Raw genomic sequence first — 288,358 nt, 5'->3', positions numbered from 1 at the left:
TAACTGCAAGTGTAAAATGTTTCAACAAACAGGCTACAAATGCACAATTGGATATTGATTTTTTTTTTAAATTATAAAAAATATGCAATATATCTTCTCAAATGGAGTTCTTAGCACAAAATACATGACTTACTACACTCATTGCATAACAATATACAACAGAAACTGACTGTTTGTAAACTATATACATTAAAATCCCTGTACACCTGCTGCCTGGCAGTAAAAATCTAAAAATGAACATCTGTGGTTGGTCAAAAATAAAAGCAACATGTGTGTCTTTTTAATTTTAAGGAATTAATGATTACCATGTAAAAAACAAACAAACTGTTATTAAATAACAACATGATATAATTCACAGTTCAAAATCCAAATGAGGAGATCTTTAAATACAAACCTAGGAATGATTACATAAAAGATTTCTATAACAAAAATAGTTCTAAAAGTTCCTTCCACTTAAAGTGAAAGCCACATTGAATCAAATGTTTACACTATACCCACCACAATTTGTCACTCTTGTAATAATTTCTTTGTGATTTGCAATAGAATGATCACTATTTGCTATTATTATTTTCTCTGAAATATACCTACATCAGGGGACCATAGATATTTCTGATGCACATGTCACAATCTCCATTGTCATTGTTTACGGCCCCAATATGGCAAATAATTGTTGAATCAGATGGAATTGAATCTGCCTGGCTTCAATATGCAAAGTGGAAAGAAGCTTTTGTATAGGATTGGTCAGATATGGCCATATTACATATTTTGGTTGGATAAAATACTGGTAGCTAACAAAGCAGATTTTTAAGAGTGCTGTTCTGGACACTAGTGCTTAAGAAAAACCTAATTTTTTAAATCATTTTTAGGAACGAAAAGTGTTATGCAACATTCTGAGCCGTTAGAAAATAAATAAATGTGAAATATTTTGTGAATACAAATGACAATGAGTTAAGAAAGATACAATAGAACATTTTATTTAATAGAGATTAGATATTAGAACTAAGAAGTGGATAGGCCTTGAACATAGAAATGAAGAAATTTTGTGCAATTTGCACATGAGCACCTTGGCCAGCTGAAGATAGAAATTTTACTAAAGGCAGTAAAAGTTAAAAAGAAAATCCTTGTTCCCGTAAGTCAAACATTGGTAACAATGATTTCCTATTTCAAGTAATAAAGATCATTACATGTTCATGACTGACTATTTGGCTGAAACTCTGTGGTATAAAATGGAAAACACCCCAATGTGGGAGATAAGTAAACAGAGAAATATAGAAGGAAAACCCACATGATGACACTGCATGTTGGATCAAGTAGGCAGGAAAGAGTTGGGAGGTACTCCCAAGTTAATTATGCTCTATGCATATCCATGTTTTAATCTAGTTATGCATGTTATTCTTCTAAGACATTGGTTTTCCTGTTTTGTTTGTTTTTTAATACATTAGAGTAAATAAAGACTTACACATGAACATAAAAGGTATAAACAGACACCAAAAGACAATTGAAAGATACACAAAGTGGATGGCTGCCTGGCCAAGTGGTAAGTTCATTAGATTGTCATCACAGTGGTCCTACTTTCAAACCCTGCCAGCAGTCATCTGCAGCCCTGTTTGGGCTACAACTTATAAATAAATCTTTGTTTCTGAAGGAACAATGTACAACTGTCAAGTCTAAATGTGATAAGGTGTAGCTGCCAGGATGTATTATAAGTGCACAATAACATTTCCTAACATTTATACATTATGTAAAAACTTAATTTAGAAGAACAACACATTTTTATGTTGACTAACCAAAAACTCTTTGTCTGCAAAACTACCAAATAAAAATAATCTATCATTTAGCAACAAATGTTAACAGGATACATACACATAAATCTTAATTATAGAAAGATAAAACAGAATACAAATCAGTAAAGACTCTAAAGCACAAATTGAATATTTTATTTTACTGATGAAGCCTAATGCTGCATCAGTTACCATGCCAACAAAGCCACCAGAGCCAGTTGAAAATGCAACCTCTGAACATGACAGCACACATGAATCAGACAAAACCAATCAAAGGTCAGTGCACACACTAAAATCTCCCAGAAAATCCAGCCTTGCTACTGGTGGTCAAGTTAACAGCAAGATATTAAGCTGAGAGCTTGAGAATGGATGGATGTTTAAGGATATGCAGAGAATGTCTGGTAAATATTATATATTTATTATTACTCAGGTAATAAATATTAATATACTTTGGCCAAAGACAGAATGTATGGAACTTGTAAAAGAGCAAGACATGTCAATCTAGAACTTTGAGTTCAGAAAAAAACAATTCAGTTATAGAAAAAGCCTTCTGGCCCCCTATCATAAAGTCCTTATTAGACCTTTTTTAATTTAAAGAGCTAGAAAAAAAAATTGAATTATTATTTTTTCAAAATAATATTTTGCTTTAATTTTTTAATTTTATTTCAAATTTAAAGAATGCTAATACACAAATATATAATATATTTTTAATGAACTGGGACTAAAATATCAATATGTAAAATGATTCTGTAATAAAGTTTATTAAATTCCCTATGAATTTATAATTATTTAAATTATAATTATTTAAATACCTTAAATTATATTTTAAAATGATGTCACTAAATATAAATTTTAGCTCATTAATAATGCAAAAAGAACATTTGTATCACATTTCACAGAACTACATCAATTAGTTCATTATATTGGATATTCAAATAACAATAAAAAAAAGTCCATCATTCAAAATATTAATCTATTATTCTAAGATTGAAATAATTGAGACTGATAAGATCACATTTTAAATAACAATTTTGTATCATACAATAAGAAACTATTGCTAATCAAGTTTAAAGTAAAAAAAATAAGACTTAGTTTCAATATTTAAACCATTCATTGTAATGTATTATACAATGAGTGCAATGAAAATCCAGCCACGGAGCTCAGATATTCTTACTTCATGGAATGTGATGTCAGTGTAGCTTAGCTTGAAAATAAAAAAAATATTGAGTTCCAATCAAGGCATCATCTAACTTTATAGACTCATACAAACTGTGGTTAAATGATTGACAAGATGGCTGGCTCTCATAATTGTATTTCCATTTAAAAGTACAACTTTGACTACATCTGGGACAATGGAAGTGTTTAAGGCTTTTTAAAGAAACCAAGATAAAAAAAGAAAACTACAAGAAATTCATTGCACTTAAGAAAAACATTTTTTACACCTATAGATTTTCCTCTCTTACCTTTTTGTTAATTTTCTAGGCAAAGAATACATTTCATGCTTTCTTCTCTTTCTATCAAACTTAATAGTTGAAAGTTCTTGGCTTCCATCTTTCTCTTCTATAGACACTTTCTCTAGTGCATTCGTGATTTCTAAGTCTTTCTTACTTGCCTGTCCACACATGTTTACTTCCATGTTTGCTTGTTTATTAAAGGAATTAGACTTCAATGAAGCAGTGATATCTCTTTTCACTTTAGGTGCCTTCTTGCAACTTTCTGTCTCATGACTGACAGAGGAAGTCCCTGGGAGCATGTGGTCACCATCAGTCTCTATGTCTGGAAGGTTGATATTCCTGCCGTCAGTGCATATAGTAAAGTTATCTTCCCCTTCATCATCATCATATTCTCCAACAACGCCAACAACTGATGCCTGCGTTGAACTTTCTTCTCTTTCAACTATTCTGCCATTGTCGCCAGTTAGGACATAAGTGGCTTTCTGTATATTGACATTCTGAGCAGTGAGGTTGGTAAAGTTTCTGTGAAGAAACAAATTGAAACATAATAAAAGAAACTTGTTTTAAAATAAAAGATATAGCTATGATAGATAATTCTTGGACATGCGGAAATACACAGCACAAATCTTTGGTACCTGGAGCTGAATTTAAAGAGACAATGGATAGAGCATAAAGAAAAGTGTTAACTGAAAACTTGTAGCCAAATGTGCATACCAGCAGTTACAAAAACCCTAATTTCTTGTTAAAACTATTATTTTGCAATATTGGCTGTTAGGAATAAAAAGAAAATTTACCTTAGGAGGCCAGTGTTGTGAATATGATTTCTGATTTCAATATGATCTTGTATGTGTTCTATCAATTTGTCACTTTAGTTGCACTTATATACCGGTATATTAAGTAAAAAAAAAAAGTTAATTCTATGGTGCAAATGAAGTAAGGCATGTCATGTGGCCAGCACAATGACCAACTGGCATTACTTCCTCACATATGACAGTTACCCATTAGAGTTGGCTGAACTAAGGGATGTTGTAAAAATGTCAAAGTTCCAAATCCCAGTTTTTACCAGGATTAAAACATGACACAAGACCGTTAGGGCAGACTCTTTGGTACACAGCCTAAGTGTTTAACCACTCAGCCAACAAACCCCATACAGTTCTAGGAGTAAATGGTGCAGCATGGTGAAAAGGCTTCTATGATTGTGATGCTGTAAACAGCAATTATGTCACGGAAGAAGCAGCAAGCATTAAAAATTAAGTCTAGTTACTGTGGATTTCAGTTTTATAAAATGCTAATGATTCTGTTTAACTAAAACACTATTTTTGCCTGAAAATTACAAATTATTGGAAAACCTGTAGACCAAAATAAGAACATTTAAGAATTTAAAATAATATTTTGACCTCTTTCCTTTAAGGCATGATAACAAACAAGAAGACTCAATGTGCCACTGTGTAAAATGTTAAGATAACTTATGTTGAAACTGGCAAATGTTAAAACTTTAATTTAGCAATTGAGAAGAATAACAGCAAGGCAATCAATCATCTTAGAATAGTAAGCCTTTTTCTTAACTCTTTGACTCCGTAACTATGCTCCCATCATTGATTTTATGCAGCTATAAAGCTCTAGGTCACCCATATCTATAATATAATTCTCTTCTTCCCTCAACAGTTTGGACAAGAAGAAGAAGTAAAGGAAAGATTACTCTCTTATTTCTGCAGATAAAGTTATCCCACGAACTTTACGAGCTTTGTGTGTAGCGAAGTCATACAGTGTAACATGAAAATTTTATTTCCTACATAGATCACGCTCAATAGCAACAAGTACAAAATATTTCAATCTAACTACAAGTATTGTTGAACTAAAGTAATTCTTCATTAGTTTGAGGCGCGAGAAGCTTCTTTCATCAGATTACACAATTACAGCTAATGCATAATGCCGTTTTAATTTATCGCCCGTAGGATTGGCGTTTTCCATATTGAATGACACCCCAAAAAAAATTTTTGTCTATATATTTCATGAGATTTGTATGAGTTTTTAAAAGATTATTAATAATTTCCGGAGATTTCCATGACTTTTTCATATATTTTGCAATTTCAGGAGATTTCCAGGAGCTCCTAGTAAATCAGGCGGCCGCAAGAAAACTATTATAAGTTATAAAATGATCTTTTTTAATAATTTACACATAGAATTAGCGTGGATCCTATGAAAGTGTAGGGCCCACTGCGGCCGAATAGGTTGCTGTGGCCTATGGCCGGCCCTGCAAAATAGAGGGGTATGCTACGCCGCCGGTTGACTAGTATGTTTTTAATTGCTTAAAACATCTACAATAGTTTCCCCTTGCTAAACAACCAGAATTTCTTTCATTCAATGTGTTTTTACAGTGAAAGATTTTTTGAAAGAGTGGGGTCTTAAAAAGGCTCTATTTTCTTTAGATTTATGTTCCGGATGATAGTGTTAAGGGATAATGAGCTCAGAAAATTCATTTTATGTGTTTTGAAATAGTTTTCATATAAAGTATGTGGAAATATGAATAAATATTGTAAATAATTTATTTTTGTTTCTACTTTAGATCATATTTCCTAGATCTAATTTAGACCCAGAACTGTTGACTTGTCCAAGGTGGTCAGTTTTCATTTTTCCAATAGTACTGACATGGATAATTAGCTAAAAAATGTCCTTTTATGTATTTAGATGTGTTTTCTATACAAAGTTTTAGTTTTGTGACAATATAGATAAATATGATACAAAAAATTATTATTTTCAATATTACACCATCATTTTTTTCCAAGATAAATTTTTATAAAAATTGCTTTGTGCTATATATAAAAAAAGGCATGCATTCCTTTTTAATTCTATACTAAATATCTCATTTTCTAATAAAAAAATAAAAAGTTATAAAATAAAAGTTTAATCGAAGCAATGTTTTCACTCTGAAAGGGAAAAAAACATTAATTCCGTCCAAGTGTGGAAAATAATTCAGAAGTCAAAGAGTTCAGACCCAATCATTTGAGATTAAGTCACTAACAGAACAAACCAAGAAGAGATTATAAAACTACTTACAAAGAAATGTTTAAAGGTGGCTGGCAATCTACTTCATCGTTAGGCTCACCATCCACTGAAATCCTGATTGGTCTAGGTGGCCTGGGGTGTGTCCTCATATAGTGGTCAGCACAAGTTTTCATGTAGTCAATAAAGTTATTGTAATCAAAGTTTTCACTGGACGGTGGCTGGGGGAAAGGTGGTGGTGTAGGGAGGGTTCTTCCAGCCCTAGTCTCTTCACTGGCTTGTGAATGCTGTGCCATAGGAGCAGGAGGAATAGGACCTGCCTTTGGAGTTGAGCTGATATCTTCTAATGAGTGTTCTTGAGCTGTGTTGACATTTCTATTAGAATCCTCTCCAGAAGATGCTGAAACAGTAAAGAAGAAATGAAATTATGATAAGAAAACAGTCTGTGTACTTCTTGGTAGAATTGGTGCTCTTAACTGAATGTTAAATACCTATCTTAGCTCCTAAATATTTCCCCAACTCAAAGATAAATATTTTATAAGCTGTCTACCTTAGCACTCTCTAAATATAATTTAACAAGTTTTCATAATTCCCTCCTTAGTAGTTACATAATATCCAAATGTTTCCTAAATAAGATAAATCACATTAATAAGAAAGGAAAATTGTGTGTGGTGGCAGAGTGGTTAAGCACTTAGCTTCTGAAATGAGGGTCCCGGGTTCTAATCTCAGTGAAGACTGGGACTTTTAATTGTAATTACAGGATTTTAAGAGCATCCCTGAGATCACCCAATTCTAATGAGTACCTGACATTAACAGGAGAAAGTAAAGTAATAGTTCATTGTGCTGGCCACATGACACCTCATTAACCGTTGGCCATAGAAACAGAAGACCTTTACATCATCTGCCCTAGAGATCACAAGGTCTGAAATGGGTAACTTGAAAGTGTATTCAATAATTTTGCTACAGTTTCATGATTACTTACTGTTTAAAGGCACAGTTCCACGTGTTCCCCGCTCAATGATAGTTTGAAGGAGGAACTCTTTAGTTCTGTCATGGCCTCCTTTTAATGCAAGGCTGAAAGCAGTGCTGCCATTTGTGCTACATTTGTTGATATCTGCCCCACTCTGGCATAAAATCTGAACAACTGCCAAATGCCCTTTTCTTGCTGCCCTCATGACTGCAGTGCAGCCATATTTATCTTGGGAGTCAATATCACATTTATTCTGAAGTAGATATTGAACTGTATCTAAATGTCCATTTTCTGCTGCCCACATCAGAACAGAGCACCCATTTATATCTTTTGACTGTATGTTCCCTCCGTTTTTGTGAATGGCTTGAACTATGGTCAAATGTCCAAATGCAGCTGCCCATATAAGGGAAGTGAACTCTATGTCATTTTTAGCATGAGCGTCTGCTTTGTGGGACAAAAGTAGGTCAACTGTCTTTTGGTGTCCAAACAAAGCTGCAAACATTAAAGCCGTCCAGCCATGCTTGCTGACAAGGTTGACATCAGCACCATGATTGCATAATACTTCCACAACTTCAGACTTCCCTGCAAATGATGCAAACATAACCGCAGTGACACCATCCACATCACAAGCATTGATGTTGCACCCAAGGTCTATTAAGATCTGAGCTGTTGTCACATACCCTTCAAGGGCAGCTATCATCAAGACACTTTGCCCAGAATGACTAGTCAAGTTCAGTCTTTTTTTTTCTTTGCCTAAAACTTGGATGACATCATTTTGCTTTGATTTGGCTGCATACAATAGTGCTGACCAACCTTCCTGGTCTTGCGTATCCACAGCACATGAATTCTTTAGCAAATACTTAACTATTTTCATATTACCAACTTCAGCAGCAAACATTAAAACTGTTTTCCCATGATTATCAAATGCATTAATATCGGCATTGTTACGCAAGAGTAACTTGAAAATGTCAAGGTTACCATTTATAGCTACATACATCACAGCACTCTTTCCGTTCGCATCTTTTTGATTCACATCACAACTATACTGTATAAGAAGTGACACAACTTTGCAGTGACCTTTGCCTGAAGCACACATCAGCGCTGTCATTCCAAACTTACTGCCAGCATTCACGTCTGCAGAATTTTTACACAGTAGCTCAACTGCCCGACATTTATTGTTACAAGCCGCAGTCATCAAGGATGTTTTGCCATCGTTCCTTTTTGCATTGACATCAAAGTGATGTCCAAGAAAGTATTCTATCATGCCACAGTGTCCACTGCTAGCTGCAAAGAAAAGCGCATTCATGCCAGATTGTGTCACAGCATTGATGTCTGCTTTATTCTGGCACAATATTCTGACAACCTCATAGTGGCCACATTTGGCAGCCAACAACAGAGCTGTGAAACCGTTTTCGGTCCTCTGGTTCACAAAACAGTTGTGATCAAGAAGTAACCGCACAATACTGAGTCTTCCTGCCCATGCAGCACACATTAATGCTGTTATGCCGTTGTTGTTTGAAATATTAGCTTGACATTTATTCTGCAGCAGTGCTATGACAATAGAATCAAAGCCTTTTAAAGATGCTTTCATTAGAGGTGTATAGCCATTACAGTCTGTGACATCAGGGTTAGTGCCAATTCGAAGACAGTTTAGAACTTTTGAAAAGTCTCCTGTGTCTGTAGCATCAAGCAGACATCTTTCCATCCTTTGTTTCATTTAGTTGCATGAGTGTTTAACCAAGCAGTGTTCATATCCTAAAATATAATATACATACATTTAATAAAATAGAAATGCACTTTAAAAATGTATTCCTAATAGACAATACACTGTTTAATGATTTAGCTATTATGCTAGAAAGCTCAAAGACTGCTGCAGGAGTGAATGACTGTATAGAAAATACAATATATATCTATATATCTATATCTATACAATCTATATGCATGTTTATTGTATTTTCTAAGGTAGAAAGCAAATGAGTGTACAACAAAAGGATTAAGTCTAACTGAAATTCCTTCTTTTAATGCATGAGAATTTAAAAGTCTAGCCTTTCATTACAGCAATGCCCTAGTTAGAACTTAATGCATTGGTCAATACAAGACTTTACTATAAATACATAACATGGTCATACTGTATTCTTTTACATTGTAATCTAGACATTTAAATTAAAGCAAAGATGAAAAGTTATTAAACTGGTCAAATAGAATGCAGTTCTGAATATTCTGATGGTTGCAATTTTGAATCCAATGCATTATGATGCCCTTCTTAGATCTATTTATAATATATGCAAACTGTTATGAACATAAAGATAAGAGAGAGTCAATAACCATGTCTGTATAGTATGGCTTTAATACACTGAATGACTACACAACACACATTTCGTGAACACATTCTCACGGACGAGTTACAAGCACATGTAAACACAAGAACGATAACCGATACAAAATATAATTTCATAACACAAACTTTTAGCTATATTTAAGAAACTATTACATCTAATCATTTATAACACAGTATATAATGAATAGGTTAATGACAATGTACTAGTAAAAAATAATTCCACTTCCTAAAGACCCTTTAACTTGATCAGCCAAGTAAAACATAGAGTAACAAATTGTACATCTATATTTTGTTAGTTATTTGATATAGAACATAGATCTACATAGATCTAGAATCTAGATCTATTTAATTATTCATTCATAAATAGAGCTGGATCTATATTATGATAGTCAATATTATACTGGACCTACATCTCCAGAAGTATTATCATATAAATGTCTTCTATAGTCTATATATAAGCTCCTGCTCCTGGGAAAGCCTACTCAGATCCAAGCATCAAGATAAATGGACATGATATAAACGCAGTGGACAGATTCACATATCTTGGCAGCACACTCTCCAGAAATGGAAAGATTGACAATGAAATCGACCTGCGTATCGCCAAGGCCAGTGCATCCTATGGCAGAGTGTCTAAAAATGTCTGGAACAGACGTGGTATCACCACTAATACAAAACTAGGGATCTATTGAGCCGTCATCCTTCCTACATTGCTCTATGCCTCAGAAACGTGGACAGTGTACAGAAAACATGCAAAGAAACTGAACCACTTCCACATGACATGTCTGAGAAAAATACTGAATGTCAAATGGCAAGACAAAATACCAGATACTGAAGTCCTTCAAAGAGCGGGTCTGCAAAGCATCCATACAATCCTGATGCAGTCCCAGCTGCGATGGGCAGGACACATCTGCAGAATGGAAGACCGCTGCATCCCTAAATAACTCTTGTATGGCCAACTAAGCGAAGGAAAGCGCTCGCAAGGTGATCAAAGAAAGCGCTTCAGGGACACCCTCAAAGCTTCTCTGAAGCGTTCAGCATAGACCCAGCCACCAGGGAGACAGAGGCACATGACAGAGCATCATGGCGTCACTGTGTAAAAACTGGCGCACAGGTTGCTGAGGAAAAGAGAACAACGCTGGCAGAAGAAAAATGCCAGAGAAGAAAAGCAAGGCCCACGACACTAGTTCTAGCTGGAATAACCTGCCAAGTGTGCAGCCGAAGATTCTGGGCTCACAAAGGTCTCACCAGCCACATGAGGAGGCATAGAACCCCAGTGCAAAGCCCTCAGCCTCCTGGATAACAAAGTGGTCATCATCGAACCATGATGGACGAACTATATATAGACTATTGACTATATAGATAGGCCGGTGACCAAAAAAATAGTGCAGACAAAGTAGTGCGAAATTTCCTGACAAAGTAGTGATGTGTATAAAAGATGTGTATAAAAGTAACGAATTATTAGAAATTTAATGTCCTTAATGTTGATATCTATATATTTTTCAATATTAATAGATCTGAAAATATGCTATATTTGCTGAGAACGAGAGTACTTTGTTTTATATCATTCCCCTTTTTCACCAATGTTTAAAATGCATAATTTGCAAAAATAGGATTTTGAAATGTGGTGACTCCGTTCATGCAGTGATGGAATTTCTATGTGACATTTCCTACAATTTAACTTTGTGAAAGTTTGTGTGTGTGTGTATAAATCTGACAATTATCTTTGCCTGTTTTCAAAGTAAACTTTTGGAATGTAAATAAATGATATATTTTGAAATTATTCATATTAAGTTGTTATAATTTTTGCTTACTATTTGCATATTTATAGTTTTAAGATATCTAATGTGTTTCCTGCAAAATAGCTGAAAAATAATAACATTAAAAAAAAAAATATTGGCTCTATTCCTATCTTTTTCAAAATGACTGAAATATATTTTTTCTGCGCTATTTTATTGGCACTATTTTGTTTGCTATTTTGTCGGGGTACCAGATAGACCTAGATTATTATTGATTGTATATCACTAGCAGATCCAGAACTTTGGAGTAGGGGTGGGGGCAATTTTTTTCCAAACCCTAACGCCTAGTAAACCCTAACCCTATGCATAAATGCACAAACAGCATAGCTAAGCCCTGACGTCAAGGTTTTTTTTGCATACTTCACTGCAGAAACGCATTCTCCTGACATCTACAGCTCATTATTCATCCAATATAAAAAAAGGAGGTCAAATTAAGTAAAATAAAGTAACATGGGGGCAAGGGCTGATCCTGAAGTGTGACTGACAATCGAGCACAAGTAGCATAAGTATGTCTTTATTAGGCGTATTTATTGTAATATTATCTTCATGTTAAGCGAGACCTCTTGTAGTAGGCTTGTTTTGGTCAGCATAAGGCATCAACAGAACGAACCTTTTGAATAATGTTTTACTTGAAAAATATTCTAATATGAATTTATAGGGCCCTTACTACATTGCAAATACAACCGATTTGTTCCTTGAAAAAATAAGATACCCCACAGATTTAAGCTTTGAGGATTGCCACAGAAAAAAAATATATTCGAAAAATAATATTTAAAAAAAAGATTATTTGTAAGTGACACATTTTGTTCAAGAGGCCTGTTTGTAACTTTGTTTTGTTACAGAACTATAATTCAAAGCTCTAAACAAAAAATTTTGGAAGTGGGAGGAGAAATTAAGTGGACCAATTAGATTCTACTCTAATTTGTACAAATGCTCCTTCTTCCCTAGTGCTATTAGAGAACGGAATGGGTTGCCTGAGCCAGCCAGGAAAACCAGTGACTTGGCAGAATTTAAGTCATTGGTTAATATGCATAACTAAATGAAAATATGCATGACGCGTAGGATGTAATCATCTTCTTTTTTGAAATAACGTCTGTATTATATAAGATAAGAAGAAGATAATTTTTTCCATCTTTAGGATTCAAGCATAAATTGTGACTTATAATCCCAAATTTATTAATACAAAAGAAAAATATTTGTGTTCAGAACTCAGCTCAATTGTTAGTCTTATACTGAAAAATTTCTTATGAATTCTAAATTTTCCAAAACAAAGTCTTTCTTAAAATAATTATAATAAATTCATGTGAAATTACATAAACTCTTTGATTATTCTGTTTTAAAACGTCATGTTTTCGTCTGAAAAGGGGAAGGAGCGGTACAGTGAAAACCATTAATCCTCGCTCCTTTTTATGATTTCTGCTAATGATTGCATTAGGCATTAAAGAATAGTGGTTGGGGCAACTTGATTTAAGAATTTAATTTACAGCATACCGGAATATAAATTATTTTGTAATTTCTCAACTAAAATACAAAAAGAAAAAGTATTAGTTTGTCTGATGGGGGGAGGGCAATTGTATCACCCTTCCCACCTGGTAAAACCCTTATTTATTTTATATTTACTATTGATAAAATTTTAGATTAGAGTGTGATGCAATATAATATACAAATGGGTTCAAATATCAATATATATGTAGATTATATTATATAGATATTCAACTATTTTTGTTCACAAACTATGATTTCTCCATTAAAATAGGACCTCAGAGGGCTAAAGCTAGGAGGGTAGTAGAAGTAATTTCCCCCCCAAATCGGCCCAGATACCAGAAGGAAAGCAACATTATATAAAAATTGATATTTAATTCAACTAATTTTGTTCACAAACTGATTTCTCCATAAAAGTAAGGCAGCCCCCTCCCCCCAACTCAAAGGGTTTAGGTGGGAAGGGCAGTAGATGTATTTTCGCTCCCCCATCCCATTAATGAGCCAAAAGGGGAAGACATAATATAAAGATCAGTTAAAATATCAATAACAAATTTTAATCAACTAGGTATTGAAATGATTCTGTTAACATGATGTGATTTCTACAAATAAATTGGACTGCCCCCCCCCCCCTCACTTGGAAGTTTATGGTGGTATGTGTGTGGGGTGGTGGTGGTATTAATGCCATTGCCCCTTCACATCCCACCAAATCGGCCAACATACTAGAGGGGGGGGGGCAAAATAATCTAAAAATTGGTTGAAATGTAAATAATTATAATATATATAGTATATATGTAGATAGATTAATATAAGTAATAAATTTGTATACAAATTGTGTTCTTTCTTTACTAAAACTTATCTGCCCTCCCGCCCCCCCCCGGCCGAGTGTGGGGGAGGTGGGGGTGGGGCGATTGTCCATACCGCCCCCTGGATTCACCAGTCAAGACCAGTGTTATAAATCTACCTACAACTGCAAGTAGTCAAGTATAATATAATTTATATTAGATCTATTATATATAGTTCTAGTATATAATATTATATTAATATAAGTTTAACTAAAAAAAATTAGTTAAGGCCATTGTGCCATTGTTTAACTAGAAAATAAAAGTTTAGTTAAAATCGTAGTTTAATTAATTTTTTTTAGTTACTAACTAAAAAGTTTAATTAAAATTTGTAAAACTTTTCAACATGTGGTCAGGGTTGAAACGCACTCCCTGTTTTCTGGTCATGTCATATCAATAACTTTGATTATCAAAAAAGATGATGCAGTTAACTATTTAGATAGTCTGCATTTGAAGAGGGTAAAGTAAGATCCTGGTAGAAGTTATGGGAGTAAATATTTGCACTTGAAAGTAGCAGTATTATAAAATGTTAAACATTTTTTGTCAAAAGCTTTTATGCAGTATTATGAATGAGGTTGTTCCGAATTTTTTTGTGAGCCACATGGAGGTGTTTAATTTCTGTTTCTAGTGGGAATCTGATTAGTTAGTTAGGTCAATATTTAGTGGTTTTAATCAATTCATTTGCGGCAAAATTTTTTTTTTTTAACTGCAGCACCATAAAGGACCATTTAACTCTCTGACCATAAAGTAAATAGACTGTGTCCAACTGATTTTAACAACCTGGTCAGCTATACATACACATGACCACATGTAGGCCTAGTGTACTGTAAGTGTGTACTGTAAGTGTGTAGTAGATAATACTGTAAGACTACCCTGCATTAAGACGTGTAGGTCTATATAGTGTACTGAGTGTGCACTCCATAATGACAAGATCACCCAGTTTTTTTTCCCTTGCGTGTTTAATTGTCAGTTATGCAATAGTGTTAGTTGTATTTTTAGTGGTCAGACAAGAAAATAGCACGTCGGCATGGTTAGTCAAGCATGTATTTTACACTATAAAATAATTATCCAGGTCTTTCAAATGTTTTAAAAACTCCAACGATTTCGTTTCTATTTCTTTGGATACTAGTCTAGATCTAAATTTGAAATTCTAAATATATATATATATATATATTATTTAATGAGATTTTAAACTTTACCAGTATAAGTAAGATTTTCCGTTATATAATAAGTTAATATAATTTTTTTCAAAAAAGAGTACCATATTATTTTCTAAAGGTTTTAATTCAAGGCAAAAATACAAGCCCACATATTTATTTAGACATTTTATTTTATTGTGCATTAACGTTTATGTAAGAAACATATTCCTTAATAATGATTTTATTATAGATAAATATTACTAGAACGTTAAAAGAATAAGATTGAACCGTAGGCATACAGTTGGATGATTATATCTATATAGGTCTAGTAAAGTCTAGTTCAACACCCCCCCCCCCCCCCCAAAAAAAAAAGTTTGTTATAATTTAATTAACTTTCTTTAGTTTAACTATCTTTTGAAATTCATGATAAACTAATAGTTTAACTACTTTATTTTAGTTAATAACTAGTTTTAGTTTAACTTATAAAAGTTAGTTTAGTTCCCATCACTAATAATTATAGGCAGATCTGTAATTCATTCTAAATGATTACATTCTAGTTAGTTTTTTAGGTTAGCAAATATATAGAACCATTGGGGATATTCTTTACAAAACTAACCGCTTTTCAAATCTTTTGACTTTGAAATATTTAAATACTTTAGAAGACACTTTCTTACTACTATTATTATTAAAAAAATTAAGGTCTACTAGATCTAGATTTCTAGAACTAGATCTAGATGACTTTTATACAGACTCAGTCGTCTCAGTTTAGTCTTTAGACTAGATGTCACTAGATTGTCTAGATAGATAAAGTTAGATTACTCTGATTATGGCTGCACTAGTACTTGATACATTTAGATTCTAGGCCTATATAGATGTAGAGTAGATATATCTAATTATTATAGGTAATATAATAATAGTCTAAATATAGTAATTAAATAGTATGTGAGTACTGTCACTGTGTAGTGAAGTGTAGTGACTGTAGACTGTATTAGACTAGTCTAGACTAGTGTAGTGTGAGTGTAAGGTAACGCTACTAACACTACTTTGTGACTACTACTACTAGTCTAGTAACAGACTCTCACTGACTGCAGTTTCGTCTTGAGTCAAATAATTTTAACAGACGGTACTTGTATAACTATAATATTTTTCATCATTTATGGCTTGCAACATTTTCTTTTGCATTCTATCGAGACCTAGATTTAGATCTATTTTGTTATACATTAAAAAAAAAAATTGACCTAAATTTATATTCTGTGATTATGTAACTCTTTAGAATTGAAAAACATTAATCTTTTTTTTTTTTTCGTAAACTAATTTACGCAAAACGCCAAAAGTAAAGCCAAAGTCAAACACTAATAGATCTGCATCTTATTTCATTTTAGATCGATTAAACTTAACCAGTTCAGTTTTCATATTTTAATTTTTTTTTATGTCAAATAGTTGACTATTTAAAATTTAGATTAATGAATAATAGTTAGATATTATTATAAGAGCGAACATTTTTTAAAGTAGAATTATATATAGAAACTAAAATATTTAGATTGGTATTTAGATTTAAATCACAGACCTATGTCTATGGAACTTTGTGACTTTCATAAACTTTATCGACTAAAGATTTTAATTGTCATCTAGCTAGATATCTACTAGCTAGAGTAGATATATAGCTTTCTAAGTCTAGACTCTAGATCTATTCTATAACAGTGATTATAAGCAAACTCCTCGTCAATGTCAACAAATAAACACATTTTGGATATTAACAAATTCTAAATTAATCATTGGTAAATATTGTTCAACATTGCCAATCTGAATGAAGTGAATGACATTGAAAATGATTGTTGATGATTGGCGACATTGTGACTGTCACATTCGATTCATTATAATTCATGTGTATATATATAATAATATATATAATATATATATAGATCTAGTAGCTTCTTATATTAGGCACAGCTCATCGAATTCTCCTTTAAGAAACACGTCGCTTTTTTTGTTTATAATTAACTTGTTTTTATGTTTGGAGCTAAAAACGATGTTTCGGGACAGTGCATGTCCAATTTTAGATAAGTTCCTGTATTTTTGTTCCGCTTTTCCAAAGCAGATGGCAGTTTTTTAGATTCTCGGTAACCAAGTATGTAAAGCTATTGTATAAACCTCCCCCGGCAATTCATACCCATATAAGGGATGAAGGCTATATTATGAGCCTGTTTGATCGTAGGCTGGTGGATCTATCAAAATAAGCTTCCAAACATCTTTAGAAAGACATTTCAATCACATTTATTCCATTAGCTGTTAAATAAAATTAAAAAAGGATGTGTTTCAACATTAATAATGAATTTAACACATTCTCCTATAGTCTATAGTGCACAAGGCAAAATCGTAATAAGAAATATTACTGGGATTAATAAATCTATGATTTTTTCAATGAATAAAAGTGACCTAGATCGAGATATCTAGAATATATAATTTATGAATGAAAGAAAAAGTGCGGGCTGCTAATTTGAAGCCAGAGACCATGCCCACTGCAGGTGATCACACCAGGCGAGCGCTGGTGGTGAGGAGAGGTATACACTAAGCGTGTAGTGTCACAACCTATCATACAGGCAGTAGAGGGATGGGGGAGAGAGTCATGAAAAGAATTATAAGCATCTATGGGAGGGAGGGGATGTTAAGGTGTAACAAAACGAACATCCAAAATATGAAAAGAAGAGGGTCCTTGGATGGGAATTAAAAGAAAGAGACAGAGAATACATGTAGCCTAGTTGAAAATATCATGTTTATTAAATTATAATAATTAATTTATAGATCTATGATTTATAGAGATTTATTTCTGTCTGTTTCTACACACAGATTATATAGGTAGGCATATATAAAGAGACAATATACTATAAATACATATTGCAGAAGTGAATCTACTTCTTTTAATACAATCTAAATAATTTTTAATTAACACAGATATAATTTATTAGCAATAACATAGTGGTGTTTCTTATCGGTGCTCGATGTGCGCTAAAGGAGAAAGCACAAAAACTGCGTTTATTATAGGAGCATGAAGTGACCTGATTTATTTTAAAATAAAATCTTGACAATGAGTGGTAATTCAAAGAATCACAGCTATTTTTATAGTCCTTTAGTTGCAGAATAAGAATCTGCTTTCAGTTTTTTTGTAAGTTAAACCGTCACCAAATAAAAAAATAAAATAAAAATTTGACCTAGTTCCCGAATACGGTGTGCCTATTATAAGAATCTACTATATATTCAATCATTAAAATCATAATAATCATTCATTCATTGATTCAATGATTCATTCACTAAATCATTGCCTTTCAACTAAATAGTAAATTCTTATAATTGATTCTTCATTGGTGATTCACACTAATTCACTTCATAATTTCATTTAATTTTTATTAGAATTAGATCTAGGTCTAGTAGTATTCTAGATTGACTTAATTGACTAGGACTAGGACTAGAATGACTAGATTATAGTAGATTCCTAGATTGACTGGATCTATATTTTAATTCATTCATTAAGCTAAGATATAAATATCAATAGATTCTAGTCAATCTAGAGCTAGAGTCCGCTGATTCAGAGTCTGAGTGTATTTTAGTCTGATTAGAACTCATTGACTTGAGTATGATTATGATTGAGTCCAGAGGGGAATTGATTGTGATTCGATTGTCTGTGAAAGCCGAAATAAGTTTATTAGTCAAGTCCAAGTTAAGTTAAAGTTTGTGTTTGTTAGTAAGTTAGTTCTCAGACTCAGTTAAGTTTTAAATTAGATCTCTATTTTATAATAAATAATATAATATATATTCTATATCAACTAGACTCTAGCTAGATCTATCATGTTGCAAATTAAATTTTATTAAATTTATTCAATATTAGCTTAATTTTACTATTAGATGCATTTTATACATTTTTTTTTTTAAAGTATCATGAGTTTCTTATGTCAAAAGACTAACAGTACTAACACCATATTGAATTGGTCATTTCAGGATCAGAGATTTATTTATGTACAAACGATTGCATAAATATATATATAGAACATAATACAGAAATGTTAGATGATTTACAGAAATGGGAATCAAATTGGAGCATGTCTTATAAATTCATGTTAAACCAGTAACACAGACTCAAATTACCTAGATGAAGGCTAGCCTAGGTGTTAAATAAATGAAAAACTATCATGAAATCCCCCATATAAATAGAATTATTAAGAAATCAAACAAGAAAGCATTAGGTCTAGGGTTTATTAATTTTAAAAAATTTCAACAAAACTAATAAGAAACTAAAATGTTATTTAAAATTGGTTACATTAATAATAGAAAGAATAATAGGCATCCTCTGTTTGTTATCCCTCAACTCAAGAAAGCATTAAAAAAAAACTAGAACAGACACAAAATGGAGCAGTGAGATTCGTGACAAACTATTGATTAGAGCAACACCAAATCATTAAACCCTTCAGGATAGAAGATTTAAAAGTTAAGTAGCAATTATAATATATAATAAATAAAACACATTATCTTCAAATTCAAAAACAAAACCTAATAAAATACTCAGAAAGACACAAAGGCGTATTCCTTGTTCCGTCTGCTATGACAAATTTGTACAAATTTACTATTTTTTCCAGAGCAAGGAATGGGTTGCCTGAGTCAGCCAGGAAAATCAGTGACTTGGCAGTGTTTAAGTCATTGATTAACATGCATGACTACATTGAGCTAGGGACATACATAAGAAAAAAATCATCTTCTGTTTTGAAGTAATGTCTGTTTTTTATAAGATAAAAATAAAGCAGCAGTGCAGTAATTACAAAAGAATAGATATTTACATCTCATTTATTTCAAATATTTAGATAGATAGTAGCAATAATTCATAAAACACTGAAGCATAATTTACAACTAGATATAAACAAAACCTCATAAATACTCAGAAAGACACAAAAGTAGAGACACGTTTCTTATTCCAAATGCTAACTCCTTCTTCCCTAGTGTCATTAGAGAATGGAATGGCAGGAAGGTATTTCACCCTTAATTTAAATGTTAGAATTCACTGGTTAAAAGTGTGTCGCCTGTAATGATGATCCGTTCCAGTGAAGAATGCTAAGTTGTCAGCTATTGTATGAGGTTTTTAGGTGAAAAACTTCTCAATTTCGGTTCATTTAACAAAAACATAACTTTCTTTGTCTATTGATGAACTAATTGATATTTCAATGTCTGCTTTCAGGTCTTAAAATGTTTGCAGTAAAATATCAGAACAGTAATTTTCTGAAGTCTTTTATTTCAATTTTAACAGAGAATAACTTGTGTAAACAATTGGTAAGATTGATTTGATTGAAAATCTTGTAGCTTGCTTGTCAAGTTCTATCTTATTGTGAATTGACTGATAACTCTGAAAAAATTGGTAAAAATATTTCTTCCGCACAGAATTATATGTCAAGGCCAATCATACATGACATATAATTACATGACTGATCCAAACTAATTGATACAATTACACTTAATATTTATAAGCTTGGTTTTTTTTTAAAGTATTTTTTTTTGTGTTTTTCTTGTTTTTATGTTAGTTTGATTTGAAATCCAGGATAAATGATTCAGGATACATTCAGTCTACCCAGGTCTACTTGCTAGGGGTTAACAACCTTGTTAACCTTCCTAACAAGAAAGGTCTCAAGAAAAAACTTAATGTTTTTCTTAATTAAGTTTTTCCACCTCTCCTTAAATTATGCTAATGATGTGTATAATCACCACTCTCCCTGATGTGACACCAAAGTACTTACAACTATTTTTTATAGCCTACATTGGCCCGGTTCACTCATGACGCAAGCAGCTCCAGCACTGAAAGTAGTTTGACTACATACAAAAAGGAGAAAAAGTTTGTCAGCAGAGACAGAACCTTTGAGCATGCCACTAAGTCACCATACAAGACACCTGGACCCCGCAGATATGGACATTATATAGAGTATATGACTGATGGTAAGATAATATTTTTATTCTTATTATAAAATAGTACCGAATAGATATTTCTATTTCTGAATGTGTCATGTTTTAGTCATATCAGAGTTTCGTGTTTAAATATGAGAATACTAAGACTTTGCTAGATCTACGTGACTCAAAGATTGCAAATAAGAAAATAAACACTTCAACCATAGTCTAATGTTCTAATGAGACATGGTTTACTCTTGCTCCCTGCAAAATGATAAGAATTTCAGCTTGATTCAATAGGAGCCAACCAATATGTTCCCATATTTACACACTTAATTGTCATCCATGTATCTCTAGGGACCTAGGTTGTCTAAAAGGTTTCCAAACTAGCGATGAAACATGTTGAGTTTTCTTCTAATTATTAATAGATTCTTTGTAACATTATTTTCTTTTAGAAGATTCATAGCCATAGACAGCACTATGTGGAGAATAGTAAAGTTCCCCTTTCAGACCTTGTGGTCTATAGGACAGATGATGTAAAGGTCATCTGTTCCTGTTGCCTACGGTTAATGAGAGTCTGTCCATGTGGCCAGCACAATGACCAACCGCCTTTACTTTCCCCTACTAATGTCAGATATCCATTAGAGCAGGGTGGACTCAAGAGGCACCCAAAAATCCTGAAATTAAAAAATCCCAGTCTTCACCAGGATTAGCTCCCCATTTCAGCAGCCAATTGCTTTACCACTCTGCCACCACGCCTCCATGTGGAGAGAGAGAGTGTCAAAGAAAGCTATGGAGAGTGAAAAAGTAATGACATCACAGCTCTGGAAGAAAAGAGCCGAACACACAAAATGGCTGGTTTCTCAACTGCTAAACCAGTTGACATTTTCACATGTGTTGCTTGTAGAAAGGAATGTTTCTCCTGAATAGGGCTCTACAGTCACATGAAGGAGTGCCTCCATCTTATCTTATATAATACACATGTTACTTCAAATAAGAAGATGATCATATTTTTGTTCATATCAGTTTCTGTTATGTTTGCTCAGAATGAGATGATTCATAGTTGTTTCATGTCTGAAGGAGGTCTCATATTTTATTTGAAAGTAGCCTTGTTCACACTATCTACTAGACTAAATCATGACATAAAATCTGCAGACTCAGAGATGCCAAAATAGTAACATACTGAAGTAATAAAGTATTGAAAACAATTAGTTAAATCTTTAAATTCAATTCAATGAAATAAATACTCCTGTGATGAATAATAGTTACATTAAACATAAATGGCTTGTAGAAATCATATAAGTTGTAAATTAGCTTATCTGACAAAAAAAGCTATTAATGTTAAATAAAGGACAGTGAATAAAGAATAATGAATGATAATCACTGACAGACAATCCCAATGTTTTACATTGTTTGTCACTTCGCTGTGACTCTCTTATGAAGGCTCTAGAAATTTCAAACATTAAAACTCTTTAGGTCTCAGTTTTAATATTTTACCATCCTAAAGAAGTTACAAGACTCAAAAAAACAACAACAACAGATACAAGAACTCTTTTGTTCCCTTAAAAATTCAATTGTTGAATAAATTCCAACTTTCTGATGTTAACTTCACATGCAATGTTTGAATGAAACTGATATGAACACAAATGTTATGTGTAATGATGTAAACTTCACATGCAATGTTGGATTGAAACTGTGGTATGAACAAATGTTTTGTGTAATGCACATTTGCAAGACACAATTTCTTAAGGATAATAAAGATTATTAATATTGTTATTAAAGTTTAACTTGTCTCAGACTAGCCTGAAACATTTTTATCATCAGGCTAGCAGACTATGTCAGTATTAGTTGTAGTAAAAATGAAACAATTACTTTGTATCTCCCTAGGTGTCTTGCCCAGACACGAAAGGCCAGTGAGATCTCTCCCACCATACAGACCATCAGATTCTTGGTCAACCAAAAAAGCCTTATTTGGTCAGAATGACTATATAGGTAATAATAATTTTTTAAATAATTGTTTCTTATTTTTTTTAAATATGTACACAGGTCAGCACATGGCCAACTGCTAAACTTCTAAGTCTAGAATGACTATTAATTTTTACTATGCTTTTGATATTTGAATGTAGAAATGTTAAGTGATCAGCTTAGAATGTCTTTTAATTCTCCTTCATTGTTGTAGATATACTTGGAGATGGAACAGTGCATCCAGCAGACTTGTTGACTGGTCCTAGGTGGTTGATTGCCTTCAAAGCTGATGAGAGATTGAGACTTCTGCGTCAGATGGAGTGGGAAGGAAACAGACTGAAACTTTTCTACCCATCAGAATACAACAGGATACAGAAGAGGATACGTTATTTAACCAAAATATACAACTTTAAAAGAAAAAGTAGGTCTGCAGATGGAGACATGAGCCTATAAGACGTTTTTTTTGTTGCACAGAATATTTTTATGACCATTAAAATGAAAACATTTCTACAAGTTTCATCAAGTGCTTGTATTCATTTTTAAATTCTTTTACTCCTATGGTTAAAAGTGTTAGAAGATAATTTTGCCTTTAATTGTTGACCCCCCAAAAAACAAATCTCACTTTTAGATCTGTTCTTCTAGTGTGATAGATGACTGCATGTAGTGACCAATTTTTAGATTGTGTAAAGCACTTGGTGATTAATTTTGAAACATTAAGTTTCTAGATATTGGATGTGCCATGTTTTAAAATGCCTTAATTCAATCTGTTACACTTAATGAACATAACTAAATACATTTGAAAAAGACAAAGAAAGGTGTATGTGTATAATAAATTTATTATAATCTCCATTTTCAAATCACACATCACATTTGTAAAGTAGACATAAAACTGTTTTCAAATTAGCATTCAGTTTATATCATACACTTATTTATATCAGATATCTGTATAAAGCTCTAAATATATAAATAAGTCTTTATATTAACAAGAACAATTTAGACAACAAAAATATTGTTCTACAATGTAACATGAATCAGTTCAACTTGATATTTCAATCAAAAAAAGAAATTAAATGTTAGTGATAACTGTTAGTGAACACAAAAAATGAAATAACCTTCAAACTTTACTAGTCTGGAGATTTATTATGGCAAGCTATTTATTACAAAGCAACATCATGAATCCCTACTTAGGCTCTTTCACTATATTTGCTATATGAAACTGGGAAATGGATATATAATTATATGTTAAATTTCTTTTTCTTTCATTTAAATAGCCCATGTCCCTAGCTAGTTCAAATATACTGAAAATTAGAAAAAAGATTCACCACAGGATAACTTAGGAAACACTTTCAAAAACCTGAATGTAAATATTAAAAAAATTATGCAAATGTTTTTCTGTAAACTTTTGTCCGGAAGAAGTCTTTGGCCAGCAAAATTAAAAGGGAGATCTAAAGTTACAAAACTTTGCGCTCTCATTATTTCTGATTGTAAAATTCCTAAGGACTGAGATTTGATGAGGAATATAAAAATAAATCTGATAGTTAGTAAATAATTGCTCATACTGTAGGGTTTTTGTTGCAACAAATAGGTCCAGGAATATACACACAAACGTATTAACACTAGTTAGTTGATTATGTTAAGATAGTGTTTCTATTAGAGATAATATGATTCAATAAATATGGTACAGAAAACATTCATTGCAGAGAAACAAAAAAGTTTGAGAACAATGAATGTGATTGTAGAAATTATTTTGTGATGACTCCAGTATTTTGTCTAATAGAGTCTACTATTGGTATTAATACTAAATAATAAACTTACTGTAAACTAGGAATCTATTTGTCAACTAATAAGTACACACATTTGATACATTATTTTGTTACACCACAAAGATAGGAACATTAGGAATATGTGAAAATCACTTTCAGTGTTGGGGTAGTGAAGCTGCCATACAAGTTATTAAATGATTTTTTTTTCTCGGCTAATCACAGAACACAAGAACAATGATTGCAATCCATCTTGCTAAATACACTTCTCATTCAACAGTCAAACCATTCAATTGTTACAATCATCTTGCAGACTACATTTGTACTCTCTATTGAATGAACAGTGACACTCATTGTGAATTGTATCAATCAGAGGATCTCCTATTGTGTCTGAGCAATGATTGAAAAATTAACAGAAATAAAAAGATGGCTGGATAGTAAACCGTGGTTTTAGACAAGACATTTTAAAAACAGTGTACCGGGTATTTGAAGTTACCACAATAGGTCTAGAAGAAAGTGGAAGACGGTGATAATGTTAGTAATACTAATAGGGAAGAATAGATTAGAGTGAATCTTATGAGTAGAACAAGTGCATCATAGTATGCTCAGTGCACTCTTATCTGTGACCTTCAGGAGCTTGGTTGTAAGAGATTGGACAATACAACTTGAGAGTTTTAAGAAATGTTTCTATACAAGGTTGAAAAACCTAGAGTTAATTTTTTTAGGAAAAATGTAGATGTGTAGCTATCAAATGTCACTTAAGTAGTTCAATAGGACTGAATGACATTCACATTTGAATACAAAACAATTCTGACATTAATTATAAGAAAGTAAATGAAATACTTCAAAGTAGGGTAAAATCACATTTAGAAATCAATTCTGAAATAGATGTTTCACAAGAACAAAGAACACTGAAAAGCATGAAGACACCCGTGGGAATCACAGGTGGCATAACAACAAGGATAAGTAAAGTTGCACATACAAAATTAACTCTATCAAAAAAAAAAGTTTTTTCTCTCTCTTAAAAACAAAACAAAAAAACAATTACTTCACTTCTTACTACAAATAAAAGTTGAAAAACACAAAAAAATTATGCAATAAAAAAAAGTACACAATCAAAACAAAGAATGTATTTTTATGAAGTGAGCAAATCAAACATCATAGAAACAGATTCAATTACAATGTTATATACCCTAGTCAAATTCAAGACTGATTATTCGACATGAAAATATTCATCACAAGACTCTCATCAACTGAAATGCACTCATAGTTTTCTCTAGTACAGACCATTACTACAGCTGCCATTGAAACAGAGTTGTAAGTTGGTAGCCACTGAACATTCTACATCACAGAATAAGAGTCATCACAGTTTTAATCAATCTCAAAACCTTCAATTTAATGTCACAACCAAACTAATCATGGAATCATTTAATTTAACATGAGATAGAATCATTTACAGTTTTAAGAAAAGCCTCTTCACCCAAAGCCTCTTGACTACAAACATTTAATATTTTCAACTAATATAATATAAAATTAGTCTTCCATTTTATCCAAAAACACAGAATCAGTTCAGCCTCAATCATTTTTGTTGTTTTTTTTTGGTCTGGTATTTCTAATTGCTATTTGTTTCACTTTCTAATCTCATTCTGAAAATGAGCTGTTCTTAAGCTGCTTCACTTCAATGATTCTTAGCTGAAATGTCTTTCTTAAAAAAAAAAACACAAATGATATTTGCATGTAAGTGAGTTCATTAGCTTGAAATGTAAGTAAATTTTTAAAAAATACTAGATTTATAAATAAGATTTGTAAACATGGAATGTATGTTCATTTTACATTGATAAATTGTATATATCACAATGAAATGTATGTATAACCATACAAGGAATGAATCATTTAACTAGCAACATATTTAATGGTTTTGGGTGATCTAGTATTTAGGGTTACAGTCACTGAATAGCAAGTGCCCAAACTAGAGTTAGATGTAAGGTAGTTGTGATGTACAAAAACAAGTCAACTGATAAATAAATGTAGTAGTTATTGCCCCTTACATACCTCATTAGCAATGGTGGTGTTCAAGAACATGTAATTACCAAGTTGATTTTGTAATTTTAAATATAGCATTTAATAGCTATAGGCAACAGAGATAGAAAAATAATGAATTCAAAACTTGTTAAATTATTTACAATTCAAATCACACTTTGAAAAGAAAAAATTCTAGAAAGAGATATTTTAAAAAACAACAAATCAGATTACTAAGAAATTAAATATAACTAATACAACATAGAATGAAAATATTTGCAATCTCTGATTCAATTGCACATTAGAATACAATACAAAAATCATTTAATTAATTAATTAACAGACATGAACTAAATACACTGAAAAAAGACTGCTTTCAATACAATCTAATAACAGTAATAAGAATTTTTAATTTATAAACAAAAATTAGCCTTGAAAATCTGAAGTATATAAATGTAATGTTTAAAAAGAAATGTGTTGGAGAAACTTATATATCTTTAGGCTGATGTACTGATATAACTTGGTCATTTAAATGAATTCAATTTGTACTGAACATTGGTAATAAGGAGTTCATTTTCTTCTAATTGAGAAACATTATGAGCTACAGGTTGGCCAAAATAAAAATATATTACACCGTAAATGAAAACTTTACAAAAAAAAATTGTAAAGAAAATAAATCTGTTTCTTGGAGAAAATACAAAATGAGCTACAAGAACTAAATTTTGAATTTCTTTTTGCACTCATTATGAAAAACATCATATACTTGTGTAATATTATTGCTGATGGCAACTGTTTGACAGGTTTCCATGTGTATTTAAGAAACTAAACAGCAGTGGTAAAAGTTCGAAACATAACAGCATATCTATTCTAAACTTGTAAAACTAGTACCATCATTATGCTCATCATCATGTGTTACACTGAAGTCTGAAATGAAAGGGCTGAATGGTAGCTTCTTACTTTTGTTTTTGTTGATACACTTCTCTCATTATATAAACTACAACACAAACTCTATGGTAATGCTGTGGAACGACATGTATCTGTGTGTTGATGTAAGCAGGGGAAGTAACAGGACATGTGGGGCAAAGCAGAAGAACTCTTAAATATTTTTAGTGCCCAGTAGTAAACTCAATACTAGTGCAACAACACATGTTGCCATCAATACTGATGCAGCAACTTTTGTTTGATATAAAGGAACTTATCTGCTTTAACTAATGGGTCTCACAAGGATTGCAGTCAGTTTTCATAGCCATATTGTGTAGGGGAAAAAAATGCATTTCGGGTGACATTCTAATTTGTTTGTTTGTTAGGTTTATTTCTTCAATGCAGCTGCTGCCGCCTCCCTGTAAGAAAACAAAAATTAAAATTAAACCAATCCTAAAAAAAATATTTTTTTTTACAAAATTTGACACCAAATAAAATTGGGGTAATATTACATAAGTATAAAAAAAAATCTTTGAGAAGACGTGTTGATAAAAAATTTATCACAAATAAAACATTTATTACAATTTTTAAGTTATAATGACCAGAAAGGAGGATTATTAGACATTGATAAACCAGTAATTTTGGACAGGAAGGGCTTGTTAGCCTTGGCTGGCTACCCCCTTGGGAGAAGGACCTGTCATTCCTTTGAATAGATTACCTAAGAGCTAAGTGGGGGGGGGGGGGGTAATTGCTGTGTGGGCAACATCGTTCCAGCCATAGCTAATGCCCTGGTACTCATCTTTATGAGATGATCCATAGTTATCTTGCATCTGATGGAGGTCATATGAAAAAGATTTTCCGCACATAGATTATGGCTCATCCCTCTCCACAGTCAAGTACAACCATTAGGGGATCACCTTGGTCCAGAACATGTGGCCGATGCAGTCCATCTTGAGATTCCTCTGCCCTGGTCGATGACCTTAGTGGAAAAGGCCTTTCACCAAGTCATGTCATTTTAACTCCACCCCATCACATACTTATATCCAACAGCTGACGCAGTTTTTCACTGCATGGCGCTAGGAGCCACACGAGAGGGATTTAGGAGATGAAAGGGGAACAGTGAGGCCTTTCACAAAAAGGTGCAGAATGCTGGACCTTCAAAGGTGAAACCCCTTTCCAGGACCCTCTATGTTCCCTACTATATAGGCCAAAGGAAGATGGTTTGCTAGTATGGTATGCACTAAAGAATGTTATCACAATGGTGCTGGCTGTGAAGCCTCACTGTGGCAATACCAGTTATGAAGTAGGTTTAAGCTAGATTAAATTAATCTTAAATTTTTTTTTAAGGAAATTATCAAAGTTATTTTTTTATCTATTTGAAGCTTTTTAGTTTGAAAGAAATCTTTGCCTTTACAAAACCATTATCAAATCAAGTATAAATAGATGAGTTTATACTCGTGTCTCACTGGAATTTGTTTTGTTGTAGCAGAAATAAAACTAATTTTAACATCCATCAGAATCAATTACCTGGCCTCAGCTTCCTTCTTTTCAATAATTGCTCTCTTCCAAGCTGGCACATTTTTAAACCTTTCTTCATTGTCTTCAAACTGTAGAGAAAAAAGACAAAACATTACACAATTAATATATTGAATGTGTAAATGTCACAGAGTGTAAATTGTGGGCTTGTTTTAACTTGCTTGTTTAGGTAGATTTGACGGCTTTGGGAGTTGATGTTTGAACTTGTCATACTGTTGCAATTTTTGTAGATGAAATATAGCTACTAATGTAAGCAGAGATTCATCACATATACATTATAGAAAACCAGAGTTTTAATTTAAATAATTTATTACATAACTGCAAACCATCTGAAATACAGATGCCAGAATTACATGTATTCAATAGAAGTAACAATAATACTGTCTTAGTCAAGTCTATCAGGGTAGAGAAAATATAAATCCAGTTAGAGAATAGGCAACACTAGATCTAAAAAAGTTTAGTGAAATCCTAAACATATAAATCTTGTAGCATATATATAAAGAATTGTAGGAAACTTATTTATTCATTAAGATATTCCAGAGATGTAATAAATGTGAAAAGTAAATCCCAGGAATGAAATACAGAAGAGTGAGGGAAGCATTGGTTCTCTGACAGATTCCATTCTTGAATAAGTCTAAAACATTTGGTACCACTACTCTATGAGAGCTCCCACCTGTTCTCATTTCACCACAAATAAACCTGAGCTTTTGTTCACTCACCAATTTTTTTTCTTCATACTCTTTCTGAGCTTTTTCAGCAGCATGCTTGGCCAACACCTGGCGACGCCATTCTGGAATCACTAGACCAGAGGCATCTACCTTCTCTATCTGGTCTAAGAAGTTCTTTGGGTCAAACTGACCTGTCAGAGGCCTGTGATCAGTCTGATGAATGAAAAAAAAATTATTGCAACATGGTTTCCTAGAGTTCAAGAGCATTGATTTGCTGACTTAATTATTTGCTAGAAGTAGGTATGCCATTTCTTTCTGTTAAAAATCTAGAAGATGTGTTTTTCTCAAGGCCGACAAAAAAAAAGGTTTATATATATATTTTCCATCTTAAAAATCAATTTTTTGAGTAAGTTAACTAAGTAATTATAATTGCGTGTGAAAAGATCACATAAGATCGATTGATGGTAAAAAATAAGAATTAAAATATCATGAGAAATTAAAGATTTCTTCTTGGTTAAACAATAGAATTATTAAATCTGAAAAATGTGCTAAACATAGAACGTGTCAGGACAGTAAACATTTTATTTCAGTTCTTTTAAAAAAAAAACAATAACCACTCTTTAGACAATCAGTCTTTTTAGAAATTGTCAATTATAATTATCTGTATGGGATAGTGTTCCTGAATAGTTCTCATAGCTTTAATAGATGCATGAGAGTGACTAAAATAGTAAAAACACTGGTTGCTGTAGTGGTCAACATAACACCCTATCAAAGTTGAAGCAAGTACAATAATATAAAATCCTAAGTAACAGTTGTAAGTAATCTATATGTATAAAATTTTTTAGCCCAAGCTGATTGACTGATTTTCCCATGATAATTTAGCCTGTTTTTACTTAACTTAGGCCAAGAACAATGAGGCCATTTCAGGATCTAAACCGCAGCGGTTCAATTGATCGAAATTGATTTTTTTATTTGTGTTTTTGACCAAATATGATTTAAAAGCCAACATTTAAATGTTGACAACTACAAAATCAAACTATTACTTCCTTCCGTTCACACTTTTTCGGTATGTAACTTTTGTTTGTTCCTTTGTTGTTGTTTTCTTTAAATTTACGCTTATTTTTACAGCTCTAGATCTGAATATAATTCTCTTCTAGATCTAGATGATTCAAAGAAGTGTGTGCTTTGTTTAAAACTGTGAAATACTGGCTTTTCACTTAAGGAATGCCAAAAAAAAAAAAAAAAAAAAGGGGGGGGGGGGGCTAAAAATTTGTGGTTGGATTAGAATCGAACTAACCAGAAATGTTTTATGGTTAATTATTAAACTTTTGGAACTCAAGAGCATAAAAAAGTGTAGTTTGCTTTGATTGATTTCAAGGGTCTATAAATGTGTTATTTGTTTGTGTCTGTGTAGGTTCAGCCATTCCAACAGAAGATACAAAAAGTGTGGTTGTTGTGGGAGAGGCTCTTCATTTACAATTAGTGTGTGTATTGTCCGTGAGTGTAACATGCAGGCCAACAAGAAGGCTAAAACTGATGGGAATAACAAGCTATACACTCTATTAGAAAGTTGCAGGATGTTCAAGCAAAGGATGAAAGAAACAACAACAAGTTCTTATACAATTGAGGACCAGAACAAATTGTGTTGAGGGAGAGTGTGTGTGTGTGTGGGGGGGGGGTGACATTTTACTGAAGGATACCAAAGTCAAGGGCAATATAAACTATTTCAATCGTATTGCAGCATGGATACCTGCTCATAATTTATAAATAGAATCGTATATATTATTTTAATAATGTCCGAGACACTTGAGATTTTTAGCAGGTGACATCGATTTGAAACTCTTTGACAATAATAGTAGAGGGCTGAGAAGATGGGGCTGTCTAATATATTTTAGACAACATCTTGTGTTCAATGTGTCAAGTCAACTTTTATTTCTAAATGGTTACCTTGACCTCTGTGATCCCACCAGTTGACTTCCTGGATTGGTACACCATGTTGACCCCTTCCCCTCTGTTTTTGGCTCTCCTGAGAGACAGGTTTGAAGACCCACTGACAGCCGACTGAATATCTACAGGTATAAACACAAACACACATGAAACCAGTAAATACAAATATAAAGCAATATGCTGAAACAATGAACGGTGCATACATATTACATATATACATAGAGGCAGCATTAGGGAAAATGTCATAGAACTTGGACTCCATTTCCTGGTCCAGCCTAATAAAAGTACCTATTGAGCTAAGAATTTGTTTAAAGTAAAAAAAAAACCCAATAAAGTATTAAATAATTCTGTCAAAGTTTGTGAGAGGAGAAACTATACAAACTACTAGGTTTTGAGTTAGACTGAAAACAACAACATACACACCGGCTATTAAGTTGTGTTTATTGGAGACATCCACTGGACTGTGTGGCTGGGAGTTAGCTGAAGAGCTGCTGGAACTCCTAGAGTAGTTGACCTTTGACCTGAAATTCACAAATTCAGTCTCAAAAATGTTTGAATTGTTAAATAATAATAATAAGTAGATTTAATTTAACAAAGAATGTTTTTGTATTATAAAAACTTTGCATTTCTTTTACAATTTAGAGAGAGGGTGAGAGAAAGAGGTTTGTCTTTATACATCTACACTAAAGTTGAATGCAGTCAAAGTTATGTTCCTATCTGTAGAAAGAAAGGTTTCTTCAAGTTGGTTATTTAGAAGTAGATAACCCTAATAAAAGTCTGGTTGGACTAGCTGTTTGGATTTCCCACACAATGACCATGTAGGGATAAGGAAAGAGAGAAGATTTTGGGGTTTACATAGCTCATTGAAATATGAAACAATATCTTGTTTTAAATGTTGGATTTTTTTTCCACATGTATCATATACATTTTAATGTCTAAAACAACTATGTTTTTATATCAAGAACTTGTATTATGGTGCTATGAATAGGTTATCAAACCTGTAATCTTCAGAACTGTTCATTTGTTATGTATGCCACAACATTTTGGCTTGCTTGAGAAGTGAAGTGGAACAGAGATAATTGCCTGGCTATATTAGATCACAGTTGGACTCCTGGCAGATTGATACAGGAAGTCTAACTCTCAGTCATGTGTTCAGTGCACTAGTACAATTATTCTCACTGAGATCTAACAGACTGTGTCTATAAGTCTGTAGAAAAACCACCCAAGTTTTACTAAGGGAAAAAAGAACTGATGTAATATTATGTTCTCATTTGACAACATTTTGTCCATTTGATGAGACAATATTAGTTCTTTATACATCTGTGAGTTACTAACAACATTTTGATATCACAAAAGTCCTTGTTAACGGCTCCTGCAAGTCATGAGAAAATGTTACAGTATTTTCATGCATATACCCTGCATATGTGTATAACCTGTGCATGCATATATGCCGCACAAATTACAAAATAAGTGAAAACAAAATTATACAACCTGCACCCTAATATACACCACATGTGAAGAGTCGATTTATGACCCAAACTGCTGCTGCCAACATGCTTCACTTATTGGAAGAAGACAGTGAATATAATAAATTTCAATGGCTTCACTAACTGTGGCGACGCAGTAACTTGAGTGAGATTTGAGGTAGATTGGAGATGTGCATGAATTGTAGTCTATGTGTTTTTGACATTACCAGTATCCTCAATTAGTTTAGTTGCTTACTAACTTGCCACAATTGATTCCTGGTATATTAAAGATTCTTTGCCACATTGGTACTATTTGTTTTGTTGAGGTTTAGAATGAAATGTTCATAAAGCTTTCCAATGTACATTTCAGAACCACACAGCAAACTATAGGAACAAAATAAAGACCCACCGGTATGTCCATAGTTTCCATTACGCTATGTTTATAAGTAAAATTAATTGTGTGAATCCCACACCTCTGTAACCCAACACAGCTGCCATTCATTTGTAAAAACTTGTACATATGTATGCATGAAAATACAACACCTCCTTTACAGCTAGATAGGTGCCCAAGACTCAAATTACATATTTGAGGTAATACATCGTCTTTACCATTTAATAAGTTAAACCCATATAATAAGATAACATCCCACCCAAAAAAATGCAACTTTCAATGGGAGAAAATGAATCTTCTTTAGTACTAGTAAACAAGAAACAATAAAAAGGCTAAAAGACATTGCATTGTAAGAGGATTAGTTTTCAAGTTATAAAATTATATTTCAATAATAGACAACTTTAATGCCAAGGTTGGATCTACAAGATAGACATTCAACTACTGATGTGAAAGTAATGACTTACTTGTCTACATTATCTCTAGCTGAATTCACACTACTGTGGACAGATGCTGGACGGGTCATGGCATTATGACCAGAATTATTGGAAGAAGATTCACCATTGACTAGTGGCTTGGCATCCCCGTTGACCTGAACGGGTGGTTTCCTGAGGGACAGTTCTTTCATTAATGCTGATACGTTATCTGAACCAGAATGACCAGATGTCAGTGCTATGCTCCCTGACAGGGGCCTTACAGTGTTTTTGTTGGCTGCGCTGGAGGCAGTACTGATAATTTCATCTGATGAGCCCCCAGTGGAGATTATGGTGACATGACCACCATGAATATTGACCACAGATTTGGATCCTCCATTCTGTACTGACGCAGCTCCATTGGTCAAGGTCTGATCTGACCCTGTCTGAGATGACGGCAGTGGTGGTGGAGCCTGTTCACTCATTTTTCTGATATGCCCAGGTGCCTGCTTGTCTGCAAAGAGATGGTTTTCCTCTCTCTTGCAGACCTCTCCGCTATCCGGGCACACGTATTCAGACTCCGTTGCACCTTGCTGAAAGAGAGCCTTGACCTGTGCAAATTTGGTTTTGGTGACTGTATTGAAATCTTGCCTATACTGAGTTGTGTAATAAGGCTTCTTTAGCTTCTTGCCGGCGCTACTATCATCAGGGGATGCAGTGATGCTGTCTGGAGAGCTCAGGGAGGAGGTTGATGTGGTTGTAGTGACAGAACTGTTGCTCTGTAAAGAAGATGAGCTGAGAGAAAGACTTGACCCTCTAGCTACTGGGCTGGAGACGACAGGCTGTGTCTGCTGCTTGGACTTGATAGAAGAGACCCTAGCTGGTTTGCTATATATGTTTACCACACCTGGCCTGCTGTAGGTCGATTCCTCCTGGTTGGACACCCGACTAGACACCCTGCTTTCTTCTGCTGGGCTGTGGTTGCCAGTGGAAATTGCAGGCTGAGAGTTGGTTGAAATATGTTTGGGTGTATGATGAACATCAGCCTTGACTAGAATTAGAAAGTAAACAAGTTGACACATTAACAAACACAATTAAAACAACTTATCACACACACACACACATAAATATATAACAATTTAAAAAATACTAACTTTTAAATTCTGTTAATTATCAAAACTTTTGATTTAATGGCAGTGAGAGTTGGGAAACTTACATGCATCAAGAACACAGATTAAATAGCTTCCACTTACGCTGCCTGCAATGCATAATGTGCATCTCCTGGAGGGATCATGTCTCCAACCAGGACGTTCTGAAATGGGCCAATATGCACAGCATCTATGCTCTTCTTTCACAGAGAAGACTACGCTGGCTCGATCATGTCACTCGCATGTCAGATGCAAGAATCCCTAAAGACATAGTATACGCTGAGCTTGCAGAGGGAGTTAGACCCAAGGGCCGCCCAAGACTAACCTACAGAGATGCCTGAAAGAAGACATGAGAACCACGGGCATCAAACAAAGTATGTGGGAGGAGACAGCCCAAGACCGGACAGCATGAAGACAGACTGTACGTGCTGGTACGAACTTCGCAGAGTACAAAAGAAACGAAGCTGCATCAGTCAAGAGAAAGAAGAAGAAAACTGCCCTAAGTCAGAAGCATATACATGCACGAAATGTGGCAAACTCTGCCGCTCCAGAATTGTCTTGATCAGTTACTCCAGATTCTGCCCCGTCTCAAGATGAAACCAAAGCCATAGATTCACCTGGGAACATCCATTGTCTTCCAAGTATCAATTTTAAAACAAAAAAAAAAAACAAGGTTACAAAGACTCTTTGTGAGGAAACACAAACTCAAAATTGGCCCCCAAAGTGGTCCACCTAGAGTCTTCACCAGGATTCAAACACGAGACTTCCGGTTCCAAGAGCTTTACCCCTCAGCCACAGCATCTCCATATATTCATTTAGCGTACACTTATATTTTTTAAAATAATAATTATTAACCTTATCCATACATTCAAAATTAATAACATGTTACACTTAATAAAGAGAAACTAAAAAAGATTTATTCTTCTAACAAAATTAGATAAATTGGCAACACGAAAAATAATAATTTTTTAACCTACTTTAAGCTACAATTGTGTAGCCTACAAACAAGACTTTCCCCTCGCAAATAAAAATGAACATCTCCATTGGCATTTGTCATACAATCTAGACATAGATCTAGTTTTAGATCTAAATCTAGATTCAAGATCTAAGTCTAGGTCTAGGACTAGATCTAAGTCCTAAGTCTAGAAATGGAAAATATATTTTATAATGATCCATAGACACTTTTACCACTGTGACCTTAGATGCAAATTTTTTGTACCAATGCGTGAATCTATGAATGAAGCTTGAGTTATTAATTAATGAAGAAGTCCATGACCTTTTTTTTAAAAAAAGTTACCTCCCCTGAAGTTTTTCATTGATAGTGGTGTAATTTTTTGAAAAATCTGCTTGCATATATATTTATTTTTAATTATAATTAATTAATCAATAATTTTGGAAAAGAAAAAAGTAGTCGTTGTATCAGAACTTTGAATGATCTAAAATGTCATGATGTTCGATTTTCATTTTCTTTTCTAGTTTCTGAGATCTGAACGGGAAGGATGGACAGGCAGGCCACACAAAACTAATAGCGTCTTTTCCCCTTTAGGGACCGCTAAAAACAGAGTAGGCAGGCTTATACAGTATTGTGCACTATGGTAGCCTAGTGGATTGAGCTACAAAACAGATTTAAACAATCATCAAACTATTTTTAAAAATGAGAGTTATATTTAAAATATTTAGACATTTTCTAAATAGGCCAGATATCATTAATAATAAGTCATTTATAGTAGCTAGCCTAGGAGTCTAGGTGAATACAGATATATATTTAGAGCCTGTGATTTAAAACAAGGTCACACTAACTTTTCTTATATTCAACATAAAGCTAGAGACACCAGGTACAAGGGAGATAATCTTTGGCTACTGAAAGAGGGAGATAATTTATGACTACTTACCAACATGAACTACAACACTCTGTGTTTCAAACACACCAAAATTAGATGCAGTGGAGTCAACTGAAGAAAACAAATGAATTAATGTAAACCTTTAGATTAGTCAACTTAATTTAGTAGGACCTGTTACCTACAGAGATCTAGACCTGTAAGTACATTGCAGCATCACATCTAAATGTAAAAAATCCAGATAAAAAATATATAGATTAGAATCTAGAATGTCTAGAGTCTAGATCTATATAAATAATATATCATTTCTAGTAATTATAATTAAATGCACAAAACAATAGAAATCTAGAGCCTATAAATGTAATTAATTTAGAACAAAGAATAACAAACTAAAGCCAAATATAAATGACTGTTCAAATTAAAACGCCACATCTAGATCTATAGACATCAGTCAAACCAAACAGAACCGCTGTGACTGTGACTGCTGTTAGCCAGATCACCATGTTCTAACTCTGGCTCCTAAAAATGTCAACACAAAATGTAAACAAACACAACCAGTTATAGGAACGTGTTGCAGAGCTAGATCTAGAACGGAATTAATCATTTCAGATGGAGCTATGGATCCATAAATCTATCTAGTAAACTCTATATCATAAGCTCAGTTTAAAATTGATTATATTACTAGACTATTTATCTAGCTGAGTAGGCCCTATAAGAATAATAAGATAGATCTATATAGATGTATAGATACCCTAACTAGACCGATATAATCTAGAATAGAGGAAAAATTAGATCTAGACTTAATTTTTCCTCTAAATCTCAATATACAATATAATAATATAAAATATCTATAGATGTCTAGATCTATATAGATACTAAGATAGTCATCATCTATAGGCCTAAATATAAATCTATTAATTTAAAATCTAATTTAGATGTTTTTTAGTTAAACAAAGCTTATATATATATATAACTTGTCAATATCTACCTTTTAAGATCTAGATCTTTTTTCTATTGAATTATTCTGAAGCCTATTGAAGCTATTCTAGCTTAAAAGTCACTCAAGTGTTGATAGATATAGCTATTCTAGCTTAAAAGTCACTCAAGTGTTGATAGATATAAACACTGAATATTTTCATGCCAGACTGTCAGACACTTGATTTTAAATTCACTTCCTTTAAGAAATCAACACATCTCGTCTGCAAGACTTCAACACGAGCGTCTCTCAACACTATCAGATTCCCAAGTGTTGTCGGAATCAGGCCATTCAAGCAGACGACACTAAACACCCTTTACATCATATCACACAGCACAGAGACACACAAGCGTTGACTGGAACACAATCTATAGCACTGACACACCATCCGACGAGACTTAGTTGTCTGCCTGATAATACCGACTCCCGACCCCCATTTCTCTAGTCTGACCTATTGACTGTGTTTCCCCACTGAAAGACAAAAGGAAAGGGAAATTCTAGCAGTATAAATAGACTGGTAGGTATTGCATAATTTTTCTAGTCTTCGTGACCTTCAACCTTGAAACAAGTACAAAGACATGACCCTGTGCTTTATGCATAGCAAACAGTAACACATTTAGTATTCTGTATTTGAGAAGAAAATCTAAGTCTGAGTTGAACAAAAGCTAGTAGATCTAGATCTTAGATCCTTGAGATGAGCGAACATTTGATCAAATGTTTCTTTAAGTTTTAAATCCTCTTTCAAACGAACTCATTTGTGTCATAAGTACTCCAAACGATGGTCGCTTAAGAAAGTGTCAAACATGTCCCCATAATCCTCTGCCTTTCCTTTTTTTTTTTTTTGAAAATTTGCACAGATTCAAATGTCTCTTAAAATGTTTCTATCAGACTTTTAAACAGATTCCCATCATTTGGTCTAATCACCAAAAGGGCATGGAATTGAATATTTATGAGACATTTTTTTAAAAAGTGGAATAATAATGAATTTCAATTTTTAACCTCTTTTGTTTGTAATTAAAGCTTTAGTGTACCAGTCCGCGCTACCCCTCGCCCCCTTTTTTTTCGACAACAGTAAAGCAGATACTCAAAGCGCTCTTTGAGAGCCGGTGTGACGGTGGTCGGAGTAATGGTATATCCTTTCTAATGCATCCAAAGCTCAACTCGTTATTAGTTGACCACATTCTAGACATGGAATTATTGCCAGGACTACACAGTTTCAACAATGATTCACACCTCGAGATTCTGTACAACGTCAACAACACGCGGCATTTCAATGATGATTTGTTCAAATGTTGTACGTGTCTTGACTTGGCGTTGCGCTAGCAAGCTCAAATGACTAGGTGCCAATTTGTGACCAGAAATAAAGATTTTGAATGAAATTTTGACAAAGCCGTTAAGTCAGCCACAGTGTGATTTCAGTAGACCTTCATTTCATGCAGTCAGCCATAGCAGGCTTTCAGTATGCCTATATTTTACGTAAAGTCAGGCATAGAGTGATAGTAGACCTACATTTCACGCAGTCAGCCATAGCGTGATTTCAGTAGGACTATATTTCAAGCAAAATTTGTAGGTCGCAGCTGGGGCTGCGTAGCCACGGGAAATACTGCATTCCTCAATAATCTTCGTACTCAAAGACAAGCCTTATTATTAATAGTATATTTCAAGTAAAGTCAGCCATAGCATATGATTTCGGCAGACCAACATTTCGCGCATTCGAAATTCATTTCCATCATTGCCATATTCGAATTTCATATATATATGTGTACGGGAGTGTCTCTCCAAAAATAGGGCTCCACAGCCACCTGAATAAGTGTTCGAGATGAACGATAGTCGTTCTACGACTTAAGGAGGCAAATATAGCAAACAGTTTTGGTTTTAGGACATCAATGCATTTTTTATACGGAGGACTTTAGAAACAGATGATGTCATATAAACGCAGAGGGAAGATAAACCAGATGATGTTCTATAAACGCAGTGGGAAGATAAACCAGATGATGTCCTATGAACGCAAGTAGGAAGATTGAACAGATGATGTCCTATGAACGCAGTGGGATACAAAAAGATGATGTTCTATGAACGCAGTTGAAAGATAATACAAACAGATGATGTCCTATGAACGCAGTGGGAAGATAAAACAGACGATGTCCAATGAACGCAGTGGGAAGATAAAACAGACGATGTCCAATGAACGCAGTGGGAAGATAAAACAGACGATGTCCAATGAACGCAGTGGGAAGATAAAACAGATGATGTTCTATGAACGCAGTGGGAAGACAGAACAGATGATGTCCTATGAACGCAGTGGGAAGATAAAACAGATGATGTCCTATGAACGCAGTGGGAAGATAAAACAGATGATGTCCTATGAACGCAGTGGGAAGATAAAACAGATGATGTCCTATGAACGCAGTGGGAAGATAAAACAGATGATGTCCTATGAACGCAGTGGGAAGATAAAACAGACGATGTCCAATGAACGCAGTGGGAAGATAAAACAGACGATGTCCAATGAACGCAGTGGGAAGATAAAACAGACGATGTCCAATGAACGCAGTGGGAAGATAAAACAGATGATGTTCTATGAACGCAGTGGGAAGACAGAACAGATGATGTCCTATGAACGCAGTGGGAAGACAGAACAGATGATGTCCTATGAACGCAGTGGGAAGATAAAACAGATGATGTCCTATGAACGCAGTGGGAAGATAAAACAGATGATGTCCTATGAACGCAGTGGGAAGATAAAACAGATGATGTCCTATGAACGCAGTGGGAAGACAGAACAGATGATGTCCATTGAACGCAGTGGGAAGATAAAATAGATGATGTCCTATGAACGCAGAGGGAAGACAGAACAGATGATGTCCTATGAACGCAGTGGGAAGACAGAACAGACGATGTCCCATGAACGCAGAGCTAAAAACACATTTGAGGTTAATAGCAGAATACAGCCATGTGCCCTTGTGTTTATTTAGATGTCTATATCCGAATTTATTTTTTTTTTACTTAGTAATTCACATAGCACTCAAAGTAAAGTAAAAATCCTGTTTCATACCTTGAGGTATATAGGGCAGATGATGTAAAGGTCACCTGTTTCTTTAGCCTACGGTTAACAAGGGTGTCATGTAGCCAGCACGATGACCAACCACCTTTACTTTTCCCCAACTTATATCAGGTACCCATTTGAGCTGGGTGGACTCAGACGGCCCCAAAGGTCCCGAAATTAAAAATGAGGCGCGGTGGCTGAGCGGTAAAGCGCTTGGTTTCCGAACCGGAGGTCCGGGGTTCAAATCCTGGTGAAGACTTAGATTTTTAATTTCCGGATCTTTGGGCGCCTCACATAGCACTACACTTTTTTTTTTTATTACATGTCACGTACTGACTTACTGCTAGCCGTGTCTAACTTTAAAAGAGATACACATTGACAATATCCATTGAAATAAACTAAATTATTGTTCTGTGCCAGTGTCTTCACGTTGAACTGGACAATACTAAGTCCAAGTCCCAGTCACCAAACTATTTCTCTCTCTATGGGACAAGTCCAAGTCCCAGTCACCAAACTATTTCTCTCTCTATGGGACAAGTCCAAGTCCTAGTCACCAAACTATTTCTCTCTCTATGGGAAAACAAAATGTTCGAGTTCACTTGGAGAGAGAAAAAGTTGAAAGAATATTGATAGCAATTTGTCAGTCAAACACACAGGCAGAACTTTTTTTTCCCCGCCATCTTGTTTATTTCTTGGTAAAATAATCGTATATGAAGCTGATGTTCGTACAGAGGCGATGTGACATTCTGTAACGACAGTGCATGTTGTGACAGGTCTGGTGATTTATACCCAGATGATTCATCTGAACCTTTTTTTTGTAAAATAAAGTTTTTTTTAAAATTCATTCTCTTAGTCTCTAAACATACAGAGAGGAAACGGGGGGAGAGGGAGGGAGAGAGAGGAGAGAGGGGTAGGAAGAGAGACAGGAGAGGGGGAGGGAGAGAGAGAGGAGAGAGGGAGGGAGAGAGAGGAGAGAGGGGTATGAAGAGAGAGGAGAGGGGGAGGGAGAAAGAGGAGAGGGGAAGGGAGAGAGGAGAGAGGGAGGGAGAGATAGAGGAGAGAGGGGTAGGAAGAGAGGAGAGGGGAAGGGAGAGTGGAGAGGGGGAGGGAGAGAGGAGAGGGAGAGAGGAGAGGGAGAGAGGAGAGGGAGAGAGGAGAGGGAGAGAGAGGAGAGGGGTAGGAAGAGAGGAGAGAGGGAGGGAGGGAGAGGGAGGGAGGTAGAGAAGAGAGAGGGGTAGGAAGAGAGACAGGAGAGGGGAAGGGAGAGTGAAGAGGGGGAGGGAGAGAGAGATGGGTAGGAAGAGAGACAGGAGAGGTGAAGGGAGAGTGGAGAGGGGGAGGGAGAGAGAGAGAGGGAGAGAGAGAGGGAGAGGGAGAGAGAGAGGTGGGAGGGAGAGAGAGAGGAGAGAGGGGTAGGAAGAGAGACAGGAGAGGGGAAGGGAGAGAGGAGAGGGGAGGGAGGGAGATAGAGAGAGGAGAGGGGGAGGGAGAGGGAGAAAAAAACCAAACAACCACCAGCAGACAACATTTACAAAACAGGTTCCAGACTGGAACCTACAAGGGAAGAGAAAGTCTGTGAGACAAAGCAGACATGGAGGAGACATGTAGACCAAGAAACAAAGATGGCAGGATGGACATTGACCCAACAGAGGGGACTAGCCCAGAGAGTCCAATGGCGTTGTGTTATAAGTTGTTGGACTACATAAGTTAGTTAAGTTACTTCTTACCTGACACAGTTCTGGTCACTTTTTCCTTGGCAGCAGCGACCTCCCCACCAGACGGTCTGCTGTACTGCCGGACACTGCTGGACTCCAGTACCGTGATCTCGTCCTCGGCTTCGGACAGTGGGGTGGGAGGGGAGATTGTGGACCCGCTGGTTTGGGGCGTAGAGCTGGCTGGCGACGCCGGTATGGGCGGGGGTGGGAGGGGCGGCGAGACCGACCCTGGGGAGTATGTGCTGGTGCCGGTCTCGGCGTGGTCTGGTGGGTAGGACGGGGGAGGAGGAAACGATGGGTGCGGGGACCGAGACTTGTTAGTCTGTGAAAAGATGTATCAAGAGTCAGTGAAGAATGGCAAAATAATTTTATCTGTTCGGAGGTGGGTGTAGTTTTAACGGTTCTCAAAAAAAGGCAACCCCGGAATAAACGTCCGAGGAGGACAGAGACAAGGGAACATGTAACCCTCGCAAGTCTCACAACTTCCACTCAATACCCACCAAGTTATTTTGGAGGTAGCGGTGGGAGATTCTTGGACTATAAAAGTCTTCCCAGAATGCTGTTATAGCAAGATTAGGATTTGGCGAGAAAAGTTGTTTCATAAAAAAAAAAAGGGAAAGTTTGGACGAGGACGCGACGAATTAAAAAACAAAAGACTAGGATTTAGGAACGCAGACGACTTCTGGCATCCATAGAGTAAGGTCGGCTTTAGTAACTGAAGTAGAGATTTAGCTTGACTTCGACAGTTCCCTTCCTTAGTATTCAACTTCTCGTCTGACAATGGTTATCAATATTGTTGGCCTTTCGCCTATGTTATTTAATTTCATTATTTGATTTTTACCTCCGATTGACTTATCTGACAAAACACAGAGCTGAAGCGCCTAACAATGCTCAGTGTGATGGGGAACATGGGACTTAACATTCTAGAATCATTAGATTACATAACAATCGTCCTCTAGTGCTGCTTGTACATAACAATCGTCCTCTAGTGTTGCGTGTACATAACAATCGTCCTCTAGAGCTGCTTGTACATAACAATCGTCCTCTAGTGTTGCGTGTACATAACAATCGTCCTCTAGTGTTGCTTGTACATAACAATCATCCTCTAGTGTTGCTTGTACATAACAATCGTCCTCTAGTGTTGCTTGTACATAACAATCGTCCTCTAGAGCTGCTTGTACATAACAATCGTCCTCTAGTGTTGCGTGTACATAACAATCGTCCTCTAGTGTTGCTTGTACATAACAATCGTCCTCTAGTGTTGCGTGAACATAACAATCGTCCTATAGTGTTGCGTGTACATAACAATCGTCCTCTAGTGCTGCGTGTACATAACAATCGTCCTCTAGTGCTGCGTGTACATAACAATCGTCCTCTAGTGCTGCGTGTACATAACAATCGTCCTCTAGTGTTGCTTGTACATAACAATCGTCCTCTAGTGCTGCGTGTACATAACAATCGTCCTCTAGTGCTGCGTGTACATAACAATCGTCCTCTAGTGTTGCGTGTACATAACAATCGTCCTCTAGAGCTGCTTGTACATAACAATCGTCCTCTAGTGTTGCGTGTACATAACAATCGTCCTCTAGTGCTGCTTGTACATAACAATCGTCCTCTAGTGTTGCGTGTACATAACAATCGTCCTCTAGAGCTGCTTGTACATAACAATCGTCCTCTAGTGTTGCGTGTACATAACAATCGTCCTCTAGTGTTGCTTGTACATAACAATCATCCTCTAGTGTTGCTTGTACATAACAATCGTCCTCTAGTGTTGCTTGTACATAACAATCGTCCTCTAGTGTTGCTTGTACATAACAATCGTCCTCTAGTGTTGCTTGTACATAACAATCATCCTCTAGTGTTGCTTGTACATAACAATCGTCCTCTAGTGTTGCTTGTACATAACAATCGTCCTCTAGTGCTGCGTGTACATAACAATCGTCCTCTAGTGCTGCTTGTATTATTATTTGTTTCGGCACCTAGCCTTCAAACTTCACTGATGATGATAAGTTGTTTTCGCTATCACTCCTGAAGCTATCTAAACGTAAGATGTCTGTATGCCGCTCTGTTGTACCGTTCGAGAGAGAAAGAGATGTAATTGAAACAGGCTTTGGGCGAAGCCTCGGGCTCCAATATGTGCTGACCCGCATATATTATTGTTTATGAAAGCGAGTGAGGAAGAATAAGGGCGGGTTTTAGGCAAGTCACGTGACAACTAAGCGGCCAATAAAAGTTCCCCTTTCAGACCTTGTGACCTATAGGGCAGATGATGTAAAGGTCACCTGCTTCTGTGCACTACGGTTAACGAGGGTGTCATGTGGCAAGCACAACGACCATCCGCCTTTATTTTCCCCCAACTAATGTCAAGTACCCATTAGAGCTGGGTGGACTCAGAGGCGCCCGAAGATCCCACGGCTAAAAATCCCAGGATTCGAACCCGGTCCCCGTACGAAAGCCAAGCGCTTTACCGCTCAGCTACCAATAAGGGTCTACTTAATAGAAAGGCGTTTTTTTTTTATATTAAGAAATGGGAGAGCGGTTTGGATGGTCATGTCAGAGGTTATGTTGGTCCATGTAGTTCGAATCCTCTTCAGAGCCTATCTATGTTTTGCCATATTTTATTCCCATTCTTTCAATAACAATTGTACTCTAGTGCTCCTATTAGATCGATGAAGTTTATTCGAGCCATTATCTCACATTCCTGGCCAAAGTGATTCAAAGGAATTAGCCAGGTCAGATCTTCAAATGACTTTACCCTGTTTCCTGCATAGGCAAATTAGGCAGCCGCCTACAATTGGCGGAGGCCTTGCACATGACTCAAAGTGGGTTTTTGTAGAGAAAAAATTGCAAAATAAAAACTTTATGTCTACTAGCCTAGCTCCAAGTCTCTACTCTGATTCAAGGTATATCCACGAATGTTTAGCTCTACTTGTTAGACTGCATGTGTTAGAAGACCATTGGTGCTTCTTTTTGGTGAAATAATGAAACGTTATTAGTTTGGTATCATGTATCGCCCATGAAGTACATTTATGCTCAAAGTACTAGGATTGAGCGGAAAATTTGGTTAATGATATTTGTACGAATAGGTTTAAGACCCTTAAGGAAAGCTAACTGAACGCTACGGAAATTGCGCTATTTGAAGTTAACTTATTTCTTGATTTAGATATAGGAAGGTTTTTAATTTATAGCTTATTTTAATGTCTTAATTTGTTATTTTCTAGTTCATTTAGTGTCACTCAATTCACTTCCTCTAGGGCCTTCAATTACCTAAGGCCGGCCCTGTTCCTGCTCTGTATTAAAAAATAAAAATCTAGCTAACACTAACTTGAAGTGTTTGCTTAGATGTCTTTGAAAAAAAAAAAACTATTTGTGTTTTAATTAACAATGTAAAAGAACTCACTGTTTGACCGTTGGTTGCGGCCAGCGCCTGATCAGCAGTGATCTCTCCTCTGATAACAGCAGCCGCTACCGTCTGGCCACATTTGTCTGCGAGCTCCGCGGCGGTCAGACCTGCGTTGTCCACAAGTGTAACGTCACAGCCAGCCTTGAGTAACGCGACCACTGTCTGTAAGTAATTTGACATAGGTTAGTGATAACACCGACCTCCCCTTCACCCCAAGAAATATTGCGTAAACATGTCATGTTCCAAAATTACTTTAGGACCAAACAGAGTAGAAAAGTAACAAGATTGATAACTGCCTTACGTTATATTTCTTACAAAGCTTTTACGAAACTGATACAAAGCTCACTCTGTCTGGTACAATTTTGTGTCCACGTTATTTCTCCCACTTCCCAATCTCGGATAAAGTTGAAACTTTGTACAAGTATTTGTTGTCCATAACAAAACATGCATCAATTAAAAAACAACAAATTTGTTAATAAATTATTGGTAAATAATTGTTTTAATAGGTATCGATCAAAAGAAAAATGCACAATAAGCTGTATATGTGGAGTTATTCTCCTGGTAACGTTTTTTCTCCCACTTCCCAATCCCGGAGCAACCTGAAATTTCGCACAATTTTTCATAGTCGATGGCGATGCATGAATCAATCCAAAAAATTTACCAATTTGTTAACCAATTCGTGGTTATTAATTAATTTTGTATTATGTAGAAAAAGGGAGCTTACTCATGCAGTATTTAGATATATGCAGGGATTTTGCGGTTATTACAAGTTTTGGTTTAAAAAAAGATTGTTATATTTTTTTTTTTATTTCATGAAACAATCATTAACGTACAGTTCACCTAATACCGCAATGCCAGTCTTATAACAGTGTAATTGTATTTGTTGGTGCAACAGGTCACATGTACAGAGGGGTCGCAAGATGGAGGAGGGGGGCCCCAGTTCTTTTCTTTAATATTCTCCGTAACAAGAACGGAACGTTGAAGCTACGACTATGGCCATAGGTTGCAACTTACACCCCCCAGCAAAACATCGCGGGGCTCCGCCTGTTCAATAGAAGCTTTTTTGTTAGAAATATCAGTATGTTAACAAAGCACAAATGTGCCACGGACTGCCACAGAGACTTTACACTTGAGCATGGAGAACGAAACATTCAGTATTTGATGACATTCTAGAGTGTAGCCAGCACTAGCTGATGCTAAACATGTCTAAATGTGTCAACTAAACCCTAGACAGTGTGTACAGAAAATTGAGAATTTGACACCACCATATTGTCGCATTTACTTCTGGGTATTGAAAGGGACTTCACTCTATCTACGTCATTTAACAGAGATCAAAAGAATTGTTAGCATTTTATTAGTTAAACGTCCTGGAGGTTGTCAGACGACGTCTTCGTTATCTCTGATGATATCACAGCAGACGTCAGACTGACACTAACAACACTTTGTCAAAAGAACGGGAGAGACATGAGACTCAAAATGATAAATGAATCAAGACACACAGGAGGGCAGACCTCGTAGAAACTTAAAGCAAAGCTTGAAGTGTGTGTGTGTGCGTGTGAATGTGTGTGTGTGGAGAGTACCAAAAGGTGACACAAAATAAATGTGCACATGTATAACTTAATGCACTAGCAACTAGCAGCGTTACAAAGTATACATAGGCCCCGGGGTCAAGAATATGACATTGGGCCGCCTGTATTATTTTATGTCTGAAAGACTATTGTGGTCTTTATAAGCCTAAGTGCAATAAATTTCCTTGCGCCATGGTTTCTAGGTCACTTCGTAAATTGTAAGTCTGACGGATACGGTTCCGACATCTTATCTTATATTATACAGACGTTACTTCAAAAAAGAAGATGATTACTTCCTACGCGTTACGCATCTAGTCATCTTAAAGACCTAATCGTTAACTGAAAAAAAAAAAGGAGGGAGAAGGGGGTGTTGGTGGTGCACAAGTGTCACTTGACAGGGTCCCGAGTTCAGATCCTGATTTAGACTCGAAGATTTCAAATTCAGGTTAGGCATTCTGAGTCTCTAGCTACACTGTGTGGGTCTTACTAACATCCTACCGGCCTCTCGGCTCATTGGGCGGCAAGCTGTCTGAGTCTCTAGCTACACTGTGTGGGTCTTACTAACATCCTACCGGCCGCTCGGCTCATTGGGCGGCAAGCTGTCTGAGTCTCTAGCTACACTGTGTGGGTCTTACTAACATCCTACCGGCCTCTCGGCTCATTGGGCGGCAAGCTGTCTGAGTCTCTAGCTACACTGTGTGGGTCTTACTAACATCCTACCGGCCGCTCGGCTCATTGGGCGGCAAGCTGTCTGAGTCTCTAGCTACACTGTGTGGGTCTTACTAACATCCTACCGGCCGCTCGGCTCATTGGGCGGCAAGCTGTCTGAGTCTCTAGCTACACTGTGTGGGTCTTACTAACATCCTACCGGCCGCTCGGCTCATTGGGCGGCAAGCTGTCTGAGTCTCTAGCTACACTGTGTGGGTCTTACTAACATCCTACCGGCCGCTCGGCTCATTGGGCGGCAAGCTGTCTGAGTCTCTAGCTACACTGTGTGGGTCTTACTAACATCCTACCGGCCTCTCGGCTCATAGGGCGGCAAGCTGTCTGAGTCTCTAGCTACACTGTGTGGGTCTTACTAACATTCTACCGGCCACTCGGCTCACTGGGCGGCAAGCTGTCTTTACAAAGATCTGTCACTGGCAATGTCTGAAGCCTCTTCCCACCTTGTGTCCACTGCTCTGATGTCATCCACGAAAGTGTGGCGCCAAGTTTGCGCTTTCCTCGTATGTCATCGCAACTCTTGGTATGCGTAATTCATTGTGTCGGCGATCTACCTGCCACAATGTATGTGTGGGGACATGGAATTTAAATATAGGTGGCTGAGTGGTAAAGCGCTTGGCTTTCAAAACGAGAGGCTCCGGGATCGAATCTCGATGATTTTGAATTTCGGGAGTTTTTTTTAGGACGCTTAAGTCCATTCAACTCTAATTGGTACCCAGCCAGCACAACGACTCCAACTAAAGTCAGATATTCATCAGAGGTGGCTGGTCTTAAAGGCGTCTTTAATATGCAGAAATTAAAAATTCCAGTCTTCGAGGTATACAAAAACATACATGACTAAAATTACTCGGCGTAGAGAAACATATGCTGCACTAAGATTACTCGACATACAGAAACATATACAGCACTAAACTTACTCTTCCCACAAGTAAAGCTCAACAAGAAGATTAAAAAAATTGTTTAAATATGCAAAAAGGTGAAGGTCTCATTTGAGTCAAATGAACAGAAGGTGGATATATGAGAAGAAGAAAAGAGAGCTACATTACAAAGACAGACATAATTTCAAGGGAGTAAAGTTTTTTCTAAAACCAAGTTTGAACAGAAACACGGTGCACATGTCATTCCAATCTAAACGAATGAGATGGGCGGGGTTACAAACGTGTTTATGACATACACGGAAACACTGAAGTGATCATATAGACTTGACATGCCTGGATGACATCAACATCAGAACTCTTCAATGGAGTAGACAGTTTATCTTCCCCTTCATACATCTAGATATTAATTCAAACAGAGATATGCGCTGAGCCTAAATGTTACTACAAAGATAATCGACTTCCCAGAAAATGATCATGTTATGAGATATATGCAATGAAAGGGCACACACGAAATAGTCAACGTAAAAAGGTATTTAGATACACTCAAGCGTCCTTTCAAAGAATGTGGAGTTAATAGCTCTAACTAAAAAAATAAAAAACAAATCAGGTAAGATAGATTCCTCGCTGAAACATAGCAAAACAATAGACGGACAGGACACTCCATGCGAGCCAAGATGAATCAGGAACAACCAATTCTTATACCGGCTTAACATGATGCACACTCCAAAGTTTGAGTAGAATGAGATTGCTACTTCTTCTTCTAACACAAAGAACAATAACAACAAAAAATACTTTACAAAAACAAAGCTTATCTAAGAGGAATAGCTTCGCATTTAAAACTATATCTCTCAATAACTGAGACATTATTTCCCTTCTACGATATCAAACAAAATAATTGCCAATAATTAATTGACTGGCTTTTTTTTTATTCATCCATACTTAGATCAAGTTGAAACGTTGCACAATTATTCCTTGCTCCTAACAAAACAAGAATAAATAGAACAAAAAAATAAACAAATTAATTCATTAGTGGTTATTAATTTAATTTGACATTGATTGATTGTTTTGATTTTAGGCACAATTTAGGCCATGTCGTGCCTGCAGTCCCTTAAGGACTACTCTCTCTCTAAACAACAAGGGTCAGATTCTATACAGCCATATCATTAAAATCAAGGTCTATTCACAGTTAAAATAGTAAAGGTAGTAAAAATTTAAATATTTGGTAAAAATCTAATGTAAATAGTGCATGTTCACAAATTCATAAATCAGATCTTCGTAGATAGCCCCACTTCCCGGATAAAGCCCAGTACCTTCCCAGGGTCGACATTATCAAATAGTGTTTTTAAATTAGTGGCTCTAAAATATTTCTCCCTGACATACTGGTATCTGGGGCAATCAACGAGAATATGTTCCACGGTGAGGCGAGAGTCACAGTACTCACAAAGTGGGGGCTCCTCTCTCTTCAGTACAAAAGAGTGCGTGATGTAGGTGTGGCCAATCCTAAGTCTGGACATGGTCGTGCTACCACGCCTTGTCAGACCCTTAGATGTGGGCCGCCACGTCACATCCGCCACAATCTGCCTGAGTTTACTGTGAGTCTCAGCCTCCCATCGGTTCTGCCACTCTCGATAGGTGGCAGAGGCAATACTTTGTCTCAGGTCCGAGCAGGGAATTTGCCAACATGGGAGGGGACCCAGATGAAGGTGACATCCCTACGGTCGGCTGTTATTTGGTCCAACAGCTTCAGGCTCTTATGTAACAATGGGATGTCAGTCTTCATCCGCCCCAAAGCTTGCAATGCAGATTTGGAGTCGGAGCAGATTATAAATTTCCTCCTTTCTGATGCTTTAACGGCCATAAGTGCAAGCAATATTGCGTGCAATTCGTCCGTAAAGATGGAGCAGCCATCAGGGAGTCTATGGGAGATTGTTTTGTTCCGAAAGGAGCAGGCACACGCGACCTTTCCATCCATTTTGGATCCGTCAGTGTAAATGGTGCCACAATCTCCGTAGCTCTCCTGCAGTTCCCTAAAGTGGACTTGTAGTATGCTTGGGTCTGTATTTTCTTTTTTGAAATTAAGGAGGGATAAATTTAATTTTGGTTTATTCATTAGCCAAGGATGATTCTGAGGGGTTTCTATTTTAGAGATTTGGTCAATGGGTGGGGTTAAATTTTGGATGGGTTCTCTCATTCGAAGGCCCAACGGCTGTATGACGTTAGGCCTTCGATTGTATAATTCTACCTCTGTGGGGTTAACTATGGAGTCGAAAGCAGGGTTCGTGGGGTTGGATTTTAGCTTGACTATATACTGCATTGCAAGCTTTTTCATTGAAAAGGGGAAATAAATCTTACAATATTGAGAGCTATACATTTAAATGTGACATTCTTCCCCTTAGATAAGCTTTGTTTTATATTTAAAAAATCTATTTTGTTACCTTCTACAGATTAACACAAAAACAACAACTGCCATTGATAGAAACGACAATGTTCGTTCAATAGGACACACCTGACAAGAACGATAACCTTTCTACTCTCAAAAGAAAACACCCCACAAGGACGACAACCTGATCTTTTCTTCCTTTCCAACTGGTGTGTGCTCATCAATAGAAACCGTGCTATCAAGTTCGCTCACGTTCAGACAGCGTGACACCAGACTATCGCAAGGCTACCTCAGCTTTGCATCGATTGTTTGACAAGATAGGTCACTGCGACACTAGGGGGGGGGGGCTGCTCGATATGGTCAGATGATGAGCACTGTTTGACATTTCTGAAAGGCTAAGGTTTCAGACAGACAGACTCAAACAGGTAAACAGACAGACATATGGATAGATTGAGATACAGAAAAGTAGGTAGGTAGGTCGACAAATAGCTAGCCAGCTAGCTAGCAAGATAGATGGATAGACGGACGGACTGACAGACAGACAGATACATACATAGAAAGAAAGATAGACATATATATATATATATATATATATATATATATATATATATATATATATATATATATATATATATATATATACAGAGAGAGAGAGAGAGAGAGAGAGATATAGATAAAGAGAGAGAGAGAGAGAGAAAGGGAGAGAGAGAGAGAGAGCAAGGGAGAGAGAGAGAGATACAGATAGAAAAAGGGTAGAGAGTGAGAGTTGAAATGTAAAAGACAGAAAAAAGAGAGAAGAAAATTGAGAAGAACAAAGTAAGAAAAAAAAAGCTGAGCGACAGACAAACACAGACACAAATGTCGTCTTATTTTAACGCTGGATCAAAATAATCTCCACGGAATGTGTGCTTGCACCCTGACCCTCTTATTGAATGAGCCGGGGCTCAATGTCTCAAGTATTTGCTTGGGACCAGACGCTTTGTAAACTCTTTTCAAATCATGGGAGTGAAATAATCCCAATATCACGTGACTCGAGACAAGTGATGGTCATGCGATAACGTGTCTCGAGACAACTGATTGTCATAATATCATGTGTCTCGAGACAATTGATGGTCATAATATCACGTGTCTCGAGACAACTGATGGTCATAATATCATGTGTCTCGAGACAACTGATGGTCATAATATCACGTGTCTCGATACAATATATGGTTATAATATCACGTGTCTGGAGACAACTGATGGTCATAATATCACGTGTCTCGAGACAACTGATGGTCATAATATCACGTGTCTCGAGACAACTGATGGTCATAATATCACGTGTCTCGAGACAATTGATGGTCATAAAATCACGTGTCTCGAGACAACTGATGGTCATAATATCACGTGTCTCGACACTATTGATTGTCATACGATATCGTGTCTCAACGCTATTGATTGTCTTGAGATTACGTGTCTCGAGACAATTGATGGTCATACGATAACGTGTCTCGAGATAATTGATGGTCATAATATCACGTGTCTCGAGACAATTGATGGTTTTAAGATCACGTGTCTCGACACTGTTACTAGTTTCTTTAATAAAACTATTAATACTTTTAGCTGGGAAATCGCAAAACCATGCACACGGAATATGCTGAAAGAGATGTGTCTGTTATGGACATCTAGAGTTGTGTCTACATGCAGATAGATCTATAGGTCAAATTCTAGTTTTGCATTATTTCTTGTGGGGGGAGGGGCTGAACATTGAAAACCCTCCAGGCTACGCGCATGGAATTTGTTGACAGAAGTTTTGCTTTAGTTTTTACAGAGCCTATATCAACTCACTCTGTCTGGTCAAATGTTTGTACACGTTATTTCTCCCACACCCAATCTCGGATGAATCTGAAATTTTGTACAATTATTTCTTTTACCTGACAAAACAAAAATCACTAAAAAAAATTAACTAATTAACTATTGGTAATTAATTTTTTTGTTTGGTATCTCAAACAGAAAGTGTATTGACTGATACGACGATATAAGTTGAATTAATCCCCTTTACATTTTGTAGAGAGAAAAAGTTTGAAAATATAGATAACTATAAAAACTTCTACTTTCATAAGCACTTCCCTGGCACAGTGGTTAGTGTACCGGCTTGACGACGCTGAGGGGCTTTAGCACTCGAGTTTGAATTCAAGTCGTTTAACTTTTTTTTTTTGTCAAATAAATGCATTAGAAAAGCGATCATTAAAATACCCCCTTCTTTCTCCCCCACCCCCATTTACAACTGGCCCAGATCAAAACGATTTGAAAAAGATAAAAGTATGAAATTGCGCAAAAAAATTCGAAAAAGATTTGTAATCGCAGACATTTATTATTGTGACTCTACATTTATAAAGAATTGAATTGAATGACTGATCCAAACGCATTGATAGAACTACACTTACTATCCGCTTTGTTTAAAAAACATATTTGTGTGTGTTTTTCTTGTTGAATGGGAGGGGGTATTACCTTAAACACCTCTGGTTACATCAAAACATCGACTACGCTTATGGAATTCGGTTTTGCTTTAGTTTTTTTTTTTTTTTTATTGGAGAGAGGTTGAATCTCAAAGCCCCGCAAGGATATCTTATAGTAATTGGTGACTAGTTGTGCTTTTTTTTTCTTTTACTTGGGAGGGGGGATGTAATCTGAAGGAGAGTATAAACACCGGCGACATCCATCCAATGCAATGTTTCTTATGAAGTTCAGGTGAAATACAAGTCTCCTGTGTGTCAGATCAGGACATACTGACGATGTTCTTCCTTTGAACAACTGTGGCCAAGTCTAAATGTGTCAGATCAGGACATACTGACGATGTTCTTCCTTTGAACAACTGTGGCCAAGTCTAAATGGGTATTACAACGACAAACTACATTTATAAATTCAGATTGATGTTCGGTGCTCGGAACGTACATAGGTTATCCCTAAAAGCTTCGGTCAGAAGGGGCTCGTTAGCCATGACTGGCTACCCACCTAGGAGAAGGACAACTCTGAATTCAAACCTCTGATGCCTTGCAGCTATACCCAATCATGGGAAAGGCTTCTGGAGTCAACCCTGAGGGAAAATCAGGAGCTGGCGACCCTAAAGCAGTTTGTAACACCCAGTGAAACATCCTGGAAGAACCTGCGACGCCGCTGACCCCAAACTGTATCGGCACTGCGTGGAGAGGGGGGGGGGAACTGATGTGTGAGTGACATCGTTCCGACCACAGCTAATGCCCAGGCATTCATTTCATTTCCATGAGATGCTCCATAGTCGCTTCGCGACTGAAGGAGGTCATAGATATCCCAAAAAAAAGCCAAAATCAAACCTAAGCAATCAAATCCTGCTCTTTACAGTTCACACTGAGACTTCTTCAAGGTCACAACAACAACTAGCCACATGAATTTATGTGCAGGATGATGGCTTAAAACCCAAGCTTCAACCCAGAAAAAATTCAACCCTTCATTATTGACCTTTCGTGCGATGAAATCTAATGCGAAAGCCAAGATTCTAAATGACGCAGATACAATTACACGCAATAAGAAGAGGAGAGTGTGTGTGAGAGAGAGAGAGAGACAGAGATAGGGAGAGAAAGGGAGAGAGAGAGAGAAATGTACTATATTTTATACACACAATGTGAAACATAATGTCAATGTCTAATTCTAAAATATTTAACCATCAAATAACTTATATCTCTAACTTACGTTTAGTAAAGTCAATAGTGGATTATAGTCATACAACTCCACGTATAACTCACACCAATGTCACCAACACACTTATCACAAGAAGTCAATAGCACAGGTAGGACCGATAACTCTCACGCTTTAAAACGGACGTTGTCAAGATATGAGTTACCCCGCCTAATGTTTAAAGCTTTTATTTTTTTCAGAAATTATTTCCCTTGAGTTCAACCTGGCGCTGGATGGTAATAGGATTGTGACAAACGTAATGAAACAATGTTTGTAAATGTTTGTTTCCATTGGAAACCAGTGTTTTGACACCGTGACAGGAGCGACATCCAGGCGTTCAAAGTAACATGTCCATAAATCTTCATGTGCATGGGAAGGAGTGTAAAGTGTTGGTTAAAACAGTGATGCTCAACCTCACACAGATGTTTTAATATAAACATGAAGAAAATGAAAAAAAAAAAAAAAAAAAGGGAATTATACAATAATTTTTTTTTTAAATTAGAAACTCGTGAATCTAGTATTTACATTAATTCATTGGAAGTTTATCCTAAACTACTTTTAAATATCCGGCTGCATAGTTGAGAGGCTAAGTTGAAGAACTGAATCTAGAATTCTAGATGTTCGTCTAAGAGACGTTACGATTACGTAGCATCGGTTTCACACGATACATCACTGAAAAAGTTTGTCCCACTAATAAGTCCTTCTAATTATTGGGAGCAGATGAAGAAAACTGCTCAGAACCAAGTTCGGTGGAGAGGTTGCGGACCTATGCTCCCAAGGGAGTGCACAGGATTAAGTCAGAAAGTCAGTTATTGTGATCATCCATAACACTTGTTTTCGGAGATTTCGAAACGGTTATGCAAGAAACACGAAGTACAAATCAATAGTCTGCATCACTTGAACTTGATCAAGCAAGGATGTAAACTTTGTAAGTCTATCGGTTTCAGTTGTAGCTCTGTCTCGGCATTTGGCACATTGGCCGCAGATGGATTTTAGAAACGACGAATATTGTTCAATCTGAACACGATCATCATCACATGGTCCGTAGATTTTGTTGGTGAATAATTCAGCGAGACCACAGAGGCTCGGTTCCATTTGACCTCTAAAAGCTATTGCTGTCAACCATAGTTGTGGCATCATCAGTAGTCACTCCCACTAATTACTCCAAAGGAAAAAGATTGTCTGTGATGGTTGAAAATTTTTTACAGTGTTTCGCCACTGGCGATCCCATGCATGCTCCCAATAGCTACTACGTTTCTGATTTCAAAACTGTTTATATCGCGAATAAATACCAACATTTTGAGCGGCATCACCATCATCAAACTCCATTAGAGTGAGGGCTGGAGAGGCTCAAATCCTCTCTTGCAAAAGCCCTGGACAGAAACCCTGCTGTCTTGCGTAGTGCATAAATGTCGCCATACAGGTCGAGAATTTTGGGTTTCCCAGACCTGTCGAGACGGAGATCAGCAAGTCTGGGGCAGTCAAACAGAATATGAGGCACGGTTTCCTCTTCTTCCCCGCAGCGGGGGCACCGTGAATCAAAATTTGTCCATAACCGCGAGAAATATGAGCCAACAGGACAGTGGCCTGTCCAGCACTGTGCTATAATAGCTTGCTCAGGCCTGGGCAGCCTCCACCACGGCGAAGTGCGGTCAGGGCGCCTCATGCGCTCCCAGACTCCACGGGCTTTTTGGGACTTGTCCCAGCAATCAAACCACTTTTCCATTTCTGTTGTTTGTATTATAGCCAGGGCTTGATGAAAGCTTACAGCCTGTTCAGTGGGTGGAATTTGCCCTCCTTGGTGGGCCAAAGAGTCTGCAAAGCGGCATCAGATATGTCGGTAGGCTAGTCAGCAGCAACAGAAAATAGACATGCAGCTGACTCATTTTCTTATCATTTTAGGTAAATATTCTCATCCATCCTCCACTATAGGTGTAATTTAACTATCAATCTAACTATCGAGTCTCAAACCAAGAATGCCGCGTTATTTATTTGTTTGATTTCCTAAAGCTGTTTAATGTTATGTTTTTTAAAGGGAGCCACTATTTCTTTATAAAACAACTATATTGGCTTACTATCGGTACCAATCCATTTACCTTAACGTAGGGAAAGATATTTTTAAACTTTAAATTTTCTACACTTTGTGCCGACGTTTCGGCGGGCCGGATAGAACCACGTCGCGGGCAGAATGTGGCCCGCGGGCCGTATTTTGGGCGTTTTATTAAGAGTTCGAAATGGAGGCAGTAATTAAGGACCATCAAACACACACATCACAATACTGCTGGAACTTTATATGTAAAAAAGAAAAAAAAGTAATGTTCCCCTTTCAGATCTTGTGGTCTACAGGGCAGATGATGTAAAGGTCATATGTTTCTGTGGCCTACGGTTAACGAGGTACCCATTAGAGCTGGGAGGACTCAGGGGTGCCCAAGCACACGAAATATTCCCCCGTGTTCCTTTACTGTGCCGCCACTAACCGTGAAAGAGCAGTTACCGCAGCGTACGGCCCTCGAGAGCAAGGGGGTGGCGGATGAGAAGGTTTTGCGGAGCCTTTTATACATCTTCACCAGGAGCAATACTTGTTTTCTAGGAAGCCCGCTGGAGAAAATGTTTCGTTTCCTGTTAACCGGTCTCCCTAAAAAGATGTTTCCACGAAGGCTCCAAGAAGAGGCCGGCAAAGCACCATCAAATATGTATGCAGACGTTTCTCCCGAGGTGAAGACGACCGTTGACACTAGACTGCTGGACACGAGTGACACATTTCTCCAAGCTGGCAAAGGTCAACATTAACGAAAAGTCAGTCTGTACCAGAATTTTTAGAACCACTGACTGTATTGGGCTATTTCACATGTGTTTTAGAACCACTGGTTGTATTGGGCAAGTTTACATATATGGGTGGCGAATGCAGATATTTCCAAATAAAATCACGTGACATAGTGTGACATTTTGTCCACTCGCTCTCGGTAGGCTGAGATGACAAAAAGCGGGGTTTGGGTTTGTAAGTGTTTGAACAGCGTGTTGTTGTATAGGCCAGTGTATGCGCAGCGTGTTGTTGTATAGGCCAGTGTATGCGCAGTGGAGCGGGTCGTCTATGTTCCCATGGAACTGTGGGAACTCGGCTACCAGTCGCACTGTCGTCTGGATTTAGATCTGGATCAGATGGCGTCAGTTTGCATGATGGGATTGCGTAATGGCTTTCACGTTTACTTATATAGAGTCTATCAATTAGTTTCTCAACCTAGCGAAGCGTTTCATAAACTCACACATTAAACGCATTTAAAAAAACGTTTAAACAAATCAATAGTAGCCAAACAAACACATCAGAACCAGATTCCAGTCATCAAAAAAAGACAAGAAAATTAGGTGGGCCTTATTATAGACCTATATTATAATTCCTATGCAAATATGACAAACTTTAATACTACAGATATAAACAGTATACATTTTAATTATTTCAATCTACCGACCTTTTTTTCCCCCCACCAAAACAACGTACAATTCTCAGGCTAATACCGAGCTTTTCTATGTATCAAGAGAAGTGCATACACTTACAGCAGTCTGTCTATGAATAAACCCTTGAAGAAAAACCCTTGTTGAAGACAGGCGCAGAAGACGAAAAGAAAACTTATGTAAATATACACCTTCAGCGGACAACAACTTTATGCATAGGATGTGGGAAAATATGCATGTCGCTACTGGGTTTGCTTAGTAATGTGAAACACTACACTCATTCTTAATCTTCGGAATCGAAGACATTGCTATATTTGGTACCGCGTGAAAGAAACATCAACAAGTTTCACCATCAGTTGTCACGACGTTCATTGGTGCATCACAAGACGTCTGCCGACTAGTTACTGGCACTGAAGTTGTCTTCCCTTCGTTTCTTTGTCAGCCTCTTTCATTTTGCAGGAAGACTTCCACTGAAATACCATGACACGGCCTTAGCACACAGATTGGCTTTTTGGACAAATGGTCAGGTGTTCATGAGGTTTCGATACCATTGTAATGTTCAACCAACTTCCTAAAGATTCCACGTCTTGAAATGTTCTTTACAACTCTGCAAAGAGTCCACAGCTTGCAGACAGATAAGAACGTGATTACCACCTTAGTTAACTTAAGGCTAGCCAAAATTACGTCCATTGCAGTTTATTTAAAAAAAATTCTACTAGTTTGCGACCAATGATTATCATGCTAAATAATATACAATATGCAAAAACGCATGCACACACACACACATCCTCTAATATTATGAATAAAAGTGACAACAAATGTGTAATTCTGAAGACGTAAAATTAGACACACCACACGCCTGACACTGAACAACTAGACACACACCACACGCCTGACACTGAACAACTAGACACACACCACACGCCTGACACTGAACAACTAGACACACACCACACGCCTGACACTAAACAACTAGACACACACCACACGCCTGACACTGAACAACTAGACACACACCACACGCCTGACACTGAACAACTAGACACACACCACACGCCTGACACTGAACAACTAGACACACACCACACGCCTGACACTGAACAACTAGACACACACCACACGCCTGACACTGAACAACTAGACACACACCACACGCCTGACACTGAACAACTAGACACACACCACACGCCTGACACTGAACAACTAGACAAAACAAACCACAAATCTTTAATTAAACAACTAGGCAAGACACACAACAAGCCTGTGACTGAACAACTAGACAGTCACACCAAAAGCCTGTCACTAAACAACTAGACTAAAACTCCAAACGCCTGTCACTGAACAACTAGACTAAAACTCCAAACGCCTGTCACTAAACAACTAGACTAAAACTCCAAACGCCTGTCACTGAACAACTAGACTAAAACTCCAAACGCCTGTCACTAAACAACTAGACTAAAACTCCAAACGCCTGTCACTGAACAACTAGACTAAAACTCCAAAAGCCTGTCACTGAACAACTAGACTAAAACTCCAAAAGCCTGTCACTAAACAACTAGACTAAAACTCCAAACGCCTGTCACTGAACAACTAGACAGACACACCACATGACTGTCACTGAACAACCGACTTTCTTATCTAGACTCAAAGCTTATCTGTCAGAAGCAACATTCAAGTATTTACACATGATATATGACCCTCTAAATAGAACATTGGAGGGGGGGGGGGAGAGTTATTTTTGTATAAACTGCTCAATGACATAACTACTGACAGAAGTGTACAAGATGATGGACCGTGGCCGCTCCGTTAGTTAGGAGGCTAGTAGGTGTCATTTTGGTCAGGAAAAAATGCAATAGCTTTTGGATGACTAATTGCAATGTGATTGAGAATACTGTTATCTGAAACAAATCTCATTTGCAAAAGGACTTTCACATCGTACTGATCAAACCACATGTCACATCGTAATGTTCCCGTCACATTGTAAATTTCCAATCACATTGTAATATCCTAATCACATTATAATATCCTAAACACATTGTAGTATCCTAATCACATTATAATATCCTAAACACATTAAAAAAAAAAGCTAAAAAAAAAAAACAAGAAATATCAAGGGAAAACAAACAAACCAAAAGGGAGGCTTTATAATTTCGTGTTGCTGGTCTGTCTGTTTGTCTGCTCAAACGTGGCTTGTGTCATCTGTCTATGTTTTTACGTGGCAACACCCTTATATTGTGAGTTTGTTTGCAAAAATTTATTAACGTAATTATGCGACGTCAGAGAGAGAGAGAGACAGAGAGAGAGAGAGAGTTTGTAAGAAAGAGAACAAGAAATGTGTGTGTGTGAGAGAAAGAGATGTAACACAAACAACATATATTCCATAGACTACAGAAAAAAAAAGAAACCAAAGACATTTTTCAAACACGCTTAGCTTCATCTGTCTGTCTGTCCTGTAGGACCTGGTCTGTCATTAGTCATAGGACTTAGCGTACTAAAACAACAACATTTGTATGCATGCGCACTTTAAAGAAGAAGAATACTTACATTTTCAGCCAAAACAAACAAACAATGTGAGGTACCTAACAACGTGAAGTTTCCAGATGGGTAAAGGAAGACTTCTATTGCCTGATGGACACTTAGCTGTCTAGTTCAAATCACTGGTTCAAACTAAACACTTTTCTCTACACACTTTTCTCCCAAATATTTTTTACATGCTTCTCATGTCCCTTCAGAGTTGAAGAAAAACTACATTCTAGCTCAAAACCTCCCGCAGGACAACGGGGGATGGCAGCGGGCAGGGTATGAACCCGTGACCATCGAGACGCATACCGCACTGCCAGACATTTATCCATTTATTAAAACTACACAGTACAGGTATTGTTAAGGTGCCATTTCAAATATAAATCTCAGTTTTGCATCATGCCTAAACTTCTGTCTAAGATTGATGTTGTCAATTGTAGTCAAACTGAATTTCCATATGATTGGATCAATAAAATTATCTTATCTTATCAAGGCTTATTATTTGATTCATGGGATTTAATAAGTATCTATCTTTTTGTGGTGCAAGTCTGCAAGTGATTTATGTCTTAATATATCTACACTTTCATTTCCTCCCAAAGTACCTAAACAATCAACTCGAAAGGTATGAACTAAAATAAATAAAAAGAAGATAAAAGAACACGAAGATACATGAACTCGTAGTTGGACCATGTGGGTCAGTCGTAAAAATATCACTTGCACTTTAATCCCGTTCCTAAACGTGACCTCGGATTCACCAATGAGACTATTCTTTTTATTAATAATAATTGAAACAGGAAGATTACAATCTTTTAAACTTCTTTTATAACCTTGTAGGAATTGTATGTATACAAGATTTAAAAATTAAAATTTAAAGTCAAAATGGTACGGTTTTGATAGTTCATAACTAGTTATTGCACCTATGAACATAGTTAAAGCACGATGAAAACGAGCCTTCAATCGGATTTCTTCCGGAATTTACGTGTGACACACATTGATTGTTTCCCGATACTAAAATGAGTCGATATGTGCAAATAAATATGCACACTTGATTATTGAAGGAAAAAGTAAACTGCTATCAAAAAAATCTGAAGGATGAAGACAATAGTGATGTTTAGATTTTCTATTCTATATGTTATCGCGAGATAACGATGTAATTTCATCTTGTTTCAAAAATGGTTTAGATGTTTATGCATATAATATGCATACCGGTACTTAATATTAAAAACAAAAACATTTTCTGAAGACTAAACGTAGCCGTAGGAGGGCGATGAAGAAATTAGATTTTAGTATAGCACTGATTAGTTTCCGAGACCTAATCGTGACAGACAAATGGATAAATAGCACAAACCTGTGGGGACTTAAAAAAGGTCTTGTATGAGCCTAATATGGCTGAGAACCAGAGATCTAAAAGGTAGAAGTCGAGGGTCATCGACACGCATCAATATCCAGGCATCATAGAAGTAAACAAAAAAGCTTTAAAAGTGGTTCGAGAAACAAGCTGTAGAAATTGTCAGAACTTTGGCAGGCATATTCATTAGAATTTCCATACTTTCAAGCACAGAAATGTGTTCCATATGTTTGGATTCACAAGTGTAAAAAACGTAAAGTACCCCTTTCAGACCGTACGATCTATGGGGCAGATGATGTAAAGGTCATTTTTTTCTGTGGCCCACGGCTAACCAGGTGTCATGCAGCCAGCACAACGACCAACTTTTCCCTGTTATGCCCATTATAGCTGGGTGGAATCAGAGGCGCCCTAAAATCCCGAACTTCGAAACCCCAGACTTCACCATGATTCGAACCCGGAACCCTCGGTTCGGAAGTCAATTGCTTTAGCACTCACTCTCAGCGCTTCCCCACAAGTGTAAAGTTAAGAGAATTAACAATGGTCCTCGCACCTGGACCTAGATAAAATGGATCACATATTTTTTTTTTACCAGCAAGAACAATGCTCTTCAAGTATGTGACACTGACCAACAGTTTAGGGTTAGAGGTGTAGGTTTTGAACCAGGTTTAATGTACTTCCCATCTAGCTCGTTGGACGCCGCTTTACTAAACTTCAGATTAGCAAGGGAATGTGTGAAACAGTATAACAAGTGTGTGTTTTAAAAGGAGAGTATGTAGGAGTTGACCTTTAAAGCTCTTATCATGAAATGAAAATAGATGTGTGTGTATGTGTGTGTGTAGTGTGTGCGTATGTGTGTGTAGTGTTGGGTGTTTTGGTAGCACTGATCATATTAAGAACTTAATGAAGGGGGAAAACAGGAAAATTGAAAGAGTGAGGCAGAACAAGAAATAGGGAGAGATATATGGAGTTATCGTGTGTGAGTGAGAGAGAGAGAGAGAGATAGAGAGAGAGAGATCGTGAAAGACCAAGACAAGTCATATGCTTCAAACAAGACCAAAGTTAGACCTAGCTCTCTCAACACGCCACGGTTAAACAATCATATATATTTCCTTCTCTGCAATTTGGCTTTAGCTATTACTATATGCGCATACGAATGAAGTATAACGCCATCTATATGTCTCAAAATCGCCAGTTAGCTTGCAAGTACAACAAATATATATATACTTAGCTCAAGGTTTGATAGATCTAAATGTAGTAATTTTTATTTTCGTGCAATCGACTTTTCAATGTAAGTCGACTTTTGTGTGTGTGTATATTTGTGTGTGTGCAAGCCATACTTACTCGGAATTCAATATCTCTCCTTCCTTTAGCTCGAGAGCGAAACTGACACTCCAGACAATACTACTTCGAGAAGAAATGACACGACACACTCATCACATTTCAGATGACAGCTCCTAGCACTATCACCACGAGACACTAGGGTCTCTTAATACTATTTCTTGACGGAGATTACAGACACGCGAAACTTGGGCATGCGCACACAACCATAACTGTACGAAACTCTGGCGCAGCGCTGCGACGGACATTACACCGTGACCTGCGACAAGTAAGGATGCATGATTTTTATGTTAAACTCTTTTTTTAACATTGTAGGAAGCACGTCTCATATTGTAGACTAGATAACTAGATAAAGAAATCAATGGCATACACTTACTTTCAAACATAGGATGCAGTGGTGTAGCTAGGAATTAGCAGTATTTGCCCATTGAAAAATGAAGACTGGCATATAGAGAGCTTCTTGACAACATTGGACACATCTCTAGACTGTTAACCTAGTGGCATGAAAAGGGCAATGACTTTTGGGCGTTTCATTTTTAAGCAACTTTCACGTTTTGTTTTGTTTTTCTTTTAGCATAAAGGGCTGTTGAAAGGCATCCTGCTGACAAGTTGACCACAGACATCTAGATACAGGGTGCCTCGCTCCTAAGCCCACCACTGAAAGTCATCCTACTGGCAAGTTGACCACAGACATTTAGATACAGGGTGCCTCACTCCTAAACCCACCACTGAAAGTCATCCTACTGGCAAGTTGACCACAGACATTTAGATACAGTGTGCCTCAGTCCTAAACCCACCACTGAAAGTCATCCTACTGGCCAGTTGACCACAGACATCTAGATACAGGGTGCCTCAGTCCTAAACCCACCACTGAAAGTCATCCTACTGGCAAGTTGACCACAGACATCTAGATATAGGGTGCCTCACTCCTAAGCCCACCACTGAAAGACAGCCTACTGGCCAGTTGACCACAGACATTTAGACAGCGGGTGCCTCACTCCTAAACCCACCACTGAAAGTCATCCTACTGGCCAGTTGACCACAGACATCTAGATACAGGGTGCCTCGCTCCTAAACCCACCACTGAAAGTCATCCTACTGGCAAGTTGACCACAGACATCTAGATATAGGGTGCCTCACTCCTAAGCCCACCACTGAAAGACAGCCTACTGGCCAGTTGACCACAGACATCTAGATACAGGGTGCCTCACTCCTAAGCCGACCACTGAAAGGCACCCTACTGGCAAGTTGACCACAGACATCTAGATACAGGGTGCCTCACTCCTAAACCCACCACTGAAAGACATCCTACTGGCCAGTTGACCACAGACATTTAGACAGCGGGTGCCTCACTTCTAAACCCACACTGAAAGACATCCTACTGGCAGTTGACCACAGACATTTAGACAGCGGGTGCCTCACTTCTAAACCCACACTGAAAGACATCCTACTGGCAGTTGACCACAGACATCTAGATACAGGGTGCCTCACTTCTAAACCCACCACTGAAAGACAAATATTATCCGCGAATGTATATGTTTGTTACATTAATCTACAATCACCCCTACTCCAGTTGTGTGTATTTCTTAACAGGAACAATTCTTATCATTTCATTGACGTCCAGAGACAGCTGGCAGTGTTTTCATGACGAACATTTCTATGAAGCTAACACACACACACACACACACGACAGACACTCAATGCATAACAATCTCGACTTACAACATAACGTCTTGACAATTTCTAATCGATACTTTCAAATCTTCTTTAGACAAATCTCCTGTCTCAGTTCTCTCTCGCTAACACACAGACACATCTGTTCTTTACTTGTGTGTGTGTGTGTATTTTTAATAAGTCAAGTCTTTGTTATTCAAAATATCTTCTATACAAAATAAATTGTGAATAATAAAAAGGGACGTAACCTTTAAATACCACCTTTGTGTAATAAATCGAATTAAGTCCCTTAGTCTTCTCCATCAACGCAACTGTCGCATGTGAACTAAAGTAACATTGTAAGATGGCAACAAACTCCAGACAAATAAAACAAAGGTGAATGTGATTGCAGGACTTTGTTTAAAGCGTAGTGTAAGAAACTCTTCCAAAGTTTCACGCCTTCCTGTACATTACAGTAGGCCTACAGAAGTACATTTCATCTGACACAAAAGTGCATTTCTGTGTAGAACGCGTGTAGGCTACTGAATGTTGGTCATTGTTTTTCACGTGGATTTTAGTTGATTTGAATACCATCAAAGTCATTGTTTTATTTCTATTATTTCGGAGAGGTGTCTGAGCGGTACCGGGTTCGAATCCTGGTGAAGACTGGGATTTTTAGATTCTGCATCTTTGGGCGCCTCTGAGTCCACCCAGCTCTAATGGGTACATTAGTTATTAGTAGGGGGAACGTAAATGCGGTTGGTTGTTGTGCTCACCACATGACACCCTCGTAAACCGTAGGCCACAGAAACAGATGACCTTTAAATCCTCTGCCCTAGAGATCACAGAGTCTGAAATGGGAACTTTATTTCGGCGTTCTTGGCGCCATGTAATCTCAATCTTCAGACTCATTATCTTAGATCTGGGCCATAGGCAAAAATACAAAAGCATTAACTCGAAACTTGTAAAAACACAGAAGCAGCAGACGTGATTCCATCCGGACCTAGGGCATTGTTAGAACGACTGACGACTTATAGAGCAGCACTTAACTGATACATTCTCCCTAGTCCCTTTAAGGAGTTTGTGCTGTCATTATAGAACAGATCTTAGTTGTACATCGGCAGAACAACACCGTCAATTGTACAGTTCTTTCCCCCTGATCTTGAAATGCAAGATTTTCTACAGCAAAAAACAAAAATATGCTCCACAAAAACTCCTTACAACCAGTTCAAAGTTCAAACTGTCATTCCTAAGAAGTCCTACCTTGAGCATACCCTTCCCTCCACGTGGCGTCAACAAGGAAGTCGAATCTCGATCTAGACTTTGAAATGTTCAACTGTCAAAGTTGGAAACCAAACAACAAGAGCGAGAAAACAGAACTCCTGTGAAATAACGTCTACCTCTCTTCTTTCCTGAGTTTAAATATCAATATGTCTTCTTGAACTTTACATCATGAGACTTACTAAACTTTCATCTTGATTGAAACATAAAACTGCCCGTTTCTAGACAAAATGAGAGAAAAAAAAAAGAAAAGGGGTGGGGGTGTCAGAAGTCAATGAAGCGTAAAGGCGACATTCACAGCTTTATTGGCATGCGGTGAGGAAAATCGATGTTAATAATCATTGGCCATCCCCTAACACGATTAGCTACTTTTAACCACAGTTGGGTTAATTTACAGAGCTTTTTAGATCTTAGGCTATCATCGGGCCAGTTGAAGGCACTGGGACTATTTAGGTCGCAAAGGGGTCAGTTTATAATATCAACACTATGTACGCCACCAACGCATCAGTTAATGAAATCGACACTATTTACGCCACCAACGCATCAGTTAATGGTATCGGCACTATTTAGGCCACCATTTTATGGTTTGGGCGTTATTGGGGCAATGTTAAAAAAAAAGATTGTCATTCGGACGTTTTCAGGGAAATAGAGAATGTCAGAAGGAGAGAGAGAGAGAGAGAGAGAGAGTATTCGACTATGATGCCTTCCCCCTTTGATTGTCTTTCGGTAAATAGGACATTACAAGTGAGCGACAGAGCAATCACCTGCCACCCTAACCCTCACCTGCCACCCTAACCCTCACCTGCCACCCTAACCCTCACCTGCCACCTAGAGGCTGCTTTCAAAAGAAAAGCTCTCAAGACTTGAGTTACATTTTTTTTTTCAATTCATTCTTTTACCAAGTTCAAACCCTGCTCGCTGGCATTCTTTTAGAAGCAGGTTTGATTATGAATGGATTTGCGTGAGCCTATCAGAGATCGATACATTTACAGCCTCGACTTCAGGCACTTTTTTCCCCACCCAGCATTTGACAGTATTAACATCAGTTCCGTCATTGTCAATACTACACAGTTCAATACTGGTCGATTTCATATCGTAATTAAATCTAATTGATCTGCCGCCGGAGGGGGGAATTAAGATTGGTGTCAGAAGTGAAGCGATACATGAACTGATTTTATGTCTCTAAGTCATCCTGCAGATAACCGAATGGCTAGTGCCGACGCACTGATAAGGTGGGGTCTGTTCCTATGTAACTTGAACCATGCCATCCCCTGCCAACAGACAGGAGGTGTGATAACACAGTGGGAAGTAGCCAGGATTTTGCTTTTAGCCAGGATTATTATTTTCAAGCAGGGTTTTAGAAATGAAATAAGAAAAAAAAGAAATTTAAGGAAATATTATTTATAATGTTCACACATTTTTCTTTGCTTATATAGCCTATATAATGACCCTAAGTTTGAAATCCAAGTGTACGTAGATCTAATGAGTTGAAGCTAGTCCGTGTATTTTTCTTCGGGTATCTCGGAGATAATTTTTATGTCTTTTGTAAACTAGAATGGATACTTTCGGGGGGGGGGGGGGGTCGTCTGTTAGCAAGGGATGCTGGGGAGGGAGGTGGTATGTGTCTTAAGTAGCATTAAGTAGCATTAAGTAGCATAAGGCATTGTCTTAGTCTGAAGATGTAGAAGGAATGCAGTAGTTCACGTGAAGACCCTGTTGCAACCTGCATGGTTAGCTAGACCTAACACAAACAGAGCTGTTGTCCTCCTAGAGTCTAATTAGGTTCTCTTGCATGGTATATAAACCTAATATCTGAGGTGTAGATCTAGTATTGGTACAAACGTTTTCCAATGTGTTTCAGGAAAGATGCAGTAGAGCAGAACGTTTTTCTTTAACCGAACACTTCGCACATCCTGATTATTTAGCACACCACTTTGCTTACTAGTTAATTATTCCAGTAGTTCTAGGAACACCTATTCAGGCCTCACGGAACACAGTTTGGGAAACACTGCAGACAATTGTTACGGAGTCTGTGTGTGTTTCCAAGGTGATGATAAGGAAATGGAGCATTAGTTTTTAATCTTGGAGAATGATGAAATCACGACAGTCAGACAAGATGTATGTTAAGAATGGATGTCAAGTCCCAGAGTTTTAAAAGAGTGAAGACATGTTTTTTTTTTTAGTGTGTTAGATTTTGTTTAAAATATCCTTGCATATTGTTATAAATAAATATAAATATGTCTACAGTGTATATAAAAGTTATGTTAGAATTTCTTTTTAAAAGGTACCCACACTAAGACTAAATTTGTTCCAGAATCAAGACATTGAATCATTTTGTATATTCAGTAACACATTGTTTAGTTCTATAGGCCAAATGTCTTGCTAAGGGTGAGAGAGTGAACAAAAGAAGGGCAGGTAGTTGTCTTCCTACACAATGATTTATGAGACTTGGATTCTGGGAATATCTCATGCCTTCCTTTTTTTTGTACCTATGTTTGAGTAAATTGTACCTATGTTTGAGTAAAGTTCTGTGTAAGTGGAGATGTGTGCAAATGACCAGCATGAGTGTAAGTAACCAAAAAAGTAATGCTATCAATTAAACACAGAATTTGCTGACTAATTTGCTTCGGTTTTTCTGTGGCAGGGGATTGAATTCTCATAGATTTGCTCTATTAATGGAGACTATCAACTGGATGGAAACAAATCAATGTGTAAAATATTTTAATCCTGAGAGGCTGTACATGATGTATACATCTATATATTGAGAGTATCAATCCTTCTTTTACGGGCCTAAATCTATCACAATAAACCCACATAATATAACAACACAATAATCTTTTCACTGATATACCTTTCTGTTTTAGACATTTTCTGGCAGTGACAAAGAAAAAAAAACAACAACCACTTGATATTTAAAAAAAGTTCTTTAGTCCAAACCAACATTGTTTAACAGACACTTTGGGCACAAACAAATAATCTATAGAAATTAAACACTTTGAACCAGAAACAAAGTTCAAAATTGAGATGAAACTTCTTTCAATACATTTCAATACATAGAGAGTAGATCTACTTCTATATTGTCTCTTGATATTTCTTGGTATGTCCCTCTAACCTCTGGACACTTCTGAATATTTCATTTTTAAAACTAACTACAGCAGTGATGTCAAGCAATGGCCCATGGGACAAATTCAACTAACGAAAAGGATTGCACCAGTCCCCACGAAACTTTAACAAATTTCCTTTAATGAAGATGATCTTTTCCACTCTACTAGACAACCTTTTGGGGTGTTGATGTAACCCATGACAGATGGAGATGTAACCCATGACAGACAGAGATGTAACCCATGACAGATGGAGATGTAACCCATGACAGATGGAGATGTAACCCATGACAGATGGAGATGTAACCCATGACAGATGGAGATGTAACCCATGACAGATGGAGATGTAACCCATGACAGATGGAGATGTAACCCATGACAGATGGAGATGTAACCCATGACAGATGGAGATTTAACCCATGACAGATGGAGATGTAACCCATGACAGATGGTGATGAAACCAGTGACAGATATAACTAGTGATAGATTCAACCTGTGACAGATGCAACCAGTAACTGATACAACCTGTGACAGATGTAGATGAAACCATTGACAGATGCAGCCCAAAACAGATGAAACCAGTGACAGATGCAACTGCTGACATGCAATCAGTGACAGATACATGTGGTGGCTACCAGTGACACATATGTTGGAAATTAATATGGCCCATAGTTTTAAAAAAGTTGGTCACCCATGGCCTATAGCACTATTTTTTTTTAACCCACTGTTTGTCTATTCAGTTCTGAAATGTTAAAAATAACCGTTTACATTAAATATTCAATTATTGAAGAATAATAAAACCAACTTTCTTCGTTAATGGTTTTCTTTGGGTTGTTGTTTTTTTCATAACTAACACCTTTTTTTTATATAATTAACAACTTCTAATTTAGTCTTTTTCATTCCATACTTAAAATACATTTGAACATGAAAACACTAGGAACTAAATTATAAATTATTACCTTTCAATTTTAAAGGCTTTGGCAACCAGAGGTTTTAACAGCTTTTAGTGTTATTTGTCAAAGAATTCTAGGAAGACTTACTTTGATTTCCCCAAGCCCTGCAGCATTAGATGTTATTTGTCAAACTATTCTAGGAAGACTTACTTTGATTTCCCCAAGCTCTGCAGCATTGTGTAGAGGGCTGCCGCCAAGGTTGTCAAGTGTCACTTTAGCTCCTCCCTCTTTTAGTAACCAATAAACAATATCCACATGCCCAAGGCTGGCAGCGTAATGAAGCGGCGTGGCCCCATCAAAGTCTCTATCATTTGGATTACACTTCTCCTCTTTAATCTGAATTGGAAACGAAGGACATATTTTTAGAGCCAAAACATTGTTGTCCAATTCCAACAAAAGCTATGTATGCACCTTATTGAAAGAAGAAGGAATGTGAAATGTTTAATGGTTGCAATGTCACAATCAAAAAGTCAACCTTACATCCTTTTTTTCTTCTTCAATTAGATAGCTTTTTGCCGCTGAGCTGTAAGCTCTTTTGGAGTTTGTGCAAAGGAAAAATAGCAGGCTGTTTCTTTCAGCTGTTCCACAGCAATACAGATTGTTGGTTGTTGAGGTAATAGGAAAAAAAAAGCATGTTTCAAATTAATTTTTTTTTTGGTAAATGCCATGTGATAACGGCATTCAGTACAAAAAGACAGGAGACAGTATCTCATGATCAGTGCAGACTATAAAAGACAAACAAAAACTCACCAGCCATTTCACAATGTCCAAGTGTCCCTTCTGAGCTGCAGCATGGAGACAGGACATGGCATCATATGCTTTTATTTTGGTGGCTCCATTTTTACTGACCAAAAACTTCAAGATGTCAAAGTGACCCTCCTGACAGGCTATGTACACAGGTGTGGTTCCATTGTTTATCTGCATGTTGATTAACCTAAAAATCAAGTTTTTTTTACTTTTATTAAAAAAAAAGACAACCACAATAAATACAAGTATTTAAAAGATGGGTAGGGTAGTATAGTCTCTATACTTGATACAAAGACAAAAAAAAAAGAAATGTTTAAACCAAGAATTGCAATGCTAGATTTCCAAATGATGAAAATAGCTAACTGCAAGAAACAAGCTTCAAATGTCAGTTTATCAATCTTCTTTCAAACCTTGACTTCTGCAAGCCAAGGTAAAAACATCTTAAGTAATAAGATGAAAACGTGATCAGCACAATAATCATCCAGAATTAACTTTCTTCAGGTACCTAGAGTGTTGGTCTAAAATTTCTTAATGTGATGAGATCCATAGTGTTAATATAAATTTATAAAAGGTACTATAAAATTTATAACTGATTTATTAGCATAGCTGTAATCCTAATTATAAATTATAATTAAAAATAAAATATTTTAGCAACATATATATATATATATATATATATATATATATAATAATAACAATAATAATCTTTATTGTCCGTAAGGAAATTTGACTAACAATTTGTGTATTACACCAAACAAAACATATTAACTATAAAAAAACAAAATATACATTCACTCTTGACTTACTGATAGTTTACATGTGAAAAGTTTATATCAGATTGTTTTTACTTAATAATTTGATTGCCAGGGGAACATCCAAGTATATAAACAAAAACAATATAATATTAATTTTTTCCATTAATTTAGCTCGAGTTGATTGGAACACAAACAGCCCTGCATGTGATACAATCCTAGATTAATGGATGTTCAGTCAGAGTTGTCCTCTGTGTGAAAGAAGTTAGGGAAAGTTAAAAGTGTTTGGACAACAAAGTAGTGACACAGAAAGCTTCAGTTTTGTTATTTTATCTGACACAGAAATCTTTTCATTAAATGAAAAATGTTGTTTTTTTTACATGATTACTTAAAAAATTTTGAGATTATCATTAATTTTTATGCATATTTAATGAATCTATTTGAAGAAAAATAGTCACTAACCTCGGGTTCTCATCTATCAAAATCTTGACACAGTTCATGTCACCGCCAACAACAGCGAAATGAATAGGAAGAGCATCATTAGCAGCTCTGGCACCAGCATTAGCATGAGCCTCATCTAATAACCACTGGGAATAAGTTTGAAATAAACATTGGTTCAAATGAATAAATTGAGGAGATAATTATTCTAAAACTTTGATGTCACAAATGAGATGAAACATTTTTATAATGTTGTGGGAAGCGTGGTCGAGAGGCCAAGTGTGCTTGAACTTAGCTTGGCTTGGCTACCTAGAAGGGGGCTCGAGGTTTGACACCCGACTCGGGCAGAGTTGTGTTTACTGAGCGCCCAAAGGCAGCACGGAAAACCAACTCCTAGATACCCCCTCCCCCCCACCGGTCCACAAATGAGATTGGACCAAAAGCGCTCTGAGCATGCTATAAGCATGAAAGTAGCACTATATAAAAGCTATAATAATAATACCCTCCCCCCCCCATTTTTTTGTAACTCCCATAGAAGTCTTTTAAGATATTTTCGTAGCTTAAGTGAGAATGTTGCAGTTAAGCTATAACCATGAATAGAAAGCACTAAGTGAAGCTAAAGCTAAGTTAAGCTGCGCTAAGTGAAGCTAAAGCTAAGTCAAGCTAAGTGCTGAAACAATGAATGAATGAATGTTGCTCTAATGAAATTTTGGTACCTATTTAATTGAACTAACTAATTTTTGAGAAATAATGTGTACCAAACTTTTGGCCAGACAGACAGAGTGAGTTGATATAAGCTTTATAAAAACAAAGGAACTCATTGATGAAATTATAAGTCAAGCTTAAACTATAATGTACACAAAACAAATACTATGCACAGGAACAGCAGTTTCTCTCAATGATACTTATTGTCATAAAAATATATTTATTGAACAAACTGAATGTGTAAAAATGAAAACTACAATTAAAATAACTCCACAATAATTTCTTTTACACTCTATTATGATCTAGACATTTCTATAATATTCTTTCAAAATCTTAACAAGCTTTAAATTAATATTTTTTTTAGTTAAAGAAACTTGTAAATTAGGCTACTCAAGTTTCTTGTAGATAGCTTCACCTATTTATTTTGACTTTGAGGAGTTAATGATGAAATTTGAAACAATGCCAATTATGATTTGAAACTGAGAATGGTTAATGAAACTAAATGAGCATAAGGATTTAGGGAGGAAAGACAAATTTTGTTATTTGAGTTTTCTTCTTATCTTATATAATACAGAGTTACTTCAAAAAAGAAGATGATTACGTCCTAAGCATCATGCATATTAACCATTGACCTAAATTCTCCTAAGTCACTGGTTTTCCTGGCTAGATCAGGCAACCCATTCCATGCTCTAATAGCACTAGGAAAGAAGGAGCATTTGTACAAATGTGTCTAGCATATATGGAATGAGGAATGTGCCTTTATCTTTGTGTCTTTCTGAGTATTTTATTAAATTTTGTTTTTGTATTTGAAGATTATGGTTCAGTGTTTTATGTATGATTGCTAATTTACTTTTGAGTCTTCTATCCTGAAGGCTTTCTAAATTTAGTGATTTTACTGAAGGTGTTACTCTAGTCAAATGTGAATATTCGTTTGTTATAAATCTTACTGCTCTATTTTGTGTCTGTTCCAGTTTCTTAATGTTTTGTTCTTGAGTTTACTAAATGAATAAATGAAATTAAAGATATAGCGGTGTAGATATATCTCTATCTATATAAAGATAGAATGATTTTAGAAATATAACAAAGTATCATAAATTAAATTTGAAAAAAAAAAAGACTTCTTCGATAAATTTACCTCTACAGTAAGAATATGTTTAAATCTGGCTGCCAGGTGAAGTGCAGTGGCTCCAGCACTGTCTTGGTCACCTACTTGCAGATCTGTATTTTCTATTAACCATTTAACAACAGCAGTGTTCCCTTTAGCAGCAGCATCATGTAATGCAGTGGCCCCTGTGTTAGATCTAAGGCTTGCTGAAAATCCCTTTTCCTTGATTAGATACTCAACAACTGGGACGCTGCCTCCTCTGGCTGCATAATGTAAACAGCAGGCACCTTTGGCATCAGTAATGTTTGGATTTACATCAGTTAACTTCTTTAATGTTGCTAAATCTCCGATTTTACAAGCCTCTAAAGAACCCAGAGCCACCATCGTGTTATTAGTTTAAAGTAAACTCCCACTGGTTATTTACATTTTAATGAAATATACAATTAACAAACATAAACATCGTGTCTCTTATTCATTCATTCCCAAAAACTAAAATTGTTGACATTTTTTTTCGACGACGCCCTCATAAAAGGGACAGAAGAGGTTATGTCGTTGTTGGAAAACATTAAATAGAAGATATTGGAAAAATCTTTTTTTTTGTACATAAAAATAAGTAAAATATCAAATATAAATTAAAGAAATCTTAAAATATATATGGAAATGATAATGTTTTTGAGTATAAAGCCTTTCTTTATTGTTAAGTTCAAACTAAAAATTAATGCTCCCTCCAAGTGTCGTCACTTCCCCTACCAAGGCAACATGGCTGCGTCCTTGGAGGAAGACGATGAAATTTTGAAGAGTGATTATTATGCTCTTCTAAACGTCGACAAAAAAGTGCGTTGATTTGAATAATTTAAAAATGTATAAAATATTACATTCATATATTAAATTTATAAAAAACTGACGTTACTCTTTCACCAATTATCTAAACACCATAGCGAAATTGTGTATTTCAATCCATGAATTATCATGACATTTTTTATAAACATAACATTATTATTATGTAAATGATAGACACTATTTCATCACCATGGCGATTTCACTTTAAAAATTATGTAGACTAGATCTATCTAGATTAAGCTAAAGAAAGAGTTGATCCAAAGAATCATTTATTATGATCTAAATTTAGAATGCCTTCAGGATAGAAGACTTAAAACTTTTATTAAAAATAAAAGTAAAGAAAGTAGGCTTTAGTAGCAATCAATGAATCATACATAAAACACTAAACTCACTAAACCATAATCTTCAAATACAAAAACAAAATTTAATAAAATACCCAGAAAGACACAAAGATAAAGGCACATTCCTCATTCCATATGCTAGGACAAATTTGTACAAATGCTCCTTCTTTCCTAGCGCTATCAGAGCATGAAATGGGTAGCTTGAGATAGCCAGGAAAACCAGTGACTTGGCGGAGTTTAAGTCACTGGTTAATATGCATGAGACGTAGGACATAATCATCTTCTTTTTTGAAGTAACATCTGTATCATATATATAAGATTTCCATGATTGGTCTGTTCCTTTTTAGTTTTTCTTTTGCAGTAACTTTATATCTTTTAACTCCATTGAACAATGAAAAGTATTTCATTTACTTGACACAGGCTACAATAGAGGAGATAAATAATGCTTTTCGTCATCTGAGCAAAATCTACCACCCAGACAAACATGTTGATCCAATCAAGAAAAAAAAGGCTGAAGAAATATTTAATAAACTCAGAAAAGCTCATGATGGTAAAAAAGTATTTGAATTATATTATTTATGTATTCCATTATTAGAAAATAACTGAAAAGTTAATTTATTTAACTAAGCTACTAAAAAAAAATCTGAAATCTTTATTAGACTGAAGTACTAGTAGTTAAAAATAAAACAGATGTACACCAATTAGTATTGATGATTTTAAGACAATTAGTAGAGCATTATGTATGGGTCATTGAAATCTGGGGATTATTTGGTCTTCGCCATAGATATAAATTAGTTGTAGTAAGGGACATAACCGCACATTACAATAATGACTGTTTTTTCTAGATTTAAAGAACTCTTTGATAAATGTATGTTTTCTCCCCTTTTTTTGTTCACAGTTTTACGTGACAAGTCTCGACGCACAATTTATGATATGTATGGAGAGAAAGGCTTGGAAACTGGGGATATGGAGGTAAACTAAGTTGTTTGTTGACACTGTCATCATGGCTTCTCACAACATAAAGCAACACTATGGCACCCCTGTAATAATGCAGTGGGTACCGAGTCACATAGGTGAGACTGGCAACACTATTGCAGACTTCTTGGCCCACCAGTGAGGGCTAATTCCACCCACCAAACAGGCTGTAATTTTCTTCATGCTCTGGCTATAATTCAAAAAACAGAAATGGAAAAGTGGTTTGAGTGCTTGGACAAGTCCCAATAAAGCCAGTGGAGTCTGGGAGCGCATGAGGCGCCCTGACCGCACTTCCCTGTGGTGGAGGCTGTCCAGGCCTGACCAAGCTATTATAGCACAGTGCAGGACAGGCCACTGTCCTGTTTGCTCATATTTCTCACGGCTATGGAAAAATTTTGATTCATGATGCCCCCGCTGCAGGGAAGAAGAGGAAACCGTGCCTCATATTCTGTTTGACTGCCCCAGACTTGCAGATCCGGGAAACCAAAAATTCTTGACTTGTATGGTGACATGTATGCACTATGCAAGACAGCAGGGTTTTTGTCCAGGGCTTTTGCAAGAGAGGATTTGAGTCTCTCAAGCCATCACTCATGATGATGATGATGATGTAGTTTGTAAATGTAGAGAGATATCTAGTTTTGTTTTACAAGATAATAGTCATTTTAATGAATGGTAATAAAAATGTCAGTGAATCAGTGTGTAATACAATGAGACCTATTTTTCTAATTTAATTATAACATTAATGAAAAAAAAAGATCCAAATGAAAGAGAAGACGTTGAAACAGAAAGTTTGTTTTCATATTTCAATGTGATCATTGAAACTTCATTAGCTGAAACTAATATAAATAACTTAGTAAATTTTAGTTTAAAAAAAACATTTATAAATTTAATATGTTTCTTGGGTTAGATTATTGCTCGTACAAAAACCCCAGCAGAAATCATCGCAGAGTATGAGAGGATCCAGAAGGAAAGAGAAGAAAGAAGGTTGCAACAAAGGACCAATCCAAGGGTAAGCACTCAAGACAGAATGTCAGATTATCAGGGAATGGTTTCCTTCCCTTTTGTGTGAATGAAAATGTCATTAACAATGAATGTATTTATGTCATTCAAATTTAAGTCTGGATTTAAGTCATTCAAATTTAAGTCTGAAACACTTTTCCTACATAGTTCTTGATACAACAATGAAAATTAGCTTTCAAACTAAGAGAAATATCTTTATTTATTCCCATTCATTATTAAGATATTGCTTCGAAAGAAGAATTAAGAAAACAACTTTGTATCTATGTAATGAGGGAAGGATAATAAGTGTGCTGGGGAGAACAGGGGGCTGAGAAATTTAAATTCTTCTCAAGTGGTTTGTGGAATCTTTGTAGCAATCTGAGTTATCAGTAAAATAAAAATCTTTTAAAAAAAAAAAACATGAAAGACACATTTTAATTTTTTTCTTTAAATATACTGTCCAGTGTATGAATATCTTCTAAAAAAAGTTCTCATATCTTTGAAAAATAAATGTCTCCTAAAATCTTCATATTCTATTTCAATTATATGAAAGAAAAATGCTGCTAAGCTTATAAATCTTACATTAATTTTTTTTTTTTACTTGGCCAGGGCACCATCACTGTGGGCATAAATGCTTCAGACTTGTTTGATGCTGAATATGGCGATGATGAGCTCGCTGATTACCGGTAAGATACATAGAATTGGAGAATTAGAGCAATTTGTTTTCACATTAAGTCTACTTATTAGGAATAATATTTGATGGGATAATGAAGAGTGGGTTCCTTATGAAACATGATGTGAACATAGATTTATTGATATGGAAGTGTGGTAAAAAAAACAACTTTTTACAAGTGTTATTAAAATGTCTGTGCTTTGAAATTTTATTGTAACAAATTACAGTGTTGTGAAATATTTGCTTGATGACAATAGAAGCATTCAGTGATTTTGTTACATGTTAAAAAAAGTTTTCAATATATTTGGCCACATGTTTAAAACAGGTTTTATGCTTGAACTTTATTTTTATGTCGAAGGATTCAGGGTTCACACGAGTACTCCAATAATTGTCCTTTATCTGTGATGGACTAGGCAGTGATTTCCATAAACGGCAGCTCTCCCTGTACTTTTTGTTGTATAGGGGGGATTCGGGGCCAGTATCTTGATTGGGCCTCTCAATAAAGTATGTATTTAATGTCAGCATTCTCTGGTGATGCTCCACAAGTGCAAATCTCACACCCATTTTATGCTCCTTGAACATGTGTTGTCTCATTCTGTTGTGTTCAGTTCTGAGATGAAATGTTGGTCATGTCTTGACAGCTTGTAATAGGCATTGTCTTACTTGAAATTTTTTTTAGAGCTGGTCCTTTTCTCAATTATTCTACTCTATTTTTTATTTCATTTCGTTCTGGTAAAATGTTTAGTCATTTTTCAATCTTTGGCAAATATGTCTGCTTTTTTCATAGCCTTCCATTGAATTATTTATCTGAAACTTGTTCAAATTGACTTTATTCTTTTTTTGTCACAGTTCTTATGCTACCTCTTGAGTTCATTTTCTAATGTCCCATTATTATGCTGCCACTTTAATCCATTTTCTAATTGCCTATTCTTATGTCACATTACCACAATTTTCAAAAGAAACATTAGTAGATATTTTAAAACTTATAAAACTATTTATTGACTTTGTATTTATTTCAGACCAAGTCGATCAGTAGAGATAAGCTCCATGAGCATAGCTCAGTCAGTCGAATGCCCTCTGACATTGAAAGATACCATTGTTGTTGGGGGCAACCTGGATACTAGAAATGGGATTGGCCAGGGCATGTTCAGTGTCATGTGGCGAAGACTACTGTCCACCAAAGGATGGGCAGAGGTGAGCCAAAAAAAAAATCAAAACATTTTGAAATCTTCCAATATATTTGTATATTAAAAAAAAAACAATACATCCTTTTTGTTACTGTTTTGTGTTACACAGTTCTTAATTTAAATTTCTTATTTTATCAACTAAAGGAAACTAAAGAATCATAAAATGTATTACTTATTAATTAATGTTGCTTCAATTTTTGGTTGCAATAATTAAAGTCTCTGACTAGAAATTATGCTACTAAAATTTTTAACATCCAATATAATGGCTATTTTGCGCTAAATGGATTCTTATTTTGCTGTTAATGTTTTTGATGTTGGCATTTAAAAAATTATACAAAATGTTTATGGTTTGAGTTGAAAAAGTGCAAATATCAAAATCTTTCTTCTTAGCTTGACATCCATGTCGGCTCGGCAGCTGCTTTAGGAATCACAGGCTTTAGACAATTAACTCAGAGATGGTAGGTGAATGTTTTATTTAATACTTAAAACAAATTTCAACTCATACAAAGATGATTGATGAAAAAAATCTTTATTAGTTTTCAATAAAATTATTTTTTTTATTATTTTTTGTAATGTATACATTCTGCACTTAAAAATTAAATCCCCACATTGTTAAGTGATTTATGTGACAAAGGATAACTAAAAAAAATTAACAAATATGTTGGACATTTTTTTTTTATCTTTGAATTTCCAAAATAAATTCTCAAACAATAGAATGAAGCATTAGAATTGGAAGTTAAATTTGTTTAAAGCCCATTTTTGTTTTGTATCTTAATACAATACTACCTTCTGCCTTCATTTACAGTTGGTCTTTATATGTTTCTGGTTCATCATCCATCTTTCTCATCCTTTGACTTTGGGTTTCATATAACATTTATTTAAGGAATGATGGTTTTAAAGAGTGATACCAATATGTATCAGATAATACGTACAAATATATATATGAAGTAATGAAGAACAAACAAATATAGCTCAATACCAACTATTATGCTACAATTAGTAGTAAAAATAGTTGTGTTTTTTTTTATCCTGTTTATTCTAAAAAATGCTAAATTTGAAAGCAAAACCAATTTATTTCTGTTTTTACTTGTTCAATAGTTACCTAAGATGTTCTCTACGTTCAGAATTTTCACAGCATGGGTACCGTCCTTCTGCAGCTATGAGTAAGTTGTATACTTTACTTCTTCGTTGATAGTGATTAAAACATTAAAAGAAGTATTTAATGAAACCAAAAAATGCGTTTGCTAATTCTTTATGTCTCAGTGTTGGCCTACCAGTTTGATAGGAACTTACAAGGTCGGTTGACATACAATCTGGCTCGGCCATCATCAGTCACAACCAATATCATTTACAGTAATGAACAGAATAATTTATCTACTACACTACAAGTAAGATTAAAAACTTTTGGCTACCATAGCTTTTTCTCATCAAATTTTTTGTTTATTATATTTGGTATATTCATAATCCATAACTTGTACTGACTATTGAAAAAATGAAAACAATATAAGGTTAATAACAAGTAAGTTACTTATGTCATAAGTGAGTTAGTCCTAAATATGTATAGTTTTATAACAATGTTTTCATTATTTAAATATAAATTTACCTAAACTAGTTTGATATTTAGTACAAGTTAAATTCCTTTGAAACTGAACACTCTCTTTTCTTTTAAAACATTGTGTAAGTTTTTCATTTCAAAGCAGTGACTTTAATTAACACCTTTCAATTTCATTGGACAATGTTAATTTGATTATTTCTAATAACTTTATGTTCTAATTTTCAGCTTGGTATACGCAATAGTTTCTTCTCAATGGCTTACACTAAAAATCATCTAGATCAAAATGCCAAATACCGCGGGTCTTTCAGGTACATAAACAATAAGACCTTTTTTTTAGTAAATAGTGACTCAATATTTAGTAAGTGGACTTAAAATCATGATGTGAATGATACCATTGTTTAGCTTAATATTTATTGGACCATTTATTCAACTAAGAGGGACATTCATTTTTGGTTATCATTTGTGGTTTTGTCATCATAGGAAATAGGAATACTGTTATGTTATTAATTTGAATGCTAAGACAGAGAAATGTGGAGAACATCCTTGGGTCACAACACACTGTGCTACAAGGGAAAGTGTGTTGAGCCAAAACATTCTAATTCATGCTGGATATCTTTGTAGAGTGCGTTGTTGTTTTTTTTTGTCAGGGATTACGTTAAACTATCATCTTGCTAATGATGTTTCATAGCTGACAATGTGTTATGTGTATTAAAATATATTTTTAAAATTAGTATTGTAGGTCAAATTAAAGTTTCTCTTTGAGACCCAATAGTTTTTGGAACAATTTTATGTCAATTTCTTTAGTCAATGTTTAATGTGTGGTCTGCACAACATTGGCTGGCTGGTCGTGCAGTTTGCACGCTGGACTGTCGTTTGGACTTATCGATGGTCCCATCACCCGCCATCCTGCCAGAGGTTTGGACTTGGAAGTAAATTATCTTCAACTCTAAAGGAACATCTGAAACATGTCAAACATTTTACAATTGCTTGTATTTTATTTACTGTCTAGTCCCCATTAATCCTTGGTGAATGTAGGGCTGCTCTCAAATCCAGAATGGAAAAATCCCAAACTCATTGGGGACCCAATGTGAGACCCTCTGAAAACTTGAGTACTTGCTTCTCAGATACATGGATCATTTTTTTAAAATAAAAAATCTGTATTCTTTGTCTTCTTAGTTAATACTTGTAGACTCAATTTCATTGCAGTGTTTTATTTCTATCTCCTCTACAACAGAGTGGGTACACTTGGCACTATGGTGGAGGTTTCTATAGAAAAGAAAATCACAGATTTCAGTCATGTGGGTGGCACATTGCTAGTGGGTGTGCCACATGGGGTACATTTAAAGCTCAAGTAGGTAGATGTTTTGTTTTCTCAATGTAGCAGTTTGGATCAGCTAGATGTAATCTTAATTGATAGAGTTAATGTTAGTGTCTATTTTTTTTTGTTTTTCTTATTTGAAGAGTCATTAGTTACAAAAACTTTAAATGTCTTTCCTGTGACACTTTGTTTACAAATAAAATGTATTTGATTTACCAGTATTATGTGATCTGACAACAAAATAATTTTGTCTTGATTTTTAAATTATTTAATGTATTTCTGTCAATTTTTGCATACTTAAGTGAATAATTTGAACCCTACATTAGTTTTTCTTCCATTTTTTTTAAAAGGCAAATAATAATTATTATTTTCATTATTCTGCCTAAAAAAATGCAAATCCTTTTGTTTTATTTCAGAATGCTTCGGGGTCAGCAAACATTTTTTTTCCCGATCTATTTGTCAGATAATTTAAATCCATCAGCTATACTTTATGGAGCAGCCATTCCTATTATATCTTACTTTGTCATCAAGAATTTAATTATTAATCCAATTCTGAAGCAGCAAAAACAAAAGTAAGTTGGTCCTTGGTTTTATTTTCCAGTTATACCAGAATTCTGGGTTTATTTTAAAACCATTAGTGTGTTGTTGTATTTTTTTGAGTGCCTAGAGCATATGCAGCTACAACTATTTTACAATGAAACATTGATGTAATTTGATGCTAGTCCTTATTGAGTTAAGCATTTGAGAAAAACCTTTAAAAAATTACCTCCTCCTGTTACTGAAATGAAAACAGCACCTCTTTCAGACTTTGCGATCATTGGGGTATTTTATCTTAAGCTGACCTATTTCTATGGTCGCTGGTTAACAAGGGTCTCGTGTAGCCAGCACAATGACACTTACTTTTACAGCATATGTCAAATACCCATTAGAGTTTGATGCATTCAGGGGGTCTTTATATCTACGTGTTCAAAATGCTAGTCTTCACTGGGATTCAACTCAGGACCCCTCAGTAAGGATGCCAAGAGCTTTACCACTCATCCACCACTCCTTGTATGGAAATTTGTTGACTATATATCCATTGATTGGATGTCAAACTAACTCTTCATGCTGTTTTTGTTGATCCATTTCAATTTGTATTTCTTCAGAGAGTTAGAGAAACAGAAAGAGGATTATGCTGAAAGGTTAGCACAAAAAAGGGCTGAGGCTGAGAAAGCTGTAAGTTGGATGTACATTCACATTTGTTCTACATATAAGATTTTGTTTATAGCCAGGTTCATCAAAACTAGGTTTGAAATAATTTAAGTTCAAGATAATAAAAAAATATTTTCTAAAAAAAATAAAAATAAATGTATAATTAGAATCTAAAGCAAAATCCAGAGTTATTAAGTATCACAAAGGTATTCAACTGTAGAGGAAAAACTCATTGCTAACTTTTTAGTGTGTCAGGTAAACAGAGTTAAAAAAAAGTTAATAAGCTATGTTTTTAAAAGGCATATAATAGTTGGCAATATTGAAGTTCTTTGACATTGTTCAGTTTAACATCTTTGACATTGTTCAGTTCAACATCTTTGACATTGTTCAGTTCAACATCTTTGACATTGTTTAGTTCAACATCTTTGACATTGTTCAGTTCAACATCTTTGACATTGTTCAGTTTATCATGAAAGTCTCCATTTGAGAAAAAAAAAAGAATGCTACATGAACCTAAATAGAGCTTACAAATATACAAGAAACCAGTTACTGCTAAGTTTAAGTGAGACATTAAATTCTGAACAAGCAAGCATTAAATACTGAGCAATAATAAAGTGTCTTCTTGTTCTAAAATGTTCATAACACAAACAACTTAGTATGACGTAATGAACACATTGTTGGGGCTAATGACATATATTGACCACCAGGTGGAGCTAATGAAAGAGACCTATGAGAGATGTGTAGAATTGGAAGAGAAAAAATCTGGCCTTGTTATTGTCAAGTCTGTTTATGGCAAACTGCAGTCCATTGATGATAGGTAAGTATTAAAATCATACATTATTTAATTAGATTACACAAAACATTTTATATAAAGACTTTAGTGGGAAGTGTTTTCAAAACCATATTAATGCCAAAAATGTATAATTGTTTCAACTGTCTCCCCTAATTTACAGAAAGAACAATATAATTAAATTTGTTTTAATTTCCTATGTAGGAATACTGTTTTTTCAAATTCAAATACCTGAGGCTGAAAAAGAACACAAATAAATGGCCAGAAAAAAGAAATATTTAATAAACATAATTATTTTAGCTTGTAAAAATACAAGTTCTGCCAAATGAGTGGGCAGAAGCGATTCCTGGCAAATTGTCATGGTAAAAATGCCCAAGGTTTGGTTTTTTATCAAACTGTACCCCTCGCAGATATTAAATATGACAGGAAGACTATTCTTGATAGGCATTTGGCAAGTGTAAGGCTTCCCATCAAGGCCAACAGATGATAGCATATCGAAACATATAAAAGACGAGACAATTAGTCCACCCGTTAAGACTATTTTAGTTTTTGAAAATTTTTAAAGTAATGCTGATTGGATGGCCACTAAGACATTTTTGTGAATATTCACATTTTTCTTATACTAAATTCGATTCAAATTAAATGCAGATAGGGTTAGATATAATAAGTAATAAACGTTTTTTTTAGTATATATTCACAAGTTGATCAGTTCATCTCAGTTTTGTACTTGGTCTTTTTCAGTATTTTAGACAGTGCCTGTGTAGATGTTACTATACCAATACAAGCTCTGGTGAAAGACTCTAAACTCATTTTGCCAGAGACATCTTCAAAAGTAAGATACTTCTTATACATGAACAAAATTTAATGGTCATTGAGATTAATGGTGTCTACATCATAGGATCATCACAATTATTGTTATGTTACAAAGTCTCATGATATACTGAGTTTTTGGACTACCATTATTGGCACCAGTAGTCCCATTTCCTAATGAATAAACTCTTGATTTATCCTTAAATTTGACTTATTAACCCTAAAGCCCCTATGTAGCAGTATGAGACTGATAATTTCCAGGATTTCGAGGTGCCATGTTTCATTTATCACCAGTCAAGAGACAGTAAGATACTACCATGTTTTGAAAGCTATAACATGCATCAAATTTATTTCCTATCTACAGAGTGGTCTGCCAGGTTTCTATGATCCTTTCATTGGAGAAGAGAAGAAGCTGTACATCCGCTATTTGTTTCGGGGCCGTTTACATCAAGCATTCATTTCTGACACCGAGCCAATCAGACTGCCACAACAAAGTGAGTACTACTATGTAACTGTCTTTTGTTTGCTATTTCTTGAAGACAGAAACATTGATCAGGTCTGTTTTCTAAGTGTTAGTGATAGTAATACTTGGTGGTGTAAACGTTTCTTGAGAGGAATTGTTTTATTTTAAAAGTTTTTTGTTTACACCTTTTATATTTCAAAACCTTCAGACTAAATACCAGGCAAACAACATCACAATGTGATTGGAAGGGTAACACCTTAAGTAAAATCACTAAGTTTAGAAAGCCTTCAGGATAGAAGACTCAAAAGTAAAGTAGCAATTATACATAAAATACTGAACTATAATCTTCAAATACAGAAACAAAACTTAATAAAATACTCAGAAAGACACAAAGACAAAGGCACATTCCTCGTTCCATATGCTAGGACAAATTCCCTAGAGCTATTAGAGCATGGAATGGGTTCCCAGAGCTAGCCAGGAAAACCAATCACTAGATTGACCCAGGGACACACTTTTGTTTAAGTAATGTCTGTATTTTAATAAGATAAGATAAGAAAGGTATCCTGATGATGGGACATTACATTTTTATAATGGATTGGAATATCTAACCTATACAATTATTCTCTATCAAAATATAGATAGCTTATAGCCTGTTCATTTAAATTAAGTTTTCATTCCTTTCATTTCTACTATTTGTGAAACATGCTAGTGCTATTTTTGTTCAACAGAACACTTGATAGTGGAGGAAAGGTCAAGATCACCGCCAAGGCCTCCCCAGCCACCAGCTCAGGAATCATGACATTGACTGCCCACCAGTTTATCGTTTCCTTATGTGTGATTGGAGCCCCTCCCAAGTCTGCTTGCTGGTGAAGTGTGTCAGCACATCTACTCCTCCACATTTTTGTTCAACACTTTGTTCACTGCTTCAGGTTGTGTCTCAGCCATACTGATGATTTTTTTTTAGAATTTTATGTGGTTTTAAGTGAACAAAAAAAAAAGTTTCAGATAGGCAAAGAAAGGAATTGCGTTGAGAGAAATTAAGGTTTTATTAGTGGATAACAAGAACTTCATTTTGATACATATGATTAATACTAATCTTGTTTATAAATGCTAAATATAAAGATATACATCTCTGTGATTAATTATTGAAGAAACAAAAGGCTCTTGATTTAAATGGATCTGTTTTTTTTTTATATTGCAAACTGTGTATGGTTGATATACCATTGGTGTGATACGGTGTACCTTAGGTGTATAACAAGAATGCAATAAGTCGCCTTATGATGAGTTCACTAGCACTCTTGTTGTTGCATTCCTATGTTGTTGAAACACAAGAAATAAAGGATAATTATATCCTCAACATAAAACCAGAGATTGTTTTATTTTTAATTACATTTTTATTAAAAGTCTAGACTTGATCTGGGTTTTTTGTCTCACTACAAGTGAAGCTACTGATATTTCATCATGTGATCAATCTTCTTATGTGCTCTTGCACTGGAGAATTAAGAATTTTTTTATAGCGTAAATGTGTCTGAATTGTAAAGTTACTATTTTAGTTGCTGACAGAAATTAAGTTCTAAAGTTGTAATTAAATATTGGACACAGTTCTTAAACATTTGGATTTGTAGGTAAACATCTCAAAAATTTATAGTGTATACGTTTGGTTTGTGTGGGACTTATTCGGTCTGGATAAGTTTCTTAGAAAGATTCTTGAACTTCTGGTTTCATTATTGTCATTAAGCAAATTTGTACAAACTCTTTTTAAAAAAAAAAACATATTTATTAACATCCTGTTTTGGTAGTTTCATATTCTTCATTTCAATAAGGATTAAGCTAAGGATGTCTGCTGCATGCAATCTGCCAAGATATTTGATGTGGCCCTGTTCAACTTGATCTTTGTTACTGTCATTTTTTTCTTCTCCCCCTTTGTGGACAGATAATGCTTGAACATGTAGCTACATTGATGTAGAAAATCTATCAATAAAATATTAACAGTTTGTTTCGCAAACTATTGCTCAAGTTTTTAGATGCATTATTACATGCAGATGTTTGCTCACATTGATTTCTTTAGAGAACATCCTTGAACTTGGTAGCCTCCTTATTGTAGTAATTTGAACTAATAATCACCAAATGGTTTTATTAAAAAAAAAATGTTGTACTAGAAAGTAGAGTACATCGTAACAAAAAAAAATACATTCATGTCTCCTTCTCATGTTATTTTTATTTGTTTACATTTTATATCCAACTTGGCAAATAGGAAGCTTGAACTCCATAGAGTACATGTGAAAATGGTAGTTAAGGACATTGAAATATTAAATTTAACACCCCTTGTTTCAAAGTTATTGTTACATGTTGAGCATCGGTTTTGCAATCAGTCATGACTGTAGAAAGATCAAACCACTAAATGTCTTAACTAGGAAGAAAAAAGAAAAGATTTTGTTTCGGTTTGGATCAAACTTAGCATGTACTTATTTCTCTTTATAGACCTGTCTTTAAAGTCAGCGATAAGTTGAAGAGAAAAAAAAAACAACTTATACTCTCACTCTGAACATTTATTTGTAATCTGTTTTAAACCATTTATGAATGATGAGATGAACAGTTTTGGAAAACATACAAGGAAACATGAATGATATTCATGATAGACACATATCACAAGGATTGTTTGTGAACTATACAGCTCCTATAGTTTCATTGGTTAGTAATAATACAGCACTTGATTTACTGTCACAGGGGATGTGTTTTATCTAATTATGATTTAAGGACACAACTGTTTAACTCATCACTATGCAGACTATATGTGTTTACAACTGCAGACAATAATGTTTATCCCTGGAGAACATAGACTGTGGATTGTGTGTTTCCTCAACTAACATTGCTATGTACTCTGATGTGGGCTAGGAAATGTGCCCACTCCTGATTTGAAGACAATTGTTGTAAGCTGAATTAACTCTTTCTCTCCTAATTGACGACACCAACGTTGATTTGACCTCATTAAATTAAAATAATGTTTATTTTTATAAATTTTATTTTGTGTTATATAAAAAGAGCATGCATTTCCCTTTAATTCTATACCAACTAAAACATTTTCTGATAACAAACAACAAAGTTATTGAAGCTTAATCATAACAAGGGTAGTGAAATTGTAATGAGCAAAATAAAGAATTCCATCGAAGTGTGGAAAAATAATTACGGAGAGAAAGAGTTAATTAGTCATATTTCAGTTTTAAAAACTAAATCTTGACAAATTTAACATTTTAAAACCTCTGGAGATTCAATTCATAAAGAAGAGATGGTTAAAGCTTAAGTTTATGAGGTAGTCAATGGCAACTACCTGTACTTTCAGATGCTCAGTAGAGCTGAGAGGTAATACACTCTATCCCCAGCTTTTCAATTTTAAACAATGGTAGAAAAAATATTGTTATGTCATATATGAGTAAAACATCTTTCTGTAGAGCAGTTAAAGAAACATCCAGTCAATATAAAGCAATGAGTTTGTTTCTGTGGCTAACATTTCACCTAGTTAGAATTTGGCTAACAAATGATGGTTATTGTACTAGTTGAGAGTTCAGAGACGTCACCTGGGATTGAACTCCAGATCTTTGGGTTCAGCAGCCAAACACTTAACTACCAATACTCACCCACCACCCCTAGTACAAGTAAAATTTTACATCACTGTCACATGTTTGAACACAGGAATACAAGTGAAAGCGAAACATAATGAAACAAACACATAAGGAACTTTAGTACCCAGTACTTTGATTGTTTTTGAGAAATCACTTGATTTTTATGGTTAAAGGACATTGGGGCATTTATTTTTGAGTTAGCTTTCTAACCATTCTGTTGTCCTTAGCAATTTTGTCTAATTAACATACTTTGCGTATTTACATTATCTGAAAAATAATAATAATAATGCTGAGGACTGTCTTTGCACTTTTTATTTACTTCGTCATCTATGTGTCTGTGAAGTCCTTTCTTGTATTTTGTTTTTGTACTTTAATTTCTTTTCTGCCAACAAGAACATCAGACAGACTTATTTAAAGCCTATTGTGTGTTGTTTGTCCTTTATGTTTGTAGCTGATACATGTCCTTTGTTGTTACTTTGGTCTAACAGAACTTCCTATATGTATGTTTATTGATTTTTCTATACAGTTGTTTACCCCTGTAGCAGCTAATCTTTGTAGTTTTAAGTTAAGCAAATTTTCAATGGCTTGCCTGCCAGAAGTTTCCTGTACACAAATGAAACATTATCTCTGAGGTGTCAGTTTAGGTCAAGGCTAAGAAAATAAACTCCTGTGGATGTTTAACACTTCAGTAACTTATTCCTACACAGTACTACAAGGGGTAAGGAAATTGTATGCACGGCTTGAAAGAACTCCAGCTTCCAGTTTTAAACAATCCTGATTTTAAATTTGTCGCCAGCCAATTTAGAAAGCCTTCAGGATAGAAGACTCAAAAGTAAAGTAGCAATTATACATAGAACAATGAACCATAATCTTCAAATACAAAAACAAAATCTCATAAAATACCCAGAAAGACACAAAGATAAAGGCACATTCCTCATTCTGTATGCTAGGACAAATGTGTACAAATGCTTCTTCTTCCCTAGTGCTATTAGAGCATGGAATGGGTTGCCTGAGCTAGCCAGGAAAACCAGTAACTTAGCAGAATTTAGGTCATTGGTTAATATGCATGACTGAATGCTTCATCTTCTTTTTTGAAGTAATGTCTGTATTATATAAGACTGGAGGATATAATATATTATAGAGATTTGTTTTTGTCAGCTTATTTACCTTTTACTGTTATATAGTGAAAGTTTTTGAAAAAATTCCATTTGATTTAGTTTGAGTCTGTTGGGTAATTAGTGAGCTGTGCAATACTATAAAATTCACAATGGGATGTAAAATCTTAGTTACAATTTCCCAATTCTCAATAAAAGAAATCTTAGAGAAGGCTGTCAAGTCTTATCAAAGAAAAATTTGGAAAGATAAATAAAGCAATTGTTATTTATGTTATTTGTTAAAATTGTGATTGAAGTACATCATTGAGCCTACCTAAGGACTCCCATTTAACATCTTAATCTTAATTTACTTGGAAACAAGCTACATTTAAAGTAATACAAAAAAAGTGTTTACAAAAAAAAAAAACAATGTTATAGTGTCGTTGTTTTTTTCTTTTCTCAGTTATACACTCCTGTGCTGTTGTAGCGTGATGTAGAAATATGTCATTTGTTTTACACCCCTGTGCTGTTGTATATATATATATATATATATATATGTCATTTGTTTTACACCCCTGTGATGTTGTAGTGGGATGTTGATATATATGTCCTTGGTAAGGACAATTAATATCTGAAACATTCAAAATGATTTTTCACCTACAATTCTATACTTTTTGCTTGTTGAATTGTTTTCAAGATTAAAATAGTTATTTTAAGTGATTCATGGCAATTATAAAAAAATCTTTATGTGTTATAATATTGATTGCAACTTTTCCTGTTTTGTTAGAGATTTTCCCACAATCAACTCAACAATGTCAAGGATGATAAATTGAACTTCAAAATTGTCAACTCAATAAACGTTAGTACCAGAAGAGCTTTAAAAACTTGATTCTGCCGTTCTATAAAATACAATCCAGTTGATATGTAATAAAAAAAACACATAATTTATCAACACCTCCTTTATTTTGTACACCGGATACACCAAAAAGTTATTTTTTACATCTTCTGCCATGTATGAATATTTCCAGTAGTATGATCATCCAAATTGCCATTCTAGAAGAAAGTATTTGTTCGTCAAGACATAATTTTATGTTAGCAGTTGTAGAGTTATCTCCCTAATGCTATTATTGCAGAAAACTTTTCGTTCTAACTGATTAGCTGTCTTGTTTGAGGATTCTAATAAGGTAGAGTGATCATAGCTGATCAGGCATAATGCTTTGCACATTTTATGTGGGTTTTTTTTAGTATCTATTTCTTGGTGCCATGATAGATTTAACATTTCCTTACAGAAACCCACTGCATTATGATTTTAATGTACAAAAAGCAATTTTTGACTTGAAATTACATACACTTTAATGAAATAAATACAAAAATATTTAGTATGTTTTAATCACCACATTTTTTGACTTTACGACTTTACATGAAATAGATTTGTTAGTCCTAACAAATGGTATTAACTAAATGAAGAAGTTGAGCGAACCTATTAAACTTTTAAAGCGTGCTCCAGTTCCTTTTTTTTTACAAAGCTTATATCCACTCACTCTGTCTGGTAAAAAGTTTGAACATGTTTTTTCTTCCATTTCCCATTCTAGGATCAAGTTCAAACATTACACGATTATTCATTGAACCTGACAACACACAAATCAATAAAAAAAAATTGAACTATTAGTGAATTAACTGTCCGTAATTAATTATTTTGTTTGATATCGAAATAAATACTAAATACTACTTATTGAGATATGTGGATGTATATATGGATTTAATCCCCCTTATTACATTTTGGTATTTTTTTTCTCCCACTGCTTGAAACAAGTTGAAATATTACATAATTAATCATAGTTGATGACAATACAAATCAAATATAGCAGAAAGGAAGCTAAAGCCTGTAATTTTAAGTAAAGGGCAGTAATTAGCAGTTCTTTTCCTTAAATAAGCTTTGAATTTAAAAAAGTATTTTTTTTTCTATTGCTAGTTATATTGTTTCAAGGAGAACATATTAAGACCAACCTGTTCAAAGCTTTAGATTATTTTGCCATCTTAATGCTCATTTGCTTATCCTACCTAATATATGTTAACATCCTTATATCTGGTACATACAATTATTATTATTACTATTTAAATTCAGACAAATTTTAAAATGAATCTGTTAAGATTATTATTTTTTTCTTTCTTAATATTCGATTCTTTTAATCAGTCCTAAGCTGCAGCCTTTTGCTGACGCCATGAATTTTGATGTGGTGTTACTAGTTGAAATGTCTTAGGCTTTGTGGTTTATTTCTAGTTGACAATTAGATGAACTGCTATGTGTAAAGTTGAAGTCGTGAAATTTTTTAAAGTTAGATTCTTGGTATCTGTTGTAACTAATTTGGTATTTAACTTATATCTTTGAGTGTGTGATCGTTAACATCATAGACCAATTTTCGTATTAACATCTTAGTCCAATTTTCGTATTAACATTTTAGACCAATGTTTGTATTGACATTTTAGACCAATGTTTGTACGACTAAAAGAAAGACTTCAAAACCAGTATGTCTACACTTGTCTGGATGTGTTAGAACATGCTACAGTGTTTGTACAGTAAGTCAGAATATGAAGCAGTGTTTGTATGACAGGTTAGAATATGCTGTAGTGTTTGTATGGCAGGTTAGTATATGCTTCAGTGTTTGTACAGTAGGTCAGAATATGCTGCAGTATTTGTATGGCAGGTTAGAATATGCTGTAGTGTTTGTATGGCAGGTTAGAATATGCTGTAGTGTTTGTATGGAATTTTGGGATATGCTTGTTTGTGTTTGTATGAAGCTAGATAATTGTGCATGCTGCTAAGGATAGCTAATTGTTTTTGGTGCAATGTTTGTATACCAGGTTAGAAGAGAACATGCTGCAATGTTTGTATACCAGGTTAGAAGAGAACATGCTGCAATGTTTGTATACCAGGTTAGAAGAGAACATGCTGCAATGTTTGCAGGAAGTTCCGGATTTCTGAATTTTCATCTGCAATTTTTAGTTGAATTGAAATGAAAGAACTTGTATCAACAATGAACGTCTGCTGGTCTTTGAATTTGTTCGTAATGTGTTTCTATTCTACTACTAGATCTTAGTACTATAGGCTACTAATGACCTTGTTCACAGTTACAGTTCTGAACAAAACATTCATTCATAAATTGAGTTGGATTTTGTTTTTGAGTGTTGAGCTTTAAACTATTGACATTAAATAGTATACTTATTGGATGCCTTGTTTTCTTTTCTTTTTTTTTTTTACTTCACACAGTTGAGTGATGACATTGGTGTGATAAAATCTGTAGAAAATTATTATTTTTTGTCAAAGACTAAATCATGTAGGCTACTCTTTCCGTAGATTTGATATTTAGAAACACTAGAGAAGGTTTTCTTAGACTGTTGTGGAATAGGTCTCTTCGCTTAACAACGAAAAGCAACGTCTATAAAACAGTGGTTCACTGTGAGCTTTCATCACACTTTAGTATGGCTCTGCGACTGGCCCTTTGAACTATTCCAATAGATGTACCATAGCTCCATAAGGGGAATACACTGACAAGACCACCTCACAAATAACCATGTTTCTTGAACAGTACAGAAACATTGACATTATGCCAAACTCGATTTTTTTTTCGGTGAACTTAAAGGAGGATAAGTGCTATAAAGATCCAATCAGGCGTCATTCCCCTACTCGCATAGTAGCTGGCAGGAGTTGGCCTCTGAGAGAGACAAACACATTTACAAGGGAAATGAGAGAGTGCTGTCAATAAAGCAGTCTTAGGTGCAAATGTTTCTGGGAAAACCCGCTAGGGAAACATGTCACGATTCATCTCTGGTGTTTCTGTAGCTTCCCGGATGCTCCCATTGCAAGTGAACACAACACCAAGGCAAGGGGCGCATACACAACTACAACTGCCTGCAAACGCCTGATTTTGTTTCTATTTAATTGTTGGTAGTTGTCTTTTAATCGCCCTGGAGCCTATTGCACCATCCAGTGTAAGCAAACTATTTTGAACTCCATGCGTTATCCAGCAATGCAAAGCCTTCGTGATCTGAACTCCAGCCCTGATGTATCGACATAAGAAGATCTAGACCTAGATAATAGTAGATAGATCTAGATCTAAAAGTAGAAACCTAAATTAGATCTACTCCTATGCTTGATAACATTTGAGAAAACCACAGCTCCCATTAGATCTAGATTTAGAACAGTCTTTGTCTCACAGTTTTAACCATGCCATGATCATTTGAATATCTAGGCTAGTTTGTTTGTAAAATGTTTTGTTTTACATGTTTCGGATGTTCCTTCAGAGTTGAAGATAGATTACTCCCTAGTGCAAACCTTCCTCAGGACGACGAGGGTTGGGAGCAGGCAGGGTTTGAACCCGGGACCATCGATAAATTCAAACGACAGTCCAGCGCGCAAACTGCACGACAAGGTAGCCATCCATAATAATAATAAAACAATTGGCACGAGTGCAGGATTTCACGTAAATACGCAGACCCAGTTGCGACCTGCATATTTCGCCTGCTCTGTTGCAGATAAAACCATTGTCCGCAAATTCTAAGTGTGTGTGTTGGGGGGGGGGGGGGTATTTTAATTCTTTTTTGTTTCGTTGCCTGAGCCTGACTTCTGGGAAAAAAAACTTTCTTTTGGAGAATTTGAAAACAATTATAATAATAACATTTATTAGCCCTGTATACATATGTGTATTACGTTTTGGCACGTTTTTCTCATACTAGGATGGCTGCCTGGTCGTGCGGTTTGCGCGCTGGACTGTCGTTCGGATTTATCGACGGTCGAGGGTTCAAACCCTGCCCGCTCCCATCCCCCGTCGTCCTGCGGGAGGTTTGGACTAGGAAGTAAACTATCTTCAACTCTGTAGGAACATCCGAAAACATGTAAAACAAAACAAAAATTGTTCCTTAGCTTAAAAATATATATTCTAGATCTATTCTGTTAACACGATGGTCAATTAACCTGATTTAATTTAAAAACAATAACAACAGGAAGATTTTATAATTCATGGGGCCAAAGTAGGAAATCACAAAGAATCTTGAATGTGATTTTAAATATATGTAAATTGTGCCTGGCGTGTGGTATACACTCCGGACATAGTCTACATCGCAGTGGTGGGCTACACAAACCTACATCGCAGTGGTGGGCTACACAAACCTACATAGCAGTGGTGGGCTACACAAACCTACATCGCAGTGGTGGGCTACACAAACCTACATCGCAGTGGTGGGCTACACAAACCTACATAGCAGTGGTAGGCTACACAAACCTACATCGCAGTGGTGGGCTACACAAACCTACATCGCAGTGGTGGGCTACACAAACCTACATAGCAGTGGTAGGCTACACAAACCTACATCGCAGTGGTGGGCTACACAAACCTACATCGCAGTGGTGGGCTACACAAACCTACATCGCAGTGGTGGGCTACACAAACCTACATAGCAGTGGTAGGCTACACAAACCTACATCGCAGTGGTGGGCTACACAAACCTACATCGAAGTGGTGGGCTACACAAACCTACATCGCAGTGGTGGGCTACACAAACCTACATCGCAGTGGTAGGCTATACAAACCTACATCGCAGTGGTAGGCTATACAAACCTACATCGCAGTTGTAGGCTACACAAACCTACATCGCAGTGGTAGGCTATACAAACCTACATCGCAGTGGTGGGCTACACAAACCTACATCGCAGTGGTAGGCTACACAAACCTACATAGCAGTGGTAGGCTACACAAACCTACATCGCAGTGGTGGGCTACACAAACCTACATCGCAGTGGTAGGCTACACAAACCTACATCGCAGTGGTGGGTTACACAAACCTACATCGCAGTAGTAGGCTACACAAACCTACATCGCAGTGGTAGGCTACACAAACCTACATCGCAGTGGTAGGCTACACAAACCTACATCGCAGTGGTAGGCTATACAAACATACATCGCAGTGGTGAGCTACACAAACATACATCGCAGTGGTGGGCTACACAAACATACATCGCAGTGGTGGGCTACACAAACCTACATCGCTGTGGTGGGCTACACAAACATACATCGCAGTGGTAGGCTACACAAACCTACATCACAGTGGTAGGCTACACAAACCTACATCGCAGTGGTAGGCTACACAAACCTACATCGCAGTGGTGGGCTACACAAACATACATAGCAGTGGTAGGCTACACAAACCTACATCGAAGTGGTGGGCTACACAAACCTACATCGCAGTGGTGGGCTACACAAACCTACATCGCAGTGGTGGGCTACACAAACCTACATCGCAGTGGTGGGCTACACAAACATACATAGCAGTGGTGGGCTACACAAACATACATAGCAGTGGTAGGCTACACAAACCTACATCGCAGTGGTGGGCTACACAAACCTACATAGCAGTGGTGGGCTACACAAACCTACATCGCAGTGGTGGGCTATACAAACCTACATCGCAGTGGTGGGCTACACAAACCTACATCGCAGTGGTAGGCTACACAAACCTACATCGCAGTGGTGGCCTACATCGCAGTGGTGGGCTACACAAACCTACATCGCAGTGGTGGGCTACACAAACCTACATCGCAGTGGTGGGCTACACAAACATACATCGCAGTGGTAGGCTACACAAACCTACATCGCAGTGGTGGGCTACACAAACCTACATCGCAGTGGTGGGCTACACAAACCTACATCGCAGTGGTGGGCTACACAAACATACATCGCAGTGGTAAGCTACACAAGCCTACATCGCAGTGGTAGGCTACACAAACCTACATCGCAGTGGTGGGCTACACAAACCTACATCGCAGTGGTGGGCTACACAAACCTACATCGCAGTGGTGGGCTACACAAACCTACATCGCAGTGGTGGGCTACACAAACATACATCGCAGTGGTGGGCTACACAAACATACATCGCAGTAGTAGGCTACACAAACCTACATCGCAGTGGTGGGCTACACAAACCTACATCGCAGTGGTGGGCTACACAAACCTACATCGCAGTGGTGGGCTACACAAACCTACATCGCAGTGGTAGGCTACACAAACCTACATCGCAGTGGTGGGCTATACAAACCTACATCGCAGTGGTGGGCTATACAAACCTACATAGCAGTGGTAGGCTACACAAACCTACATCGCAGTAGTAGGCTACACAAACCTACATCGCAGTGGTGGGCTACACAAACCTACATAGCAGTGGTGGGCTATACAAACCTACATAGCAGTGGTGGGCTATACAAACCTACATAGCAGTGATGGGCTATACAAGCCTACATAGCAGTTGTGGGCTACACAAACCTACATCGCAGTGGTGGGCTACACAAACCTACATAGCAGTGGTAGGCTACACAAACCTACATCGCAGTGGTAGGCTACACAAACCTACATCGCAGTGGTAGGCTACACAAACCTACATCGCAGTGGTAGGCTACACAAACCTACATCGCAGTGGTAGGCTACACAAACCTACATCGCAGTGGTAGGCTACACAAACCTACATAGCAGTGGTGGGCTATACAAACCTACATCGCAGTGGTGGGCTAAACAAACCTACATAGCAGTGGTAGGCTACACAAACCTACATCGCAGTGGTAGGCTACACAAACCTACATCGCAGTAGTAGGCTATACAAACCTACATCGCAGTGGTGGGCTATACAAACCTACATAGCAGTGGTGGGCTATACAAACCTACATCGCAGTGGTGGGCTATACAAACCTACATAGCAGTGGTAGGCTACACAAACCTACATCGCAGTGGTGGGCTATACAAACCTACATAGCAGTGGTGGGCTATACAACCTACATCGCAGTGGTGGGCTATACAAACCTACATCGCAGTGGTAGGCTACACAAACCTACATCGCAGTAGTAGGCTATACAAACCTACATCGCAGTGGTGGGCTATACAAACCTACATAGCAGTGGTGGGCTATACAAACCTACATCGCAGTGGTGGGCTATACAAAACTACATAGCAGTGGTAGGCTACACAAACCTACATAGCAGTGGTGGGCTATACAAACCTACATCGCAGTGGTGGGCTATACAAACCTACATAGCAGTGGTGGGCTATACAAACCTACATCGCAGTGGTGGGCTATACAAACCTACATAGCAGTGGTGGGCTATACAAACCTACATAGCAGTGGTGGGCTATACAAACCTACATAGCAGTGGTGGGCTATACAAACCTATATAGCAGTGGTGGGCTATACAAACCTACATAGCAGTGGTGGGCTATACAAACCTACATCGCAGTGGTGGGCTATACAAACCTACATAGCAGTGGTGGGCTATACAAACCTACATCGCAGTGGTGGGCTATACAAACCTACATAGCAGTGGTGGGCTATACAAACCTATATAGCAGTGGTGGGCTATACAAACCTACATAGCAGTGGTGGGCTATACAAACCTACATCGCAGTGGTGGGCTATACAAACCTACATAGCAGTGGTGGGCTATACAAACCTACATCGCAGTGGTGGGCTATACAAACCTACATAGCAGTGGTGGGCTATACAAACCTACATCGCAGTGGTGGGCTATACAAACCTACATAGCAGTGGTAGGCTACACAAACCTACATAGCAGTGGTGGGCTATACAAACCTACATCGCAGTGGTGGGCTACACAAACCTACATAGCAGTGGTGGGCTATACAAACCTACATCGCAGTGGTGGGCTATACAAACCTACATAGCAGTGGTGGGCTATACAAACCTACATCGCAGTGGTGGGCTATACAAACCTACATAGCAGTGGTGGGCTATACAAACCTACATCGCAGTGGTGGGCTATACAAACCTACATAGCAGTGGTGGGCTATACAAACCTACATCGCAGTGGTGGGCTATACAAACCTACATAGCAGTGGTGGGCTATACAAACCTACATAGCAGTGGTGGGCTATACAAACCTACATCGCAGTGGTGGGCTATACAAACCTACATAGCAGTGGTGGGCTATACAAACCTACATCGCAGTGGTGGGCTATACAAACCTACATAGCAGTGGTGGGCTATACAAACCTACATCGCAGTGGTGGGCTATACAAACCTACATAGCAGTGGTGGGCTATACAAACCTACATAGCAGTGGTGGGCTATACAAACCTACATCGCAGTGGTGGGCTATACAAACCTACATAGCAGTGGTGGGCTATACAAACCTACATCGCAGTGGTGGGCTATACAAACCTACATAGCAGTGGTGGGCTATACAAACCTACATCGCAGTGGTGGGCTATACAAACCTACATAGCAGTGGTGGGCTATACAAACCTACATAGCAGTGGTGGGCTATACAAACCTACATCGCAGTGGTGGGCTATACAAACCTACATAGCAGTGGTGGGCTATACAAACCTACATCGCAGTGGTGGGCTATACAAACCTACATAGCAGTGGTGGGCTATACAAACCTACATCGCAGTGGTGGGCTATACAAACCTACATCGCAGTGGTGGGCTATAGAAACCTACGTAGCAGTGGTGGGCTATACAAACCTACATAGCAGTGGTGGGCTATACAAACCTACATCGCAGTGGTGGGCTATACAAACCTACATAGCAGTGGTGGGCTATACAAACCTACATAGCAGTGGTGGGCTATACAAACCTACATAGCAGTGGTGGGCTATACAAACCTATATAGCAGTGGTGGGCTATACAAACCTACATAGCAGTGGTGGGCTATACAAACCTACATCGCAGTGGTGGGCTATACAAACCTACATAGCAGTGGTGGGCTATACAAACCTACATCGCAGTGGTGGGCTATACAAACCTACATAGCAGTGGTGGGCTATACAAACCTACATCGCAGTGGTGGGCTATACAAACCTACATAGCAGTGGTAGGCTACACAAACCTACATCGCAGTGGTGGGCTACACAAACCTACATCGCAGTGGTGGGCTACACAAACCTACATCGCAGTGGTGGGCTACACAAACCTACATCGCAGTGGTGGGCTACACAAACCTACATCGCAGTGGTGGGCTACACAAACCTACATCGCAGTGGTGGGCTATACAAACCTACATAGCAGTGGTGGGCTATACAAACCTATATAGCAGTGGTGGGCTATACAAACCTACATAGCAGTGGTGGGCTATACAAACCTACATCGCAGTGGTGGGCTATACAAACCTACATAGCAGTGGTGGGCTATACAAACCTACATCGCAGTGGTGGGCTATACAAACCTACATAGCAGTGGTGGGCTATACAAACCTACATCGCAGTGGTGGGCTATACAAACCTACATAGCAGTGGTAGGCTACACAAACCTACATCGCAGTGGTGGGCTACACAAACCTACATCGCAGTGGTGGGCTACACAAACCTACATCGCAGTGGTGGGCTACACAAACCTACATCGCAGTGGTGGGCTACACAAACCTACATCGCAGTGGTGGGCTACACAAACCTACATCGCAGTGGTGGGCTATACAAACCTACATCGCAGTGGTGGGCTATACAAACCTACATAGCAGTGGTAGGCTACACAAACCTACATCGCAGTGGTGGGCTACACAAACCTACATCGCAGTGGTGGGCTACACAAACCTACATCGCAGTGGTGGGCTATACAAACCTACATCGCAGTGGTAGGCTACACAAACATACATCGCAGTGGTGGGCTACACAAACCTACATCGCAGTGGTGGGCTACACAAACCTACATCGCAGTGGTGGGCTACACAAACCTACATCGCAGTGGTAGGCTACACAAACCTACATCGCAGTGGTGGGCTATACAAACCTACATAGCAGCGGTAGGCTACACAAACCTACATCGCAGTGGTAGGCTACACAAACCTACATCGCAGTGGTGGGCTACACAAACCTACATCGCAGTGGTAGGCTACACAAACCTACATCGCAGTGGTGGGCTACACAAACCTACATTGCAGTGGTGGACTACACAAACCTACATCGCAGTGGTGGGCTATACAAACATACATCGCAGTGGTGGGCTACACAAACCTACATCGCAGTGGTGGGCTATACAAACATACATCGCAGTGGTGGGCTACACAAATATACATCGCAGTGGTAGGCTACACAAACCTACATCGCAGTGGTGGGCTACACAAACCTACATCGCAGTAGTAGGCTACACAAACCTACATCGCAGTGGTGGACTACACAAACCTACATCGCAGTGGTGGGCTACACAAACCTACATCGCAGTGGTGGGCTACACAAACCTACATCGCAGTGGTAGACTATACAGTTCATCCACTAATACCCTGCATTAGGCTTAATGCGTTCATCTCTGCTTGTGGTGCCATCTGGGGCATACAAACAACCAGCCTTCTCAAGTTTTGGGCGAGTCTCTCTAACTGTCCCCACGTATCGTCCATCTGCTTAGCAACTGAATCCAAATCCAGGAGCCACGTATTTCTGGTCCGTCCCCCTTTCCTCTTTCTTCAAAGGTTTCAAGTGAGGGCTTGCTTTGTAATGTTTGATGCAGGCTTGCCAAGGGTATGACCTATCCACCGACAGCGTTTCTGAAGGATATCTTCTTTAAGTTTAAATAAGTTAGAGCGTAATAATATCTAAATTACGTTCTGAATCGTGTAAAACAAATGAAACGTTTATAACAGAAGTAATGTAAGATTCACTTTCATCTTTGTTAAACACTAACATTTATTATTTGTTATAGCCAGGTGCGAGTTCTTATTTTATTCAGACAAGAAAAAACTCTGCAGTTGAAACAATTCCTACTTTGATTTGTCATCAGTATTCAACCTTCTACATTTCTTTTGTCTATTGCACCCAACTCTCTCCATATCACTAGCTGCAGTCTTTCTCTACGTTCTACATCTATCTGCTCATTTATGACCTAGTGAAATGACTTCGACCAGACACTCTCACAAAGCATGTTCATCAATACTGCTGTTCCAGTCAGACAGCTGTGTTTACACTAGCCCCCCCCCCCCCCGAACTTATCCAGTATAGACACACAAAAAAACAACAACAACAAAACCCTCTAACCCATTAAACTTAATTTGGTACTAATGTTATGTTTTGTATTTTCTTACCAAAGCATGTGAGAAAGACTCGAGCTGCATTACAAGAAGTACGGAGTGAGTTCCTTCATCGGAAGATAGCCTTGTGAAGGGAAATTTCATCAACATTATATATTTATTTGAATTTCATCTCAGTCAAGTTTTTTTGTTGTTGTCATGATTCTGGGTGGAAATACAGTCATATCTTTGCCATCCAGCACTGATGCGACATACTATGTATCTAATACGCGTGTCGCGGGCTCACTAACAGCAAATGACCTGAATACCAGCTTGCCAGCATCCACATGCAGTACTTATCACGTAGGTCCATGCATTTGTCGTGGTGTGTCCGAAGCTTCCTATTACACGTTGGAAATGTTGCATTTTTCTCCAAACCCCACGTCCCCCTGTGGTGAGCCACCTAAACAGGTTCTGTCCAAGAGCGAGCCACAAAGTACGCACACCCGTTCCAGCAACAAAGCAGAGGAGACGCCATCTCTCGAGTCCACGTGTAACCAGGATGTGATAAGCAGCGCTACTGGACCTGTGCCCTTGTGGAAAACACTCAGGAGGAACTCTTCTGGTATGAGGGGCAAAAAGCTAATTGCTGTAGATGTCGAAGACGACAAAATCACTGAACTTGCAACACACGAAAACCTAAATAGTGCAGCTAGTTGCTTGCATCAGTCTTATAGTTCAGCATCGGCCTGCAGCCCAATCCCTTGTGAAAAGGAAAACTCCAAACAAATATATGTGTTTACCGCAAAAGATGTTTACTGCAAAGATATTTATGCCAATGCTGAAAGTGTTGACATTAAAACGCTTCCTTTTGACAGAAAAGATATCACACATTTCATATTTGTAGAGAAAGATTATTGCAATTCACAGTCATCCCCCGAGAACCTTAAAACGATGGATAAAAAGACTGCAGAAAATATTCAAGTTAAAACGAAAATAGCCCTCAAGTCGCCAAACCAAAAACCATCTAAAAAGACAAGCAAGAAATCCCAGGAAAGAGAAACACCAAAACAGAAGTTGCCTAAATGTCTCCCTTCCCCAACTAAAGACACTTTCTTGTTGAAAACGTCAAGGCAAGCATTGAAATCGGCTGATGAGAAATCAGTATCTCCAAGAATGATCTCTGATTCAGTTAAATCTAAGGCAAAAACAAAAAAAGTCAAGCGGGCTAAAAAGCAAAGCATCTCAACTAGCATATCTTCAAAAACGGCACCCAATGAACACGCACATGCGCACTCCACTAATTCTTCGGACACAGTCGCTATCGCGTTGAATAACGAGGGTATGCCGAAATTAAAGCAAGTAGATAACCACGCAGCATTGGCTGACTTGGCGCCCACATTAAGGCCATTCTCTGATCAGGCAGAAAAGATGCTTAGCTTAACCGAGAAGAAAACCTGCATCCGGCCCGGAAATATGGACGAAAACGACACACTTAATTCGCCAGATTCTGGAAAAAGCTGCCACTCCCTTGGAGGCAATTCTGATACTAAGCCTAGTGTGTCCAGTTTTACATCCCAACTTCCAGTGGAGAAAAAGTCATCTCTGGCAACGAATGACACACAAGAGATATCGCCTAAAATGACAGAAGAGATGGTTGATAACATAGAGTCAGACTCAAGCACGAGCGACGAAGAATCCGACGAATCGTGTTCACGTTCCAACCTAATTGTCACGGCCCAAAGCTCACCCCGGGTACAGGAAGAGGTTGCGACACCAAGCGAACAGCTAGAGACGGTGTCTAATTTCGTCACAAAAATATCCGACATTTCTGGAAGCTTTATCACTACTACTGGGAGTTCCTCTCATGTGAAGAGACATGCTCGTCAATCCCAGAGCTCTGCTCTGCATAAGCGTAGCACCGGCGAAGTCTTGGTCGGCAGCAAGAAGTACCGGAAGCCACGCACTCAAACGGAAGACAATGCGTGTACCTCTCCTCACATGAAGGCTGTTAGATCAATGTCATGTCCGATGAATCCAATGACAACACCAGAATACGTTGAGGCAACCAGGAACACGGTTATAGGAAGCAGTTCTAGCTTTTTAAAAGTTCTTAAAGGTCAGAGGAACTGGTATCCCAATGTTGTCACGTGGTTTCAGTCCTTGTTTAGTCGCGATAAGGATACGATACGTATGAGCAGCGCAGGCACTTCAAAAGACGAGCCTAGGCTCGATCACATTTCGCCATGCTGCTCTAAAGATGAGGCAAGACACTCGGGGCAAGACGATTCCTTTAGTTCAGTTGTATTGGACAAGCTCAGGCCTACTGGCCGCTGGGCCTCGGCCAAAGTCTCCACATTATTAAAACTGGATGTTTCATCTGATGCGCCGTGCGACAATATGTTTGTTCCGGTGCTAACAAGTGACAGTTGTATGATATGCCCAGAGGAAGACATCGGACCATGTCCTTACGGCGAGGAAGACGAGCAAGTCTGTGACGAAGGTCCCGTGACACCTCGAGTAAGCAAACGTAAGTATACATCCCCCAAAGGAAAACGGAGGCTGGAAAAAGAAAAAAGACAGAAAGAAAGAAGTCCAAGAAACCGATTTCTGGAGTCCGAGAGGCCAGCTTCTATTCTAGAAGAGCACGAAGATGAAACCTCTGAGCCAACGTCACCCCCGAGCAAACCTTGCATCTGGCAAAAACCACCAAAGCCTTGCGTCGCGGAAGATGAGCCGAAAAGTCAAAAGAAAGTCGAATCCCGGTGTACCTGGGGATTGCCGGACCCACCACCCTCCGACAAAGATGAGCCTCGTGAGTGTAAAACCACGGACCCGATTCCACCAAAGAAAAAGACAGAAATAAAGTTGGAGGAAGGTAATCAAGAGAAGGAGTTGACGGCAACGTCTGCAGAAAAGAACCGGGTAGAGACCTTTTTCATGTCAGATGATCATGATCGATATTCTATAGCGTCCTTGGATCTGGAAGGCATTGGGGACGTGGACAAACACAAACTGGAAAGTCCAAAGAGAGCAGAAAAGGAACAATCAAAACTGGACATGATGACTTTGACCAAGCTGGCCTCGCCATCATTGGTGTCAGGAGCTTTGAGTGCAGCAGGCAATGTAAGTTTATCTATCTATCTATCTATCTATCTATCTATCTATCTATCTATCTATCTATCTATCTATCTATCTATCTATCTATCTATCTATCTGTCTGTCTGTCTGTCTGTCTGTCTGTCTATCTATCTATCTATCTATCTGTCTGTCTGTCTGTCTGTCTGTCTGTCTGTCCGTCCGTCTGTCTATCTATCTATCTATCTATCTATCTATCTATCTATCTATCTATCTATCTATCTATCTATCTATCTATCTATGTATCTTTCTATCTGTCTATCTATCTGTCTATCTATCTATCTATCTATCTATCTATCTTTCCCTTTGGTCCTACCAGCCCTTAACTCTATATCGACACTAGAAATACGGAAAATATTTTTTAAACGCCGTTGGTCAGGCGTTTTTTAGAGAATTAAATGGCATGTGAGTCAAGTTATAGTTGAAGAATTAAAACCCAACAACAAACTAGAATCTAGAACTAATCTATAGACCTAGTTGACTGAAAGAATATTCTCGGTGCCTTTAGTGTCCACGTAGAAATGTCTGCTGTACTTTTCCATTTGCACGTCAATGGGATCACCTTTTTTGTTTTCTTCACGTTCTTCCTGTAGACTATTTGGTCGCAGTTAGAAAAGATCCGAGATGCCAATGTGAAATACCAGTTCCCCCAGCGAAGAGGTTTATATGAACCCCCAAAGGCGTATCCGATGTAAGTACACAGCTGTATATTGTGCTATTTCTTAAGTGTAAGTCCCCCCCCCCAACCCCAAAAAATCTAAACTAGTATCATTTGATGAAGCTAAATTACTGGGCTAGTGGCCTTTTTGGTTTATTCACATATTCTTTTTAACTAAATATATACATTCTAGAAATAAATGTTAAACAATAGAAAACTGCATACCAAAGAATAGTTTATTTTATAACAGAATTAGTGAACGAAATGATTCAAAACATGCCTATATTGAGTGAAATTGCACAAATTATTTTGAATCCATCATGTAATCAATTTATAATAGATGTAGACTAACAATAATAAATTTATGCAAGTGGAGATTTATTAATTTTTTTTTGTCTAGAGCAACTTTCCTGCTCATCATGCTGAATGTGCTCTGATCCAACCATTTGTGTCAACGTATGGGGGGGGGGGGGGCTGGGAGAACGTTTCCGTGCTGCTATTTTTTTTTTAAAAGGTTGTTCGAGTCTTAATTTGAGCTCGGTACCTCGAGCCTCCACATTGAAAGGCCGGCGCGTTAGCCACTTAGCTATACAAGTACTGAAAAAATAGAAGGTTTTATCGCCTACAAAAATCTATAGCTTAAAATTATTGGCAAATCACCTAATTCTCAACACAAGTCTTAACCCCATTTAGCTTAATTAATAAAATAATTAAGACTAATTTATTGTTTAATTGTTTGATTGATGTATGTGTTGCCATCGACACTGAATTAATTGCTGCAAAGTTTCAACTTGATCCGAGAATGGAAAGTGGGAGAAATAACCAGACAGACATGCGGACAGACTCATAAAGCTTTTTAGATAGCCAACAAAATGAGTGAACAAAATGAAGTAGAGTGGAATGTAAACAATCAAAGGTCCCTTCCACTATACCGTCTTATTCTTCAAAGACTTTGGCTAATAGACATACCGATACCCCGCTCCTACCTAAACTCTCCTTTGAATGGCATGGCCCTAGTAAATGTTGAAGCTTTTAAAAGTCATCTACATTCCGCTAAAAGTAATATTATTGTAGCCTAAGTTTAATACCAAATAAAAAAAAAAAAACTTAAACAAAAATACATTATAAAGCTTATATTACGCGCATCAATTAATTTGGATCAGTCATGTAATTAAAATTGTATTAGTTCTAGACTAAAAATAATAAATCTATGCAATTAGAAATATTTTAACCAAACTTTTTTTTAGCGTAATTTCATGCTTCTAGCTTTCTCACTACGCTGTGGTCCTATCACTTGTCTGGACCAGTTGAAAAGGGTTGGGGGAGAGAGAACGGGGCATCTGGATGATCGTTTTTTTAAATCTATTCAATTCGAACTTTTAGTCTCAAGCCTTCTCGGGCTTCTCAAGCCAACGCGGTAACCAGTCGTTTTTTTTTGTATTGTCAAATTTCTAGGTGGTTGTATGCAGAGCAGATTCAACAAATTCTCAACTTCTTCGGAAAAGGCCAAGATACAGGAGCACAAAAAGACGCGACCAAATTAAAGACGAAGTCTGACATCAACACAAGGAGGCCATCGTTTGATGAGGCCGCTAAGGCTGCAGATGAGGCCCGCCAAAACAAAGGGAAAGGCTCCGATCGAGACAGTGGAAGCTCTTGGGCAACACCATTGGCAGCGCAGCCCAAACCGGAAGAACCGGTGTACTACCCCCGAACCGTTGACAGCTTCCGCGAGCTGAGGTTCTGTTATCCGCCTCTGCCTTTGCCCATCGACAGAGCTCATATTCACCAGTGCTGCCACTGTCACTTCCACCCCAAAGTCAGACGCCACGCGCACCAAAACCAAAGCTCGCTAACGTGCTCTCTTTGTCCCACCCACGGAGCCACCTTTAGAAGAAGGAGCTCGAGCTCCCCCACAGCTCCCAGCGTATACGACCACGTTTGCTGCAGCTATAAAGTCCGCTCGCGCCCGCTGCCACTATACACTCCCAGGTGCCATCTCTATCACAAGCCGCGAGCGGTTCGATGCGCATCCAAAAGGGACTATGTGCGTAAAAGCGTATCGTCCTGCCAGCCGAGCTCGAGAATGACGCCGTGGTCAGCCTGCTGCACTAAAGTTTTGAAGATGATCCACTGTGACGCTTTCTCACAAAGCGAGCTGAGAAGAAAGTCTTGCCTTCTGAGTGAGAAGGGTGATCGCTACTATTACAAAAACCTCTTTAAGAAGCGAATAAATATGCGAAACTTTATGAAAGAAATGCGAAGGTCCCAAATAACCCTCAAGCCTTCTCAAGATAAATCAGAAGATGAAGACAAAGACAAAATAAGCGAAGATAATTCGAAAGAATGTTGCCCAGAAAATCTCACTGTAACCGATTGCAAAAATATCGAATATTTAAGAAAAGAGTATATCTCTCCATGTGCTGAAAAATCCCCTTACGTGAATCCTCCGCCTTGCTTAGACAAAGGCAACACCATGAAAATGCCGGAAGTCTCACCATACTTAAAGACAATGGATACGTTGAAAGCATTCTGTGGCCCACCGTGTCATTTTCCTGAAATCCCCCCAAAAAACGACGCCGAGAAGATGGATCGAAGCAAAAACAAATCTGATACATTTGATGACGAGGCTGTGGAAATGAGAAAGAAGGGCGTCTATTTGTCCACAGAAGGAAGCACGAGTGCAGTTCAAACTTCAGAACGTGGGCATGGTCTCAGCAGTTCCAACCCAAGTTATGACCAGAGATGGGATGTGTCAGATCACCTAATTAAAATGTTTAGTCCTAGCTTAGAAACGCTCTCCAAGCCAGCTAACAATAATGTTTATATGGCAAGCTCCACCGAAGCGGTGGAGAACTGCATTACAAAACAACTTGATGCTACGGACAACGACCTGTATCAGTGTCCCTGTGGTTTGAACTTTGTCTCCACATGCCCCCTTCAAAGCGAAATGGCCTTTAATCGCAAGCGTGAGCTCCTGGCCTCTAAAATCAAAGAAGACGGGAATGTGAAACCCCAATCGCAGGTTCTTCCTTTCGCAGGACCATATCTGTATGAGGACATTCACCCTCCCAGGTCACAAATCAAATCAGAAAGATGCAAGCCCAAAAACGATTTTCGTCACAGCAGCTTTTTGTATGAAGATGTCCTTAGAGACAAGTTCATTCCATCGAAAAACAATAATCAAGAAAATTCTGTACATATTTTCAAATCCGCCTTTAAAAAGTCCTCAAACGATTATGAAACGTCCCCATTAAAGGCCAATCAAATAGCTAATGATGTCATGATCACTCTTCCCAAAGTTAGCTACAAGCCTCCTATTTATAAACACGGTGAAGGAAGCCGCTGTGCAAGTAGTCGGCGCTACGATTCCAATTTTAGTAAATGTCTAAGGAAGAATCCAAACTTGAAGCGAGCGACTACCCGAATCTTGAAAACCTCTGCACCTTATGGAGACAGCACAGATCTTTTAAGGAAACCGTTATCCAACAACCTCATCTCTGATCTAAACAGCAGCAACGTCTTTGTGAGTCGCTTACCGGAAGCCATTGCACCGGCGGCTAGTAGTGGGTTGAGAACCACGAATGACTTTACACTCACTTGTGGCAACAGACACAACACTCAGCTGCTGACTCTCCAACACAGCCATATCAGTGCCCAAACATCGAGCTTGCTCTATGGGTCGACTAACTACGGGGGTCTTCTGAATTTTAACCCGAAGAGCGCGCTTCTTCAAGATTTTAACAAATCCAACGCAACCTCGAACATCAGCGCAGCACCATCACACAATTCACTTGGGTCTTATTACAATACACTAGACACCAGAACATGCTTCAGTGGTAACCTGTCTACACCATACAACTCAAGGATGCCTTTCCCATATAACAACGCCGAGAAAAGTCTGGTGACGCCAAACTACCGCAAAACCAGCATTGCATCGAGATCAGGCCGAATGTATTAAGTTTCTTTCTAATGTCACCAAAATGACAAAGTAAGCCATTGAATGTTTAGCACGGAGTGTCATCAGATAACTCAATAGATCTTGTATAAATATTGTCCATATTGGTTGAGTAGTTTGTTGTTTTGACTTCTATATCTGTAGTAATGAAAACCAACAAGTAATGAACTCGCTTTTCTAACCAATTTTTTTTTTGGTAAACCTGCACCTTCAATCATTTCATTAGCGTACGTTTTGTTATACGTACATTTCACAAATAAATAATTTGTAAACAATAAGTTATTAGTACACCGCACTGGTGTAAAACAATAATATTGGGGACTGGTTTAAAGCCACAGTTGGAGTAAGACAAGGATGTCTACCCTCACCAACACTTTTCAATATCTTCCTTGAAAGGATAGTGGAAGATGCTCTCGAGGGTTATGAAGGTACTGTAAGTCAAAAGCTTAAACAGACCTCGACGTATGCTATTCCTGGAACTAAATTATTAAATGTTCACTACCTTTACAATTTTAACTGTGAATAGACCTTGTTTTTAATAACTTAACTAAATAAAATTTAACTCTTGAGGTATGAAGGGAGAGTGACCTTTTAGGGGTTACGGGCACGGCCTAAAGTGTGCCGATGTGCCAAAAAAAAACCCCTCAAAAACTCAAACTCATATCTCCCTCACCAACAGCGCCCTTTGGTGGTTTGTGCTAGAACGAAGGAATCTATTAAAAAACAACAACAAACAAATGAGAACGTCTATGTCATAGATAGCGTGCGCCTGTTTCTGATGTGACCAGGAGTCAAAGTGGGCGGAAGGTGTCGTGTCTCGTTGTGCAGGCTGAATAGATGCTGATGAAATCACGATGTCGTCTGCTGTAGTTCAAGTTAATAGATACGGATGAGAAAGCTACAACCCAGCCACCTAGTTATCATAACTCTATCATTCATGAACACTCTCTACAGGCTTGGATATAAGGTTGTACAAAGTATGAAACTACACAGAACATCGAGGCTGACAATACTTTTTACCATGTATTTCTGCATCTCGGAATACAGAAAATCATTTGGCGACGGGGGATTCTCTTAGCTTCAAAGACTAAACATTAACGGGATCCTCATAGTTCGGAATAATGGAGCTTCCATCGACAGTCTGGGACTGCTGACAACCAGCGGTGCGACTTAATAGCTTTAAGTAAAGCTTAAGTAATTTTTTAAAATACATTTTCTTAAGGATCCAAGACAATTCGTTTACAGTTTTTACATGATCTAAATATAGAAGAGAGAAACTGGTGGCAGGGGGCTTAACAACGAGACAGCTCAAGATTATTAACAAAGGCCGCGGGATACACATTTGAGACCAAAAGGTAATCTACTGTCGAGGACAGACGCAGACGTGGACAGAGAACCCCAAATAGACCACCGGCAGACAACGGTTTACTCTGCGGCAAAATATGTAGATGCAGCTTAGACTCGGATGGCTGATCGGTGGCTGAGTGGTAAAGCTCTTGGCTTCTGAACCGGGGGTCCCGGGTTCGAATCCTGGTGAAGACTGGGATTTTTAATTTTGGGTGCCTCTGAGTCCACCCAGCTCTAATAGGTACCTGACATTAGTTGAGGAAAAGTAAAGGCGGTTGGTCATTGTGCTGGCCACATGACACCCTCGTTAACCGTAGGCCACAGAAACAGATCATCCTCTGCCTTGTAGATCACAAGGTCTGAAAGGGGAGCTAGCTAAGACTGGGTAGCCAGGTGAAATACTGCACACATCCATAATCTTCAGACTTGAAGACAAAGCTTTATTATTATTAATCATTAATCTGAATGAAAGACGGGAAATGTCATATGATCGAGCATGACCTCACATTTAGTGTATCTTACGTTTAAGTCAATGAGAAAATGCTAAATACACATCCTTGTTTGACACGAGGATGATGAAGAGAAAGAGGTTATAGATGATTAATCTCTAACATTTTTGGGACCATTTAAATTTCCGGCATGTGCAGACGTGTATGGGCCGGATAGCACCGCGTGACGGGTCGGAAATGGTCCACGGGACGTATGTTGGGCATCACTTTTTTTAGTATCACAATTTAAACGTGACCACAATGTCTAAAGTATGTAGGTCACAACTGAGTCTGTGTAAGGATGCCAGAAGTCCGGTAAAAGGATGCCATGTCTTTTTTTTTTGGGGTGGGGGCGGGTCGTGTCCTCGGTCCGGCAGCCATTGGCCTAAAGTGTAAGAACATTCGTCTTTTTTCCAACAGTTGAATATTTTCCATCAATCGGTTTTATTCCTTCCCTCACATCTTCAGGATTCATTGCACAAAGTCATTCAAAGACAACACTGTCACAAAGTAGGATGACAGTTGGTTTTGACGGGCTCATTCTTGAACATAAGCTCCATTTTTGATGTTCATAAGAAACCAGATACTCCAAAAATACATCAATATCTTCTAGTGTTTATTTTACATTCTGATGCATAATAATAAAGTTGAATAGATGTTTTTTTTTTTTTTTTTTTTGCTAATCAGCGTGAAGAGAGCAAAAGGCGGAAATACACCATCCAGTGAAAGGCATTTTTCTCACAATGTGCAACAAAAAAATGTATATTGCGTTCCAAACGCACTTTGCGCTAATTCTGTACGGCTGGAAAAAGATGTGTCTGACAAATACACCTCTAAATATAATTCAGTTCTACAGCCTTAGATTGGCTGAAATCAAATACACCTCTAAATATAATTAAGTTCTACAGCCTTAGATTGGCTGAACTCAAATACACCTCTAAATATAATTAAGTTCTACAGCCTTAGATTGGCTGAACTCAAATACAATGTAATTCTAGTTCTTGTTTCTCAAGTTTACTTTTGTGTGTGTCCTTCTTTGTAATGCTTTGTCCTCGTTTTATGTCCTCCTCTTGGTATGCTAGTGTCTGGTAACCCTAGGTCTGTGTAGATAGTATTGTGCTATTCCTTATTTTATAAGACTTCCAGACATTCTTTTTATTACGCAATCCATGTATCAACATTAAACAGTGCAATGCAGCCTCAAACTCAAAACGTTTTGGAATGCACAAAAACTGGTGACGTCGTCTCCATGTTTTCACGTCTACAGATCTGCAATGGCCGCTTTAATTATCTTTTAAAAACAATACTAGACAGAATGAATAACAAAACTTAAGAATAAACAAACAGTCAAATGCTTACCAGTAGCATTTTTTATTTACAGTCAGTATATATACATCTCATTACCATGTAAGTCAGGTTTGTACTAGTCTAGTACCTAGTTCTAGATCTAGTTGCCGTAATGTCGGAAGACAAGGGTGAAAAGCCACGTAGACAGCACAGGTTTAAAATCACCTCTAAAAAGGCTTCTTTGCAATCGAATCCAGACGATGCAAGAGCCAGGGACAATGATTCTCAAATGACGCAATCATCGCACCTTCTAGAAGAAGGTATTGTACAACATAAGCGTATCCGATCTGAGTCGCGGCCTAAATTGCACGACTATCAGGACGACCCCAATCGAGGGCGGTCCCAGAATGATGGTAATGCTTCCGGAGAAACCCGGGCAGAAAGGTTTATTCACAGGCGATCAAAGTCTAGCCTGGATGGCTTTTACTCACACGATTATCCTAGCCGAGCGTTACAGCGAAGCTTAAGTTTTAACAAGGGCTCAATACTGGATGCCGTTCTACAACACGGCTTTGAAAAGACCATTAATTTTAGTAGTTCTCGGAAAAAATTGGAAGAATCTATTTTAAATGCCGTTAGCGGAGGAGAAACATTTGCTGGCAAGCCCTTCTTTGCTATCGACGACGCTGAAGAATTTGCCGTAACTGACGTGAAAAATATCCGGAGCTTGAAAAAACAAGAAGGAAAAGAAAAAAAGCCCATCCCACTGAACAGACCTAGACGATCACCTCAGGCGCTACCACATGTCACTAATGATGCGGTGGTGTCGAAGAGTCGCACGATGTCCGAGCCGCCCAACACCCGCACGCTAGAAATTGAGCGATACAGCGGGGAACGTCTGCGCACAGACGAGGGGAGCAGATGTAACTATAGCGAGGTTCAGGAAAAGAGCCCTAGGGATGTGAAGCCTCGTAAGAAAGCAAGAGGAAAGCATAGAAAGAAAGGCGGCTCAACTCACAGCTTTCTGGCATCTCCTAAAACGAGTAGGAGTAGGTCCAGGCATTCAATCTCCAAAGACACATCTTCTACAAAATTGCAAGAAAAACTAAGCCCTCTTCTCTCCGAGGCACAAAGTCCACCACAAAGTTATAGAATTCACGCCAAGAATGCCTCAATGCCCAAAGAGGACACGAAAGATCAACATGACCCCACGGGAAGCACTTCCAACATTTCCTCCAAAAGCCGAATGAGTGGAAAATCTTTTCGCCAATGGCAACCGAGCGATTTTACCCTGGAAGAGATTCATGAATTAGAAACTCTCTCAGACATTAGGAAGAAAGTGAACGTATCGCCCAAGGAAACGTCCAGAGAAAAGTCCCCTCCTAAAGCGGCCCCTTGTCCTTCCAAGGAGAAAGTCTGCTTGCCCTGCCCGCCAGTAGAGAAGACAGTAGAGGAAGTCGTGAAAGCGAAGACACCTACCTCGCCTCCTCGTGAAGGTAGAAAGTCGCCTCGTCAATCCAGTGGTGAGCGTCGGAGCGCGGAGAAGAAAGAGACTAGCCCGAAGTGCAACATCCTGTGTGACACGGCCACGAAAAAGGATCTCAGCTGCAGGTCTGTGGAGCAGAGAAGTGACTTGTCCATGAGCACGGCCAAAGGAAAGAAGAGTCCAGTATCACGGGGGAAAGAAAAGAACAAAGGGAAGAAGAAAGAAACCTCACCCAAAGCTCCAGGGGCGTGTATACCAGGCTACAGATTTAGAAAGAGATGTGCTAGGCGCCCTAGTCTAAACAGGCAAAACTTCTTTGGCAATCTAGCTCAAGTAAGTTGATTTCCTTAATAGCTTTAGGCGTAACACTAGGGAAGGCTTTTTATAGCCATGAAAAGCTACTTATTATGGTGTTTTATTTAAATGATATTCTATATAGGTCAGTCTGAAAATGTTAGTAATATAGGCATATATATATAATATATATATATATATAATATATATATATATATATAATATATATATATATATATATATAATATATATATATATATATATATAATATATATATATATATAATATATATATATATATATATATATATATATAATATATATATATATATATATATATATAATATATATATATATATATATATATATATATATATATAATATATATATATAATATATATATATATATATATATATATATATATATATGTTTATGGTTGGTAACTAATTCAAACGAATATCTTGCGTTATTAAACTAAACGTTGTGCACATTTGTACAAGAAAAGTTTAGTTGAACTAAAATTTCGACAAAGAAATTAAAATGAAGTAGATTTAAATAATACTTGTAAATAACTAAATGTGTTTAAAGGGAGCGAAAAGCAGAGGGTAGGAGGAGAGGAGCGTAGCAAACAATGCAGTAGTGAATACAAGTCATCTTTTTTTTTTTTCGTTTGTTAGTTTCTTGCCAACATCATCTGTATCACGTGACCTCTAAAGCAGTTCCGTGGCTAAAATATCTATTCAATACAACAATTAACATCGTCATGGTAAAAGACATGTAAACGATTACAAACTTTTAGAGCCTAAACACTATTCACTTTACAGTATTTTAGTGATTACATTTTAATTAAACATAAAGCCAATTCTTGTCCTAACAGTTTCACGTCTACGGTGAAACGATCTGAAAGATCATGATTGAGACTACAAAACCCTATGAATATTTCATTGACAACCTTTTTATATCTCTCTAGTACACTCAACTCGACTATATCCTGTAGGAACCAACATTTTCTTCGGGGGGAAGGGGGTGGATGTTTTTAAACTCAAAGCCCCATGGAATTTGGTGAATGTAGTTTATTTTAGTTTTTACAAAGCTTCTATCAACTCACTCGGTCTGTCTGTCAAAAAATGTGTACACGTTATTTCTCCCACACCAATGCGTGGTCATGCGGTTTGCGCGCTGAACTGTCGTTCGGACTTATCGATGGTCCCGGGTTTGAGCTCTACTCATCTGTATCTCCTTTCGCCCTGCGGGAGGTTTGGACAAGGAAGTAAATTATCTTCAACTCTGAAGGAACATCCGCGAAACATGTAAAACATTTTACAAACATTTTACAAACAATTTTCGGATCAAGATAAAACAATACACAATTATTCATTGACATAGACAAGACACGAATCAATCAAACAAATTAGACAATTACTTACTGGTAATTCATTATTTTGTTTAATAACAACAAGGAAAACTAATACTTCAATATTCACAGATATGCCTAAGTTTATTCGATTAAGTCCCCTTAAATAATTGTTAACGCTATTTCTCCCTCACGCATTATCCGATCAAGTTGATACCTCAAACAATTATGTATTGCTTCTAATAAAACATGAATGAATAAACATAAATACTGAATGAGTCAATTACCTATTGGTAATTCACTATTTTGTCTTACATTTTAAACACCTGATTTCTATTCCAATTAAAGAAAATTAGCCTAAGAAATGATACCTGCAGTGGTAGACGCAATGGAAGACAAAAACAAACCTTTCAGAAATAATGACCTTTTTAAGAATACATATTCACACGAGTTTCCACCCAGCGCGTAAACTTATTAGTTTCACGTAAAGCACGACCACTTTGTAGAAAATGGAGAGTCCATAAACAGAACTATAATTAACTTCATCTGTCTCATGATACTGCTTAAAAATATGCTTTCGTCTTTGACATGTCCATCTTTTATAGATGTCCTACACAGTAGCCCAAACTTGTCTACAATTTTTAGATTACGAGTGTTTTATAGACTTTTCAATTACGTGGTAGAAAATCTAGTTCTGATTGTCTAGTGCAGTGATGACCAACCAGTTCAACCTGTTGGCGAATGAAATATCCGACACCAGTGTTCACGTCACGTAGGACACAAAAGTGTCGAGGTTTCATAATGTACTAAGAGCAGACAAAGAGGCTGGATAGAACCGCCAATGTGGTAACTGTACTGCTGAAGACTGAGATATGTTTAAGTTTGTAGTCAAAGTTGTTTTTTTTTAGTCACGAGCACATTTGCTTGCACTGGAGTTGACACATGTCAAACTTTGAATACAAACTTTCAATACATTGGGAAGAAAGCTAGTTACATGCTAAGTGTTTGCTACTATTGTCACATATTTACTTTTACAACGCACAGGCTGTTGGCAAGGAGCTTAATTCGTTGGCCTACAGAAACAGCCTGTTTCACTCTTTCCCTGGTATGGTGGGACTCTACAGGCCGGACATTGGCATGGACAGGTGACTAGATTCTAGCTAGCTAATATAATATAATATAATATAATATAATATAATATAATAATATAATATAATATAATATAATATAATATAATATAATATAATATAATATAATATAATATAATATAATATAATATAATATAATATAATATAATATAATAATAGATAATTGAGGGTTGGGCGCTACTCCCTCACGCCAGTGGGTATGTGTGGACGGTGTACCTCTTGTGTTGACCAGTCGTCAGACGACACATTTGGTAGGTGAGGGGTACAAAGGAGAAGGGAAGAGTCTCGTTTTTAGTATGGCGGGTGAGAGGTGGAAGCGTTTTATTTTTCATGTGTTCCTTCAAGTTTGACGTTTCTGCAGCAATTGTGGTTTTACAAGGTAGGGTCGCTAGCCCCACGACAAACCCTCCTCCTTTCACACCCGGGCTTGGGACCGGCAGATGGCGTCATCAGAACAGCAACATATGAATGTGAGGCATGGAAATCATCTGCCAAAATAAAGAAAAAACTAAATGTGGCTCAACAAAAATGGCTGAGAAGGATTTTGAGAGTAAGCAGATCGGGTCTCAAGCAAGGAAATCCTAGGCCAAACTGGGAGTCGAACACTTAGTGAGTTTGTGACGTCGCAAGAGGTTTGCGGGACATGTCCTCCGACAGAATGAATTACGCATACCAAGAGTTGAGAGAGGCCAATACGAGGAAAGCGCAAACAGAACGTCCTCGTATAACTTGGCGTCACGATTTCATAGATGTCCTCAGAACAGTGGACACCAGGTGGGAGGAGGCTTCAGACATTGCCAGTGACAGATCTTTGTGAAGACAGCTTGCCGCCCAATGCACCGAACGGTGCCGGAGGACCTAAGCCTAAAGTAAAGTGTTGCTGGTAGGCCGTGGTGTCCCCAGCTTTCCCAAAAGAAAACACACGCACACAAAACAAACACTTTCGTTATGTTGAGACCAGAAAGCTAATTACCTAAATCCGTTGATTTGTGACACAACATGAAAGTGAGAGTCGATTCTAATTGATAATCTAGTGATTTTTTTTATTTACTTATTATAAATAGTGAAATGATATTGTTATAAACTTGGTGGTGGCTCAGAGAGGGGTAGTGGTGTGTGTGTAGTCAGCCGACGCAAATCGCCCCAGGCCAGCGCTAGACGAGCGGTCAACCGTGACGAGCTACGACGGTCAGCCGAGTCGAGTGTCAACAGGACAGTTCGGGAAAGATCGCCGTCGTGAACAGAGCTCAGGAGCGTCACGAGAGTTGTAGTCATCTGACCACCTAGAAACGTCGAGCGGCGTTCTGTCCGGTTCGAGAAGGCCAGTAGGGACCCTATATAAGAGCGGATGTGTTGCAGTCAAGACGGTGGAGAAAAGGGGCTCAATACAGCAAGGTTCAGAAAGGAGGTTCACGACAGAAGGGCCACTACAGTCCGGTCGACTACAGCACAGTTCAGCGGTGTGGTTCTGTACGGAGCATTACGACGGTTCAGTGCGGAGTACTGTCAAGTACAGTTGAGACGGGTGGCGTCTTGATCTTGGTCTGCGATCGAGTCCGACACAACGAGCCTAGTGTGTGAAGTCAGTCCTGAACTGTTGAACCCAGTGAAAGCCCGGAACGAGACGGAGAGGCCAGTGCAAGAGATGATACGGCGGTATGGTGTTATCTGAGAGATATTTGTACAGTGTACGTGTTGCCAATTGTACAGTATTGACTGTTATTTATTCAACTATTAAAGTGTTACGTTACTTTGGAGCCCTGAGTTGTCAAGTTCTTTAAGTTGGTGGTGTATGGTGCAGTTTGCAGAGAGCCTGGATAGTGAGATTCGTAACAATATATTCAAATAAAAACAGTACTCAACATTAACTGAACATGTATTCTTTATTAGACCTTCGTGCCGATGTGTTGAAAACCCAAAATATCAAACATCAAATATCCTGAATTTTTTAATTATAACAATGTTTATTAAACTTTGTAAGTAACAATACCCCCCCCCCCCCCAAAAAAAAAAATATGCGCTCCATTTAGTCAGCCAATGCCTCAAAGTTTAAATATAGACTAAATATATTCTAAACCAGAAAGATCGCTGCGAGCACGCCCAGCAGGTCCACGGTAGTTAGTAGACTCATGAAGTGAGTTGACGAAGACGCATTGAAAACTCAAACCTCTCGCCATCAGAAATAAGAAAGGTCCTGCTCTAAAGATGAGCTGATGTCTGAATCCAATAAATACACTACTCACACATTATTAATGATGAATGCACATACGACCAATTTTTGGAAGTCCATAATAAAAAAGGAGACCGTCTTGACACCCCTCTTGTCAGCACATTGTGTTTCGAACATTTGAGGAAATTTCAACCAAAATGTTCGTATCAAGGAACAACAAAATAGACACAGATGTACATTAATCTGAATGTGCATTAATACGCTCGCTTGTCTTTTCTTTTTACTGATTTACAATAAGTGCACTTTTTTCACATAGGTGTCAACACTGGAGAAGCAGGACGCTTTGGCGCGGCCGTTTTGGCGTGAAGGTCGTTTTGGCGCAGCCGTTTTGACGCATGGGACGTTTTGGCGCGAAAAGTTTTGGCCCCATTATTTACGTTCATTGTATTATTCTTTTAAAAAGAATAAGACATATCTACGTTTCGTGTAAGTGTTTTTGTTAAGATATATTTTCATGTACAGAACAAGAGATATTTTGGGCCGTTATTTTTGGTATTTAAGTTTATTATTTAATTATTGTTAGATCATTAACATTACACAAGACCAGGCAGCAATCCATACTTCACAGTAAGCGTACATGAAATAATCAAAGTTATTGAAACTTTTTTTCGTGTGTGTCCGGGGGGGGGAGATATTGCAGTAGTAGGTACATATAGGGCAGGCAGTACAAAACCACCTCATTCTGCATCTGTTATACTAACGTAAAATCTGTGAGAATATAGAAAGGGAGATTCTGAATGTCCCATCCACGTTAACCCTCTTCATTTGACTGCTCCAACTGCCATGAATGAAATGGCGAAAGTTTCGCCAGTGCTGGACCAATGATTAGTGAATGTTCCCAACTACGCGATGTTATAAAGACGTGGTGGCGAAGAGATTGAAAGAGAGGGGTAGACCTTGTGGCCGCTCTCGGAATTAAACATTCAGGATTATTAATTCGCACCTTGGGATGTCAAGTATAGTGTTAGAAACAGATTATTGTCTTACCAGTAAGAGAGGGAAGGGTGGAGGAAAAAGTATATACAAGAAGTGAAATGTGCCCAGAAGAGAGGGGCGGGATAGGTGTCATAGGTAATGACCAATCCAAAGGAGATTATCGCCAGACGCGTGACGCAAACGACCAGTGCTCGGTGCTGGTCTTGTCTTCATTTGTTTAACTGTACCTGCGTCAAGGGGAGATGTGTCACCCAAATCACCCCTAGCCCATTTCTCAAAATATATCTTTTAAAAGTCTCTTAGCTTGTTCGGATATAAAAAAAAATGATGTCAATTTTTGTTTTAAATGTCTATTGGACAGAAATGGAAGAATGCCATCCAGTGCGCTTAGCAGAAATGATATATAACTAAATGGGAGGTGGAGCATGTCATTACTATTCAGGAATTTGATTTATCATATATTCGTGAAATAAGCAAAACCTTTATAAAAAAACAATAACAACAAAAACCATTCGCTAGATGGTGTTAGAATGTATACTATCATACAATAATATACTAGAGTGAAATAAAAATTGTTATAAAAGTTACACGGTTTTATTAAATTATCGTGAAACTATACCTCGCGCCAGAACGTCCCCTGCGCCAAAACGGATTGCGCCAAAACGTCTCGCGCCAAAATGTCACGTGTACCGAACACTGGGGGTTGCGATCCTTAAAATGAGAAATACTTCCATGCATTGACAAACAATCTTAAAGTTTTTTTTATAAACTATTGTTAATGTTAATAAGTATCAGTAAAACATCTATCTATCTATCTATCTATCTATCTATCTATCTATCTATCTATCTATCTATCTATCTATCTCTGCGGGCACGACATGGCCTAAATTGTGCCGATGTGCCTAAAATCAAAATCAAATCTATCTATGAACTCAATGTGACATCGAAAGATCTGAATCAATCATCATATGCAGGCTATAGCTGTTTGACGCTCATCAGAAAAGAACAATAACTCTGCTGACAATAAGTCTTGGTTATAGAAAAGAGCCATCATGAAATTTGGAAGTCACTTTAATAAAATATTGCATTTGCTGATTTGTATGTTGTGTCTGTTCTAGTGATTTGAATGCTTCCGTTGTGTTGTTTTTTTATTGAGAAAAGAGTCCTTGTAATCACAAAGAATTTCCATAAGTATCAATAAGCCTTAGTCTTAGTCTTATCCAAAAATACTACAAGCGTTCTCCTGCTAAAGAGCTGGACGGGAGTGGGGGTGGAACAAAATGAGATACATTCCATTGCATGTTACATACAAGAAAATCCATTTAAAACAAACATAATATAAATATGAACTTGAACATACTTACACTTTCTTTATAACTTGATGAAAATCAAAATCATTCTATTAACTTGTGACACACGATCTACAACTTTGCGTAGTTTTCGATCATCTTTCTCTGTTGTGGTAATTTTGTTTCTTCTCTTCTCTTAGTTTATTTGTGAACCCGTCTTCAGTGGAACCTTCAGAAACAGAAGAAGAACTTGACGGCGTGGAACGAGAATCGAAATGGTCTTCCAATAAAAAGAGAAAAGACGATGATGACACATCTCGACAAGTGTCGTCAGAGGAAAAACTCCTAAGTGAAAAGGAGCCGAAAATGAGAAGTATCAGTGTACAGGCCACACCATCCTCTAAGAAAGATTCCGGCATCTCAAAGAAATCTGGTAAGCAGGCGAAAGCTCAAGTCGCAGAGGCGGCAACGGAGACGACTCCATATATGTCGTCTATCAATTCGCCACCGAGTAGTGATGAGTCCGTCACCGTTAAAGACGAAATGACGGAAACGACCCGCCGCCAGAGGTCATCAGTGCAACCTCGACTTTCCAGGAGACAGACTGGGGAAAGTTACGAAGCTCAAGGCTACTTCGTGCGAGACCAGACCTCGGACACGAAAGAAAATAGATCTGAGGGAACCATTTATAAATCTCGCACGGCAGTCCTCAAACCATCTCAATCAGACTCAAGACCATTGAACAGCTCGTTCGATACGTCCTATCCAATACCAGAAGCTCGGAGAACTACAATGAAATCAATGTATGATGATTCTCGGATGTCGGCCCAACAAGATGAATTGATCTTCACAACACCAAAGATGGAGAAGTATCGCGTGTATGAAGACACCTTGCCCCGATTTGGTCAGAGACACCTAGACGTGAGTAAGGATGATGTTGCAGCGCCAATCAGCAGGGTGGACAAACGTGTCTACGGCTCAGTCAATTATCAAGAAGAACCTGTCAAGATGGAAGATATCCAAACCTTGGGTAAGGACGAAGCTGCAGCGCCAATCAGCAGGGTGGACAAACGTGTCTACGGCTCAGTCAATTATCAAGAAGAACCTGTCAAGAAGGAAGATATCCCAATCCCAACCATGGTACAAAATGAAGTTCCCAGCCTAAAAGAGGATAACAAAGGTTTAACAGCAGCATTGGGCTCCCTTAATCCTGACGATGATGCATGTTTAAAAGTAGCTCCAGAATCATTGCCTGACTGTCAGCGTGAGTCTGTCGTCCCAGAATGTGCTTATCCTTTCCAAGAAAAAGAACTATCTATATCTATCTGCTTGGAACCCGACCTCGAATTGAAACTCAAGCAAAAAGATGAAAGGTTCTGCAGAAAATCCATCAGTACTAAACAGTCTCCCATCAGATGTGAAGAAACAATGCGCCCCTCTCGAGACAAAGACGCCACTAAAGAGTGCGAAGATAAGCAGCACGACAGGCGTTCAAGCTGTATGGATTCTTACAGGTCGCAAAGGTCTAATGATAGTCACAGACCAGCCTCACGACTAGAGCCGTTCACAAAAGATGCAAGTAGTAGACTTAGAATCGATATTAAATCTTGTCAAAGAGACCCAGTCGCATGTCAAGAAGACGAAGTGTCTACCTGTTCATCTCGGGAAACGTCCACTTGGAAGCAGTCATTGTCCGATGCACTAAAGCATACAAAACCGATACCATGCAGTGACCGAAGGTCTGCTAAGGAGGATTCCTGCAGCGAGAAAACACCTACTATTGACGACCAGCCATCACTGGTTTCATGTGATAGTGAGAAGCAGACAGATATATCCATCGTAGAGAACGAGTGTGCCTTTGCTTCTGACCTAGATGCTACTGAAGACGATATATCAGTATCCATCCGATCGCGAGGCTCTAAGCGATATTCCAAAGTCTCGTCCAAGAAAATCTCTGGCGACGAACATGATAACAAGAGACACTCGGGCAAGAGAAACTATACAAGCGATGACGATAGATATATTCCAATACATATCAAAGAGAGAGGCGACAATGACACTTGCGAGGAAAGTGACCATTATTCATCGTCGTCAGATGATGGTACTTACCAGAGTGCCTCCAGGATAGAATATGATAGTGGTGCTAATGTTGCGGCAGGAGACACCTACCCCCAGGCTCAGCTACGGAAAATCAGAGGTCGTATCACTATTCGAGGCTCTGAAAAAACTGCAACAAGTCTACGAAACGCCGCAATGGTTGCTCAAAAAAGGGCTAGTTCCCCAAAAGTTTCAAAAAATTACGACACCGGAGATTCATGCTCAACAGACAACTCTGATTACCTCGAGAAAGCCAGAGAGTTCACCTTATCAAATACCAAACATCGAAGGTCCAACAGTATTTCATCAACAAACGACAAAATAGCGAGATATGTACGTGAGAAGGAACATATTCGAGAGAGACAATTGAGGGCCCTAGAGTACGAACAAAACCTCACTCAAAGCTGTGATCCTGGCTCCTATATGTCTTTGATCGGTGGACATTGGAGTCCTGTTCCCGCTCCTAGAGGCAGTCGAAAAGATCATAGTTCTATTGGCAAGGCGTCAGACACATCGGAAAGTGTGTCATATGAATATCGAGGCTATAGTACGCATAAAGCATCTGTAAGGTCAAGGTCTAATTTGGCGAGATACGAAGCGAAAAGTGACCAATATCGAGCGAAAATAATCGATTCTTTTAAGCAAGTTATCACCCCTGAACAGCCTACTGCTATGAACGATCAGCGAGCTTCAAGAAGTAAATGTGACTATATAACTCAAAATTTACGATCCCCTGACTCTCCATATCAGAAACCACGAGACAGGCTTGTTTTTAAGACCACCAAAGAAATCGAAAGTCAAGATTACACACACTCCTGTTCCTCGAAGAATGGTGCGCAACGCGTTCCTGTGGCAACGGATTACAACAGAAATAAAAACTTTCCCCATTCGAAACCCAATGATTCAGCGCAGCGAAGAAGGAACCCGTATCTACTAGTCAAAAATGAATTTATACCGTGCGAGGAGGAAGACGAGAGAGAAGCTGATGCATTGGAGAGAACTAGAAAGTGCCATAGAAAGTCAGTCGATACAAGGCGCTATAATGAAGAGTTCGATGCGGATAATGAAAAAAGTGTACAATCGTCCTCAAGTGCAAGCAGCATAGTTTATCGACATGATACAACTCTATCTCAGGGCTGTTTTATTCCCGAAACTGATGCCACAGAGTATCTCTTTAGTTCCCCCGATACTACAACTTTACTTACCATCGCTAAGAACAAAAACTGTTCATCCAATACTGAAAGAGATAGAAACTCCTCTTCTGGAGGAGGAGATTTCCTCTACTCTGACTTTGCCTATCACTGTGGAGTAATAGATACGCTCAGATTGTTAGACTTTGACAATGTTTCGTCTACACCCAGCGCTAAAGTATCTATGGTGGATGTGGTCGATGATGTTTCAGATGTCCCTCGCAAAGTCAGCTTGTGTGACTTGTTCAAAGAGGAGAACCTGGCCGAGTTAGCTCGATCTATACAGTCCCTTGGGGCCGATAGCCAAGAGGATGAAGCAATTGAACTTGTCCGCCAAAACAGCATCAGGGCGCTCCTGTTTGCTGCAAGCATGTCTAACAGTTGGACGCCTTTTTGCATTTTCCCAAGCACATGTTCAAAGGACACGGCCAAATGGGTGCAACAGCAGAAAGACCATGTCACGCAAGAAGTGAAATCTCCAATTGAATGTGAATATTGTATATCCAGTTCTAGTCAAATTTGCATCAGAGATGACTATTCCAAAGATGGAGATGCAAAAAGCGATGAAACTTGTAATAGTTCCATTATTAATGACACAGATACCAAGAACCTGGGGGAACAAAACGAAGCTGTACCAAAAGCCAATAAACAATCTGTTGAAAAATGGGCGGCGCATAAAATAACGGTTAGCGCCAAAGAGAATGGCGTGAAGAACTCAGTAGTGGCTCAAAATGTTAATGCTCACGTTTTGAAAGAGGACAGTGCTGTGGAATGCAGAAAACAAACTACAAGCACTATAGTGGAATGTGGATCAAACACTGAATTTCAACAAGCATCAAGAAAATCCGTAACAAGAGGAGTACAAATTCAAGTAGAATGTACTAGAAATGCCGCGATACAGACGGTAAATAACAAGGAAAAGGTTAAAAAATGTGACAAATCAGAGAACACCGAGGTACAATACTTCGTCCGTGACGTTCAGTTAAACACCAGGGCCTCGAGGCAAAGCCACAAGTCAAGACGCAAAAATTCGGACACAAGAACGAACCAAAGTGCACCTAGTGCAAAAAAAGTCAACTCTTCAAAACTTTGTAAACCATCTACTAGGGACCACCGGTCTTATCAAGCGATCAAATCCGATACCGGGATTGACGATGTTTACAAATTAATATCTGACATGCCGAAATCAAAGCAGATATGTCTGGATCAGAAGAAAGAATTTCAGCGCGTAGACAGCTCTCCCCGAAAGATTGTAAAGTTAAATAGAGATCGTTCCCTAAGTCTTGAAAGCTTACAGAAAGATCCATCAGCGTCCGCTTTGAGGCGTAGAAAAAGATTCAACTCGCATTCTATTGAAAGAGAAATGCGATCTCAAAGTCATCCCATTGAAGACCCAGACAGCCGCCTGATCAAATCCAATCACTCCAACAGAAGCAACAAATACGTGATAGCACACCATAGTATGTCATCTTGTTTAGTTTGCAGCGAAGAGTGCTCCCCAGCTGTTGAAATCAGGTCTTGCTCGAAGCATCACAAAAATAAATTTAATAAGAGTTGGTATGAAGATTACAAACCGCCCTGTTCAACGCGAGTGAGTAGTGGTGTAAGTTCAGGCAAGTGTAATGAAATGAAACAGGTATACTATTTGGAAAGGCCAAAGAGCGTTTGTTCCTGCCAGCGTTGTAAGAAAAGACGCAGCGCTTTCAAGAATTATATTCGCCAGCGAAGGAAATGTGACGAAGGCAAAAAGGAAATCATCGTGTGCAAGTCGAAGCGCAGTGCTGGGGCATGTGGCGATATCTCTACGAACAACAAAACAGAAAACAATTGTAAGCGTTGCCTAAGTGAAGACAGTACCTTGTTGGACAGTGTTACTGTTTTCCTGGTAGCTTCTCACAGTTCGCTGTCAGGGGAGGAGGACGAATTCTTATACGCCACTAACGAAAACTATTCCCTTCAGAAAAAGGTGATTAAGAAAGCCCTTGAAAAAGCTCGCTGTGTCAGCTCTAACAGTCTTGAGAACGTACACGTATTTACCATCACTGATTCAGACGAACTTGTCTCAGCAAGTCCAACAATAGAGGATCTTGGACAATTTACTTCGTGGACATGCGAGAACAAAACATTGGAGGATCGAAGTCAATTAGGCAGACAGAAAAAGGCCAATGAAAGCTCTCCGAGGGATGGCGACATTGCTAAGTTCTCTTCCTCTTCTTCAATATTGCCTTCCAAAACCAAAACCGACACAAGTCATCAGAAAGTAAAAGTTGTCAATCGGCAAAACAAAACTAGAGATGAAAAGAAATCTCAGAAAATAAGTAAACAAAAGTTTCTCAGTCCAAAGCGATTAAGAGATAAAAACGAATCTGTCGTTAGGGACAATAAAAGTAATAGCTCAAAGATGGACTCAAAATGTGACAACATTGATTCAGGCGATAGCTCTAGCAACTCGGAGGACTTTGGCACTGAAACACTAGAGAAAACCAGTAGGGAACCACAAGTGCCAGATCACAGTTCCAAACAACGCTTAAACCGATGTCGAGACATTTTGAGAAATGAATTACTGGATGGCGATTCTCACAAAACTGAGAAGCCTCTGAGCCATGGTGCTGGCAGCTCTATATCCTCCAGGTCGACATCCAAGTGGACGGATACTTGTATGGATTTCACTGAGCTTCAAGCTTCAACAGGTGTTTTCAACAGCAGCAGGGCTTCTCTGACCAAAGTTGATTCATTCTTATGCAGACCGAACACTGAAACTGACAAGGCTCATGGCCCTAGCAGCTATAAGTGTGACAAGAACACCCAGGGTAATGTTCAAGAAGGCATAAATTCTTCAGTCGATCCTCCTGAAGCAAAGAAATCGGCTTTACGATTCATACAATCTATTATTGATGGACAAGTAAAGGTGCTACTTGATAAAGCTATTCAAAGCTGGACGTCACCTGTGATCAAGAAAACTCCAATGTTTAACGTTCAATCCAGCAGTGTAGACTTACCCGAGATATGCAAACCATTAAGTAGTCATTTCTCTCAGAGCGAAGTCACTTCTCCCAGCCTTTCCCTTTCCCCACTGAAACGGTCAGCTCAATGCATCCCCAAGGCTGAGGAAGAGGCTTCACGCTTTTGTGATAGAGAAAGTTTAAACGTCTTTAATGCCGGTCTCCAGAAATGTGACGATTCTATGAAATGTAGCCAACGTAAAAGTGTAGCCGACGATGTAGCCACACAGTCACTACAACAACGTAAGAGTGTAGCCGACGATGTAGCCACACAGTCACTACATCAACGTAAAAGTCTAGCCGACGATGTAGCCACACAGTCACTACAACAACGTAAAAGTCTAGCCGACGATGTAGCCACACTGTCACTACAACAACGTAAAAGTCTAGCCGACGATGTAGCCACACAGTCACTACATCAACGTAAAAGTCTAGCCGACGATGTAGCCACACTGTCACTACAACAACGTAAAAGTCTAGCCGACGATGTAGCCACACAGTCACTACAACAACGTAAAAGTCTAGCCGACGATGTAGCCACGCTGTCACTACAACAACGTAAAAGTCTAACAGGCGATGTAGCCACACTGCCACTGCAATGGGAAAAGAAAAAGAATTGTGCCACAATTGGAGATTTTGACACTATATTGAACAAAGAATCGTTCGTTGCAGAGAACATAATGCCGAAAAGCAAATCCGCATGCTCGTCTCAAACTGTATCGAAGAGTGATTTCTCAAATTATACTTATATGAGTATCAGCGATATGGATGTAGCTCCGCCCACAAAGGACCATAACTCGTCAAAAACAAACACGTCTAGTATAGATACACGAAGCAAACATCTGTCCAGGTCAACGAAAAAGTCTAAGAGAGCTTCTTCTCACAAATCTAAAAGGCGCAGAAAGTCTGAAAGTCATCAGGAGCAGAGGACACTCAGCCGTTGTCCTTCCAAGAGTCCATCAAGAAGTAGTGAACGAAAACATTTCAAGGTGAAGTCGCCCACGCCAGATTCAAATCCTAGGCGTTCAAAGTCGGCTCCTAAATCAAACTTACCAAAACGAAAAGAAGGGAAGCAAAAAATAACTGAAAGCAAAAATGAGATGGCCGAAAACAGCTTTCCCACTGAAGCACCAAATGAAGACCGGAAAACGCCTAAAGGGAAATCGTTCAGTGAATGTGGTGTGTCGCGGATCGCCAACAAATTGATCACAGATTCACGAAACGAAATTTTTAGCTATGGGGTGACATCATCAAGTTCCGAGGATATTAAGCAGAAGATTCTTATGGGATGTAGACATTTTGGTAACGAGGTCAAGGACCGGACAGTTATGGAGGAATTCATAGAACGGAAACTGTGCGACCAGCAGTTGAACGAGGACGCCAGTATAAGCATGGACGCAGACAGCCTGGCTGGATGCGACGCGATAGAGTCCTGCATGCTGACACCTATTATGGAAGAGTCCCAGACTGCAAATGACAAGTCATCCAATGACTTTAACTCATTTGTCAGTGAATGTAAAGAAAAAATGAAAGATATAATGAGTAAATCTAAAAGCTCTGCAAATGATACACTTTCCAGTTCAACTAGCAGGTTCGTATCTTCCGGGGCACCAAAAATCCAGGAAAATGCTTCCCACCCGAAAGAAAACATCGATATGGAAATTTGTTATGAAGTAAAACCTTCAAGCAAGGAGAATGGCACATGTTGTTCCCAGAGCAATCACGACAACACCTGCCATGCTCTTATTGAGGGTTACAAAACACTACAGAAAAAAGACACTCCTATACAATTAAAGGGACCGTTTAAGTCTGCTTTCCTAAGAAACGAAATGAGCTATGTCAGTGCAGGGTTGGACAGTTTCGACCCATTCCTGAAAGAAAATCAATTGATAAATCAATACAGTGTAAAAAAATTTTACTCGAGGCAACATACACCGCGTGACTGGTTAGGAGAAAGGATTCATGGGGATTTGAATTTCTCCAAATCTAAGTACGCCGACCATCCAGATAGCTGTCGAAACTTTACTTGCAATGTTTCTGCTACGTATCCTTCAGCGATAAACTACCGCTTCAGCCTGACGGAGTCCCACTACAAGTCATATCTGAGGAGCTCACCAAGAAACTACAACGATATGCCAGTCTCTAGCCATTTACGTGGCTGTCATCATAGCGTTTTTAGCTCGGCGACCGCGGACTATAGTATGGACAGGACGCAGTGGCCGTTGAACGACACACCTAGAGGCAACTGGAACTACACTGATATCGCCAAGAGGAACAGAAATGAAAGCGCTAACAACGGCAGCGACTCGTCCTCATCGGAAAGCTCCGGCGTCGATGAAGTTCTTAACGCTGATGAAGGCGACAAATACTCCAGTGTCGCCAACAGAGCAGGTATGTACTACAGCGACAAATCATTGTCCGAGAAGCACCCCAAGGAAGCGAGGACTAGCAAAGACACGAAACAAGTAGCTCGGAAAGTTTGTTATGACAGCACTTGCTGTCAATGTCACGATCCAAACTCAAACACGTATGACATTTTCAAAGCTAATGTTCCGAATAATTTGGTGTCCACTCTGGCATGTCGAAATATTAATGGAAGCGGGAACATGTTTGGGAGAGCCACTGAAGAGAACAGAGCAAGTCATCATGTTGGCCTGGGCGAACAGCATGGAGACAGTGATGAAGATTATACTTCTGCTTCAGAAGATATGCTGAATTACAACAGCATCAATGTGCGAAATAAATTCATCCGAAACGATGGCCAAGAAATTGATGACACTTGCAATCACCCTGATACTATTGGCTACTACGCAAACAACGGACAGTCCAGTCAATTGGACGTATTCAACGGAGCACCAAAAGAAGATCTTTTGGTCAACATGTTTTCAGCAGATGAATCCCATCCAGCCGTCATATCTTCCTACCGACAGAAAGCGGACCTGTCGGAGAGAAACGGGGCAGATAAGAAACAAGGTTGCAGTGACATTCAGGGCGGCAACGGACACGGACAACAGTTATACAAGGATACTTACGGTGCCGGCTCTCGCTCTTGCTTTGGCCAGGGAGACACCTCCAATAAGAAAGCCTTCACTCAATGGTACGTGGACGATGTTGAGAAGAACATCGCGGGTCAACGGAGGATGCCAGCAAGCACGGAGAGCGGCAAGTATCCCAACCGTGACAACTGGTGCGAGGAGACAAAGAAAGACGAGTGTCACGACGTTGGGGGAGATAACGACGATATTGACGATGATGAAGGGGATGAGTACGACGAAGAGGAGGAGGTGTGCGCTGATGAAGAGGATGAAGATGAGGCTGGCGAGGATGATGAAGATGACGTAGAAGACGACGATGACGTCGCTAGTGATGACAGCAATCTCGAACTGACTCACGTGATTGGAGACGCGCCAAACATTGATTGTCGTAAAAAGGAAGACAATCACGACTTGGGAGACTCCCGCCATTACAAAGGTGAGTCAAAGAACATAACGGACACTCTGGAACAAAGAGCGGCGCAGAACAAATCTTACAATCAAAGCAAATACAAATGTTTCGACTCCAAAACTGGCAGGATTAACGCCAAGAACCACAGACATGGGCACAGATACTCTTCCAGCAGCCGTGGCAAGCACAGTTCGGGCTATCCCAAGTTCTCGTTGGATCAGATCAAAGTCCCAACTATTGAGAAAGAAAGAGTCCGATTCGCGTGCGACGAAAATGGGGATTGGGCTGAAATCGGACGTGGCAGCTACGGGTGCGTTTATCTCGGGCTCCTGGACGGCATTATCGAAGTAGCCATTAAGGATTTCTACGAGTCCAGCTCTTGGGACCTGGTCATTCACGAGGCCAGGATGTTGATGTTCCTCCAGGACACTGGCATCACGCCCAAGTTCTACGGGCTGAGGCGGCGCTTCGACGTGAGCAAACAGCCGAGCGAGTACTGCATCATCATGGAGTACTTCGGAGACGGGCGTACCTTGTTTAATGTTATGTCTGATAAGATTGCCCTGACCAGAGACTCGTGGCTGGATATTGTGGGTCAGCTCGTGGCTGGACTGCGATTGATCCACAGGAAGAATATCTTGATAAACGATCTTAAAGCGGATAACATCTTAATTGATTTAACAGGAGGTAATAATGTCGAGATATTTATTGATTCTATTAGATTGGCTATTTAGAATTTAATGTGCTTATTTATAGAGTTCTTATGATAGTGGCACGCATTTCGAAGACTTATATCCTTATAGTTTAACCCACTCATTCTTAAAGTTCAGCGTTTAAGTTTAACCCACTCATCCCTCTGTAAGCAGGTAAAAATTCAGTTTTACATTATATATTTACACACACTCACAATTGAAAGCTAACGTCCACAACGTGTGACTCCACATAAAACTAGTCTCTGCGTGTACGTCTTCTGATCATGTGATGTTTTGGTCAAGCACATAAAACTAGTCTCTGCGTGGATGTCTTCCTATCATGTGATGTTTCGGTCAAGCACATAAAACTAGTCTCTGCGTGTATGTCTTCTGATCATGTGATGTTTTGGTCAAGCACATAAAACTAGTGTCTGCGTGTATGTCTTCTGATCATGTGATGTTTTGGTCAAGCACATAAAACTAGTGTCTGCGTGGATGTCATGTGATGTTTTGGTCAAGCACATAAAACTAGTGTCTGCGTGGATGTCTTCTGATCATGTGATGTTTTGGTCAAGCACATAAAACTAGTCTCTGCGTGGATGTCTTCTGATCATGTGATGTTTTGGTCAAGCACATAAAACTAGTCTCTGCGTGGATGTCTTCTGATCATGTGATGTTTTGGTCAAGCAGGTAGGCAAGATGGCGGGAGGGGGTAGAGCCAAGTCCTGGCTGTTTAAAAAAAAAATTTGAAGAAAAACTTTTTTTTTGAAATTATTTAGCCTTCTCCTGGCCCGCTTACTGGAAACACAACACTTATATGACACTAACCACAACTAGTCAGTTTAATGTCTACTTATGATAGTCTTTCAAGTTAGGTCACGAAGTTAGAAGCAGGGCCGGATTTTAGTCATTTAGGGTTTTGTGAAAAACTTGAGTGGAGGTACATATTCTTTTTTTTTTTTATGAAAATGTACTAAATAAATTCTACTTGTGTATTTAATCTTATTTTGCCTCCTTTTCACAATACCTCTATTCAACTCGTACCTTCTTGGAACCTGGATGGGTGAGAAATCCTGGACACGGGCCTCGAAAACCGCTCTAACGACTTTCCTAGAAATTTGACTGTTGATGTATATTATTGGGGAAAGAATTACTAGCCCGTTGGCCACACAGAAAAACTCTAGTTTGACCGTTTTAACTTTTAAATTATAACAAGATAAATCCAAATTTGGCTAGAAAACCAGAAAATATTTCTCTGGAACGGATTCTACGTCTTCAGGTATTTCCGCACGTACTATATTATTGAAGAGTTTAAAAAGTTAAGGAACATTGTGCGCAACTTCTGAAGACAAATCATTAGACTATTATAAAGTGTAGTAGATGTATACATTCGCTTAACCAGGATTCTTTCTCGGGGGGGGGGGGGGGGGAGAATTGGGACGGGGTAAACTATGTCTAACCTTCCTTAGTTATTCAGAGGTTAATAATTGCTCTATAAGTTGTATGAACGAGGTAATGTCTAAGTTAAAAGAAAGTATTTTTTTGTTTTTCTTGCTCTTGATTATATTTTATTCTTTCGTGGAAACTCTCCCCCTCCCCCTTTTTAGAAGGTGAGACCGTGGGTAGCTGCAATGTTTGCACTGACGTAAATCCGTCCCAGTTTAAAAGTATAAAACGAGCCTACGCACGCGGCTTTGGCGATGATAGTCATTCTACGTTCCTTCCCGAGACTTAGAGGTTTTGTTGGGAACTATGTTTGAACGTTGTCTTATTACAGGCTTGCATAAGTATGTATTGCTCAACTCTTTCAGGTCGTAAAATTATACGTTACATAGATGTTGGCATGGCAACGTATAAACAAGGACTGACTTTTCAACTCCCTCAGGACCAGATGAGCAGGTACAACTTCCTAGCGCCGGAAGTCAGAGAAGGCGCGCGCACTACCACACGGTCTGACGTGTATAGCCTTGGCTACATGCTGGAACAGATGTGTCGTCTGGCGGAGACGGCCCTGGGCGGGCTGAAGAAACTGGTGGCTAAATGCACGGACAAGAACCCGTCCCGCAGACCGGATATTGATGACATCGTCTCGCAGGTACATCGGTTTATTGCCTCGAAGGCGTGTGCACCGTCCGTACCTTCGAATCCTCAAGAGCAGTTCTTATTGACCAATAGCGTCTGATTTCATGCAACAGCAAGAACAGACAACCTCCACCTAAATGTATCATTTTGTCTTAGTTGTTTCACTATCTTAATGCACATGTATTCTTTTTGGCCTAGAAAGCATGGACCCAAGTATATTTTTAGGCAATCAAAACTGAGATCAATAAACTACCAAGATGTAGTCCTGAGAATAAACCCAGACTTGTGCTGATCTCTGTGCTTTCGGACATTACAATGTGAATATTTCTAGGATCTTGTGCCATGAATATTCTTATAATGTCTCTCAATGAATTTTGTTTAAAACAATGTTTTAGTATGTTCTACACAAATATTAGTGGCTTTCAAGATGTATATAAAAATGTGGGCTAGCAACATTTATTTGTTTTTCTAAAGCTGCCACCTCTTACTGTGTTTCACCTGAGCTCAGCTGCCATTGCGATTTATTTACTAGAACTCTAGTATCATCCCATTGGTCGAGATTTGAATGTCTAATGTTAGGGATTCCTTTGGTTTATTTTTTGAGTAAGTCTAATACTTTTAAAAAATGTTTGACTTGATTTAAACGGTTAGAGGCCATATTTTGCACAATAATAATGTATTTATTTAGAGATATTTTACATCGATAGTAACAAAAAATATGTAAAAAGAAAATCAATCTAAATCTACTTTGTGGATCTTTTAAAAACCTGAAACCTTCGATGTACACCGTAAACAAAAGAGCAACCTATTGATGGTACTCAAAACTCTGTTACTATTTCTAGTTTGAATTTGTTGATCTCTGGGACCTCATTAAGGAGCACATGCTACAAATGTTTGTATTGTATGCAAAAAAAAAATACAATTCTATATATATATATATATTTGTCTTTTTACTTTTAAAGTCTATTTATTTGTATTGAATTTACCGGGAATAAATTTGAAAACATCAAGAAATATCATCAACCTATTCCTAGTTTTTCTATTACCATCATAAATAAAACGATCATCAATAACTTCAATCTCTTTTTTATTTGAAAACAACGAACCAAAAAAAAAAAAAATTACTTTAATTTTTGTCTTCCGATTTTATTTTTTTTTTTCATTTTACATTTTGGCAATTGAAAGCCAGTTTGGTTTAGTTTTTGTTTCTAAGAGACAGTCTTCACGTATATGTCTGCTAATTTGTCTAGGTCATTGCTGTCTTGCTTGTAATATGTTGTTTTTTGTTTGGATTACAGATGTCCTTACGACTGAAGGAGGCCATCATATGTACACTGTGTCTCGTACACTATTTAGTCAGGGCGAGGTGAAAGTGGTTTACTTTGATGTCATAGTCGAGTGGCGCGCGTGATTGGTTCGCTACTAAAGAACACTTCAAAGGATCCCAGACATAGACTTGAATATTAGATCTAGACTGGAAACCGGAAATAAATTCTTATCCGCGATTGATCGATTCACAGACCTATACATATTGTTACGAATCTCACTATCCAGGCTCTCTGCAAACTGCACCATACACCACCAACTTAAAGAACTTGACAACTCAGGGCTCCAAAATAACGTAAAGGTTTAATGTCCATAAATAACAGCCAATACTGTACAATTGGCAGCACGTAGAACAGTACAAATAGCTCTGCGATAACAAATATCTCTCCGATAACACCGTTCCGCCGTATCAAGTCTTGCCCTGGCCTCTCCGTCTCGTTCCGGGCTTGCACTGGGTTCAACAGTTCGGGACTGACTTCACACACTTGGGCTCGTTGTGTCGGACTCGATCACAGACCAAGATCAAGACGCCGTTCGTCTCAACTGTACTTGACAGTACTCCGCACTGAACCGTCGTAATGCTCCGTACAGGACCACACCGTTGAACTGTGCTGTAGTCGACCGTGTTCTGAACTCCTGTCGTGAACCCGCTTTCTGAACCGTCTTGACTGCGACACCTCCGCTCTTATATAGGGTCCCTACTGGCCTTCTCGAACCGGACAGAACGCCGCTCGACGTTTCTAGGTGGTCAGATGACTACAACTCTCGTGACGCTCCTGAGCTCTGTTCACGACGTCGATCCTTCCCGGACCGCCGTCGATCCTTCCCGAACCGCCGTGTTGACACTCGTCTCGGCTGACCATCGTAACTCGTCACGGTTGACCGCTCGTCTAGCGCTGGCCTGGGGCGATTTGCGTCGGCTGACTACACTCACACCACTACCCCCATCTGTGCTACCACCAGGTTTATAACACTGCCCCCTCCTTAGATCTGTCCGTCCCGGACAGAATCAAGCTCATGACATTGGCTGTGAAGTTTCATCGCTGTAGGTGGGGGTCGATCAGTGGCAGTTGGCTTGCCTCTTGAGCTTGACGGAGCCATCCATGTTGCAGTCAGCAATGGTCGCTTCCTTCTTCTCCTCCAGTTTGCCTTGACCTGGTTGCCTCGCCGTCGTGCTTTCATCGCCATCCATGTTGAATTCAGAAAACGTTTTCTTCTCCTCCAGTTAGCCTTCATCTGGTTGTATCGACCTCGTGATCGCATGGTCATCCATATTGCACTCAGCAAAAGTCGCCTTCTTCTTCTTCTCCGCCAGTTGGTCTTCATGTGGCTGCAGTGATATCGAGGTTGCATCGTCACCCATCTTGCATTCAACAAAAGTAGCCTTCTTCTTCTCCGCCAGTTGGTCTTCATGCGGCTGCAGTGATGTCGTGTTCGCGTCTCTCTCTTGTCGTTCGGTATTGAGGGCAGCCGTTTGGCGCATGGAGAGGTATAGGATGTAAGGGCGGGGGATACCAAGATCGTTGGCCAAAGGGGTGACTTCATAGGGCTTTGCGAAGAAGGAATGGGATGGGCTTCAAATCCACAGGACAGGGAATTGTGGGACATGTCATCATTTTCAGCTTTGTCTGGAGGGCATGCTCGTGGGGCAGGTTGGTAACACTCCTCGTGCAAAGGTCCCTCGTCTTCGGCCTCAGGCTTCATTCGGCTTTCTTCACCACCATCAGGACCTCTCTCTCTCGTCTCTGTATCGCCTATTGGTTTCAGACCTTGTCGATGACTTTCATCGTGCAAATGTCCATCAACTTCAACGTCAGGCTTCCTTGGATTTTCTTCACCACCATCAGGACTTTCATCTCCAATCTTGGCAGCTGGGCCAACGTCTATTGGGTCCGGACCTGGCTGGTATCTCTCAGCTTGCAAATGTCCCTCAAAAGCTTCGTCAGATTTCATTGGGTTCTTATGGTCACCATCAGGGCTTCTCTCGCTGGTCTTAGAATCTGGGCAAGCGTCAGTAGGGTCCAACCTTCGTACGCCACTTGCAACTTGCAAACGTTCCTCAGCAACATGCATGGACGCGGAGCAAACATTCACTTGATCTGTCTTGCTGTTTGAGGTGCTCATATCAGGAACAGCTGCAACACAAGCTTCTGTTGGACTATAGGCCGCTTCTCTTGTCTCTTTCTCGCTCTCTTTCTGATTTTCAGGTCTGTACTCCTTGTTTTCGGATTCACAGGCAGCACCATCTTCATCAGCATTGCCGTTGTTACTGCCTATTTTTTCAAAGCTTTGGGTGGGTAATAGTTCATTGTTTAGCGATGGCGCAGCTCCTGTATCTTTCAAGTCTCCTTGGTCGCACAGGGTTTCTTCCACCACGTCCATCGTTTTCACCACGGGGCTCGTCACGTCCTTCACCGAGATATACATCTTTTCAAGCTTGGTACAGGTCTCTTCGTTGGACTTCTTCCATGTCGTATTCATAGCCCGCAACTCTTCCTTCCAGTCATCTAGCTGTTGGTGCAAGAACTCTCTTAAAGTTGGTTTAATTTCAAACAGATAGGTGTCCGGATCTTCCCCTTCTTCCACAATGTCTTCTCGGAGGCGTGCTTGTAAAGTTTCCTTCTTTCCGCCGTTCTTCAGCCCTCGTTCACGCAGTTCTCGCCTCAGTTCTATAAATTCAAGTTCGTACAGCAGCTTCAGACGAGCCATAGTAGATCCGATCCAATCCGATTCCGATCCGATCCCACTTCTGACACCAGTTTTACGTATCTCACTATCCAGGCTCTCTGCAAACTGCACCATACACCACCAACTTAAAGAACTTGACAACTCAGGGCTCCAAAATAACGTAAAGGTTTAATGTCCATAAATAACAGCCAATACTGTACAATTGGCAGCACGTAGAACAGTACAAATAGCTCTGCGATAACAAATATCTCTCCGATAACACCGTTCCGCCGTATCAAGTCTTGCCCTGGCCTCTCCGTCTCGTTCCGGGCTTGCACTGGGTTCAACAGTTCGGGACTGACTTCACACACTTGGGCTCGTTGTGTCGGACTCGATCACAGACCAAGATCAAGACGCCGTTCGTCTCAACTGTACTTGACAGTACTCCGCACTGAACCGTCGTAATGCTCCGTACAGGACCACACCGTTGAACTGTGCTGTAGTCGACCGTGTTCTGAACTCCTGTCGTGAACCCGCTTTCTGAACCGTCTTGACTGCGACACCTCCGCTCTTATATAGGGTCCCTACTGGCCTTCTCGAACCGGACAGAACGCCGCTCGACGTTTCTAGGTGGTCAGATGACTACAACTCTCGTGACGCTCCTGAGCTCTGTTCACGACGTCGATCCTTCCCGGACCGCCGTCGATCCTTCCCGAACCGCCGTGTTGACACTCGTCTCGGCTGACCATCGTAACTCGTCACGGTTGACCGCTCGTCTAGCGCTGGCCTGGGGCGATTTGCGTCGGCTGACTACACTCACACCACTACCCCCATCTGTGCTACCACCAGGTTTATAACACTGCCCCCTCCTTAGATCTGTCCGTCCCGGACAGAATCAAGCTCATGACATTGGCTGTGAAGTTTCATCGCTGTAGGTGGGGGTCGATCAGTGGCAGTTGGCTTGCCTCTTGAGCTTGACGGAGCCATCCATGTTGCAGTCAGCAATGGTCGCTTCCTTCTTCTCCTCCAGTTTGCCTTGACCTGGTTGCCTCGCCGTCGTGCTTTCATCGCCATCCATGTTGAATTCAGAAAACGTTTTCTTCTCCTCCAGTTAGCCTTCATCTGGTTGTATCGACCTCGTGATCGCATGGTCATCCATATTGCACTCAGCAAAAGTCGCCTTCTTCTTCTTCTCCGCCAGTTGGTCTTCATGTGGCTGCAGTGATATCGAGGTTGCATCGTCACCCATCTTGCATTCAACAAAAGTAGCCTTCTTCTTCTCCGCCAGTTGGTCTTCATGCGGCTGCAGTGATGTCGTGTTCGCGTCTCTCTCTTGTCGTTCGGTATTGAGGGCAGCCGTTTGGCGCATGGAGAGGTATAGGATGTAAGGGCGGGGGATACCAAGATCGTTGGCCAAAGGGGTGACTTCATAGGGCTTTGCGAAGAAGGAATGGGATGGGCTTCAAATCCACAGGACAGGGAATTGTGGGACATGTCATCATTTTCAGCTTTGTCTGGAGGGCATGCTCGTGGGGCAGGTTGGTAACACTCCTCGTGCAAAGGTCCCTCGTCTTCGGCCTCAGGCTTCATTCGGCTTTCTTCACCACCATCAGGACCTCTCTCTCTCGTCTCTGTATCGCCTATTGGTTTCAGACCTTGTCGATGACTTTCATCGTGCAAATGTCCATCAACTTCAACGTCAGGCTTCCTTGGATTTTCTTCACCACCATCAGGACTTTCATCTCCAATCTTGGCAGCTGGGCCAACGTCTATTGGGTCCGGACCTGGCTGGTATCTCTCAGCTTGCAAATGTCCCTCAAAAGCTTCGTCAGATTTCATTGGGTTCTTATGGTCACCATCAGGGCTTCTCTCGCTGGTCTTAGAATCTGGGCAAGCGTCAGTAGGGTCCAACCTTCGTACGCCACTTGCAACTTGCAAACGTTCCTCAGCAACATGCATGGACGCGGAGCAAACATTCACTTGATCTGTCTTGCTGTTTGAGGTGCTCATATCAGGAACAGCTGCAACACAAGCTTCTGTTGGACTATAGGCCGCTTCTCTTGTCTCTTTCTCGCTCTCTTTCTGATTTTCAGGTCTGTACTCCTTGTTTTCGGATTCACAGGCAGCACCATCTTCATCAGCATTGCCGTTGTTACTGCCTATTTTTTCAAAGCTTTGGGTGGGTAATAGTTCATTGTTTAGCGATGGCGCAGCTCCTGTATCTTTCAAGTCTCCTTGGTCGCACAGGGTTTCTTCCACCACGTCCATCGTTTTCACCACGGGGCTCGTCACGTCCTTCACCGAGATATACATCTTTTCAAGCTTGGTACAGGTCTCTTCGTTGGACTTCTTCCATGTCGTATTCATAGCCCGCAACTCTTCCTTCCAGTCATCTAGCTGTTGGTGCAAGAACTCTCTTAAAGTTGGTTTAATTTCAAACAGATAGGTGTCCGGATCTTCCCCTTCTTCCACAATGTCTTCTCGGAGGCGTGCTTGTAAAGTTTCCTTCTTTCCGCCGTTCTTCAGCCCTCGTTCACGCAGTTCTCGCCTCAGTTCTATAAATTCAAGTTCGTACAGCAGCTTCAGACGAGCCATAGTAGATCCGATCCAATCCGATTCCGATCCGATCCCACTTCTGACACCAGTTTTACGTATCTCACTATCCAGGCTCTCTGCAAACTGCACCATACACCACCAACTTAAAGAACTTGACAACTCAGGGCTCCAAAATAACGTAAAGGTTTAATGTCCATAAATAACAGCCAATACTGTACAATTGGCAGCACGTAGAACAGTACAAATAGCTCTGCGATAACAAATATCTCTCCGATAACACCGTTCCGCCGTATCAAGTCTTGCCCTGGCCTCTCCGTCTCGTTCCGGGCTTGCACTGGGTTCAACAGTTCGGGACTGACTTCACACACTTGGGCTCGTTGTGTCGGACTCGATCACAGACCAAGATCAAGACGCCGTTCGTCTCAACTGTACTTGACAGTACTCCGCACTGAACCGTCGTAATGCTCCGTACAGGACCACACCGTTGAACTGTGCTGTAGTCGACCGTGTTCTGAACTCCTGTCGTGAACCCGCTTTCTGAACCGTCTTGACTGCGACACCTCCGCTCTTATATAGGGTCCCTACTGGCCTTCTCGAACCGGACAGAACGCCGCTCGACGTTTCTAGGTGGTCAGATGACTACAACTCTCGTGACGCTCCTGAGCTCTGTTCACGACGTCGATCCTTCCCGGACCGCCGTCGATCCTTCCCGAACCGCCGTGTTGACACTCGTCTCGGCTGACCATCGTAACTCGTCACGGTTGACCGCTCGTCTAGCGCTGGCCTGGGGCGATTTGCGTCGGCTGACTACACTCACACCACTACCCCCATCTGTGCTACCACCAGGTTTATAACACTGCCCCCTCCTTAGATCTGTCCGTCCCGGACAGAATCAAGCTCATGACATTGGCTGTGAAGTTTCATCGCTGTAGGTGGGGGTCGATCAGTGGCAGTTGGCTTGCCTCTTGAGCTTGACGGAGCCATCCATGTTGCAGTCAGCAATGGTCGCTTCCTTCTTCTCCTCCAGTTTGCCTTGACCTGGTTGCCTCGCCGTCGTGCTTTCATCGCCATCCATGTTGAATTCAGAAAACGTTTTCTTCTCCTCCAGTTAGCCTTCATCTGGTTGTATCGACCTCGTGATCGCATGGTCATCCATATTGCACTCAGCAAAAGTCGCCTTCTTCTTCTTCTCCGCCAGTTGGTCTTCATGTGGCTGCAGTGATATCGAGGTTGCATCGTCACCCATCTTGCATTCAACAAAAGTAGCCTTCTTCTTCTCCGCCAGTTGGTCTTCATGCGGCTGCAGTGATGTCGTGTTCGCGTCTCTCTCTTGTCGTTCGGTATTGAGGGCAGCCGTTTGGCGCATGGAGAGGTATAGGATGTAAGGGCGGGGGATACCAAGATCGTTGGCCAAAGGGGTGACTTCATAGGGCTTTGCGAAGAAGGAATGGGATGGGCTTCAAATCCACAGGACAGGGAATTGTGGGACATGTCATCATTTTCAGCTTTGTCTGGAGGGCATGCTCGTGGGGCAGGTTGGTAACACTCCTCGTGCAAAGGTCCCTCGTCTTCGGCCTCAGGCTTCATTCGGCTTTCTTCACCACCATCAGGACCTCTCTCTCTCGTCTCTGTATCGCCTATTGGTTTCAGACCTTGTCGATGACTTTCATCGTGCAAATGTCCATCAACTTCAACGTCAGGCTTCCTTGGATTTTCTTCACCACCATCAGGACTTTCATCTCCAATCTTGGCAGCTGGGCCAACGTCTATTGGGTCCGGACCTGGCTGGTATCTCTCAGCTTGCAAATGTCCCTCAAAAGCTTCGTCAGATTTCATTGGGTTCTTATGGTCACCATCAGGGCTTCTCTCGCTGGTCTTAGAATCTGGGCAAGCGTCAGTAGGGTCCAACCTTCGTACGCCACTTGCAACTTGCAAACGTTCCTCAGCAACATGCATGGACGCGGAGCAAACATTCACTTGATCTGTCTTGCTGTTTGAGGTGCTCATATCAGGAACAGCTGCAACACAAGCTTCTGTTGGACTATAGGCCGCTTCTCTTGTCTCTTTCTCGCTCTCTTTCTGATTTTCAGGTCTGTACTCCTTGTTTTCGGATTCACAGGCAGCACCATCTTCATCAGCATTGCCGTTGTTACTGCCTATTTTTTCAAAGCTTTGGGTGGGTAATAGTTCATTGTTTAGCGATGGCGCAGCTCCTGTATCTTTCAAGTCTCCTTGGTCGCACAGGGTTTCTTCCACCACGTCCATCGTTTTCACCACGGGGCTCGTCACGTCCTTCACCGAGATATACATCTTTTCAAGCTTGGTACAGGTCTCTTCGTTGGACTTCTTCCATGTCGTATTCATAGCCCGCAACTCTTCCTTCCAGTCATCTAGCTGTTGGTGCAAGAACTCTCTTAAAGTTGGTTTAATTTCAAACAGATAGGTGTCCGGATCTTCCCCTTCTTCCACAATGTCTTCTCGGAGGCGTGCTTGTAAAGTTTCCTTCTTTCCGCCGTTCTTCAGCCCTCGTTCACGCAGTTCTCGCCTCAGTTCTATAAATTCAAGTTCGTACAGCAGCTTCAGACGAGCCATAGTAGATCCGATCCAATCCGATTCCGATCCGATCCCACTTCTGACACCAGTTTTACGTATCTCACTATCCAGGCTCTCTGCAAACTGCACCATACACCACCAACTTAAAGAACTTGACAACTCAGGGCTCCAAAATAACGTAAAGGTTTAATGTCCATAAATAACAGCCAATACTGTACAATTGGCAGCACGTAGAACAGTACAAATAGCTCTGCGATAACAAATATCTCTCCGATAACACCGTTCCGCCGTATCAAGTCTTGCCCTGGCCTCTCCGTCTCGTTCCGGGCTTGCACTGGGTTCAACAGTTCGGGACTGACTTCACACACTTGGGCTCGTTGTGTCGGACTCGATCACAGACCAAGATCAAGACGCCGTTCGTCTCAACTGTACTTGACAGTACTCCGCACTGAACCGTCGTAATGCTCCGTACAGGACCACACCGTTGAACTGTGCTGTAGTCGACCGTGTTCTGAACTCCTGTCGTGAACCCGCTTTCTGAACCGTCTTGACTGCGACACCTCCGCTCTTATATAGGGTCCCTACTGGCCTTCTCGAACCGGACAGAACGCCGCTCGACGTTTCTAGGTGGTCAGATGACTACAACTCTCGTGACGCTCCTGAGCTCTGTTCACGACGTCAATCCTTCCCGGACCGCCGTCGATCCTTCCCGAACCGCCGTGTTGACACTCGTCTCGGCTGACCATCGTAACTCGTCACGGTTGACCGCTCGTCTAGCGCTGGCCTGGGGCGATTTGCGTCGGCTGACTACACTCACACCACTACCCCCATCTGTGCTACCACCAGGTTTATAACACTGCCCCCTCCTTAGATCTGTCCGTCCCGGACAGAATCAAGCTCATGACATTGGCTGTGAAGTTTCATCGCTGTAGGTGGGGGTCGATCAGTGGCAGTTGGCTTGCCTCTTGAGCTTGACGGAGCCATCCATGTTGCAGTCAGCAATGGTCGCTTCCTTCTTCTCCTCCAGTTTGCCTTGACCTGGTTGCCTCGCCGTCGTGCTTTCATCGCCATCCATGTTGAATTCAGAAAACGTTTTCTTCTCCTCCAGTTAGCCTTCATCTGGTTGTATCGACCTCGTGATCGCATGGTCATCCATATTGCACTCAGCAAAAGTCGCCTTCTTCTTCTTCTCCGCCAGTTGGTCTTCATGTGGCTGCAGTGATATCGAGGTTGCATCGTCACCCATCTTGCATTCAACAAAAGTAGCCTTCTTCTTCTCCGCCAGTTGGTCTTCATGCGGCTGCAGTGATGTCGTGTTCGCGTCTCTCTCTTGTCGTTCGGTATTGAGGGCAGCCGTTTGGCGCATGGAGAGGTATAGGATGTAAGGGCGGGGGATACCAAGATCGTTGGCCAAAGGGGTGACTTCATAGGGCTTTGCGAAGAAGGAATGGGATGGGCTTCAAATCCACAGGACAGGGAATTGTGGGACATGTCATCATTTTCAGCTTTGTCTGGAGGGCATGCTCGTGGGGCAGGTTGGTAACACTCCTCGTGCAAAGGTCCCTCGTCTTCGGCCTCAGGCTTCATTCGGCTTTCTTCACCACCATCAGGACCTCTCTCTCTCGTCTCTGTATCGCCTATTGGTTTCAGACCTTGTCGATGACTTTCATCGTGCAAATGTCCATCAACTTCAACGTCAGGCTTCCTTGGATTTTCTTCACCACCATCAGGACTTTCATCTCCAATCTTGGCAGCTGGGCCAACGTCTATTGGGTCCGGACCTGGCTGGTATCTCTCAGCTTGCAAATGTCCCTCAAAAGCTTCGTCAGATTTCATTGGGTTCTTATGGTCACCATCAGGGCTTCTCTCGCTGGTCTTAGAATCTGGGCAAGCGTCAGTAGGGTCCAACCTTCGTACGCCACTTGCAACTTGCAAACGTTCCTCAGCAACATGCATGGACGCGGAGCAAACATTCACTTGATCTGTCTTGCTGTTTGAGGTGCTCATATCAGGAACAGCTGCAACACAAGCTTCTGTTGGACTATAGGCCGCTTCTCTTGTCTCTTTCTCGCTCTCTTTCTGATTTTCAGGTCTGTACTCCTTGTTTTCGGATTCACAGGCAGCACCATCTTCATCAGCATTGCCGTTGTTACTGCCTATTTTTTCAAAGCTTTGGGTGGGTAATAGTTCATTGTTTAGCGATGGCGCAGCTCCTGTATCTTTCAAGTCTCCTTGGTCGCACAGGGTTTCTTCCACCACGTCCATCGTTTTCACCACGGGGCTCGTCACGTCCTTCACCGAGATATACATCTTTTCAAGCTTGGTACAGGTCTCTTCGTTGGACTTCTTCCATGTCGTATTCATAGCCCGCAACTCTTCCTTCCAGTCATCTAGCTGTTGGTGCAAGAACTCTCTTAAAGTTGGTTTAATTTCAAACAGATAGGTGTCCGGATCTTCCCCTTCTTCCACAATGTCTTCTCGGAGGCGTGCTTGTAAAGTTTCCTTCTTTCCGCCGTTCTTCAGCCCTCGTTCACGCAGTTCTCGCCTCAGTTCTATAAATTCAAGTTCGTACAGCAGCTTCAGACGAGCCATAGTAGATCCGATCCAATCCGATTCCGATCCGATCCCACTTCTGACACCAGTTTTACGTATCTCACTATCCAGGCTCTCTGCAAACTGCACCATACACCACCAACTTAAAGAACTTGACAACTCAGGGCTCCAAAATAACGTAAAGGTTTAATGTCCATAAATAACAGCCAATACTGTACAATTGGCAGCACGTAGAACAGTACAAATAGCTCTGCGATAACAAATATCTCTCCGATAACACCGTTCCGCCGTATCAAGTCTTGCCCTGGCCTCTCCGTCTCGTTCCGGGCTTGCACTGGGTTCAACAGTTCGGGACTGACTTCACACACTTGGGCTCGTTGTGTCGGACTCGATCACAGACCAAGATCAAGACGCCGTTCGTCTCAACTGTACTTGACAGTACTCCGCACTGAACCGTCGTAATGCTCCGTACAGGACCACACCGTTGAACTGTGCTGTAGTCGACCGTGTTCTGAACTCCTGTCGTGAACCCGCTTTCTGAACCGTCTTGACTGCGACACCTCCGCTCTTATATAGGGTCCCTACTGGCCTTCTCGAACCGGACAGAACGCCGCTCGACGTTTCTAGGTGGTCAGATGACTACAACTCTCGTGACGCTCCTGAGCTCTGTTCACGACGTCGATCCTTCCCGGACCGCCGTCGATCCTTCCCGAACCGCCGTGTTGACACTCGTCTCGGCTGACCATCGTAACTCGTCACGGTTGACCGCTCGTCTAGCGCTGGCCTGGGGCGATTTGCGTCGGCTGACTACACTCACACCACTACCCCCATCTGTGCTACCACCAGGTTTATAACACTGCCCCCTCCTTAGTTGTCACAATCAATCTTTTCTGTCTTAGAAAAATTTGTGTTATCGTACGTATATGGGAATAGATTGATTACCTAGATCTTTCTTATTAAGTTTTAAATTATGTTCAAATTATATGCCTAGTAAATAGATTTTTTCTCTTTAAAAATAAAAGCACACATTTTTTGGTAAATAGTTACCTCAGTTATTAAATAGCCTCCCATGTTTGTTACTAATTATAGTGAATAGTTGTAAAAATTGTGTATTTTTATGAAAAAAAACTGCTTGCATAATTGACAGACAGACAACATTAGTGTAAACAACAAGGTTACAAAGACAGTTTGTGTTTCACACAAACTCAAAATCAGCTCCCGAAGTGATCCACCCAGCCAGGTAAAAAGGCAAGTTTCAATATTGTCAGAAAGAACATCAGAATGAATTTCGATCAAAGACATATGACAGAGAAGAATGGAGAAAGAAGGTTGACGGATCTTGTGTGGTGCCCCAGCGGTCCACAGACCAAAAGACAGGTGAAAGTGATTGTGAAGTTAGATGTGAACCTGGCCTAACTGATGTCTTATAATGAGTATCTAATTGACCTAATTGTTTTGTAAAGGGTCAATCTCTTAATCAAATTCTCAACAAAAAAAAAGTTAAGCATTGAGAAATTGAGTTCCTAAGCTAGTCTGCTAATAACACAAAGGAATGCTTATTATTTAGAAAAAAAAACAGGCAACAATGATCTTCCGTCCTTGACATTATCCCTTACAAAAAGACGCTCTCAGTTTTTACAAAGCTTATACCAACTCATTCTGTCTGTCTGCTGAAAACATTGTGCACATTATTTCTTCCACACCCAATCAATTAATTCAAGCTTAAATTAGTTCTTTTACAACACAAGAATCAATAAAAAAAATTAACCAATTAGTTATTTAACTATTGGTAGTAAATTATTTTGGTTGGTATCTCGAACAAGGGAAAGCAATGGTAATTGACTGTAGTGGGGGTATAAACTGAATTAGTCCCCTTTATAGGTCGTCGTCTAGTAAACACAAACCTGAAAAATAGGACGAGGCAATAGAAATAATAGATAACTCTACAATCGTCCATGTTCATAAGCAGAGTGGTTACCGTGTTGACTTGAGCTTTGAGTTCCAATTCAGGTGTTCTCCCCATTTTTATAAATGCTTTTTTTTTTAGTGTTAATCTAGATCTATTACAAATTGAATTACATGACTCATCCAAACTAATTGATACAAGTCGCTTAATATAATCTTTTTTTTTTTTTTTGTAAATGTTTTTTTTCTTTTCAATTTCTTCCATTTTTTTAAAATATTTTCTTACATCGTCACCACATGTCTTCATGTTGCTTTCTCTTCTTTTTTTTCTCTCACTGTATTTTATTTCTCAACGAAAAAAAAATGTGGGAATGAGACGTCTACAGGTTGAGACGCCCTGAGTCAGATAAAGGTAATAAGTAGCAGCTATGTATTACATACTTTCTGTCTGCACTGTGCATTCTTTTGGTAATCTTTCTGACCTCTCACGACTCACTTGTGCCACGTATCTTTATCTGCAATTGCTTGTTGTGAATTGTTTTTGCAATGACTATTTGAATGAAGCAGCAGACGATGTGAACCATGTCACACAGAACTATCTGTCGCACTACACTTCAAGAGCAGTAGTACAACTGGCAATCCCTCTCCATGTCTATCAGTTTACCAACTAGACTTTGCCAGGTGTTTTCAATTTTAGTTCTTTCTTTTTCTGGCTAAATTTAGTACTAGTTTTTTTCGTGTTTTTTTTTTCTTAATATCTGCGTAAATTTAGTTTTTATTCTTAATGTGTTTAACCTTTACGCTCTACATCTGTGTAAAAAAAATCAGACTAATTTCTAGATCTAGTTGCAAAAAAAAAAAAATAATAATAAAATTGCGTAGTTTGATTTAAAATATTTCTAATTAGATTTGAAATGTGTTTTTGTTACTTGATTTGGATTTCTAACGACGAATGTCTATTTCCCTCTGAATGTGGATCATATTAAAAGTACATTTTTGGAATAAAACAATTTTTAAACTTTTGCAAAGCAGAAAATTATTCTTGAGAGCTAATTGCTCAATTTGCTAAGTTCTTGATTCCAATGGATACCTTGTGACCTCACATTGCATTCTGTAACTTCTACACAACAAGTTTATTTTGACGTCGTGATGACAGCAGACGTGAAGCACAACATTAAAGACAAGGAGCAGACAGAGTCTGGTAAATAACTTTAAAAACTACTAGGAAATAAAATACTTCTTTAAAATAAAGTAATTGTCTTTGAACAGCACGAGCATACTCAACTAATACTTTACGTTGGATAAAATGTTCATTATACAAAGGTTTTGTCTGTCTATGCTGCGTCTAGCAAAATATATAGGTCACAGTTAGGACTGTGTAACCTCGTACCGCACAGTTATTTAACTTCGGACTTAAAGTCAAAACAATTAGAAAAGTGTGACACATGTGTTTTTTTTTTCATTCTATAATCTCTGTCTTTTTCTAATAGAAAATATTGTCTAGAAGTGGTAGATTTTAGGTAGGATTCTAATCAGTGTAATTATGCGGATAGTGTCAAAATGATATTGAAACTAGAATTACCCACCCGTTACGCCCGTTAATATTTTCCCAGGTAATAAAAGCCTACTGCTTATTTCGGCTGAAAAACTTCTCTCTTTTGCATTTCCAATGCAACGTCCCGCAGTTTAACACCCCCCCCCCCTCCCGACATACATTTAGCCCATGAATTCTAGTATTTAGATGATTCGGGATGGCCCACTTTATAACGCCCCCCTCCCCTAACGGACATATACTTCTGCCCCGTGAATTTTAGTTTCTCCCCCAAATAGTCTAACATACGACGTCGGACTATTATTCGGCTTCTCAATTCAATATCAAACATTTGAAATTGTCTTTATGGAGATTTTTGGCTGGACTCCCCCCCCCCCCCCTTTCCGTTTTTTTTTTTGTGTGCAACCTGTCTGTGCATCGAGACGCTCTGTTTCACAGACTTTTGACCCGTGATTTTTTATTTAAGCTTTTTTCCTCCCATGGAACAAAGATATCTAGAAATGAAGTGTTTGTTTAGAGACTTACCTTATATACACTTACAAGATGGGGGGGGGGGGAAGAGCACAGCCCTCCCCAAAAAACTAAGAACAATACTCAAACTAAGAGCCAAATAGGGAAACACTTCAGTAGACCCAGTCTACTCGTTCCTTGTGTGCGGTCCAATTTTCAAAGCGAGGATTCGACTTGATAGCCATTTTCATTAGAAATGAGATTGTGCTCATCTGTAGTCACGACGAATAAGCTAAGCCAATTATCAGCCTTATGGCCATTATAGAAGAGAGGAACTTAGTGGCAGTAGTAGAGGAAACTTACACTTCGTCTCCATTCATATATCTCATACAACAGACGCAGCTGTTACCTATCTATACTGATCTTATCTTATTACTTCTTACGCATTTCGAGTGTCAATTTAGTTGTGTTTTCCTCTGGCTGATACAGACTACCTAATCCAAGGAAAGAAGAAGCCTTTGTACGAAATTGTCCTTGCTTATGGATTAAGAAACGTGCCTTTCATCTGTGTGTTTTTCTGAGCATTTGATTATGTTTTGTTTTTCTATTTCTAAATTATACTTTTGTTTTATTTATTATTGCTACTTTACTTTATAGTCTTCTGTCCTGAAGAGTCTCTACATTGAGTGATTTTACTAATGGTTTTGCTCTAACCTATTGTATTGTTGTATGTGTAAACCTTCAGTCATTCTGTAAACAAGGCTGAATGCACGCATGGTGTACCACGTACCCGCATAGAGACTGACTACATTGGGTCACACCTTGTTGAAGTCACTTCTTTATACCAATGTCTGTGTTGTTTCAATTGTGTTGCATTGAACCTGTGCCATTTAAATAACTTTTAAATTGATATTTTTATGCATATCTTTTTCAAACCTATCTTACCTTATCTTATAAAATACAGACGTTACTTCAAAAAACAACAAAACCATTATGTCCTATGCGTGTTCCTATTCCAATATAGTCATGCATATTAACCAATGACTTAAATTCTGCCAAGTCACTGGTTTTCCTGGCTAGCTTAGGCAACCCATTCCATGCTCTAATAGCACTAGGGAAGAAGTAGCTTTTGTATTAATTTGTCCTAGCATCTGAAATGAGGAGTGTGCCTTTATCTTTACGTCTGTCTGAGTATTTTGTTAAATTTTGTTTTTGTATTTGAAGATTATGGTTCAGTGTTTTATACATAATTGCTACTTTACTTTTAAGACTTCTATGGGTCCATTTTTTTAAGCAACGCAGATCAATAGGCAATAGTTTTAACACGGACGTATACGGGAGATGTGCCGTAGCGGTTTTAGTTTTTAATGGATGAATGTCTTATTGTAATACTTTTTGTTGCTATAAATAGCTAGTCAAACTTTGAAATAATAGAAACAAAGAAGCGTGTGATTGTGTGTATGAAACTATGATTAACAAACTAACAATACACACACTCCTATTATCCTCTAGAACGAATGTGCATTGAAAAGTATTGCCTACGATCATTCTTATCCAACGATCCTTCTTATCCAACGATCATTCTTATCCAACGATACTTCTTATCCAACGATCATTCTTATCCAACGATCCTTCTTATCCAACGATCATTCTTATCCAACGATCCTTCTTATCCAATGATCATTCTTATCCAACGATCCTTCTTATCCAATGATCATTCTTATCCAACGATCATTCTTATCCAACGATCCTTCTTATCCAATGATCATTCTTATCCAACGATCCTTCTTATCCAACGATCATTCTTATCCAACGATCCTTCTTATCCAATGATCATTCTTATCCAACGATCATTCTTATCCAACGATCCTTCTTATCCAATGATCATTCTTATCCAACGATCCTTCTTATCCAACGATCATTCCTATCCAACGATCCTTCTTATCCAATGATCATTCTTATCCAACGATCATTCTTATCCAACGATCATTCTTATCCAACGATCCTTCTTATCCAACGATCATTCTTATCCAACGATCCTTCTTATCCAATGATCCTTCTTATCCAACGATCCTTCTTATCCAATGATCCTTCTTATCCAACGATCCTTCTTATCCAACGATCCTTCTTATCCAACGATCCTTCTTATCCAACGATCCTTCTTGCACTAAGTCCTCATTGTTGAAGCCTGACTCAACATTGAAGGATTTATTTGTTACATAGAGATAAAGAATCAAAAGTGATGGACAAATTAATCACATTTCTCGGTACTTACAGCTGACGTGCTAGATCTACTATTAAATTACACGCACTGTCAGTAGGTTTTGTTTTCAAAATTGAAGAGTAAATGAAAGATGTTCTATGTAAAATTAATTCAACAACATCAACAATGCCAAGAATACTTTTGAGCGACAGATCTCTCCAAGCTGTTCTCCAACAAGGACATGGCCATCTGTGCGCTCTTTGCGCTCAATTCGTCTCTTTGTGCCGTGCTCTCCCCTCAAGACATGAAGAGCTCTTTGTTGTACAGAACCCTTGGATCAAACCCTTAGAAGAACATTCAGATAAATTCTTTCTTAACGTACTAAGTTTGCTTACGATATGCTTGTTAATAGCTTTATTTTAATTCAGCTTTTATTATTAGTTAAATATCCCATCATTTTTTTCAAGAAAGACAACCATTTGCGTTTCAACAAATCAGAAAGTCTCTTATATTGAAAAAAATAACACCATTTAATAATATGTAATATTTTGGTGCAACATTTTGATTATAAAATTATAAGTAAAGAACCCGGCAACAATCAGCAACATAATAATGACTACTAAAACTATTCCAGTCTGTATTAGTGATGCCCAGGCTACGGTCTGCCAGCTATTTCCGGCCCGTGACCGGACCCTCATTTCCTAAACTCACTGTGCATAGTGAAGCCGCAGAGGCACCACATCTCTTTTTATCGTTTTCTCTTTTTTTCTCTTTACTGTATTTTATTGCTTAAATAAAAAAAACAAACAAACAAACGCACACGAGATTGCTCCAATCAAAGTCTAAACAAAGAGGAGATTACTTGTGATGAATTTGTGTAGCCTATGTGTGAAATACCTATCTCACCACTGGGAGGACAGAATTACCAAAGACGCTTTTAGATCTATATTTTTTTAGCTTTTAATTTTGCAGTATGAAAAGTGCATGTACAATTTTTGACTTTATTATCTATTTATTAACTTGATGAATGGCCTTTAACTCTTTCCCACCGTATTTTTCCACGTTTCAACGGAATTCTTCATTTTGCTCATTACTATTTCACTAATAACTTTTTCGTTTGTTATCAGAAAATGTTTTATTTGGTGTAGAATTAAAGTGGAATGCATTCTCTTTTTATATAACACAAAATAAAGATTATCAAATTAAACACTAATTTAATTTAATGAGGTCAAATCAACGATTAGGAGAGAAAGAGTTAAATTCAAGTATTAAGGTAAAACAAAGATATTACATTTAAAAAATGGACAAAAGTATTTAGCTTATATCCTTAATGACATAAGAGGCGCTGCTTTGAATTGTAGGACACTATGAGTGTGCTATCTCAATGATAACGCGGTAATTAGGTAAGAAATTAGGTCTTCGTTTGCACTGGAAAACAAGCAATTTTTTTTCAGGGGCAAACACTCTAGGTTGAAAGCTCTTTGAGCACAGACCTATATATAATATACCTACACTGGACAGATCTCTTAACATTGCACAAAAATGTGGTTAAAAACTTCAAAAAGCTTAAGCAAGGTGTTGTTTTGTAAAGCAGTTGTTTTTTCAAACCTAACCTATGTAACGGAGACGCGGTGGCTGAACGCTTGGCTTCCGAACCGTGGTCCCGGGTTCGAGTCCTGGTGAAGACTGACTTTTAATCACGGGACCTTTGGGTGCCTCTGAGTCCACCCAGTTCTAATTAGTACCTGACATTAGTTGGTGAAAGTAAAGGCGGTTGGTCGTTGTGCTGGCCACATGGCACTCCCGTAGGCCACTGAAACAGATGAACTTTACATTATCTGTCCTATAGATGGTAAGGTCTGAAAGGGGAACTTTACTTTACTAACCTATGTAACATATAATATTGATAATCATTATGATGTTTAGTACGAATAATTGGAAATAGTAAATAAAAGCACACTCGTCTCTAAATTATTATTTTGCAACTTTTAGATACAACATCTTCTAGATGAACGATAACATAGAGTTCTGTAATTAATAGCGTATTCTATTTAAAATCCGCAAAATAAGATTGCATTATTTCTAAACTTTAAAAACAAAAGATCATTACTTTTCTAATACAGAAAAAAGCAATTTTCCAAGATTCACGGCGAATTCCCTTACAGCTTGAAAAAGAGTCACGTAGATTACGATCGGTGTGTCCAGACTATAGAACACTGTTGAGCAGTCAAGGTTATCAAGAAACTGTTTTTGATCATGATCATTTACACTGTTTATTGTAATATACCATCGTCGCAAATGTAAGCGAGTAGTCAGAATAAGATACGTTTTTGACAAAATATCAGAAAGAATTAATACTACTGAATGCACATAAATCCAAAATTGTGTCCTAGTGCATGGTTCATAGTTCTACTTGAGCGATACAACGGTGCAAATATGAAAGGAAAAAATGAAATGGTCTACAAAAATGGATTGAAATCTAAAGGCACTTTTGGTACAGTGTCCAGCTCAGTTATATGTTGTTGTTTTTTAGAAATAAAAAGAGGGGGGGGGGGATAATTTTTTAATTTCGCACGCAGGCAGCCACACCCCTTGCGGTGGCCCTGTATGTATGTATGTATATGTATGTGTGTGTGTGTGCGAGAGATTAGTTAATTTATTAATATTTTTGTACATTCCGACCCTTCATTCTTTCGAAAAACGTTTAGTGTACTCTAGAATTGATAGTCTACTTCCTGGAGTTAGTGGAAAGACTGTAAGTACCCTGCCCTTAGGGTTTGGGAGAGCGCTGTGAGCTCCCCTAGCGGGGTCCGGGCGCTAAGCACTAATTCCGGTATTTAAAACCAAAAGAAATTCATGTTCCGAGGTATCTACAGTTCAAAAACCAAATATGCTATTCACTGTACTTTATTAGTGGAGCCCAGAGACTGGTAGAAATTTGTAATCCCTCTTGGCTACGTTCATAGAATTTGGTGAATGTAGTTTGCTTTAGATTTTATATCGAAAAGGGAAGTTTTACAGTCAAATCCATCTTTTGGGGAGTTTCAAACTAAAAAATCTCTTGATTTTTTAAAACTCAAAACCCCTCTAAGCTATGCTCATAGAAACTGGTGATTGTTGTATGCTTTAGGCTTATATCGTAGGAGGGAGTTTATCGTTAAAAAAATTGGAGAGAGTTTTAACCTCAAAATCCCCATTGACTACGCTCTTGGAATTAGGTGACTGTCATTTGCATTATTTGTTTTATAGAAGATGGGTTTTAACCTCAAAACCCCCTTGGCTGCGCTGTGCAAGCTATGGTTTAACATTAATTTATCCCCTCCCCCTTCAGGGGAGGGTTTTCATTTTGGGGGTGGGGGGGGGGTCCAGCTACGCCTATGATCAAAATACTCGCAGTTTCTTAGAATCCATATGTTATCCCATCATTATACTTAGTCCGAGTAGCATTTACTACATAGAGTAAGTGTATCCTGTTTGTATGTCTAGTTCCGCTGCTGTGCTCCAAGAGATGGACACTGGCCTACTGCGGAGTGTTTGGCTTCTTCTTCATCTACGCCTTGAGGGTCAACCTGAGTGTTGGCATCGTCTGCATGGTGAACGACACAAAAAAGGAGTCTGCCAATCAAACAGAAGATGAGACTTGCATGAGTAATACTAACGTCAATGCAACCAAACATGTGAGTTTTTAATCTGCTGATGAGTTTAAACTAAAGATAAGCCGTGTCAGCTTTTTGAAATATTGTATAAGTACTTACATGTACTTTATAAGTACTTACACATTTTTTATGTATGTAAGACTTGAAAAAAAAACTAACTTTTGTTTTGGAATCTTAATATTTTATTTTTTACTCTTGCCTGGTCGTGTGGTAGCTCCTCTGGACTGTCGTTTCGATAGTCCCTGGTTCGAACACTGCCTGCTGCCCCTCCCACGCGGGATGTTTGGGCTAGAACGTAATTAATTTTAATTCTGAGAAACATCATCAACATGTAAAACAAACAAAACTCGTGTCTTTAATTTACTAAACACACGATTGAGCATAAGGAGATTAATTGATGAGCAAAAGAAATTTAAGAATCAAAGGCTCCTGACAATGTTGTTACATATGATATAATTATTGTCACTCAAATTTATAAAAGAAGATAGGCCTATATGTCCAATTTATAAAATAAGTTACAGATATTGATATACATTGCCTTACAACCTAACTCTTTAAAAAAGGTTTATTATTTGTATCTGGTTCGTTACTTCAAATCTCATCAAGTCTGATCAATGTCTAAACTAGAATAATAAACGTAAGCCTTTCTATTCGACTGTAATCGTAGACCTTCTCTATAATAGCATCATCTTTGGACTTCAACTTAAGTCGTGTCTTGCATTTACTCTTTAGGAAGGAGAGTTCAACTGGGACAAATCACAGACTTCACTTCTGCTGTCTTCATTTTTCTATGGCTACATCACGACACAAGTTCTTGGAGGCTGGCTGTCTGGCAGATTTGGCGGGAAACGCGTGCTTGGGATTGGAGTTGGCATAACAGCCATCTGTAACTTACTTGTGCCAGTGGCAGCCAGGTGGGATTACCGTTCCGTGTTGGCATTAAGAATCATTATGGGAATATCAGAGGTATATATAGCATTATAGATATACAATAGAATTTAAAATAATTCGTCTATATAGTTAATACAATACGATGGTTAGGGTTAGGCTGAGGGTAAGTTTGATTCGAACTTCAACTGGTAAAAGTAGTCAACCAGGACGTAACGCCCTAGTCAAACTAAGAATCCAGAGCAGACGTACGTTAACCTCGTTCTCACTTTCATTGGAATTGTTACATATAGTACAATTTTCTCTCTAGCACAAACTGTAAAGGGGGGTGGGCGGTGGCTGAGTGGTTAAGCGCTTGGCTTCCGAACCTGAGGTCCTGGGTTCGAATCTTGGTGAAGACTGGGATTTTGAACTTTTGGGAATTTTAGGGCGCCCCTGAGTCCACCCAACTCTAATGGGTACTTGACTTTAGTAGGGGAAAGTAAAAGCGGATGGTCGTTGTGCTGGCCACATGACACCCTGCTCGTTAACCGCTGGCCAAAGAAACAGATGACTTTAACATCATCTGCCCTATAGATCGCAAGGTCTGAAAGGGGAATTTTACTTTACAATTTGTAGCTTATACCACAAACTGCAGCATTTAACACACCTTAAACAATCTGCTCGCTATGCAACAATTTAAAGGGCGAAACATAAGCTGAGCTTTTCTGGAGTCGAATGAGCATCGTTTACCAAGGAGCTTTTGCTCCATTAAATATACTTAAAGCTTCACGAATTGGAAGATCCTTTGAAAACTAAGATTTCCATAGAGCTATATAGAAGCCTTTGAAGTTGAAAAATTAAACTATTATATATATTGCTCATAAATACAATTTGTGAAACACATAGTGCAAAACTTGAGTTAATATGCATGCATATTTTTTCATCTCAATAAGGGTGCCGCTTTTCCCAGCATGCATTCATTGTGGGGGCGTTGGGCGCCACCCTTAGAGAGAACAAAATTGTCTTCGTTTACTTACGCGGGTAAGTCTTTTTTTTTTAGTAGGTAATGTTTACATAGTGTCCATTTAGGTGGCAGTTTAACTATTGATAGGACAAGATTATAAAGAAAGTCTATGTTATTTAATAGGTGTTTGGGATTTAAATTACCAACTAGATAACAATAACATTTCTACGAATTCCATTAAAAATGGTAATGGTCTCGAATTACATAATATGAAGTCAACGTTGTGAATGTAATTGTGTAAAACGTTTTGTGAGTTCAACTGCCCGCAGCCGCCGCCTCCAACGAGTTTGTGTAATTTTATTTAAGTAATGTGTATTTTCTTTATCTATCCTCTCCCAGTGGCGCTACAGCCCATGGAGGGCTCTGGCCTGCTTCAACACATCCCTCCATTCAGATCTCTCCTGTTGTAAGAACAGGTTCCGACGAATTTTTGGGAAAATCACACGTGAAGGCCAGGAGCTGGATTTGACTGTCAGAGGCATTTAGAGACGCAAGCCTTGGGGGCATTTCTTGGAAAGTGGGAGCTTATCTCCACTTTCACCCCCGGCTTTGGCAGTCCTTTGGAACCCCTTTCGTCTCCACGCCCTAACCCCAAGCTGTTGTAGATCTGTTTTCTCTACCCCTGGTGTATTTAAATATGACTGACATTTCAAATCTACAGGCTATTATCTTAAGAGAAAACCCTAACACGTTTTTAAGGTTTGAATAGCACTAAGAGATAAAGAGACACTTATGCTAATGTACTCTACACTTGGCTAGTTGTTTTAAAATAAGTTATAACACTTGTCGTTTCTAGGTCAAAATTTAGGTAACATTGTGACTTACATATTATCTGGCTGGCTGTGCGTGCATGGGTTTGATGGTGGATGGCCCTCCATATTTTACGTCACGGGTAAGTAAGGACAAGGTCAACAAAGGGTATCTTTGACCAAATAATTGACCTTCAAGGACACACAGTTTACAGCTAGTTAGTCTTGATATTTTATCTAACAATAACAAATTGAATCAATAACAGTGACAAAGTGAATCAATATGGTGACAAAGTGAATCAATAACAGTGACAAGTTGAATCAATAACAGTGACAAAGGGAATCAATAACAGTGACAAAGTGAACCAATAACAGTGACAAAGTGAATCAATAACAGTGACAAAGTGAATCAATAACAGTGACAAAGTGAACCAATAACAGTGACAAAGTGAACCAATAACAGTGACAGAGTGAATCAATAACAGTGACAGAGTGAACCAATAACAGTGACAAAGTGAATCAATAACAGTGACAAAGTGTACCAATAACAGTGACAAAGTGAATCAATAACAGTGACAAAGTGAATCAATAACAGTGACAAAGTGAATCAATAACAGTGACAAAGTCAATCAATAACAGTGACAAAGTCAATCAATAACAGTGACAAAGTCAATCAAATAACCATGAAGGCTTGTAAAAACATGCCATTCAACATACTTAAAATTCACAGAGGCCGCCTGCTAGTTTTTATCATCATATTTTCTTTTTCAAAAAATAAGGAGCTGAAATTAATATCACAAGTGCTAAAGCTCAGACACACTAACTCTCCACTCACTTATCACTGATTCTCTCTCTCTCTTGCCGTGGACACACACAAAAATACGAAAATGTAACTATTATTACTTACCTTGGGTCTAACACAACTATACTGATACATTAAACACACACATTAAACACACACACACGAAAGTCTTAGAAACGGCCGACTGCCGCACACGAACCTAAAGTCGTGGATATATACAAAGGGTTATATACACAACAATGTTATTCTAATGATACAGGAAGTCATATTCCTGCCTTAGAAAAGTTAACTCATTTAACTAAAATTTATAATAAATTTGCAGGTGGCGGGTGTCTTGTGTGGGTCATCATTTGGTTCATTGTTGTGTCCGACTCACCGGAAGACCATCCCACTATATCTAAAGCTGAGAGAGACTACATCGTCACAACCAGAGGGAAATTACAAGCTAATAAGGTAATGAGCGTTGGCTGAGTGGTTAAGAGGCTTCCGATCCCGAGGTCTTGGGTTTGAATCACTGTGAGACTGGGATCTTGAATTTCAGGATTTTTAGGGTGCTTCTGAGTCCACCTAACTCTAATGGGTACCTGACTTTAGCTGGGGAAAGTAAAAATGGTTGGTCGTTGTGCAGGCCACATGAAACCCTGCTCCTAACTCGTTGCAAACAGATGACCTTAACATCATCTGCCCTATAGATCGCAAGTTATGAAAGGGGAGCTAATTTACATTTTAAGGTATATAGGCCTACCATCTTTCAATTTAGATGATAGAGGTTAGGGTTAGGACTACTTCCAGTCTCGGGAATCTTTTAGGATGCAAGACATGGTGTAAAAGGGGAGTTACAAGGTCTGAACGTACCCAGTACATATAATATTCATATTTCATGTTTCTTTTTTTTTTTTTTCATTTAACATAGGGTTTCACTTAGGCGCTGGGCTCTGCATAGCCCCACCCTCTCTTCTGTAGGCTCCTGTTCTATTTCTTTTTCGCAATAAAAGAGCTGCCTTTGAGGCGTGGCGTTTGGGCTAATCCCCCAAGCCCCATGCCAAAGGAAGCTTCACGATAGATTATTGTGACAGTATTAAGGAACAAGTAGCTTTGACTATTCAAATGTAGGCCTGACCAAGCAGCCAGTGATACCAGCATAAGGTCTAACGAACGTTTTGTAACAACAATAAGGCCTAGAGGTCCAACATTAGAGGCAGGCGTTAGCGTTCTGATATAGTTTAACTAGCCTACACCGATGAATGGAGCCTACCGTCAGTCCGGCATATGACACTCGCCCAGGGTCCCGCGTACTGCCAGTGACATAGACTGAAAGACAGCTAAACACGTCTTTTACTTTTCTATTCAGCCTGATATTGAGACCATTTCATTAAATAGGAAATCAGAACAGGCAAACGAAAACCAGTTTTGTGGTTTAACCCTTAAAGTGCTGAACTTTTTCTTTTTACAATGAATGCACACACAATGGCATTACAATTCTAGTGTTTAGAAGAGGCTAAAGTACCACACGCGTTTAAAGGGTTAACAAAGAAATATACATTAAAATAAATAAATATATAAATAAAAAGATCATTATCCTCTATTTTAGCATAAAAGAAGCTGCATTGAAAAAAAAAAAAACAACCTTAGCTAAAAAAGTTAATTAACTACCTTACAATGTGGCTGAGATTGGATAGATTGTTGAACACAACTCCACAGTACTAATACAATTCATCTCCACAATGTTTTATTAGCTAAACATGGGCGCGTCCTTTTTTTAAAAGTAAAATAGGTGTCCATTAACATGTCGTTTATTTTGTAAGCTAGTTAATTGTTCATTTGTGTTTTAAACTTCATTCAATTTGAGAAATAATTGCCACAGCCTTAAATGTAGCCTATGTAATTCAGTTCACAGAATTTTATAGCGATGTAATGAAAATGTTAAGAGTTATTGGACATGACATTGTCACTTTGCAGGATTTTAAAGTACCCTGGTTGGCTGTGCTGAAAACACGCGCCATTTGGGTGTGTCTAACTGCTCACGTGTGCAACAACTGGATGCACTACACACTGTTAACTGGTCTACCAACTTTCATGAAAGAGGCGCTGAAGTTCGACATTGATCAGGTACACTCATTTTAGTTACTTTAGAACAGTGGTGACTCAGTGACCAAAAGCTGAGCTAGGGAACCCATAGGTGTATAGTAGTCAACGACTCAACGCAGAGGGTCACGCGGGTCAGTGCCATGACTGGCCTCTTTTTTTTTTTGTTTTTACAAAGCTTATATTAACTCACTCTGTCTGTTTGTCCAATAAAAAGTTTGCACAATTATTCATAGGCATAGACAACACATGAATCGAATAAAAAATTAACCAAATTAGTCAATTACTTATTGGTAATTAATTATTTTGTTTGATACCAACAATTGAAATAAATCCTTTAGTATTCACAGATGCGGCTAAATATCTTGGTTTCGTCCCCTTGGATTATTGAACAGGTTATGTCCTCGACACCCATTCTGGGATCAAGTTGAAACTTTAAACAATTATTTATTGTACCTAACTTAAAACATGAATCAATAAAAAGAAAAATTAGTCAGTTAATTTGTTTTAAATATCGAATAAAGGAAATAACTTCTACATTATTGAGAGATAAAAAATGCGCAGCTCTTTCCTTATCAATTATTTTTTTTTTAAAATATATTTGTTTATATTTTGCTTATTTTGAAGATGCATTAGTCAAAGTAAAAAAATAAACAATGGAGAGTGGTTTATAAATGAAGTATCTATCAGCGGTGATTTGGCTGCAGGGCTGGGGGATTGAAACAATAGCTCCTACCCTCGTTTCAACTCCGAATATAACACACACCCAGGGTCTTGTGAACTGCTAAAGCCGCCTCTGTATATATTGTCAGGCCACCAGCGGATCCAGAACTTTGGAGTGGGGGGGGGCGATTTTTTTCCAAATCCTAACCCTAACACTTAGTAAACCCTAATCCTATGCATAAACGTGCGTACAGCATAAAGCGTTTTTGTTTTTTTTTTGCATTCTTCACTGCAGAAACGCATTCGCCTGACATTTAAAGCTCATTATTCATCAGTGGGGTTTGGGGCGAAGCTCCGACGTCAAAAGCGTTTTCTTTCTAAAGAAATTTAGAAGAGGAGCCTTGTAAGCATCCATCTTGTAGGCATCCATTAAATTGGATCCCACAATTCATAAGGCCCGCCCTGAATGCTTAAATGATGCAGAAACTGTCGTATTTGTTGTTAAATAGATCATGAGACCAACTTACAAAGATTCAAACTTTGCCGTGGATTCAAGTTGGGGTCTTTTTCGTAATCTTTCCTTTCAATGTTTTAATGCTATTATTCATCTTTACAAAGTGATGTCCCTTAAATCACGGAAAATTTCTAGTATTGTATAGGTCTACCAGTATATACTAAGACAGTGATGCCCGACCTAATTCGACTTGCGGGCCATTTTAATTTCTAGCACTAGCGTCGCGGGCCACATCAAGAAAAGGTACAAAAATGAAATAAAATTGACTCACAACTGTTTTATTAGAAACCCGTAGGGATCTAGTATTTACATTGATGAACATTTAAAGTTTATCTTCTTTTTTTACGCTTCGGAAAATGGCTTAATTTTTTTACTTAAAATGTGAGCAACATTGTAGCCAGCATTACCACCCATTCATTTTCTGGTCTCTTTTTGGTAAATATTTTCATGGATTCTCTAAGCATAGTTTAACAATCTTTTCTTTGCGTCTGAAACCAAGAATGCCGCCATATTTGTTTCGTTATTCCGTTTTTATGTTGTTTTTCAACTAACTACATTTTCTTTATAAAACGAACATATTGGCCTATCATTATGTTCCACAAAAAGATAAAGATCCGTTCACTTTTCCTGGTCCTACATTCTGAGTCCCATGTCTCAAAAGGTCATTGTACCTATCTATCAGATAAAAAATGAAGCCCCTATCAAAGGTAAAGATATGTTTTTTCAATTTATTATTCTTTTAGTGGGAGGATTTTCTACACTTAGTGCCGACGTTTCTGTGGGCCGGATGGAACTACGTCGCGGGCCGGATCTGGCCCGCGGGCCGTAGTTTGGGCATCACTGTACTACGAGAATAACATATGCTTGCGTTACACGAGTTTCCACATGCAGACAATTACTAAATGTGTATTTCTACTACAGAATGGACTTTTGTCAGCTGTACCTTACATGGTCATGGTTTGTACTTCTATAAGTGCTGGTCAGTTGGCAGATTTTCTACGCAAGAAATATTTATCCACAACATTTACCAGACGTCTTTTCCAGGCTATAGGTAAGTAGCCATACATAAGTCGCTTACACATACTTACATATACTGTGTGTATGCCTTTAGATTAGAAGAATACACATTAAATTAAAATGTTTACTATCCATATAAGCTAAATTTCTTGAGATTTGAACCCTAGTAACTTTTTTCTCCTATGCAGTCCATTAGCTACTTTAAAAAAACGTCTCAACGACTAAACTAGCAAAATAAATAAAAAATACTTTTAGAAAATTATATAAGGAGAACAACTGTACATTTATAGCCATATATATCCATGCATTAAGATTTATTTCCTTTAATCAATATGGAGCTAAATTAATTAATTACCAATATTTACTTGACTTATTGCTTAATTTTTAAATTGATTCTTGTTTTGTAAGTAATTGTGGAAAGTTTCAGCTTGTTCTGAAGATGAGTGTCTGAGAAATAATGTCTACTATTGTCTATCTATGGGGACAAATCCAGCCACTTATTTAGACATATCTGTTAAAATACGACGAAATAGTATTTTACCAGTAATCAATTGATTAATTTAAAAAAAAATAATTTTTTATTGATTCATGTTTTGTTAGCTACAATAAATAATTGTGTAAAGTTTCAAAATAATTTGTTCGAAATTTTGCACAGACAGACAGATTTTATATAAGTTTTGTAAAAAGGTTGACTTTCAAAATGTCTTGCAGACGCCAACAAATAAAACACTTGTGGAGAAATTACTATCAGGAGCACAGACCTATATATGCATATGTCTAAGCTCAGCAAAAAAAAAAAAAAAAAAAAAAAAAAAGCCAACTTGACATATATTTTAAAAATCATGGTCAATTAATTTTTCTTTGTTGTCTCCTGCAGGTTTTCTCGGAGGAGGTAGCTGCATTGTTGGAGTTGGGTTCATTGGCTGTGAACACAGAAACGCTGCTGTTGCCTTGCTGGCTATAGCTGTGGGCTTTGAAGGCTTATGTTATGCTGGTTACATGGTCAATCAAGTGGACTTTGCACCCAGGTCAGTATAACATGAACAAGCACTCATAACATTACTAGAATAAATCTTTTCTTATTGAATTATAAAGGCTTTATTGACTTCATTCTTCAATAATTCAACCAAGTTGTTGTGTACATTTTCATCCAAGTCATATACCTTTTAAAATATTTTTCTCTATTTGCTTAGAATTGTATAAATTAGTACTTGAAAAGGTTGAAATCATTGTCATAAGTTTAAAAAAATGTGTAGTCTCTTATACTAACATGAATGAATTCATGTTTTAGGTATGCTGGTGTATTGTATGGGATGACTAACATGGTGGCTACAGTACCTGGCATTGTGGCCCCGCTTGTTGTTGGAGCATTGACCCCAAATGTAAATATCTTTTCAATAAAGCCTAGATACAGAACAGCTCTTTTAAGCTATATCTATTATATAAAGCAAAAAGTAAGGCATGTGTATGTATGCATGTCCCAAATAAAAATCAAAACCCTTTAACCAATATTGATAAAACTTGGCATAAATGTTTCTTAGATCATGGTGAAGACCATGGTTTATGTTTAATGCCTCTCTCACAACCAGAGGGCCCTGACAAATTGGGTAAACCTGTTTTCACAGTATTTTATATTTGATATGAATATGCTGGCTCAAGGGGTAAACCCATTTTCAAACTCTACATGTATTTTTGTTGCCAAATTTTAAAAATGTGAAGGGAACATTCTCTATGTTTGACATCTAAATTCAATTCAGTAGATCAGTAATACCCAAACTAAGGACCGCATGCTGTGGGTCATAGTTTATATATATATATATTCCCAAAGATTAGATGCCATTAACCACACTGTAGACATGGTTCCCTCACACATGTCAAACCTCTTGTCTTAGATTGTCACAAATGATCAGAAGAGGGAGTCGAAATATTATAGATGTTCTGTATTTATTGATCTAATGGAGATATTTGGAAATTAAAGTAATGAAAATTCTAGACAGTATTAGTAATGAATGAAAATGTTGTGGGTTTGATTCCCAATACTGTCTATTTTTTTTTTCTCTCTGCTTTTGTATGATAACATAAATACAAATTTTTAGTTGACTATATTATTTAAACATAATGTAGGAATTGATTTGAAACATTATAATTGTATATTATAGCTTTCATTGAGAATGTGTCATTCAATTTTTCTATTCCACAAACAGAAAACTCAAGAAGAATGGAAACGTGTGTTTTACATCTGTGGGGCTTTCACTCTGGTGGGTACCATTGTTTTTGGAGGCTTCGCAGTGGGGGAACTTGAACCGTGGGCAAAGATGGCCCCAGACATGGAAGAGGAGATCCCGCCACCCAATTCAGAGGATGATAAAGAAAAGGGCCATAAAGATGAGGAAGTGAAGAAAAAACCCAATGACAATGGCCACATAAATAGTGCCATGGTCTTTTCAACATTGGAACTGTCTCAAGATGACTAGAGTGCATGAAGAGATAGGGCTGTCTGTATGTTTTTGGGGACTTGTCCATTGCTTTCTGTCTTGGTCTGTTTGAACACACACAAAATAGTTTGCATTGTGTTGTACTGTATTAAATGAAATAAATAACATTGATTGAATGAGATATTTCTGCTACGCTTTTGTGGTCAATATATATTGTATTAATATGAAAGTTTTTTTAAGAACAGAAACTGAGATAAACTTACTTCCAGAAATGCATATTTTCTAATTTGGTTTGTATGTCATTTTGACTTATACATTTGTGACAATCTCATGATTTTCTACACTTTTAAAACAAAATGTCTCCTGTCAGCAGCCAACTAGTATAGCTGTCATTTCAAATTTAATTCAGTTTCTTGTTTGTTTGTTTTTTCCTGTTTTTATTTAAATCTATCATCATTTCAATTTTTAATTTTAAATCATGAAATTTTTATTACATTTTTAAAATCCTTATTAAATTTCTATAACAATGTCAGTTCTAAAGTCTCTCAATGCAGTGGCTGCACCTAATACATAGCAGTTCACATTAAAACAAGTACAAGCCGAAAATACTTGGAGATAAATCTAAAACATTTTCTTCTTTTATTTTTTACAAATTCAAATTTACATTCCTTTCTGAATAACACAGTTTTAATGTAACTATAATCAGTGTACCTCATTTAATTCAAAATGTGGACAATGAAAGGTTTCTTGTTATTTTGTTTTATGTCCATCATCAGCTTTTGAAATGATTCATTTTGTTAATTTTCTTTCTTGTTGCTAATTATTTTCACTTTTGTTTGTACCATTAACCAAATTGCCTTTCATGTACAAAATTCTAAATTCAATGCCCTACCCCCATCCATGGAGTCAAAAGTCAAACAGGATTTTTCATAAATTTGTATGCTGAGGAAAAGGAAAACTTGACTAATGTATTTTTGGTTCGCTGTCTCATCAAGTGTTTAGAAATAATTGACTTGTTCATTTGAAAACTGATCATCCCTTAATTAACTCATGTAAGGCAACTGTTAGGCTTAGTACTAAGTTATTAATATTTAAAAAAAAAAAAAACTAACAACAGCCCAAAACATGAACAATAAATGAGAATTTAAAAAAACACTTCTCAAAAAGAATGAAACAAAGTCAACGATTTTGCTTAGACACTCACTATTTGTAATTCCTTTCAATGTATTAAAATTTTTGTTGGAGCTTCTTCATGATGATTATGTGACACAATTTCTGTAAATATATAATTCTAAAATGCATCAAAACTATTTTTAACATTGTTCATATCTATTTGAAATTTATTTAAAACAGTAAATTTAAAACGGGCATATAACAAATTTCCTTTAAATTATTGATTTTATTCAAAATCACCTGAACACAGATTTTATATCATCAGTTTTAGCATACAACAATTCAATTTGTAATGATCTGACATGTTTATTTTACTCATGAAATGAAGTCACAAAAGTATTAACTCCCTTTTTAATGTTATTCTTTTGTTGTTGTGATTTAAAACATTTTTCAGAAATAAACATAAGCAAGGGCACAACTTTAAAATCTTGGATATAAATTCCAATTAAAAGCAAAAGTTTCAATGTATGTGGGATGTATGGCTGAGTGGCAATAATGGCTCTGGAAGCTCAATTTTATATCCCCACTTGAGCATTTTGTATTTGCTGTGCACTGAGCATGCTATAAGCATGAAAAATACAAAACTATAAAAAAGCAAAAAAAAAAAAAAAAATTTAAAATCCTTACAGTATATATACAGATACTGTAGTCCTTCGAGGGGCTCACCAGCCACATGAGGAGGCACAAAACCCCAGTGCAAGGCCCTCAGCCCCCTGGATGACAAATTGGTCATCATCGAACTACGATGGACGAACTATATTCATTACTAAAAAAGATTTAATACACATTTTAGACTCATTGTCAATGATCATTGAAAGTGTAACAAAGTTACAATGGATATGTGTGCTTTCATTCTAAGTAACAAAGTTACAATGGATATGTGTGCTTTCATTCAAACAGCTGTTTGGTAAGACATATTCTATGCCGCTCTATGGTATATGAACATTGGCTTCAAATTGTCAGGAAATTAAAAAACAAATTGTGTAACAGTTTCATACGTTGAATTTTGTTATTTAAACTAAAACAGAAGAATAAACAACAATTTGAAATGCTTTTGTTATTTTTATTGTTATCGAGTCCTCAAAATTATACAGACTCTTACGTAGAATATAGACTGACTTGTAGATATCTAGATCTAGATTTTTTTTTCTAAACATATAGAGATTTAGGATCAAGATAGATCTAGATTTCTAGATTCTAGATCTAGTCATTATAATATGGCCTTATCATAACCTTATCTTGTAATAGCTAAATTCTAGATCTATATATATTCTAGGAATTGATCTAGTCAGACTAGTCTCTCTCTCTCTTTCTCTCTCTATATATATCATGGGCGTAGCCGGGGGGCCAACCCCCCCCCCCAATGAAATCCCCCCCGACAGGGGGGGGGGGTATCGGAATTTAGTGACTGATTTTCTGATTTGATTTGGTTTATTTTAGGTGAGATTTTAATACTAAACCATCACTGGCACCAGCACAACCAAGGGGGTTTTGAGTTTAAACCCCTACCAGGGGGTTTTGAGTTTAAAACCCCCTAACAGGGGGGCTCGATTTTAAAACCCCCTACAGCGGGTTCGAATTTAAGACCCCCTACCAGGAGGGTTCGAGTTTAAAACCCCCTACCGGGGGGGGGGGTTTATAACCCCCTACCAGGGTTTTTTGCAGTTAAATCCTCCTCTTCTATAAAACAAGACAAAAAAAATGCAAACGACAATCCCCAAGAGCAAAGTTAAGGAAGATTTTGATTTTAAAACCCCCTCCAAAATTTACGATAAACCCCCTCTTCAATATAAAAAAAAGGCAAATTACACACTCAAAATTCTATGAGCGCAGCCAAAGGGGTTTTGAGTTTACCACCCCCCTCTCTTTAGTAGGATTTGAAGCTAAAAAATACCTCTTCAATATAAACAAGGTTACAAAAGACAGTTTGTGTGGAAACACAAACTCAAAATCGGCCCCCGAAGTGATCAACCCAGGCAGGCTTCAATATTTTCAGAAAGAACATCCGAATGAAATTATATCAAAGACAAATGAGAGATAAGAATGGAGAAAGAAGGTTAACAGATCTTGTGTAGTGCCCCAACGGTCCCGCAGATCAAAGGATAGGTGAAAGTGAATGTAAAGTTAGATGTGAGCCTGGCCTAACTAGTTCCCCCTTCAGACCTTGTGTTCTATTGGGCATATGATGTAAAGTTAATCTGTTTTTGTGGCATACGGTTAACGAGTGTGTCATGTAGCCAGCACAACGACCAACCGCCTTTACTTTTCCGCAATGTCAGGTAACTATTAGAGCTGAGTGGACTCAGAGGCGCCCAAAGATTCCAAAGTTGAAAATCCCAGTCTTCACCAGGATTCGAACCCGGGACCCCAGGTTCGGAAGCCAAGCGCTTTACCGCTCAATCTCTTATTCAAATCCTCAAAAAAAAAATTATATAGCGTTATTGTGACTACGTAAACAAAGTTCAGGAAAATGATTTTTACAAGATTACTATTCGTTTTAAATTAGGTCTAACTTTAAATGCATACTAATTAGCTTTTTCTCTTTAAAAAACTGCTTGCATAACTGATTTTAAAAAATAGATTTTTCGCTTTCAAACAAAAAAAAAAGTAGCCGTTGCATCAGAACTTTGAATGGTCTAAAATATTGTGATGTCGGATTTTCAATATCTTTTGTAATTAACGAGATCTAAACGGGACGGACGGACAGACATTTCGCACAAAACTAATAGCGTCTTTTCCCCTTTCGGGGGCCGCTAAAAAAAGCAAATTACGGACTCAAAATGTTTTGAGCGTAGCTAAATGGGTTTTGACTCAGTTTTGAGTTTAAACTTCCCTTCAGCGGTGTTTAAAGGTAAAAAATACCTCTTTAATAATAAAAACAAAGCAAATTATACACTCAAAATATTATGAGTGTAGTCAAATGGGTTTTGAGTTTAAACTCCCCTCCAGTGGAGTTTGAAGCTAAAAATTACCTCTTCAATAAAAAAAAAAAACAAATTTCTCGCTCTAAAATCTATGAGCGTAGCCAAAGGGGTTTTGAGTTTACGCCCCCGTCAGCGGGGTTTGAAGCTGAAAAATACATCTTCAGTGTAAGAAAAAAGCAAATTATACACTCAAATTGCTATGAGCGTTGCCAAAAGGGGTTTTGAGTTTAAACAACTCTCAATATAAAAAAAGCAAATTACACAAAAATTATTTGAGCGTAGCCAATACAATTGGGGGTTTTCAGTTTAAACCCCTCTCCTAAAAAGTTTAAAACCTCTCCAGATGGTTTTGAGTTTAAAATCCCCCTACAGAGCGTTTTGAGGTGGAAAACCTCTATCTTCAATATTATTCTAAAGCAAACTACAGTTACTAAATTCTATGACCGTAGCTAAATGTGGTTTTGAATTTAAAAGAAAACAATAACTCCAGAGAATTTTTAGTTTAAAACCCCCCAACAAATGATTTTGACGATAAAACTTCCCTTTTCGATATAAATCTAAAGCAAACTACATTCGCTTAATTCCAAGAGCGTATTCAAGAGAGGTTACACATTTCTACCAGTGGCGGGACTCCATTAATAAAGTGCAGTGAATAGTCATCTGCCGAAATTGAAAAACACTAAATGTGGCTCAACAAAGATGGCTAAGACAGATTTTAGGAGTCAGTTATAGAGATCGGGTCTAAATCAAGAAAATCCTATGCCGAGGAGTCGAATCCTTAGTAAGATTGTGACAGAGAGTCGCATGAGGTTTGCGGGACAAGTTCTCCGACAAAATGAATTACGCATAAGAAGAGTTGCGATGACATGCAACTCAACGAGGCACATCGATATTTATTGACAAGACATCACAGGTACACAAACAACATCTATCTTAGGCACAATCTCTCCATATTGACTCTCTACTTGGGCGGAAATCGTTTTTCCTATGTCAACATCCGACTTGTCTGGTCACTGATAGTGCGCACCTTCTTTCTGCACTATCTTGGATGGCGGTGTGCATGGCAAGGTTATAACAATATGTTTGGAATCTAAATGTACATTATTATGAATGTTCATCAAAGCCAGTCCGTTTGGTCTGTTTTTAGAAGTTGTGTTTCTTAGATAATTTTTAAGTCTTCGAAGACTAGAAAATGTTCTCTCTGGAGTAGCAGTTGATACTGGTATAGTAGCCAAAATTTGAAGTAGAATATACATATTTGGATGTAAAATTTTGTCACACATATTTAGACATTCTAAAGCAGATTTGAATGTTTTGTTGGACGCCATTGTACATTTCCAAACTTGATATTCAGCTTCAATTACAGTTTTATTTTTTTCAGGTAATATTGAAGAGTAAGTGGTTATTATTTCACTGAAATATGTTTCTGATGTTCCATCCACACTTTGAGGTAGTAAACTTGACAGTCCACTGATAGAATTGCGATGCTTTGCAAATCTTTCCGTTAATTGAATAATAGTATGATCTACAAATGGGATGAATATGTTTATTCTGTAGTAAGTGATAACATCTACCCCAGCAATATTAGAGCGATGCGTTTGTTTACCAACAAATACGTGGCATCTGCAGCATACCTCCATTTTCTTCCAGCAAGTCTTTAGCTGCATTACAAATATGTGTACATTCGTCTTCAGCATTACTTCTGAAAATGTTCAAGGCGTTAAGAACAGTGTCCACATGTGAAAATGCTTTAGCGAGGTCAATTATTGGTGGCTTGTAATTGTTTCGAAAGTGGCAATATGTAGCCCATGACTTTTTCCAGCACTGCTAAGCATACCACGACATTAGAAGTTCTGAGTGTATTAAGAAGCTGTACAGCTTTGTTGTGAACAGCTTGCAATTCTTCTAGGGCAGCCATGATTGCCGGAGAGATCTCTTTAAAACGTAGTACTGCTTCATGTTTGTGGACCCATCGGGTTTCGCACATGGCAAGTAAATTCTTTTTATGATGTGGTGGCAATGTTGAAAGTTAATAATGTTATCCCTCAATACCGCAGTGCGTTGGGCAGAATTTCTAGAGAATGTACCAACAGACTGTACGATACCTAAACAATTCCTGATTTCGGGCCGTGAGCATGAGTCAGCTATGGCTAGGTTAAGAGAATGTGCACTACAATGTACATACAGAGCAAGAGGACATTCTTTACCAACATAGGCCTGAGCACCTTGAAAATTTCCACTCATTGATGCAGCTCCGTTGTAGCCTTGTCCAACCCCATGACAATACTCGAGGCCATTTCTTTTGACAGCATTTAAAATTAAGTTCGATAGATCAACGCCTGTTACGTCATTAAAGGGTATAAACTCAAAAAACATTTCCTTCACTTTATGCTGTTTAATATTCTCAGAGTCAACATATCTGAGACAAAGTGATACTTGTTCCATATTTGAGATATCTGTAGTTTCGTCTGCTAGAATAGCAAAAAACTGGGCATTTTTAACTTCCTTGATTATTGCTTGCTGAATCAAATCACCACAAATAACTATAATTTCATTCTGAATCTGAATTATATCACCACAAATAACTATAATTTCATTCTGAATTTGTGGACTGGTATAGAGCGCATTCTTTGAAGCAGTTGCTAAATGTTCTGAAAGAAGCTTGTCTCCAGATCCAGCGCCATATGTCAGTAAAGCACGAACATTGACTTCATTAAGGACTGATTCATCCAATTCAGAACAAGTTTGTATCCGACCCGAGTCAGATTTAACTCTGAAAGGAATGCCTTGTTTTCCACACAAAACATTATTCCTCTTACTATTGATGTTAATTTGTTCTTATTTTCTTCTTGCTGTCGTTTCTTTTCTGAATTGAACAGTCCAATAACTTCCGAGCTTTCCGAGGACATTACTTTCAAAAAGTTATCTGCTAGTTCCCAATAACTTCCGAGCTTTCCGAGGACATTACTTTCAAAAAAGTTATCTGCTAGTTCCCAATAACTTCCGAGCTTTCCGAGGACATTACTTTCAAAAAGTTATCTGCTAGTTCCCAATAACTTCCGAGCTTTCCGAGGACATTACTTTCAAAAAGTTATCTGCTAGTTCCCAATAACTTCCGAGCTTTCCGAGGACATTACTTTCAAAAAGTTATCTGCTAGTTCCCAATAACTTCCCAGCTTTCCGAGGACATTACTTTCAAAAAGTTATCTGCTAGTTCCCAATAACTTCCGAGCTTTCCGAGGACATTACTTTTCAAAAAGTTATCTGCTAGTTCCCAATAACTTCCTAGCTTTCCGAGGACATTACTTTTCAAAAAGTTATCTGCTAGTTCCCAATAACTTCCTAGCTTTCCGAGGACATTACTTTTCAAAAAGTTATCTGCTAGTTCCCAATAACTTCCTAGCTTTCCGAGGACATTACTTTTCAAAAAGTTATCTGCTAGTTCCGAGTTTCTCTTGTGATATTCTGATTGTGCATGTGCTTGAAATATCTCTAGTGCGTTTTTCCATTTCCTAAAAGGTTCAGATACGAGTTGACCTAAACGTTGATGGGTTCCTTTGCCTTCCAATGGCCGACCCATTAGGACGCATATTCTGCAAAGTGTATTCTGAATATGAAATCCAAGGAAATCGACTGAGCCAGTTTAATTGAAAGCGCAAATTTCGTTTTGTAGAAACTGGGAATTTGTAGTCTTTGGATGGAACCCAAGGTTCTTTTAAAATTTGTACTTTCAGAGAATCATCTATGTCCTTGTTCCAATAAAAAAAACCGACGTCTAATCTAGACATGCTAGGAGATGAAATAGACTCTGTTTATAAGTCCGAAGCAAACTCCGTGGTCGAAATAACTGAAGTTGATTCTAAAGTTAAGGGCGAAATTGTTGTCACCTCATTTGCAGTTACCATAGTAGATTCTTTTGTTGTAGTTTCTTGACCACACCACCTTTTCCAGTAGTTCATGTAAACTGACTTGTTATCGCGTTTTCTCTTCTGTTTTTCTTCCATGTCTACAATAAGAGACACTTGGCTCTGACACTAAGAACATTTAATAGAAACATACCACAGATTAGTTTACGTTCGTTGTAATTATAATATATTGTAATTTATGGTGTATTCCCAGATTTATATTTCACATTTCTACAAAATCTAGAGGCAAGTATTGTTAACATTTAACTAGTTATTTGAAAATTCAATGATATGATTCATTAATTTAAAAAAAAATGTTTCCAAACTTACAATTGTCGAATCCAAATATCAGCCAAAAGACAAACAAACAAATAAAAAAGATTCGCTCTTGGAAGGTTAAAACGATGCTCGCAGCTGTATCTAAAAGTTAATTCATATTAACTATTTTATTAGCAAGCTAATTGTCACCCCTGTTGTCTTACTTTGTATCAAAGTTTGCTAGCTGAACCCCCCCCCCCCCCTCTTTCTGGTAATACTCCCACTAGAATCATTAGAATAAGGGGGAGGGAAGAAGTAGCATCAAATGGATACGCCGACGAGCGAAAAGCTCAGGCCTCTGCCCTCGTTGACAACATCAAAGCCAGGTTGACCGAGTTGCCGCTGGTACATAGATCTAGTTAAAAGTACGGTTTAGATCTAGTACTTGGTAGATAATTCAAAGTATTGTGTACACATGTTTATATTTGTAGGAATTTCAATAAAACTATTTATAAAAATAAAAATTAAGTTGTCTAGGTCAAGCTACTGTCACTTTCTATTTCAAGTTGTCTAGGTCAAGCTACTGTCACTTTCTATTTCAAGTTGTCTAGGTCAAGCTACTGTCACTTTCTATTTCAAGTTGTCTAGGTCAAGCTGCTGTCACTTTCTATTTCAAGTTGTCTAGGTCAAACTACGGTCACTTTCTATTTCAAGTTGTCTAGGTCAAGCTACTGTCACTTTCTATTTCAAGTTGTCTAGGTCAAGCTACTGTCACTTTCTATTTCAAGTTGTCTAGGTCAAGCTACTGTCATTTTCTATTTCAAGTTGTCTAGGTCAAGCTACTGTCATTTTCTATTTCAAGTTGTCTAGGTCAAGCTACTGTCATTTTCTATATCAAGTTGTCTGCTAATGCATTTTTCTCCTTTTCGTGCCATACAAAAGGTTCTTATGGCGGCGGATCGACCAGTCTATTTGATGGCCGGTAAAGGGATTGAACACAACCCCCCCCCCTGGCTACGCCCATAATAGATATGCATTGGGCGGCAAGCTGTCTTTACAAGGATCTAACACTGACAATTACAATAAAATATTCAACACAAATTTTTGACTCATTATCACTGATCATTCAAAGTGTAACAAAGTCACAATGAATGTGTATGCTTTCATTCTAACTGCTGTCTTATAAGAAATGTTAGGACATGATGACATTGGCTTCAAAATTATGAAGAAATTAAAATATGAGTAACAGTTGTTTACATTTTATTTTGTTATTACAAAAAAAAAAACAACAACAGAAGAATTAACAACAATTTGAATTGTTTTTGTTAATTTATTGTGTCCGATATCATTGTGACTATAAGAAACTTGCCTACAAAAGTTCATTTGAGTTTTTCCCAGCAAATCGTGAGAAACTTTTATTTGTAACTTTACTTATAATTTTCTTGTCCACCCAAAACCAAATTCTTCTGTGGTTCATCTCCCCTGGTCAAGACAAGAAGAACTGATTCTCAAGGGTCGAAGAGTGACTTACAACATAAACTAGCTTCTCTCTAGGGTTAAGTTTTAATTGTTAGTCCATGGACGGGTGACCAACGACACAATAGACTCTGCACCAGGGCTACGCGCAGTGGCTTAATAACTATTCACACCTCCCCCCCCCCCCCCCACGTAGGATACGCACCGCCATAGGAATAGGGTTGGACAGGCTGGACTAAGGATATTCGTTGAAGTCCCTACTGACACGGTAAGCAACGAATATATAGATCATAAATCTGACCTGAAGCCTGACATCTTCGTATATAGATACATGTGAGAAAATCACCTAGCTTTCTTCCCCGCTCGTTCAACAAAATGTCCCATATATATATATATATATATATATATATATATATATATATATATATATATATATATATATATAAAGAGGGTCCTAGGTGTTCTAAGATTGGCCCTCTGGAATTCCTATTCTCCTCTGTTGGGGAGTTTATTTTGTGAGGTTTCATTAGGGACGAACGGGTGAGTGTAAATATTTTACTATACTTATTTTATCTTATAGGAATATGTGAGTACACAACCACGTACCCCGTCATTACATTATTGCTTTGTTATACATGAGCATTGCGTTATTATATACTGATGCTTCATATATACTATATAGTATTATTAATGCCACTATGGTTGTCTATATTTGTAACCATAGTTATCTGCCCTTTATCATATTTGATTGATTATATTTTACCCATGAATTTTAATAATTAATGTAAACAAACATTTTTTCGTGACTCTTAAATTTTGATCAGATAATCTCGAACAGTGATATGATTTGGAGCTTTCATTATGGAAAAAAACTGCTCACATAGATCAGTGCTTGACGACAGCTAGAATTCTGGCTGCAAAGTTCCGCAATTCAACGTACCGTTCAGTGTAAATAACTTAAATTTTGGCACAGCCAATTCTATATACTTTGATTTCAACAGAGAATCTGACTACTATTCTTTCAGCTCTAGTTGCTCATTACAAGCAGCATTTTCAGAATCAAATGAGAATGGAGATGCAAACAATGAAAAGTCTTGCTCGTATGAAACGAAGTCACGAAAACCGGCATTGAAAGCATCTTTACCAAATGTTGTAGCCGTATTTAATTTTTTTTAGTTGCTGACACGTTGAGAAGTGAACAAAATTTTCTCTTCATATTTGGATTATCCACAGTCGTAATTTTTCTTGAAAGCACTTAACATCATCACACGCAGTTGTGACAATTTTGTCTCTACCTTGAAGTTTCAAATTCAAGTCTTGCAGGTAACCAGTGAGATCAACTGCAAATGCCAAATAGGGAAAATTCCGAACCCATTCGTCAATTTGGAAATGTTCAACAGTTTCACCTTTCATGTTCAGAAACAATACAACTTCTTCATGTAGTGCAAAAAATCTGTTCAATACTTTATGTCATGAGAGCCAGCGAACTTCTGTTTAGTAGTGAACACAATCAAATTCGTGTCCAATGCAATTCAGAAACATTGAAAATTGGCAAGGATTTAAACCACGGGCACGAATAAAATTGATAAAGACTAAAACGGTCTTTTGACATGTTGTAACTGTAATTGCTTTGCACATAATGCTTCTTGATGAATGATGCACTGAAAATGAGCAAATTTAAAATTAGCATCAGTCTCACTTATTTATGCAAGTAGCTAGCTTTGCATCAAAACCATTTCATTTCATGGTTGGTGCGCCATCCATTGCTAGACTAGCTAGCTTTACCAGATAGATAAAATATACTGCAATATCACCTTCTGCTATTTCTCAAAAACATCCTCGCTTGTTGAGGTGTTATACATAGAACAGAACTCAAGTAGCTCCTCGTGTATCTCAAAATTCCTATCACAGGCCCTTATGAATATAGCCAAATCTGCTACACCCGTTACATCAGTTGACTCAGCCAATGAAAATAATTCAAAATCAGCTATTTTGTTCTTTAACTGTTCACGCAATCTGACTGACATGTCATTTCTTCTATCTGCCACTAGGTTAAATGCTCTCACCTTTTCTGGACAAATTACTTCGGCTTCATAAAATCACATTTACTAAATGATTTGCTATGGCTTTGACAAAATATAGCTTGCTTTCACTGCAGACTCACTCTCGTTGTTCAGTTTAACAGTTAAACAAATACTATTTTTCAATTCAAGAAGCTTGTCATCCCTTATTTTCCAGCGTTATAGTTTAACATTATTTTGATTACTTTTTTAGGTGGCCAAGCGGGCCGCATGCAAAGTGGTCGTGTTTGACATGCCTGGCTTAGAGCAACCTTCGCGACAGAAGTTAAACTGGTGTGAGTTAGCACGGCCATCTACGAGAGATCATTCTACCACTACAAACTTAGTCTGCAACACCAACCCTCCCCACCGCTAAACAGGCGGCGACCTAACCCTGGAGCTAGTTTGCCTACAGCATAGAGGACATCCCGAACCGACGTCCTAAGACAGAGCCGGATGATCCATCCTTCTGAGTGCCAGACTTACGACCATTAGAAGAAGACCCTGGGCTAGCAGCTAAGAAAATTAACAGTGACAACATAGGAACTCTATCATTCACTTATTAATTAGCAATCCATGATGAGAAATTATTTTATACATTAATGCATCTGTTTTAGTTCACGGTTATATCTAAAAAATTTTATCAGTTATCTTTTAGTCATTAAATCATTTATTTTAATTTATAAACTTAATATACTGGTCTGTTTTTACTGTTAGCTGCGGTGTGCCTGTTCAAAATCTTGTATATGTGAGCAGGATAAACACAATGAATTACCCCTAGACCTTAACAAACAAGCCAAAAATAACTATTTAAAAATCTCATCACAATCATGTCCTCAAAATTATGTATGTTAAGTATGTCCAAACAGCTAAATTTATTCTAAAAAAATCAAATTTTAAAAAATCAAAATTATAATTTAGTATGAATCATGAAAGAAAAAATATTCATTAATAAATTTGAATTTAACAGAATATATTTAAAAAATATCTTATCTTATAAAGCGTTGAAAGTCATGTGTTTATAAATATAATTTTATAAATCTAACTCTTTTTCTTCTAACTGATGAAAGCAAAGTTGATTTTACCCCATTTCATTAACTTTTGGTTTATAAACTTGAATGTTGTATTGTGTAAAAAGAGCGTGCAGTACCTTATAAGTCTAGATACCAAATACACATTTTCTGATTGACAAAAAAAAAAGGTTATGGAAGTTTAATGGGATAGTGAAATACAAATAAGGAAATAATTAGAACATGGAAAATAAATATGGAGAGAAAGAGTTAATTGTTTCACAATAAAATTCCAATACAATGCATAACTAACTGAAACATATATTATCTGACTTGAACTCCCTTCTTTCTGACATAATATGTTTTATTACTAACTTTGACTTTATAAAGTTCTGGAGCTAAGAGGCTTAGAGTCTGGTGTATAATCACAGCAGTCAGACCCCAGATTCTATGAGCAGCTCCACTGTAAACTGGCAGCGTGTAGCCAGGGCCATCTCGGAAGTGTGTCACCCGGCAGTTATTTGGATCACAAAGATGGCGCAGAGAAACACTAAAAGCTTCCTGAACCTCATCCTGGTCGACATGAAGCTTTTCCACATTTATTTCTCCAGTTTTGGCTAAAATTGGATAAACCACTTTCCTACCATCCTGAATAGAAAAAAAACAAAAAAAAAAACACAACAAATATCAAAATAAAATTAATACTTGCTGTACCTGATGATACAATTTTTACTAAGCATGTACTATTGTATGTTAGATCTTGTGACAATATGTTGCTTGCTTCCATGAATAGGCCTACATCATTCTTGTGGTCTTCCTTTTACACACAGTCAATGCATGCTGGAAATTGAATGACTTTTATATTGATAGTGAGGAGTAATAGGTAGATACTTTTTTCCTTTCGATTCAGCTTAAAAACTACCAAATCTTAACTACCTAATCCAAACTACTTAATCTATACTACCAATTGTAAACTACCTAATTAACCAATTTTAAATAGCTTTGCTAATTAAATGGCTATTTGATGTGTTTCAGGACTACATTTACAGCACAATTCGCAATATAAAAACCTAAACCAATTTCTGTCTGTTGACTAATGACACACATTTCTAAGAACAATGTAAAGGGGTCTGTCGCTCTCTCTGAATTTACCCTGCAATAGTCGTAGAGAGGATATTATGACTATGGTGGATTTACCACTCCTAAATCCACATTGAGACTCTGGGGAGAAATTCAGAGAGAGAGAGAGACAGACCCTTTACATTGTTTTTGTTGATCTGACTAAAGCCTTTCACATGATCAGCAGAATAGGCCTTTTCAAACTCATAAGGAAAATAAGTTGTCCCCCAAACTACTGAAGTTCATTGAGTGCTTTCACAAGGAAACAAAATGTACTGTCAAATTCAAAGGAGCCCAATCACACCTTTTGAGGTTAGCAGAGGTGTCAAACAGGGATGTGTGCTCGCACCTACTCTGTTTGGCATATTCTTCTCCTGCCTACAACATTATGCGTTCAATGACATCAAGGAAGGTGTATTTCTCCATACAAGATCCTTTAGAAATCTATTTAATGTAGGAAGATAATTATCAGGAAACTCCTGTATGCTGATGATGCAGCTATTGTGACTGATTCTGATACTCAGCTTCAGTCCCTGGTTGACAAACTATCAGCTGCTTTACAGAAGTTAGACTAATTTAATATTAGTCAAAGCAAGACTAAGATACTAGTTCAGAACACAAATACTGCACCTCACGTAACCATTAATGGCTAACAGGGCCTGTCCTAAATAAGGTGGCAAGATAAAACAACCAATGAGGAAGTGCTACAAAGAGCAATGTGCCAGGACATCCCCTGTGTTATCAGCAGTAGAATGCCAGTAGACCGAATTCAACAAGACATTCTGTATGGCAATCTAACAGAAGGCAGTAGAGCTGCTGGTCGCCCACTATTAAGGTATACTGATGTATGCAAACGGGACATGAAGTTCTTCAAAATTGACACTAACAGCAGGGAAACAGTGGCACTGAATAGATCCACATGGAGAGAGAGCAAAAAGGAAGGGTCTCAGATTGCAGATGCCATACACAGCAGCAGCAGAAAGAAAGGGGTGAAAATGCAATGGCGCCTGGTGATTACATATGCCAAACCTGTGACTGCAGCTATGTATCAAAAATTGGCCTCTTTAATCACACAAGAAGTTGCAAAGGGAAAAGATCATCTCTCGAGATGTAAAATGTCAGAGACATTTCTAGGAACACATTCATCATCAAGTATGTAGTCCAAGTGGCACATGCTGTTTTCTTAGAGTCAGTTTATTTATTTTTGTTTATTTATGCACAAATTGCAGAGGACAAGAGAACAGTGGTGGCAGAAAAAAGGATCAGGCTAATAACACTAGCTCCAGCTGGAATAACCTGCCCAGTGAGCAGTCAAACATTCCAGGCTCACATAGGTTTCACCAGCCGCATGAGGAGGCATAAAACCCCAGTGCAAAGCCCTCAGCCCTCTGGATGACAAACCTGGTCATCATCGAACCACAATGGACGAACTATATTATTTTTGTTTCTATAATGCATTACTATGACTTACAGATCCTGGAAGGTAATTTAACTGTCCCCATACATCAAAACTTGAAGGTTCAAGTCCAAGTTCTTCCTGTGTCTCTCTCAATGCAGTGTGCACAAAGTCTCGGTCAGTCTTGTCAACATTGCCACCAGGAAAACTGGGGGGAAACATACATAGAAAATATAAACTTTTAAGACATCCTTTTATTTGAATCTAGTGTTGTTTTTTTTTATATTTTAGATGCACAACATTGACACCACAGTTATTATGTGTATATAAATAAAATATAATAGTAAAAATATAAAGTGTAAAAGCAAATTTGAAATTCTGATAATTAGAAATAGAGTAAACTAGGATTTAAGGCATTGATGGGTATTTTTTGACTATACAACAAAGTCGTTTTTTGTTTTTACAAAGCTTATATTAGCTCACTCTGTCTGTCTGGTTCTTATTTTTCTTCTAGCCAGCTTTATTGCTGCTGAGCTGTGAGCACTTTTGCAGACTGTGCCAAGGAAAAATAGTGTGCTGTTTTCTTTAGTTGTTCAGCACTACCGTACAGGGTGTTGGTTATGTTGGGCTGTAGTGGTAGTAGGATCTGCCTAAGGTGGATTAGGAAGGGGCATTGTCTGGTAAAGGTATGTGCACTTTATTTTTCCCACACCCATTCTCAGATCAAGTTGAAACTGTACAATTCTTTATCAGTGAAGACAAGACATGAATCAATAAACAAAATCAAACAATTTGTCAATTAATTACTGATAATTATTTTGTTTGATACCAACAAGGGGAAAAAAAAGGATTTTTAATATTTTGTTTGTTTTGTTTTTTTTAAGTTCAACATAATTGAAGCATGGCTCAGTGATCTAAAGCTTCGGTTGTATGCACAAGTTTCTTAGTTGGCATGGATTTAAATTAATCTACAGAGGATGGAGCAGTTTGATAACATATGTCTTTCAGAGTTGACTGTTAGTGAAATTTTACAAATCAATACAAATATTGAGATTTAAACCATTTTGTAAAAATAAAATGAAATAAGATTGCATTTATACTACAAGCTAGTAAGAGACATGTAGTCAGTTGAATAAACTGTTTGCTTGATCTTAAGTCTCTAATCTTTGGCTTTTAATTGGATTTCAGTGCCTGGCCTATGTAGGCCTAAATTAATATACCCAGAATATGATGACAATCTGGCATTGCCCAGGGTGGGGTGGTGGGGGGGGGGCACTATGGTAGTTCATTGTTGTAATGACTGCAGGACACATTATTCTAAACTAATCTAATGATTTCGACTTCACTAGCTCTAACATGTCTTTTTAAAATTACAGCACAAAGAAGTGAATATAAATAAAAATGAAAATTGATGACTCATTGAGTACAAGCAACCTATTACCTAACTTGTCCTCTATGTTTCCTTAACTTTGATGACCTCAATGTTAACAGTAGTGAAGGCTCACTATTGACAGTGCACAGTGGGACAAGCACTGCAGCGTTGGTGTGGCCACTTTTCAAAGCATACTCTTTCACAGTACGGACAGGGTGGATTGAGTTCATTCTTTCTTGAGTTCTTTTCTTGTTTTCATCTGAAGAACAAATGGATACAAAATATTCTGTGAACTATACTCATAGAGGCTAACTGGTCAGGGCTAAATGGTCAAAGACTAAAACTGGACATGTGAAATAGAATTAGTTAATTTGACTTGGCCTTTAAGTCTGGTGGATGCTTTACTTAATTTGTCTTCTAGGCATTCCTGGACAACCATTAACAGTCTCAATGTGGAATTTCTGGACAACCATTATCAATTTCAATGTGGCATCCTGGACAACCATCATTAGTCTCAATGTGGCATTCCTGGACAACCATTGTCAGTCTCAATGTGGCATTCCTCGACAACCATCATCAGTCTCAATGTGTCATCCTGGTGAAAATGTTTGCTTGTAGAAAACAAACAGGTCAATAGGGAAGAGAAACTGAGAGTGACAAGCACAGTTCAATGCACTGGCAGGAGTGTAAAAAAACAAAAACAACCCTCAACAGCCTGTCACAATCCACATTCTGTTTCTCAAGGGTCTGCTTTAATGGTGGAAACCCTCATGGCTGATGTGGTGTAAAGAAGGAATATGGAAGGGTCTCCCTAGACTTGATCCTCCTTTGGCTTTATCAAGTGTCTAAGGTTTAGAGCTCCCCCCCAAAAAATGCAATGAATTGGCAACTGCTTGGAACTCCCTTTAAATAGAAAGACGGCCTTGATTCATGTTAGCGAAAGGGACCTTATGTAAGCTGAGGTTTTAAGAGATTTCGTCTAAACTCTAATGACAATCACAAATGAGGGTACCATGTGGCCAGCACAATGACCAACAGCCTTTACTTACCCAACATTTGTCAGGTACCCATTAGATTTGGGCAGTAAAAAAGTTTCCATTTCAGACCTTTCAATATATGGGACTGTCAGGACTGAGTTCTGGTCAGCCTGGGTCTCCTGTTTACTGTAGAGGAGAAGGGGGGCAATTCAGGTGGTTGATTTCAAAACTGTTATTGTTTTGGGTTGTTTTTGTTTGGTGAGATGTTTTGTTGAACAATGTAACTCATGATAAGGCAGTGTGTTTTTGTTCCTAGTCCAGGACAGTTGGACTTTTTGGATATATATAGTCTAAGTGTAGACTCTAACTATTTTTCTGTATTATAGTGAAAATAATGTAATTAAACATGTTATATGTCGGTAAAGTGGCATTCTGAATCTTATTTTGTCATTGTACGTGTCATTATGGTATTATCCAGGACTTGGGTACATTTAGCATGACACATACAGATATTAGTGGAAGTAGGCCTTGACATTTTGGGGGCCCGTCCAAAACAACTACATGTGATGGCTGCATCAATCTCCAGTGAAGTATCTGCTGTATCCAGACAGCATATATCTCTCAGTACTGCAACCTGAAGTATCTACTGCACCCAGGCAACGCATATCGCTGAGTACAGTAACCTGAAGTATCTGCTGCACCCAGACAACGCATATCTCTGAGTACAGTAACCTGAAGTATCTGCTGCACCCAGACAGCGCATATCTCCAAGTGTGTACTAATGAAAGAGTTCAAGTCCATAAGGAGCGGAAACTCGTCGTCAGTATTTTAGGCTGTTACTATCTAATAATAATGATTTAACATGCCGAATGTGTTCACTATTAGCAAGTAATAGTAGCACCCCCTCGTACGTCTAAACATAAGTGTATATGCATGGCCAATTTCGTTCCTCATAATTGGATTACCAATACGCTCATTCCTTGGATTATACTGAAGAAGCTGCTGCTGGATCTCATACTTATATGAATTTAACTTTTGTGGTACATTCTATTTGGATTATACTGAAGAAGCTACTGCTGGATATAATACTTATATGAATTTAACTTTTGTGATACATTCCAAGTACCGGTACCGCGCGTAGGTATAAAGCCATGTTGGGATTACCTGTTGGATTATCTACTTATATGAATTTAACTTTTGTGGTACATTCTATTAGGATTATACTGAAGAAGCTACTGCTGGATATAATACTTATATGAATTTAACTTATGTGATACATTCCAAGTACCGGTACCGCGCGTAGGTATAAAGCCATGTTGGGATTACCTGTTGGATTATCTACCTGAAATAGACTAAGAGAAATCACATTATTGGATAACCTTGGACTATTGTCTTTAACCTGTTGGAGTACCAGTTGAACAACATAAGTATGAGCAGAGGTATTAGTATTATTTTAATTTTGCTTTAATTGTTTTTGTATGTATATCATTTTGTGAGGTAATATTGTAATAAAGGACACTGCTGTAGGAAAATGTCAGAGTTTATACCTCGTCCATTTGAGGAGATAGTAGCCCAGGCTCAGATGTTGGGGTTTAAGGGCAAAACGTTAAAGAAATTTATAGAGGCCCAACAGAAAATTGACTTAGATAGACTGACAAGGGAAGCGGAGGAGAGAAGACATATAAGAGAGATGGAGGACAAACAACTAGCAAGACAACATGAAATGGATAAGAAAGACATGACAGTTAACGACAACCCCCAACAGAGTAAACAGTTAGACAAAAACCTAAAATGCATGAAAGACAACGAGGACTTGTTATTCTACTTAGAACTGTTTGAAACGACTGCTACTGCTAACGACATACCCAAGACAAGATGGCCACTTGTCCTCACTCACAAGTTAAATGAAAAACTAAAATTGTTTATGATACAAACAAAACTGATACATAACACTGACTATGATTTTGTTAAGGGGGAGCTCCTAAAACAAGCCCAACTCACAGAAGAAGCCTGCCGAACACTGTGGCATGAACTTTCCCCAAAGACGGACGACATGAAAGATTTTTATGTCCATTTGAAAAGGACATTTGACAACTGGCTTAAAACATCACAAACCCCAATGACAGTAGACGGTATAATTGACCTTATAATGAGAGACAGACTTTACAGTGTGCTATCTTCTGAGGCCCTGAAAGATATTTTGCTACGAAAGCCTACTTCAGCCCAAGAGGTCTTAGACTGTATTGATCAATTTAGAGATGCCACGAAAGGCTCCACACATATTGTAAAGGGAAGTAACAAAGTAACTAGCAACGATATCCCATATGTAGCTTTTGGTGCCACTGGTCAATCTAACAGTCGTCGCCCGAATAATATAAACACAGAGGGTACACAAGTGATATGCTATAGATGTGGAAAGGGCGGACACATTGCTCGATGGTGTCGGGTAAAGATAAATGAGAATAGAGGTCCAACACAGCAATGACTAAGAGTATTACCAGAAAGGGGGCAACAAGTGGGATTGTTTGCATGTCACACTGATACATATAATTTTTTGGATTATAAAGATAAATCAGTTGGTGGATTGAAAATAGTGGAGGGATTTTTAGGAGATCGAAGGGTATCTGTCCTACGAGATACGGGGGCGAGCATAATTGGGGTCCGAGAAAGTTTGATAGAAGAAAGTCAGAAGATAGATGGGTTTTTCACTTTAAAATTAATAGATGGACAAACTTTTCAGTATCCACTTGCTTGGATAGACATTGATACTCCATTTTTAAAAGGAGTCTTTGTAGCGGCCATGTTCAATGACCCAATAGCAGATATTATTATTGGAAATGTTGATCAGGCTAAAGCATTTTTATATGGGAATGCTGTTACTAGGGCAATGGCGAAAGCAGAAGACAATAGGGTCAAATCGGAAGATAATGACAGGATTGGTTTAAGTAAATGGATGGAATTGGACAGTGATTTTAGAGAGGATCAAAGAAATGATAGTTCGTTAGTTAGATTATGGGAAAAAGCGAAAGCAGGAACGGTCGAAGAGAAGAAAAAGGGATTGGTATCATTTATAGTGGAAGAAGGTCTACTTTACAAAGAATTTGAGAGAAAAGATACCCCTGGGGTAATAGAACGACAACTTGTAATCCCTACGAATAGACGTGAACTAATATTAGAAATAGCACACTCTACACCTTTAGCGGGACATATGTCTATAAATAGAACCAGGTATCGGGTATATTCGCATTTCTTTTGGCCTGGGGTAGATAAAGATATAAAAACATACATTAAATGTTGTGACCTTTGTCAAAGAGGTAGACACCCAGGAAAAGCTGGAAAGGTAGAACTAGGGCGCATGAATATTATTTCCACTCCATTTGCTAAAGTTGCTATTGATATCATAGGACCACTCCAAATGACAGATCGGAAGAATAGATTCATTTTAACGTTGGTTGATTTGGCAACAAGATGGCCGGAAGCTGTACCACTACCTAATACAACAACACCAGTAGTAATAGAAGCTCTAAGTGCTATTTTTACTAGAATAGGATTCCCGGAACAGATACTCTCTGATAATGGATCTCAATTCAGATCCGAATTATACAAAGAAATATGTCAGTTTTTTAAAATAAAGATTGTTAAATCAACACCATTTCACGCCATGTCAAATGGGGGCGTAGAACGCTTTAACGGGACTTTGAAGTGCATGCTGAGAAAGACGGCCGAAGCAGAACCTAAGAATTGGGATAGAGTTATAAATGCACTTCTGTTTGCGTACAGAGAGGTACCAAATGAGTCTACTAACATTTCCCCTTATGAAATGTTGTATGGAAGGAAAGTCAGGGGGCCTATGTCAATTCTAAAGGATCTTTTTACTAATCAACAGGTAGAACCAGAAATAAAGAATGTGTTTGACTATTTATTAGACCTAAAAAGTAGGCTGGCTGTGGCTTGTCAAATAGCTCAGAATAATAGCTCAAAACGTAAGGAAAATTATAAAAGGTGATTTGTTTGATTTGTTGATTTGAGGCACATCGGCACAATTTAGGCCATGTCGTGCCTGCAGTCCCTTAAGGACTACTCTCTCTCTAAACAGCAAGGGCCAGATTCTATACAGTAATATAATTAAAATTAAGGTCTATTCACAGTTAAAATAGTAAAGGTAGTAAAAATTTAAATATTTGGTAAAAATCTAATGTAAATAGTGTATGTTCACAAATTCAGAAATCACATCTTCGTAGATAGCCCCACTTCCCGAATAAAGCCCAGTACCTTCCCAGGGTCGACATTATTAAATAGTGTTTTTAGATTAGTGGCTCTAAAATGTTTCGCCCTGACATCCTGGTATCTGGGGCAATCAACGAGGATATGTTCCACGGTGAGGCGAGAGTCACAGTACTCGCAAAGTGGGGGCTCCTCTCTCTTCAGTACAAAAGAGTGCGTGATGTAGGTGTGGCCAATCCTAAGTCTGGACATGGTTGTGCTACCACGCCTTGTCAGACCCTTAGATGTGGGCCGCCACCTGACATCCGCCACAATCTGCCTGAGTTTACTGTGAGTCTCAGCCTCCCATCGGTTCTGCCACTCTCGATAGGTGGCAGAGGCAATACTTTGTCTCAGGTCCGAGTAGGGGATTTGGGTTCCTGACACCGCATGATTTAGGGCTCTCTTTGCTTCTCTGTCTGCGGCTTCGTTTCCCTCAATGCCAACATGGGAGGGGACCCAGATGAAGGTGACATCCCTACGGTCGGCTGTTATTAGGTCCAACAGCTTCAGGCTCTTATGTACCAATGGGATGTCAGTCTTCATCCGCCCCAAAGCTTGCAATGCAGATTTGGAGTCGGAGCAGATTATAAATTTCCTCCTTTCTGATGCTTTTACGGCCATAAGTGCAAGCAATATTGCGTGCAATTCGGCCGTAAAGATGGAGCAGCCATCGGGGAGTCTACGGGAGATTGTTTTGTTCCGAAAGGAGCAGGCACACGCGACCTTTCCCTCCATTTTGGATCCGTCTGTGTAGATGGTGCCACAATCTCCGTAGCTCTCCTGCAGTTCCCTAAAGTGGACTTGTAGTATGCTTGGGTCTGTATTTTCTTTTTTGAAATTAAGGAGGGATAAATTTAATTTGGGTTTATTCATTAGCCAAGGAGGATTCTGAGGGGTTTCTATTTTAGAGATTTGGTCAATGGGTGGGGTTAAATTTTGGATGGGTTCTCTCATTCGAAGGCCCAGCGGCTGTATGACGTTAGGCCTTCGATTGTATAATTCTACCTCTGTGGGGTTAAATATGGAGTCAAAAGCAGGGTTCGTGGGGTTGGATTTTAGCTTGACTATATACTGCATTGCAAGCTTTTTCATTCTTATATCCATGGGGAGTTCTCCAGCCTCTACATGGAGACTTGGGATAGGTGATGTACGAAACGCGCCGAGACAGAGACGCAGGGCAGCATTTTGTATTGGTTCCAGTATTTTTAGGTACGACTTCCTTGCTGCTCCATATATTATGGATCCGTAGTCTAGCTTGGATCGAATTAGACTCCGATAGAGCAGCAGCAAGGTATCTCTGTCAGCTCCCCAGTCCGTATGGCTGAGTACTCTTAGTATGTTTAATGACTTTTGTCATTTCTTCTTAAGTTCCTTAATGTGGGGGAGAAAATTAAATTTGGAATCTAAGGTGAGGCCTAAAAATTTTGTAGTTTTCACGACAGGGATCTTCTTTTTGTGTATAAATAGTTCAGGGTCTGGGTGGAGTCCCCTTAGATTACAAAAATGCATACTAACTGTTTTGGAGTCTGAGAATTTGAAACCATTATAGTTTGCCCAACCCTGAATTTTGTTTAAACATAACTGTAATTTCCTTTCTAAGGTGTTCATGTTTTTCCCATAAGTAAGAATGACAAAGTCATCAACATACAAAGAGCACTCTATGCCAGGGGACAGCGCATTTATGATGCTATTTATTTTAATGTTGAACAGGGTGACTGACAGAATGCTGCCCTGGGGTACACCCATTTCCTGGTCATGAGTGTCAGAAGCGGAGTTGCCCACTCGAACCTGAAATTTTCGATCTTTCAGGAATTCCTCCACAAAACGGGGGAGGTGTCCCTTAAGCCCCATAAGCGCCAGGTCACGTAGAATGCCATGTTTCCAGGTTGTGTCATAGGCCTTTTCTATATCGAAGAATACAGCTACTAGATGTTCTCTTCTGAGTAATGCATTTCTAATATAAGCTTCCAGCCTTACCAGGTGGTCAGTTGTTGTCCGCCCCTGCCGGAATCCGCACTGGTAGTTTGAGATCACTTTATTCCTTTCCAGGTACCAGACCAGCCTACTGTTAATCATTCTTTCCATGGTTTTGCAGATGCAGCTTGTTAGTGCTATTGGTCGATAGTTAGCTGGGTCAGAGCCGTCTCTTCCCGGTTTAGGTATCGGTATAACTGTGGCTTTCCTCCAGCTGTTTGGGAAAGCGCCTGTTTGCCACACACAGTTATAGACCCCTAGCAGGACTGCCAATGAGGGTTCGGGAAGGTGCTTGAGGAACTGGTAATGGATTTCGTCTTCTCCAGGCGCTGTGTCATGTGACTTGTCCAGCGATTCCCTCAGTTCTTCAAGCGAGAACGGTTTGTTGTAGTCTTCATTGTTCTCTGACCTGAAATCAATGGGGTGTCTTTCCTCCCTGGTTTTGACTTTTTGGAACTCTGGCGTGTAGTGTGCAGTGGATGATTTTTCTGCTATTGAGGATGCAAGGCAGTCAGCTATTTCTCTGGGGGACGTGACAGTTCGTCCTTGATTTTTCAAATGCCCTATTGCATTTGATTCTTTCCCTTTGATTCGCCTTACTGCCTTCCAAACCGCTCTAGCAGAAGTTTTGGCATCCAGACTGCCGACAAAACTTCTCCAGGAATTCCTTTTGGCTGACCGTATGGTTTGTCTAGCCTTTGCTCTAGCTATCCTGAATAGCTTTAGGTTTTCCTGGGAAGGATTCTTTATAAATGCAGCCAGTCGTTTTTTCCTATCACCAATAGCACTTTTGCAAGCTGTATCAAACCATGGTTTGCTAGGCCGTTTTGGATTTGCAGAGGTTAGGGGTACAACTTTCCTGGCTATACTTAGTAGCTTGCTAGCAAAGGTATCAGCTGGGTTCTGTTCATGGAGGATATTTTCTGTGATATCCTCAGAGCATCTTTTTTGGAATTGTTCCCAATCGGCCTTATTCAGTTTCCACCGCTGAGGTCGTCCCAATGAAGGGAGATTGTTAGTAATGATGATTGGGAAGTGATCACTTCCCCGTAGATCATTGCTAACTGACCATTTAAAATCGTCCAGAAGTCCGGGGACGCATACGGTGAGGTCAATGCATGTGAATGATCCAGTTCCTGGGTGCAAGTAGGTCGGTGATGCATCATTAAGTATGCATAAATCATGTTGGAGGAAGATATCCTCCAGCATACGACCTCTTGTGTCGGTATTGTTGGATCCCCACATGGTGTTATGGGCATTGAAATCCCCAAGGATTAAATAAGGCCGGGGGAGTTGTTTCAATAGGTCCTCCATGTCTGTTCGGTTTAATGGAGCGCCTGGTGGTAGATACAGGCTGCAGCAAGTGATAACCTTGTGAAGGGTTATCCTAGCTGCTACGGCCTGTAGTGTGGTCTGTAGTTCTACCCTCTCATGGGGGATGCTATCCTTCACAAGGATACAGACTCCACCTGATGCTCTCTCTGCATCCTCAACATTCTTGGTGTAAGCACGGTAGCTTCGGAAGCTGATGCAATCTTTTAGAAATGTTTCCTGTAAGCAGACAGCTACAGGAGTCTCAGAGTCCATCAGTAGCTGCATTTCCTCGTAATTGGCCTTGAGGCCTCTACAATTCCACTGTACAATTCTGGAATCCATGGCTTATTCTAGATGACCTACTTGGAGCTATTTGGCCTTGGGAGGCCCCCGGGGGGGGGGTTTCCCTTTATTCCAGTGACCTTGGTATTTTTATTCTTGGGTTTGGATGGAGAGGAGGACAACCCCCTTTTGGGGGAAGTCTTTCTCTCTGGAGAGGGGAGATCCCTCTGGTTAGAGCGGAGGTTATTTCCTCCTCTCTCACCTCGGGCATCCTCTCCGCTTTGATTTCTCCCCTTAGGGAGTTGGTCAACCTCTAACTCAGTAGAGGTTGGGGTGTCTGGCTGGGTTCTCTGAGGAGAACCTGTGTCAGACATGATGTCTCCGGGTTCTCCCGGAGTATTGGTTTTGACATGCTGATCAGTCTCCATGCTCTCATCAGCGAGCACAGAGAACCTGTTCTTTAGCATGACAACAGGGCTTTCTTGTTTCTTCAGAGGTGTGTTCTTTGGCGGTGTTTTCTTCTGAGTTGGGGGAGGAGGAGGGGGGGTGGGGTCAATGTGTCCGTCTGTGTGGCTATGGATCTTCCTTTCTTAGCAACAGCCTGGGCGTAGGTCTTTGTCAAGCCGAATTGGCCCTTGGGTAGGGCCAGTACAGCCGATTTCGCCTGGCTAAAGGTACATCCGTTTCTTGCCTTGTACTCCTGCACGGCAACCTCCTGTTTCCACACAGGGCAGTCCTTGGAGTAGGCTGAGTGGCCAGCTTGACAGTTTGGGCATTTGAACTGGGCTGTGCAGCCCTTGTCCTCATGACCCTCTCCAGCACATCTGGCACACACAGTGTTCCTCTTACAGACTGCCGCGCCGTGTCCATAACCCTGGCACTTGAAGCACCTCATGGGTTAGGTATGTAGGGCCTCACTGGGACTCGTAGGTATCCTGCCTTCACATACTCTGGCGGTGTCCTAGTTCCGAATGTGAGGATAATAGTGGCGGTTTTGACCTCCTCACCCTCCCTGCGCCTGGTAATGCGCCGGGCATGGGTGACTCCTTCAATGCCCTCCACTATTTCCTTCTCGGAACATTCCAGTAGGTCCCTAGAGCTGATTACACCTCTGCTGGTGTTCAGACTCTTGTGTGGCATGACTTCCACTTGGAGATCACAGAGTCTTCTGCATCTTAAAAGCCCATCAGAGTGTGTCTTGCTGTCTACTTCTACAAGGAGTTCCATTGTTTTGTGTAGCTTAGACACACTCTTGGGCTCTCCCACTACTGACTTGAGTCCCTTATAGATAATAAAAGGGCTCAACTTGGTCAGGCTTTTTCCCTCCTCTGTGCATCTAACCACCAGAAATGATGGCCAGGTGGCACAGCTTTTTGCGACCTCCTCTTTTTTATCGTCAATTCGTCGTTTCTTGCCCAGACATAGGTCTGGGGCAAGTAGTTTTGTGTGTGTTTTTTGGTCCATATATATTTTGGTTAATTCGGCACCTGTGCTCCCCACCCGCCATCGAGTCCAACAAGGGGACGGGCCATTCGGATGTCCAGAATGAGCCCGCCAGGGCTACACAGGTGCTATACTCAGTCAGCTGCTACATCGGACATGTGTCCAATACAGCAGCTCCCTGATTGACCCTCCAGCCACCGCCCTCCAGCATAGGTCGACGACCTATGCTGGTAGCTCGGCATGACCAGCCGGTTGACCCAGAGCGGGCCATCTGGGTCTCAGGTCTAGGGGAACTTGGAGCCAAAGTATTGTGTTGTTGTGGTTTATCCTCAGATAGCCACCACTCAAACACCAGGATCTCTTTATCCCCCCTTACCCGTCGCAGTCCACGGCAAACGGACTGGTCTAGGACGTAGTGAGAATTTAAAGTTAAGGAGACAGTGTGATGATCAATGAAGGCAGACTTAGGAAAAGAGGAGGCAGACACAATGATAGAAAAGAAGTAGGGCACTTTTGAGCTCCAAAAGTGCTAAGGAAAGAGGAGCGCAGTTTAACGTCATGTCTCGGGACGAATTATAAAAGGTATTATGATAGAAATAGCAAAGAAAAAGATATTCAAACAGGTGATTCTGTCCTTTTACTGAAACCACAGAGACAGAATAAGTTAGCCTTGCACTGGGAGGGGCCTTATAAAGTAGAAAAAAAGAATTAACAAGTTTAATGTAAAAATAAAGAAAGGCAATCGAGTAAAAATTCTTCATGTTAACAGATTAGTAAAATATCACGAAAAAAAACAACACGGAATGTACGGGTAAGGAAAATAGTGATCTACAACTCTCGGGAAGTGCGTCTCATGTATTGTATGGGGGTCAAGGGGAAGAATTATTACATGCGTGCATAGCGTCCCTTGTAACCGACCAGGAAGATGATAACCAAGAGGATGAAGTTACTGAGTTACCTACTCTTGAGAGTACAAATTCCAGGGAACATATTAGTATCAATACTGAATTAACCGAATCCCAAAGAGAACAGATTCAGACGCTAGTTGAGAAGTATAAAGATATAATTACTGATATACCGGGTAAAGCGCAGGTTAAATCATTCAACATTGAGCTCACAACAGAAAAGCCTATTACACTGAGGCCATACGCAGTTCCTATTCATATGAGAGATGTCTTAGACAAGGAGATAGAGAACATGATTGAAATGGACATTATTGAAGAGTCTCAATCGCCCTATGCCTTTCCTGTCGTTTTGGTTAAGAAAAAAGATTCAACAGTACGTACTTGCATAGATTTTCGGAAATTAAACGCGGTTACCAAATTTGACGCGGAGGCTATTCCAGACCAAGAAGATCTTTTCTTACAACTTAATAGTGCCAAATTTTTTACAAAGATAGATCTAACAAAAGGCTTCTGGCAAATACCAATAGAAGAGAATAGTAGGAAGTACACTGCATTCAGGGTACCAAGTGGTCACTTTCAATTTAAATATCTACCGTTTGGTCTGCTTAATTCTCCTAGTTTTTTTAATCGGACTGTTAGGACCATTCTTAAAGGACTGGAAAATGTTGTGTTTTATTTTGATGACATTTGTGTATTCGGGCATGACTGGTCATCACACTTAATAGCACTAGAGAAAGTGTTGTCCAGGCTAAAAGAATATGGGTTTACTATCAAGCCAAGCAAACTCGAAATCGCGTATCCTAAAATAACTTTCTTGGGTAATATTGTAGGTGAAGGAAACATATACCCAGAACCCAATAACAGAGACAAGGTATTAAATATAAAAGCACCAAAAACGAAAAAAGAGGTTCGATGTTTGCTAGGTATTGCTAATTTTTATAGCAGATTTATTCCAGCGTTCGCGGAAATAGTATTTCCAATTACTGGATTGTTAAAAAAAGGGACACCGACGAGGGTCAATTGGACTCCAGAATGTGACCGGGCATTAAGAAAAATTCAAATGTGCATGACACGAGATCCTATACTGAAATTACCAGACGTTAATAGACCATTTATTGTGCAAACAGACGCGTCGGACATAGCCATATCATGTTGCCTTTTGCAGGAAGTAAAAGGAATATTCCATCATGTTAAGTTCTTGAGCAGAAAACTGTTGCCCAGAGAACAACGGTATTCTGTAATAGAGAGAGAATGCCTTGCCATTGTTTGGGGGGTGCAACGCTTGTCCAGATATTTATATGGCGCTAAATTCACAATTCAGTGTGACCATAGACCACTGGCCTTTTTGAAGAGCGCAACATATGGGAATAATAGAATTTGTCGTTGGGCTCTATTATTACAATCATTTAACTTTAATGTAGAACATCTAAAGGGCAAACTAAATGTAATTGCTGACTTTCTATCTAGACTAACAGAATAGACCAACATGACATTGATTACAGATAACTGACATTTAATAGTTATTCATTTCAAAGTTATTTGTTTGCTAGGATTGGGGATATGTAATTAACCGCCTTTTACAAAAGGTAGAATATATGTTTGCACACTATTTTTTGTTTACATGTTGATATATATATATAATTATAATTGCTTAGTATGTTGTATATAACATTTACATTTCGGAAAATATGCTTGTTCACTGACTATTTTTTTGTTTACATGTTGATATATATGTATATATATATTTATACATATAATTATTATTGCCTAGCAATATGTATAGTATTGACATTTCATGTGGATACATCGTTTTTTTTGTGTTGTTTTTTTTACAAACTGTAGGCTATGTTTTAGTACCAAGATTACTTTTGTTTGCATGTTGATATATGTACGTTTGGAAAATCTCTTTATTGGAAGTTTGTCTGTTTTAAATGAACCCAGAAACAGACAAAAATTAAAGGGGGGAGAAATGTCAGGACTGAGTTCTGGTCAGCCTGGGTCTCCTGTTTACTGTAGAGGAGAAGGGGGGCAATTCAGGTGGTTGATTTCAAAACTGTTATTGTTTTGGGTTGTTTTTGTTTGGTGAGATGTTTTGTTGAACAATGTAACTCATGATAAGGCAGTGTGTTTTTGTTCCTAGTCCAGGACAGTTGGACTTTTTGGATATATATAGTCTAAGTGTAGACTCTAACTATTTTTCTGTATTATAGTGAAAATAATGTAATTAAACATGTTATATGTCGGTAAAGTGGCATTCTGAATCTTATTTTGTCATTGTACGTGTCATTATGGTATTATCCAGGACTTGGGTACATTTAGCATGACACATACAGATATTAGTGGAAGTAGGCCTTGACAGGGACAGATGATGTTAAGGTTATGTGGCCAAGGGTTAACTAGCAGGGTGTTATGTGGCCAGCACAACGACCAACCGCCTTTACTTTCCCCAACTAAATTCAGGTACCCATTTGAGTTGGGTGAACTCAGGGGAGCCCTAAAAATCTTGAAATTAAAAACCCAGTCTTCACCGAGATTCGAACCCAGGACCCCAGAGTTGGGCAGTGGTTTCCTGAAAATCCTGAGATTCAAAATCTCAGTCTTCATCCAGGATTCAGACTTGGTATTTGTTAACCAGACATTTTACCACTCAGCCACCATGCTCCCATTCCAGCAGTTCTGCATTTATTTATTTTTCTAGTCCACAAAAGGTCATTGAAATGTATGCAAACTTGGACAGAAGATACAAAAATAATCAATTTTATTTGCAACTCCAAGCTGCTGGACATTAAGTTCCCTTTATTCATAGATTTTACCTTTCTTGGAGAAAAAAACAAAGTACGAATTATAATCTAGATTCTGAGTGAAAAAGGCCACACTTAAACCCACATGAAAGGAAAAAAAAATTACCTTCTAGAAGTCTATGATATGCCAACTGATCTGAAGCAGTAGTGTGTTGACATCTTCTACTCAAATAATTGCGGAGGAAGCATAACAAAACTTTGTTTCTGAAGACCATATTGTACTTTAACTTGGTCATGACATCTTTAGAGGAAACAAATATCTATATATATTGTTAGAGCATGATTAGGAGTTTGGAGCAAAATGTTATTTGTTTCATCAAAAGGGAAAGGTTTTAGCTTAGTGACAATGACACAACTAGTAAAAACAAGACTAGGTTTTGAAGTGTAACAAAAATAATAATAATTAACAAACAAATTGTAGGCTCACCGCATATTAAAACATTATAAACACGACAGCTAAAATGACAAACTAATACAAAAAAGTTTTAAACAGTAAGGTCTTGATATTCTTCTTGAAAGTAATGTAGCATGTAGTCTGTCTGAGATTGATGGGGAGTGAGTTCCAAACCTTTGGTCCATGCACTGAAAAAGCCAGCAGACTGTAGCTTTTGAGGGAGAAACGTGGCACCACTAGAAGCGTTGAGTCCATGGCTTTAGTTTCTTAGAGTAGATATTTAATTTAGGACCTTCAATGATTCCCATCATTATGTATTGAAAGCTTTTTTCAACACGTGTTCATCTGTGTTGAGTATTTTCTTTGTTATATGATTTTATTATTTTATTGTTAATAATAGTGTTTATACTTATCTGCACAAGACACAGTGCAGAGGTGCCTAACAATATATATTGTAGAGACGCACTTTAGGTGAATGCGCAATTATGATGACATTAATTCAAACATTAGATATAGATAAACAGAAAGGTGAGGCTTTCATAGAAGTAACATAGTTTATTATAGTGACTGACACTAGACTGTTTCCATTAGGGATTAGGCACTTTAGGTGAATGCGCAATTATGATGACATTAATTCAAACATTAGATATAGATAAACAGAAAGGTGAGGCTTTCATAGAAGTAACATAGTTTATTATAGTGACTGAGACTAGACTGTTTCCATTAGGGATTAGGCCTAAATGCTCATCCTCTTTATGCACCTGTTAATTTACTTTATTGTGTCTTGGTCTGTGTGTTTATTGCTACGAACTCAAAATTAATACTACACTTACAGAAACATGCTGATCTTCTGATCAGTAAAAATTCTACAGACCCAGATTAAACACCTCTACAATATATAAAACTAATAAAGTCTTCTCAAATACAATCACCATCAACAAACCAAATGCCCAAAGACATGTGCTTAGTCGCTGAGATATGAGAATTATTGCTGACAGTGGATACTAAAATTGACTATTTTTACACTTTGAATGGATTGAGAAACCATAATGATGTGGATCAGTTGTTAACAATTACGATTTAATTACCACCATTATTATACCATCCATACAAAATAAATATCAATTGTATTAATTTAAATGTTTCAAAAGTTCGTTAAAGAGTTATTCAGTCATTTAATCAATATTCATTTGTGTGTTACTTTATTAGAATGTCTTGGGGCCAGACAAATCTGCTAATCTTAAAATAGACCCTGACAAATCACATATGATTATTTAAAAAATTAATGATAGAAATCATTCATAATCATATTTTTAAATAAAATATGTAAATTAATTTAAATAAAATATGATATATAAATTATGGTAATTTCACGCTGTGTATTAGGTGTCATGGAGACGCGGTGGCTGAGTGGTAAAGCGATTGGCTTCCAAACCGGGGACTGGGGTTTGAATTCTGGTGAAGACTGGGATTTTTAATTTCGGGATCTTCTGGCGCCTCTGAGTCCACCCAGCTCTAATGGGTACCTGACATTAGTTAGGGAAACGTAAAGGTGGTTGGTCGTTGTGCTGGCCACATGACACCCTTGTTAACCGTAGGCCACAGAAACAGATGACCTTTACATCATCTGCCCTATAGACCACAAGGTCTGAAAGGGGAACTTTACTTTTTTTTTTTATTAGGTGTCATATTTTAATTTACGACCCCTGGCCAGATTTAAAATTACCTTGCCTAGAATATAAATTCAAATTACCTTAATTAAATTATTATCTAGAAGTAGAATCTTTGACATTTATGATTAAAATAAGCAGATAAAATAATTGAGATATGATACTATCTGATAATCATATTCACCATAGGCCATAGATCATACTATCAATAATCATACTCATAGGCATGATACTGATAGGCATATAGTATTATTTTTAATATAGACTAAACATAATAATAAATTTTAAAAAGTCATAATATAATTATAATATAATTTATAATCATTAAAATATTTTTTCTATTGATAATCAATCAATCATAATCAGTCATATTAAAATTATTATAATAAATTATATGAATCATTCAATCATTGTCATTGTCAATGATTGTCTGACTGAATACTGAATCATTTCATGATTCTACCTATGCCGGCTATGCTATTGAGTATAACAATATATAGTCTATATAATATATAGAATCTAGTCACTATATTAACTATATACTTCAACTAGATCTAGTTACTGGACTTTATAACATCTAGAATCTAGATCTAGATCTATTGAGCTCTTTTATTTATTTACATGACCATGTTGATATGAAGCTACTCCAATCAAACGCTCCTACAAATAAGAGTAGTGTCCCTTGTAAATAACAACGGTGATGTAAATATTGCTCTTATTCAAACAAAGCTGAGATAAAAAATGATAGATTTAAAATAAAAATGCCATTACTTAGGATTTATAAGACATCATCTTTGGACAAAAGATGCAATATTTATTGTCATCTAATTGCTAAAGAATATTGCACGAAGTCGAGCCATCGACGCATTCATTATATTCTTGGTACTCTAATAATTCGAGTATGTAACTTTTAATTTTATCATTATTTTTATGTAAAAAAAAAATTATAAAAAATGTTATTTTTTTATATTTATTGCTATTAATGTTATAATATTGTTATCAAATAAAAATGTTATCCTCCTGTTATTAAATATTAGTAAGTTTACTTAACTGGCTTACTTGCCTTAATTAACTTATTTAAAAAGCCCGCCTTAGTCTACTCTTAGTCTTAGGATTAAAAGTTATTTAGTAAAGTGTTAATAAGTCTTCAAGACTTAATTTTAAGTCAAGTTAAGTCAAGTAAATCTAAAGTTTCAATACTGTCAATATGTGAATAGATTTACACTGGCATGCCTCACATGGTAGTCATTAAAATGAATGACAAATTTATCACTTAAAGAAGATAAAACAGAAAGATTTAAAAACTCTAGTCTTCACCTGGATTCGAACCCGAAACCCTCGGTTTAGAAGCCAAGCACTTTACCACTCAGCCATCGCATCTCCGCAAACTTTGACATTAATTTACGCTAAATTTTTATGCTTTTTTTTTAGAAAAAATGGTTTAAAAAAACAAACAATTTTGACCTTAATTTATGCACATTTTTTTCATGGAAAATTGATAAATAAGACTATAGATAGATCGTTTAAGATAGAAAATTTGCAGTGCCATTTCATTGGTTTCATTCAAAACAAATAATACTTTTTTTAAAAAGAAAGTTTTTGAGAGAAATAGCGTCAGTTATTTGAATCAGTCATGTAATTAATTTTTAATAGATTTAGAGTAACAATAATAAATTTGTGCAATTGGAAATATTTTTGTTAATTCTTTTTGATAGTGCAACTTTCATGCTTATAGCATGCTCAATGCGCTATGGTGCAATCACTTTTTAGGACCAGTTTGGGTGAGGCGAGGGATAAAATTTTAGTTTTCTAAGTTTTAATTCTAGTATACTAGAGTCTAGGTCTAGATCTAACTATGACATAAGACAAAGCCTCCAGAATTGTCAGTATCCTTTACTTTGTTTGTGTTGCTTATACTTTATTTTCTTATAGAAGACTTCTTCAAGATGACTAAAAATAGGTACAACAGACACTGTACCTGCCCGGACAAAGCCCTCAGATGTCTTGGGTCTAATTATATGCTTGGCTCTTGTGTTTCTTGACTTTGTCTTGGCTTGCTAGGGGTTCTTCAATACTCAATTACAATTACTTAATACTTGCTTAGTTACTCACAAAAGAACAATTACTACTAGGTACACTGAAACTCCAACTATAGATATCCATTGAAATACGAATAATACTTTAATATTCAATAAGCACATAATGATATCAACTCTCAAATATTATTTAACACACAAAACACCAGTCCAGGAAGCGACTATCCAACCTTCCTGGACCAGGAGCAAGACCTTACTAACTCAACACACTCTCTCGCACATTCAATGAAGACTAAATCATTCAGTTCATAACACGTGCAACACTTCGCATTCATAACAAGGGGATATAACAATATATCAAACTAACATTCATTCTCGCCATACCTCCCACTGACATATAAGGTTGAATTTGCTTTAACTTTACCTAGTCTTGAAGGCATTTTACGTTTTGTATTAAAATTGTGCAGAATATAAAGTAAATATATAAATATAGTTCTAAGAGCTGTTTAGCATTATTTATTATTTTATTTATTTCATATTATCAATATTGCCTAGTTAAAAGAATTTAATTTTTACAGTGTGACTACACATTTGCACAAATTTGGCACAAGGAATCTAAAAAACACATTGCTTGTGATGGGTAAGAAAAAAAAACAAATTAGTATATATCTAACTTTATGTTTAGTTACATTTAAAAAAGACTTAATTAATTGCCCAGTCTGAAATGTGGGGTTAGTTTATTGTTATGACCTTGGGACAACCAGTGAGATATTAAAATGATGATGAAATGATTTTAAATACACAGCAATCATTAGGTCAAAGGTTCACCCACACAGTTTATAAGTGCTGCCACTATCATGCAATGCTATCAGTTCCACATCAGCTTAATATTATTAGTGATTTCCTTTAGCAGTTTTCACTTACTATCTCTGCCTCAGAAGTTTGATACAAGTCTCAGGAGCTGCAGCTACTACCACAGTGTCATTAACAGGAACATCTTGGACTCCCTGGGCATGACTTTGGCAACCACAGCACCACTTCTGTACCATAGATGAACTTTTTTATTGGCAGTTCAGAACCGTTACCTTTACACTGTTGTCTATGTTGTTCTCTACTAAGTGGAAACAACTCTTATCTGTCTTCAGTCTTGGGCAGAAATAGTTAACTCTGTCAACATAAAGTTCTAGCGCTGCTTTGTAAGGAGTGATTCACTATTGGTAGGGGTGTGCATAACAGGCTAAGAACATTATGATAAAATATTGACATTATTTTATGTATTTATCAGGTATCAGAATTATATCCTAAAGATATCCTAATATGTGGCATTAGAATTATCAATTAACATTTTAATGTCTATTAGAATTTCTTGTGTTAAAAAATGTATTTTGTTCCCTAGTTCTGCTTACAAAATAAATACTAGATTGAAAAAACTATTTTGAAAGAACATTATATTTATTATATTTATTCTTGCACCAATAAGCTGCCATTGCACTTTCTGATCTTGAAATGGTTTAAAAAATAATGTAAGCTAAATAGTTTAATCAATATTTTCTGTTGACTAAATTTTATCTGGCTTTATTTTCCTTTTGCAGAAAATTTGCTTTTTTTGACAATTATGAGAAGTGCATAAGCTGGTAAGAAAAATAAAATTTATTTTAAACTCCTGTACTCTGTGCACATTATGATCTATGGGCTGATAGATGGGAAAAGAAAGAGAATATATTTATAAACAATATTTAATTATATATAATACTTTGTAGAAAACATTTTTATAAGAAATCATGGTATTATTAATAATTTATAATGTATGTTCAATGTATTTCAGTATCCATCCTGGCAACTCCCCATTATTTGTTATTCAAAAGCCAAGACCTGGTAAAATAGAAGATGGACTCATCATGGAAGGATTGCCAGTTAGTATTTTATCAATTTTTAATGGAAGTTGTCAGATTTAATATGCAAAATATACCTTTACATATATGAATAATAATACTATTATACAAAATCGCCTTCTTTTTTGAGGAAATGTCTGTAATTTAAAAGATAGTTTATGATGCTTTTAAATCATTGGAAAATAAATATGAATCTAATTAATTTTTGTATTTTTTTTTTTGAATAGGAAACAGTTGACTTGCCACATCAAGGTTACAAAGGTTGCCTTTTTGCAATCAATTCTGATAACTTTTTGTTTCGTGTTGACCTTGAGAGTGGCCAGGTTCTAGAAGAAGTTTATCTTGGAGATAGTTCTGTGAAATTTAGGTAGGTCACCTCTGTTTATATTGAGTGACTGGTGCCCTTGTAAAGATTTCTCAAATTAATTATTCAGATGTAGCAATTTTTCTATGTATTATAACTACAATGTTTATTTTGTTTTTGTGTGTTTTGACAACTCTAGAGTATTGAGAGACAACTCTTAGAGTATTGAGAGACAACTCTAGAGTATTGAGAGACAACTCTAGTGAAGATAGTATTTTTGTGTTTCAGGAGGCTACAGTGGAATACAATAGATGAGAGTTTCATTGTCTGCTCTACAAAGAAATGTCAACAGATCAATGGGGTAAGTAGATAGGGTAACCCAGATAGTATACTACAAAACACTACTTTCAGTGGCTCAATTCACACAGTAGAAGATGGCCAATATTGTATTTATTAACAAATAAATGCTTACACATTTCCTAATATTCTTTACCAATGGTGATATAACAACAGTAGAAGTTAATTTAGAGTTTAGGGAATTCATAATGATATTTACAAGTCAGTCCAATTTACAATTTAAACAATACCAATCCAACAAAACAAGCAAAATATAAAAAATCTTAAAAAAACAAAAAAACAAAGCTTATGTAAAGGGGAATAACTGCATTGAAAAGTATATCACTAATGTACAAGTTATTTTCATTATTTGATATTAAAATAATTAATTACCAATAATTAATTGACTGATTGAGTATTTTTGTTGATTGATTCATGTTTTGTTACATACAATAAATAACTGTTTAAAGTTTCAACTTGATTGGAGAATACATGAGGGAGAAATGGTATTAACAATTATTTAAAGGGACTAAACCCAACAAATTTAAACAAAATCTGTGAATATTGAAGTATTAGTCTCCCTTGCTGGTATCAAACAAAATAATTAATTACTAGTAATTAATTATGTAATTAGTTACTTTTTTTTTATTGAATCATGTCTTGTTAATGCCAAGTTTCAACTTGATCTGAGATTGAGTGTGAAAGAAATAACCTATACACACTTTTTACCAGACAGACAAAGAGACAGAGTGAGTTAATATAAGTTTTGTAAAAATTGTTTCAATTCTAGATTTTTGCTATAGATTTTTTTAACTGTTTAGCACTTGCTATGGGGATCTGGTAGCTAAGTGGTAACTCGCTTGGCTTCTGAACTGAAAGGTCTCAGGCTCAAATCTCCTTGGGTATTTTGAACTTCAGTATTTCTAGGACATAGAAGAAAGCACCTGGTTGCAGGCGGGTTCAGAATGAGACAGCTGGAGATTTCTTACAAAGGCCATGGGATACACATTTGAGAGCAAAAGAAAATCTAAATTGACCAATGACAGACAATAGTAATGTCTGTGCTGGATATGGCAAAATATGTAGGTCGCAACTGGTGCTGCATAGCCACATGAAAAACTTAACTCATCATTAATCTTCAGAATTGAAGACAAGCCTTATATTTCTATGACACAGCTGAGTCCACCCAACTCTAATAAGTATCCGACATTAGTAGGGGATAGTTAATCTATTGGTCATTGTGCTGGCCACATGACACCCTAGGTAACAGTATGCCATAGAAACAGATGACCTTTACATCCTATACTTTGTAGATATATTGCAAAGTCTGATAAGGGTACTTTAGCACTTCCTACCTACAGGAAATGAAATGTCTTGCTATATGGCTACATTTCTGACAAAATGTGGGATGAGTGGCAATTTGGAATCTGAGAATTTCTCAAGCCTTCATTGTATTGGCTGCGCTAATAAAAGTATCACAGAAACACTATCATGAAGCAGTCCTCACCCACCCCCCCCCCTTTCCCATTCACTGAAATATCATAATTAGAACAATCTGTACTAACTGGTGTGCTCTTGTTTGTTTTTAAAAAATTTTTAGAGAGCTCCTGAGTCTGGAGACATTATGCAGCTAGTTGTTTTGTCTTGCATGCCTTTGGAATTCATCTGTAAATTTTCCATTACAAAGAAGGTGAGAATTAATAAGATAAGATAATGAAAAGTAAAATACTTTTGACATATAACAATATGTTGTTATATCTTTATTTTTTTTTGGTTTTGAACATTACTAAAGACTTCACTATTCATTTGTTAAAAATTTTTGTTATCAGATATTTGGCAAAAGTACCTGCGATGCCACCATCTTTTTGAATATACTAGTTGTCATGCATACTTCCAGCTATGTGTGTATGTACAGTTTAGAAAGGATCATAAAGCAAGTAATTAACTAACTATCTTCTACTTTAAATGTTTTTAAAACATTGGTACCTTGGTTCTCAATTATAGTCATTCCAGTATAGAACTGACACTGAAACAATTTTTGTTCCGAACCAGTATTGGCTAATTTAATAGTTCAGTATTTAGTCTCATTGTCTTCTTTATTTCCTTCTGTTCACTAATGACTTTCTATGACCCATGATTAAAAATTAAAATTGATTAATTAATATTGTTATAAACCTGGTGGTGGCACAGATGGGGGTAGTGGTGTGAGTGTAGTCAGCCGACGCAAATCGCCCCAGGCCAGCGCTAGACGAGCGGTCAACCGTGACGAGTTACGCCGGTCAGCCGAGATGAGTGTCAACACGGCGGTTCGGGAAGGATCGATGGCGGTCCGAGAAGGATCGACGTCGCGAACAGAGCTCAGGAGCGTCACGAGAGTTGTAGTCATCTGACCACCTAGAAACGTCGAGCGGCGTTCTGTCCGGTTCGAGAAGGCCAGTAGGGACCCTATATAAGAGAGGAGGTGTCGCAGTCAAGACAGTCGAGAAAAGGGGCTCAATACAGCAAGGTTCACGGCAGGGGTTCAGAGCCCGGTTCACTACAGTCCAGTCGACTACAGCACAGTTCAGCGGTGTGGTTCTGTACGGAGCATTACGACGGTTCAGTGCGGAGTACTGTCAAGTACAGTTGAGACGGGTGGCGTCTTGATCTTGGTCTGCGATCGAGTCCGACACAACGAGCCTAGTGTGTGAAGTCAGTCCTGAACTGTTGAACCCAGTGCAAGCCCGGAACGAGACGGAGAGGCCAGTGCAAGAGTTGATACTGCGGAACGGTGATATCGGAGAGATATTTGTACAGTGTACGTGTTGCCAATTGTACAGTATTGGCTGTTATTTATTCAACTATTAAAGTGTTACGTTACTTTGAAGCCCTGAGTTGTCAAGTTCTTTAAGTTGGTGGTTTATGGTGCAGTTTGCAAAGAGCCTGGATAGTGAGATTCGTAACACTGGTGTCAGAAGTGGGATCGGATCGGAATCGGATTGGATCGGATCTACTATGGCTCGTCTGAAACTGCTGTACGAACTTGAATTCAGAGAACTGAAGCAAGAACTCCGTGATCGAAATCTGAAAACGAGCGGAAATAAAGAAACCTTACAAGCACGCCTCCGAGATGAAATTTTGGAAGAAAAAGAAGATCCGGACACATATCTTTTTGAAGTCGAACCTAACTTGCTGGAACAGATCAATTCCAAGATAGATGCCATGAACACCAAGATAGCCGCTATGAACCAACGCATACCTGCTGTGGAGGAGAGAATCATCAACTCAGACGTTCGTTCAGATGCTAAATCCAGAGAGAGGAGCCTTGGTGGTGATCATGAGGACCCATTGAAACCTGACGAAGCCGTTGAGAGACATATGCAAGTCGAGAGATACCAGCCAGGTCCGAACCTAACAGACGTTGGTCCAGCTGCCAAGACTGGAGAGGAAAGTCCTGAAGGTGGTAAAGAGAATCCAAGGCAGTCTGACGTTGACGTTGATGGACATTTGAAAGACGAAAGTCATCGACAGGGTCTGAAACCAACAAGCGATTGGCCCGATACTGAGACGAGAGAGAGAGGTCCTGATGGTGGTGAAGAAAGCCGAATGGAGCCTGAAGCCAAAGACGAGGGACCTTTGCACGAGGAGTGTCACCAACCTGCCCCACGAGCATGCCCTCCAGACAAGGCTGAAGATGATGACCTGTCGCACAATTCCCCGCCCTGTGGATTTGAAGCCCATCCCAGTCCTTCTTCGCAAAGCCCCATGAAGCCACCTCTTTTGCCAACGATCTTGGTATCCCCAGCCCTTACAACCTATACCTCTCCATGTGTCAAGTGTCAGTACCGACCGACAAGAGAGCGATGCAACCACAACGTCACTGCAACAAGAGGACGATCAACTGGAGGAAAAGAAGAAGGCGGCGTTTGCGTAGTCCAACGTGCATGGTGATTCTACCAAGAAATAACTGCAGCCACATGAAGACCAACTGGCGGAGAAGAAGAAGGCTACTTTTGTTGAGTGCAACATGGATGACGATGCGATCACGATGTCGATACAACCAGATGAAGGCTAACTGGAGGAGGAGAAAACGTTTTCTGAATTCAACGTGGATGGCGATGAAAGCACGACGGCGAGGCAACCAGGTCAAGGCCAACTGGAGGAAGAGGAGGAAGCGACCATTGCTGACTGCAACATGGATGGCTCCATCAAGCTCAAGAGGCAAGCCAACCGCCACCGATCGACCCCCACCTATGGCGATGAAGCTTCACAGCCAATGTCATGAGGTTGATTCTGTCCGGGACGGACAGATCTAAGGAGGGGGCAGTGTTATAAACCTGGTGGTGGCACAGATGGGGGTAGTGGTGTGAGTGTAGTCAGCCGACGCAAATCGCCCCAGGCCAGCGCTAGACGAGCGGTCAACCGTGACGAGTTACGCCGGTCAGCCGAGACGAGTGTCAACACGGCGGTTCGGGAAGGATCGACGGCGGTCCGAGAAGGATCGACGTTGCGAACAGAGCTCAGGAGCGTCACGAAGAAAAAGTAAAGATATGCACAATGCCTTTTAAATGTAAGCTGAATCAAACTGACAGCATCAGTACATGAACTTGACCGGCATCGGCTAGTTTGCCCTTGGGTGTTATAGTTGGAAGGGTCTGTTTGGATTTAGAGAAATTTTGGTCTCATTTACAGAGGTATCACTGTATATAGTTTTAATGATTAACATCCTTTATTAATTTCATTTATTTGTTCAAAAATAGAAATTACAATTTTCATGTGTATTTTTTTTTTATTTTTCATTTTATTTTATTTTATTTACTTAATTTGTATTTTTTATGAGAGATGTAATTAATGTTCACTAACTGCTTATCTTGGCTTGGTGTGGTTCTTTGAAACATTGAGTTTCATGTGTTTGTCTTTGTGTATGAAATATAGTGTACTTGTTTTAATTTATTTATTTGGTTATGTTTATTTATTTGTTTATGCTTATTTATTTAAAACATTTAGTTTAATTACTAACACTTTAATTCTAGTTTCTTGTTAACATTTCTCACTATTTACTTGTTAACAAATGTTATTTCCCTTTAGAAAAATAAACTTTGTATTTTAGTGTCAACTTGGAATTTGTGTTTAGAGTTGACTAAAAATATCAATGTATTTTCAGTCTCTGACTCATCAACAAAAACTATACACAAAACTACAAGATGGATCTTCTTATGGGCTATACCCATCAGCTTTGACACAGAATATTGAGATATCAGGTAACATAAACAGGTTGGTCTAACATATTTACAATAAACATTGCACCAGTAGCTTACATTGTGTAAGTATGAAGGTCAGAGCAAGATATACATCTTGATATGCAATAGGCCAGGTATTTTTGATATGCAATAGGCCATGTATTTTTAATATGCAATAGGCCAAGTATTTTTGATATGCATTAGGCCAAGTATTTTTGATATGCAAAATATGTGGGAAGCGTGGTGGAGAGGCCAAGTGCGCTTGAACTTGGCTTGGCTTGGCTACCTAGAAGGGGGCTCAAGGCTCAACACCCGACTCTGGCAAAGTTTTGTTTACTGAGCGCCTAAAGGCAGCACGGAAAACTAACTCCTTGATACCCCCTCCCCCCACTGGTCCACAAAAAAGATTGGACCAAAAGCGCTCTGAGCATGCTATAAGCATGAAAGTAGCGCTATATAAAAGCTATAATAATAATGCAATAGGCCAGGTATTTTTGATATGCATTAGGGCAGGTATTTTACATTGATGTTCTGGATATCTATAGTCAGTATCATAGGTGCCCTATCAAGTCTTTAGGCCATATCTTTTTCTAAACTACCTGTATATAAAGATCTGGAGATGAAAGACACAGGAGAATGTAGGAATGTGTTGAAGCAGGCCAGAGTCCTCCATGGGCTGTAGCACCACTGGGATGGATGGATGATATATAAAGACCTGAAGGCAGTATCAACAATATGAATGAATAATGAACTATTATTTTGAATATATATGCATATTTTACACTGCTACTCATCAATAACATCTAGAGGAAGATAAATTTTCATCTGATGTATTTCTTAGTATTCTGTTTTGCAGTGTTATTATGTGTTTATATACAAACTTTTAAATTGATCTTTTTTTTTACTTTTTCTTAACCTTTGTTTAGCAAGTTTTTAAGATAGGCTCTGTCTGATTTTGTTTTTTTAAATGTAGTACATCCTCAGGTTCTTGTCTGATTTTATGTTTTTATTACTGTAGTACATCCTCAGGTTCTTGTCTGATTTTATGTTTTTATTACTGTAGTACATCCTCAGGTTCTTGTCTGATTTGATTTTTATTTAAATGTACTATATCCTCTTTAAACTAAAGAATAACAAATATTGGGATTTTTACTGTCTGCCACTCCATTTATGTTTTACTGTAACAAGTAATAATGCACTTGCAAGAGCAATCACAACTGTGTCAGGCTCCCGTTGTTAGGTGTGTACAGGGTGAGACTTTATTTTATATTAAAGAAATATGTTGTAATCTATTACGTATATATTAAACAAATTCTGTCTATTGATATAATTTTCCAATTCAACAGAGACACCAGAATGCCTGTTTCAAGTTCGGTGCCAACAACATGATGTTATGCTTACAATGCCACCATGTTATTATGTTATGTGTCCTTATGGCAAAAACCGAGGTTATGAATGTTGGTCTTTCAAAACTCACCAAAAGGTAATACTGAAACTTCTCAATTTTTTTTTTAATTATGTAATTTCAAACAATTTTAGATTCTATGTATACAGTATATACTTAACATTTCATAAATAGTCCTAGACACTAAAATCAGACTGATGCTGTCCCTGGTCATGGCCACATTATTATATGCTTGCGAATCTTGAACACTGATTACAGAACAAGAGAGGAGGATCCTAGCAATGGAATCAAGATGGTACAGAAAGATGCTAGGTATCACATTTCATGACTGCATCACAAACAAAGAGATTAGAAACAGGATTAATATAGAAATTGGACCCCATGACGACCTGCTAACAACTGTCAAAAATTGCATTGTCCCCAAGGCTAGCAAAGACCGTCCTTCGGGTAACAGCAACAGGAAAAAATAGAAAAGGCAGGCAGCTTAAGGGAATAGATGGGCCTGTCATTGAAAGAGATTCTATCCAGATGAGAGAAAGAAAGAAATGGAGAAAGACAATCAACAGATCTAGTTTGATGCTCAGTGGTTCAACAGCAAAGTTCAACAGACAAAACAAAGGTTCAATAGACAAAGGTTCAACAGACAAAGGTTTAACAGACAAAGGTTCAACAGACAAAGGTTCAACAGACAAAGGTTCAACAAACAGACAAAGGTTCAACAGACAAAGGTTCAACAGCCAAAGGTTCAACAAACAAAGGTTCAACAGGCAAAGGTTCAACAGACTAAGGTTCAACAGACAAAGGTTCAACAAACAAAAATTCAACAGGCAAAGGTTCAACAGGCAAAGGTTCAACAAACAAAGGTTCAACAGGCAAAGGTTCAACAGGCAAAGGTTCAACAAACAAAGGTTCAACAGGCAAAGGTTCACAGACAAAGGTTCAACAGACAAAGGTTCAACAAACAAAGGGATAGGTGAAGACATATTTATTATTTAAAAAAACAAAAAATTGGGCTATTAAATAGTTTTTCTTAAATGCATTTTCTTTAAGTGTTACAAAGGAATAATGAATTTTAACATGGAGTTGCATGATGTTAACATACTAAAAATATGTAGCCTACCCTCCTTTCTAGGAAAAATATGTACATTAAGTCAAGGTACCCTTGCAGACTATGGGATCTGTGGGGCATATGGTATAAAGCTCATCTGTTTCCATTTCAGTTAATGGGGATGTCATTTGGCAAGTACAGTGGCCAAATGTCTATACTTCCCCAATGTTTGTTAGCTACCCATTAGAGTTGGGTGGAATCTCAAAGCTCATAAGCCCTGGTCTATTTAGGATGGAACTTGAGATGCTTTACCACTCACTACCATGCTTCACAAGACAAATGTGTAGAGCTTTGATAAACTTGTTATCACCATTTCAGTTGTTATCACCATTTTCTTAACTGAAACTGAAGATTTGCCCCATGTCAACTCATGCCCTAAATAAGGTGATGTAAAGGAATGTTTGTTAACACACTGCACTATATAAGAAAAATTTACCTTTGTCAAATTTATTTCTTATGTTATAAATTGCAGACATTCCATTAATCATCACATGCATAAAGAAAAAAACAAATTTGTCTGCTTAATGCCTAATCATTTTGAACTTTTGATCATATTATAAAGCATTAAAGTTCCATTCCTATTCCCCACACTACAGATTACTGAGAAATTTTAAGTAAAAGAAAGTTGTCTTCAAGACTTACTGGGTCATTTGGACTAATAAATTTTGTATATTATTAGCACACATAATTTTTACTGGATCAAAAGTGTCAACTAAATTATTTTGTGGAATTAAATATACAAGTCACCAGCTGCATCATTAACTTAAAAAATTTTCTAGCCAAGGCAAATTCTCTTCTCTTGGCTTTGCTCGTCCAAAATATGCCCTAGTTCGTCTAGTGACCAGTCAATGAAATTACGTCAGGGAAATATATTGGTTGAAATAATCTTGAACTGTTCTCTAATTGACTCAAGGTTGTTGGTGGCTACATTAAGCCTGAAGAAGATGAACAGAATGACAGGATCTCACTTCATGCTGATGACTCTGGTAGAATACTTCACATGAAAAATGAAGAACTCAGGTTGGGGTACAATGTAAATGTTTATATATCTACAGATATCTTAGGTCATAATTAATATTTCTCTTTTGTGCTCTCTAATTCTGTAATTAAGAAAACAAATTTAAAAATGAAATCTCTATTTTAGAGTTTTAAAGCTAGTTGAGATGTCAGATGGAAAGGAAAGACAACTGGTTGATGACTTTGTGATTAAATGCCATGAACAATCAAAGGTGTTTAGAATTTTGAATCCATTTATCTTAATATTGCTTTTTAACATACTGGATTATTTAAGCTTATTAAAAAATAATTTTTTCTTACAATTGTCTGATGGGTTTGTGCACTTCCTCATTTATTGTTGTAGAACACTTAAGACAGTTACCCAATAGCTCCTACCACAGAACAAGTTACCCAATAGCTCCTACCACAGAACAAGTTACCCAATAGCTCCTACCACAGAACAAGTTACCCAATAGCTCCTACCACAGAACAAGTTACCCAATAGCTCCTACCACAGAACAAGTTACCCAATAGCTCCTACCACAGAACAAGTTACCCAATAGCTCCTACCACAGAACAAGTTACCCAATAGCTCCTACCACAGAACAAGTTACCCAATAGCTCCTACCACAGAACAAGTTACCCAATAGCTCCTACCACAGAACAAGTTACCCAATAGCTCCTACCGCAGAACAAGTTACCCAATAGCTCCTACCACAGAACAAGTTACCCAATAGCTCCTACCACAGAACAAGTTACCCAATAGCTCCTACAGCAGAACAAGTTACCCAATAGCTCCTACCACAGAACAAGTTACCCAATAGCTCCTACCACAGAACAAGTTACCCAATAGCTCCCACTGCAGAACAAGTTACCCAATAGCTCCTACCACAGAACAAGTTACCCAATAGTTCCTACCACAGAACAAGTTACCCAATAGCTCCCACTGCAGAACAAGTTACCCAATAGCTCCTACCACAGAACAAGTTACCCAATAGTTCCTACCACAGAACAAGTTACCCAATAGCTCCTACCACAGAACAAGTTACCCAATAGCTCCTACCGCAGAACAAGTTACCCAATAGCTCCTACCACAGAACAAGTTACCCAATAGCTCCTACCACAGAACAAGTTACCCAATAGCTCCTACAGCAGAACAAGTTACCCAATAGCTCCTACCACAGAACAAGTTACCCAATAGCTCCTACCACAGAACAAGTTACCCAATAGCTCCCACTGCAGAACAAGTTACCCAATAGCTCCTACCACAGAACAAGTTACCCAATAGTTCCTACCACAGAACAAGTTACCCAATAGCTCCCACTGCAGAACAAGTTACCCAATAGCTCCTACCACAGAACAAGTTACCCAATAGTTCCTACCACAGAACAAGTTACCCAATAGCTCCTACCACAGAACAAGTTACCCAATAGCTCCCACTGCAGAACAAGTTACCCAATAGCTCCTACCACAGAACAAGTTACCCAATAGCTCCTACCACAGAACAAGTTACCCAATAGCTCCCACTGCAGAACAAGTTACCCAATAGCTCCTACCACAGAACAAGTTACCCAATAGTTCCTACCACAGAACAAGTTACCCAATAGCTCCTACCACAGAACAAGTTACCCAATAGCTCCCACTGCAGAACAAGTTAACCAATAGCTCCTACCACAGAACAAGTTACCCAATAGCTCCTACCACAGAACAAGTTACCCAATAGCTCCTACCACAGAACAAGTTACCCAATAGCTCCTACCACAGAACAAGTTACCCAATAGCTCCTACCACAGAACAAGTTACCCAATAGTTCCTACCACAGAACAAGTTACCCAATAGCTCCTACCACAGAACAAGTTACCCAATAGCTCCCACTGCAGAACAAGTTACCCAATAGCTCCTACCACAGAACAAGTTACCCAATAGTTCCTACCACAGAACAAGTTACCCAATAGCTCCTACCACAGAACAAGTTACCCAATAGCTCCTACCACAGAACAAGTTACCCAATAGCTCCTACCACAGAAAAAGTTACCCAATAGCTCCTACCGCAGAACAAGTTACCCAATAGCTCCTACCGCAGAACAAGTTACCCAATAGTTCCTACCGCAGAACAAGTTACCCAATAGCTCCTACCACAGAACAAGTTACCCAATAGCTCCCACTGCAGAACAAGTTACCCAATAGCTCCTACCGCAGAACAAGTTACCCAATAGCTCCTACCACAGAACAAGTTACCCAATAGCTCCTACCTCAGAACAAGTTACCCAATAGCTCCTACCGCAGAACAAGTTACCCAATAGTTCCTACCGCAGAACAAGTTACCCAATAGCTCCTAGCACAGAACAAGTTACCCAATAGCTCCTACCACAGAACAAGTTACTCAATAGTTCCTACCACAGAACAAGTTACCCAATAGCTCCTACCACAGAACAAGTTACCCAATAGCTCCTACCACAGAACAAGTTACCCAATAGCTCCTACCACAGAACAAGTTACCCAATAGCTCCTACCACAGAACAAGTTACCCAATAGCTCCTACCACAGAACAAGTTACCCAATAGCTCCTACCACAGAACAAGTTACCCAATAGTTCCTACCACAGAACAAGTTACCCAATAGCTCCTACCACAGAACAAGTTACCCAATAGCTCCTACTGCAGAACAAGTTACCCAATAGCTCCTACCGCAGAACAAGTTACCCAATAGCTCCTACCGCAGAACAAGTTACCCAATAGCTCCTACCACAGAACAAGTTACCCAATAGCTCCTACTGCAGAACAAGTTACCCAATAGCTCCTACCGCAGAACAAGTTACCCAATAGCTCCTACCGCAGAACAAGTTACCCAATAGCTCCTACCACAGAACAAGTTACCCAATAGCTCCCACTGCAGAACAAGTTACCCAATAGTTCCTACCACAGAACAAGTTACCCAATAGCTCCTACCACAGAACAAGTTACCCAATAGCTCCTACCACAGAACAAGTTACCCAATAGCTCCTACTGCAGAACAAGTTACCCAATAGCTCCTACCGCAGAACAAGTTACCCAATAGTTCCTACCGCAGAACAAGTTACCCAATAGCTCCTACCACAGAACAAGTTACCCAATAGCTCCCACTGCAGAACAAGTTACCCAATAGCTCCTACCGCAGAACAAGTTACCCAATAGCTCCTACCACAGAACAAGTTACCCAATAGCTCCTACCACAGAACAAGTTACCCAATAGCTCCTACCACAGAACAAGTTACCCAATAGCTCCTACCTCAGAACAAGTTACCCAATAGCTCCTACCGCAGAACAAGTTACCCAATAGCTCCTACCACAGAACAAGTTACCCAATAGTTCCTACCACAGAACAAGTTACCCAATAGCTCCTACCACAGAACAAGTTACCCAATAGCTCCTACCACAGAACAAGTTACCCAATAGCTCCTACCACAGAACAAGTTACCCAATAGTTCCTACCACAGAACAAGTTACCCAATAGCTCCTACCACAGAACAAGTTACCCAATAGCTCCTACCACAGAACAAGTTACCCAATAGCTCCTACTGCAGAACAAGTTACCCAATAGCTCCTACCGCAGAACAAGTTACCCAATAGCTCCTACCGCAGAACAAGTTACCCAATAGCTCCTACCACAGAACAAGTTACCCAATAGCTCCTACTGCAGAACAAGTTACCCAATAGCTCCTACCGCAGAACAAGTTACCCAATAGCTCCTACCGCAGAACAAGTTACCCAATAGCTCCTACCACAGAACAAGTTACCCAATAGCTCCCACTGCAGAACAAGTTACCCAATAGTTCCTACCACAGAACAAGTTACCCAATAGCTCCTACCACAGAACAAGTTACCCAATAGCTCCTACCGCAGAACAAGTTACCCAATAGCTCCTACCGCAGAACAGTGTATCTTTTACGTTGAAGTCCTGCAGCAGGATAATGTGTTGAGATGCTAGCAACTGTATTTTTAAACTTTCCTATACGAATAGCTCATCATGTCTCGTTTTGTATGAGAACTAGAGCGACTATTGGCTTTTTTATTATTATTATTTTTTTTTACATTTTACAAACAAACAGCCCCCCCCCCTCCCAAAGAAAATAAGTTTTTGGTAGCTTTTTTATATTCTAAAGGTATTTATTTTTTTGAAACTAGACATATGGTTCTCTTTCTTTAAATTGTTTATTTATTATTATTATCATTATAATTTTATTATAATTTTTTCAAAATGTTTATTTTTTAAAGAATTTTTTTATTCGGTTACCCCTCTGTTTATGGTATGGGAATGATTTTTCAAACTGGAGATAGGAGCTGTTGGGTTAATGGAAAAGAATTTTTGAAAACAATTTATTTGGTCACCACATTTAAATCTCATTGCATATTCTAGCATCAGGCTCCCATAGTTTCACAGTCTGGCAGAATCATCAAACAACGTCAAAGGGAAGGCTGCATTGACCTGCCTGAAAGGGTATGAAAATAAATATAATTACAATTGCTAGTCAAACAGTTTGGAGATGTGGCCATGTCTCAGAGTCATTAGGACTTACTAAAAACTTTGTTGTAAGAAAAAGAACTCATTATGTTGAGCTAAAGAATGATAGTCTCATTATTTATTTAGTCAACTAAGAAATAGGGTTTCTATTGTAGTGGCACTTTTTGTAGTGTAAAGGCTGGAATCTTTTTTTGTTGGTGACATAAATATAAATAAAAGTGTTAAGTTGTCCTTTTAGACTTTGCAATCTATGGGGCAGACGATGTAAAGGTCATCTGTTTCTTTGGCCAATGGTTAAAAAGGGTGTCATGTGACCAGCACAACGACCAACCCACTTTACTTTTTTCCCAACTAATGCCAGGTTGACTCTGAGCAGCCCAAAGATCCCAAAATAAAAAATCCTAGTCATCACCAGAGTTTGAACCCGGGACCTCTGGTTCGAAAACCAAGAGTTTTACAGCTACAGCGTCTCCTGACATAAGTGGGTTTGCTTTAAGATCTTGAAAGGGAAATTATGTATATGGATTTATAGTTTTTTGCAACTGTTTGTGTTTTCTATAAAAAAAAAATTTCTAATGTATCCTTATTTCTGATCCTGTTTTTTTTAATGAAAAATTATTAATAATTAATGACTACTTTTTAGAATGATTTTTAGATTATAGATCACTTTTTAAGATTAATCCATTGGATGATTAATGTTGTTTTTTTTACCAGTTAGTTCACACTATGGGCTACAGTGATGACCTTGACATGATTTTCTTACTATCCAGTGCTCAACCCTTGAGTGACTCTCAAGCCCAGCAAACTTATGTTGGTTTCTATGACAACTGGAATGGGAAACTACTCCGCCAATTTGTTCTTGAGAGAAGAGCATTTGAAGTAAATGTTTTATTTACTTGCTTGATGTTTCACTTTTGTGTGTGTGAGTATGTGTGTGTGTGTGTGTGGGGGGGTATATTTAAAGTAGTTGATACCTGTGCTTTGTTAAATTGATTATTGCTTATTTTGCCAGAATACTTTTTTTTAAATCAAATTTGAATGGAACAACTTACATAACAAATGCCTTTCCACCCCCCACTCTTCAGCCCATGAATTCTAGTCGAAGTTAAGGAAAAAAAAATGCATTAGATTTTCTTCTCCTGTGGAACAATGTAAAAGTGACACACTTTTCAACACTTAAGTCCTCCATTCCTACACAGTCTTCTTTGAACCATCAAATTCAATTTATGTACATTTATAGACGTGGTAAAAAAAAAAGTTATCCCTTTGACCTTGTGATCTATGATTGGGTAGATTATGTAAAAATCATCTGTTGAGGGTTAACAAGGTTTCATGTGGCCAGCACAATGACCAACCCCCTTTACTTTAAAAAAAATAAATTATTATAGCTTTTATATAGTGCTACTTTCATGCTTATAGCATGATTAGAGCACTATGGTCCAATCTCATTTGTGGACCAGTTTGGGGGGGGGTGTATCTGTGAGAAGGTTTTACGTGCTGCCTTTAGGTGCTCAGAAAACACAACTCTACTCGAGTTGGGTGTTGAACCTCGAGCCACCTACATGGGTAGTGGGTAGTCAACTTCAAGCGTACTTAGCCTCTCGACCACACTTCCCACTACTTTCTTAAAGTATTTCAAGTACCCATTACAGTTGGGTGAACTCAGGGCATCCAAAAAATCTTAAGTTTAAATGTCAGTCCTCACTGGGATTTGAAATCATGCACCCTTGGTTTGGAAGTCAATGCTTTACCAGTGAGCCACCAAATCCAAATGTATAGATTACAGGTACATACAAACAACTACAAAATAAACTGAATACACTATATAAGTCAGATGGAGGATGAAGTACAGCTGAACTTTGCAAAGTAAACTAGTAAAGTAACCCTCTCATGAACATCAACTATATATCAAGCAATAATACCTATTACTACTTAATTTAAATAATAAATTCACTCAGACATATGCATGACTCCCCTTTTTAAATAGAAACCTCTCAAATGGGAAGTTAACTAAAAACTTTTCATTTCTAAATATCTCCCTTTCATTCTCCAAACTTCTGTTAAAAAAAAATTTAATGTTTGTTAAACATTAGGTAACCTTCCTGTTTACACTTCTCTTGAGACACCACGTGACAATGATATTATACTAATTGTGTACATTTATCAACAATCATTACTTGCATGTTGATGTAACCTGCTTTCAAATGTAATAATAATAAATTAAACAATAACATATTTGTTCTGTTTTATCTCACATAAAGACTTTAGAGCGGTCTTTGTTCTACCAACTGGACACTATTTCTCACGTCATCAAAACCATGGACAGGAAGTTTGAGTGCAGTGTGTTTAAACTACAAGCTGTCCCTGATCTTACAGATGAATGCTGCACAAACAAAAAGGAGCAACAGTCTCCCCGACGACGTGTACAAAGCCACAGATAATATCTTGCTTTGAATTGATATGTATTGTGTAATGCTCATATGTGTTGTCTGTTGACAGATCTAGATAATATAAGACCATTGTATAAGTAACCTTTGTGTTTGCACTTCTCTTGAGACTTTAAGCAACAGACTCACTGAGGACATGTACAAAGCCACATATTATATCTTGTTATGAAATGAAATGTATTGTGCAATGCTCATGTTTGTTGTCTGTTGACAGATCTAGAAACTATAAGACACCGCATTTACATGTCAAATTTTTCCTTGTTGTTTATAGAAATTATTTTCTCTAATGGCAGCTAAATTATTGCTATTCATTTTGGTTTCTTTTCTTTAACATTTTTATGTAAACTATATTAATTAATTATTGACATACATTAGTCAGGAAAAGAGGTTTTGTGTCATTAAACTCGTGGATTAGGTCAAGAATAAAATTATTGGACAGGTTTCCAGATTGTTTGATTTTTGTCATCTACTTTGTGAGTGTTAAGGAATTATTTTTTAGCCATCTTAAATATTCATAAGTAATGGTCAGTCTCAAAATGTTCCTATTGACCACCTTGCTTTTGTCCATGGACTTTTCAAGCCAATCAATGAACTAAGTGGAAACCTTCTCTCTATAATACTATGGTGTGTTTTTAATGTAGAAGTTGAAGTTTTACTGCATGTCTAATTACTGGTCAGGAGAAAAAAATAGGAATTAAAACATTAAATAAACTAGAACTATAGAGATGAAAAATTTTTTTTTTTTAGCAAGCAGTAATTTGATAAAACATTTTGGTTCCAATAAATCATTTTACAGAGATTTAGATAAAATTATTGAGAAGACATGGAATGAATTTTGTTTTTCATTGAGGCTGCAATAGATTATGTATAGAATCATTTAATTAATTTAAGATAAAATGTTTGAATGTAATTATATTTTTATTACTAAGGTTAGGGTTAGGGTTAAAGTTGTTTGTAGGTTTTTTTATATTTAAAAATTTTGCAAACAAAATAGATTTTATTAGTGCTGTGTGTACAGGTATATATTCATCATACAACATTGACTTATAGTCAGAACCAGATTTGTAAGTGGAGGTCCTGAGCAGGATTCTCTTCAGGCTTCAATATAACTGCATTAATAGTATTAGTAAATCTAAAAGCAAGTTAAAAAAAATAGAAATAGCTTGAAAATTTAATCTCATTTCTCTTAGGCCTATAATCTTATATTGCATCATCATCCATGTTTTGTGTTCCTTGTGGAACATAAAACCTCATTAAAAACATGCAATCCTCTTGTGTTCCTTGTGGAACATAGAACATCAGTAAAAACATGCTGCCCTCTTGTGTTCCTTGTGGAACATATAGAACATCAGTAAAAACATGTCACCCTCTTGTGTTCCTTGTGGAACAAAGAACCTTAGTTAAAACACACCACCCTCCACTGTTTTTGTTAGTCTTGCTTCCCAGCTCTTTCCTGTCTTCTCAGCTTCATCTAGTACACTGTGTCGCCCTGTTCATTTTGAACTTCTGCGTCTTGTGCCTTGGGAATGCCATTCTAAGGCTTGTCTAGCTCTGTTTTTAGGCATCTTTTATTAGAGTGTGACCAATCCGTTTCCAATTTCTTATATTTAGTATGCATTTTCTAATAACAATTTTATATAGACCCTATTTGAAATGTGGAGACCAAAATGAAAGGTGAGGCCCTAGGCGGCTACACCGTCTTGTAATCTATGGTAAATCCGGCCCTAGAAATGGGCCTAGTTGATAATTTCGGCTTAAATCTAGAAGGCCTACTAGTTGTCCCTTTAAATTGGTTCTTAGGCCTATATTAATTAGCAGAGGCGCGTTGGCAACGGCTATGAATAAGCTTAAATGAGCCAAATCTAACATAATTATTTTGGCACACATTTGAAGCTGAAGGAATTTAATTACGTTGTCAAAACGAACCAAAGCCAAACTACTTAAAACAGTTGAACATAGCGTGACTTGCGAACGTTTGAACAGTCAGTGGCTGACAACAAACTTTTTTACTGATGTTGTTTACTTGGACCTGGATTGCGCAAATGTCAACCATTGTGGCAGAAATAAGAAGAAATGTTTCAAATAGACCTACACCAGGTCGCCGCCAAGAAGTGTGTGTGTTCGGGGTGGGGCGACAAGCGGAACAATAGACCGTGGCCCCAACAGAAGGGGTGCCCTTTCGTGCTTTTTGTTTTATGCATCTTGTATACTAAGTTGAAGGTTTTTGGTAGGCTATGTGAAGGTGGGGGAGAGAATAGGGGCCTAAACGTACCCATTTGTCTGGGACCCAAATATTTCTTGGTGGCGGGTCTGCCTATATAAATAAAGTACCTTTTAATGCTTAGGCGCCTCTTATTTTCTATTTAGAAAGTGTCAAACCCTGACATGAAAAACTCTGATTGCTCATCTGAAACAAAAAGTTTGACTTGAAAGCTTAAAATAAAATAAAAGTTGCTTGGTGGTGTAGACTTTGAATGGATTTCTAGTCAGCATGCTGGTTTCGAACTGCACCCTATCTCATACCACGTACGAACAACCTGTAGCCTAACAATTTCGGACTATGTTGTATAAATTCCAGATACACAATGTCCAAAGATAATTCATTTCCAGCTTGTAGATGTATGTTTTAACCGGATGCACAGATTTCAATAAATTTAAACTTGAAATGTTCTGTTATGAACAAAGGAAACAAATATTGTGACAGCAATTTTGAAGAGCCTATAATGTCGCCTTTGCATACATCTTAAGTAATCAGAAAATCAAGTATTAATCACAATTTGATGATGACAAGATGCCATTCGTGGACATGTTTTCCTGGGATCAACTTTGGAAAACTGAGCCCGTTCTGTCAATTCATAATAGATGCTTCAATACTTGCGAAATATTTTCACAGCAGACGATTGACTTTGACCATTCAGTGATCATGAGTTTAAAGAGCTTGTTCTTGCATGGGAAGACGCTGTTTTATGTGTTGTTTTCTTGGAAATGTATTTTGTCATGAGCTTAATTTAAAAAAAATTTTTTTTTTAAATTCACAAAAGAAGTAACTTTACTAATAATCCGAAGGAGCGTCCCAATTTCATAGTAGCATCCCTTTGATCAAACGGCTGAGACTCTTGGAACAGTCAACGAGGTCTGCAACGTGGGGAACAAATAGATACAATATTGAAATGGCTGCAAATAGGAGTATCTTGGGGAGAGGGAATTTCGGGTGTTTACCTTACCCCCCCCCCCCGCCTTATTCGAAATAAAATATTTACCTTATCTAATTGATGTTTTCCTACCAGTCGCTGGGCTCCTTTGATAAAGCAAATCTACGAGAATTCAAGCAATAGCCTGGGAAAAACTAAAGTAACCAATTCCAAGGGCGTATCCGAGTATATGTGGGTGAGGTTCAGCCCTTGCCAAAATATAATATTTCACACATTGATGTTATCTTACCATACGTTGGGCTCCATTAGTTTAATAATAATGATGGCAATAATGCCTTCGAGTCCCATTCAATAAAGTGCAATAAATATCAGAATAATAACATTTAATAGATATATATAGATATATATATATATAGAGAGAGAGAGAGATCTGCGGCAACCACAGAGGAATATCCCTTCTCTCTATTGCTGGGAAAATCCTCGAAAGCATCCTACTAAATCGGCTCATGCAACATCGAGGACATTGTCTAGGCCCTACTACCAGAAAGCCGTTGCGGCTTCAGAAAGGAGCGTGGAACCATTGACATGATCTTCACGGCAAGGCAGCTCCAGGAAAAATGCCAAGAACAAAATGTTGACCTCTTCTCCATATATGTCGACCTAACAAAAGCATTCGACACTGTTAACAGAGAAGGAAGATCATGTCAAAGTATGGATGTCCACAAAAATTCATATCCATGGTGAGACTATGTCATGATGGCATGAAGGCTCGTGTCAAGAAAAGTGGAGAACAATCGGAGCCCTTCGAAGTATCAAACGGGGTAAAACAAGGCTGTGTCCTAGCACCCACACTGTTCAGTATTATGTTCTCTGCTATGCTGACAGAAGCATTCACAAATAGAGATAACAACGGGATAAATATAACATACAGATTTGATGGTGGCCTTTTCAACCCGATGCGGCTTAAAGCAAAATAAAAACAGCAGTAATCAGGGACCTGCTATTTGCTGACGGCTGTGCCCTAAATGCTTGCTCTAAAAATGATCATCAGTGATTTCTCAAGAGCATGTGAAGTTCTATATTTGCCTGCTAAATGTAAAGCCTACTTGGATCCAAGCATCAAGATAAATGGACATGATATAAATGCAGTGGACAGATTCACATATCTTGGCAGCACACTTTCCAGAAACGGTAAGATCGATAATAAAATTGACCTGCGTATCGCCAAGGCCAGTGCACTCTATGGCAGGCTGTCTAAAAATATCTTGAACAGACGAGGTATCACCATAAACACCAAGCTAGGGGTCTATCGAGCCGTCATCCTCCCTACATTGCCTCAGAAACGTGGACAGTATACAGAAAACATTAAAAAAAAAAACCACTTCGACATGACCTAAGAAAAATGTTGAATCTCAAATGGCAAGAAAAAATATCAGATACTGAAGTCCTTCGAAGAGCGGGTCTGCAAAGCATCCACACTATCCAGCTGCGATGGGCAGGACATGTCTGCAGAGTGGAAGACCGCAGCATCCCTAAACGACTCCTGTATGGCCAATTAATGGAAGGAAAGCGCTCACAAGGCGGACAAAGAAAACGCTTTAGGGACACCCTCAAAGCTTCTCCGAAGGCGTTCAGCATAGACCCAGCCACCTGGGAGACAGAGCCACATGACAGAGCATCATAGTGTCGCGCTGTGAAAACTGGCGCACAAATTGCTGAGGAAAAGAGAACAGCTCTGGCAGAAGAAAGCGTCAGAGAAGAAAAGAAAGGCCAATGACATTAGCTCCAGCTGAAATAACCTGCCCTGTGCAGCCGAACATTCCGGGCTCACATAGGTCTCTTCAGCCACATGAGGAGGCACAAAACCCTCAGCCCCCTGGATGACAAAAGTGGTCATCATCGAACCACGATGGACAAACTATATATATCAAAGGTACAGCCATTACAACCCAAAATTGATGAATGAAGTTTCTTCCATTTTAAAAAGTACACACACTCTAGATGAAAACATGGGTTAAATTAACGTTCGGAAGTTTATATAAAATTTGGTATAATGTTTAAGACATTTTGAGGAAAGATTTTTAAAAAAATCGGCTTTTACAAAAAAAAAAAAAAAACTTTTTTTTTTTCTCTTTGGTGTCATAGTCAATGTCTCCTGTGGGCCTGATTGGTCATGGACCCAAGGCCGTGGGCCCCCTAATTGTCGAGCGCTTGGGTTCGCGCCATGGATGCTACGGTACGCTACTACGAAAGATCCTAATCACCGACGACTAAATAAGCTTACTCAATAGATCTAGGAGAAGCACGATGGTGGTCCAAAGACGCAGCTTTGAAATAAATTACGGATCTTCGGGTCGCTCTCAAGCAAAGATTCATTTCAACAGTATTATTTTAGTGCTTGACAAATTAAAAAGAATAGCGTATCGGAAGCAGACTCAAGAACTATGGTCTTGGCATTCAAAGATGCTTGACTGAGCTATGAAAGCATCTTGACACCATTTGTTTTTCTTCACTTACACAAATGGAATGGGTGTTCTGAGAGTGGAGTTTGTAACAGAAAAAACCAAGATGAAGACACTCAGAAAAGATTACGAAACATAAGGGGACTTTGTGCGGTGGGCAGATACAAAAAAAAAAAAAAAATGATGAAGAGTTGAAACTGGAAATTGAAGTTTGCCTGAAAAAAAAAAAAAGAACGAGGATGAAAAAGCGAATGCCAGGAGAACAGGAAAATCGTGATGTAGATCTAGATAAGATGTAATTCTCGACGCTCAAAAAAGCTGATGAAATTCAGGCTAGGTGAAATGTAGATCTAAATTAAAATTCTAAATCTAATTATGATAGAGGATCTAGAATATAGTAGAATATCTAGATCTGGTCTGTGATCTAGATATAGATATATAGAACTAGAAATAATAATACCGGTGAATCTAAAACTCTGTCCCTCTTTTTTTCTCGCGGCATTTTTTGACCTCTCAAGGGAATTCCCTGTTTTTCATAAACACGCACACAGTTCATGGTGAATTTATATTGTCACTGGTGTTTGTTATTGATGTCAGCGTGACATAAGGTCAAAAGACATAAGCTACAGTCTACAGTGGATTTAATTTGAAAACAACACACAGCTTCACAAGTCTGTGTTCGTGCAATCGCATGTTAACTGTTTTGTGCATCTAGATCTAGATCTATACACTACAAAATAATACAGATTACTATTAGAATAGTAAAAGTAATCTCAAATCTGTCTAGATCTAGACTAATATAAATAATATAATAAATAAGTACTGTATTATGTATTTGTATAGAAATAGACTCTAGATTTAGACTTTAGAGTTAGATCTAGTTTAGACTATTTTAGAGTTTAGTCAGTTTAGACTTAGAGTAGCATAATGATAATCATATGATAAGACATGTCACATTAGTTTACTTTAGACTTTAGGTTAGTAGTTTAGTCGAATACTGTCGTGTCGGACTAGTAGATCTACAGTAAAAGTTAAAGTAGACCTTAGCCTTAAGTATTAATCTAAAAAATCTATTAATACTATTATTATTCAATTATAATTATACTAGTTTCAAGCAGTATTGAGTATTCTAGATATACTAGTAATCTATTATATGCTAGACTCTAGATCTAGATATCTAGTAATTTATTTGATTACTTACTAGACTAAGACTTCTAATCTAGACTAGATCTTAGAATAATCAAATCTAGATTATTCTAGATTATCATTATAATTCTACTTTCTAGGACTAGTCACTATTAGATATTAATCAGTATTATAATATAGATTATATATATATATGAGTGTTTCTCCAGTACTGGTGCCAAAAAGTGTCACATTATGCTAAAAATTAAAGTTGAAGTTTTTGGTTTCATTTCAACTGTATTCACTTCTTCAACCAGTTCACTTTAAGAATTTATCAATAGAAAATGAATTGCAAGATGTAGATTTTGACAGCAGTGTCTATTCAAGGGGTACCCCCTTTTGCGTCACAGGTGCATCACCGGGACACCACTTGATAATTTAACAACGACCAATTGATAAATTCATTGTATTTTAGCATAATATAACTGTCTTTATTGATATTAGTCTTTAGATACTGAAATTTATGCTTTTGCATAGAAAAAGTGGATTTGAGCTCAATTCAAAATTTGGGACACCGTAGCACCTGTGACACTACAAGTTAAAGTTTTTTTAAAAGATATTCTGTGAGAATATAGAAATTATTTTATTTTTGCACTAAAGTGATCCATTAGACTTGTTATTAAGTTCACTATTCTAGTCATAAAGTACCCATTTGTAAAAATGCTGCTTTAATTTCACAAAATGTCGCGGGTGCTTCATGGGACACCATTTTTTAAAATAATGTTTATAAGTTTATATTTTTGTCTTATCTGTGCACAAGTGAATGATCATTATTATTTTTAATTATTGACAAATATATATTTTATATCTTTTGTTAGTTTTAACACACAGAAAAAGGTTTGAAAAAAAAAAGAATGAAAAGAAAACATAAAACTGTACACAAATTTTATTTGACAAATTCAGAAATCAAAACATTCCACTCTCAAACTATTGCCATTGGTATCAACATCACTTCAGTAACAATCATGTCTGCATACACTAACTGTATGTCCTGCACTTCTGGATATATATTTATATATTTCTTTAATTTCTGTGCCTTTTTAAAAAATTATTTCTGCGCTGATCATCCAGGACTTCTATCACAACTCCTGTTAGAAAAAATTACCAGCAATGTTGAAAAGTTAATACTTCAATCTAAAACATACTTTGAACTTGTTTATTGAAATAAAAAGGTACACAGTGCAAAAAATTAAACCTGGATAGAATATTTCCCCATACTTGACAATCACACAGCTATTTACAATGTACTTTTGATGAGTGAAGAAAATTGTTTGGGCCTGAAAAAACAACAACATGAGGCTGAAATACTTAACTTCTAAAATGAGTCTAAAATTATTTAGCAAGGTATATTATTAAAAAACAACTTATACAATACAGGTAACATAAGATTCAATGAAAATGTTTAAAATGTTTATATGTAAAAGCTCTTTACCTTTGAATTTGAGCATATGGGACTGACATCCAAAGAGTCTTCAAGATTTGACTGAGATTGCACTACTGAAGAAAAAGAAACAATTTCATTTAGAAATCAATTACGTAATTTTAAAATGAATAATGTTTTTTTCTCAGATAATTGTAAAGTGCTATTTAAAAATAAATAAATACAAGTACTTACCATTTTGTTTCTGAAGTTTGAACACCTTCCAAGAGCCACATATTTCATCATGCAGGCACTGACTGCCATATATATGAATTTCTGTATGGATAGCAGAAACAGCTTCTATTTCTGTAAGCAATAGTGTTAGGTGTAATACCTCTCACTAGGTCATTAAAAGATCCTTCTTTATTTACTGGTCGCCACTTTGATACCTTTTGCAGTGTACCATCACTCTGAACATACTCATCCGTCATCTTTGACCACATACTATACTCCACTCTGCTAATTCATCTGTGCAATCTTTTAAAGGCTCAATACTTGTTAATTAAATCCACACCACAGTTGCTACATGATCTTTCAATGCACTGCAGCTTATGAAAACAATTGGCATTAGTTCTTGGGCATAGAGTTAAGTCAAGTGATGAAGCTGGATTTATTAATGTCAGCTCTCTGTGTCCTTTTTTGATCAGAAATTTATTAATGCCCTCTATGTAAAGAAAAATCTTCAAACACAACTCACATAAGCAAGACTGCATCTTATGTTAAGTAGCTTTTGCATGAAACGTTTTCCTGTTTGAGCACTAACAGATGATTGAGAGGGATCAGTTCCCTCTACTGTAAAAAATGAATATTGTTTCCAAGGCATTTTGTGCAATGCAATCACGTCATTTTTTTTCTTGCAATTTGTTCTGATTTGCACTTGGACATAAAACTTCTTGACCAAATGTTAGAAATGAGTAGCACAACCTCTGAGTTTGTTGTACTTACTAAGGATACTGCAGAGTACTTGTCTATGAGCACTAGACATCTGACTTTTTTTTTTGCTGGTGGAGTGTAGTTAGGTTTTGATACTTTCTTTAATGTTGTTTAGAAGGATGAGCTTTCTTCTCTCAGGTAGGCGCAGAAAGCGTATGTCATGGACAGCTTTTACTTTTTCTTGGGGAGCATATTTGTGTGAGACCATCAAAAACTGCAGCATATTTCTTGGGTGACCTAGGCAATTTCATCAAAGCCCTTGAAACAGCCATTCTTTTTGCCACTGGAGTCTGGAATCCAGTACCTAGTGATTCACCAACCTCTGCTGAGATGACATTAAGTGGACTATTAGCTTGCTGTTTTCTTTCTTTGCGTTTTCTGTTTATCCAAGCTTTTTCATGTGGGCTTAACTAGGCCCTGTATGCAGCTTTTCTCAACCTTTCCTTTTCTCTCTGCTCTAAAACAGCAACACGTGTTAGAGACTCAGGCTTTGATGCTTGTAAATTTAGAGTCTTTCTTGGCTTGTAGACGCCTTGAAACTCTAACAGATACTCCATTACTGAAATCTGTAATTTATAAAAAATGTATAAGTATCTAAATAAATAGATCTATTATATATAATATAGGCCTACTAATAAATTTCATAAACATATAATATATTATATATTGGTGCATTATTTAAATCTAGTCTAGTAATGCCCATAATTGCTTGATAGGGATAGACTCAATCAATAGTATAGGACTAGTACTGTTAATTATATTAACTTAAGTTATAATCATTCAGTGGTAGACTGAAAGAACTGAATACAATATAATTGAATATACTGTATAAACAATACAATGGAAATTAAGTGCAGGTTAAACCAAACTTTGTTTTAGATACTATCTACATTTTAATATAGAATAGGTCTATAATATAGATCTAGTCTCTAGATATTTTTCTAGATACTGGTCAATTTAAAGAAAAATATATTATTAAATCTAAAATTAGATTCTAAATCTAGTCATAAATGATCTAGTCTAGAGTCACTAGTCTAGATTCATAAAAGATCTAATGATTTCTAATCTAATAATCTAGTTTAGATCTAAATCTAGATATTGAATTAGATCTAGACTGACTAGACTATTCTACTCTACTCTAGGTCTAGATCAAGACTCAAGAGTAAATCTAGCTATAATATAATGAATTACATAATTAGATCTAGATCTAGGTCTAGATCTAGAGTAAATCTAGATAATGAATTACATAATTAGATCTAGATCTAGAGTAAATCTAGATTTAGGTCTAGAGGTCTAATCAGTCTAGATTTCTAGATCTAGAGTTAAGCTCTTTAAAGTTTTAAAGACAAGTGTCCGAGATGCGCCTCAAACGAAAGATCTAATAGTTCTAAATCTTATTTACAGTAATAAGTAAATTTTAATTATTTAATATTTCTTAAACAGTACCGCTTTATTTCTTTTAGATGTAGCTAATATTATCTGACACTGTAAAATCTTTAACAAACTATCACTAAAATCTATTTGGACTTAACAGACGCAAACTAGGACACCATTTGTAAACAAACGGAGTAGTGTCCACTGAAACGCCCCAAACGATGTAAAGTAAAATTACAAAAAATATATAATAAAAGATGTCAAAAAATGTTCATTTAAAATGATTAATTATGAAAATAGTTTATTACATATATTAAAATCATTTAATCTTAATTAAAACTTCCATGAATACAGAAAACGTAACAAATCCTGAACTCGCATTAGACGCTACATGTGACGCCATAATTTATGCATGGAAAACACCAGCACGGGGTCCCAAGGAGCGCCTCAACGCCTAATCCAATTTACTTCTCAAAATAAAAACAAATTAATTATTTTAAATCGCTACACACGTCTACTATTACATCAACATAATTGTTTTAGAAATATAAACTTTTTGTTTAGTAACAGGCTTTAAAATTGATTAACTTTACGATTTAAGACTAAATTGTGTTCAAGACGCTTCACGTGACGTCATGATTGAATGGTTAAATTTAGTAACCTCGTAATAAAAAAAGCACTTCGATTTGGATATTGCAATCAAACTTATTTGTAATAAGCTTAAATTTCAGTAGAATAATGAAATATCTACGTACCTGATGGGTTGTTGATTCACAAAAGATCACAAAAAACAGATTAAATGAGGTTTTTGTGCAAGATTGCCGGCGATTGATCGTGTCGACGCTTGAGGCGCATCAATGGTTAATTGTGGGACACGCTATTGTTTACGTACTCCTGTTAATTACTACGCTAGTATTTCCAGCGGAAACGGCACTTCTTTTGTTCTACACAATACCTGTGATGCTCAAAAGAACTCTCATTCATAAAAAGTAGTGTTGTGGGAAAAATAATCCCATTCTTAACACACGCAGCACAGGCGCTTCATCTGGGACACCTCGACCTATTTTAAGCTCGTTATGCATGTTTAGAAAGCTTTTAACAAAAAAAATACTTTAAAAGAAATCTTTAATGCTTGTTGTAACAGAAATGCAATGTTGAGCGTATTATTTATTTCTTGTTTACAATTCATAGAGGATTGTAATTCCGTATAAAGTGGGACACATCGCGATGCGCCTCAAACGCCTTTTTGTGGCCGTGTTTAATCAATATTTTGATAACCTTGAGAAAAACTAAATAATGACATTGAAATATGAGGATCTTGTTAACATATTCCAACAAAGATGGAAGTTTTATGCCCCTTGGTTTTAGTACGATATTAATTCAATCATACCATGGTGTTCCGTGTTACATCAAAAGCTGCCATTTTGGGTAGTAATTTCACACATTTTTTACAATTTCAATATTTCCCTAGCACCTTATGAGCTCAAAATATCAAAATTTATAGATTAACCATTTCTTAATGCAATGTAATGCAAATTGTCACATTTGAATAACAATCTTATGAAATACGGACTTTTTAGTGAACCAACACCTAGTTGTAACCAGTACTGGAGAAACACTCATATATATATATTATATAGATCACTGAGATCTATATAGCACTAGTGTGCTTGTCTAGATACTGAGTTAGTGAGATAGGTCTAGTAATTCTAGTAAAGTATCATCTCTCTTATTTTTTTGTATATATAGTATAGACTTTTTTTTTGTAATATATATGTAGAAATGTTTGCCAAGATGACATCCTTGAGTAGAGGAAATTCTTCAAACAATTTAAGAAATGCTGACAAAGTTCAGAAAACACTCATAGCAGTTTGTCAAATGAACGCCACTTCCCTGAAGGCAGATAATTTACAAACTATAATAGATCTTGTGGCAACTGCAAGTTCAAGGGGTGCACAGGTAATGTTCTTTTTTTTGTATAGTCTGTGAAAGCAAATCTGTCAGTTATTATAAAAATATAATATGTGTACCACAGTGAATATTAAATTTGCCTTTAAAATCTTTCAGAAGTTTATATCAATCTATCTTTTAGTTTCAAGGATTTCAGCATGGCATTCTAGTGCATTCAACTCCAGTGGATACATGGATATCTGACTTTAGTTAAGGAAAATAATGGCAGTTGCTAATTGTGGTAGCCACAGAATACACTCCATAATCATTAACAGGTTAAACTTACATCTGTCCTAAAGGTTACAAAGAGAACTATACATTTCTGTTTCACTATTATATGCTGGTTTCTACAATGACCCCACACAAAGCCTTGTTTCAATTAAAGCTACTGTCTCTCAGCTATTTAAATATCTGTGCAAGATCTTTAGATAAATTATATATTGTAACTCTAATATTATAGACATATATTTATTTCTGAGTTGCTGCCAGGGCTGATTTAAGTTTGTGGAGTTCCCAGGCAGGATTTTTGTGGAGGCACCTACTATTTTTGTAAGCTTTATTAAAGATCCACTTATGAATGAAAAAACTTGTATCTAAAAGCAGGCTATATTTTAGAAGAAAGAAATATATAGTTCTTGTAAATTTATTCTCACTTTGCTTTTAGAAAAATATTTAATACTGGTATGCATATTTGTTTGAGATTGTGAAGGGTAAGGCCCTTGGTAGATCTGGATCTGTATTTACTAATTCTGAGCATGCTTACTAGCGTACACTCCTTAATCACATTTTTGACAGCTGTAAAAATGCGGGGAAAACAATGTTAAAAAAAACAACTCCAAAATTCGGATATATGTTTTTTATCTCTTTTGAGGAGGCTATGTTGCTGTAGCCCCGCCTGCCTCCCTTAAATCTGGCCCTGGTTACCATTCTGAAGATGACCTGCTTATATTGTGATATTATTCTCAGCATTTGTATTATTTTCAATATTGTAATTTGTTAAATTGTTATAGTATTATTGTTGAGGTGGACAATTGTAGTCAAACTAAATTTTCATTTCTTTGAGCCAATAAAATAATCTTATCTTAATTTTTAGTATTTTAAACTGTTTTATTCTCAAATGGCGTGAGTCTTTCATTGCACAAAAGTATTGAACTGTTCGAGGTGTGGCAAAGTATGTAGGTCATCGCTGGGTTTTCATTTTTATTTAGAAGTCCTGCATTCTCTCTTACCATTATTGTTAAAGACAAATCATAAATTAGTGCATTAAACTGATTTGTAACTCAACGAAGTAACTTCTAGAGAACAATAAAGCTCTAATGAACACATTTTCCCTGGAAGAAAACTCAATGCCTGTGGAGTTGACTATGCAGTACCCATTGTTACTTAGACTACACATAATAATGTAATCTTTGTTTCTTGTCTTTGATGCTATCACAAAAATTGTCCCATAATTAAAACAAATATTTGAACATTTTGTTAAGCCATTGTAGAATGTGAAACATAAATTTTATCAAATATCAACCATGTATCTGTGTGTGTTATATTTATATTTCTGTATTTTTATGAAATCTTTCAGATGGTATTTTTACCTGAAGCTTGTGATTACATAGGAGAAACAAAGAACCAGTCTATTGACTATTCAGAGCCACTTCATGGTAACTTTATCCATCAGTTAAAAAAAGCAGCAATTAGGCACAAAGTTTGGCTGTCAGTAGGAAGCTTTCACCAAAGGGTTAGATACATTCTTACTGTTTGTACTAACAATAGGATATTTCTTTACAAAAACTTATATCTTAAATTTAAATTTTATCATGTTATTTCACAAAAACAATACACCAATATATCACGAAAATAATGCATCAATATAATATTTATAGTTTTGGAATAAAACATTTAACTTTAACAATTTTCATGTTCTGATTAATGTTCTGTTAATAAATATGTTGCCTAGGTCACCTCTTCTATGCTGCTTTTTTTTTTTAATCTTTCCAGGGTCCAGAAAATCAGGACAAGCCGAAGCTAATCAATACACACATTATCATAGACAGTGAGGGTAAGGTTAGGGCAACATACGACAAGGCTCATTTATTTGACCTCGACATTGCTGGCAAGGTTCGTTTGTGTGAGAGTGACTTTGTCATACCAGGTTCCAAAGTCATTCCTCCCGTTAGCACACCTATCGGACGCATTGGTATGGCTACAGTATCCTTTTTATACTATTATAGTGATTGACCTATGTAAATGCAGTTAAATAAACCCCTTTTTGTTTCAATAATTTGCCATTTTGATATTAACTTTTAAAAAATATTTAAATACATGTCTGATATAGAATATAGACTACCAGCAAATATGGAAAACACTTTTCAGCCTAAAATTTCAACCCTCAACTTTGTTCATGTAAAGATAATTTAGGGAAATTGAAAGGAAAACCTACCTGTTTATTCATTTCTTGTCTCAAGTTTGTTAGTATGCTATTCTGAGTTAGTCAATCCTTAATTGCTTCAAGTGTTATGATGTGAGGTTCCCAGAGCTCTCTTTAGCTTTGGCTCACCAAGGTGCACAGATCATCACATATCCATCAGCATTTACTCAGACTACAGGCATGGCCCACTGGGAGGTAAAAAAAAATGCTTGTTTCTAGTTCTCATTTTATTACATGGATTTCTAGACATTTAACAAAAAATTTAGGTAAGTTCATATAATTGTTAACAAATTTAATTTGTTTTTATTATTTTTAAGTAAAAAAAAATTAACATAGTGTAAAAAAAAATGTGGAGCATTTGGAAATAAAAAATTCAGAGGTCTAGGCTTGTGTTATAAATCTCACGGCTGTATTTTGCTTGTTCTAGCTTTTTTTTATATGTTTTCTTGAGTTCCTAGATCCCAAAAAGAGTGAAACCATTGTTGAAACTATAAATGTAAAGTGTACTTAATGTTAAGATGTCAATCAAATTTTTTTCTTTAAAAAAAAATTCAATAAGTACCCACATTGCTAAGTCTTATACTGTCCATTCAACTATTTTTTTCTTTATCTTGTTTAGTGTCTGCTTCGAGCTCGAGCCATAGAGACCCAGTGCTATGTGATAGCTGCTGCTCAGACAGGGAAACACAATGCTAAGAGGTCATCTTATGGTCATGCCATGGTAGATTAATATTAGTACTCTTTTTCAAACTTTTTTATTCTCACAACTGAGAGTTGTTTGGGTTTATGAAAGGGTGCAGTTCAGCAGTTGATATTAAGCAGATAATGTTTTAACTAATACTAATTAATAAATAAACAACTTTAAAAATAGAATGATATGTCTAGTTAAAAAAATAATTCTTTTAATACCATTTGAAACATCTAAAAAAAAAAAGTAATACAGATTTGATTTCTTCTAAAAAAAATAGTCACCATTCTTAAATGAGACAGATGAACTCTTTTTATGGGAAAGTTTATAAAACTTGCTAGTGTCCCAACTTATTAATATACTGAAGCACTTAGCTGTAAAAGACAGTCTGTACTGTGGTAGAAGCTGTTGGGTTAATACTATCAAAATCAAATCATTTATATACAAAAACTTTTTTTTTTTATGTACTTACATTAATACATTTTCTGACTACTTTTTAAACATGAAAATGGTATATCTAAATAGTCAAAGTAACTGAGTTTCTTGTTTTGTATTTGGCAAAAAAAAAATTATTTTTAAAAAATTGCTCATTTTGCATGGTTAAAAATAGTTTTATCATTTTCTGTCATTTTAATTTAGGTTGTAGATCCTTGGGGAGCTATCATAGCTCAGTGCAGTGAAGGTGTTGGTCTGTGTCTAGCTGAAATAGATCTGGATTATGTGGCCAAAGTTAGGAGCGAAATGCCAGTCTGGCAACACAGGAGAACAGATTTGTATGGAAGAGTAATTGCACTGGATTCAGATGCATCAATCAGTAAGTAGAATTTGAATGTTGTTTGTCTTGATTGGAGAGTACTCAATCTCCTTCTTTTTAACTTATTTAATTATTTGTATATTACTTTACTTTGTTAAATGACTTAGTAAGTTTTATCTCTAAATTATCTCCATCCAAAATTTATTTTGAACTGATGATACAACATGCTGGCTATGCTGATGTTCTATATATACACACACACACACTTACATATATATTTCCCTTTTTTTTTTTTTCTCGACCATTTTTTATTAGATTTATTTTTCAAGTCAGTTTTGCTATAAGTATTAAATTTAGGTGTAAATTTTGTATTTACTGGCCTAGAAAATTTTCCAAAATTATTTCTTGGAATAATCCAATAAGATACTCTGTATTTCAGGATTAATTGCTTCTTCCTTAAATTACTTTTCACAAATGTGTACAGTTTTAATCTATAACCTTTTTTAAACTCATAAAACTTTCTGATTGATTCTGACAAAAAAAGTATTTAAAGTACTCTACCTTAAATGGCCTAATTTGTATTTCAGTTTATATTGTGTTATATAAACCCTTGAATGTTTCTAAACGATTTTATACAACATATTTTCAGTACCGCCAGATGACCAACCCATCTATCAGTTTGGACATATCAAGATTCCGTCTAGTCACATTTTCTACAGGACTCGTTTATCTATAGCTTTTGTCAACATTAAGCCAGTCTTACCTGGACGTATCCTTTTTGAATTAATCACTTTGTGTTTTCAATAACACAATGCCCAGGGTATGTTTTTACAAATGAGTCGTTAATTTGTAGCACAACATTGTGTAAATCTATCTGTTAAAACCCTTGTATCTTTTATCATTGAAGTACTACTAAGACCTAGTTTTTAATTTGTATCAAGTAAAATTACTTTTCAAAATGAAATATGCATAAACCTGGTGACAGCTCATCTATTTCTTTAGTGTTTAGGCAAAATTTGTATACTCTGTTTTCTAGTACAAAATCTTTTAAACAAAATTCATTTTTGCGAAAAGGGCATTACTTTAAGTATCAAATGTCCTCTAACATTTAAGATGTACCATTTTTCGGGGGGAGGGGGGGGGGATGTAACCTGTATCTATTTCATGTTGTCCAGATGGGAAAGAGAAATGATGGTGAATGATGCAACTGTGGTTGATAGGCTTAAACTGCTTGACTACCTATCAAGGAAGCTTAAGTTCAAAACCCCACTCTAGCTGAGTTTTGTTTGCTGAGATCCTATAGGCAGCACGGAAACCTTCTCCCAGATGATATAAGTGAAATCTATTGATTTTAAACAACGCCTCAGAGAGTGGTGTGAAAACAAAGCCTTGGAGAGGGGTGTGAAAACAAAGCCTCAGAGAGTGGTGTAAAAACAAGGCCTCAGAGAGTAGTGTGAGAGCAAAGTGTAGTGGGAATGTTTTTTTTCCTTATAGTAGTAGATGCCCTGATTGCCCCTCTCCGTGTTGCTGTCAACCTAGCAGATTTGAACCCTGCAGAAGTGACAGATTTGTTTTTGACTGTCCAGCATGTGACCGAGGTACTAAAGAAACACTTTAAGGCCACATCCTCCACCATGGCTATACAGGATGGCTTGGAAGCTGGCCAGACTGTGCAGGTAAACATTTACAGACATTTATGAGCATTTTAGTTTGCATTTTAAAACAAAAGTGTTCCTGGTTACATGGAACCATTCGCAGGTTTTGAAGTTCAAAAATTAATTTAAACAATCTGTCATTTTTTTTAGTGCACTTAAATATAAATATCCATTTAAAATAAACATCTTATAGTTAGTCTTAATGGTTCTGTGTTGAATTATTCTACAAATGTAAATGTCACATGTAAATTATGAGTGAGTCTGGTGTGAATGTACACTTTGGTTTCTTATAGTTATAATGTTTTTTGTTTGGTGTAATGCACAAATTGTAAGACAAATTTCCTTATGGATAATAAAGATTATTATTATTATTAAATATTTCAAATCCTTTGACACATCTGTCCTCAGCATGTCCATGTTCACATACTGCCAAGGAAATTTGGGGATTTCTCAGACAATGATGACATTTATGATCATGTAAGTGTAATAATATTTGATAACAAACAAACCATATTTCAAACCTTAGGTAATTTTGTTAATATTACATGTTCAGGACAACAAAAATATCACAATCATACTTTTTTTCCCATGTCTAGGTATTTTTTTTTTTTTGGACTCAAAAACAATTAAAGGAGTTTTGATTTGAAAATGTTTATTAATGTGCATTTAAATTAGTTTGATTCCTTTTTTTTTTTATTTGCTAAATATTTTTTTTTTTTGCAATACACTGGAGTTTCTGTTTTAATAATAATAATAATCTTTATTATCCATAAGGAAATTTGTCTTAAAATTTGTGAATTACACAAAACAAAACATTATAACCATAGAAAATAGAATGTACATTCACACCAGATTCACTCAAAAGTTACATGTGAAATATAGTGGAATTGTATTTATTGATCTGATTTCCAGAGGAACAACTTGAACATATTTTTCACACATTTTTGCAACATATTATGATGAAAGCTACCATCTCTAAATAGAAATCTTTCTCAACTTTGGTTAAGCATCAATACATTTTCCCTTCCCACAGCTCCAGAACCATGATAAAGGCTGGACAGAGCACACAAAGTTGCGGTCAGCAGAAGAAATGGCAGAAGAAGCTCGGCAACTGCGAGTTCACTTCTACACCAAACCTGCAGACCCAGAAGAGCAGTCGGCAGGCTCTTCAGATGAGTCATAATGCTTGTATTACATTGGGACATTTTCCAGGTTACTTGGGATCAAGCAATACATTATTTAATTATTTCTAGTATCACATTTCAACACAAGATCCTTGTGTGGTATCAGAAACATACAAATTATTTCTTGTATCACATGTTCCTGGATATGCCATGGGATCAAAAATACATTTAATTATTGTTTGTATCACATGTTCATGGATTTCAGGCAGGGGTGGACTGGCTATATGAGCATTTGGGCAAATGCCCAGTGGGTTGGTATCCAAATGGGCTGCTAAGGGCCACCTAGAGTATCTCATGAATACCACTATTAAATTGTTATAGGTTTTATAATATTCTCTTATATAAAAAAGACCCTCTGAGTGTCGTGTTTAAACAAATCTTTTACAGACTTTACGGTTTTACAATACTAATTAAATCTAACACATTTTCCGCAATTATGTAATAGAATACAACCGTAGACAGTGTTACTATTAGGCTTCATCCTTTTAGGGCCTACACACTTAGCGATTTAAAAACAACTTAAGGCCTATATTTCTTATAAAGATATAGAGCATGTGTACAATTATCGATACATTATAAAACTTAATGATTTTGAGGACAGGTATGCCTAGAAATGGATGCCTGTCATATGAAAGAAATTAATGGGCTAAATGGTATAAAAATGCTCGGGCCGATATTGACACCCAGTCTGCCCCTGATACCAGGGATTAAATGTTACAACCTTTAAATATTCTTGTATCTCATTTTGCAATAATATGATTTTAAATAAATACCCAGATGGAGGCCTTTTTTTTTTAAAATTGCAATTTCTTTATTTTTAAAATCTGAATGTTACATCTACCCATATTCATGTATATTTGACAATTTTTAGCAAATTTTTATTATTATTTAAACAATCGGCTCTCAAACCAAGTATTTTAAACCTTTTAAAATCCCAAATAGTCAGGGGGCTGGCAGAATGGGAGAGAGCATTAATAGCACTATATTTGAGTTGCAGATTCTAAAGATTGTCTGTTTTCTAATAGGTGCATGTCGTTGTGTTGTATATAATATCCCTTGTTACACATTAGCCTACAGACAGAAGTGTCAGTAGGACACATGGAACTGTTTCAAGGATTATTGTTACCATTTCTAAGATGAGCTATGCATCAATCTGTCTTAGAACCATTCCAATAATCTGCACCTATTTACAACTCCCACATTAGATACAACCCATATATTTTCAAATGTATCACATTTTGAACATGGAGATATAACAGTTCTAGAATTTTCTCAATTTAGTCATTGTAAAGGTTTTGTTTTGAATTGTTTATATAACATGCAAATGTTTTTTTTAATTCAATTATAACACGTTATCTCTTGCCTTGTCACGTAAGATCATTGTTTGTTACTCTTGTTATGTGTTTGTTACTCTTGTTATATGTTTGTTACTCTTGTTATGTGTTTGTTACTTTTGTTATGTGTTTGTTGCTCTTGTTATATGTTTGTTCTGACAGCTCAAAAGTTGCTAATTTATTGGCTTGTCATTGTTTATTTTTGATATGATGCTCATTATACTCAGGGATATTAAGAGTTGTCTGCCTTTTTTACACAATACATTTCACTGCCAAGCAAACCATTCTGAACTTTACATTAGTAGACATGTTAGTAATTACATTCCTGTATATTGATTTTATTGATGACCTGCCCTTGTGTCAGTCATTACATTCAATCTATAATTTTTTAACATGGCGTGTTTAGGTCTGTCCTACTGTGTTTAGGGTCTGTCCTACACATTAGTATGACCATAACTTTTAAGCACGCAAGAATCAGGAAAGTGTGCTGTGCTAGTCTCATAACAGTTAAGCATAGCCATATAATAATAGTCAATCACTCTGGGTTTGTTGAGTTTATTAAAAGTATTTCTTGCTAATCAACAATAACGTCAGTATTAGTTTTATCAATTCTAGAATATATGCATTATCAAAGCTAGACAATAGAGCAGTGAGACTCACAAATCAATAACTATAGGCCTAAAGACAGTTGAATTCAGGACAAACATTAATTAGTATTAATAAAAAAAAACACTGAGCCAAAGCCTTAAAAATAAAAAAATATGATGTAATAAAATACTAAAAAAGACAAAGTTAAAGGAATATTTCTTATTCAATATTCTAGGACAAATTAATAAACAGCAATTACTTTTCCTCTTGCTATTAGAACCAGAAAAATGACATTGTTGAGTTTGTTTCTAATGAACATGAGTGACTAGGTTCTGTTGTATAATTCTGTATATGGGGGGGGGGTAATTTTCTTTGTTGTAGGAATGTCTGTAATGTACAAGATAAAAGGAATCTGCTGTGTTTGGTTGAAGTGAAGTGAAGCTTGCACAATCTCTGAACTAGTCTGGTTGATCTATGTAATGAAAGACCTGCATCCGTTTAAGTTGTTGTATAGGCCTAATTGTGTTCCAAATATGAGCTGTACGGATTGCCACAAGGATTCATCACTAGTGTTTGTATGCCATTAGCCATAAACAATTTTCTTGTGAATTCATTAGATTGTCTGTGCATGTCTTGTAAACTGAACGGATCATGCCCTAGTTTGGTGATACAAATATTGATGTAAACTTGAAACATAATGTAATGGCCAGGTTTTTTTTTCTTCTTCAATATATGGAATATGTAGCAGATGTATTACGTTTTGATGGCAAACATTAAAGTTGTCAAAAGTTTATTCGTGTGTTGTTTTTTTTCACTTGTCAATTTCAAGTCTTTCCACATTTTGAAACAAATTTGAGTTTAAACCAAATATTTCAATCCTCTAGTGAGTTTAATCTAAAATATAAGCTTCCATAGTGTTGTCAGCATGGTAGGATATAGCTCTAGGCAACTAATCTAATTTCTCATGTTGGCGTATATATAGTTCAAATGACGCATATTTGAATACAAGCTTGAAATCATTCTTTACGACATTATAGACTCCCTTTTTACTCCCAAATATCTACAGGCTTTCAATATCAGTAGAACACTAGAAATGCGCACTGGCACTTATAAATGACTAGTGTAACATTCTTCAAAGGAGTTCCAAATGCCGAATGATTGCCTGATTGTCTCGCGTCTTTCAACAGTTAACCCCAGAGCTATATTGTAGCAGCTTCGACTATGAACGAAGTGCCTTCCCCCATCTTTTTTTTATTCAGGCATCGGGCAATATCGACCAATTAATGATGCTGCCATAAGGAAGGGTATCTTATGTAATCTTAATTTAATATCTTTAGCTGGTAATACTATTAAATAGCTTACACTTTAGGAAAGGGAAGATACGACTTGGCAGAGTAAATGGATAGGCCTTCAATGAAAATCCGAATAGTAACTCTAGCTATGCCTCTCTATAGATAGGACTAAATAGACATTATAGATAAGCGTGTTTTTTTTTTTTTAATTTTAAAGTAGATATCTAGTCTTGGACGCTGACTGCAGAGCTAGAGAGGACGGAGCATCCTAACAATGGAATTGAGATGCTACAGAAGGATCCTATGTACATTTAAAGACCGCATCACAAACCAAGAGATTAGAGAGACAGGGTTACTGCAGCGATTGGAATCCACGATGAACTGCTAACTATCGTAAAAAAAAAACAACCAACGCAAGCTAAAAATCTATGGCCATATTATAAGGTCTTCGGGACTCGTAAAAACCTTCCTTCAGGGAACAGTACCATGAAAAAGAAGAAGAGGCAGACAGAGAAAGCGATGGGAAGCCAACATTATAGAATGGACGGGCCTGCCATTGAAAGAAATTCTAAGGCAAAAGACAGAGAGGAATGGAGTAAGACGGTCGACAAATCTTGCATGGTGCCCCAAACGGTTCAGTAGACTTAGAGCTAGGTAAAGATTTTTTTAAAAAAGGTAAAATCTAGTTGGCTACCCCTTACATTTATTTTTTTTTAAATAACTCACAAACGCAAAAAACTTAGGCCTATAATGTTTAAAAAAAAATGGATAGTAGAACTAGATCAATAAATATCTTTTTTTTTTCTTTTTGCCACTACAATGGTCACGCGTGAAAGTTTGTTTTGAAGTCTCGCATGGTCGACCTTTTTACACTACACAACGATACATAGATCATGTGATCCAACCGGTGGAGTGTGTCGGTTATTAGCCAGTCTGGCTAAAACGTCATAAACAGCTAATACATGGACTTGGTAATCGTCTTCTGCATGGTGTCATTGACCGATATCCTTTAAGGTGGAACTGCAGAAGTGACAACAAAAGAAGAAAAACTACTTACGATGATATCAAGTGTTTTTTTTTGTTTACATTTTGAATGATCAGTTGTATGTCCAGTCAGGGATGTTCAAACAAATCCTTTAACTCAGAGCTCAACATAATACTTTTTTTTTCTGGACCTAATGCTAAAGTTGATCTCACGTATCGCAGGGAGGACAAAAAGTGAGACTGTCCAGCTTACAAAAATAAAGTTCCCCTATCAGACCTTGCGATCTACAGGGCAGAGGAGGTCATCTGTTTTTATGGCCAACGGTTAACAAGGGTGTCATGGGGGCAACACAACGACAAACTACCTTTATTTAAAAAAAAAAAACAACTTAAATCAACTCACTCTGCCTGTCTGGTAAAAAGTTGAAATTTTGCACAATTATTTCTTTTACCTGACAACACACGAATCAATATTTAAAAAAATAACCAATTTGTTAATTAAACTACCGATAATTAATTATTTTGTTTGTTATCTCGAAAAAGGGAAAGAAATAGTACTGGACTTAAGTGTTGGTATAAGCTGAATTATTCCTCTTTATAGTTCGCCGCTGTCAAGTAAGTTTGAATCACACTATAGATAATTATACAATATTCTATTTTTCATAAGTACCTTACTAGCAAAATGTGTTGGATTGAGGAGGAGTGAGCCATAAGTTCGAATTCAGGTCGCCCCCCCCCTTTTTTTTTATAAATGCTTTTAAAACGCGATTACTTTGAATATCCCTTTCTCTCTCCCCCCCCCCACCCCAAACCAACTGGTCCTGATAATTGATATAATCATTGCGTATTGAGAAAACTAAAAGCATGAAATATTGCTAAACAAAAACAATTGGTAAAAATATTTCTAATCGCAGGCTACATATTCAACATTGTTGGCCTAGATCTATTAGAAATTTAAATACATGACTGATCCAAACTATTTGATACAATAGTACACTTCACTTTGTATGGGTTTTTAAAAAAGTATTTCTGTTCCCAGCTAATGTCAGGTTCATTTAAAAATCATAAATTCAAAATCCAAAGTCTTAATCGACATTCGAACCCGATACCGCTTGGTTCAGAAGCCAACGCTTCACCACTCAGCCACCAGATCCTCCAGCAAGATCAGTTTTTCTCAGAAGATACATCATATCTAAATGTTATGCAAGAGTTTACGACGTAAGCCTATGCTGGCGTGAATTATGAACTTTTGTGAAAGGTCGCTTTATCTGCGTAGTATAGGATACTGTAACTTATTTGTACAGTCTATGGTTTGCTGATGGGTTTTGTCATAGTCATTGTAAGCTTAGTTTCAAAACTTATTTTTAATTAAGATCTGTTTTCGTATGATGTAGCAGATCTAGGTATATCCAGGTGTTTAGCCCTAACTAGATCTAGATTGGAACTATTATTGTGTAGTTTTTATTTCATAAATCAATCTCTTCGTTGACTTTAGCCAACCATTTTATTCTTTGATTAGTAATATATTTTAAAATATTTATTACAGAAACCAAACTCGTGATATTATTCAATGTTCATTCCATGCTCTTCTCATTTCACAAGTGTTTTATTCTGACTCTTCATTCATAGCTGGTCTAAAAGTGGACAGACCCGGTTTCTGGGCTTTTCTTTTCTCAGATGCGATAGAAGCGGTCATTCTAGTATCTTAGTGTAGAGTGTAGGTATTACTAAAGTATCTTGCTCAATGTCTCTGAGTTTCCAGACGTAAGGAAAGAGGAAGACATATCTTTTTTTGAGGTCGCGTTCTTCGCCCAGTAGACCTAAATTAGGAAGATGTTTCACTTTGTGATTTTCCCTCATGGGCATATTACCCAGAAGCCAAACTCAACCCTCCATATCTTCTGGTTAAAAAATATAGCCTAAGCTCGCTCCTAAACTGAGGTAGTGTCCTGTGTACAGTAACCAAAGAAACGAGGTATTGATGTGAACGGTGTGACGTTACTTGACCAGTCATGCAGGTTGAAATCATTTGCAGGACAGAAAAATAATTTGTTAGCATCTTCTGCATGAATAATGGTAGGCCTATTCATAATATTAAAAGCTTCTCAGATCTGTGAATTTCTTTGTTGTTTTTAACGCGAATAAAATACTTTTACAGCCTATGACTTACATGTTCCTTCAATTCCATTGTAAACCTAGTTTTAAAGTTTTTGTGTAACTTAAAGTCTGACTCTGCAAGCATATAGTTTAAGTTCTTGTGCAACTGTAAGTCTGACTCTGCAAAGCATATAGTTTAAGTTCTTGTGCAACTTGAAGTCTGACTCATGCATGCACAGAACATTTAGCTTGGCAGTTGTGGTGATGAAAAATGGTCGAGCTGTTTACACAAACACTTTCTAACACATGGCTGCCTGGTCATTTGGTTTGCACTTCCAACCGCCCTCAAGATGGTCCAGAGTTCGAACTCCTGCAGGAATTTTGGACCTCGGACGTTCTCCAGTTTTGAAGAAGTTAAAAATATTTTTTTTTACTGCGTACCAGACTTGGTTCAAGCCAGGGTTCAAGCCAGGGTTCAAGCTAAGTTCTCGGATGTAATCCAGTGCTCGTTCCTGTTCATATAGTCGATAGAACAAAAATAGGCTAACACTTTTTGTGTGTGCTTTTATGCACCTTTTTTTTTTATATTGAAGAATGATATCGTGGGCTCTATCTATTGCTATATTTCATTGGCGTATTATTATTATGAGAAATAACGCCTTGCATCAAACACACTACTCAAATTATCTAAGAGAAAAAAATATTTGGCTTAATATAGATCCATTTGTTTTATGTATTTGATAAACCCTTCATCACGGTTTCTCTGAATGTTATTGTGCGCCTACCTAGGCCTATGCGAAGCATCCATGATCAATAATAAACTCATAATTAAAAGAAATAAAAGACTTGCATTGTTGATTTTTCATCAAGACTACAAATTACAAACATTGCCAGTTAGAAAATCGTTAATTAGGCTTTGAAAGATTTTCTATAATAAAGACCACAGACTGTTATCTATATAAACAAATGTAGCTGACACTATAATTATAGAGCTAGTAATAAGTTATATTCTGTCATTCTGTTATTATTTTCTGTCTTCCAGTGTGTATTTATAATCGATGGACATAATGAAGTATCCGTTACAAGTTTTTTGGATACAAAAATATTCACGTCAACTAGAAAAACACTAATTTTACATGGTAGGCCTAATTGAAATGTAAACTTTATTTGAGTTTAGAATGAAAATTGCAAGAAAATGTTTGCCGCCCTTGTGTTAAAGACACGTAACATTCATTAACCATTACATCCACTTAAGTTAACTACTAGTTAGCTACTATTTCAATAGACAAGACGATCATGAAACGGTAAACGAGACGGCAAGATAGTTGTTAAATTTTGTTTATTAAATCATGGGATGCGCCTACAGTCTACCGAGACAGACTCGATGCCTCTGTGTTAAGTTGTATTTAATAACTAAACATTTAAAGACATGGTAAGATTTTCACAAAAACAAAATGTGAGCTTTGTAATTATAAAGGATATTTAAAGACAGGTTGCAAGTAAAAGTAGTTTTGGTACAGTGGCCTATACAGTAGGCTTACAATCAGCAGATGTGTGGTAAAATGACAGGGAAAAGGGAACAGTGAGATGTAGCACATAATTGAACATTGTTACTGCTTGCTACTTAGCAATTGTAATATCATCGAAGATTAGGACTAAAGAAGAGTGCAGTATTTCACGTTGCTACGCAGATCTAAATGTAAATTGCATATTTTACCACATCCGATGCAGACAAAGCCATTGTCTACCGGGGTCGATTTCATTTCTACTCTCGTTATTTTCGCGTATAGCTCTACTTCTAGTCTCAAGTGCGTTTTTCGCGGCCACTGTAAGAGTTCTCCAGTTGTCTCTATCGTAATTCGTGCTAGATGTTCTCTACGCCAGTGACGCCTGAGCTTGTCTTTAAATCGTTTACGGGGGCGGCCGCTTCTGTTAAGCATTTCAGATCTTTCAGATCCCGCTTCCATTTAGCAGACGGCGTAACGAGGACGTGATGTGACCAAAACAACGCCCAATACTTTTTACTTGCCCAACTAATGCCAACAGAGGCGTAGTGAGCAAAACGTTCTTCCGGGGCAAGGCATTTTATTAGCGCCCCCCCCCCCCCCATTTTCCATGAACATCACATAGAAATATGGGGGCGTGAAGCGCCGCCCCCCCCTGAAGGTGGCGCACGGAGCATCATGCCCACCTTGCAGCCCTTTAACTACGCCTCTGAGTGCCATTTACCTACAAGAGGTTGGTGGACACTGATTCTTCAGTGAGATTCGAACTCCTGGCCAGTTGCGTCGACAGGAGGTACAATTGGTGCTGACCACATTCCTCAAGCTTCTGAGTGTTTATACTTGTAATAATAATAATAATAATAATACTAAATTGGTTAGGGTTGATTGGGGTAAGCGGGACACTATTAGCTTATCACACCGAATGACACGAGCCAGCGAAGCCTCTGTCCGTGATCCTCTCGGATATGAAGCTTATCACTTTACTAAACGTATGTAATCAAATTTTAGCCTTAGTTTGTGAAAATTGTTTGCTAAATTGTTACTTTAAAGCTCTATCAGTCTTTTTCAGTTGACTGACTTTACGCCAGGATCTATGACCACAACAAAAACAAGCATTGTATATACTATGGGAAGGATGTCTGAAATCAACATGACGGCAACAAAATTTAAAGACTGGACCTTGACCAATGAAAGTAGTGAGAATATAGTCACGTGGGATTCAAGAGTTGCATTTCATTGGTATCTTAGCGTCATCGTTAATCCAATCATAGGCTTGCTTGGAATTGTGGGTAATTCTATTAACCTTTATGTCTTGAAAAGAAACGGTTTGCATAAGCCGTCGAACGTACTTCTCTACGGACTGGCCATCGCAGACATTTGTACAGTGGCCACAGCTGTTGATGTAGTTGGTATACTGTCACAGTTTCCCATGAAGCCTGGCATTTCTTGGGGAGTTTTGGAATTCGATTGTCAGCACACTCAGTTAGCCAGCTTTTATTTAAATTTCATGAGAGTTATGCACTTTTTTGGAATATTTGGCGCCAACGTAAGCCCCTGCATATGTGTACTTGTCACGCTAGAGCGCATCGTTGCCGTCTTTCTGCCATTGAAATTCGCATCAATAGTTCGTCCGAAACGAGCTTGGGCTTTACTTCTTTCGGTGTCCATTTTGTGGCTGGCTTTTACAATCATGATCATTTCTGAATTTCGGCTGCACTATGAATATCTGCCCGACTACAATGTCTGCTTTTGCTACTACAGAATCATTCTGAGCGAAACTGAAGTCGAAGTGGATGTGGTTGCGACGTGGCTAGCGTTTTACGTTTCTCTTGGGATTATCATCTCAGGATCTTCGCTCATATACGTAAAGCTGAAACTCATTGGCATAAAAAGGCAAAAATTGACGTCATCAATATCTGCGCATTCCAGCCGAACGACCATTACTCTATTAACAGTCTGCCTCGTTTTCAGCGTGACACAGATCATCCGTTTTCCATACGCCATGTTTACATTACCATTCGAGAGCAGTACATCAAAAGCAATGTATTCCATGTTTTTAGAGACTACGTCTTATCTAAGCAGTGCGGCAAACTTTATCATTTATGTCATAATGAATAAGAAGTTTAGAATAATTTTGAAAAGTTTGTGTTTGTCGAATTAAATTAGGTAAAGGAAAAGTGACATATAGAAAGCTCAACACAAAAAGTATTATAATTATACTATCATGGACCTAGCATTTCAGAGTTTTGTTCTTTCATAAGTCAATATAACTAATATTGTATCAATTTTATTCTCAGCCTCCTTGGTTAACCCTAGTTTATGATTATCCTGTTTTACAAACTAGATTTACTTCAAGTCGTTCAAGTATGTGTTTTTTTTTCTTTTTCATTATCATCTGAGCACGTGGGAAGGTGAAGAAACGTAGGCCTATATACGGTGGAATATGAGACTCCAGTTGTGAAAATCTCACAAAGGACATATAACATTTAAAAAAAAGGTACATATAGAAGGCCTAGATATAATAACCTAAAACCAGCAGCGTCGTAGGGTCGGTATCATCTGGGGGGGGGGGGGTTAACTCACAAAGTCATCCCACACACCCGACATTATATTTTTTTTTATATAAAATCTGTCTTTACTTTGGTTTTACTTTTTGTTAAACAGTAGTACAAGTAGGTGAGAATTACTTTTTGTTAAACAGTAGTACAATAAAGGTAAGAAATTACTTTTGTTAAACCGTTATACAAGTAGGTGAGAATTACTTTTGTTAAACCGTTATATATGTAGGTGAGAATTACTTTTGTTAAACCGTTATACATGTAGGTGAGAATTACTTTTGTTAAACCGTAATACAAGTAGGAAAGAATTACTTTTGTTAAACCGTAATACAATTAGGAAAAAATTACTTTTGTTAAACCGTAATACAAGTAGGAGAGAATCCCTTTTGTTATACAGTAATTCAAGTAGGAGAGAATTCCTTTTGTTATACAGTAGTAGGCCTACAAGTAGGAGAGAATTCCTTTTGTTATACAGTAGTAGGCCTACAAGTAGGAGAGAATTCCTTTTGTTATACAGTAGTAGGCCTACAAGTAGGAGAGAATTCCTTTTGTTATACAGTAGTAGGCCTACAAGTAGGAGAGAATTCCTTTTGTTATACAGTAGTAGGCCTACAAGTAGGAGAGAATTCCTTTTGTTATACAGTAGTAGGCCTACAAGTAGGAGAGAATTCCTTTTGTTATACAGTAGTAGGCCTACAAGTAGGAGAGAATTCCTTTTGTTATACAGTAGTAGGCCTACAAGTAGGAGAGAATTCCTTTTGTTATACAGTAGTAGGCCTACAAGTAGGAGAGAATTCCTTTTGTTATACAGTAGTAGGCCTACAAGTAGGAGAGAATTCCTTTTGTTATACAGTAGTAGGCCTACAAGTAGGAGAGAATTCCTTTTGTTATACAGTAGTAGGCCTACAAGTAGGAGAGAATTCCTTTTGTTATACAGTAGTAGGCCTACAAGTAGGAGAGAATTCCTTTTGTTATACAGTAGTAGGCCTACAAGTAGGAGAGAATTCCTTTTGTTATACAGTAGTAGGCCTACAAGTAGGAGAGAATTCCTTTTGTTATACAGTAGTAGGCCTACAAGTAGGAGAGAATTCCTTTTGTTATACAGTAGTAGGCCTACAAGTAGGAGAGAATTCCTTTTGTTATACAGTAGTAGGCCTACAAGTAGGAGAGAATTCCTTTTGTTATACAGTAGTAGGCCTACAAGTAGGAGAGAATTCCTTTTGTTATACAGTAGTAGGCCTACAAGTAGGAGAGAATTCCTTTTGTTATACAGTAGTAGGCCTACAAGTAGGAGAGAATTCCTTTTGTTATACAGTAGTAGGCCTACAAGTAGGAGAGAATTCCTTTTGTTATACAGTAGTAGGCCTACAAGTAGGAGAGAATTCCTTTTGTTATACAGTAGTAGGCCTACAAGTAGGAGAGAATTCCTTTTGTTATACAGTAGTAGGCCTACAAGTAGGAGAGAATTCCTTTTGTTATACAGTAGTAGGCCTACAAGTAGGAGAGAATTCCTTTTGTTATACAGTAGTACAAGTACGACTTAAAACAGTTCTTTTTTTGCGACATGCTGGTTTGATCTTAGAACAGACTTCTCAATATCACAACTTGGCTCACGCTTGTATAGACACAATAGACACACACCTCTAGATTGGTCATCAGTTGGTCAGTAGATGAAGCCTTAAATTCCTCAGTGGTAACTGTTGAGGGGATTTCAATGAATTTTGTTTCCCTTTAACGAAGCTCGACTCTGGCAGTGCCAGAAAATGAAAATTAATTTATTTCTACAATAATCGTAATAATAATAATAATAACATTTCTAGGAACATCCTCGTTGCCTTTCAGGGGGTGGTACTACTGTAGACCTGCCACATCACCAGAAAATTCCTCAGTGGAAACTAATAAATGGACTACAATGAATTTTGTTTCCCTTTAACGAAACTCAACCCTGGCAGCGCCAGAGAATAAATACTCGTTCTTTTCTAACTTAATGATAATAATAATAACAATAATGATAATAACAATAATAATAATAATATCCTAGAGGAAATGTGTCTTACAAGTGTGCGTTATACATAACAAAACATTACAACGACATTTAATTTGACAGGTAACAGATTTCTATATAAATACCATAGAAGCGAAAACTTTAATGTATATAGTCATTTAGTCAATAAGTCGATTCGTTGTGATTCCTTCTGTCTAGCAGTGACAAATACAGAATCTCATAACCAAAAGTCTCCACTGTAAAGGTGCATGTTTTCATTTGTAAACCCCTGCCATGATATGATTGCATAGTCCGAACATTTTGATAGCGTGCTGGGGGATGTTTGCGTTCACACTATTTACAACACCTTGCTTTAGTTGTCTTTTAACTAATGATAAGTAGTTTTTTTTTAGTTGTCTTTTAACTAATGATAAGTAGTTTTTTTTTTTATATCGACTCACTTTGTCTGTCTGTTTGTCATGTAAAAAATTAGCTTCTATTATCTTTGTTTGTCTATTTGTCTGGTAAAAAGTTTGAAAACGTTATTTCTCCCACAACCATTCTTGGATCAAGTTGAAACTTTGAACAATTATTCATTGTCGGAGACAATACATAAATCAATATAACAATTAAATAATTAATTATTTTGTTTGATACCAGCATTAATCCTGGTAATCCTGTGGGGGTTTTGTCCACTAAGATGATTGCACACGTTATTTCTCCCACATCCATGCTCGGATCAAGTTAATACTTTAAGCAATTATTTCTATCAATAGTTCGATGATGACCACTTTTGTCATCCAGGGGGCTGAGGGCTTTGCACTGGGGTTTTGTGCCTCGTTAAGTGGCTGGTGAGACCTATGTGAGCCCGGAATGTTCGGCTGCACACTGGGCAGGTTATTACAGCTGGAGCTATTTATTGTACTTAACAAATCATGAATCAATTTAAAAAAACAATTAGTAAATTAATTATTTGGTAATTAATAATTCTGTTTGATATCGAAAAGTGAAATAACTTCTACGTTGTTGAGAGTTGTTGTTGTAGGTGTGGAGTTCTTTCCCTTAGATAAGCTTTTTTTTTATTCTAAGACTTTTCATTATTTTGCCTGTTAGATTTACGTTTAATCCAATATAGCAGTATATAGTTTTGTTCTTTATTTTAAAAAATGTGTCTTTCTAAATAATTAAGAAAATTGAAACTTTAGTTTCTAGTTTCGTTTTGTATTTAGGCGACAACGATACTACAAAGTAATGCCATTTGGAGAAGCGAATGTCTGCAATCATGAACATCATTCAAAAAGTAAATGTAGGCCCACTCCTTTGAGACCTTGACCTTGCGATCTATAGGGGGAAGACGATCTAAAGCTCATCTGTTTCTATGGCCGGCGGTAAACAAGGATGTCATGTGTCCAGCACAACGATTTACCGTTTTAATTTACTATAGAGTTGGGTGGACTCAGGGGCGTCCTGAAAATTCCGGAGTTCAAACTCTTCACCGAGATTCAATCTCGACACCCCCCTCTGCCACAGCGCCCCTTGAACAAGCATCAAACAGTTATTAACTCTTTCTCTCCTAACTGACGATACCAGCATTGATTCCACCAGAATGTGGTAAATAATGACGGAGAGAAAGAGTTAAAATATAAGTTACATAATTTTAGTCCATGAGCTCGTCAGGTTGAGATTATTCTTTGTTCCTTACGGTGTATTGAAAAACGAATCTAGTATTGACACAATTTTAATTAGCGATGAATTAACTCAAGTCTAATTTCTCCCAGCCGTTTTGTTTTTTTAGTTAGTCTACAAGTTGACTGCACACAGAGCGGCTTGATGGTAAATAAAAAAAAAACCCTGTTTTAATAATAATATCACACGATATTTTAGTGAATCACTTGTAGACAACTATTACATTCTGTTATTGTAGACTCGTTTAAAATAGAAAAGGCAACAGCATCAACATTAGATAGATATTTCGTGGCGTAACATCATTAAGGACAAATCCATACCTTTGGGTTATAATGTCTTATTTTAATTTACATGAACCCAACGTTGCCAGACAGAGGAATGAAGAAAGACGGTCAACAGATCTTGTGTGGTGCCCCAACGGTTCGACAGAGTAAGGGGTAGGTAAAAGTGGTGAAGAACTACAAGTTAAGTCTAAAAAAAGAACTACTAGACAGGCGAAACAAAACTTTGCTGGTTAAGGGAATTAAAACTAAACTTAGTGAAATCCTAATTGCTGTTATTGTTAATTAAGTATTGAAGAATCAAGGCCACTAATGTCGTTGTTGGGCCGAACACTTTTATTCATTCATCACTGGACGCCATCTTGGGCAGAACTACTTGTTCCCAACAAAAGACACATAACTCACAATGACTAAGGGCTATAACTCACATATATCAAGTATTAACAGTTATTAAGATCAGTGGCAACAAACTCCACTTGAACATCTACTAAAAAAAAAAACATTTTTAAGAAAGCAAAAAAAAAACAACAAAAAAAACAGATTTTAGACATAAGGTAACATCCTCTAGATCATGATTACAATCTATAATATACCCAGAGAAAATAGACAAGTCACCTTTACAACAAAAAACAGAAGAACTATTTTGTTCCCTTGGCAATTAAATACAATCTTCCTCTCTCGTGCAAACTTCACAAAAAGACTCACATACTTTTGTTTACTATAAGAATTGAAGTGTCTAATGTTTCTATTGTGTATGAATTATTAGAAGTCGTTTATGAATGAATGATAGTAAAACTGTTCAAAGGTAATACCATATTGTAAATATGCTGGTACATAAATGACTCTTTTTTTTTACAGAGCGTATAACAACTCACTCTGTCTGGTAAAAAGTTTGTACACGTTATTTCACCCACACCCAATCTCGAATCAAGCTGAAATTTTGCACAACTATTTCTTTTAACAGACAACACAAGAATCAACATTTTTTTCATAACTAGTTAGGTAATTAACTATTGGAAATTAATTATTTTGTTTAGTATCTCGAACAAGGGAAAGAAATTGTACTTGACTGAAGTAGTGTTATAAGCTGAATTAGTCGCCTTTATACCATGCTGCTTCTTAGGCTTAGTGAACACAAGCATGAAATAGAAACATTAGATAACTATAAAATCTTCCATCATGGGCGTAGACAGGGGCGGACTGGGTGTCAAAATCGGCCCGGGAATTTATATATAATCTGGCCAACAAGTTGTATGCCATATGATGGGTATCCAATAATACCTGTCCTCAAAAGCGTTGGGTAAAGTTTAATAATGTATCGAAAGTAGTTAGCTAGATGAATAATTTATTAGATGATTTTGAAACTATCAGATAAGCGCTATTACAAAATGAATACATTATAACGATTGGAATGTGGAATCTCTTAATGTGATACAATTCCTGCTACGACATACATTAATATATACATGTACTTGACATTCACATTCAATGCATCTAAAGATTCTACTTCAACGAACATATTGTTTATCATTCACATTCACTCCTCGCCATTTTCTAAGGTATACCGGGATGGACTTAAAAATACATCTGTTCACCATCCATTATTTAACTGCCCATATCAGAAGCTCATGGGGCCGCGGTGGTTGAGTGTTTAAGCCGAACATGGGGTCCTGGTCTCGAATCTTGGTGAAGACTTGGATTTTGAATTTCGGGATTTTGAGTCCACCCCAACTCTAACGGGCACCTGACTATAGTTGGTGGAAGTAAAGCCGGTTAGTCGTTGTGCCAGCTACATGACACCCCGCTTGTTTACCATTGGACAAAGAAACACGTGACATGTGCGCTATAGATCGCAAGGTCTGAAAGGGGAATTTTACTTTACTTTACCCACAAGGTAACTTGGAAATCTAGTTTGACTGTCTGCATCTTAGAGCTGACTACACACACAACAGAACATTAAGCTCACTTGTTTAATATACTTAATATACTTACGTTCAGACAACAAATGCTGTCAAGATGGTTTCACATTTTAGCAAAGCTTCTTTGTATTTCGACTTAGGCCTATGTCTATATTTTTGTCGTCTTTTGGCATTTAGCCTGTTCATTCACAAATGCTGTCATCATTACGTTAATGAATCTCTATGAATGCTTGCGAGAAAACATTTATACTTTTTTTTCTGCACAGGATTCAAGCTTTAGTTGCTTTCTATCTTACTTATTCCCTGCTCCTTCTTTTTCCATTCTTTAGATTCCAATCAACACATTTCTGCACTTTGTGAAGGACTTCGTAGCGGGGCCAACTCGAGGTCATGCCAAAACTCCACCAAACCAATCAGATTTCGTATGTGACTAGACATGTCATCTATAGGACTTGAAACGTTTTTTTTTTTTTTTTGTTGTTGTTTTTTTTTTTTTTGTTCGTGTAAAGATTCATTCGAATATATTCACACTAACGTCGATCTCTATAAGAAAAAAAGGCCTTAAGTTTCTTGTTAATAGTTTAGTGTGTATAACGAACTGATGTCTACAAAAAGCACTATAAAGGCCTACGGATGTAGGGTATTTTCGACAATGCTTTAGATTAGTATTAGACTTGAAAAAGTAAAATATATTATATTTTTTTTAATCACCATGCTTAAAGTGTTGCTTTTCAAGAGGATATAATAAGTCTAAAAACAGTTTACTGGCATTCATGCGGAACTTTCTGTGACTAAATGGGTATCGGTCCACCGGTCTTTTGCCCGAATGCCCTTATAGAATTCCCGCAATGAATTTTGTGACTGATTTTTTGATTTAGTTTTGTTTATTTTAGGTGAAATTTAAATGTTAAACCATCACTTGCCCCAGAGCAGCCAAGGGGAGTTTCGAGTTTAAAATCTCCCTCCAGGGGGTTTTGAGGTTACCCCTCCTCTTCTATAAAACAAAACAAAAAATGCAAACGATAGTCACCAAATTTCAATAGCGTAGCCAAAGGGAATTTTGAGTTTAAAGCTCCCTCCAAAATTTCGTTCAGTATAAGTGTAAAGCAATCACATTTTGTTCTGTTGTCACAGATTAATAATAAATTATTGTAGACGTTACTAATTAATAATGATAATAACGAGACTGTCTTTATCAAGGTAGACATATAACTAACTTTTTATTTCCGTCCGATCCTTTGCTTTCGCATAAAACATAAACAACAAACAATGACGTAATATCATATAATATTAGTACATCCTTCCTTTTGAAGCTATTATCACATCCTTCCTTATAAAGTTCTTAAGACTTATATTTACAAGGAATTTTGACAACTCGACCACTTCTGGTTGTCTGGATCGGCACAACAAGTTCTCTAGATGTTGGTTTATAATTGTCTGTTTCGTTTGTTCTAACAGTTTGCTGTTCATTGTCTTCGTCTGTATCATAGTATCCAGAGATGTCTTCTTTGTAGCTCTTGTTTAAAAACCGTTGATTTCGTCTGTTTGTTTTTCCATCATTTGTCTTTATGATGTAAGATCTGGGTGATTGATGTTTCTTAATGACGACTGCTTTCTGCCATGTTTGTTCTAGACGAACTCTCACCTTCTCCCCGACAGAGTAGTCTTTAGGTAACCTTTCTTTTGCATCGTGTTTCACTTTGCTTTTCATCTGTCGTTCGTTGAGTAATGTCTCTGCATTTTCAGCTACCGATGGTTTCAATAGTTTGGGATCAGTTAGAATGATGTCCCTGAGTCTTATACTCATCAGCAGTTGCGATGACGAATAAAGCAGTCCGCTTATCGGAGTATTTCTATACTCGAGCATACCGAGATATGGATCTTTCCCACTTGTGTATGCTTTGTTGAATATCTGCTTTACGATACCAACATACACCTCACTTTGTCCATTTGATTGAGGGTACCTGGGGCTTGATGTTGTTATCTTGAAACCCCATTCAGAAGAAAACTCTCTATATTGATGGCTATTGAATGGCATATTGTCGCTCACTATTTCTTCTGGTATGCCATGTCTACCAAAAATACCTTTCATTGCCCTGATAACACATTCTGCTGTTTTGTTCTCCAGTCGTTTTATTTCAAGGTATTTAGAGAAATAGTCCACAACTAGCAAATAGTCATTGTTTCGCCATTCAAACAAATCTGTCGCAACCTTTTTCCATGGTCTGTCTGGTACAGCATGAGGTAGCAATTTTTCCTTCCCATTATTTCTTTTGAACGTTGCACATGTTGCGCATTTCATTATTGTCGAAAAAATATCTTTGGACAATCCTGGCCAAAACACACTCTATTTTGCCTTTGATTTGGTTTTCTCAAGACCAAAATGACCTATGTGCAACTTGTCGAGAATTTCATTTCTCATACTTGAAGGAATTATAATTCTGTTCTCATAAAACAATATTCCATTCTCTTCATGAATACTGTCTTTAAATGACCAATACACTTTCACTGTTTCATGAACTTGAGTTTTTATCTTTGGCCAACCTTCTCTGACATAATTAATTACAAGTTTTAATTTAGCATCAGATTCAGTTTTCCTTCTAATTTCAATAATCTTCTGATCACTTCCCGGAAACTGTGCTGTTGCGCTATGAATTCTCATAACCATGTCATCATTTGAATTTTATTTTTTTTTTACCATTGATGTACGCACGCGATAACGTATCAGCTATTTGCATTTTTGAACCTGAAGTGTAAGTTACTGTTAATTGATATCTCAACAGTCTTAACATCATCAACTGAAGTCTTGGTGAAATCTTGTGTAAAGGCTTCGTCACAATAGTTTGCAAAGGTTTGTGATCTGATTGTACAGTCACAGTTCTTCCAAAAATATAATGGTGAAAATGTTGAGCTGCAAACACTATAGCTAACATTTCCTTTTCTATTTGTGCATATCTGCACTCTGTTTCTGTCAATGATCTTGACGTATACGCAACTGGTTTGTCTTCTTGCATTAAACACGCTCCCAACCATTTCACACTGAATAGTAACTGGTTTTTCAGGGTTAAACAATTGCAGAACTGGAGCTTCACTAAGTGTTTTCTTTATTAGTTGGAAAGCATTTTCTTGCTCTGCATTCCACTGCCACAATACATCTTTCTTTAGCAATTCACGCAATGGACTGGTAATTGTTGATATGTTTGGAATGAAACTTGACAGAAAGTTCAACATCCCTAGCAGTCTTTGAATTCCTGTTCGATCTGTTGGTGCTGGCATCTCCATTATTGCTTTGATTTAACTGGATCTGGACGAATACCATCTGCTCCAATTTATCTTCCGAGATAATTAACACCAGAAAGTTTATATTGTATCTTGTTCTTGTTGAACTTTACATTGTTCTTTCTAGCTCTTTCCAGAACCTTTTCAAAAATTTGATCATGTTCTTTTTCATCTTTTGCTGCAATCGAAATGTCATCTGACATGATATGTACACCTGGGATGTCTCCGAATACTTGATAAGCACGTTTCTGTAATACTTCACTAGCTGAGGATATACCAAAAGGCATTCTCAAGAATCTGTATCTTCCAAACGGAGTATTGAATGTACATAAATAAGAGCTTGGTTCATCCAACTCCACTTGCCAATATGCATCCTTTTGATCAAATATACTAAACACTTTTGCTGCTCCCAGTGAACTATTGATTTGATCAAATGTTGGTATTGTGAAATGTTCTCTCGTTATATATTTGTTCAGTTCTCGTGGATCTAAACACAACCTCAAAGAATTATCTTTTTTCTTTGCTATAACCAAGTTATGAACCCATTCTGTTGGTTCATCAACTTCTGCGATCACTCCATCTTGTTGCATTTGTGTGAGTTTTCTTTTCAATTCTTCATAGAGTGATGGTGCAACTCTGAGCTCACATTGAATAACTGGTTTTGTATCTGACGTCAGTTTAATGTGATGTTTCATTTTGTATGTACCGAGTCCTTCGAATACTTGATTATATTTTTTTCATCAACACTTGTGGGACTTCATTTTGTTGCTTGACATCGTGTACTTCGACATTTCTCTTTGCCTCAATTAGTTTTAAAGCAATTGATGTCTTCAAACGTAGTATAGGATTTATACTTTTCTTGATCACGTACAGATCATCTTTAACTTCTACATCGCCGACTTTAAATGGAACCGATGCAACTCCCTTCAGTTCTAATGCTTCATCCCCCAATGCTCGTAGGGTAGTATTTGAATTCTTTAACTGAGTATCAGTTTCTAAATTGTTCCACGTTGACTCTGATATCACATTAGCTTGTGCTCCTGTGTCAATCTTCATTTTGACTATTTTCCCCATAATATTGACATCAACCATCCAAACTTTGACATTGTTGTCAGTACCAATTGCCTCAAAACACAACTCATTTACTTGGCTTGACTGACTTTCATCTTCCAGTAAATCAACAGCCTTGAAGTGTTTCGAACGACATTTTACAGCGAAATGATATCTTTTTTTACATGTTCGGCATGTCTGTCCGAATGCTGGGCAATGGTATTTTCCATGAGATCCACCACAAGATCTGCAATCTCTAATGAAACTTGTTACATGATTCTTTGCCATTTTTCCCTGTGAGGTTTTGGCTGGCTTTCTATCTTCTGTCTTCTTTAATTTATTACCAGCATCTACATGTAGTCCTTTCATATCTATCATTTGGTTCTGGGTATGCTCGTCAGCACGAATTATGCTTGCTGCTCTCTCTAAAGTTAAGTCTACATCTCTCAGAAGTCTCTCTCTCACTCGATCCGACTGTATGCCACATACCAATCTATCTCTGATCAGTTCATATCGAAGGTTGTCAAACTTGCATTCTTTTGCCAAATTCTTTAAATCAGTATAATACTGTTCAAACGTTTCTCCGTCTTTCTGCTTTCTTGAGAAGAATTTAAATCTGTCATACACAGTGTTGGACTTAGGCAAAAAATGATTCTCAAGCCTTTCAATTACTTTGTCTACAGTCTCATCTTCACATACTTGAAAAGTATTGTAGATGTCTCGAGCGGGTTCACCGATCAGGTGTAACAATAAAGCTTTCTTCACTGGCTCGGGCTTCGTATTCTTTTCAGTGGCGACCATAAACAGTTCAAAACCTTGTCTCCATTTTTTCCATCTTTCAGATAGATTACCGTCTAGTGACAACGGTTTAGGAGGATCGAATAATTCCATTATTCGTACTGATTCTAGATTCTATATCTAGATCTTACAACATGAACTAACGACACCACAAATAAAATGTACTTTTAGCAATTTTAAATTTAGAAACCACTAGACTAGATCTAGATCTACCTGTTACCAGCACTTTAAAGCAATGTGACACTAGATTTGACACCTAATCTAACACCAGATCTGACACAAGATCTGAAACCAAATCTGACACCATGTTCTGTTGTCACAGATTAATAATAAATTACTGTAGACGTTACTAATTAATAATGATAATAACGAGACTGTCTTTGTCAAGGTAGACATAGGCTATAACTTTGCTTTGCTGATCCTTTGCTTTCGCATAAAACATAAACAACAAACAATGAAGTAATATCATATAATATTAATACACATTTTTTTTTAGGAAATAATAGCTACACAAGTTTTAATGTAAACAAATAATCACGCTACGAGGATGTATAGAATTAACAATATGTTACTATACAGTGAACGATTTGTCTGTGAACAATTAGTCGGTGAACGAATTGTCAGTGAACGATTTGTCGTGTGAACTATTTGTCATGAACCAAATTTTGGTGAATAAGTTGTCGGTGAACAAGTTGTCTGTGAGCTAGTTGTCGGTGAGCGATATGCCGGGTGAACGAATAGTCGTGTGAACGATTTGTCGGTGAACGAAATGTCCGTGAACGAATTGTCGTGTCCCCATTGGCTTCATAGATCGTAAGGTTTGAAAGCGGATATTACTTTACAACTGGTTTGAAAGATCTGGAGAGGGAAGATAAGTTGGTTATCAACACATGGATCAGTCTTCCTGATTTGTATGCCTAGGCTATCGGAAGAAACCAGCTTTTGCGTTTTTTTTCCTTATTTGGGTCTACATATTTACGCGAACAAACTTATCTTATAAAATACAGACGTTACTTCAAAAACGAAGATGATTAGGTCCTACGCGTCATGCATGTTAACCAATGACTTAAATTCTGCCGAGTCATATGTTTTCCTGGCTCATGCATTACATGGACTTTCTCAACTGGTCCAGATAAGTGATAGGATCATAGTGCATTGAGAAAGCTAAAAGCATAAAATTGCGCTAAACAAAAACAATCAACACTCCATGATTAGGCTCACAATTTTTGACTTGACAATAAGCTCAACAACGTATTGCATTTTCGAGTATTTTTCTCATTGATGTTGCTTGGCGTTCTTTTCATTTTGGAAATGGATAACACGAAGTAATTTGAGTCAATTCCATAGCCTTCAATTTAGACTACCATTCCTTGACGACCAGTGTGTTGATTGACTGATTCTCGCCCCTTTAAACCTATAAAACAACTACAACAACAAAGAGCACCTGGCCATAGATAACTAACTGCCAGGTTGATCAAACACTGGCCCTACTTTCGATTTCTATAATTTTAAAAAGTTTGACTTAAGATCTAGAGAAATTATTAGATATAAAAAAAGACATCTTATCTAGATTCTAGATCTAGAGGCTAACTTAGTAGAGGATAATAAAAAAAAATTATATTATTACCGTTTAGAACTTTAGATCTGGCATGTTATGATAATAAGTAAAAAAAAAAAATAGGTCTAGAGTCTTTTACTAGATCTACCCTTCTTACTATTACTAATAGTATTATTACTCTACGAGTCTAGTTAGTTACTAGACTCTAGACACTCTATTTAATAATAAGTAAAATAAGTAGACTAGTAACTAGTAGTAAATGATTTAGGGCCTAGGCCTACCCTTAGATCTAGATAACTAGAATCTAGATAGATCTATTCTAGAATTAGAATAATCTAGATTATTCTAGATCTCTATTTTAAATTAATGGCTAGGGTGAAGTCTGAAGTAGGGTGCAACATATTTTTCTCCAGAAAAGAAAATGGTTAAAACTTAATTGTCATTATGATTATAATATTATATGATTATGAAAATAGATCTAGAAATCTAGATGAATTAAATTATAGATATGTATAACAGTATATAAGCTGCACAGAATCCTCTGCGGTACATTCAATAAAATTGCGATGTAATCTTTTCATAATGATTTACCAGTAAAGCAGTTTAATAAATTAATTATTTTAATAGAATGCTCAAAACGACTATCTGTTATATTTCCCTTTAGCTTTATCATTTATAGTATCATTCCTAATAGTTATGCTTACAAGTGCTGGGTGTGGGCTGGTGACAAAATATGCATGTTGCAGCTGGGGCTGCGTAGCCATGGGAAATACTGCATGCATTCCTCAATAATCTTCAGACTCAAAGACAAGCCTTATTATCGTTTTATTAGACTATAGATCTTCTTATGTCTTATATATATGTGTTATCTATATTCATTTCTCCAGATGTGTAACATTTACTTCTGATTGCAGAAAATCCAGTGAAGATTATTTTTGTACATTAGATATTTTTTTAAAGATATATTTGAACATCCTGTACATTTAAGTGTAATCTCACAAACTCATGCATATACTGCATAGATATTTTCATTCATATGGAGTCAAAAACATTTTTCGGCTGATCTTTAGAAGGCCTGAGACTTTACTAACAAATATGGCAGCATTCAGTCAAGGTAACACTGCCAGGCAGAAGAGTTTGATAGCAGTCTGTCAGATGACTGCCACATCTCAGAAAAATGACAATGTACAGACAATTTTAAATCTAGTATCCAAAGCAAGTGCAATGGGAGCACAGGTAATAGGTCTAATGATACAGATTTCTTAGTTAAAGTTATTCTATATTTTAATTATTCCAAAGCAAAATTAAAGCATTTTAAAACAATTTAGACTAACAAAAATTTTATTAACAATTTTTAAGTGTATTTTGTTTTGAAATACAAAAAATGACTAATGATAGGCCTATCACAAAAAAAAAAAAGACCAACATTTACTCATGAGCATCTCAAGGTTCACATTGCAAGTGATGTAGATGTTCTTTTGGCAACAAATGTAAAATGTAAAACATGTTTGTCATAGCCAACAACCTCTTAGGCTTCTTTAGTGGCAAAGTGACTATGGATCATCTCATAGAAATAAGTTAAAAGCCTTGTTATAAACTATGGTTGAAATTATGTCACCAACACAGCAGTTCTCCCCTCTCCATGCAGCTGATGTGTTCAAAGGAACAGCAGGTGCAGATACAGTTTGGGATCAGTAGCATCACTGGTTCTGCTAGGCTGTAGCACTGTGTGGTGCAAGATGCCTTAAGGTCACCAGATCCTAACAACTAACCATTGTGTAGACAAATGTCAGACATGTTTTTAAATAGTAATATTATTGCATGGAAAAAAACAACAACACTTTCCTCTTTATTGCCATTGACTTCTCTCTCCTCCCCCCCCCCCCCACTCCATACTTGAAGTTTTTTTTTTTTTTTTTTTTTTAATCAATAAGTCAATTAAAATAAAAAAAATTGGTTGTTGCAAATTTATTGATGCTAAAAAATATAATTTTGAATGTGAAGATTTAAGCATAAATTTCATTTGGACATATTTGTAAAGTCATTAAGAGATGTATTAATTTTGAGACCTTTTGTTGCTCAAGTTATTCACTTGTTTGCAAGACAGGCTTTAATCAGGAGTCTAAAAAAAAAGGTTAAATGTTTACTTGTTCTGGTATTTTGTATTGTTTTATCATACAAGTATTTCTTTTAACTAATAATCTTTGATTATACTTCTTTTGTTCTCTGATTCAAGATGGTATTTCTCCCTGAAGCATGTGATTATATTGGAGAATCAAAAGAACAGTCTTTAGATCTGTCAGAACCTATAACAGGTACATTTCTACAAGAGATGAAAACAGCAGCAGTACAAAATAAAGTCTGGCTTTCTATAGGTGGATACCACCAAAAGGTTTAGTTGACTGGAATTTTTTTTTTTTTATATTGAACAAATCTTTTTAACATGAAAAATTGAAAATAGATTCTGTTGAGATTCTATTTCATGAATAACATCATTAATAACTACTATTACTATAACTACTAATATGTAGGCTACTATTATTGTCAATTGCATTAAAATTATATGTCTTGTCTCTAGACACATTTGCCTAAATCTGGATAGATGTGGCTATCTCTTGGCACATTAAGAATAAATGGTTCATAAATTATGTGACACCTAGCTTTCATTGGAAGCCTTGAGCTACATCTGGACACACAAGTAGGCCTACATATCTGAAGTCTTAGAGCAATTACTTGGACTTGACTATGTCTACAGAAACTGTATAATATCTCTAGATCTAACAATTATATACTGTTAATCAACATCTTACATATCTTTCTTATCTTATATGATACAGAAGTTACTTCAAAAAAGAAGATGATTATGTCCTATGCGTCATGCATTTAGTCATTCATATTAACCAATGACCCACTAGCGGATCCAGAACTTTGGAGTGGGGGGGGCGATTTTTTTCCAAACCCTAACCCTAACGCCCAGTAAACCCTAACTCTACGCATAAACGTGCATACAGCGCGCGCGCACGCACACACACACACACACACACGCACGCACACACACACACACACACATATATATATATATATATATATATATATATATAAGAGAATAAAAAAAGCAGCATTTCTCAACCTTCGGCGAAAAACAAAACATCTGTGGCAGCGCTATAAAGTTCTATGGTGAAGTTCGGGGCGAAGCCCCGACGCCATAAGCGTTTTCTTGCTTTTTTGACTGCAGATACGCATTCTCCTGACAAGTACAGCTTATTCTTCACAATGTAGTTCGGGGCGAAGCCCCGACGCCAAAAGCGTTTTCTTGCTTTTTTCAATGCAGAAACGCATTCTCCTGACAAGTACAGCTCATTATTCATCAATGGAGTTCAGGGCGAAGCCCTGACGCCAAAAGCGTTTTCTTGCATTCTTCATTGCAGAAACGCATTCTCCTGACCTGAAGCTCATTATTCATACTATTAAAAAACGACCTTTCGAATAATGTTGTACATGAAAAATATTCTAATTTGAATTTATAGGCCCATAATACATTGCAAATAAAACCGATTTGTTCCTTGAAAAGATAGGATACCCCACGTATTTAGATTTTTGCTTTGAGGATCGCCGCCAAAAAAAAACTTATTCGATAAATAGTATTCAAGAAAACTCTAGTATAAATTGTGAGTAATAGTCCCAAATTTATTTAGCTAGAAAAATATCAGATTGAGTAAAGGTTGGGAAAAGGCGACTATGAAAACGTTTTTTTGAGTTTAGAACTCATCTCAATCATGACTCTTATACTGAAAAATTTCGTTTGAATTCTAACTTTTCCAATGCAAAGTCTTTCTTAAAATTCTTATGATAACTTCATGTGAAATTACAAAAACTCTGTCTGGAAATGGGAGGTGCGGTAGAGTGAAAACGATTAATCCTCGCTCCTTTACTCATTTCTGCTAAAGATTGCATTTGGCATTAAAGAATAGGTATGGTGCGACTCGATAAAAGAATTTAATTTATAGTATATATAAATTATATTAGTGACAGATTTTTTTAATTTTGTAATTTCTTAACTATAATACAAAAAGAAAAAGTATTGATTTGTCCGATGTGGGAAATGCGATTGCATGTATCGCCCCTCCCACCTGGTACAACCCTTTTTCATTTAAATTTACTAATGATACAATTTGAGATTAGAGTGTGGTACGACATATTTACAATGGGTCACATATCAATACGTAGTTTATATTATATAGATATTCAACTAATTTTATTCACAAACTATGATTCTCCACAAAAATAGGACCGCCCCCCCCCAGCACTCAGAGGGCTAGAGTGGGGAGGGCAGTACATGCAATCGCCCCCCCCCCCTCACCCGACCGAATCGGCCAAAATACCAGAAAGGGAGCGACATAATATAAAATGTATATATTAATTCAACTAATTTTGTTCACAAACTATGATTTCTCCATAAAAACGGACCGCCCCCCCCCCCACTCAAAGGGTTTAGGTGGGAAGGGCAGAAGAGGTATTCGTCCCCCCCCCCCCACCAATCGGCAAACAGGGAACGACATAATATAAAGATCGGTTAAAATATCAATAACAAGTTACAAGGATATAGATATTTAATTGATTTTGTTAGCAGGCTGTGATTTCTACCAATAAATTGGACCGCCCCCCCCATTCGAAAGTGTAGTGGGGGGGGGGGGGGGGCGGGATTGATACCATCGCCCCCTCCCGACACCACTAAATCGGCCAACATACTAGAGGGGGGGGGGCGAAATAATCTAAAAATAGGTTGAAATATAAATAATTAGTATATATTTTTAACATAAGTAATAAATTCGTATACAAATTGTGTGAATCCTATACTAAAGTTCGTCCGCCCCCCCCCTTTGGGGGGGGGGGGTCAGCCGAGTGGGGGGGGCGATCGCCCCTACCGCCCCCCCCCTGGATCCGCCAGTGCAATGACCTAAATTCTGCCAAGTCACTGGTTTTCCTGGCTAGCTCAGGCAACCCATTCCATGCTCTAATAGCGCTAGAGAAGAAAGCGCATTGGTACAAATTTGTCCTAGCATATGAAACGAGGAATGTGCTTTTATCATTGTGTCTTTCTGTGTATGTTATTAAATTTTGTTTCTGTATTTTTCATTTATTATAACACCTAGGTATTTTGCGTTTTTAGTCTGTGCTACTGGTTTACCATGAATAAGATAAGTGGAATTAATTTGTTTTAGTTTATTTGTTACTCTTAATAACTGACTTTTTTTCTTGTTGGAAAGACTTGCTCCAATTTGATTCCCATTTCTGTAATTCATCTAATTCTTTGTCAAATTTCTGTATCTTGTTTTTATTGTTCTATATATTATGCAATCATCTGCAAATAATCTGACTTTTGTTCCTGAACTAATAAAATTTGGTAAATCATTTATGTAAATTAAAAATAGTAGTGGACCTAAGACTGTTCCTTGAGGTACACCTGAGTTTACTGTTATTGTTTCGTTTTATATGTTTCGGATGTTCCTTCAGAGTTGAAGATAGTTTACTTCCTAGTCCAAACCTCCCGCAGGACGACGGGGGATGGGAGCGGGTAGGGTTTGAACCCGGGACCATCGATGAATCTGAACGACAGTCCAGCGTGCAAACCGCACGACCAGGCAGCCATCTCATATCATATTGGTGTTGATTTAGAGCCATTTATTATTACAGTTTGTTCTCTCCCTATCAGAAAATCTTTAATCCACTGATGCAATGGACCATCAATGCCAAAACATTTTAATTTTTTAAGCAAACTATGGTGGTGAACTTTGTCAAAAGCCTTGGAAAAATCTAATAAGATAGCATCTATTTGCTCACCATTATCTAAACCTTTTGAAAAATCATCAATTAGTTCTATTAGTTGTGTTTCACATGATTTATATTTCCTAAAGCCATGTTGGTATGGAGTAAGGACATCATGTTTGTCTAAGTGGTTTATGATGTTGCTACATATGTGTTCTAGGATTTTACATGTGATGCTGGTAAAGTGATACTGGTCTTTAGTTTCCTGGATCAGATTTTTCTCCTTTTTTATATAGGGGGGTGACATTTGCTTCTTTCCATTCCCTTGGTACTCTGCCCTGGTTAAGAGATGCCTGAAAAAGTATTTTGAACACTGGTGCTAGCTCATTGCTTAGTTCTTTGAGTAATCTAATGAATAATAATACTGACACTGATAATAAGAAAATGGAAATAAAGGCAAACAAAAGAAAGTAAAATAGTAAAAAAAAAAATCAAAATAGTAGGACAGGTTCAGCTCACAACAATCAAAGAACAGCATCACAGAGGCACAATACTGTTGTCTCAAAAACTAAACGATGGCTTACAAGAATATAATACAGGTTTTAACAATCAAATGACCGTCTTCCATGAGACACACTACTGTCTTGTATCAAGACAAAAGGTTGTCTTTTACATACTATATGACCCAAATCTGGTCTGTTTTCTCTTAACTACATACTTGCAGGACTTAAATATGTATTAAAGGGGACTAACTCTTATTGAAAAAAGTAGCTACCGTTATTGTCCCTCTTGTCACAATTGAAAATTACAATCAGTTGTTGAATAAGAAATATTAATTTTATGTCCTAGTATACAAATATTTCAAGCTATTATTCTATTATTACCTCATAATTTTCATACCTTTTAGGGTCCAGATACAGAGAAAGTTCCTAAAATCATCAACACTCATGTCATCATTGACGACCAGGGAAACATTCAATCTGCCTATGGGAAAACCCATTTATTTGATGTTGATATACCTGGCAAAGTTCGTCTGTGTGAAAGTGACAGTGTCATTCCTGGTACTGAAATTGTTCCACCTGTTCCAACACCCATTGGAAGAATTGGTCTAGCTATTGTATCCTTATAATATTATGATTTCATTATATGCAAATCATCTTATACATTTTTATTAATAATAATAAGGCTTGTCTTCAAGTCCAAAGATTAATGAGGAATGCATCATTTTCCATGGCCATGCAGCCCCAGCTAGAAAAAAAAAATCTTCTGTACAAATAGTTTGAAAACCTTGACTGAGCCAAGTGCTATGATATGAGATTCCCTGAGTTGGCATTATCTTTAGCACAACAAGGTGCGCAGATCATTACTTACCCCTCAGCGTTTACACAGACAACTGGCATGGCACATTGGGAGGTAAATAAAACATTCTTCTTGATGTTATTGAAGCATATTTTCAGCAGCTGCCAATCATCAAAGATCATCTAAAATACAGGAGTCATCCTAATTATATGTGTCTGTACAAGATATGGATTCTATTATTCCAGAGGAACTTTGTTTTGTTTCTGTGTAGTGTCATGTTTTTTTCTGTGTAGTGTCATTCAACTGATTTACTGGTCATTTAGTTTCTTACTACTCTCTTCTTCTTCCTTGTTTTTATTATTTAATAATGTTGGAGCATTCAGATGACTAGACCAAATATGAGATGAACTGGGCAGTGGTTTTCAAATCAGAAATCTCTCCATATAGTTTTCTTTCTATAGGGGTGTTTTTGGGCCAGTGTCTTGTTGAGGCCTCTTGGTAAAGAATACAGTTTTGAAGGACAGGGGCTTTAAAAACTTCACAGTAACTGTTTCTGCTTTGTTTCTGTGTAATGTCATTCAACTGATTGACTGGTCACCTAGCCCCCGACTACTTTTTTTTCTATATATAAAAAGAACTGGATACATTGAATTACTTAAACCATTAAAAGCAGCTGCCTTTAATTTCACCTTCACCTATCTATTAGCTTTTGGATAGTTGAGGCACGACACAAGATCTGTTAAACGTCAATCTCCATCTTTTGACTTGAATAGATTTTTTTTCAATTCTTTTATGCTGTTTTCCCATCACTTTTACTGTCTGCCTCTTCTTCTTTTGCCTGGTACTGTTCCCTGAATTAAGGTCTTTGCAAGCCCTGACCTTTTGATATGGGTGTAGAGTTTTCGTTTCGTTTTGCATTTTTTTACACTAGTTAGCTTGCACACTTTTATTTGGGAATGGAATCATTAGATCAAATGTTTTCAAAAATGAATAATCATAAGCTCTTACAGAGTCCTAGGAAAAAACATGAAAATTCTTGTATGCTATCCTGCCTTGACTTGTAGAAAGCTGTGAGATTGTCACCATATTTCAGTGGTTGGCCTTGGTTGCTTTTTTAGCAGTCCCTAAAAGGGGAAAAGACGCTATTAGTTTTGTGTGGAATGTCTGTCTGTCAGTCCGTCCATCCCATTAGATCTCACAAACTAGAAGAGATAGTGAAAATACATCATAATATTTTAGACCATTCAAAGTTCTGATGCAATGGCTACTTTTTTCTTTTCTGAAAGTAATAAAAACTAATTTTTTAAATCACTTATATGCAAGCAGTTTTTTCATAAACATACACCACTTTTAGAACTATTCCCTATTAATTAAGTAACCAACACTGAAGGCTCTTTTGTAGGGGAGATTACTATTTACCATATTTTAAACACATTTATGCACATGGTTATAGATTTTTTGTCAAAATTTTTTTTTTTTTTACATTTGTATTGCTAAGTTAAGTAAGTTCTGTCATACTGACCACTTGCATTTACACACAAAAAAATGTTAACTTTTTTTTTTTAAAGAACAAAATCTATTTAGTATGCATATAAGTTGGACATAATTTAAAACAATAATTAATAAGTAGTTTTTCATATTATTGCATGAACTGCTGAACTGCTCCAAAACTATAGAACACATAGGAAAATTTTTTTCTTGAGGCTTTGAATAAGAGATTGACCCTTTACAAAACCGCTGGGGCACCACACAAGATCTGTCAACCTTCTTTCTCCATTCTTCTGTCATTTGTCTTTGATTGAATTTCATTCTGATGTTCTTTCTGAAAATATTGAAACCTGCCTTTTTACCTGCTTGGGTGGATCACTTCTGGGGCCAATTTTGAGTTTGTGTTTCCACACAGTCTTTGTAACCTTGTTAAATTTTTGTTTATGACAATACTAAAAATAATGTGTTAACCATCTTCAGTCATAAAACAACTATGGCTCATCTCCTAGAGCACATCTTCTTGTGCCTTATAGAACCCTATCCTAGAGAAGCATTCTTGTCTGTGTACACCACTAGTAAGCATATTGCTGTGTCTGGGTGCTAGAGGAGCAAGTATTTTGAATATTTGGCTATTATTTTCTTTGTTTGCTGAGATCAGTGCTACCTTGCTCTCCTAAACTTGTCTTGTCACCACTTTTCTCCATAGAGAAATTTCTTTACTTTCAAATTATAAAAGAGGTCATCATTTGAGTGGAAGATCTGACCTTTTAAACTGTAAATAAAATACAGATTATAAATGTATAATTAGAGTTGCTGACATCTTTTAAGTTTATGCACACAGACTCCTATGGTACTTAAATGTTTATTGCATTTATAGGGAAGCAGAATACAAAACCTGATTGTGGAATTAATGGGGATTATGGAGGATGCACTAAAATATACAATGACACAGTTCTTACTTTTAAATAACTTTGAATACATTTACTTACATTATATGTTATAATTATTTGAACTATTACAGAGTATCCTTCGAGCTAGAGCCATAGAGACCCAGTGCTATGTAGTTGCTGCAGCGCAGACAGGGAAACATAATGTCAAGAGGTCATCCTATGGCCATGCCATGGTAAATTCATTAGTGCTTATAACAGTATCATTTATGGACTGAAAATCTGTAGCCTTGTTTTTTCAAAAGTATTTACAGAAGCTCTTAAGTGCTAATCTTTCTCTGATGCATAACTTCTATATTTAGCCATACCTAGTAGTTCATGGGGCAGAAGATATAAAGTTCACTTGTTTCTGTAACCTACAATTGTTGATGAGGGTGTTTTACAGTCAGCACAATGACCAACAGCACTTTTAGTTTTAGACAACAGGTGACTTGTGAGTTGTGTAGACTCAGGAATATTCTTTAATCCTGAATAATATGTCTCATCCTTCAATTGAAATTAACAAGAAGGACGCTGTGTAGAAAGTTAGCTATTTTTTTTTTTAACAAGTTTCAGACCTGCTTTCAGAAATGAATATTATTACCTCCTAGCCTAAGCCCCAAGCAGGATGGTAAGACTCATACTGAGGACCATCCCAAGCACATATCAAATGACCAGCAGCCATTGTATAAAAGTATGATGCTTAGTTAGGTCTATACAATTTTTTTTTTTGTTACAATTTCGGAACAGTATGCATCCAAATATTTTTAATATTTACTTCAGGTAGTTGATCCTTGGGGAGCTATCATAGCTCAATGCAGTGAAGGTGTTAGTCTGTGCCTAGCTGAAATAGATTTGGATTATGTGGCCAAAGTTAGGAGTGAAATGCCAGTCTGGCAACATAGGAGAACAGATTTGTATGGAAGAGTTACTGCCCTCCATTCAGATTCATCAATTAGTAAGATGGCTGTTCAGTACACAATTAGCTGGAGAAGCATTTTGTTTTCTTTTTTTTTTGTTAAAAGTTAAAAAAAAGAAATGTTAATCAGCTGCTACAGAAATGAAAATGTTATCTTAAGGAACAGTGCAACAAAACAATACTATTTAATAATGCTTTCTTGATCTAATTTTAGCTATTTAACTAAATTACCTATGACAACGACTATGTATTCTCAACTATGTATTCTCAATATCATGCATCAATTTAAGTCGATGCATCAATTTAAGTCGATGCAGCAATTTTTCAATAGAAAATGTGATAAACAAAAGTTAAACTGGTTGGATTCTTTATGAAATATCTGTCTAAAGAAAAGCAATTTTAAAAGTAATTTTTAGAAATATGTCAGTAGGGATATTCTACATTATATATAACTTAACTTCTAAAAAGTAACATTCAAATCCCCATTAAAAAATTTAGCTTAGCTCTATTGCTAGAAATCAGCTGACTTCTTCTCTCATGTACTTGCCATGTGACATACTAAATAACAGTAGGTTATTAAAACAGAAGCACTGTGCAGTCAATAGTACCTGATCAATGAAATGAATTTCTTAAAGGGAGACTTTACTTTTACTTACTTACAAACTGTTCTATAAACTCCATATAAACAATTTCTTAATCAACAATATATATATATGGCTCCTTTTGTCTCGAAAGGCAATGGATGCGCCCAAATGAGTCACTGGTTTTGGCTTAATCTTGAGACGGGGCAGAATCTGGTGTGGCTAATCAAGCCAATTCTAGAACGGCAGACTTTGCCACAATTCGTACATGTGTATGCCTCTGATTTAGGGCTAGCAGACAGGGCAGCTTTCTTTTTATCCCTCTTGATTAAAGCCGCTTCAATTCTTTTGTTCTCAGCAAGGGTTGTCCCAGCACGCACAGTCTGTCTCCATGCACTCCGGTCTTTGGCTATGTTTTCCCACATACTTTCGCTGATGCCTGAGGCTCTCATGTCTCGCTTGCAGACATCTCTATATGTTAGTCTTGGGCGGCCCTTGGGTCTGACTCCTTCCTCAAGCTCAGCATATAAGATATCTTTCGGGATTCTGCCATCTGGCATGCGGGTGACATGTCCGAGCCAGCGTAATCTTCTTTGTGTCAGGAGAGCATACATGCTGTTCATATTGGCCAATCTTAAAACTTCCTGATTGGAGACATGGTCCCTCCAAGAGATGCCCATTATGCGTCTCAGGCAGCGCAAGTGGAAACTATTCAATCTGTGCTCTTGGTACATGTATGTTGACCCAGCTCTCACTGCCATAAAGGAGAGTGCTCACAACACAGGCGTTGTAGACTAGGATTTTGGTTGCTGTGGTCAATTTACCATTTTCCCAGACGCGCTTGGAGAGTTTTGCCAATGCTGTGGTAGCTTTTCCTATCCTTTTTGTCAGCTCGATGTCTAAGTCTAGGTTACTGACAATTGTTGAACCCAAGTAGGTAAATTCCTGCACCACTGAAAGGGTGTGGTTCCCAATTTGTATTATAGGTATTTCTGCGACGTCTTGTGCCAGGATTTCGGTCTTGGAGAGACTTATAGTAAGGCTAAACTCTTGACAAGCAGCTGCTAAGGCGTTCACTAGCTTCTGTAGACCTCCTTGTGAGTGAGATACGAGTGCCGCGTCATCGGCAAACAGCAGCTCCCTTATCAATATACGACGCCTTTTCGTTTTGGCTTTAAGACGTGCCAGGTTAAAGAGCCTTCCATCGGATCTGCTATGGATGTATATTCCGTCTTCCAGGGATTTAAAAGCACTGGATAGTACGACTGAGAAGAAGATGCCAAATAGTGTAGGGGCCAGTACACATCCTTGTTTGACACCGCTCTTAATGGAGAATGGCCTGGAGGAAGAACTTTCAAACTGAACGGTGCCCTGCATATTTTCGTGAAAAGCTGACACTAGTTTTCTTAACTTATTTGGGCAGCCGATTCTCTCTAGTACAGCAAACAGACCGCTTCTGCTAACAAGGTCAAAGGCCTTGGTCAAATCAATAAATGCTATGAAGAGGGGCTGCTTTTGTTCTCTGCTCTTCTCCTGTAGCTGCCGAAGAGAGAAAATCATATCTGTTGTAGATCTACCTGCCCTAAAGCCACACTGCGACTCTGGATAAACACGATCTGCCAGGATCTGTAATCGCTTTAGTAATACTCTAGCAAAAGCCTTTCCGACTATGCTAAGCAGTGAGATGCCTCTGTAATTGTTACAATCAGAGCGGTCGCCTTTATTTTTATAAATTGTAACAATGTTGGAGTCTTTCAATTCCTGGGGGACCATTCCTTGTTCCCAGCACAAGCTTAGCAGTTCATGGAGTGGTTTGATTAGGGCATGTTTTCCAGCCTGAATTACTTCAGCAGGAATGCCATCTCCTCCGGGTGTTTTCCCATGTGCAAGCATGTCAATGGCAATGCTCAGCTCCTTTACTGAGGGCGTTCCGTCTAATTCCGTCAAAACTGGAAGTGATGGGAAGTTGGAAACAGCATTTGGTGAGGTGGCGTTTTCAATCTGGTAGAGTTCTGCATAGTGTTCAACCCATCGTTCCATTTGCAGCGCACGATCGCTGATGATTGAGCCATCTTTTGACTTGAGCGGAGCACACTTGCTGGTGTGAGGTCCAAAGGCTTTTCTCATGCCCTCATATAGTCCTCTTATGTTACCACAGTCGGCACAAGATTGAATATCTTTGCATAGCTCCTGCCAGTATTTGTTAGCACATTGTCTCGCTACTCATTGGGCATTGTTACGTGCAGCTCTGAGCCTTTTTAAGTTGCTTGGGGTGGGATCCTTCTTGTAGATTAGCATGGCTGCTCTCTTGTTCGTAGTGGCAGTTTCCATTTCTGGTAGACTAGCTTCAAACCAGTCTTCGCTTTTCTTGGTTTTGTTTCCAAAGACCAGTGATGATGTTTGGTAGATTGTATCACGCATAAACGTCCAGCTTTTTTCTACCTCAGTCACAGAGAAGTTTTTAAAAGCTTACTCTAATTTGTTCTCAAATTCGGTGCAAAGATCAGGATTTTTTGTGCTAGTAGTATTCAGGCGTGATTTTCTTTTTCCCTGTGATGTGTGGATCTTAGTTGGCAGCAGTCTTGTCCGGCAGGACACTAAAGTATGATCAGTATCACAATCCGCGCTTTGGTAGCTACGTGTCAGCAGTATATTTCCAATGTCCTTTTTTCGTGTCAGTATCATATCCAGCTGGTGCCAGTGCCCAGACCTAGGGTGCCTCCATGAGACACAGTGCTGTGGTTTTGTTCTGAAGTATGTGTTGGTAATGCAGAGCTTATGGTATGTGCAGAATTCAAGCAGTCTTTGTCCGTTCTCATTCATCTTTCCGATTCCAAAAAGCCCAAGACAGTCTGGCCAGGTAGTGTGATCTGATCCTACTCTGGCATTGAAGTCACCTAGAAGGATCATATGTTCTTTTTGAGGAATGTTTGCAATGGCTTCTTTGAGGTCTTCATAGAACTTGTCTTTGTCCTCCTGAAGCGAGCTTAGTGTGGGGGCATAGGCACTAATTAGAGTGACTTTTCCAGATGCGGTCATCATACTTATGCTTAGTAGCCGTTCCGAGCCACCAACTGGAGGGACTATCATGGGAAGAAGACTGTTCTTGACAGCAAAGCCCACACCATGTATTCGAGTCTCATCCTGTGCTTTCCCTTTCCAAAAGAAAGTGTAGTCAGTCTCGCGGAGCATGCCGTTTTCGGCCAGTCGGGTTTCTTGCAGGGCTGCAATGTCGATATGTAGCCTTTTTAGCTCGTTGTTTATAACTGCCGTCTTCCTTGCATCGTCGATCTGCCTTAGATCATCAGTGAGACCAGGACACATTGTCCTGACATTCCAAGTGGCCAGTCGCATGACAGGGATTTTCTTTTTCAGTTTAAATTTTCTTCTTTTGTTGCTTGGTGCAAGTTTCCAGCCTACTTGTCGTTTTAAAGTAAGCTCTAAGCACCCATTAGAGCAGGCAGGCTGTGGCGTATCAGCACCTAACTGACTGGGGGCTGGCCAGGTTGAGGCGGGCGGTAGCTGATCAGTGAGGCGCGAAGACCTCTCCCACCGTCAGAGACAACCCGTGGCGTCCATACATTACGCCAATCAAGTTGGACTTATAACAACCCGTAACTGTTGTCTCCCGTGTTGTTTTAGCCGCTTTGCAGCAGCACCAGAGTTTCCTCTCCGGGGCGCATTCCTGGGCCTTGGATAAAGGGGTCATGGGTGGCCCATGCGTCATGATCCCTCTCTCGACCTTGCTGATGTGATCCAAAGGAACGCATCGCATTACATTTGGCACCAACTCAGTTGCAGAAGCTGCCGGAGGGAATTTCGCAGCTGATACTCCCAACGCCTAAGGGGCTTCACTCCTGATTTCTCCTCGAGGTTGTCTCCTGAAGCCTCAGTACCGCAAGGCAGCGGGGGTTTGAAGTCAGAGTACCCCTCTCCTAGATGAACTGCCTTACTAGGCTGACGAGCTCCATCTGCCCGAAGCTCCCGGTTTTGTGGCGCCAGGTATCCGCCTTCACCCCTTCACCTGTTAGTAAGAGCAGTTTCACCGGGCTTAATATCTAAGCCACACGAGCAGGCCAGGTGCTGGACTTAGTTGTCAGAGGCTATTTGAGACGCATGCCATTAGGAGTATTTTATAGACAATGGGAGCTTAACCCCATTGACACCCCTGGCCATGACAACCTTTGAAACTAATCAACAATATACATACTACAAAACCTTTAAAAGAAATAACAAAACAATGCAAAAGTGAAGCCACAATGCATGATTCACAATATATAATTCTAGCAGATTATTATCATATGTGTAAATAAGATTTTTAGTCTTTTCTTATTCATGAATCTCCTTAATAGAAATATTCCTTAAAAAAAAAAGAGATTAATCCATGTTAACTCAGTCATTCTTGGTATTCAGAGACTTAAACTAATAACTGATTAAGACAATCCCTTTCATATCAAATGAGGGGAGAGGGTCATTTGGTCTTGTTTATATTCTCAAACAGCATGCGTTTGCTATCATTAGTCTATTTTTTTTAATAGCATTTTAGTTGTATGTTCTTTTAAAAAAAAAGTTAATAATCCTTTTTGCTTTGTTTGAATTTTGTAAAATTTCAGTTTCCCCAGAAGAACAAGACAGTTATCAATTTGGCCATGTCATCATCAAGTCCAGTCAAGTTTTCTACAGGACACTTTTATCCCTAGCTTTTGTAAACATCAAGCCAGTATTGCCTGGTCGTATCTTTTTATTTTGTTCAGTAAATCTTCTAAGATAATGTCTTCAAGTCCAAATAGTAAGGATGAATAAAGTATTTCACATTACTGTATGGACCTACTTGTGACAGACACATTTGGCAACATCTAATGCACATGCCAACTCCCCTTGTTCTTCTGAATATACTTGAATGTACTACCCCGAACATTTTTCTTAACTTCTTTATCCATATGTCCTTGTAGCCCCAATCCGTCCTGTTGAAAGGCTTTCAGATTTAAGCCCAGCTGAAGTAACTGACCTGTTTATGACTGTCCAGCAAGTTGTGAACACTGTGAAACAATGTTTTGATGTACCCTCCTCCACTATAGCTGTACAAGATGGGGTAGGAGCTGGACAAACAGTGAAGGTGGTTCTAAATGTTGTTTTTTTTAAATAGTGTAACAACTGGACTTGCCACTCAGGTGGGCTAGCTGTGCGTGTTTGTGACCAGCTGACACAGACCTACAGCCGAGTATGATGAGGAGCAACTATTTGAGAATGGATTTGTAAATGCTCTGCATACATATTACCCATGATATGGTGATGTGATTGTCAAGAAGGAACTGGCAACAAGCCTATAGCGATTCTGTTATTTTTGAGAAGGCCTTGTGGACAAAGCTAAGTCAATACGGTACAGTAGAGTTTAGGACGAGACCGAGAGTTCAATCACCATTACACTATAATTGTTTAGTCTTCACTTGAAAACCAAAGGAGAGCGATGTAGCTATAGTTTTTACACAAGCCATATCCTTCCATTAAGTTAATGGCATTTAGACAAGCATTTAAGATATGATAAGTAGAGGTAGAGCTATGGTAGGAAAGCATGTATAAGAATATTCAAAATGTATCTTCTACACCTCTTGCAAACATTAAAGTATCAATGACCTTCATGATTTGTTTTCCCAATGATTTCAGCATGTTCATGTCCATGTGGTGCCAAGAAAACAAGGGGACTTAACCAACAATGATGACATTTATGATCATGTAAGTATATCTCATTCTTTTCTTTTTCTTTCTGTATGTTTTTTTTTTTATTTTACAAAGAACTTAAACTGGATTTCAACTATCAAAATGTTACTGTGATTAACTTACGTATGAAAATCCTCTTTAAAAGTAAAAGTTGGAATCATCAAAACTTACTAGTCAATTAAGAGGCCCTGATGATTGTTTTAGGTGTATATAGAGAAAAGATATGTCTTGTTTTATAAGCTTAGGCCATTTGATCAGAAATGAAAATGATTACATCCTGGTCCAAAACTCTTGCAGCTCAGCAGGAGATGCAAGTGGGCATAGTTTGAACGCCAAACCAGTTTGAAGCACATACCACTCGACCAGGCAGCTATATAAATACACATATGTGACTAGCAGTACATGCCGGCTGCGCCTATTGATTTGTTCCCAGGCTTTATATTGTTTATTATGGCGGAACACCCCCTTCTTTTCTTTTCTTTTTAATTTTAATAAACTGGCCTGATTTTAACCATCAACATAACATACTTTTTTACTCCTTGAATTAGTAGATCTCTTACAATGAAATTTCACAGCCTGCTCTCTCTTTCCTGAACACCCCCTTTTGTTTTTCAGTTTAATTAATGGGCCATTTTTTAATGATCAAGCTAACATACTTTTTTTTAAGCCCGTGAATTAGTGTAGCTGTTACAATTAAATTTCACAGCCCGCTCTCTTATTTCCTTCTCTCTCTCTTTTTCGCTCTCTTGAACCCCATTTTTCTCCCGCATAGACTTTTGACTTGACTTGCTAAATTGTGCGTCCCTGACTAATACATGCTTTCATATTTTGGTCCCATTAATTTTAGTTGCACTTTTACTTATCTGCTCTCCCCCCCCCCTTCCCCCCAGCTCTGCCAACAACAAAAAGTTAGTCCTTCGTACACATTCTCATCCCCCTTTCTAAAGTTCTCTTGGTATTTTATTCTCTAAATAAAAAGAAATATCAATCTGGTTTATTAATTGCGTTTGAATCCTGTGAAGACTGTGATTTTTAATTTCAGGATCTTTGGGCACCCCTGAGTCCACCCTGCTCTAATGGGTACATGACATTAGTTGGAGAAAAGTAAAGGGGGTTGGTCATTGTGCTGGCCACATGACACCGTTGTTAACCATAGGCCACAGAAACAGATGACCTTTACTACATCTGACATGTAGACCACAAGGTCTGAAAGGGGAACTTTTTTTTGACCCCATTTGAAGAAGCGAAATGACAAAGGTCTAGATTTTAGATTTATCTTCTTATCTTATCTTATATATTACAGATGTTACTTCAGAAAAGAAATTAATACATCCTATGCATTTCATGTGTCAATATAATCACGCATGTTAATTAATAACTTAAACTCTGCTAAGTCGTTGGTTTTGCTGGCCGATTCAATACTATTAGGATTGGTTGTTGTTTTTTGTTGACAGTGTTTTAACTTTTTCTCGTCTAATTGACAGTGCCAACGCTGATTTGACCCCATTAAACTAAATTTGTTTTTGGATTTATAAACTTTAATTTTGTGTTATGTAAAAAGAGCATGCTTTCTTTTACAATTTAATACTAAATATAACATTTTCTGATAACAAACAAAAAAGTTACAGAAGTTTAATCATAACAGGATAGTGAAATACAAATGAGCAAAAATGGATAATACTATCAAAACGAGGAAAATAATTACGGAGATAAAGAGTTAAAATACCATTACTTGCTCTCTCTCTTTCTTTCTCTCGAAAAAAAAGAAAAATACTTTAGATCTCTTGTTATATTTATGCTATTAAGATTGATTTTGTTTTTCATTTAGACTGCTTCTAAAAGGAAGTGGATATGGCGTAAGGCATATTAAAAATAAGTACACTTAGAGAAAAATATTGCTTTTAAAATGTGTAATTCATGATATTTTAAAAAATACTTTATATGTAGACCGCTGCCTTTTGGGAAATACTGAAAATAGTGGTCATCAGGGTACAAATCAGTCATAAAAATGTTCTTAGTGAGCTCCTAAGACATAAAAGGAACCTATGTACAAAATTTCATGCAGATAGGTACGCCAGTTTAAGAGGAGATCTCATTATCAACAAATGTGCCACTGTGGTATTTTACAAATATATGATAGATAGTACCAGCATTATTTTTTTATTTCAATTATTTTATAACTTTTTGTTCCTCAGTTAGAAAATCATGATAAGTGTTGGAGTGAGACTAGAACTGTTCAGTCAGAACAAGACATGGCCACACAGTCTCAAAGACTCAGACTTTGTATATACCCTTCACCTTAAGACTGACCACTAGGATGGTAGAGTGAACTAGTGTTAGTGAAAAGTTTCTTTAAAGGCTTTTCAAAACTTAAAACTATAATATTAAATACATGATGTTTTGGCTGTGACATGTACTTTTTACTTGTGTTAATGTGTTGACAACTATGAGCAGTTGATGCTGCCAATGGTAGCAGTAGCTCATAACCTATTTTATGATGACCACTTCTGTTGCCATTTTTTTATAGCAAATTTTATGAAAATCTTCTTTGTCGTTTATATTTATTTATATTTTAAGTTTTCCATATATTAGATGGGACAATATATTGTGTATTATTATTATTATGATTTACCACAACCCTTTCCCTAAGTCCTGCATTCAAGATCATTACTTTTGTTGCTCTATCATCAACAAGAAATACATATTTTTTAAAATTGTTCAACAGTCAAATCTATATAATATAATGTATAAAGCACAATGTAAGGAGTATGAATTGTTACTTACAGAAATCAAATCCATTTGACCAATCATGATAAAATTTGGCAGGAATTTTCCTTAGATCATGGCGACACCACAGTGTATGCTTAATGTTTCAACAAGAAGGCCATAAAAATAATAATAATAAAAAAACAAAACAAAAAAAAACAAAAACTGAATTATCTCTTTTGAAGAATGAAACCTTTTAACAAATCGGGTAAACCTATTTTCACAGTTTCATGTGAAAATTAAAAAGTGTTCAAGGGACATCTCACCATGTTTCTCAGAGATCTAAATCCAGATCAGCGATGCACAAACTAAGACACACGATCTGGCTAGTAAATATATATTATATATATGTAGTAAATAGACAAGTAAAGAATGAACTAGCTTTTCCAATGTCATAAAATCAGTATTGGTCCAGTCATAAGTTGTGTAGCAGCTAGATTTATATAGTCCAGTGATACATATCTTTATACAGTTCAGCTAAACTTGTAGGTTTTTTATATCCCTGTGATAGGTCACAGATATTTAGTGTGTGATTCTTGCACAATGTTTCAATGAGGCAAATATTATTTATTTAGATTTATGTTGAAAAAGTACATTTGACAGTGTTTTGATACAAGTAAAATAAACTGCTGTTTTGAGTGTATTTGTTGTTGTGTGAACTTTTATGTGGTTTCAAGTTTTTTATTCAATGTTTTCATATAAGACAAATCTTTTTATTTTGTTTAGACTTGCTTATGTCGAATACTTAAAAAAATGAAATCTGTGGTTTACTCACTTAAAATACAAACTTTTAAATACATCAGCTCATAAGCATACACTGACTCACACTTGATGTTGACTAACACTCAACTAAAAAAATGTTTCATTGACTTGTTAATTGACTCGCACTCTAGTTAGTTCTAATTGCTAGCACCACATATGGCCAGATTTATGCTGCAATGCAGTCCTAATGCCTCCATGTTGATGACCATTCCAAAGTGCACTCTATTCTGTACTGGTACTCTTGGAAGATTACCTTGGTCTATTTAGAGCTAGGCCAGGGGTCGGCAACCTTTTGAGTCGAAAGAGCCAAAAGTTACAATTTACCAATTTTTAAAGTATTTAAAGAGCCACAAACTTTTTTCCCCCAACAATAAATAGTACCCACACAATTAATTTTTTATTTAAAAAACGAATATATTAATTCATATATTCGCGTTTTTCACACCAAATTAGATAATATATATATATATGGTTTTATTAGATAATTATTTTTCTTTCGGTAGCAGCTAAGGGAGTTACTTACAACACTGACTTGTACTTCAATAACAAACAATTAAGAAAATTCAATGGGCTTTGCATGGTTGTAGAAATGTTCTGTAGTCACAGATTAATAATAAATTACTGTAGACGTAACTAATTAATAATGATAATAACGAGACTGTCTTGATCAAGGTAGACATATATAACTAACTTTTATTTCCGTCCGATTCTTTGCTTTCGCATAAAACATAAACAACAAACAATGACATAATATCTTCTAATATTAGCACATCTTCCGTTTGAAGCTATAATCACATCCTTCCTTTTAAAGTTCTTAATACTTATATTTACAAGGAATTTTGATGGTTTCAATAGTTTGGGATCAGTCGGAATGATGTCCCTAAGTCTTCTACTCATCAGCAGTTGTGATGGCGAATAAAGCAGTCCGCTTATCGGAGTATTTCTATACTCGAGCATAGCGAGATATGGATCTTTCCCACTTTTGTATGCTTTGTTGAATATCTGCTTTACGATACCAACATACACCTCACTTTGTCCATTTGATTGAGGGTACCTGGGACTTGATGTTGTTATCTTGAAACCCCATTCAGAAGCAAACTCTCTATATTGATAGCTATTGAATGGCATATTGTCGCTCACTATTTCTTCTGGTATGCCAAGTCTAGCAAAAATACCTTTCATTGCCCTGATAACACATTCTGCTGTTTTGTTCTCTAGTCGTTTTATTTCAGGATATTTGGAGAAATAGTCCACTACAAGCAAGTAGTCATTGTTTCGCCATTCAAACAAATCTGTCGCAATCTTTTTCCATGGTCTGTCTGGTACAGCATGAGGTAGCAATTTTTCCTTCACAGCTTTGAAGTGTTTCGAACGACATTTTACAGCGAAATGATTTCTCTTTTTACATTTTCGGCATGTCTGTCCAAATGCTGGGCAATTGTATTTTCCATGAGATCCACCACAAGATCTGCAATCTCTAATGAAACTTGCGACATGATTCTTTGCCATTTTTCCCTGTGAGGTTTTGACTGGCTTTCTATCTTCTGTCTTCTTTAATTTATTAGCAGCATCCCCATGTAGTCCTTTCATATCTATCATTTGGTTCTGGGTATGCTCGTCAGCACGAATTATGCTTGCTGCCTTCTCTAAAGTTAAGTCTACATCTCTCAGAAGTCTCTCTCTCACTCGATCCGACTGTATGCCACATACCAATCGATCTCTGATGAGTTCATCTCGAAGGTTGTCAAACTTGCATTCTTTTGCCAAATTCTTTAACTCAGTATGATACTGTTCAAACGTTTCTCCGTCTTTCTGCTTGCTTGAAAAGAATTTAAATCTGTCATACACAGTGTTGGACTTAGGCAAAAAATAATTCTGAAACCTTTCAATGAGTTTGTCTACAGTCTCATCTTCACATACTTGAAAAGTATTGTAGATGTCTCGAGCGGGTTCACCGATCAGGTGTAACAATAAAGCTTTCTTCACTGGCTCGGGCTTCGTATTTTTTTCAGTGGCGACCATAAACAGTTCAAAACTTTGTCTCCATTTTTTCCATCTTTCAGATACATTACCGTCTAGTGACAACGGTTTAGGAGGATCGAATAATTCCATTATTCGTACAGATTCTAGATTCTATGTCTAGATCTAGATCTAACAACATGAACTAACGACACCACAAATAAAATGTACTTTTAGCAATTTAGAAACCACTAGATCTAGAGATCTACCTGTTACCAGCACTTTAAAGCAATGTGACACTAGATTTGACACCTAATCTAACACCAGATCTGACACAAGATCTGAAACCAAATCTGACACCATGTTCTGTAGTCACAGATTAATAATAAATTACTGTAGACATTACTAATTAATAATGATAATAACGAGACTGTCTTGATCAAGGTAGACATATATAACTAACTTTTATTTCCGTCCGATTCTTTGCTTTCGCATAAAACATAAACAACAAACAATGACGTAATATCTTCTAGTATTAGCACAAGAAAGTCTGGATACATTTGGCTCATAACTTGTTTTTAGTTTCAAACACGACTCTAAATTTTCATTTGTTAGTTGACTTCTTACTGTACTTTTATTTATATATGAATATAACACTTGCTCGCACTATATGTCGATCCGAAGATAGTCAGTATCTAAAATGCCAACTTCACCTCACTGTAGCATTCTGGAAGACTATTCCATGCGTCAAATATAAGCTAAGTGCCTCAACTCGAGACATTTCTTTTAAAGTTGTCACATTTGTGGGAAGCGTGGTCGAGAGGTGATGCGCTTGAACTTGGCTTGGCTACCTAGAAGGGGGCTCGAGGTTCGACACCCGACTCGGGCAGAGTTGTGTTTACTGAGCGCCTAAAGGCAGCACGGAAAACCAACCCCTAGATACCCCCCCCCCCACTGGTCCACAAAAGAGATTGGACCAAAAGCGCTCTGAGCATGCTATAAGCATGAAAGTAGCGCTATATAAAAACTATAATAATAATTTGTTGCGTAATGTACATATATTTCTGGACCTCCAACTTTTTCAACTTGCTTTTTGACTCTGTAAATTTTCAACTCCACAAATCTTTAGTTTCTAAATCGACCAATTGAATTTCTAGAGATCCAGTATTAATTTCAAATGGTTGAATGTGGATTACGTTACGATTTGTGTTGAGAGGATTTATTAGGAATGCTAGCATAGTTTTGTTGAACTACTCAAATCTGTCAAGAAAATCATTTTTGATTTCTTTTATAACTGTGCTGAAGTAATTTGTGTCAATATTTGCACTGGTTTTATCTCGATACTGCTTTAGACATTTAAAATGAAGTAAGTGCATATCTTCTGCAAAAAAAAATTTTTTTTTTTTCAAAATAAACTAATTCTTCTACCAAAACAAAGGCTGGGTTTTACTTTACTTGCAGTTTTAGATTCAGCTCATTTACTTTCGCTGTTATATTCACCATAAAGTACTATTTTTGCGACCATTTATCGTTCTCTTATTTAGGGTGATCATTGCTTTTTTCATTTAGGAATGTATTTATTTAATTCAAGCACAAAGCAAAACGTTTCAAGCCATCGCACTTAATTGTAAAGAAGGATGTAGGAATACTGTGTCTCCATCTCGTTAAAGAGTTCAGTAAACTGAAGATGGTAGAGTGCTTTTGATAAGTGGATGTTTACAATCTTGATTATCAAATTTATGACTTCAACTATTTCTGCCATAAATGTTTGGGCACAAAGCGCTTCTTGGTGTATGAAACATGTAAGAATTTAGTGGTTTATTAGGCTCGAAGAATCGTTGTGGCTCCTTAATTTTTCCTGTCACACTTCTGGCTCCATCAGTTGCTGTTTAAACGATTTTATTTTACTCAATCTTATTGTCTTCAAGGCATTTCTGCACGGCATTTGCTCTATCTTGCCCTCTAGTTTGTCATGAGAGTAGCAATCCTGGAAGATCTTCTTTTGGACCTTGGGAAGACATATACCAGACAAAATGGGCAACATGTGCCATGCCTTTTATGCCGCAAGACTAGCAATTGATAAGGCAGAAGAAAGTTGAATATCTTCCACCTGGAAATATGTTACATTTGAAGATATTTTAGCTATTCTATCTTGTACTGTTTTAGCGGGTAGTGGCATATCTTTGATTTCTTTTTTCAAGGTTTCTGTTTTTTGTTGTTTTTTTGAAATCACGAAACAGTTCTTCAGATGCACGTAGAAAGCAGTCTTTGACATACTCACCATCTGAAAATGGTTTGCCTTTTTGTACAATTTCTATTGGTACCACGAAGCTTACCAGATTAGCATTACTAGTTGATTGCTTCTAGCTTTGAGAAGATCATTCGCTTATAACTCATTTACTTGAAACAACAAACTATACGTCACAGCCAAAGCATGTAGTGAAGATGCTGTTTCGTCTTGCGTCGAAAGCGAATTAAAACCTACATAGAAACATCCGACCATGGCGTCATTTGAGAGCTACTGACGACACTGACGACGCGTGTAATGGGAGGTGGGGGTGGTATAAGGCTGAGAGATAGAATCGGAGCCTATTCTTCGTTAAAAGATTCAGATTTATTTTTTTTTAATGTTTTGACAAAATAAATAATATTTGCGTATGGAACTAAAGAGCCGCAGCTTCACATCCAAAGAGCCGCATGTGGCTCGCGAGCCGCAGGTTGCCGACCCCGGAGCTAGGCTATGTTAATGAATAGTTATTCTTGTAAACTGTACCATTGTTTTTGTTTTGTTTTTGCTGTTCAATTTAATCACCCTACTTGGCTCCATGATGCAGCACTTTGTGGTGCAGACACTTGGAGATGTGTAGCTGTGTAAGGAAAAAATAAGACATCTAGGCTCTTACATTAGAAACAATAAAACATGAGAAATATCAAAAGTAATTTATAGCACAAAACCCCAGCGAGATGGAAGGAGATGACATCGGGTTTGAACCCATGACTAGGACTACCAGACGTCCGGCAACAGGGAGCCTTGTCCTCCTTTTTGGTGTTGTGTCCTTCATCTGGTAGTCATTGGTCTAAAGTGTAAAAATGTCCGTCACATCCATATCCATTGTATGCTATCCATCAGTCGGTTTTATTCCTTCATATCTTCTGGATTAATTGCTCAAACTCACTCAGACAGCAAGTAAGATACTTTTTTAAAAATAAATTCTTTCTTGAACAGGTTTTTCTGTTAAAGAAACCAGTTACTCAAAATACACCAAGATCTGCTGGTGTTTATTTTGTATGCGTATATGCGTAATTTTAAGTTGAAAAGGCGATTTTAATAATCAGCCTGCAGGGGGAAAAAGAGGGAAATGACTCCAGTGAATAGCAATTTTCTCAAAATGTACATTCTGGGAAACAAAATGTCATGCATAGAGTTCCTCCAGAACGTTTGAGCTGTAATGAATTAAATGATGTAGCCTTCTACTGGGAAAGATGTGTCTGAGAAATACACAACAAAATAGTCAAGTTCTATGGCCTTTGATTTGATGAAATGTTTCACTGAATGCCGTGTCATCACATCTACTTAGTAAAGTTTACTTGGTCTTGTGTTTTTTTTTATAGTCTCCTCCTTTGTAAGGCTTTTTGTCCTCCTTTTTGTCCTCCTCTGGGTGCGCTTGTGTCTGGTAACCCTATCCAAGACCATCAAGACGATAGCCTGGAGCGCATAGCACACAACCAGGCGACCACTCATATTTTGGGTAGTAGCTTTTCTTTTGTGTCTCAACTGTGTGCCTCGAGGCCGAGTTCTACAACAGTCTGAATAGGTGTTTATGTAACGATGCAGAGGCGAACTGGGTGTCAAAATCCGCCTGGACATTTCTATACCATCCGGCTCATAACTTGTTTATCATACGATGGACTCAAATTCACTGTTAACTTTGATAATGTGTCGCTACCATACAGTAAATACTATATCCATATAAGAAATATAGGTTTTATGTTGCTTTTTTATTCGCTAAGTGTTTAGACCCTAAAAGGATGAAGCTTACTGTCTACGGACGTAGGATGTTACATTTTTTCGGAAAATGTGTTACATTAAATTAGTATTACACTGAAGAGTCTGTAAAAAAAATTTAACACGAGACTCAGAGGACTTCCTATATAAGAGAATACAATAAAACTTTTAACAAATTAATTTAATACTGTTCATAGTGGCATCCATGCGGCCCTTTTGGTGGCCCTGCCAAGCTATTTGGGTACGGCCCATCAGCTTTTGCCCGAATGCCCATGTAGCCAGTCCGCCCCTGTAGCAATATAAAACTAAAGCAAACTAGTCATCTAATTCTACAGGCGTAGCCAAGGGGGTTTTGAGTTTCAAACCACCTCCAGAGTTTTTTTTTAAAGTTTAAACCATCCTCAAGAGGTTTTGACTTGAAAACCACTCTCCAGAGAGTTTTGAGGTTAAAAACCCCCTCTTCAATATTAAATGAAAATCTGTAAGCCAAAAAGGGGGGGGGGTGAGTTTATAACCTCGTAACCAATGGTTTTGACGATAATACTCCCTTTTTCAATTAAAAATCAAAAGCAAAGCTACAATTACTAACTTTCATGAGCGTAGCTAAAGGGGTTTTGTTGTTAGCATTCTCCTTTAATAAAAAAACAACAACAAAGCAAATAAAGAACAACTCTTAGTTACCAATATCTGTCAGTAAATAGATTTGGCTTTTGACCTACTATTTCCTTATAGAATAGTAGCAGGAAAGTGCACTGTAGATACCTAAGCATATGCATTGTTTAAGTTTTTAATACCGTTCCCTCCAGACTCCTATAACTGGAAAGTGCCGGGTACCGTGTCTACTGTCTTTTTCCACTAACTCCAGGAAGAACCTATTTCAGGGTAAAAAAAAAATCGAAAGTATAAAGGGTCGGATTGTAATGAAGATTAAAGAACACCATTCACCAAAACGAACGGTCACGTGATAATATTGATAAAACAGCGAAAAACATACTCAC

The 288,358-nt window shown here is 37.6% G+C and overlaps 12 protein-coding genes and 1 long non-coding RNA gene across 30 annotated transcripts in view; 9 read left to right on the top strand and 4 right to left on the bottom strand.

Annotated features, from left to right (window-relative positions):
- The window catches only part of LOC106063129 (putative ankyrin repeat protein RF_0381), a 16,170-nt gene extending 87 nt beyond the window's left edge, over positions 1 to 16,083 (bottom strand). The window contains exons 1-4 of one of the 2 annotated variants that reach the window (XM_056007433.1): positions 16,041 to 16,083; positions 7,221 to 8,963; positions 6,293 to 6,638; positions 1 to 3,757 (exon numbers count right to left, since the gene is read on the bottom strand). The exon at positions 1 to 3,757 is cut by the window's left edge and continues 87 nt beyond it. In XM_056007433.1, coding sequence (XP_055863408.1) covers positions 3,241 to 3,757; positions 6,293 to 6,638; positions 7,221 to 8,925 — 2,568 coding nt within the window. In that variant the 5' untranslated portion in view covers positions 8,926 to 8,963; positions 16,041 to 16,083 and the 3' untranslated portion in view covers positions 1 to 3,240. The other variant, XM_056007432.1, reaches the window with a different exon arrangement.
- On the top strand, positions 15,676 to 23,205 carry LOC106063131 (39S ribosomal protein L51, mitochondrial-like). Of its 2 annotated transcripts, none has more exons than XM_056007435.1 (5): positions 15,676 to 15,704; positions 20,024 to 20,115; positions 20,592 to 20,772; positions 22,609 to 22,713; positions 22,901 to 23,205. In XM_056007435.1, the coding sequence occupies exons 2-5, from the start codon at positions 20,032 to 20,034 to the stop codon at positions 23,137 to 23,139; spliced, it is 609 nt and encodes a 202-aa protein (XP_055863410.1). In that variant the 5' UTR covers positions 15,676 to 15,704; positions 20,024 to 20,031; the 3' UTR covers positions 23,140 to 23,205. The 2 variants fall into 2 exon arrangements, with proteins under 2 accessions (XP_055863410.1, XP_055863409.1); XM_056007434.1 differs by lacking the exon at positions 15,676 to 15,704 and adding an exon at positions 16,403 to 16,580.
- Positions 23,206 to 23,504: 299 nt separating this feature from the next.
- On the bottom strand, positions 23,505 to 75,111 carry LOC106063132 (protein phosphatase 1 regulatory subunit 12A-like). Its single transcript, XM_056007431.1, has 13 exons — positions 74,597 to 75,111; positions 72,781 to 72,905; positions 71,570 to 71,753; positions 70,970 to 71,155; positions 45,928 to 46,092; positions 42,540 to 42,849; positions 36,845 to 36,904; positions 33,859 to 34,855; positions 31,961 to 32,058; positions 31,538 to 31,659; positions 29,642 to 29,803; positions 28,914 to 28,993; positions 23,505 to 27,805 (listed from the first exon to the last, which is right to left on the bottom strand). The coding sequence occupies exons 1-13, from the start codon at positions 74,948 to 74,950 to the stop codon at positions 27,775 to 27,777; spliced, it is 2,874 nt and encodes a 957-aa protein (XP_055863406.1). The 5' UTR covers positions 74,951 to 75,111; the 3' UTR covers positions 23,505 to 27,774.
- A 164-nt stretch (positions 75,112 to 75,275) lies between these two features.
- On the top strand, positions 75,276 to 89,621 carry LOC106058310 (dnaJ homolog subfamily C member 11-like). Its single transcript, XM_013215703.2, has 17 exons — positions 75,276 to 75,400; positions 76,168 to 76,297; positions 76,646 to 76,719; positions 77,630 to 77,731; positions 78,331 to 78,407; positions 79,414 to 79,588; positions 79,972 to 80,039; positions 80,680 to 80,744; positions 80,845 to 80,969; positions 81,362 to 81,444; positions 82,371 to 82,487; positions 82,871 to 83,026; positions 83,600 to 83,669; positions 84,353 to 84,462; positions 85,177 to 85,267; positions 85,610 to 85,739; positions 86,437 to 89,621. Exons 1-17 carry the CDS (start codon positions 75,326 to 75,328, stop codon positions 86,505 to 86,507), a joined length of 1,719 nt encoding a protein of 572 aa, XP_013071157.1. The 5' UTR covers positions 75,276 to 75,325; the 3' UTR covers positions 86,508 to 89,621.
- A 4,635-nt stretch (positions 89,622 to 94,256) lies between these two features.
- LOC106058309 (uncharacterized) lies at positions 94,257 to 110,270 on the top strand. The gene is made up of 4 exons (XM_013215702.2): positions 94,257 to 94,412; positions 102,497 to 105,542; positions 106,148 to 106,245; positions 107,668 to 110,270. The coding sequence occupies exons 2-4, from the start codon at positions 102,636 to 102,638 to the stop codon at positions 110,171 to 110,173; spliced, it is 5,511 nt and encodes a 1,836-aa protein (XP_013071156.2). The 5' UTR covers positions 94,257 to 94,412; positions 102,497 to 102,635; the 3' UTR covers positions 110,174 to 110,270.
- A 2,956-nt stretch (positions 110,271 to 113,226) lies between these two features.
- Positions 113,227 to 135,555, top strand: LOC106058308 (uncharacterized). The gene is made up of 4 exons (XM_056007430.1): positions 113,227 to 115,111; positions 117,471 to 117,571; positions 122,230 to 132,449; positions 134,266 to 135,555. The coding sequence occupies exons 1-4, from the start codon at positions 113,465 to 113,467 to the stop codon at positions 134,634 to 134,636; spliced, it is 12,339 nt and encodes a 4,112-aa protein (XP_055863405.1). The 5' UTR covers positions 113,227 to 113,464; the 3' UTR covers positions 134,637 to 135,555.
- A 13,022-nt stretch (positions 135,556 to 148,577) lies between these two features.
- LOC106051854 (sialin-like) lies at positions 148,578 to 168,338 on the top strand. Of its 2 annotated transcripts, none has more exons than XM_056007630.1 (12): positions 148,578 to 148,777; positions 149,086 to 149,297; positions 155,788 to 155,978; positions 156,690 to 156,923; positions 157,781 to 157,868; positions 158,648 to 158,743; positions 159,725 to 159,855; positions 161,362 to 161,511; positions 163,586 to 163,715; positions 164,559 to 164,709; positions 164,973 to 165,063; positions 165,886 to 168,338. In XM_056007630.1, the coding sequence occupies exons 2-12, from the start codon at positions 149,246 to 149,248 to the stop codon at positions 166,153 to 166,155; spliced, it is 1,584 nt and encodes a 527-aa protein (XP_055863605.1). In that variant the 5' UTR covers positions 148,578 to 148,777; positions 149,086 to 149,245; the 3' UTR covers positions 166,156 to 168,338. The 2 variants fall into 2 exon arrangements, with proteins under 2 accessions (XP_055863605.1, XP_055863604.1); XM_056007629.1 differs by having other exon boundaries at positions 149,004 to 149,297.
- On the bottom strand, positions 167,218 to 199,336 carry LOC106069511 (mitochondrial coenzyme A diphosphatase NUDT8-like). Its single transcript, XM_056007632.1, has 5 exons — positions 199,299 to 199,336; positions 196,878 to 197,012; positions 182,879 to 183,068; positions 181,513 to 181,645; positions 167,218 to 179,570 (listed from the first exon to the last, which is right to left on the bottom strand). Exons 2-5 carry the CDS (start codon positions 197,005 to 197,007, stop codon positions 179,247 to 179,249), a joined length of 777 nt encoding a protein of 258 aa, XP_055863607.1. The 5' UTR covers positions 197,008 to 197,012; positions 199,299 to 199,336; the 3' UTR covers positions 167,218 to 179,246.
- Positions 199,337 to 199,520: 184 nt separating this feature from the next.
- On the top strand, positions 199,521 to 219,743 carry LOC106069510 (DDB1- and CUL4-associated factor 17-like). Its single transcript, XM_013229184.2, has 15 exons — positions 199,521 to 199,734; positions 201,450 to 201,511; positions 202,464 to 202,505; positions 202,697 to 202,784; positions 202,991 to 203,130; positions 203,356 to 203,428; positions 205,004 to 205,093; positions 205,233 to 205,340; positions 208,547 to 208,643; positions 209,969 to 210,105; positions 212,049 to 212,155; positions 212,280 to 212,364; positions 216,527 to 216,607; positions 217,346 to 217,510; positions 218,893 to 219,743. The coding sequence occupies exons 1-15, from the start codon at positions 199,597 to 199,599 to the stop codon at positions 219,070 to 219,072; spliced, it is 1,593 nt and encodes a 530-aa protein (XP_013084638.2). The 5' UTR covers positions 199,521 to 199,596; the 3' UTR covers positions 219,073 to 219,743.
- Positions 219,744 to 225,227: 5,484 nt separating this feature from the next.
- On the top strand, positions 225,228 to 240,972 carry LOC106069513 (nitrilase and fragile histidine triad fusion protein NitFhit-like). 5 transcript variants are annotated; one of them, XM_013229187.2, is made up of 11 exons: positions 225,228 to 225,363; positions 231,385 to 231,563; positions 233,131 to 233,286; positions 233,547 to 233,756; positions 234,061 to 234,171; positions 234,596 to 234,697; positions 235,304 to 235,478; positions 236,068 to 236,187; positions 236,919 to 237,094; positions 237,482 to 237,550; positions 238,107 to 240,972. In XM_013229187.2, exons 2-11 carry the CDS (start codon positions 231,387 to 231,389, stop codon positions 238,254 to 238,256), a joined length of 1,446 nt encoding a protein of 481 aa, XP_013084641.2. In that variant the 5' UTR covers positions 225,228 to 225,363; positions 231,385 to 231,386; the 3' UTR covers positions 238,257 to 240,972. The 5 variants fall into 5 exon arrangements, with proteins under 5 accessions (XP_013084641.2, XP_013084640.2, XP_013084642.2 ...); XM_013229186.2 differs by having other exon boundaries at positions 225,240 to 225,369; XM_013229188.2 differs by having other exon boundaries at positions 225,255 to 225,459.
- On the bottom strand, positions 226,749 to 230,497 carry LOC129922324 (uncharacterized). Of its 2 annotated transcripts, none has more exons than XR_008774300.1 (5): positions 230,360 to 230,497; positions 227,493 to 228,796; positions 227,310 to 227,374; positions 227,073 to 227,154; positions 226,749 to 226,965 (listed from the first exon to the last, which is right to left on the bottom strand). It is a non-coding gene; the product is annotated as an uncharacterized LOC129922324 (long non-coding RNA). The 2 variants fall into 2 exon arrangements; XR_008774301.1 differs by lacking the exon at positions 230,360 to 230,497 and adding an exon at positions 229,913 to 230,026.
- Positions 240,973 to 245,828: 4,856 nt separating the features above from the next.
- Positions 245,829 to 248,565, top strand: LOC129922486 (olfactory receptor 867-like). The gene is made up of 2 exons (XM_056008849.1): positions 245,829 to 245,984; positions 247,127 to 248,565. The coding sequence occupies exons 1-2, from the start codon at positions 245,982 to 245,984 to the stop codon at positions 248,216 to 248,218; spliced, it is 1,095 nt and encodes a 364-aa protein (XP_055864824.1). The 5' UTR covers positions 245,829 to 245,981; the 3' UTR covers positions 248,219 to 248,565.
- A 4,142-nt stretch (positions 248,566 to 252,707) lies between these two features.
- Positions 252,708 to 281,276, top strand: LOC106077806 (deaminated glutathione amidase-like). 10 transcript variants are annotated; one of them, XM_056008772.1, is made up of 12 exons: positions 252,708 to 252,722; positions 254,815 to 254,907; positions 262,058 to 262,406; positions 263,407 to 263,562; positions 267,844 to 268,053; positions 268,239 to 268,349; positions 270,745 to 270,846; positions 271,433 to 271,607; positions 276,763 to 276,882; positions 277,090 to 277,265; positions 277,814 to 277,882; positions 280,063 to 281,276. In XM_056008772.1, exons 3-12 carry the CDS (start codon positions 262,176 to 262,178, stop codon positions 280,168 to 280,170), a joined length of 1,458 nt encoding a protein of 485 aa, XP_055864747.1. In that variant the 5' UTR covers positions 252,708 to 252,722; positions 254,815 to 254,907; positions 262,058 to 262,175; the 3' UTR covers positions 280,171 to 281,276. The 10 variants fall into 10 exon arrangements, with proteins under 10 accessions (XP_055864747.1, XP_055864751.1, XP_055864748.1 ...); XM_056008776.1 differs by lacking the exon at positions 252,708 to 252,722 and having other exon boundaries at positions 262,085 to 262,406; XM_056008773.1 differs by lacking the exons at positions 252,708 to 252,722; positions 254,815 to 254,907 and adding an exon at positions 261,091 to 261,127.
- The last annotated feature ends 7,082 nt before the right edge of the window (positions 281,277 to 288,358 follow it).

Source organism: Biomphalaria glabrata, chromosome 13, assembly GCF_947242115.1.
Source record: "Biomphalaria glabrata chromosome 13, xgBioGlab47.1, whole genome shotgun sequence".
NCBI lineage: Eukaryota > Metazoa > Mollusca > Gastropoda > Planorbidae > Biomphalaria > Biomphalaria glabrata.
This window is presented reverse-complemented; position numbering and strand designations above follow the sequence as displayed.

Bases quoted from the DNA above. Each gene is read 5' to 3' on its own strand.
- LOC106063131 (XM_056007435.1), top strand. From the start codon at position 20,032: ATGTTTGCAGTAAAATATCAGAACAGTAATTTTCTGAAGTCTTTTATT. The intron at 20,773-22,608 runs GTAAGATAATAT...GTATCTCCCTAG, and splicing joins TATAGAGTATATGACTGATG to GTGTCTTGCCCAGACACGAA. The intron at 22,714-22,900 runs GTAATAATAATT...TCATTGTTGTAG, and splicing joins TGGTCAGAATGACTATATAG to ATATACTTGGAGATGGAACA.
- LOC106063132 (XM_056007431.1), bottom strand. From the start codon at position 74,950: ATGGTGGCTCTGGGTTCTTTAGAGGCTTGTAAAATCGGAGATTTAGCA. The intron at 71,156-71,569 runs GTGAGTTTTTGT...TTTCCAATTCAG, and splicing joins TGGACATTGTGAAATGGCTG to ATTAAAGAGGAGAAGTGTAA. The intron at 34,856-36,844 runs GTAAGTAGTCAT...TTCTAATTCTAG, and splicing joins GAGTGTTGTAGTTCATGTTG to TCAAGGCTGATGTTCATCAT.
- LOC106058310 (XM_013215703.2), top strand. From the start codon at position 75,326: ATGGCTGCGTCCTTGGAGGAAGACGATGAAATTTTGAAGAGTGATTAT. The intron at 80,745-80,844 runs GTAAGTTGTATA...TTTATGTCTCAG, and splicing joins CCGTCCTTCTGCAGCTATGA to TGTTGGCCTACCAGTTTGAT. The intron at 85,268-85,609 runs GTAAGATACTTC...TCCTATCTACAG, and splicing joins TGCCAGAGACATCTTCAAAA to AGTGGTCTGCCAGGTTTCTA.
- LOC106058309 (XM_013215702.2), top strand. From the start codon at position 102,636: ATGATTCTGGGTGGAAATACAGTCATATCTTTGCCATCCAGCACTGAT. The intron at 105,543-106,147 runs GTAAGTTTATCT...TTCTTCCTGTAG, and splicing joins CTTTGAGTGCAGCAGGCAAT to ACTATTTGGTCGCAGTTAGA. The intron at 106,246-107,667 runs GTAAGTACACAG...TCAAATTTCTAG, and splicing joins CCCCCAAAGGCGTATCCGAT to GTGGTTGTATGCAGAGCAGA.
- LOC106058308 (XM_056007430.1), top strand. From the start codon at position 113,465: ATGTCGGAAGACAAGGGTGAAAAGCCACGTAGACAGCACAGGTTTAAA. The intron at 117,572-122,229 runs GTGACTAGATTC...CTCTTCTCTTAG, and splicing joins CCGGACATTGGCATGGACAG to TTTATTTGTGAACCCGTCTT. The intron at 132,450-134,265 runs GTAATAATGTCG...CAACTCTTTCAG, and splicing joins CTTAATTGATTTAACAGGAG to GTCGTAAAATTATACGTTAC.
- LOC106051854 (XM_056007630.1), top strand. From the start codon at position 149,246: ATGACAGCAGACGTGAAGCACAACATTAAAGACAAGGAGCAGACAGAG. The intron at 149,298-155,787 runs GTAAATAACTTT...TTGTATGTCTAG, and splicing joins CAAGGAGCAGACAGAGTCTG to TTCCGCTGCTGTGCTCCAAG. The intron at 155,979-156,689 runs GTGAGTTTTTAA...TTTACTCTTTAG, and splicing joins ACGTCAATGCAACCAAACAT to GAAGGAGAGTTCAACTGGGA.
- LOC106069511 (XM_056007632.1), bottom strand. From the start codon at position 197,007: ATGACCAAGTTAAAGTACAATATGGTCTTCAGAAACAAAGTTTTGTTA. The intron at 183,069-196,877 runs GTAATTTTTTTT...TTTGTTCTTCAG, and splicing joins ATATCATAGACTTCTAGAAG to ATGAAAACAAGAAAAGAACT. The intron at 181,646-182,878 runs GTAATAGGTTGC...GTTTCCCCCCAG, and splicing joins AAACATAGAGGACAAGTTAG to TTTTCCTGGTGGCAATGTTG.
- LOC106069510 (XM_013229184.2), top strand. From the start codon at position 199,597: ATGCCATTACTTAGGATTTATAAGACATCATCTTTGGACAAAAGATGC. The intron at 202,506-202,696 runs GTAAGAAAAATA...AATGTATTTCAG, and splicing joins TATGAGAAGTGCATAAGCTG to TATCCATCCTGGCAACTCCC. The intron at 212,156-212,279 runs GTTGGGGTACAA...TCTCTATTTTAG, and splicing joins ATGAAAAATGAAGAACTCAG to AGTTTTAAAGCTAGTTGAGA.
- LOC106069513 (XM_056007909.1), top strand. From the start codon at position 230,996: ATGGTGTTCCGTGTTACATCAAAAGCTGCCATTTTGG. The intron at 234,698-235,303 runs GTAGATTAATAT...ATTTTAATTTAG, and splicing joins CATCTTATGGTCATGCCATG to GTTGTAGATCCTTGGGGAGC. The intron at 236,188-236,918 runs GTATCCTTTTTG...TTATAGTAGTAG, and splicing joins TAAGCCAGTCTTACCTGGAC to ATGCCCTGATTGCCCCTCTC.
- LOC106077806 (XM_056008772.1), top strand. From the start codon at position 262,176: ATGCATATACTGCATAGATATTTTCATTCATATGGAGTCAAAAACATT. The intron at 262,407-263,406 runs GTAATAGGTCTA...CTCTGATTCAAG, and splicing joins CAAGTGCAATGGGAGCACAG to ATGGTATTTCTCCCTGAAGC. The intron at 277,266-277,813 runs GTGGTTCTAAAT...CAATGATTTCAG, and splicing joins GAGCTGGACAAACAGTGAAG to CATGTTCATGTCCATGTGGT.